Source organism: Rhamphochromis longiceps, linkage group LG23 (assembly GCF_057381845.1).
Source record: "Rhamphochromis longiceps isolate RC_006_pf linkage group LG23, R_longiceps_female_GT1.1, whole genome shotgun sequence".
Taxonomy (NCBI): domain Eukaryota; kingdom Metazoa; phylum Chordata; class Actinopteri; order Cichliformes; family Cichlidae; genus Rhamphochromis; species Rhamphochromis longiceps.
The window spans coordinates 7,130,601-7,373,461 of NC_140578.1; the positions used below are offsets into that span (position 1 = coordinate 7,130,601).

The window sequence follows — 242,861 nt, forward strand, 5'->3', positions numbered from 1 at the left end:
AAATGTTTGTGTTTGTACATATCTGTTTCTGTGTGTGTATTAGACCAGCTGCAGGGAAACTACTGCTAATTCTTACACTGTGCTGCTCCTATCATGTGTGTGAGTAGGTCCTCTGTAAACTGTAATATATAAATTAATAATGTGGAGCAATAAAAGTGTAAAAAGCAGGAAATTATTGAATAGTTTGTATAGTAAAAGGCATATAATAGTGTCAGGCTGGTAAGCAGTGACAGCTATACACAGATGGTTTGGAAGAGCTGTTGGAAATCCTCATACTGACCAGAATTCATGATTTAGAACCAGGTAGAAAATAACTGCTGGAGGGTAAAGAACCAAAATGACTTTGCCTTTTGGCTAATTTCAGATGCGTAGTAATTTTGACTACTATTTCCAGCCACATACAGCAAAAACACCCTAATATGTAAGAAACAGTTTGTTACCTTCCTGCAAACCAAATAGTTGTTGGGTAATGTCTTATTACTAGCTGCAATACAAGGGAGTGATATGTGTAGTGCTGTGTTCGATGAGGCAAAGATATCGATTGTGTTGGTACTCTAGACTGAGCCATTAATGAAGCTGTAATGTTGTAAACCTGTGCCTATATGCAGAAGCAGTAGGTGAAAAGGGGTTTTAAATATTATATTACAACAGATTCAAAAAGCTTATAAATCATTTAAGTCAAAATTGATTAGTGTTTTCTTCTTTCCTGGTTACCATTAACATTATGTCCCTTTTCCCTATTTGGTTGGATAGGCTGTGTATTATTCTTAACCTGAAATAACTGCTGCATTTAGTAAAAAATGGTAAGTAACATTTAGTTATCCTTTAAAAATCACAACACACATTTTAAAATGTATTACCTATTAGAGGCTGGGTTCATCCCTGGCATCATAACAGGACTCACAAATCGCCGTTTCTCAGATAATCATGTTCTCTTAAGAAAAGAATTTGCATGATTTTGCAAATTTGCAGAAGTATAATCTTATAGTGAAACTCAGCTGAAATTTTATTTCAAGGATATCTTCCACAAATGCAGTTTTCTGTATAACAACATTTTCTTGAAATCTGACGTTCTTTAAGTGTATGCTGTGTGATCCTCCTTCATATGCTGGAAAGGATCACACAGCGTTTAGTCTCTACCTCCATCAACAGAGATGACTGGCAACATTTAACCTTTGATCTCCAAAGTGGTTCTTGCTGACTCCTCAAACCAGAGGACGATGAGAACACGATTTCTAATTATTATATCTCAGCTTCAGCATTCCAGTACTGCATGTTACCCTCTTTTTCTCACCCATCTGTCCCCTCACCTTGCTTCTTCACCCCCCCTTCACTGCCTTTTTTCTCTGTCGCTCAGCAACCATCCGTAATTAATGAGCTTTTACTGTTCGATCTGATCTACCTCAGGATTGGACACGTCTGATAAGCCGAATGGAATATACACACAGTCCTGCCCCTCTCTACTCAGCACTGCCTGGAAATATAATTACTTGAGAATGAATACACACACATATGCGCACACATTTTACACACACAGAATGAGTAAGCCCAGGTTAATACCAATCTTTTTCCTCTTCTCTGCACTAATTAGAAATGTACTGACGAGTCATTTGTTTGGAAGTTGAATGCACTGTGAGCTTGTTGTCGTTATTCAGAGACTCAGAAACTTAAATAATTAAATCTATTTAATGTTACGCTTTAGTGAGCGTATGTGTGTATGTTAATGACATGCTCTAATGCTCTTAATGAGCATGTGACAGTGCCAGGGAGATGGAACAGCATTCCACATCTAAATACCACTCAGCTAGTCATTACCTAAACGTAATCTATCTCCTCTATGTCAAATGCCAGTTAACACGCTTGCTTATCAATCTGCCCCTATGGCAACACTCGACAGCTGTCAATTGACTGCTCAAGTGGTTCCTCATAACAGTTTGGTCTCCATCGAAGAACGATGCAGGTGCATACATGTTTGTTTTCTCATAGTTTTGACACATGTAAGGGCAGAAGCACATCCTATATAAGCACTCATTCAGTTTGGAGTGAGGCAGCACAGTCAGGTTTATTGCTGTGACCATAGCAACAGCTGTGAGTAGAGATGGAGATGGAGATGACATTTTTTTGTGGTGATGTACTGAATGTCCTTGTTCAGATGAGAGAGGAGAGTGCGGGTTGAAAGCACAGTCAGACTGATGGAGAGACAGAGAAAGGGTAGAGAGGGCTGGAAGAAATTTTTAGAGAAGACTGAGTGAAGGCTTTATTTCATATCCTTTTAGCTGTTTGTTCTACAAGCCGGCAGAGCTCAGGGATGGACTCTTTATGAGTTTTTTATTTTCTCTCTGCTCCCATGAAAAGTGGCTTTCCCTGCTTATAGTGTTTCCTATGGAGACTCAATCGGATGTGAGCCCAACAACAGATGAGAGGTGCTGTTCACTTGCTCGGAAAGCTTTTAAAAAGTAATTATGTTTAAAAAAAAAAACCCAAACAAAATACTAATAAAAATATGTTTTGCATTTTATTTAATTATCATATTCACACTAAAAAGCTGCTTTCATACATTCGCTGCAGTGCTTACCAAATGGGGAATCTCCAGGGCTAAAAAATTAAGCTAATGCTTAAGTGGCAAAAACTGCCGTTCCTCTAGGTGCCAACTGAGGCTGACTCCAAATCTCTATAAACACCCAAATTAAAATGCCCAACTGTACAGCATTAAAAAAAGGTCATTTACAGCCTCATTTGGCCTCTAGGGGGATAGCCATATTGATAGGTGTGCCAATTCAGATACCTAAAGCTGATCAGCTTCTCCCAGATTTCGCCTCCACTATTAACTTATTAAACTGGACCTCTTTGCTGTGTTTATGCTGTTGGTGCCTTTTGGAGCATTTTTATCTGGAATTATCTGGTACACAATATGGCTTAGTGTGAGCACTACACCGTCCAAGAAGTGCAGCAGTTTTAGTGAGTGAAATATCTAAATCTAGTAATTTATAAGTCTGTCACTCAACACTAATGAGGTCATATTTCTGTTTTTGCCTTGCACCTGTATAGTTGATTAAGGCAGCTTGCCTACCAAGTTAGCGTTATTTAGCACTCCATGATGCCAAAAAGTAAAAAGGATTCCAAAACACTAAGGTTGAAGCTTGAAGTTCAAAACCAGTGGCTGACATCTTGATGTCTGTGTCCATCTTTCATTCTGTCTATAGTACCTACGCCACAGAGATGCCTGTGACAGATCAAATGTTCAGTGCAGTGTTATGCTAGATTGCGAAGAATATTGCAACTGATAGTCCGAGTGTTGCATTTACATTAAGAGAGTGGGTGCCGTGTGTCCTGCACAATCTACCCAGGCAGCTACCTTGTTTAAACTGCACATAGTATTCCCAGTGGTGCGAATTTGTCTAAAGCGGACCGACTGTGTGCAACATGTGAGAGCTGTGGAAAATATTCTGACCTAATTCTCCCCAAATCGTCCAAAAATTACGTGTGTGCAACTTGGCTGGGACATGTTAGGAAATGAACAAATGTATAGACGAGCCAGTATTTGTAGCATGGCATGCTTACTTTTTCTGTGATGTCTAGATGTCCGTTTTAAAGAACTGCTGTTTTTAGGCATAAATATTAGCGTTCACTGTGTTGGCTAAAGCGACTATCAATTAGTTTCCAAAATAAATGCTATTTCAGTCAGTAAGAAACAATCATTTAGTTTACTTAAGACTGAAGTCATATACCACAATGTTACCACTTGAGGTTTAAATTAAATTGTAGTCACTGTGTGTCCTCAAAGCCTCAAATAGTGTTTCCTGCCTTGAAATGGTGTTAAATGTATGATGTCATAATTGACATTATGACTCTAAAAACAAAAGATATTGCAGTATTATTTTGTACTGCACTGCTTAGTGCCTGTCATAACAACAGACAGAATTTTGGTAAATTATTGATTTTCCAACACCTGTCCAAAGTGAGCCTTTCTGATACAGTGACTGCAGTCTCTTTTTCCTGGATTGCTCTTTTTTTCCCCAATGGGCAATGCTCCACTTGACTTCCCCTCCCACTCTTTATGTGTTCATCTCTTTCCACTCCACTATGTGGGTCTCAGTGTGTGTAGTCTGTCTGTGGCTAATCTGTGTGTTAAGGAGGGCTGAATAAGCTTGTCTTTGTCAGGGCATTAGGTTTGGAGAGGATGAATACTTTAAATGATAAATAGTGGGGGTGAAGGTGGTGGTGTGTGGATTTAGATTAATCTGGGGCCACTGTGTCCCTCTTTTATTGCTGTCTTCTTGACTGTATATGGTTTTTTGTGATCTGTATGTTGCTTATTTGTGTTAAAAGGTAAGCAAAAAAAAAAGAGTATCTGAGCTGAACAGAACTGTTTTGGGGTTTTTTTTTCATCTCTGTATCTCTGTCTTTGTATAAAAAATATTTGGTAGAAATCAGCTAAGGGTATGGACAAATAGCTGTGATCATACAGTTCTACAAGTATGCCCATAAAAAATGAAAATCTTGTCTCATTTAGATCTGGCTGATCTCTTCTTCCAGGTAGTCTGCTTGGGCAGTACTTTTTTAGCAGCATCTTCTTGACACAACTGTAATGCTGTTAAGACTGTTGCTGATATTGGTGTCAGATCAAACAGAAGATTTTAGTGAAACATCATTCAGAAGCATGCTCATCAATTTTTGACATGCACTGGGTTATGTACCGTGAATTGATGCCCAAAGGGTTTACTGTATTGTTATGAGACATTTGACGGAGCATTTTTAACTCAAAGAGTGGCATTACATGCTTCCATTGGCCGCACCAATTGAATCTTCACTCACCAACTGACCTTCTTGCCAAATTTGGCTCCACTCAACTTTCTACTTTTCCCCAAAGTGAAGTCGATTGGTTGCTGTTTCGACACACTGAAGAAGATCCAGCGCACATTACAAATGCACAAGTGCAAGTTGTAAGAAGAGATTTTCAGAACATGTTTACAAAATAGCAGTTGGAAGGAAACTAACTTGAAGGGGTTACTGGCCAAGTTTAAATGAAATGTCTTTTTATTTCTTTAAAGGCAGACAGAGAACTTCACAATCAATAGACAGCCCACAGTCTGCAGGTTTTTATTCCAACTAAAATTTCACTCACTGACAAGTAATCATTATAGTAGAGAAAAAGAGAACAAAGTAAGAGCGTAAAATCACTTGAAGAGGTGACTAAAACTCCCAAACTTGAACTTAATCTTTATTTTACCTTTAGCAAAAGAGTGAAAATGGTCTTATGGACATGTTCGCATGAGATGATTGCTTGGTAGGTGCATGTTGCTGTTTCAAAAAGAAACAAAATGTATAGTTAAACACATTTGACTGAAGGATTGTAGCAACAGTGAAAGGGAGGGTTTACAAAATGGTCAAGGTGATAAGATTTTTATTGGGGATGAGGAGGAGAAATTAATATATCAGAGGGACAACTCAGGTTGAGTAGTTCAGAGACAAAGTTAGCCAGACATGCGGAAAAGAGGTAAACAATTCAAGGAGAAAATTCATGGATCTAGTAAAGGTGGACACGGAGAGGATTGGTGTGACAGAAGAGGATGCTGGGGATAGGGTACGATGAAGGCAGATCATCGACTGTGATAACTCCTAAAGGGAGGAGCCGAAAGAAGAAAAGAGAGAAACAGGTTTTTGACTTTCTTCTTGGTGCTTTTAAGGTGTCCTTTTCATCCTGTGTTCACTAACACAATCTTGCCTTGAAGATATATTAGTGAGAAGATAAGATTTTACCTACATCTCAGCTGCTGGATTTTCTTGTCTGATTGAAGGGTAATGCCTGAGCTGGGGATGAGAGTGATGTATACTTTAGTTAAATGAAGAAGAAAGTGAGGAAGAGAGGATTCTGCTATTAGGTGGAATGTGGTAACTGTGCAAGAGGAAAGGAGGGGGGCAGCGGCAGAGCAAGAGTGAGCCAGGCGGGAGGGGAGGGTGGGGGGCTAGGTTGCTGACTCGGAGCTCTGCTGCGGTGAGCTTTGAGCTAGCGACTCTCTGAGCTTTCTGGCTGCTCATGTGTCTGTACACTGCTGTGGTGCAGACCGTATCGTAGTCACGCTAGCCTCCCTCCAGCACTTTCACAGCTCAGTCAGTCAGCAGCTCCTGTGTATTTCAGCGGCAGCTAGGCTTTACAATCTTTAAGTGTCTCTGTCTCTAGCTGAGGATTTCCTGTCTGTGGAAGGATTTTCTTCTCTCTCTTTCTGACCAAAGCAGAGAGAGGAGGAGAAGGACAGATAGTAAGAGGAGAGGAAAACAGGAGAAGGAAGAGCGACAGTGGGCCGGGAGTGACCTTCGTGGTGTGGTGGCAAAGCAGAGGAGGAGGAACGGGACTAAGCGGAGGATCCATCAGGTGTGTGTCAGCACTTAAAGGGATGAGTAAGAGAGAGTCTGCTCTGTGTTTGAATTTGTATTCGGAGGCTGTGAGTGACTAAGTAGAGAGGATACCTTATATGAGTTAAATAGACTTTATTTCTTTGCAGCAGCATGTTATTTTCATACTGAAATTCAGTGCAAGTGTTCAAGTTAACTAAGAAGTACAAAGCTCAGGAGAGGAGTTGTAAGAGTAGTAGATAAGCATTAAGAGGGAGATATTCTTCTGTGACATGTTGTAGATGAATACATCCTTACAGAAGTCAGATATAGAGATGCTGATATGAGGAGAGCAGAGGAAATATAAATGGAGAATACTGGAGATGGATGGAACAGGAGAGAGAGGGAGATGTATGTTGTGCCAGCCATTGCTCAGCGAGGATGACAGACGTGTTTGTGTGTGTGTTTTTTCTCACTGGCTTGGACTTGGCTGGCAAGAAAAACGTCTGTATCAGAATATCCATCACTTTGGGCTGGGCGCTGCCTCAAGGTTGCAGGCTAGAGAAGTATGCTCTCACAGATATTTGGGAGCATCTGTGCGTCTTTTAATTAATGTAATTTAGTACTTCTGTACAGTAATATCATAGTATTAGTTATTTTTTGGGGTACTGATATGTAGGAGTGTTCATTATGAAAAGATTAAATGTATTAGAGTATTGTCTCACTACAGGACTTGTTGCCAGATAAAAAGGTACAAAGCTGAAAATATTTTGAGCCGATATCAGATTAGTCGAGCGGAGTGACTGTACCTCAGTCATAAGGTGCAATGCTGCATGATGGATAGCCAAGTGGTGGTGCTTTTTCTCTTTCTGGCTACACCTTCCTTTTATTCATTTTGTCATGTTTGCTCAGCGGCACCTGAGCAGTACAGGATCAGTGCTGCAGAGCCCATGTTGAGAAAACCTCTTCTCCAAGCTCATTTTTAAAAAGTTAAATCACTCATTTTGGACGTTTTTAGCACTAAATTTCTACATTGTACACTCAGCTAGGTGGGGATATCCAAGACAGAATATGCAAGTCATTCGATTGGCTTAGAGCCAGTCGAGTGTATCAGTAATTTCTTTTGTGTCTCTTTTGTGTGTGCATTTGTTTGTTCAACAGCCAAAGCCTGAACTTGAGGCCTAAGGGGACATGTACTGTGGGTGCATGAGGGAGAATGAAAGGCTTGGTCTGCATGCCTTGAGGATGGTCTCATTCAGTATTTGTTATTTCGTTTCCTTTTTCCTTTTTGACAACCCATCATGTCTTTCTTAGGTAACATCTTGACTTTGACCTATTGAGAACTGGCTCAGACGGATCCGTGACTCAGCAGCCGGCACACACTTATCTACTTCCACATATACGTACGCTCTCCTGGGCTTTTGCTAGTCTTGAGGTTATTAAAATTCTGGCTTGCTCCTCTATTTCTATAGCTCAAAATTGGCACAGTGAAAATTGGCGCTGATGTAGAGTGGATATGAGTGGTAATATTACTTTGTGTGAAAAAAAAACAGAGGTCTATTGTGTTGTACTGGCAGCTGTAATATCACATTGTTTGTTGTGCTACATTTTCTGTGTACAAGTGTGTCTGAATGTGCGTACAGGTGCTGTGCAGCTCTCATAACTTTGTACCCTTCGTACAGCAGAACATCATTTGTTAAACCAAGAGAGGAAAAATGTAATTACATTCTCCTTACACTGTCTGCCAACAAAGAGACAGGCTTTTTATATCTTGGATTTTACAAATCTCTTTCAATCATCAAATGGGCCAAATGTACCTAAAACGGTATGCTTTTACTGTATTCATTTGGCATGCAGCATGGCTGTGGGAATGAGAAAGTTATGCGTACACAAATGTGTGTATGTTTGCAGAAGTGTGTTATCCATGTGAAGGCAAAGCTTTTCCTTGATAGGTCCTGACAGAGAATTCCATTTACCACGTAGGCGTTTGCTATATAGACTCTATGGATGAAGTTTGCTTTAAAGAACTGTAAATACATGTGAAGGCGCATAAATAAGCAATATAAATGCACATTTTTTTATGGTATTTATGTGTATATATAGGTGACGGCTCTATGAATGCACATATTTATCAAATGTACTGTGTCCTTTTGTGTCCTTTATGTGTTAAGAACCTTGGTTGTGGTAAATGAGGGAAGGGTGAGATGAAAAAAAGAAAGCTTCTCTTCTTCCATCCCTCTCTCTGGTGCTGCTTTGTGCTATCATGGCTGTAATGAAGGCTCATTTATCTCCATCTCAGCACAGTCTCATCATTCACATAAGGCCTGCAGTAGCCCTGGATTGAGGATGAGTGTGTATTGCTTAAGGGATGGTCCTTTATGCATGTGTTGTCTGAGGATGGATGCTGGACGGGATGCAGAAACTGACCTGTTGATGTACCTGTTGAATGGAATGAGTGAAATAGGTCAGATTTGATACGAAAGGGCAAACGTTTTCTGTGTTTGGTCAGCATTGTGAGGGCAAACGCTCAGCGTAGAATTGGATCAATGGACAAGGATTACATCCAGAGGTCAGGTTAAGTAAGCGTCCATTTGAGCTGTAGAGCCACCTCCTCATCCTGGAGCTGAGAGGCAACGAATGGAATAGGCAGATTGGGAGACAGACATACAGAGAAACAGTGGGACGTGTGTAGAGAGATAAAGGCTGAGTAATGTCATCATAGGCCCCATGTCCTCCAGGTCTGATTAAGAGCCTCTCTGAGCATTCCCAGACACTGTGCTGTGATAGGCCAAGGTCACTGCGAATCACTGCACAGTGCTGCAGATTGATGCTACTCCGTCAGGAAATGGCACAATCTAATTTGGCCAATGGGCTTCCTCCCTACTTCAGATGAAGAGGACGATTCTCCTCACCCTGGGGCCCTTTGAGGAAGTTTGCGTGTGAATGTCTGCTGGCTTGCAGCCTGTGTGGTTGAGTGATTGTACGTGTGTCTGGGTGCATTCATTCATTCTCTGCGCATTCTATTACTTCTCACCATGTGCAGATCTATATGGATGCATTTCGGTTTAAAACTACTCCTGTCTATGTGTGTTTATGCCTCTCATACAGTATGTGTGCAACACCACACCTGTCAGCATGTGGTTAAGAAAGGCAAGCAAGTGATTGGCAGGCTATGATATTAGTTTGGGAATAATAAGACTGTGATAACTCAGCAGCGTTTCCCTCCAGAGAGTGACTCCCAGGTAATCACATTGACTCAACACAATCACTGTCTTGCATGGCAGTGCCCAGGACAGGACAAAGCTCTTTTTCATTTCCTCTTATGAATGTCATGGGTCCTGGTGTGCGTGAAGTGTGTTGGTGTGTGTATGGGAGTGATGCAGTTTAATAGCTTATGGTTATGAGTTTAGATTTCTTTTGGATGTATTTTGAAAACTGTAATGTTCCAAGGTAGGTGGCAAAGAGTTTACAGATATTGAAGTTGCATTTAAAAAAGCCTTAAAATAATGCTATACAGTGGTCCCTCGTTTATAGCGGGAGTCACGTTTTAAAAATAACCCCCGATAGGTGAAATCCGTGAAGTAGCCAGCTTTATTTTTTACAATTATTATAGATGTTTTAAGGCTGTAAAACCCCTCACTACACACTTTATACACTTTTCTCAGACAGGCATGAACATTTTCACACTTTTCTCTCTTGTTTAAACACCCTCAAAGTTCAAACCTTGGTAGAAAAATAAGTCCAGTATTATACAATGAAACAAAGATCAAACCCTGTTTTCAGGTCCAGAACATGGGAATAGAGCAGCTGAGAGAGTATTCAACATTAATGAATCAATGATATGGAAGTAGAGGAAGCAAAAAGAATGAGTTGAGTAAAGTATGACTTATCTGACTGTTTTGTTTCGCTTAATGCGCCTTATAATCCCAAAAATACAGTAACTTCTGCCTTTCTTTAGCATGTCCAGATGTCCAACTTTTTGAGAGATGGTTAGCATCTTCCTCTGCCCTTTTGGTGCTATCGCAGGTGCCTTTGATGCTGCAAAACGTTTCGTCGAAATTGTTGTGTTCGTTGGGGACAAAACATATAAACATGCAGTACAGCACTTCAGAAGCAGAATTTTGGCAATTGAAGATTTATGTAAATTTGACAAGCAGAACACATTCTGTACTGTACAGGAGACACAGCATGGAGGAGATTGATTGACAGTGGTCTACAGCCAATCATGACGCAGAACACAATGTGCTGTTAAAAGTATTTAGGGACAGGCTTAGGGCGTCGGGGGGTTCCCCGGAGGCATCTTCCTTGGGGGGCTCAACCCGGGGTAGCGGTCATGTCCGGTTGGGGGCTCTGTTGGCTCTCAGGTGACTGTTTCCTCGCGGCTGCGTGCAGCGGGGCTAGGGGAGGGTCTGTGCTGACGGACGTGGGTTACTGACCTGGTAGCCTGGCTGGCCCTGGGTGGGTCCGGGATGGGCGTGAGGTTCTGGGGGCGCTCCGTCTCTGGGCTGGGGCCCGGGCCGGGCCTCGGGGGCTTGGATCCTGGTTGGTGTGTTGCCGGGGTTGTGGGCGGGTGGGTGCATGGGGGCCCGGCCCTGGAGCGGGGTGCCGCCGGTGCGTCGAACCACCTGGGGGGCTCTTCAACTGGTGGGGGAGATGGTCACATCTTGCAGGAGCTTTCCTCTCTTCAGGAACTCTCTCTGCAGGAGGGGGAGATACAGGAGAGGTGGAGGAAGATCTCAGCCTGGGCGTTTACTGTCTTATGTAGTCTGGAAGATGAGTGGATGGTGGGGTGGGTGCAGTTTTCTCTGTGGTGGGGTTGGGTGGACTGTCCCGGGCTCTGTGGGGCCGGGAGGCGCTGCTGCACTGGGCCCCGGTCTGGATGGGCCTGGGCCCCCTTTCCCTGGCGGGTCGTGGAGTGTGGGAGTGCCTACTGGGGTCAGCGGGGGAGCTGGCCCCAGGGAGGGGTTACCTGCCCCTCCCTTCCTTCCCTCCCCATCTCCAGCTGCCTCTCTCTTCCCGCTCCACCACAACCACCCACACATGCAGGGCCTTGGAGTAGGGGTATGTCACCAGGGTGCAGAGGAGGCTATTCCCCCCCTCTGTCCCCTTCTGGCTGCCTCTGCCTCAATTTTATCCCACAACTTAGACATTCACATTATTCACACTCTCATTATACATACATATAGGATCTTGGGGGTGGGCACAATCACGGAGTCCAAATTACCATCAGGGTGTACACCTCACCCCTGGCGTCGTTGCCCACCTCTCAATTTTAAATACACTTAGACATTGAGGGCTATCAGGAGGGACTATGCGCTTACCTGCTGCTCCTTGGCAGGTAGCTCCATGCCCTCCTGGGTTTTAATTGCACCTCAGAACACACATGCATCAACACTACAATGAGCGGGTGGAGGGAGGTTTGGAGTCTTCTCCCACCCCCATTCTCTGCGGCCTGCTGGAGCGGGAGGGCTAGGTGGAGTTGGCCGTCCGACTGCGGTCTGGAGTGTGGGGCCTCCCTGCTGCTACGGAGTCGGGGTGGTCTGCCTCTCCCCACCGCAGGGAAAAGGGTAACACCACCTGGGTCTGGGTGCAGTTCCCCCCTCCAGGAGCAAGGGTACCTAGACCCGGTTTGTAGAGTACGCTTGGGGAGTGTGATCGTGTGTACAGCGTCTCTTTATGTCTGTCTCCACGTTGGTTGAGTGTGGGGTGAGTGCATATGAGAGCATGAGGGGGGGAATGGATGTTTGTGTCTGTGTGTGCCTGTATGTCTGTGTCTATATGTCAGGTTGGGTATCAGACGCCACCTCTCTGGGGACACCTCAGGCCCTCCAAGGTTTGGAGGCCTATCTCCACCTACCACCACTTCCCCTGCCGGTGGCGGACTCCCTCAGGTGTCGGTGCGTTGGTGGTTCTTTGTGTCTGGGGGTGGGCGTCCAGGTACACACCGGCTCACTCCTTGGCGGCCGCTTATCGGGGCCTGGAGCCTGGGGCTCGCTCGGGCCCCTTCGGGGGTGGGGTGCCCCCGGCCTCTCGGCCTGGGGCTCGGTCACTCAGGCACAGCTGGCGGCCGGCGGAGCTCACGGGCGCGTCACTGCAACTCCCCCTGGCTTCTGCTCCGCGGCTGCTGAGTGAACCCTCATCTGGGACTCTCCTCAGCTCTTACTGGAACAGTGGCGCGGCTGCCCCTCTGTTGGTCTTCCATGGTTTCTTGTGTTCTGGGGGCCTCTGGATGTCTGGAGTTTTGATCTCCTCCATACCTGCTTCACACCCTGGAGGACGGGGCTGTGGCCCCCCCCACACTCCCTAGCAGATCGTTACATGGAGAAACCTTTGGAATACAAGCGCGCTGATCCACACAGGTATGCACACGGGTGTTCACTGCTCGTAGACCCAAATTACACCTTTCTTGGCTGCTACTTCGAAGCACATCTGTCCTGCGTGCTGCACAACAACATTGAATATTTAGTATTTACTGCTGTTTACACTTAGCTAGATTAATGCGATGGTGTTGTGTTTAGTATGTTGCTTTGTTTTTTGTTTTTTTTGTCTTTTTTTGCTTGTTTTCTATTCTTCTCTCAACAGGTGATCCAGGAGATTTTTATTTTTTTTCTCCCCCCCTTTCTCACTGTCCCTCTCCCCTTCTGTTTTTCCTTTCCTTCCTCTTTCTTTCTCCCTTTCCTATCTCTCACTCATGTCTGTCCCGTCTGTAACATCTGAAAATAAAATATAATAAATAATAAAAACAAAGATCGACCAAATGGACCAATACGGCAATGCCACGATGATCCATTTGGCAAAGTAAATCCATTGGGTATCCTTGTTGGTCTTCAGACAACAATTCTGATGGCTAAAGAACCAAATGGGACAGGCGAAAAAAAAAAAAAAAGAAAAAAAAAAGTATTTATTTTTGTGCATAATTGCACAAAGAAAATCTGCGAAACAGCGAGGCTGCAAAAGGTGAACCGCGTTATAGTGAAGGACCACTGTATATAGATGAAGTGTGGTCTCATTTTCCATATTTTGAGAGGTGCTGGTATTGGTACAAAAAAAGAATACTGCAAATTGTCCAGTTCCAGTCTGCGGCTGGTCCATTCTCTAAATGTAATGCAATAATTGTTTAACCTCGAGTGCTTTGTACATTTCTACTTGTGAGAACTGTTTATAAGTTTGAGAACTTTCTGCTCTGGACTCCTTGAGCCAGCATTGACTTTTAGAAAAGTACTATTGGAGCAGAACAAAACCTGTTAATAGAAAACAGAGGGTTGGCTTCCCTCCGAGACTGACGTTTAGAAATAATGTTGGTGCAGCAATAAATATGCACGCTAATTGTTTTTTTTTGTTGTTGTTTTTTTAATTTTCAGACTGATCCAAAGGAGTGTGTAAGTGAAATGCATTGCAGTAGAAACGTAAACATCAATTATGGTGCTGGAATATGTTGTGTTAGTTGCGTCAGTGAACACATATACTGTCTTCTTTCTGGAGAGGAGATGTTTACAGTATTGGCAGAGTATACTTCTCTTTATTATAGGAGAATTTTTCTCTTTACATAATAATTAATATAGGGATATTTTTAGTCATTATTTTCACTGTTAATTAACATTTTGATTATTTGTCTTCTTTTTACACAGGTAATTGTGATACGTTTCATTGAATTGCTCATTTTACCTACTGTCTAAAACAAAGCTTCATTGATAGATTACAAGCAGTAAATGTGTACTGTTAACTATTAACTATAACTCTCTCCCTCTCTTTTGAGTTTACACCATATACAAATGATGAAGGCTGCTCTCTTTTTTTTTTTGTCTTAATTACTGATATTTTTCACCAGCTAAACAAATATTGATTAATGTACAGGGTGGGCCATTTATATGGATACACCGTGATAAAATGGGAATGGTTGGTGATATTAAAGTCCTGTTTGTGTCACATTAGTATATGTGAGGGGGCAAACTCCTCAAGATGGGTGGTGACCATGGTGGCCAATTAGAAGTCGGCCATCTTGGATACAACTTTTGTTTTTTCCAATAGGAAGAGGGCCATGTGACACATCAAACTTATTGGTAATGTCACAAGAAAAACAATGGTGTGCTTGGCTTCAACGTAACTTTATTCTTTCATGAGTTATTTACAAGTTTCTGACCGCTTATAAAATGTGTTCAATGTGCTGCCCATTGTGTTGGATTGTCAATGCCACCCTCTTCTCCCACTCTTCACACACTGATAGCAACACCGCAGGAGAAATGCCAGCACAGGCATCCAGTATCCGTAGTTTCAGGTGCTGCACATCTCCTATCTTCACACCATAGACAATTGCCTTCAGATGACCACAAAGATAAAAGTCTAAGGGGGTCAGATTGGGAGACCTTGGGGGCCATTCAACTGGCCCACGACGACCAATCCACTTTCCAGGAAACTGTTCATCTAGGAATGCTCAGACCTGGCACCCATAATGTGGTGGTGCACCATCTTGCTGGAAAAACTCAGGGAACGTGCCAGCTTCAGTGCATACAGAGGGAAACACATCATCATGTAGCAATTTCAAATATCCAGTGGCCTTGAGGTTTCCATTAATGAAGAATGGACCCACTATCGTTGTACCCCATATACCACACCAAACCATCACTTTTGTTGTTCCAACAGTCTTGGAGGGATCGATCCAATGTGGGTTAGTGTCAGACCAATAGCGGTGGTTTTGTTTGTTAACTTCATCATTCACATAAAAGTTTGACTCATCACTGAATAAAATCTTCTGCGTGAACTAAGGGTCCTGTTCCAATTTTTGTTTTGCCCATTCTGCAAATTCTGTGCGCCGATCTGGGTCGTCCTCGTTGAGATGCTGCAGTAGTTAGAGTTTGTAAGGGTGCCATTTGTGAGTAGCTAATATCCGCCGAAGGGATGTTCGACTAATGCCACTCTCCAGTGACATGTGGCGAGTGCTACGCTGTGGGCTCTTGCTGAATGAAGCTAGGACAGCCACTGATGTTTCTTCATTAGTGACAGTTTTCTTGCGTCCACATTTTGGCAAATCCAACACTGAACCAGTTTCACGAAACTTAGCAAGCAGTTTGCTAACTGTAGCATGGGAGATGGGTGGTCTCATAGGGTGTCTTGCATTGAAATCTTCTGCAATGACCTGGTTACTGCGTTCACCAGATATCAACACGATTTCGATCCGCTCCTCACGTGTTAACCTCTTCGACATGTCAATCAATGGCTGTGAACAAAGAGAAACTTGTAAATAACTCATGATAGAATAAAGTTACGTTGAAACCAAGCACATCATTGTTTTTCTTGTGACATTACCAATAAGTTTGATGTGTCACATGGCCCTCTTCCAATTGAAAAAAACCAAAGTTGTATCCAAGATGGCCGACTTCTAATTGGCCACCATGGTCACCACCCATTTTGAGGAGTTTGCCCCCTCACATATACTAATGTGCCACAAACAGGACTTTAATATCACCAAACATTCCCATGTTATTTCGGTGTATCCATATAAATGGTCCACCCTGTAGATTCATTTTTTCAGTTAAGTCTATGAAATCGGAATCTGAACCCAAGATGATGCCTGTATGTTGTCAGTCCAAGCAGTGAACAATGATTGGTAAACAAATGGTACTCAATCCAAATATAGATTTCTTTTTTAAGGCACCAAACTCTTCTGGTTTGAGCTGGAACCAGTAAATTTCATCATTATTATATTCCTTGAATCATCAGTTGGTAGATTTTTTTTTAGTGCAATGCCCACAAGCGCAAAGGTCAAGAGTATGTTGTTTTTACCTGTTTATTGATCAGTGCTTATGCAAGATGATAAGTACGATGAGTGTGCACTTCTGAGTTCCTGTTTAAAAAAAAAAAAAAAAAAAAAATTAAATGGAAGAAAAGTAGTGAGGAAAGGTTGTAAGACAAAGGGTATTCTATCAGGAGGTTTAACACAGGAGATACCTCAGTGGTGAAGAGAGAAAGTGGAGGGCGCAGTGGACCAGGGTAACTATATAGCTGAGCTGGCCGATCGATAATACACTCGCTGATCCATAACATATTAATAGGAGGGAATACATTATTACTGTTAAGAGATGTCAGGTGGACAGGGCAAGCGTGCACACACACCTGAATGCTAGGAAATTTGCAGCTGAGCTTGGGTGAGGGACACAACACCGCATCTGGGCACAAAGCCAAAGAAAAACACTCAATCGTCTCCTCCATTTTTTTTTTGTCCTCCCCCCGATGTACCTTCTCTGCCCATTTCATTCCCAGTCTTAATATCCTGATTGAAGTGGTCACCTTTGCCTGTTGTCGTTAATGAGCAGCAGGTGTCTGAGTGCAGCTCACTCGACCATGGCCCCAGGAACCAACTCAGAGTTGTGCGTCTTCTTTATCAGCCTGGAAAAAGGAAGAGACTGCAGTCCAAAGCAGTTTAATGGGTTTTCATTACTGCTTATAAGGAAGAGTAGAAATATAAGAGAGGAAGGTGCAGGGCAGCATTAGGTGTGTCATTCAAAATGTGACGGTCGGGTGGTTTTCACAGTGTTACTGCATTATCTTACTGTGTTTTCACCTTGTTTACTGAGCATTGTCGCATTAAATCCAGTATATACTAGAGTTGCAGAGCTTTAGCTACATTTCAGATCCACACGAGAATAGACATCAGCAGTGTGCTTTTGCATGTATGAATGTGTGCGTATGTGTTTGCACAGTTATGTGTAGTCAGACTTGTTCTGTACTTTGCATTTCGTGCTGTCTGCGATGCCATGTCTGACAGCACCGTTCGGGCTGTGTGAGTTGTCCTTTGCAATTCAATGCAATGTAGTGCAGCAGATTGTGTGCTTTGAATACACAACTATAACCACTGGGTTTGACAGTGAAGGTGAAAAGACCAAATAGGTATGTTGGGAGTATAATGATCAGAATGTCTCCAAAATCCTTTCCTTTACGCCCTCTTATTTCTGCCCTAATGCTGAAAATAACACTGCAGTGTCTTACCATTCTCTGATATTTTTGCCAATACTGGAATGAACAGCCCTGTAGGTGTAATAGAGTCACAATTAACTACATATTCCATAAAAACAAAATATTTGTGAGAAATGTAGCTATAGACATGCACATATGTCCCTCTTAAATGATGAAACTCACTTCGCTGGTCACTGCTCTCTCCACATGACTATGCAAAACAGTATATATGTAGTTACTAGAAACATTACTTAACTTTGTGGCTGTGTGATGAACAGAGCTTTAAATTTTCCATCCAATAACCTTATTTTACATACTTATTCTGAGTCATTATGTTATGTTGCTGAAAATACATTCGAGATTCTGCATATTCATAAGCAGATATCTGTTTACAGACTTTAGGTGCTATTAAATCATTGCCATCTGTAAATCATAAATGTGTCATACTGGGTCAGTAAAACCTACTGTGTTGGGGGTTTAAACATGCTATTTTTATGTTTACAGCTAAAAATAGCACAGGTTCATCACCATCTTTGGTCCCTTTGGGTTTTTCTTTTTCTAGTAAGTGTGCGAGGGTGAGGAGAGAGATGGAAAGTGTATGTTCGTGTCCAGCTTCAACTTTATATATTTATCTCTGAGCCACGGCTTAGCTTTAACTGGTACGGAAGGAAAAAAGATGGTGGACAGTTGGACAGTGAGGTGGATGAGGCAGAGCACATGCACAGGACTGATGCCAAGAGTCTGCCTCAAGGTTCATATCTCTGAAAAGCATAGATGTAGTAGGTCAAAATTCAATACAACAGTGCACGCATTGGAAGAATGATGTGAGTGTGTGTTAGAGGCAAACATAGTTTCACCGCTGATGTGAGAAAAGCAGATTGATGTACGTTCCTTTTCTCTTTTTTGTGTTGGTTCCTGTCTCTCCTCCTCCTCCTTCCCTCCCTCGCTGTCCCTTCCTCTCTTTCTGCGGTGTGAGCGTGGCGAGGCCAGATGAGTTGCTATGTCAGAGGGAATGCAGCAGTGAGGGAGGTGAAGCTTTATTTCTCTCTGAAAGGTGTATTTTTCTCTTGTCAACAGGCATGGCTGCATCCTTGACTCCCCCTCCCAATCTCCATCTTTTCCCTTATATTTCTTTCTTTCTGGCTTCGCTTCTCTCTCCCTCCCTCTCTCTCTCTCTTCCAGCCTCCTATCTGGAGCTGTACAGAGGACAGATTGAGGGTATTATTTTTCTGCGACTGAATTTTTCTGCCATGCAGTGATACTGAAGGTCCCACTCTGCTCCTGTGTCCAAGATAAATCAAAAACATTTTTCTACAGCTGCAATCAATGCCCTAGCCGCTTTTCAACCGCTTTGCCTTTTCCCCATCTCCGATACGTTTGCAGACATGTGCACACTCTTAAGACACACATCCACTCTCTTCTGTGTTTCTTCCTGAGGCGGTGGTTCTCTCTTGAACGCTGACATCAGATAGCCTCCCTGCAGCAGTCCACTCCTCTGGGAGGGATTTGCATCGTATTTGCATCTCATTACAGATTTAATAGAGCAAACTGTGCTCCTTCCTGAGTGAAAATGATGAGAGGGGAAGTAGAAAGGTGAAGATAGCTGGGGAGAGTCAGCCTACTGGTGACTGTCAGTGCCTCCGAGCAGATGTTACTGTATATCCCCTGTCTCACACCCAGCTGATGTAGCTCTGCAATTAACCATATCCTTAAAAAAATAAAGAAAATCGAATTATTTATTCTCTCACAAACACTTTCTCGTAAGCCAAAGACAATCTGGGATCAAAAGCTTTTAATAAAAGTCATTAAAAGTTAAAACCTCTGATGAATTATAATTGAAGCCAATGCAGATGTACTGAAAGCTGCTACTTGAAGCTGTATCCAGAGGTTTCCATGTTGTTCAGCAAATATATTTAGATAGATAGATAGTAGGGGTGCAACAATACTCGTATCGGTATTGAACCGTTCGATACAGTGCTTTCGGTTCGGTACGCATATGTATTGAACAATACAAAATTTTTAATTTATTTTATCAACTTTCTGACGATGCTGTCTGTGTTGAGAGCTCAGTGGATCTGCGTTCGACTACTCCGCCTAGGCTGCACTGTCGAGCGCTCGTTGCAACATAGCAAATGCCTCAACGCGAAATTGAACCTCCCCCACCCTCATTCAGATCTGGCGTTTGGAACTATTTTGGTTTTCATGTGAAGTATGACCCTGATGGTAAGCGTGTCATGGACAAAAGTAAAACAGTATGTTGGATGTGCCACGCAATGCTCAATTACATTGGTGGGAACTAGTGCGTTAGTGCAGTTAGCTTGTTAACGTGCTGACGCCGTCCAGCCCCACGCACGGGGCGATCCGCGGTAACTCGTTAACGGAGATTTGCCACATTATGGCGTTAATGTCATTTTACCCGACTTTACCCGAGTCATTTAGACAGCCGTTAGCACATGATTCCCCTTATGGGAACCTGATATGTTTAATATGCTGCTGAGAATATAGCCCAGAAGAAGCGTATAGTATAGCTTTTATTTTGGAAAGAGCCATTTCTCTGTAATAAACTCTGTTTTCCAAAGATGAGTGATTTCTTGATCAGATAGATTTTTTTTAAATTTATTTTATTATTATGTTGTTTCAGCAACATTACATTTAAAAACTGTACTTTTGAGTTAAAATATATATTTATAATTTTAATAAATGACAAATTAAAAAGGAATGAATATTTTTTTGTATCGAAAAAATATCGAACCGTGTGTACTTTGTGTTTCGTTGTTTTGGTGAATAAAGTTCTAAAATGAATGCATTAATATGAGGACAGTAAAGTGCATGCTTTAAAATTCACAATTCAGAAGCCAATGTGAGGTGTCACAGTGGTTTCATCCCTCTTTAAATATAGGTTTGTACCTGTAATTAACCTATATTTCATGGTACCTGTGAAAATGTGAATATTCTTGGTTGGGAATATGTGTCTATACAACAGTACACCGCAGTAGGTTGTCGGTATCATTATTAAACCACATGTACTTTAAACACTTGATTTTTCACACAAAATAAGAGAAAACTTGTCGTGTAAAGATTCTGCTTGAAGTCCCTGTGCTTGTTTGCTTCATAAAGTTGGAGAAATTGATGAATGAAGCAACATCACCTGGTTGACAGACTGAGACTACTCAAATGACAAGCAGTGTGAATAGACAATGAGGCTCGTGCACTGTAAATATTCTGAAGTGAAACGGATGAGGATGGAGTAGAGAGCACGGGGGGATTTATTGGAAAGAGTAAAATTGTTAAACAGCAGACAGTTTGACTAAAGCAGGAAAAGCACAGGTAGAATTATTGAATTACATTGATTGGTGCATTCCTTTTAGCTGAGGTAGTTTCAGGAGTAGATAAAGCCGATAAACTTGTGGGAAATATATCTGCACTTGTGTACATTTGTGTTGCATATAGGAAGAAATCTAAAATGTCAACAGCAACTTTTATTTTAATTACAAATTCAACAAGAATAATGCTTAACGCGAGGTTGCATTAGATTAGGAGCATGGCCTTGTACGATATCAGGAGCTGTACTGTATTGATCTCTGTAGAGAATGTCCTTGCACCATACTTAGACACTTCAGTGGGAAAGCTGTTTCCTGACAAAGGAGCAAGAAGGGAGGATTAAAAAGAAGAAGGCTTTTCTACACACTAATTGTAGTTCTTAGTATTTGGTTTTCTACTTCACAAAAATATTTTCACATGCAGTTAATAAGGCAGAAAATATGATTTGTTTATGTAAATTCCTATCAGTCAGCGTGTGACAATCCTGAGATAAACCCTGCCGCATCACTCAGACTTTTTTTAATTACCTTATTGTGCTGTCTTTCCTCAGCAGCAGACTCCTGGAAGGAAGAGGCTTTTTCAATTAGGAATTCCTCCCCATCTGAGCTCCAGTTCCTGCCACACGCTTTGTTATTGTGTGTGTGCAAATTATTTGGTAACCTTTCTAATTTCACACTTGTTAGGTTTCCATGTAAAAGGCAACATTTTAGAAAGAAGCCCTCAGGATGGGTGAATGTCATTAGTAATTGTGTGTGTGTGTGTGTGTGTGTGTGTGTGTGTGTGTGTGTGTGTGTGTGTGTGTGTGTGTGTGTGTGTGTGTGTCTGTCTGTGTAAGTGTGGGCGATCATAGTATGCAGATTAGTGAAGTGAGTAAAATCAGGGGCAGGCTTGAGTTTTCCAACCACCTTTTCACAAACACATTTGGAAACACAGATGGAGATGCACAGAAAGCATGCCCATGCCGTTGCTTGCATTCCTGCAAAGAAATGAGGTGACCAGCTGTTTGCTGTTGTTCGTGATCTCAGACCCCCGCAGACATAATCTGCTGTGTGTGCTTCATGATGATGATTGTGCTCTCTTTCTGTCTGTTCCTCTCTCTCTCTAATTTATGTGTTGTTGTTGGAGCCGGTGCTGATAGGCCCAGAGATGGCATTTAGCTAAAGAGCAGAGAGGCTGTTAGCTTCTCCATTCATCTAATCAATCTCACTAATGAAACCACTGTCCTCTCCACAGCCTCTCTCTTCTCTCATCCTGCCCTCTACCCTCTCATCATTGCCTCACCTTGTGCTTTTATGCTTTTTACTTTCTAACTTTTACATTCTGATGGCACTCTGGTACCCATTATTGTTTTGTTTCCTTCCTTACCTCCTTCCATCCTCACTTCCTTTGTTCAGCTGTCCTAGATTTACCAGCAGTGGAATCATTCCCAGTGAGGCAGCTTTTTCTGGTGTTTGCTTCCTCCATTTCAGCAAACCCTTGTCTCCTCCTCCCTCCCCCAGCAGAGTAGATAGATGGTGGATTGACCCAGTTAGGGTGAGAATGAAAGGAGGAGGGTATATGTGCCAAGGTGTATAGATCTGTGTACTTTACTATGGCGTGTGTGTTCTCCCACATGTGCACACAGCAGTCCACATGCCTACAGGACCAGATTAACTTGTTAGGAGGTGGCTCTGGGTGAAAATTGATTGGTGTCCCCTATTGTGTTAATTTCATAAAATGACACTTTAATTAGGTATGTGTACTATGTACACTCAGGGCCCTTAAAAAGAGAAAGGCATAAAATTACCAACACTGCATGGGCCACTTGAATTGATGTAATTGACTGGTAATTTTTGTGCAGTTATTTAAATTACCCAAAGCTAATAAACATCAAGTAAATTTGGGTCTTTTGGAGCCCTTGGTGGTCTGGGGCCTATGGATTGCTGCCCACTTTGCCTGGTTGATGGTGTTTCATTATTTCTCTTCTGGTGTACTTACTATAGATCCATGTAATGATGCCCAGTGAGATCATTTTGCATTTGAATGTAGTGGATGAGGTAAAGGCAAAAACACCACAGTATAATATGTTAACGGAGTCTAGATCACATCTCAAACAATTAGCTGAGTAACTGATTAGTTGAACCATTGTGTGCGTGCGCACTGCCCTCTTTCCACTCCCTGCAGGCATAGTGGCTGTGCCAGCAGTTTGCTACTGTTACGGTGTGTGGAGACAGACCGTGCGGAGGTGTGTGTTGTGGGTCCAGGTGCGAACACAGGTGAGGAGACGGGAGTGTACTTAAACTGAAAGCGAGCCTTTATTTGGGCTGATACAGAGGGGAGTAGACAAAACGTAACAGGGACAGAGACCGTAACTAACCAGAAAGCTAAACTGGAAAAACACTAACATGACTGACAGGAATAACTATGATCACTGTGAACAGAATGCTGTGCAGATGCATGAAAAACAACATAAACCAAATGGCTAACAAGAACTGCACAGAATCCTGAAAAACACTTAAGTTGACCAGAGGGGAGGTACACAGACGACTCGAATACCCACAGGGATGATCGGGGGAAAGTGGAAACACATGAAGAAGAACAGCTGACACACGTGAACCTAATGACAGGACAGGGGCAGTGAAACTAAATACAATGAACAAAGAACACCAGACTCTTCCAAAAATAAAACAAGAAACATGGAGACATAGACATGACACGAACTTGACAACAAGGACCACGCAGACATGAAACACGACAGGTAGACAATACGGGGGGAGATGACAGAAACAACTAAAAAACAAAGGACTAAACTGCAACCTAGAAATTAACTAGATGAGCTAAACTAGAACACAAATGAATACAAAAGATACATAAAAAAACTCAAACACGACCCAGTACCGTGACAGCTGCAGCTTTCACTGTGACAAGACATGGCTGAAAATCGAAGAGCCTTGTGAATGAGGCAGACAAATGAAGTGAAATATAGAATTATGTCGTTTGCAGAGCTGACAGTGAGGACAATCCATGGACATTACAAAGCCTGTCTGTAAGAATGGAGACACAAACAGCTACACTCACCAGCCACTTTATTAGGTACACCTGTTCAGTTGCTCGTTAGCACAAGTATCTAATAAACCAATCATATCTGATATGATAGCGCCTTAATGCATCTAGTTGAATTAGACGAACAATTCAGATCAAAATTGGGAAGATGGATGATTTATTTGAATGTGGCCTGGTTGGTTGTGTCAGATGGGCTGGTCTGAGTGTTTCAGAAACTAGTAATCTGCTGGGATCATCCCTCACAACCATCTCTAGGGTTTGCATAGAATTGTCACAAAAAGACAAAAATATCCAGTGTGCTGTAATTTGCTGGGAAAAATGCTGTGTCAGTGGAAGACGTCAGAGGACAATGGCCAAGTGTTAAAACCAAGGTAAGCACAAGTGCATCTCTGAGTGCACAACTCACTGAAAACTGAGTTGTGCACTCATCTCAAACTGGTTTGAGGTCACTTTACTTAAATAACTTCCACAATCACCAGATTGTATTCAGTTAGGTCCAGATAAAAATTCAGACTAAAAATAAATAAATTTAACAAACCTCCTTTGGGATGTGGTGGAATACGAGAGGGCTGAATATGTGATGCTGTCATGTCAATGCAGACCACATTCTTTGAGAAATCTTTCCAGCACCTTGTTGAAACTGTGCTACAAGGACTTAAGACAGTTCTGAAAGCACAGGGGCTCCAACCCAGTATTAGCAAGATATAGCAAATAAAGTGACTGATGAGTGTATAAAGTAATATTTACATTATCCCTTTAAAGACAAATCAATTGTGTATTAGAGTTATTGAGACAGTGTGGTGTTCAGAGTAGTGTTTGCAATGCAATGCAACGCTTAATGTTATGTTATTGTTTTATAGTGTGACACTCTGACTATTGGAGAGCAAATTTAAAGCATTAGTTGACTGGAAAATATTTGGTTTTAGCCTTGGACTGTGTAGGGCCTTCAGGTCTTCAGGTTAAGATATTCTGATGTCAGTGTACTGCAAAAATTAAAGAAAGCAAGGCTAAGGTTAGGAGCTGGAAGCAACATTGAATGCTATTGCAAAGCAACAGTGACCTTTTCTGGAGTAAGGTATTCCTCATATTTTTTCTTTGAAAGTTATAAAATGCCTCTTTGTTAAAGAAGAAGACATTGCCCTTGGGCTTCCTGTTTCTTTTCCGCCCCAGTGAAATCTGTTTTTCGGTCTGTATATGTATGTGACTACATGCGTATATATTACTGCTTATATGTGTGAGTACTTAGCCTTGGGGTATTCACATGTGCTGGACAGAGACCCTACAGAGAGCCTTTGTGCAGAAGTCTTCCCTGCAGCAAGGTTGCCTTTTCCCTCTCTCCCCTCCCTTTCTCCATTTATCCCCTGCTCTTCTCCTCCTTCCACCACTGTTTGTCAGTCCATATCTGTGAAACATCCATTCATAGTATTCATTTGAGCGACTCACTCTCACACAGATACACACACTTAATTATATATTCTGTTTTCTGGATTGTTACCGGAACCATAACTGCTGCTTGTCAGATCCTAACCTTCACCAGACCTTAACCTAAACGTTCTTTTACACTGACCAAGCCCAAGTCTTATATATTTAATAATTTACATTATAGTAAAGAAAGCGCATACGACATGAATTAATATTTTGAAGGTATGTCAGTGGTTATAAGTTCAAAGTGGAGTGCACACCGGTGATAGCGAATGCACATATACATGCGCCTTTATGCTTGGACGCGTGTGACTGTGACTTTGTGTATGTCACCTGGGTAATGGCAATGATTGTAATGTATAGATATGCTGACTTTTATTAGAGGTCGAAATATATCCTTCACAGTGAATTGCACAGACACACACTCATGTTCACACACAAAAACACGCAACCTTATACATTTAAAAGCTGAAAACCTTTCACTATTTTGTATATATTGTATCCGTGTTACATACTGTTTATAAGACTATAGAAGACACAAAACATTATTCATTTTGAATAGCACAATCACACAGATGCACAAAGGGACATTTTGTCCTTGTAATGCTTTGATGTACATCCAACCACTGCATTTTCAGGCACTCTGCGTGTGTCAGTGTGTGTGCATGTATGTGTGTGTGTGTGTGTGTAAACTGCAGGACAGCGATACCGTAATTCCCCTGCTGTCCCACTGTGAACAGAGGAGCCACGCTGCCACAGTTTTACCTTTTCAGTCTTTAATACATGCGTAGTTTTCACACTCTCACTCACAGGCCAGTGTAAAGACACACACACTTCAGCTGGATGCACATCAATCATAGCTCCAGGCTCACCTGTCGTTGTCTTTTTTGTGTTTTATACAAACATTCTTCTCGTGGTCCACAGAGTAAAGACCCCAATCAGGATTTACATTCACAGCATTGCACCTTTTTGCTCCCATCCACTTGGGAGGAAAAAAAACACAACCCTTGGCGAAAAGCATAGCTTACAATGGTTTTCATTTTTGCAATTATGGCAAAAAAGGAAGCGATGAAATAGAGAAACAAAAATGAGTTCTTTGTGGAGAAGTTAAACTGATTTGTGAATGTGATGAAGGAGGAAAAGAACAGACGAGAAAGACGTAAAGAGCAGGAATGCGAAATTAGGACAATCATGGCAGAAGGAGGGACAGGTGAGGTGTGTGTGTGTGTGTGTGTGTGTGTGTGTGTGTGTGTGTGTGTGTGTGTGCGTGTGTGTGTGTGTGTGTGTGTGTTTGAGAGAGAGAGATGAGCCTGCATAAACAAGCACAGTGCTGAATGCTGATCAGGGACAATAAAACCTCCATTAAAGATTTATTCTGGAGAGACAGAAGTAGGGAGGGCCAGATGATAGAGAGAGGAAGACGTAAGGTAGAAAGCAGGGACGAGTGAGAGAGAGAGCACTCAGGTTTGTGTCACAGAGTGGATTATACCAAAGACACCTCTCTCCACCCATCACTGCGAGACACACACGTGCACACATACACACATATAGGTGCTCAGACTCTGTGCATTTTAATAGCCCTGTCACCTCCAGCTATAATACCAGACAATAGCTTTTTGAACAGACACTCGTCTTCAGAAGTGTCTTTCGTGCTTCCTGACAGGCTCAAGCAAGAGCTAACTGGCTAGATAACCACAATTATAGATCCCATCTGTGTAGTCGCAGAGCTACAGCAAACCTTAGCACAACAAGCCCGAGGCCACTCTGTCAAAATGTCACCTGGACCAGGCTGCGCTCCAGGCGAGACACCCGGGCACTTTTTAGTTAATATCTACAATAGGATTGTGGGGAGACGGGGAGGAGAAATGAAATGACATGGAGAAAATGTAACCTAATTCACCCCCCCCCCCCCCCCCCCTTCTCCAATGAAGTGTGCTGTCAGCTTTATCTCAGTGCTCCAATCCCATACCCCCCTCCCCTACAAGCCCCTTCTTTCATCCACTTTGAGATGATTGAGATTCAGAGTTGATGCTGATGACATTTGAGCAGGTACTTTACTGTTCCACTCACTAGTGACTGACTGGTCGACTTACAGTGGGGGTGAAATGCCAAATGTATGGAAAGAGGGGGGAGGAAGACAAGCTTGATGGGAAGAAGATGGATTTGGAAATAGAGAATGTGACTTAGAAGAGAAGAGGACAGAGATAGGGGGACAAAGAAGGATATTGGGGGGGTAGATGAGCTTGACGAAAGCATAATCGATGGAGAGAAAACGGGAGTTGAGAATGTATGTAAATGGAAAATTTTGAGGGGGAAGAAAGAGAAGAAATCACTATGACTAGACATGAGGAGGAATGAAATGGTGTGGGAGATATGAGAAGGATTAAAGGGCACAAAAAGGCCAGTTGGAATAGTAGAGGGCAGAGAGTGGGCTATTTACTCTAAAATCAACTTGAACTCAGAGGCGTGCATTTTAATAAAGAGGAGCAACAGAGTCAATAGGAAGATCTCCATGTAGGCGTCGAGGATTGGTGTGTTCTCGTGTGTGTGCGTGTGTGCATGCACGAGCGTGCCTCACAATGTGATTATCAGTGTGTTTGAGAACACTGTGACAAGGATAATTATGTTTGATTAGTAAAGACCCCAGTGAGGGTTTGCATTATCAGGCACTGTGCTCCTTTGGTATTTTTCTAAGCCTCGATGGTGAGCTGCCACCACCCCTGTGTGTTTTTCTAATAGCCCAGTCTTATTACTTTTCTGTTGGACTTGTTAAAGTAGACGTTCTACATTGTAATGAGAGTATTTCAGTTTTTGTTTGTGCATCATAGAGGAGGTTTTCACACCAACCTCCTTAAATTATACCAGAACTTAACATGAAATAAAAAAGCAGAGTTGAGGCTGTACTGATTTGAAGTTGTCAGCACTGATAATTGTTGTCCTGCACTTATTAAGACAAGAGACTATTTTTGTAACATGGAGCATAAAACTATGATGATGCTTGGGGAAAAGAATAGCTTGGTGGGGGGAGTTTAAAATGGCAAAATACCTCAGCATTTTCCTTCTTTGTTTTTTACTTTCTGATCACGCTCCTTTTTCTCAGTCTTTGTGTGGGCCTGTTTGTTTCTTCCTAAGCATTTCTATCTGTGTTTGGAAGGTTTTGCAGGTAATTAACAATGTGATCCCCATCTAGTGTGATCACGTCTGAAGTCGAGCCAGTGCCTGCTATCCAAATGAGCCTCTTGATGGCAGCCAACACCTCCAGCCGTGTGCATGTGTTTGTTGGTGAATGTGAGTGTATAATAGATCAACTGTCCTCATGACACAAATGAGACCCTGGCCCATTTTCACTTCTCGTTTAGAGAGTTTAGAAATGTCTCACTTACTGTCACAGACACACATACTTTCACACATACACAAATGTCCAGGTTTTCATGCTTAATTTACAGATTGAGGTTCTTTAATATGTTCTTTAATTTATACATACACACATACTTCGACTTAGAGCTTTTTATTATCATTGTGCAGTTTTTTGCACAGCGAAATTGGGTAGCTGAACCACAAAGGTGCTAAAGTAAGAAGAAGAGAAACCAATATACAACGAAGGCGGAAAATAAATAAATAATTAAATAAATAGAACAAAATAAAAAACAGTGTATATGTATACATATGTGAGTGGAACTATATACATGGTGTATGTGTAGGAAACATTGAAACAGACTGGGACCAAAATAATTGCACATGAGCCAAAAATATTGCACAGAACATGGAAAGACTGAGATATTGCACATAGATGATCAACAGCAGTGTCAGGGTGGATGTGTTGGGGAAGTCTTTACACACCCTTAGTTTGCATTAAGAGTTCTGACAGCCCACGAGAAGAAGCTGTTCTGCATACACGTGCACACACACACACTCTAACACCCATATAAACACTGAGTTGCACATTAATTATTTTAGGTGGTCTGAGTAGTCATCAGTCATCTAGTGTAGCCCCAACCTCTCCATAAATGGAAATCTAATGTCTGATGGCGCATACTGCACACATGGTACGCACAGACAACTAAACTAAACTAAAAGCTCACATAACACACAGAAATGCTTATATGCTTGTAAATTAGCATGAGTAAGTGTCTTTCAGTTGCCATCTGTAAGTTGGGAGAATCACAATCCCTTATGATCTTTCACCAAATGACTGTGGCTTAGCAGCTGTTTTCGTGCCACTCTGTGTATATTTTGTTTTTATATAACCCCAGCTCATCACAGTGATTATCTGCAGAAAACGAATTCAGCATTTCTTGATAAAATTATATTATATACTGTATATTTCCTAATTTAAGCTTCCAGTCTAGATTGTGTTTGCCTGAAGTAAATTCACTTGCTGTTATATAAAATTAAATTAGGTGCTGACCCAGTTTGAGTAGCTTTTTCAAGCAAATTATTATTTTTTTTTAAAACTTGCATACTAAATGCAATTTAGAACCATGCCCATTAACTGCATTGGGCAACCAGCAATTAAGCTTTAAGGAAGAATTTACAGCAAAATTAAATTTACATATTATTTCCCATGGCATGTACCGCTGTTTGTCCACCTGTTTCAGTTTGAAGCACTTTCCTTTTACATAAAAAAAAATCAATCTTGTTGAGAACATGGAAACTCCACACTGAGATGCCCCAGCAAGTGCTGGATTCGATCCCCGGACCTCCTTGCTGTGAGGTGACAGTGCCAACCACAGCACCGCTTTGACGTCCATTTGTAAAGCCAATATCTCCATACCAGGCTATAGCAAAAGAATCTAGATAGATGAATAGCATTACCTACCAGTAGAAGAAATATGTAAATTAAATCCTTCAGTGAACTGTCCCTTTAAGGCAAGGTAAAGCTGGATTAGAGACTTTGAGTTACTTAGGAAACACTGCGCTGAGATTGTCACCCCATGAGGCTGGAGCTGTCCGTGGTGCTGAATCACTCAGGCTGTACTATACTTGTGTGCTGCATTATTCTGAATACTGCAGGTTATTTGGTGGTAATGGATAATATTCACAGATGTGTTGATGCAGTGTAAAACCAGTTTTGTTTTTCTATATTTTCGGCTCAGTAGATCATCTGTTGTATATCTTCTGTGTGACTTTGAACTACCACCTTCCAAAGTTACCCCCTGCTGGCAGACTTCATGTCAGACTTTGGCTTTCACACAAATATATATTTCAGTCCTGCTGAGAACGTTCCTAACTTGCTCGCACGTATCCTATATGTCTACTATAACCTACTTTCTTTCTTGTCTGTACTGTTTCCTGAATGCACATATTTCATCCTATGGCCTTTGTTCCACTTTCTTTTCATTTCTTTCATTACTTCTCTCTCTCTCCTTGGGGTTACTATAAGTGTCTCGAAGAAGTGATTTCATTATTGCCGACTACTTTTAACCAAGGTTTAATGAAAAGATGAGGACATTAGTATGTCCTCTAGCCCCTTGCTTGAACATCCACTCTGTCTTTTCCTCTCCCCTCTCTAATTCTGTTGATGGGGTGGGGCAGATGAATGTGTTGCCCTCACTCCAGCTTGCCAATAGCAGCCTGTGAACTGTTCGAGCTTATGACTTATTGTATGTGTGGGTCTTATCTTAGTTATTAGTTTATCTCCATGACTATCTGGGGTTTCATAGCTCTACTGCCTTTCGCTATCAACCCTCCACATATTAATCCATTTACTCCCTGTTCACCAGCTTTATCTTACTGAAGCCCACAGATAGTCTAAAGGCCATAGATAAGTCTGACATGCTCGTCTCCTTTCACACTAATTGAATTGACATCAGTTGCGCTGCATCACAATCAGACTCAACCCCTTGTGATATTTGACTTTTTTTGCTGTTGTTTTTTTTTAATTTCACTACCAGTCAGCCAGTGGTTCTGTATGCAGATTGCACTGCTTACTTCAACCATGATTGACAGAGAGAGTAAATTGTGCTTGTATTTGTGTGACACACTGAGTGGTGCTGATGTGTAGTGGGCGAGCCCTCCTGAGCAGGGAAATCGGCTTATTTCCAACAGCCTCTAAAAGCACCTCAGAGGTGCGTTAATGAAACAGCATGAAAGGGGGATGAACATTACTCTAATCCTAATTTTTGTCTGCTGCTGCCCTCCACCCTCACCCAGCCTCCCCCATCCTGCTAGTTTCTTTGTGTCTCTCATTTCCTCTTTGACTTGGTCAGTAATCAAGCTCATACGAGCAACATTTTTCTAGAAATACACATTTTTACTGTCTAGTGGACCAGTGGTTTGGAAATGTTAATGAGTTATTCTCCACACAGCTTTTGCTGGATGTCTGTAGTAAGCTGTGATTCTGGCTGCGTGCCCCGGTATTGTGACCAGGGTATTAGACAGTATTTGGAGACATTATACTCTGGCATTTTTTTGTACAGCCTGGAGGTATACTCAGATATATTTTTGCCTGGTGTCAGCCATAAAACCGATACCATCTCTGCCCTGTTGCTTCTCACCCTTTACTGGAATTTTACCCATTTATAAACAGGCAGAAAAATTGGTGTACTGTCGATAAGCAAATACATAAATAACAGAAATGGTGTATGTGTGAGAGAAGGGGGAGAGGTTATTTTGCCTCTCTTTTTTCTCTCAGACATTTACTATTTCTGATGAAGATGAAGCTGTGGGGGTTGAGCCATGGTGTTGCTTTGTGAGCTTTGGGGTAGGCTTAAATTTAATGGCTGGACTGGGGCTAAATGAGCTGAATTAATAGGGTCTGCTCTGAACACTTACATGCCTGCTAAACATACATTTGTGTGCATGCGTGTGGGTGTATGTGTGTGTCATTATTAATTGGGTCATCTTTCAACCATTTCATGCCCTCTAAGCCTAGAGTGTATGTGGGTTTGTAGGCTACAATATTTAATGTATTATTTCAGAAATATGTTTCTACTTTATTTACAGCATTGTTGTTTTTTAATTGATATTTTTGTTATTACTTTTAACATCCCGACACTTTGATGTTAGTGTTCTGAATTAATTTGTAAAGTATTTTCTTTTTGTCTCCCCCTGTGCACTCTTTACTTATCAGAGTTTTTGCAGACAGAAGCAGAATATCAATCATGGCTTTCACATATGTACCCCCCTGGTGATAGTGTGTGTGCGCACCAAGCTAAATGTTGGCTTAGAATTAAAGGGTCATTCCCTAGTGTATTCACTGAATCACTCGGGTGCAGGATCACTACAAGCAGATTCTGCTCCACATCCCCCAACTGCATCCTTCCTTCCCTTGTTCCTCTCTCTGCTCCAGCTCATTAACCCCCAAGTTTTTCCATCTACAGAGTCTTTCCTTCTCCACAAATGGGTATCAGCTTCCATCTCTCATCTGTCATCAATAATTCTTCTTCCCTTCCCCCTGCTCTGGATTGGAATGGTTCAGTCTGCGGCAACCTCAGCAGGGGTCTGACTCCCCACAAATAAGGCCAGCCATTTTGACATGAAAGGATACAGCTTCGGAAGAACAAAGATTTGTGTGCCTGAGTGTGCATACATGCATGTGTGTGTGTATATACACGTGTACATGTGATTTATACACTTGTGCACATTTGTTTTTCTGCTTGCTTGTTTTTCACAGGTCCTTTGAATAGTGTGTATATAAGGTGGAAATCCACGAGGATCTTTAGTACTGAACTTTTCTCTTGTTTGGCTTAGCTTGACCACTTCAGGAATCTTACATGTATTTGTATGCGACTGGGAGGAAAACACAGACGGGAAGATGAAACGGTTTTGCCACAAAGCCAGATGAGTGTGAGTTGCAAACAGAACTCTGGCTCTTTTGTCTCTGTCTCCTAATATCTGAGCTTCTGTCTCTTTCGCCTATGTTTCTTACTCAGATCACGTTGCCTCTAGGGTTAGGATTGGGCAGGATGTTTGCAGACAGATTATCCAGACAGTGAGAGGACCGTGTTCGAAGGGTCATCCAGACTGTCTTGTTCTATCCACGGGCAAAACACAAACAGAACAGCCATGACTCACTTTGCCTCACTGTAGGAAAACCTCGTGATAATAATTGAACTCAGGCCACCATCCGGCATCTCACAGCACAGGAAACTGCAAAGAATACCACTGATAGGTTGTGGGTAGTTCACACATATACACATATGGATGTATACCGCGTGTTGTGCAGGATATCGCACAAGTGTTTCCTCAGCAATATATTATCTGATTAGGCAGAATTAATGAGACCCAGGAGAATGATAAAACTCTTTTGCATCCTTCCCGTTAGTCATGCCACTATCCCATCCCTCTGCCTCTTTTGCCTCATCCTATAGCTCCCTGCACCCCAGATTTTTTTCTTTTTCTGTCTTCTTCCCTTCTTCCTATTTGCCACTCATTACCTTCTGCTCTTGTCTTTTGGTACTTTTGTTTGGTTAAGAAAGAAAGGTTTTTGTATAGTTTTTTCTGTAACTCCTAAATTGACTGCCTTACTTTTTTAATCAGACAGTAGTGTTAGCACAGCACTTCAGAAAATGTCAAACTGACGTTGGCATATAATCGCATGCAAAGAATGTATACAGTACAGATACAAAATGTATATGCACACATTTAAACGCTCTTGTATGCTTAAGCATTTTTGACAGTTAACACAAAGCAGCGTTCTTGATGTGCCAGTAGTTGCATTTAATCTGTGCACATATGGTATTATGTGTGATTAAACTCTGCTTGATATGTGTGAAAGCAAGGAGAGGCTGGTAGATTTAACCAGCTGCCAGTCTTAATATGTGAGCTGGCATGAAAAGAGGAGCCATGAGATTCCCTCATCTTGCTGTCTGCTTTTCTTATTAAATACAGACTGCTTATAGGACTCCCCTCTCGTACACTGTGTGATGTGGGTTGTGTGTGATATAGGAGTTGTTTTTTCATGATGCAAAATATACTTCATTATGAGTGACACCATGAACATGAGGACAGAGAGGGAAAGATTTTAAGTGTGTGTGTGTGCGTGTGCATGAAAGAATGTGTGTCCTTGTGTTTGTGCAGCCTTGGGGCTGCTTCTTGTGATGTTTTAAGCAGAGTTTCATGTCTTCCCTCATTAAATCAAAAAGAACAGGGTTTTTTTTTTTTTTTTTTTTTTGAAGAATTGCCTGTGTGAGCAAGAAGATATGCCTGCGTGTGCTTTTTTTGTAGATTTTGAAATGCTCCATCAATGGCTCAGCTTCAGCAGGGCAATCACAAAGATCACAAATCACAGGCCAAAGTGCTTGGTCATACATGTTGTGACAGTGAGGGGCTAAAGAGCCTTGGCAGTTCATGTAGAAGCAGTTAATCATTTGCAGTAGGGTTGGATGAAGTATAAATTTCCTGGTATGGTGATTGGTATCCTCTCAAACAGTCTCTGTACTTAGCTCGTAGTTTTTTAGTTTTTGTTTTTTTAAACAGTTGGGCCTGTTCCAGCAAGAAGGACAGTAGTATTGTCCACAAGTTACTGTGTAAACCTGGGTACTTGATATTACTGTTTTGACAGTGTTGTGCCTTTACATTTGAATGCAAATGAACTGTGTGTCTGAGGCAACCATCAATCTCTGGAGCTGACCACAGGGGCCAGGCTCCAGAAACGGGTCAAGCTTAATAGTGCTCAACAGTGATGTTCCAAAAGTTAAAATATTATTGATATTTTCCATTTCTATTGATCATGATTCTTAATATTTCAACCATGCAAATTAGACTATATATAGTGGCATTGTGAAATGACGGTGTGTGCTTCTATAGAAGAAGAACTACTCTAACCACAATTCTTGAATGTCTGTTATTTTCTTATCTCGTCACTGTTGCCATGGAAATTTGTTAATCCTGAAGGTCAGGTCATTTAGTGAGAGCTAAGTTTCAGAAACCACCGAGTCTGTGTTTGCAGACAGGAACAAATCACTGTACCATATCGATAACTCTGCTGTACTTTACTACAGCGGTCTGCAACCTCTGGGCCGTGGAGTGATACTGGTCCACGAGTTGTTTGGTACCGGGCTGCGAGAGTTGAGGCTCAGGTGTGAAATTTGTGGTTTTCAGGGTTTTTATTGTTTTTTTTAATCGTTATTTTTTTAAAATTGTTTTTATGGTTAACTCGGTTCCCTGGGTCTCTCTCCATGTGTTTTTTGGTACCGGTACTGGTTTTATTTTGTAGTAATTATCCACCTCACCTTAAAGGCCGGTCGGTGAAAATGTTGTCGGACATATTGTTGGGGACTGCTGCTTTACTACACACACAAAGAAGGTTGGTTGATACCTGTGGATTCTGGGATTTGTATTGGGTTTATGGGTATGAGTACTTCTCTTTCTGGTAATAAATTATGTACACAGACTTGTAACATTTTGTATTTTCTTTGTTTTTCAACTGGATCGATTTTTTGTCATGATTTACCTCGTAGCTGGTTGGGTTGGTTCAAGGCTTAAAATGCTTTTATAAGGATTTTCGGAAACCTGAATTGAGAAGGTGAACAGGAAATTCAATCCCACAACCAAAGCTCTTAATAAAGTGGACAAGCGCAGTTGAGCTGTATATACTCCAAATTTTAAAAAGTCCAACTTTACAACATTAAAAGGGTTACTTACAGCCTGGTATAAAAAAATGTTGGCCTTTATGTTTAGAATCAGGGATGTGGTCACTTTAATTAACAGATGTGGCATCACTACACAGAGGCCCAGAGCTAGTTGTTGTCTGCTAGGCCTCACCTTCTCTAACTGGAATCACTGAACTGGATTTCTCCAGTATTTTTGTCTCATAAAAAATGTTTTCCGCCAAACTGAAATGGCAGATATTTCCACATTCAAAAAAATAAATAAAAATCTGTATAAATACTCAAATATTATCCAATTGAATGGCCTAGGAAACATGACCCACATGTATCTGCTTATGAAATGGTCTACAGGACTTTACCACAGGGAAAATGGACTCTGTTTTATGAAGGGAAAGGATCTGCCATTATCCCACAATTCACAGTGACACATCCAGATTTTTATGAAAACAAATGATCACCATGACTCACGAGTGATGCAGACCATGTAAAACTGTTTTCTATTTCATAACCTGCTGATATGTTTTGACTCTTCAGTGGGAGGATATATTAAACCCACAGGCAGAAAAGATGCTGTGAAAAATGAAGTAGCCTCTTTTATTTTTTTTAATCTGTATAAATAACAATTATGAGCAATAATAACATTACCGAAGTGAATTTAAGGTTTATCATAACTCAGTTCGCATTAGTTATGTCCTCAGCTTCTGCAGTTGCTGTATTGCCAGCCTTTAAATTTTAACATGAATTAATTTGACTTGTCACAGACATTCTTAATAAAAGCAGGCGTTACGCGATTACTCGATCATCTCTCTAGCGGGAGGAGAAAATATGAGTGGACAGAAAAAACAGCTAATGTCAGCGTGACTCATATTTCATTTTACTTTATAACCTAGATATTGCATTTTCTTTCAAATACCAACCTTGGTAATTAATTTTTCACCCTTGTTTTTTGTTTATATGGCCTGTGTAAAACAACACAGTAAGAACACTTGTGACAACGTATCTAATATTCACTTTTTGCATTCCCTCTTCGAAGCATTGTTTTTCCATAGCTGACCCACATCAGCAACGTGCTTTCATATTATTAAAGAGGCTTGTGTAGGTGCAATCATAGTCTCTGAACTCTGTGGCTCTTTTTGTTTCCAAGTCCTGATAAATTGTCCTTTGCAGCAGGCCTTGACCTCCTGATATTTTCTGTCAAGGTCAAAATAAATGTGCCTGAAGGAAAAGAAGAAAAAAGAGGTAATTTCTTGGACTATTTGAGCACAGTCCCAGTTAAAGTGTGCAGAACACACAATAATTCCTCTAGAGTTTTGATTAATAGCATTGCATTTAATTCAAAGAGCTGAGTGGTGAGTGTCTGAGAGAGAAAGATGGACAGAGAAGAAAGAAGAAAGAAAGTGGAGACGGAGTGAGAAATAGGGGGTGGAAAGAGGCACTCAATCCCTTTGTATGACAGTTGCTTCAGCAGAGGATAAGCTATTGTTGACACTACATCACTGAAACGACTTTCAATTCATTTCTGTTTAGTTTTGTTCAGTACGAGTCAACACCTCAGTTTAACCAGATTCTTTGCAGTTCAACTGAAATTCCTATTGTAGCTGTTTTATTAAAGTAATGACGATTTAGCAAAGGCAAACTCCTTCAAAGGAAGCTCTTTGAAAGTGAAGCAAGAAATAACAGCAAGTATTTTTGTATCTCAGCACAACATGGTGCAGTTTTAGAAGAAACATTTGTGATTTTGTGTTTTGTTGCATTGGTTTTTGTATTGATTTATTTGTGGAGGCCTTGTCTGAGATATCATTCTGTCTATATCAGTGGAATTGGTTTTCATTTTTGCTCAGTCTCTGGCCGGCAGCTTTATTTCAGGAACCATCTCTGGTGAAAGCGTGGTTGCAGTGTGAATTTGACCGGTGTTGTATACATCTGCTATGACCTGATAGTGCAACTGTTGGACCGCATAAACAAGCAGCTCCATTTTTTGTTAAAGATTTTGCTCAGCGCACCTTGTGAGAAATGAATTTTTAATATGCTGCATACAAGAAAAGTTTCTTCTCATATAAAATCTTAAAATCTCCCCTTTAAAAAGTCTTCTCAAGCAGAAATATTACATATATGTGTGCCTTCGATATGTTCGCCTGCCCTAAAGTGAGGCTGGCGAGATAAGAATCACACCATCCCATCTGCTGTACTCCCTGTCACCAGATCTTGTTTGTCAGTCCTGGTTATTCCATGTTCACTAAAACCGGTGCACATCTGTGTTCCTTGATTTGCTAAAAGAGAGAGAGAGAGTGCATATACATTGAGGTGAGTTAATTTGAACACCAGCCAACAAACATTTAATTTTCTCTGAAGCCCCACCTTCACATTCCCTCCACTCTGTATCATTAGCAGAATATATTAGTCTCCACCTTTTCAGCTTGCCAGCTAAAGCACCTATTAATATTCATATCCTGATCCTAATGGAACCAGAAAAGCCAAAAACAGCATTGGTTTTGGAAAAAATTAACTGCTCTCCAGATCCTATTAGGCCATAATGCACATACTACAGATAGATGCAGACATGCATATCCAGTACTGTGCAAAAGTCTTGAGCCGTCCTTCACTATTTTATATTTTGCTTGGAAAATGGGAAATAGCTATATGGATTTATTAAAACATGCAAACATAATTGGAAATAAGGTAAAACAGAGTTTGCACAAGCTTGAAAGTCAATATTTGGTATGACCACCTTTACTCTTCAACATAGCCTAAACTCTTAGGCTGGCTCTCTTGTACTTTCTTTAAGAAGTCTTGTTTCTTGGATGTTGGTTTTCGTTTGTTCTGTTCTACGCTTTCCTTGCTTGAGACTGAGACTATTTCTGATTAGACTTCAGCAAACAGTAAATGGTTTAACTGAAGCGCTAAATCCATCTCTCATGTCCTGTGTCAGGTCTTTGTTGGATTTTTCACTGTCTTAAGGACATGACTTTCAGATACTGTCCATCTGATGTAAATAGCTTTTTAGGTCTCCAGTCATCTAGCTTTCTGATTTTTTTTTTTTTTTTTTTTAAGACACACTGCATACCATGCACAAGATTTATTACATTTTTGTTAATAACTCTTTGGGAATTATTATGCGTTTTTGTGACAGAAAAAAGTGACTAAAGACAAAGTGATCTTAGCTAGGTTACCTGTTATGTGTAGGCATTTGTTAAGGCACTAATCAGTGACCTATGAATCATTAAAGCATAACAAAAGCACCTGACTCAAGGGACGAACCAAGTTTTTCTTTCCCCCCACACATAACAGGGAATTCTTTAGCGTAGATATAGTGACTTTAGCTAAATTGCCTGTTATGTATATAAATAACTTTTGGTTCGTCCCTTCAGTTAGGTGACTATTTTATGCTTGAATGATAGGTCACTGTTAAATAGCTTATCAAACAAAATTTACTCTGAAAATGGTCAGGTACAAGGACTGGACTGAAATCAGTGAAAAAGTAGCCAATGTCAAGAAATGGAAGACCTTCAAATAGCCTGTTGAACTATAGCTAAAGCTCATTTACAAAACAAGGCAAGAAAGTCTGACTCCCTGAAAGTAAAATATGAAGAAATGAGGAGTTTCTCAAGACCTTTTCACAGCACTGTTCACATACATATGGGTAATAATTTAAAAGGAACACCTTAAACCCTATAGTGAGGGGATTCAGTAGCTGTATTTTGCTTAGATGGATTTAGCTGGCACAGTTTATGGTGTTTTTTCTTTAATTTGTCACCTGTCTGTATAAACATAACACACCTAAGTTACCCACGAAAAGATTTGTGTGTTTTTGTAAATGTTTTAAAGGTGTGTGGGTGAGAAATACGAAATAGGCTTAGTTGTAGTGAAATTGAATTTTAATTGGCAGAAAATGTCAAGATCTAATCTGATTTCTGTTTTGATTTTATTTATGTCTCTATCTGGTGTAAATTGCAACATCTTATGTAATGGAGAGTCTAAAGTCATATTTTTCTTTTGCTTGCAGGCTAAAAATGCCTGATTTGTATTTTTATTTTAGCGGTTATATTAATGATAGCTATATAGATGTGTAATATTGTGCTTTTTAAATTGCCATTGAAATGCTTTTCTCTTTAATATGGAGTGTTTCAGCGGTGTGCAACACATAGATGTAGTCGGTAAGGTTGTCCTTCGCCATCTGTGCTGTAAAATGTGTTTTCCTGGATGCTGTGTAAATGGATTTAAGCTTTACTCACCCTCCCACTCAGCAGATCTCCCAACCATACTCAATCCTCCCTGCATGATGCTTCAGTATTTCTTCTCTACCGGGCTTCCGATAGTCTGTGTGTGTATTGACATGTATGCCGCATGTGTCTGTGCATGTGTGCACTGCGGTGTGCTTACTGTTGCTTTGCATGCTGTCCTGCACAACTGGCTCACATTTATATTCTGATTGTCTGTGATTTATGTGGCCCTCAGCTTGGATATATAAGCGTCCATATGTGTATTTGCAATCACTTATGTCTCCAGGCACATGTGAGTATGTGTGTATAGTGTGCTTTGTCATTCAGGGTGACCTCATACACCTACTAACCTGTCCATCCACATATCTTCAGGTTCTTTCACTTAATGTGTTTGTGTATGTGTGAACAGAAACATTTGGAGCAGGTTATATGGGACTTTGTGATAGTTTGTTGCTTGTTTGTTACACTCAGTGCGTGTGAGACTTTACTGTATGTAGCGATTTGTTGCATGAGATATTTGCTAGATACAGATGTGTTCATTAACGTTGTTTACTGGAACGCTGTTGCACCAGGTGTATTGATCCACACTAGGCTCTCTGAGTGCGTGTTTGTAGCAGTGAGACTATTGATCTGTACCACTCCCAATAGTGTTTATTCCTGCAGCAAGTCTGTCAAAAGCCAAGTGTAAGTAATCCCTCCTCTGTTCTTCCCCATTTTCTGCTTTTACCCCTCTTGTACAATTTGTCTCACTCAGTCAGATTCAAATATAGTTTTAAATGAAATTTTTTCAATTTTTCTTCCAGTTTGCTCTCTTGCTTTTATTTAAATTCTGTCAACTTGGTCTGTTTTAATCTCGTTGATTTATTTTCTTTGATTTGCTTTGTCACAAATCGCTGATAGATGTCACCAAAGCCCATATTTCTTTGTATAACACAGAGATACTCTAGCATCAAATTACACTTGCTGCACTGTAACAAAATTCCACAGATAAATGTCTTTTTAGCAGCAAGTGGAGTCCTGTGTGTCGCTGTGTGTAGTAGTTTGCGTTTGAAGCTGTGGGGCTCAAGCTATCTCTCTAATTGCTTTTGACTTCCAGCCTTCAAACACATTACCATGACAAGGCAGACTCTGAATCCAACTGTATTACATTAATTGTTAGTCAGAGCTGCAGTTTGGCAGATGAAAGCACAATGACACATGCTTGCATATACACACTATCTTTAATGGTGCCTAATTGCCACCCGCATTTCAGCCAGTGCTTAGACAGTACTTTAATTTGCTTTAATGTTTAACAGTTTCTTTTATGTGGGCCTGATGCTGAAACACTGGTGTGTTTTAAAAAAACATTTCAGTATTAGATATACGAGGGCTTTCCCAATCGAGAGTATGCCAAGTTCAGTCTCCTGTACTAAGTCCAGTGGATAGGAGTATTTGTAACTGCGGCATTAGCATTTTTGCTGACTCCAGCATCTCAGATGGACTGTTGATTACAGAATAAAACTGTGCGTTACTGTATTGTGACAAAATAATCTCTAAGGTCCATAACTGGAATTTGTTTGTGGTGGGGAAACTGGCTTAACACCTTTGTTATCCAATATGAGTGGTCTGTCACCTCAGGAACTGGATGACTAGTCAGTGTTAACTGGCAGGTCTCATCAATCAGGCAGGTCCTAATCCCCTAAAATATTTTCAAGGTTTATAAAAAGAAAATTAAACGTATTTTGATAGAGGACCCATCATATACTTTAAATTAAAAAAGATCAGGACATTGTCTTTGTGCTAAATGTTAACTAAGCTTTGTAGCTGGTGTAGCCCTTATAACTTTAACTTTTTGCCTGTTCCTTATTTTTGACATTTGACTAACTCCATGTTATGATTTACTTATTTAGTCCCAGTGTTGATGGAGTTTTTCCTGTGTTTGTGTTTTGCCTTCATCTTTTAGATGAATTCGTTGTTATACTGAGTGACTTCTTGTGTACGACCTCCGGCTTTCAAGTAAAGACTCTTGTTTTGAACTTTTACCCGGTCTCCTGTGTGATCCCTGCATTTGAGTCTATTTCATATTTTATGATTGATACAATAGCAGTCTAATTTAAAGAATTGTCAGTGGCTGGGGCAAAATGTGTGTTTTATGGAGGCTTTATTGACTTAAGCTTATTTGTATTACTGCATTAATTGTGTGGTTACAGCATAGCTACAATAAAGCCGTATACCACACACCGCAGTCTACGCTGTAGCCTGATGTGCACCTTCACTGATAAGCAGCTTTAGCAACAGAGACTACAACAACCCTTTACACTAATATGCTGTGTAAACACAGTAGAGTGATAGGAAGTTGTATCTCGCTTGTTAACAATGCGTTACAATGTATGTTTTCGTATTTATATAGCCCTTTCTATCAATGCATAGACTCCTTCGGCTCTTAACCCTTTTTTTTAACCATCAGCCCAGTGGTAGGCCCATTTTACAAGCACTATTTAAGTGATGGTATCTCTGTTCCTTTATCATTTGCACAAGGGACAAAATTCACATGGTTTCGGAACAAAGAGACTAACTTTATGGGAATATTCGGTGTATTGGACTTGAATCTGATTCAAGACTTGAATCCTAAAGGGTTAAGTCTTCCCTCTTTCCTGCATTTCAGTAATAGTATAAATAGTATAAATGCAAACAGTTACAGTGCCATCTAGAGAATACTATAGGCTATATGGGGCCTATAGTATATAGGCGCTGGAAGCACTGTGAGAATCATGTTCTTTGATTTCTCCAGTGCCTTCAACACCATTCTTCCCTCGGTTCTAAAGGACAAGCTGGTGAACTCTGGAGTGGACCATCACCTCACTACCTGGATCCTGGACTACCTCACCGACCGACCACAGTATGTGAGGACTCAGGGCTGTGTGTCGGACAGGGTCGTCTGCAGTACGGGGGTCCCACAGGGAACGGTTCTGGCTCCGTTCCTCTTCACCATCTACACTGCAGACTTCTCCCACAATTCCACCCAGTGCTTCCTGCAGAAGTTCTCTGATGACTCTGCAATAGTCGGCCTCATCACTGATGGGGACGACAAGGAGTACAGAGGTCTGACCCAAGACTTTGTGGACTGGTGCCAGCAGAACTACCTCCAGATCAACGCCAGTAAAACCAAGGAACTGGTGGTAGACTTCCGCAGGCACAAGCATTCTCCACTGCAACCACTGAACATCCAAGGTATGGACATTGAGGCTGTGGACAGCTACAGGTACCTTGGTGTTCATCTGAACAATAGACTGGACTGGACTCATAACTCAGACGCCCTCTACAGGAAAGGGCAGAGCAGGTTGTACCTGCTGCGGAGACTCAGGTCGTTTGGAGTGGAGGGCCCACTCCTGAAGACCTTCTATGACTCTGTTGTGGCTTCTGCTATCTTTTATGGTGTGGTCTGCTGGGGCGGCAGCATCTCTGCTGGGGACAGGAAGAGACTGAACAGGGTGATCCGAAGGGCCAGCTCTGTTCTAGGATGCCCTCTGGACCCAGTGGAGGTGGTGAGTGACAGGAGAACGGCGGCTAAGCTGTCATCCCTGATGGACAACATCTCCCACCCCATGCAGCAAACTGTGACAGCACTGAGCAGCTCCTTCAGTGGGAGACTGCGGCACCCACGGTGTGAGACGGAGAGATTTCGCAGGTCTTTCCTCCCCACTGCTGTCAGACTCCATAATAAAGACTTTAACTGATCAAGCACACACATCCATACATATGCAATAATACTAAGTGCAATAATCCTTTCTGTCATCGTTGTATTTTTACTCAGTTGTATATAGTATTTGTATTTGTATTCTATTTTTATCTTATTGTATATTTATTTTATTTTATTCTACTGTATGTAGTATTTTATTCTATTCTGTACAGTTGTGTACTGTATTTATTCTTATTGTATTCTAATTTTTGCCTCATAACTTTTGCACTGTCCACTTCCTGCTGTGAAAAAACAAATTTCCCACGTGTGGGACTAATAAAGGTTATCTTATCTTATCTTATCTTATAGTATTCTCTCTGGATTAAACTTTACTTGGGTCAAAGGGTCTATGTTACATTTACTAACTGTAACAACTTCTGTGACAAAATTTTGAAAGATGATACTGTTTTTAGAGCTTTCTATAAAAACAAGGTATCTTTGCGTTAATGTTATCAAGCAGAAGTTAGAAGTCATCTCTTTCTTAATTTTTCCCTCGGGCACCATCATGGTTACAAATGACAAGAACAACAGAGAAAGTGACAAATCAAGACCCGGCACTCACTTTGTATTACTGGCTGACTGTCCAGAAAGTTGCTAGATTTGTTGCTAGCCCTTTGGGTATAGCAAAAATGAAACCAACTGTAGTGTAACACATGATATTCCTCTCTCTCACATAGCTAAGCTGACATAGTATATATATGTGTATATATATATTCAAATTAAAAAATAAAGCATACCCTGCAAATAGAGCTGGGCGATATATCGAGTTTTTAAAACATATCGATATATTTTTATACGAGATATAAGATGTGACAATATCGTTTATATCGATATAGTCTATGTTACGTTATAATTATACTTGTGGAGCCGCAAGTTTGCCTCTCTTTCGTCCACTTTCGTCTTTACGCAACGTTACTCGGCCTCGCCTCTCCTTCACTGAACACAACTCCCCCTCCTCCCCCATCGCTTCACCTGCAGGAAGCGACAAGATGGACACGGCAAATCTCCTTTAACGAGTTACTGCGCATCGCCCCGTGCGTGGGGCTGGACGGCGTCAATGTGTTAGCTAGCTAACCACGCTAACGAGCTAACCACGCTAACGCCATGCAGCCCAGAGGTGCTGCACGGACTAAAATCCTTTCATTTTCTCAAAAGTTGACAGCGCGCCTTATGTATGAATTCTGGTTGTGCTTGATGGCCGCGAACCGATCTTATGTGGAACACGGCGCTCAGCAATCTGTCAAAAAATGTTTTAGTACGACTTTGGTAAGCTACGGAGCTGCACCGCTTGATGGATTGTCGGAGCATTACGGCTGAGCCTCGCGGAGTGATACGTACTGTGCTTCAACGTAATATTACCCTACTGTGTATAAGGACCATAAATGGCACCTGTTATGAGACGTGGTTGCGAAGTGGATTTCAAACTCCAGGCTGGAGTTTTGTGAGCTCTTTGTTATGCACAAAAACAACATTGTTTTCTTTTATTTATGGAGCATTATTATTTAATAAATGCTCATAATTTATTTTTGAGTAAATTTTATGTACATCTGCTCTATGTTAATAAAAGTGCCTGTGTGACATCTGGGACACAGCTTTGACTAAGAACTCTCTTTTTGTTCTTACTTCATGGCTTTAAAAAAATATATCGAGATATATCTTATATCGCCATCCAGCTAAAAAATATCGAGATATGAATTTTGGGTCACATCGCCCAGCCCTACCTGCAAATATTCAAATGACTGGAAATTTCCCTAAAACCTTAACATTTCAAGGGTTCAAGTGCAAAAACTTTTTTTTATATATATAATTGACAGCAAAAATATACAGATTCATTATTGTACTATCATTACTCAGGACTGGTGCATTAAAAAAATCCCAAACCTGTTTTTATTTTTATTTTTTAGCTTTATTATTATTCTTATTTCTCACTGGGCAATGTTAGTACAATACATGGATTTGTGACGGAGTTGGGTATTCGAATGGATTTCACAGGATTGGAAGGAACCTGAGTAGTGGGAAGGGGCAATGGTTTAAAAGAGAGGTGAGATAGTAATAATAAGATTGGATAAGAAAAGGGAGGAGAGCGATGGAGGGCAGCATGGGTGTTATAAGGGAGGATAGAGGTGTTCAGGGTTGAGCAGTGAAGCAGAGAAACTGTTGCACGCTGAGCCTGGGTTGTGTGAGTGTATGTGTGTGTCTGTGTGTGCGTCCATGGGTGAGCTTGCAAGTAAGCATCTGCATGAGATGAGTTTTCAACCCGAGAACTCAAGGAGCCCAGAGTCCTCTCACTACCTCAAAGTCACTTTCCCTCCTCCTTCCCTCCTCTTTCTTCCCATCAGCCCAAAGTCACTAGCTCTCCTTCCCTCCTCTTCCCATACACTCTCTATCGCTCTCTTCAGGGGGTCCAGTCAGCTCGGGCATTAACATTCAGACCATGTCACACAACTCCCACCCATTGAACAGAGAGTATGACTAGGCCAGACCTGTCTCTTCTCTTCTCACCCCACCCTTAGTGGTAGCCTGAGTAGTAGCATTGTGCAGCATGTCATGTGTGATCCGCATGTTGAGACATTGGTGTGCGTGCATGTGATCAGACATACATGTCTGTTGTCTCTACTTTTCTCTTTTCTGTGCCGGCCTTGGGATCGCACCTCATTTCTAAATTTATCCTCAAAGTGTGCCACCTCTCCTGTGAGCTGCTGCTGGGATTCTGTTGAGGGGTGTTGGGAGGCAGAGGGGTGAAGAGGGGTGTAGAAACTGCAGAGAAGAAGGGAGCGAAGGGGGGGAGGGGGCATTAATCGGAGAAAAGGGAGGAGAAAAGTGGTAAATGAGGGAGGGAGTGTGTGGCGCATATATGTGGGACACAGCGGTTTTCATCCTTTTCTCTACCGTCTTCCTCGTTTCCATATCTCTTCTGCCATCATTCCATCCGTGTCCCAAGGCTGCTGGGTTTATTTGGGGGGAATTAGCATCGTGAATGTGTCATGTGTGTAAGTATTATCTGTGCTCAAGTCACAGCTTCAGTGGACTCCCTTCCATATTTGCATGGAAACATGCATGTTGTACTGAAAACAAGCTGTTTTGAGCTGCTTACAGTGTATCATGCTATGTCTGTGTGTAAGTAAGGCAGATCAAACCACACAAGCACATAGATTCACATGAATTTGACACTAGAAGTGAGTTTGTGTGTTGGGGAGCCTGATAAAGATATGTTTCCACTTGTGAATACCTGTGAATAGAAAATCAATACCCTCAGCAGAATTAATCACTGGACACACAGTGTGTGCACACAATAGTGGTGTACTATTGTGTGCACACCACTCGTGTAACACACACGACATTTGCTCACTTTATATAATATTAGCTGGAGAATCTACAGAGCTATAGCTTTGTAATCTACCTTGTACTAATTTACATCTTCATAGATGTTAAACAAAAGCTGCTATATTGAGAGAATATGTGGCTCTGTATATGTCAAAGTGTGTGTGTGACTTTTGCACAATAGCTGCCATGTGTGGTTAATCTCTCCCCGACAATAGCCTCCCTGAGCTGCCAGCTCTCAGGCCCACAGGCCTAGAGTGAAGCCTGGGGAGTGGGGTTGGAAGTCACCCAGCTGGGACTCAAGGGACTGCGCTTGGATTGCTTCCAACTCTCCCTGTGTGGGGATGATTGAGGGGGTTGCAAGGACACTACTGCTCGGCACAGAGGAGACCAAGAGAGGAAGGAGGATAGCAGAGGGGAGATAATGAAAGGAGGGGAAAACAGATGGAAAGGAATAGGAAGGACAGAGAGTGAGCAGAATGGGGGTAAGAGGATAGGCTGACAAGTAGTTATGGCTACAAAAAGCAGTAATCCTCATGCAGCAACAAAACAACAACAAAATGAAAACATTCACCATATGTTTGATTCTTGGGGAAATTTCTGTCAGTGGAGATTCTACTGCTTCTACTTTGCACAACATACCTAATAGTTGGGTTGCGGTCACGTGGTTCTGATGACGTGCGGAGGCAGCGCGATTTTTGAGTGGAGGGCGGAAGTAAACATGGAGGACACTGTGGAGAGTCAGGAGAGCAGCTATTGTGCAACTTTAGACCCCGTTTCTCGGGAGAGATATAAACAGATAGTTAAAAAATATATCGGACGTGATCCGTATTCTTTGAAAATGTCCGAATACACCACAGAAGTAAAGGATTTGCCTACTATCGAGGCTGTGGATATCACCAACTACTTGGTCCTCCAGACTTCTTACTACACTAGGCAGCAAATGAAAGCTTTCAAGAGTCTGGAGGCGTACAATTTTTTTGTCAGCGGGTGGGTCCACAACCTTGGAACAAAACGTCTCCGTGATGGATACAGTTTGGTGTTTGCAAGGGTGAGTGTTTGTTCTTATATTGCTTTATCTTAAACACGCTAACAGTTAGCGGTAGCGGCTTTAACGTCAACAAACATGCCACATCCTTAGGACTTCGTTAGAGTGACAGTTGTTTGTTTCAAGGTAAACCATTCTCAGCCGTCTGTTGCATATCCAAAATCGCCTCTGCACATCGATGCTGTTCTGCCTTAAGCTTCATTCTTTTCTCTCGTTTGAGAACTGATTCCGATCTGGGTTTTCGTTCGTAGCCGAGATTGACCGTCGGAGCCCAGTCCTCCGACTCTTCGTCATCCAAAGCACTTGGGCAGCCTATAGTCCCAATCAAGTCAATATTAGACTACTAACTTAAAAGCACTAAGTAAACGAGAATTTAACGACAACCTAATGCTAATAAGTTCGTTTGCAAACATAACATTACCTCTGACGACGTGGTCGCTGCAGACACGGGCATTGGCAGACTCTGCTCCTCCCGACTGTAAACGTAAATTTAAAATCCATTTTTTCCTACGTTTTTCGGTTAGAATTTTCCATTTTTCTCCTCTTCGTTGGGCTATTTTTGGTACCCTAAAATACCGTTTATCAGTTTCTCTGGTCGACCTACTGGAGCATCCGTAAACACAACAGGACATAGGCATTTTGCGTACTGTCTGTCTGTGATTTTGCGCTTATCTTTTTCACTTCCGACCGCCAGTCAAATTTCGCGCTTTACGTCGACGTCACGTCTACGTCAAATGAAACCTAGCTATTAACAATGCATTTGTTACATTTCCTTTCCAAAATATCAAACTGAATTTTCTTAAACTTGGAGTAGTAAATTTTGCTACACATCTAGCATTGCCCTTGAAAGAAGATGTTTTCATCGAATGCCCTTATAGGTTACTGTTTTGGTGCTGTGTGGTGCATCGGTAGTACTGGTCTTTAAGGGTCGCTGGAGCTATTTTCCTCATAATGTGCAGCATTTTTTAAATGCTTTTTAATGCATAAAGAAGTGTAGATTTTTTTAATAGCTTCTTTTGTAAATGGCGTAGTATGCAGAATACATTAGTGATTAGAGTGATGAGAGATTGTGTGAGCATTGTGCTGCAGTGGACCAGTAGTTTACTAACTGTATTCTGTAAACCATATACAGAATTAGTGCTACATGTCATATGGAACCCACTCACAGATCTGAGATTCCTGCACAGGCCAACATCAACAGCAGTTAAAACTCAGGTTAAGGTTTGTAGGAATACGACATCCCAGAATAAGAAGCAACCTTCTTAAAAGGAATAAAACCTCAGAAGAGAATATAACACACCATGTACACAAGGTTAATGTTCCATTTGATCCCGCAGTCTCATAATTTAATCATCTTTCACTATGCCAGTTGCATAATGGAATAGGTTAAGAGGAAGCCAGCGCTTTCATTTGACTAAAATTGGGACAGTTTTTAATTTTAAAAAATTTTTTTCTTTACATTGGGTTGGATCTTTTGTTTTTTCTCTGATAAGGAAGGACACCTATTATAGGTATGAATATGATATGTGTTTAGATAAAAGCTATACTGTACTGATTCTCACCATGGTAGTGCAAAGGTGTGATATTTAAAAGGAAATAAAGTCTAATTTGTAAATGTATTCACCCAGTTTGAAATGAGCTTAATTGCCTCAATTTAATAACTCTCTTGACACCAAGTGCAAAGATACAGATGGTGCAGTTTCAGTGAGTTTCTCTAATTTCCCAACTGACACTGTAATCTATAAAAGAAAGAACACATTCAAAGTTCACCATCTGTATCTTTATGTGCCACGATGAGAGGGTGATAATTTTCCTCGAAACCTCAGACTATATGCGAATCCCATTTAACATGAATCACATTTCAGGCATGTGCTTAAGTATTATGTAATTGCGTCAGTTACAGCCTACATTGCAATGGAAATTAATTACAAAGTTCTCTCATCATTTCACCAAAATCAAATTTAGAACAATTTTTAAATGGGAATAGTGTTGCTATCATCTCAGTGCAGGATGAGCTATATTCATGGTTTTTATTGTTGTGCACCTGAATATGTGTCTTTAGAAAATGTCATGCCAAGCCTGTAGCAGGGTGAATGCCACCTCTGAGCTGACATACAGTCTTGATTTTGAACTAAATATAAATTTAGGCACACAAACTAACAGGTGGTGCTAACAGGTAAGGTAATTTATTTCTATAATCCGTAGGGATGGAGGTCAGCAGACAGCAGGTATTTCTGATACACATGAAGGGAACGACTGCTATAGCATTTACATTGTCATCATCAAATTTAGCAGCCATTCACTCACCCATTGTGCCTTGTCACTCCCATCAGGGTGGAAATGTAAGAGGATAATAGTGATCACTCAAAACAACTTTGTATTGATTTGTAGTGACCCTCCCTTCTAAGAGGACAAGTGTAATTGTAAAACATGAGAACCCAGTACAGGTTGGGTTTTCTAGGCTACGTCCAACCTAGCCCGGATAAATGTGAAAACTGAGTTTTCATCTGAAAACGCTCCGCATGCACGCTATCGTTTTCAGTCGTTTTCACAGAGTTGTGCATCCACATTGAAATGGCCGAAAACGCTTACGTTCCAGTACTGCGCATGCGTGAAACGCAAGACGATTTGACCTGCCCCATTTATGTCTGCCGTTTATTTACTTTCCGGCTATTTGAAACGACGCGCCAAAATGTTGAGAAAAAGCACCGAGTTTTTTAAATGGACTAACAATGAGGTGGACTTGTTGCTGCAAGTAACAGAAAAGTACAAAGTTGCAAAAGCGAGGGAGAATTAAAGAATCTGAAGAAAAGCTATCTGGAGCATGTGCTGATATTAATCTTTAATAGGGCTGTCAAAATTGAGCGCAAACAAAACAACTCAAGTTCAAATTTTATTCGCCACATGCAGTGGCAGGTTGTCTGCAGTGGAATGAACCCGCCCCCCGACCTTACACACACAACACAGACATCACATGGGGATACAAGTCAGAGAACGGTTGCATTACAGAAAAACCACTGAAATATACACTACAATGGTACAAGAGGTAAAAAAGAGACCTCTACTCATGCTGGGCTATAGGAGGACAGCATGAGAACAGGAAATAATGTCCACAGTACAACATTATAGAGCACGTGACCAGCAACAGGGTTGGGTAGGGGATAAGGAGTAATCCCAGGCAACACAGCAGCCATCCTGCCACTGCGCCGTCTCTCCAGCGCGGGCCCAGACCCGCCTCGTTTTCCCAGGAGGCAACAATCATCGAAGGCATTGGATGGGAGGGGGATGTGTGAGTGCTTATCAGTGTAAGTGTATGTGTGTGCGTGTCCATAGTTCAGCTGAGACAGTGTCCTTCGCCCTACCAGGCTAAGTAAACAGTCTACCAGCCAACCCAGGTGGCCTTGCATGGAATGGAAAGAACAGTCAACACACAGTCGTTATCAGGGAGTTTTTGTTCGGCTCCAGCCTTGAGCCCACAGCTGGCGCCGAGGGGATATCCGCATTATGATGTTGATGTTGTTGATTTTTCTTATATAAACCAGGGCCAAGCCAGCTCCGATCAGCAAGAACCCTGTCATCATGGTTCCGAATAGGTAGATATCTTCAGCGTCCTTGATCGACAGTCCCACCAGGCACACGATCCTCCATTTCTGCCACCCGTCCATCGTGTAGGCAGGGAAAGTCCCTCCAGGGCACTCGGGCTCTCCCGAGGCCAGACTTCTCGTTGAGAAAAGGGTGTCAATAGCATTCAGAGACCAGTTGATCAAATCCATAATTCTCTTTTAGGTTTTAGAGAACAGACTGTGAGAGAGTGTTCCAGGGACAGTAATACACACGAGACAAGACAAGGACACAAGAGGCTAAGCAGGGAAGATAAGGGGAAGGAGGAGAGGAGAAAAGTGCGACTGCCTTCGCCGAGAGCCAAACGAGAACTGCTGTGTAATGCCCTCCTAATCTTAGTTTAATTGGTCACATGACTGCGTCACATGACTAAAATGTGTCATCGCTTTCGAAAAGGCTCCAGGTTCGCTGTCCACACTGTGATGCAAAAACAGCGTTTTCAAATGTATCCGCTTTGGAGAGCGTTTTCAAAACGCTGCGTTTTCCTTCACTCAAAATGCCGTCTCAGTGTGGATGGAAGGCCAAAACGAAGAGAAAAAAAATGCGTTTTCAAACGAAAATGTATTAGTGTGGACATGGCCCTAGAAGATGTCCATTTCCATTTATTTTTCGGAGTTCTTCTCCTTAACACTTCTTGCTAAGCACAGCCTTCTTGCTGTCATGCAAGTGCAACCAACGCACCAACAAGCCACACTTGCATTTATTTTCATCTTTCTCTGTACATTCGAAGACAAAAATTTACTGTCTGTAACATCTGCTCCATAAACAAACACCAGTATGGGTGCTTCTGTTAAATAAGCTAGTGAGTTACCCAGGCTTTTAACTTGACGCCAGCTAATGAAGTCTTAGCGATGAATGCAATGAATACTGAGGAAGTGTTTGCCCCAGACTATCTTAAAATGTCAGATGGATACAATTAAAATTGTAAATGACTCTATAAACATTTCTTCTTTGTAGATCAGACCAAAATCTTGTGGCAGGCTTATACAAGTGAACACATATAGTACCTTTTTATTGTTCTAAGGAAAATGGTAGACTAGGAAATTCATCCTTGTGCTATTTACTAAGTATCTTCAGGCAGTTTTATGACCTTGTAGGTTAACTTCGTTTGCATGGCTGCATAATGTGATCAGGGCAGAGATCCCCTGTAACCTCAGCTGACTTATTGGTGATGAAACAGAAATGCTTCAGAGCTGTCTTGGCCTTTTGATATCACTGAAAATACAGCATGAATGAAGCATCTGAAATCCGCTCTAATTATTCTTACTGAGACCTCACCAGCAGGGATCTTGTGTGCATAAAAAAATGCGAGGGTGTATATGTGGACGTCTATAAAATATGTGCATGTCTGTTTTTGATGTCCTATTACCTTAATGTTTCTTTCGCTGCTGTTTTTAGCATTGCAAAACAGGATTTTTAAGCAAATGCATACTATTTCTGTTTTGCAGACACACAAACACAAAGTTGAACATTGCAGAGAAAATCTATGGTGGAAAATGTGTTTTCAATAAGACCAGGAACTTAGTGTAGTCTGCGTTAAGAGGAGAGCAAAATGAGCAGTTTTTCTCCAAGGAAATATCTAGAACGAGATTGGACAGCTACAGCACTATCAGAGATAGTACATGGTAAATGAGCTTAGACTGTGGTAGTCAACAGGGAGATAACTCTCTCTCTTGCTTCTATGCCGTTTCATATTTTTTTCCTCAGCTCTCATTCATTCCATCTTTTAATATAATTTTTTTTCCATTGCACTTTCCCTTGTGCGCACTGCTGTTAGAGCATATCCATCTTGTCATTTTTTTCTTCTTTAGGATGTGTATGTGAGAGAGCAACAGGGAAAGATGCGGCATCCCTATGTATTTAGCTGAGAGTGCATGTGTGAGTGGATCTGTGTGTGTTTGTGACTGTTACAGTTATGCATGCCTGCCTTCCAGGCCGGGCATAAATCATCATTAGAGATGGCAGGAGTGTGTTTGTGTGTGGTTGTGCATACGTTTATGTGTGTATTTAACTGTATATGCTCATTCAGACAGGCCGACGGCAGCAACTGTAGCTTTCCATGCTCAACAGGCTGCCTTATTGTTACAGCTCTAATGCTCTGTTCCACTTCGTTTCCAAGGTTTCTGAGACCTGGGACAGACACGCACGCGCACACAGTGGACTGTCTCAGGGAGGGGGTGACCTTGCACAGTGATGAGAGACTGGTTGATGAACTCTGCTGAGAGAGTGTTTACTCCACCTCCATATAATGGCTTGCACAATGCTGGAGCGTGAGCAGTTGTGCAGCAGTGGACCAGTGGCTTACACATAAATGCATGGGCTATGCTATGCAGCCATTTTCTCATCCAAGATCTCAGGAAACAGAAGAAGATGCACACTGAGTTTGTGTCTTCAAGTCTGCAACGGGAAATGTTGATTGGGCCATAATTACCATATAATTCACGTTAAAGTCATGCCAGATGTGTCTGAATTAGAATTTTTTATGTCAGCACTTAATTTCTTTCCTTATGAGCTTGTGAGTATTTAGGGATCACCTGTTGAGCTGTGATGAAGCTTTTCCTACAAGTGCCAAGGGTTTTTTTAATTATTATTGATGTACTATATTAATATTTCATTTTATTATTTGATACTATTTCTACAAATTTTTTGGAAATTATTAAATATTTTTTACCACCATTTTCACCAATTTATCAGAAGTTAAAAGTAAAAGTAACATTTTTTTAAATTGCTGTCCTGTTCATTGTAGGTGAAAGTCCCTGACTACACTGCCTAAATTGTATACTTGTACTCTATGTCAGTTTTTCAGGTGTTGCGCTTTGTAGATAGTCCTTGCACATTTTTGTTTGTGTTTTGCGCAATGTTTCAAACATGTTTTATGAATATCTTTCCAACTTTACTAAAGAGAAAAACTCCGGTACACACACACAGACGCACATATGGCTCAACTCACTATTATTTATTTGGGTGTGTTTTCAGAGTCTGTCTTCGCAGCGCAGACAGCTGAAGTGGTCCAATTAACAAGTTAAGATAGCAGCTAATTCATTCAGCATCCAACTGATCTGTCTGCGCAGAGATTAGCTGTATGCACTGCTTGAATCAGGTTATGTGGCTTCAACAGATGGTTTGAAATTGTATTTAGTGTGTGGACTGTGTCTACACTGTGTCATAGACAGCCTTGGAACTTGGGTAATACTAGATGAACATACAAAACTTGGTGATTGTTGTATTACAGTCATTTATAAATGATATTTAAGAGTCATGCAAATTATCGAGTCTCCTGAGAAAAATGGCAGAACAGGATGCCACAGGGAGATGGTCTAAAAATACAGGAGAAGCATTAGGAGAAGTGGACAGGTTCTGTGCAGAAATCCAACTCAAGCTGCAAGCTGCAGTACCTTGGTCCAAGGGCAAGGCAGATGAAGGAAACCCTCACAAGCATGCAACATGTAAACTTCAGAGACCCAGATTCAAACACACTGTGCTTCAATCATGGAGTGGACCAAGTTTAGACTGTTCATCCATTTGTCTCTAAATGGTCAAGGGGTTCCAAAATTAAATCTAATATTGGCTGTTTAAAATGCACAGGTCCATTGCATACCTTGCATAGTTCACTTAATAAGAGTTTGACAATGATGCTAGTCTTACCATGGCACCGGTTGGCTAAACTTTAGTCTTACCTCAGACTATCATTGGAAAACACATGTCATGATGACAAATGAACCAATCAGCTCATGCACCAGGCAAAAATATAGACATTGACATTTTTAAAACTCTTTACCATTTTTGATGCACACTTCTTCACTAGTGTGCAAGTGGAGGAGCGCTAAAAAGAACTATTTTGTAATTGCACTATAAGCAAGTTAAAGAAGGTCATTGTGTAGTTTCTACTCTGATGGTAGTAAAGGTCTAACTTCCACAGGAAAAGCTTTTAAATAGATTTTGTAATCAGACTGGTGATTTTATGCGGTTTTATATCCTAGAAGTATTAAAAATTAAGATGAATTTAGATGATGCTCAAAAGCACCTGCCCAAATAAATGGTATAACTGAGAGCATTGTAAAAGACCAAAACAAATCGGGTCATTTCATATCAGTAAGTTTGTATCTGATATAAATCTAGATGTTTGCTTTTGCCACAGCTTTCTTAATTACCCCACACTGCAGGGATAAAATGTCTTTTGGCGTTTGCGAACCGAACCTCTAAAAAACAAACTGTAATATTTCATTGTTTCTGAGATTAACGAGTGCCTCTATAAAGCTTGTCCAGATGTCACTGCAATAAATTTTTTCTGACATCATCTCACCAGATATTTTAGAAAATGCTAGAGGAAATAAGTTTATTATATTTTTCTCATGAAAGTGACATTCATTTATTCATACAGTACAAAGCATGAAATATTTTGTAATTAAGCAAAATTAACTTTCAGAATGAGGGTTAGTGTTCAGAGAAATTAGTTCACAATGTATTGTATCACAATGTAATACACAATGTATTACTTATGTTGCCCATAAGGGGCATCAGGACTGATCAATTTGATTGATTGGTTCTTCTCTCTAAACACTCCACCCCCATCTGACTCATTTGTGTCCACCGATGTTGCGAATTGATCTGAAGAAGAGGCCAAAAAGTGGTCGGTCACCCACACACTCCCGTAGTAATAGATGAGCCTGGAGATGCAATAGAGGGGGAAACAGGGTTAACCATTGGCTGGGGATTATTAATGATAATTTCCTGCTGCCCTCTAGTCACTGCAATCAGCTGCATTCATCAGGAAGCTCAATGAAACAAAGGAGAGAGATGGGAACAGTCTTATTTTCTGTCTAGCTTCTCATTCCCCTTTTGTTTTCATCTCATACTGGCTGATTTGTATGTCAGTCAGTGTCATATGCTCCATGCTAGTCGTCTCAGCTTTCCGGCTTAGTATTAATATGTGTTTTGTTATCTGTTTGGATATTTCTCAGCATTCAAAACACTTTGACAATCCCTCTGCTTCTGGCTTCGTTCGTCTGGCAGGCTTCCAATGCTTTCACTGTCGTGTGTGCAAATGTGAGCGTGTGTGCGTGCTTCTGTATCCCTGCCAGTCCCTGTGTTAAGGGAGGTATCACAACTGACACTTTCTTGTTCCTTCCTTTCATTTGTATCCCATCATTCATTTAGTGTGTGTATGTTTGTGTGTGTGCGTGTGTGTTAAAGGAGCTGGTAAAGACTCCTCCAGCATTGTGATCCACAGATCCATTATCCTCTGCCTACCTTCGGGCCAGCTGGGATCCTTTTCTGTGTGCGTTTAGGTGTGCGTGCGTGCGTGCGTGTGTGCGTGCGTGTGTATGTGTGTGTGTTGGACACCAGGCAAAGGAAAATCAATGGTATTAATTTGCGGAGGCAGTGGTGTGAGCTGAGGCAATCTGCTGCACACTGGGAGCCACGCTTTGCTCTGATTTACCGCACACACATACAGAACCTCCTCCTTTCCAATTCCACCTTCCCAAATCACACCTTCCCTCCTCACATCTCCGCTTTGGTTTGCATTCAGAGACAATATCAGTTTACAGGTTATGAGGCACACTGGAATGTCACGCTTCACTCGCTCCTTGCCTCTCTGTCTGTCACTCGCTCTCCCTCGCTCCCTCTCTCGCTCCCTTTATCGTGGTGCAGGTAATTAAAAGGCAGGCTGCTCCACGGTGGCAGCTGGGAGGAGAGGACTGGAGGGAAGGGCAGGTTATAGTCACTACTACACACTGGCCGCACACACACACACACACACACACACACATACACTACCTGTGCCAAACACACACCCAGCCATGCACACAATTCACATTATTTAATACAGTATAAAAAAATGTTACATATAGAGAAACTTGGTTATCTTTTGGTACAAAAAGATTAGTGTGTAGTAACTGTTCTGCAGGCAGCAAAACTCAAATTTTCTTTTAAAATTACAATAATGGTTATGGCTCATAAATGTTTTATTTCAGGACATTTTATGTCACAATTAATAACCAGCTGCAGCAGCGTGCCATCCAAAATTGACTCAAAATACTTTGTGTGACAAGTGACACGGGCGTACTACACACATACCTAACACTTTCCTGTCACAAATGTAACAATGGAAGAAAATTTTCAGTCTGTTAGAAATATTATCTCATCCTGTCTTCTTGTCAGGAGCTGCAGTGTGCATGAAGTGGATTTTCTCTCTCTGAGCTGAAATACACTCAGCCACCTGGCACAAACTCTAAACTGAGTCAATTATCATGTTTTATGAGTTATTAAAATCAGCATCATACACATATTTTTCACTGTGACAACTAAAACTGCATTTGATGAAGGCAGAGGGACATATTTCATATTTCTTTATGATGTTTGATGATCTCAGTGATGGTTCTGATGAATATGTCTGTCAGTTAATGTAGAAATACACATTAGGACAGCAATGTGCCTACAATACTCCTAGCTATTTATTACAGCAATTAGGGTGCATTTTCAGTTAAGCAGTGGATGTTTGGTACATTCACAAACAAAATGAGCTGCCAGTCTCCATTACTGTAGATCATCAGTATTTATCCTGGGATTTCATTCATGTACACAGGTTGTGATAAAACCCTATTTGTATTAGTTATGAGATTAAACTCTTTTTTTGCTTCACACAGATGCAGTTATGAGATTGAATCACACACAGAATCAGACACGGCTCTCTCTCTCTTTCTGTGTCCAGCATTACAGCAGACATGACTAATCCACTGAAGAGTGTCTTAATCCAATCAGACCTGTTGTCTGCTGAACCAAGACACAGAGGGCAGCTGCCCTGATATTGTTAGAAATGTGAATACAATGCACAAACGCACACTTTCACACAAAACCTCTTTGCACTGATTTATGCTGTACGTTACATCATATAATTATTTTGTATTTTTTTTTGTGACTGTCAGTTCTTTGGATATTTTCCATCCTTCCATCCATCCTCTAATGGTTATCTGTATGGGGCTTTGCAGGGCAAGCAGTCTAAGCAGAGATTCCCAGACCTCTCTTTTCTAACCACCTTCTCGAAGTCTTCTGGCAGGACACTGAGGTGTTATCTCTCGAACATCTGCCTGGGGCCTTCTCCCAGTGTGACATGCTCGAAACACTTCATTTACAAGGCCTGCAGGAGGCATTCTAGTAGATTTCTGAACTACATCAACTGGCTAGTTTGGATTTAGGGGAGGGGCACCTCTAATCAGATCACATTATGAATGACTGAACCCCGCCCCTGTAATTTAGAGCCCAGACAATCTTTGAAGGGTGCTTGCTTCTCGTATCTATAATCTCATTCTTTTGTTCGCTAGCCACCACTTGTACGGTAAGGGTCTGGCCGTAGATCAGCTGGTAAATCAACAGCTTTCCCTTCATGGTCTGCTCTCTCTTCACCACAACGAACAGCAGAACCACATTTCTCCAAAAAGCAGACACAGGGTCCTTAGACAACCGAATCTGACAGTGCTCTGCCTCTTGGCTGCACATAGAAACCACATCTATAAAAATTATGAACAGAATTGATAACAGCAGCTGCGGCAGAATCCACCACCCACCAGAAACAAGCTGAATTATTACTGGCAATAACTGTAGCGAGAGCTTGGTTTAAAACCCAATGTTGAAAAATGCAAAGGAGGAAAAAACAGCCCAGGAAAAGAAAATGATTCAGTATTATCCACTAAATTTTTACCACTACCTGTGTTGGTTTTCTTCAGCAATTATAAATCAACATCTAAGATGTATCATTATGAAAGGGAACACAAACTATATCAAAGAGAGTCTTAAGAAAAAAAAAGACTCACCATCACCTGTCCACCCATGTTAAACAAAATATCCAGTTTCAGTCTGAACAACGTGCATGGCCAAGAACGAACTCTGCCTTATCTAAATCCATTAGAGTTCAAAAATATTTTTTTCAGGCCTTTTTTTTTTTTTTTTAGAATTATTAAACTTATTAAGTAAGATATAGCTTTTTAAAGAGATGATTAGAATCAGTATTTTATTTTTGCTGTCATCTTCTGGATTTACTAGTGAAATTTCTTTAGAAACAATGTAAAAAAAAAAAAAAACAAACCCTCTAGCCAGACTCAGCCAAATATAGTCACGTCTTGGCTTCATGGTAGCAAGACTGCCTAGCAATCTAACTTTTTAAAGACATTTTAATATTCACGAATGGTTCATTTTGGAAAAAAAATAAACAAAAGCAACTTACATATATAATATAAACAAATAGATTTTACCTGGACCTTTAAGATCATATGAAAAATATTATTTTTAATATTGTGTTATGAATTTCATGCATACTATATTAGCCAGCTCTATCAACCAATTGCATGCTAGCTTGCATCCTGCCGGTCATGGGTATCATGCATGAGAGCACACAGTTTTTAATTGACTTTGGCTTATGTCTAAAATAATTTGGAAAAATGCGAGATGCCAGGTGGAGAACCAGGTGTAAATCGTCCACGTTGTTAAAATTCTCATTTATACCTAATGTAATTTTTTAAAATTCAATTTCTATTTCACAGCTCAAAGCCTATTTTTGCTTTAAACGCTCACTGGTGTGATAAGCTTAGCTGTCATACACACAGACGCACATCTCACCCAGGTTTCACGCAAGCTACAAATACTAGGAAGAAAAAAACCCCACTGGTGATGTAGAGGGGTGATTTTAGTCATGTTGACTCCTCATTGACTATTTGCTGTTCTTGGTGGAGATTTTGATTGAGGACTGACGTTGCGTTATAGTTTTACTTTCTGTTGTCTCAGCTGGGGAGAAAACAAATCTTTTCCCCAGTTTTCTTTCATCTCCAAGACCTCAGACTCTTGCCTGTTATTAAATAGCTGAGGAGTCATTTTCTAGTCCTTGTGTCAGGAAGAAGAAACTCACACAAGACAAATGGTCCAATTCCACTTTAACAGACCCATTCATATTGTAATAGAGGGCTGGAACAAAGAAAGGAGAGAGATGGGATATTAGGAATGGCACAGTCAGCCTTACTCACTGTGTTTGACTGTGTGAGTGTGCGTGGACAAGCGAGGGGAACTGAAAGAAGGAAAGATAGAGGGATATAGTGTGTGTGTGTGTGAGAGAGAGAGAGGTTTTTCTCTTTAATTCACTCTGTTGGAGATGTACTACCTCAGGGATATTCTGCCATCTGATCCACTTTAGTAGTGTGGCAAACAGCCAGGGCATCTTTTCAATTACAGAGAAATGGATAGTGTGTGTCCATGTGAGTGTGCATGCATGGGTCTGCGAGTGCGTATGAGAGCACAGAAGGAAAGACAAAGACACAGTAAGGTGGAAAGAGAGGTAGAGCTGGAAGAATAGAGAGAGTGCATAGCTTTTGAGAGAAACGGTAAATGTGAAACAGTAAAGGTGGCACCAAAGAGGGGCCTGTATTCCTGCATTGCTGGCTTGGGACTCATCAAGAGGGAAGAGACCTAGAGCAAGATGAGAAAAGCTGGGTAAGAGAGGGTGAACTGGAATAAGAGGGCTTTGGTATGGACCGAGAAAATACTGCTCATCCCCTGTCTTTAAGCTGAGCAATAATTTAAAATCTCGGCCGTCTGAAGCCTTGAATCCACATTGACTGGTCATCTTAAATCAAATCAGAGGGCTGGGCTGGATGCCGTGTGTGTATTTTTTTTTCATGTGTTAGTGTGGTCGTCCACATACACAGAGAACCCCTGGTCTACTCTGAATTATTGACAGTGGAGAATAATTGATTGGTTCACCTTCAAGCCTATCAGTCTCCGTTTGAGTGCACCACCTCATATCAGTATGCCTCCTCCTGTTTTACTCTCACTCCCTCACACACTGGCTTTGCCTTTTTATGCCCTTCTCTTTCTACTTCTATGGTGTATCTTAAATTGTCTGGCTGATGTAACAAAAGTATAGATTCAACATATTTTCTCAACAATTTTTAATGTGACCAGGATATGAGCTATCAGCTTATAAACGCCACTGTTAATAATTCTGGATTCATATATTGAAAAAAGCATACTCTGTAAAGGGTGACGTGGAAGTCTTTTGTTTTCCACTTCCTGCAAAAGTCCATGTGATGTAAATTTTGTCTTCAGATGGTGTGAGCAAGCCTTTGAGTACGTGTCCATGGATCTTCCAATTTCATGTGTTAGGACATTAAAGTGGATCTACTCTGTGTTTATCAGCCAGGTAGACTCCAAGCAGACTACAAAGTAGTAAAATAAGAACAACTACATGTTTGTGGTGTCTGCAGATAACTGCCTTTGCGGCCAGAAGTAAGTGTAATCCCAGCCTTAGAGGTAAATGTCCGAAAACCTCAGCACATAAACAGTGACGCTGAGTGGATTGCAGATTTTTCATAATTTGGTTTAACAAGTTCAATCTTCTGAGCTATCTTTGTCCATTTTCCCTTCTTATCACTCTTTAGTCCTTCATCCCAGGTGCTCTGACGGCCTTGCCCCTGATGCTGTGCAGCATGTGATCAGTCATGGCCACCTATAGTCCACTAGGACATGCATCCAATCAATAACACGATTCTCCAGGCAGGAGACAACCGTGACTTACAACTCCTGCTCTGTCACGCATGCACGCGCACATACACACACAAGCATAGAGGTGTGCACACACACACATGCTGGGCTGACATACAGCCCCACTGCTTTGACAGGGTGGAGATGAGGTGAAGATAGATGGATGGATAGATAGATGTAGGATGGAATGAAAGTAATGGAGAGAGGTGAATGGTGCCGATGTTGTTGTTGCTGGATCGCTGTCAGTGACGATGGAGTCTAGCTCTCTCTGTCGTGTTTTAGACCTTACTCAGAGCTGGACTGTTTATGATAAGTCTCCAGGTATGGATTTTTACATCCTCCATAACTCTGAAGGCTGCAGGATAGGGTGCCTGGCGGGTCTTAGAATTTAACACCCAACAAAATATAGAGCTCAATTACCAGCTTACTGTACAAATCTTCTAGCCACAGAATGCTCCCTCATCTCTTGGGCTGTTTGGGCCCTTTTTTTAAAGCCGCCATGAAGCGGCTCTTTCCCTCCTCTACAGTGCAAATGCCAACATGGCAGACCATAATAGGCTCTTTTTGAAAGCAGAGTGTGGCAAAGATGTCATATAACTTTGTAGTGTATCAACAACGGCGTAGCCTGCACTATTATTATTATTGGAAATACAGTAATCTGCTTATATGCGGCATGCAATTCAAATATTATTTATGCTTATTACATGGACTCTGTGCAGTTTCATTTGAAATTGTTGAAACGCTCCAAGCACAGCGAGTGATAGTGTATCACAGAGCAAACTGCACATTCTGATTCAGCATTATTTCAGCTACAAAGGCGCTGCTGCAAATCCCCTACTGGCAATTCTCAATTCTCTTTTCTTATGTTAGTGTAAACAGTCTGCATATACTACTTGTTGTATCCATATCAGTGTTGTGCTGGTGGGATGCATGCAGTACTCAGGTGTGTTATGCAAATATCTGAACCTGGATTAGACCAATGGGAGAGTTAGGATAGTGTAATCCTCTCTTGTGTACACCTCATTATCATATTTACACCACAGCTGTAAAGGTCTTGTCCTATGTAATAATCCTTCCGAGTCATAAAGAGAGACAGAGAGAAAGGCATTCTTGTTACATCTCTCTCTGCTTTCTCCTATGAATGTGCTGACTCCATCAGAATGTCTCACAGCTAAAAGAGAAGTCAATTAACCTGGATACGTCTTTGCTTGTGTGTAGGTAGTAGGTGAATTTGTGAGTTTTGCATGCATGTTTGGGTTCATCAGAGCCGGTGTGTGTTCCTTTGTGCATGTGTTAGTCCGTATGAATGACAGTCAGGGGTGCACTAATCCTGTCGCCTTAGCTTGTCATCACAGTCAGCTCACACAAACGGGATACAGAGTGTTGACACAGGCAGGAGCAAATACACAAAGCCACAAAAAAGTAAGTCCATTTCATCTTAGCCTGGATAATTAATCATTAAAATTTATTTCTACAAAGCGTGTTTGTTTTATGAGCTTCTGCATCACACTGTTCAGGCCTGCTAGCGTGCTTTGCTTTTACTGTCACATGCTGGCAGAAGAACACAACTTCTCTATGGGATAGATTCATTAGTTGCCCCTCAGACTCAGCTTCGTGTCTCTGTGTCTTAACTGTGACAATATGGAGAGGTAGAGCAGGAGAAAGAGAGTGGGTAATTGAGACAGACAGAGCAAGAGAGAGAGACTACAGTACTTGCCACCAGAGGTAATTAGCAGAGCAGCTGTTTGAGAAGGGGAAGCTATAGCCGTGACACTGCAGGAAGGAGCTGGGGGAATAATTAGCCGGTAACACCCGTCAAGCTTTCACAAAGCGGAGATGTGTTATTCTACTTCTGCTCTCCTGTGAGGAATGCCAGACCTCCACACACAGCCCAACACCTACTGACTTCCAGCTTGAAAATCCTTCTAGTAAGATGGAGTATGTCTATTCCATCTCACCAGATGCACATGCGAAGGCCTTCACAAGTGCACCTGGTGTGTGTGTGTGTGTGTGTGTGTGTGTGTGTGTGTGTGTGTGTGTGTGTGTGTGTGTGTGTGTGTGTGATATCTGCTCCATGGGCCATATTTAGACCATGTTAATTGGGTATTGATCATAGCTGGTAGTCAGTAATGATGTATGGTTGTTTCAGGTGAGACTGCTACCAGTAGAGTGCATGTTATGTATGTGTACATAACATATGCTTGCAGGTGTGTGTGTTTGTCAATAACCTTGCACTGTATTCGATCAAAGCTCCTCAGTGGAAAACGTTCTTCTTTTCCCTCTACGCCACGATCGATGCACTCCAGCTTAACTAGGCTGCACACCAATATGCAGATTTGAATACAGCAAAGGAAAAACAACTTAAGCAAATGACAATTTGTTCGGTGTTTGTGAAAGAAAAGCTTTAAATCAGTAGGTGAGGCTATAATTAATTATTTTATGTTCAATTTTATCTGGTTTCAGATTCAGTTTTTGCTTTAGTGCAGTGAATTGTTGCCTTTACACGTTCAGAAGCACATACTGAACAGAAGAGGGAGTAGTAACTGAAATTAGGCATATTTATTAGTAATTAGAAACTGAATGTTATTTCAGAGATGAAAAAAATATTTTTGAATTATTGATCATTGTATCACTTGATTCCAGTGTCCATGTTATGATAAAAACAAATTTAAATTGGCTCTGTATTAAAATTTTATAGTTGTATTATAGAATTTTATATTGGCTGGTTTTATCATTGTCACAGCCGTTGTCCAATATGGCTTAGTGACATACAGAGCTGCTAGCACATTAGGATTATATCATCCTCCATCAGGGAACTGAAATTAAATTTAAACATGTATATCATGACATTTTTACCGTGTAATAACAATTTACATTGAGGCTGTCTGTGTGCAGGTAGATTGATGTTCCCCTCCAGTCACTCAGTGTGCAGTGCAGGGAGTCATCCAGGAAGACCTAACTGTACAGCAACAAATAAAGTTACCGCTACCATTGTCATTTGTCTCCATATATCCACCACTGTAGCAGTAACCTAGTTATAGCACACCTTGCCACAGTAATGCCATGTCCCCAGTGTCATGCCGTCTGCCTTAGAGACGTTCACTGTCTGTTCTGTATTCTTTTTCCTGGCGCTACTAAAATAATCAAGATTAAAAACTTAAATGGTTAATTACATGGATTTCTGTTTACTACTTGATAGTGCAGATTTAAAAAAAAAAGAAATGTAAGAAATGGGTATACTACATGAAAAAGTATAGTTATTTAAAAACCTTTGTCTTTATCTTCTTGTGACTAATCTAAATAGAAAGAAAATTGGTCTTTTTTTATGTGACTGACTCTGTTCATTTAATAACGCTGCAGTGGAGTGAACTTGCATCCCAAATTACACGACCTTGTCAGGTAGTTGCAAGATTATTCAGCAGGCCTGCTTGCAGACTTTGGCCAGAGCTGTTTCACTGCTTTCTTTCTGCTGTAAACCTCAGATCTTACCTGTGTGTGCGACTGGAATTTTCTTTTCTAGGGCGTAGAGATCCAGGCTTTGCCACATCCATTTGAAACTCCTCCTCCATCAAATTGCTCGTCGGTATTGTGGATAAGTGGCTCTCCATTTCAGCATCCACTGTAGTCATGAATAGACTCCATGGTGTGTTGACTCTGCAAGAAGGCCTGTCAAGTTTGTGTCCACAGTGAGCCCCTTTTTTACCGTGCTGAAGCATTTATCAGCTGCTTTCTCCCCACACTCCCTCGGATTGGGTGAGGATGTGTGTGTTTGTGTATTTCCGTGCCCTAAGCGCTCTCTACCTAGAGATTACCCTTCATTTTGCAGGGAGCCACTCGAGCTGCTGACACAGCAACTTCCTGCAGAGAAACTCTGCATATGTATTGACTGTGTGTGTTTGTATTTGTGTGTCTTTCTCCGTGTCTCTCTCCTATTCCCGCCACAGTAAAAGGTAAGCTATGGAATGTTGTACCTCAGCTTGCCTTTGATACTGTCACACCCTTTCATTTCTTTCATTATTCTTCACACTCACGAGAGATTGGTATTTATTTTGCATTTTACCTTGTAAGCTTTAGGTCTGTTAAGGTTGTTCACAAGTCCTTCAAAACCCCGCTATCCCCCGTGTGTGTAAGTCAAAGTGCCTGTGTATGATTTTGTATGGGTGATGCTAGGGGGCGGCTTTTATTCCCAGCACTCCTGAGACAGCAGTCAGATGGGTCATAAATATACAGGAGCATCTGTTTGAGGTTCACACACACACATCCGCTGTCCTACTAACCGGAAGGGCGTTGGCTTTTTTTCCCTCCCCTGACAATGCTGACACCTCCCAGTGGGAGCCTACATCGCAACTGGCAACTGGGACAGTTGGATTTACATATTCATGAATACTAATGAATGTGCTGGAATGGAAATTGAATGCTAAAACTTTCTCTTCTCAGGCCATATGGTGGACAGTGCTCAGGGAGGGACTTTAGTTCACTTTGAATTTGTTTATGCATGTTGTCATAGGAAGGATGAAGGGAACAGCTGAGTAGGAGGGCATTTAAGCAGAGTGTTTGAGTCAGCCGGTAGTTTAAGGCAGAAACTATGGGAGGTTGATGATGGGGTCACAGCATGGAACTTCAGACTTTTTTTGTTTTGTTACTTGATGCTCATAGAAGTTGTGAAAACTGTTGAACAGGGTCTGTAATTGTAATCTATTCAGACTACTTCAGTTCAGTTGAGCTTAAAGATCAGATTGTTCTGGGCGGTGGGTGATTGCTCTTTTAGCCTTATTTTATGAATGATTGCATTGCTGCTTCACCCATTTTAGCTCATCCATAGCTGCTGTTCTCTTCTCTTTGTTGTTTTTAAAAGTTCATCGCCTTTTGGAGATGTTAAAGTTAATGAAACAGTAGAGCTAGGCAAGAGTAAAACTGTCTCCATCTTACTGACTCTTACTCCGTATTCTTGTTATATTAATGGATACAACATTCACCCAACATCCCCTGGTGCTCATTCCCATCTGCCAGTAGTCCAACTGCTGACTGTTTTCTTGTGGTGTGTTTATGTAGCACAGTAATATGTGGTAATGAGATAAGAGATAAGATAACCTTTATTGGCCCCACACATGGGAAATTTGTTTTGTCACAGCAGGAAGTGGACAGTGCAAAAGGTATATAGCAAAAATTTGAATATAATAAGAATAAATACAGTACACAACTGTACAGAATAGAATAAAATACTATATACAGTAGAATAAAATAGAATGAAATATACAATAGGATAAAATTACTCTAATCACATTACACTTTTCTGTAGTGTAACTATGTAATGCAGTTCTTCACTCAGTTCTGTAGTCATATTACAGTTACAACTTGCATACTTAAGCTACAATCAGCTGATTTCAGTTGTTGTGCTGATAGGAGGAAAATGACCGAGGGGTCTACAACCTTTGTGGAGTGGAGTTAAGCACATTACTATTTTACTGCACAAAAGAACAAGAAGGTGATGGTAAAGTGCAAGAAAAAACCAAATGCTGCTAACAGGACATCGACTCTTTGCGTGCTGCGAAAACACCATGTTAACACAAAGCTAGTTGCAAAAAACCCCCCAGAGTGATGTTAAAACTGAGGGTATCCCGACCTCAGCCAAACAACCAGAGTCTGAGCTTCAGCATGTAAGAAGCTTTTCAATGTTGCTGTTGGCTTTGAGTTATGAGAAATATTCTGTGTGTGTCCTCATTAGGATAGGGATTTGTGTAGGTGTGTGGTGGGACTCTGTCTTGCACTGTCACACAATTATCAGTTAACAATATACTTATTATAAGGTAACAAATTACTTTCTCCTGGGAGTGATTCGGTAACTAATGCATTTCTTAAAAACGTCACAAGTAATATGTGATAATTGCTTTTTAATTTTTGAGTAATGATGTGAGTGAAATAAATAGTAATGCACATCTAGCTCTGCGTGGGCTATAAGATAGCTTGTTTGCTCAAATTTATTGGCTGCGGGAATGGAGACTTCATTCTGCAGTACTTAATACTGACCATACAGTGCCTGGTATCCATGACACAACACTGATTAGTCATATATGATGAAAATCTCTGTCATTATTCAACACAACCAAAAAGGAGGCAGGACCTCCTCCACAATGACTGATCTGATTAAACTGAATGCATTTGCCCGATTGCCAAACTGTCCTGACAGTCAGTGAGAAGCAAAGTCTGTGAGGCTACTTACTGATTCAAGTAGTGGGAAAGAGATCAGACCTGAATTCTGTGTTTCTACCGCTGCTTTCAGTTTTTAGATCCTCTTATTTTAGCCTAGTATTGTTAACACAGTTTTGTGTGTTAACAATACTTCTGTCTCCATGTCTCCTTCTTACTGACTCCTGTTTCTTCTCATTTTCTTCTTATTCTCCTCACCCTTCATTCCCCTCATCCACTCGTACTCATGCCCACCTGACAAGACGAGCTCATAAGTGGCCCATAGCTGACTGCCGCTTTTAAGAATGCCATTTATTTTAGATCACACACATCGAACAATTGCAAAGTGTTGTCACCTCCACTAAAATTATAATTGCCACCTTTCCACAAAGAACCGAAAAGATGAAAGTACTCCTGCAAGCTTTCAGTTCCTCAGTGTGCGACACAGGTTAACACACGCACACACACACACACACACACACACACACACACACACACACACACACACACACACACACACACACACACACACACACACACACACACACACACACACGCAGTGAAGTACACAAGAGAGAGAGGATTCCCTTGAGATTTTTGCTTCTCAAACAAGAGACATTTGCAAGTGTTTCCTCTCATCAGACCTCCCTCTTTCCCAGCTCTACACCATCACAGAGGGAGGAATACAGGTTAAGTTGTGTGAAATCACCGTGACAGTACATGCAAATTTGTCACAGCCCACCTACAATGGAACCTGTCAATCTAAATGATTGTCTCTCTCCTTCTGTATAGGCTTACCTGTGTGCCTAATCAAGATGAACCTTTTTTTTTGGTGCCATTGGGATATTAACGTAGTTCTGCTTGAGGCCATTAGGCTCCTGTCTATAACTCATCCAGCCAGTCGCTGTCCCTGGGCCTTTACGCTTTTTTTATTTTGTTAGCTGTGCACCCACATCTGCATGTATAAGTTGTAATTTGCATCTTTATGCAAGCCCTCTTTTCTGAACAACAATGTACACATCCCTAAGAGCAGATTCACCCCTCAAAAATAAATTATATGCTTCCTCTTCGTGTGTGTGTGTGTGTTTTTATGTTTACACACATATTAGGTCTTACTTGAGAAGAATTCCTGATTTTTGACAGAAATAACACACTGAAATCTTACATCTTATGCTTTATATCCTGGCTATAGTTGTTGCATCAGATGTATACGGTTCTTCTTTAGATAGATACAGTGATCTTTTTGTGTTCCACCATATTTATTTAGTAACAATATCTTCTAGTCTCAGGAATCTACACTATGTGCATTATATGTTCCCTCATTTATTTCTAAAAATGTGGGATTGATAAAATTCTGCACACTTTGGGGCTGGCCTGGAGGTTTGCTTCTGCTTGTGAAGAGAAAGTGAACAGCAGTCACTTGTCCACCACAATCAGATGTTGGAAAGAAGTTGGATAAAGGAAATCTGTGAAAGACCTGTGTAGAACAGTAGCTGCCAGGATTAGTGCTGATTCCCACAGACAGGAAGTCTAAGAGTGGAAGTCTGGACTGAAGCCGAGGGTGGTGTTACACCCATTATTACACGGTACCCCCCGCAGTGCGATGACAGTCACAGCGAATCACTGTACACAAGAGCACAAAGATTATACGGTATACACACCTGCTTACATAAGACACAGAAAGAGGGACAAACAAGCAGAAAGCTACCTGTTGTTTGCATAAGCACTTGGAACTCTTCTCAAAATTCTGTTTAGGGTCTTAACTGTATGGTTGTCAAGACCAAGCTGTACTCCTCTCTCTTAGTCGCTTGTTGTCTCTGTTGAAATGTGTAATCTGGGAAGGATTAACTCCCCAGCTTCTTTTATTTGCATGTTTGGGGATTGTTGTCATATTCCCAATTTACATGCTGATACCAAGTCATTATGATGTTTAACTGAGTTGAATAATGTAGATTATGCATCCTGTTACTCCGCTACTTGCCGCAGTGGTTGCACATGCACGTACACATGAATTTGGGCATTCGCATGCATACAGACACACTCACTGGGATCTTAAATGAATATGTATGTCCTGCAGAGGGACAAAGAAGAAAGATGAATAGTTGCGTTCTTGTACACACAGTTTCGCTATGTCTTCCAGGCAAAGTAGAATGAAGTAGCGAGGGGAAGTAAGAGAAAAAGATTGCAGAAAAGAGGTGAGGGGGGTCATCTATTCTCTATGGCATCGCTCTTCACATATTTCATCTTTCTTTCATGTTCTTTTACTTCCTCGCTTACTCCCAGTGGGATGTGCTAGTTTCTTTTCTTTCTCTTTCTTCCCTCTCATGTATCTCAGCAGGGATAACAAGTTAATGTGATGAAACCAAATGTAGTCGAGTGATGGCAGCAGAGGGAAAGATGTCAAGATTTCTAAAAGAGAGTGAGTGATGAATAGCTCCCAATCTTTCCAACAAACTTGATGTGGTATTATTCCCTTTTAAAGCCACTTGGTAATTAGAGAAGAACCCCATTTCTGCTTTCTCTCTACCTCTTACTCTGTTCCAATCCTTTAATCACTGTGTAAATGAAGTGATAAAAAGAGAGAGCAAGTGGATGTCTGGATTGAGATGGGGTTTTTCGGCCGCTGTGCTCTGTTACCAAGCAACAAGCAGAAAAGCCCTGAGTCACTAGGTTCCATGGTGAAAGCAGCTGACCTCACCAAAGTCGAGGTCAAAGGTCACCTCAGGCCATCTTCCAAGAAAATATTGACTCAGACAAATAAAGCAGCTGGAGTTTGTGTGCATTTATGAAGGAATAGAAGGAAATGTGTGTGGTTGTGTGCATGCTTTGTATGCGTAGTGTTTGAGATATATGTCAGTGGGGACTGATTTGTTGTTGGGTGTTCATGCACATGTGTGTCCAAGTTTGTGTGTGCATAAAGTTGAAGTGACCGGGTTAACAGCATTAGCATGTGAAGCTGAATTATTCATAGTGTGACAACCCATGAGGCATCTATCCTCAGCTTTACAAATGACTAACTTTCTCTCTGTATGGGGACACAGACTTCACGCTTCAGTGTATGGATGTTGAGGGTAGAGATTTCATGTTTATTTTATGGTTTTTACTTGTGTCTAAACTTCTCAAGTGTGAATTATGCAAGGGGTTGGCATAGTGTTACTGTTGGAATGTCACTTTCTGCAATATAGAAGATAAAATAATAAAAAAAACCATTTATTTGATCAAAAATCTTTAGACATTATGTAAATTTTAATGGGTTTTGGTAAAGCTAAGGTTACAAAGCCCTGTATTAGAAAGCTGCAGTGGGATTGGGATGTAGCAAGCCTTTCAAGACTCAGTACATATGATGTGCAGAATAAATTAACTTCGTATTTAGCATGATTATTGCAGGATGGAATGGAGGAACCCTGCAGGAAGGTGCAGAATTGAAACAAGATTAGGAAGGTCACAATTCAGACAATGCTTTATTGTATTATTACTGGTCTAAGCTCCAGATTACATCTACACGGGTGGCTCGGCCATGCAAATCTGTGCCATAAAGCTCCTGGTATACAATTTATGTGCTGATGTTAATGCCAAAGGAGGCATACAGCTCTGCAGGTACTAAGTCAGCACAGTGTTGGCAATGTTTATGCACTGTGCGTCTCTGCACTCGGTGATATACTCTTAACTACATTTCATCTGCCACTTTGTAGCAGAGTTTCTTTAATTTCTAAACACTTTCAGTAACACTGATTACAGTTGTTGTAGAATTTCTCAGACTGACTTGCTGCCATGGTGGCATGCCATTATAACACCATGCTTACATGCTGTTTATAAAGGCACACTGCATGGCTAAGTGCTTAATTTTATACACCTGTGGCGATGGGACTGAAAACATCCGAATTCAAAGATTTCCCTTATGGACAAGAGTGCTGGCGTGTCTATATAGTATAAGTAAAAAAGTATGCAATATAATGTTTAGCAACTGTTCCATCCATTAATTGAGCATGTTAGTATGATAAAATTTGGTACTCAACACTAAACAGAAAGTACAACGGAGACAAAGGTCATTAGTTCAAATGTTCACTTTAAATGTGTTATTGTAATTCATCCTGAAAAAACACAAATGTACTGTGAACTCAGTGTGGCGTTGTGTGTTCATGTTGTATATTTTTCAGCTGCTAATAGTATGATGAGCAGCATTTACTTTAAATTTCATAGGAGATTATATTTATATGTAGATATATTGTATAGGGTTAATACATTTAGTTACATGTATAAAATATTTGAAGTTGCTAATGCAAGACATCCCTGTTGTAACAATGCTATAATACGGGAAATATCTCTTTTAGTGTTTAGTACTGCACCTTAAAGAGTTACATATAGAGCTGAAATCTTAAACTACTTGTGAAAAAAGTTAACAAGTTAACTAATGACAACTTAATGGTTCTCTTTTAGCTGAAAAATTAGAATTTTTTTAAATAATCATATTTATTGATAAAATGATCTAACCTTTGCAAACTGGTCAGCCAGTAATTTCTCATCTTGAAGTTGATTTATGTGACTGTGCACCACAAAGAGTTGGTTGAGATTGGCGTGTTTCTTTCTGCGAGTGCTTTATCAAAAGTTTATGGAGAGAAGTGAACATTGCCTACGGTGAGACCTGAACACGCATTTGATGGTCCTGTGATCAGAGCTATTAATCAGCGCATAAGCAGACAGGCAGTGGGTGTATGGTGACTCAGCTCCTTCCTATTCTCACTGAGTGTCTATGTTCTTTTATTTCTGTGTGGGTTGGCCAGCAGCCCCCTGCGGCCCTAAACATTGATGGGGAAACCTTCAGTGAGCCTTGATGATGACTCACGGCACTGATTCCAGTCATGAATCTACTTGGATTCTTGCTGTGTACACGCACATACAGTGCTGTGAAAGTATTTGCCCCCTTCCTGATTTCGTTTTTCTTTTTGCACATTTGCCCCACTTGTAATACTAATTGCCCCCTAAAACTAATAACTGGTTGTGCCACCCTTTGCAGTGAGATAGAGATAACAGGGTTTAATTACAGGCTTTGACTAGGCTTCTACTGGTGTGTTTTAGGTCAATTTCTTGGTCATTGTCCTGGTGCATAACTAAAGTGCATGAGCTTCAGGACATGAGCTGATGGCCGGGCATCCTCTTACAGGATTTTCTGGTAGAGAGCTGAATTCATGGTTCCATCAGTTGCTGGAAGTTGTCCAGGTCCCGGAGCAGGAGGAACAGACTTCCAATCCATCACACTACTGCCACCTGTTATTTTACTGTTCATTTGATGCTTTTTTATGTAACAGGAAACAAAGATGAGCCTTTATATTCTTTTTGGTCAGCAGCAGTTTTCACCTTAGAAATCTCCCATTGATGCCATTTTAGCCTAGTCTCTTTCTTATTGTTGAATCATGAACTTTGACCTTAATCGAGGTGGGGGGCCTGCAGTTCTCTGTTCTTTTGTGACTTCCTGGATAAGTTGTCAGTTGTAATGTTGGTATGACTGCCACACGTTTGAAGGTTAAGCACTATTCAGTGCTTATAGGTTTGCTGAAGGCCCAAAGCCTTAGAAATGGCTGTGTAACCCTTTCCAGACTGTTAGATGTCAATAACTTTGTTTGTCAGCTGTTTCTTTAGATTGTGGCATAATGTGCTGCTTTTTGAGATTATACAAATTCTATTTCTTGATTCAGTAGGTCTGGCAGTGATCAGGCCAGGGTGTGGTTGTTAAAATTGAACTAAACTTTCCAGAAAACGTGTTATCTTCATCTAATATTGTTTTTAAAAATTGAAGCATGCACGTTTTGTGAAATGTGAAAAAAAAGAAATCTGTAAAAGAGTAAATACAGCACTGCATACCTAGACAAACAGACAGGCATACAAATAATTCAACTCAGGTTGTCTGACAGGTGCTCTTTATGTATGTGTGTCTTTCTCTCTATGCACCATGTTAAATCTACAGAACCCTTATTCATGTGGCCCTGGGGGCTGATATAATGCTTGAATGATGTTCTTACTAATGGCACTGCAAACGTATGCGCTTGCACGCATGCACTTACAGCAGTGCGTATGCCACGTACAAACATGTATTCCAACACAAGCATGCACGCCTTTACTCACATTAACAGCAATACAAATGGCTGCCACTCTTCTTCTGTCAAGCAGTGGGAGGGGAGACTGCGGTGGGGGGAACTGCCAAGACTGTGTATCAGAGGAGAAAACGGAGGGAGAGCGCAAGAAGAGAAGCAGAAATAGATGTGACTGTTATATACTGTCTGTCTCCAAATAGCTGTTGTTTCATTTGTCCAACTGGCATCTGTCTTGTTTAGCCTGTGCTTTTCCAATATGCTAAACTGTTTATGTTTATGTGCAAGGAGGACAGTGAGCAGAGATGATTGGGTCAGACACCAGTCACTTGTTTACATGCAGCTGCCTCTAATCATCATGTCATGGGTGAGACACTGATTGTCGAGGAACAGACTGAGGCTGTTATAGGCAAAGCTTTTCTGTCCTATGACCCCATTGCTAGCTAGATTCCTATGACTCCAGCAATTTTAGGTTTATTGTGCTATCAGAATTTTTTTTTTTATAATGGAGTAAATGGCTAGTAATTTAAACATCACTTTTATATAATAATAATTGTAAGGTGCCATCATGCTATATAGCAGTTCATTGAATCATCAGCCTCAGTGAAATTGTATCACCCAGGCCTCATGCTGTACAACCTGCAACCATAGAAATTACCTTGATCTAAATACATCTGCATTTAGATCAAGGTAAATATTAAAGGTGGGCGTGCGAGTATTCTTCCACACTGGAATATTTCTCTTGTTTTGTGTGCAAATGAATGGCATTAATATGCAACCATGTAGGGGGATTATTCAGATGATGCTGAGATTATCACTGGCATCACATAATGTTTCATTTTGTGTGTGTGTGTGTGTGTGTGTGTGTGTGTGTGTGTGTGTGTGTGTGTGTGTGTGTGTGTGTGTGTGTGTGTGTGTGTGTGTGTGTGTGCAGCAAATTAATGGACATGACTTTTACAGGTTGGACAACAATGTCAGCCTTTTAATCCAATCACTGGGCTGCTAAATCAAATTATACGGAGAACCTAAGGAAAGGGTGTGTCTATACAACAGAGCTGAGCTCTATGCCTGGAAACAGGGTTACAAAGCCAGCCATGTTAGTCATCTAATATGGAAGTTTAAAGAATCCCTATTATGATTCTGGCCATGTCATACAATTTAGACATACAGTACTGTCTAAAAGTATTAAACCACCCTTTATTTCTTTATATTTTGCTTCCAAGGGGCCAGACTTTGTTGTAATTTAAATAAAGTGCCCTTGAACAATAGCTCTCAGAGCTTTTTGGATGTCTTTTATAGTCTTTCATTGGGCATTGGCTACTTTTTCCCTTATTTTTTGTTAAACTAACACTGATCTATGAATCATTCAAGATTAAAAAGGCACCTAGCTCAAGGAATGAGGCAGTGTTGTGTCTACACATGACAGGCAACTTGGCAAATAACCCTTTTTAACTAATATCTTTAGACACTCTGTTGCAAAAAATGTTCAAAAAATTTAGGTGATTATCATCATTATTCTCTCTCCATCAGCTACAGCTGATGTGTCACGTGCCAGAGGACACCTTATGCACAGTCAGTAGACAGTAAGTCATGCTCACAAATTGAAATACAGTTTTCTTGATGAATCTATTTACACACTGTCATGAAATATTCTGCTTATGGTCCAGGAAGATGGTATAAATGCATTTTAAAACAGAATAAAATTGACAGTAATGAGGTTCAATTGTCTTGTAATTTGTGCAACAATCTTTTTAATGATGGATTGAGGACCTAACATGTCTGATATGGATTTGGCAGGTTACCATTTCCCATAAAGAAAGAGAAAATATGTAATTTAATAGTTTGACGATTAACTTTTAGAACTTCTATACCAGTTATGATCTACTAGTTTTTTGCCTCTCAGAATGAAAAGAAACACTAGGAAAGTCTCTAATTCAGGAGGAAGCTGGCTTTAAGGGAAGAGCTAAAATAGCATGTTTTGACTATGAATGTACAGATTAAATAACGATTGTTTTGAACTGTGATTCATGCAAACCTACTTGGATGAAGTCCAAAAACAATAAAAAGCTTTGAATGAGCTGCCAATTTGGTCCCTGTGGCTGTGGATAATTCACAGTTATCCCAATAGCAGTTCAGTTGAAGTAGGGAGGTCAAAATGTACAATTTAGATGTACTATTGTGATAAATGTGAAGGGTGTCTTATATGTTTGCATAGTCTTGTGATACCTATTAGGGATTTTACAAAACACACAAAGACCCCTCGAGTTTATAAGAGTCAGTGTAGAGAAGGAAATAAAAGAACAAATGACAAAACACTTGTCAGAGGAGAACAAGAATGCTGTGATAAACACGTCTGTGTATTAATCAAACAAAAAAAGAAATGGTTTCATCATTTATATGCCTTCTGCTGGCTTCTCTTTCATTTATTTCCTTTCCTGGACTAATGGATGGTGTCACATTATGTGTTTTGTGTGGGCTTGTTTGTTAATATTTTACAGTCACTTCCTAATGTGGCACCACAGAAATAGCTATGGACAGCACGTATGTCTTTCTAAGAATGTGAATGGGATGGGGAGCATGAGAGGAAGAGACAGAGGCTGCTTGAATTAAATGGGAAAAGCAATCATTTTGGCCAAATGCCAAGTCATCTCAAATGTAAAAAATGTGAAGCTAAGACTGGGGGGAAGAGAGTGCAAGAGAATAAAAAGATAAGGGACTTAAGTGGGAAAGTAAAACAGGGAAAAAATGAAGCAGTCGGAAATGAAATAGACAAGTACCAAGCTGTGTATGTGTGGTACTCGAATGTAATGATATGTTCTCAGTGTCTGTGCTTTTCTGTAGGTTTGGCTTGATATGAAAAAAACAAAAACAAAAACCAGATGCAGATACAGGAAATGTTATTATTAATTTATCTGAGGGATTGGAAACAGAAAAAAACATCTTGTTGCATCAATTTGAACTAAAAAAAAACACCTTGTCACAAAGTTCTCATTTAAAAAGCCCCCGAGTACAATTAGCAAACTTCGTGTGGATGCTTAAATGGTTTTAAAAAATGTGAGGTTCACTTTGAATAAGGTTAGCTGCTATAATGCTGCTGAATGAGGTTAGCGCTGCCCTCGTATATCTAAATGGGGTTAGCAATTGCAGCTTGTGCTTTGGTAATCATGACGTTTGTTCTCTGCTGAATGCTAACGTCGATGCTAACCCAGTTTCATCAATGCTAACGCTGTCTTCGAAATCGAATTAATTCACAGGAGGATGTCAACAATAACCCCTAGAGCATGTATGAGAGGGAACAGCTGAATCCTGAGTGTCTTTGCTTCTTTTGACTCTGATACAAATGAAGTCTCGCCTCACAGTGCAGATGTTAAACGTATCCTTATAATTTTCTCCCATTTTACTGAAAATCAAATGCATATTCACTTCACATGCTGCAATGATTTAAGCTGCTTTTAATCTCTCATATGCATCAAGCATAATGGTTTAGATAAAAGCGACCAGATGTATCAGAGTTAGCATGTGTGTAAAATAATCGTTAGCAAGAACTGCCTTTCCTTATAACAAGAGACTGGATTATAAAATCCAAACCCTTTGAAGTATTAATGTGTGTCTCTGTGTGGTTCTATATACAGCACATACTTGCACATTAGTGTGTCCATCCATGTGCACACACATGCACATGGATACCCTGATGGATTATTTGCTGTGTGCAAAATATCCAACTGCCTCAGCCAATTCTAATTAACCAATTATAGTAAAGTATTTTCCTCCTCTTCAGTTTGATAGTGAGAGTCATATTGTGGATTAAGCTGCTTTACTTTATTGCATCTCATTAACTTTACCCAAACAATGTTTGAAGTTTAAATCAGCTGTTAAAAAGAACATGGCATCAAAGTGAGGCTCAGAACCAAAGTTAACTAGCAAACTGCTACAGGAAACTAGATTTGATATTAAAATCAGAGATCGATGTAAGGGACATGAAAGAGAGTCATCTTTATATAAGTTCGACTATATGCACAAATTAGAGTTTTAGACTTGTAACATGCTAACAAATGAACGATGTTGATGTAGTATATGTGCATCACAAGCCTCAAAGATGCTGCAAAGTGCATAAATACATACAATATGAATACAAATGAATTTTAATATCTATTGTTACCAGTCCTCTCCTCTCCTTTTCTTTGCTTTTTCTTTTTGCGGTTCTTCCTCTTCATAGCGAGCTCTCTTTTTGGTTATAGAAACCTTTCAAGCAATCAATAGTAGACATAAATTTCCCGTCATTATTCACAGAGGGCACACCGTTGGCTTACTGGAGAACTGCTTCCAAGAATGGGTACAGTTCCCCAGCTACTAAATTCCCATGGATGTAGCTTCTGGGTCAGAAGAGTGAAGCTGGGGTAGAAGTACCAGTTGAACCTGTTTCTGATGACCACTTTTCACTTGATTTATAACTCCAGTAAACATTTTCAGAGTTTCGTGGCTTGTTTTAATCCAACATGATGCCCATTGTGCCGGCAGATTGTCTAACGTGTACCCCTCCTTTGCACAATTTCAGCCACCCTCCCAATCCTAAATTAGATAAGCGTTTAAGAAGGTGAATAAACTGGCACATAATGCTCTATTTTTTAAACTGTGTTGTTGAACAGATCACGAAGCAGGATATAATTTTGGGTGTGTCTACAGTGCTAGTGTACGAATATGGAGTATCTAGTTTCTCAGAAAGACCAGCATACTTGGTTAACCAAAAAATCACCAACTGTCAATCGAGAGTTGACAAAGGGTTGGGCAATGTTACAGTGGGCTTGTCCATCTTTTACATACAGTCTTTGACACCACCATAAATTGGTATTAATTGCATTGAGCATTTCCAACCAGCATGCAGCAACAGGATAATATTTTTATTTTAAAAAACACAAACAGTGCTAGAAATCAGTGAATACAGTGTGCGTTAGTCATAGTATAATTGATATAAAGTTATAGCTGTTTGTTGGGGCTCTCACAATTTTTGTCAGTGGTATAAGGTGCTAGTATAACAGAGGTCAGATCATTTCTCAGAGCCTTGTATTTTCATCTTTACATATAATCTTCCATTTAAATCAGTAAAACATGAAGTGGGTTTTTTGTATTTATTACTTTAAATAAGACTTCTGGCCTGTGCTCTGTGTTGCTATAGGAACCATAAAGGTCAATAGAAAGTCTTTTGAGTGGGTTTGTGAAGGCTCTGCGTAGGAGACAAATTTACCTGTCTGAACAACAGAGAGACACTCTTTTCTATCACTTTCCTTTTTTTCACATCTCTAGTGTTGTTTTGGTCCCTCCCTCACTATACACCCCTGTTTTTAAGCCTCTCCTCTCCCCTCCCTTCTGCTTAATCCTTCCCCTCACTGGTTTATAGACAGATCTCATCTCCTCTCTTGCACCACACATTGTACTTCAAGAAAGGCGCTCTCATCGATACTGACAGCAATCTAATTGCCATTGCATCCTTATGAATATCTGTGAAGCGTTGTTGTGTGTGTGTGTGTATGTGCGCGTGCTCAGTGTTTGCTACCGCAAAGCTATTACCGGAGCTGGTTCCCTGCTACATTGTGTGTTATTTTATAGTGTGTCTTTCATTGTGCACGGGCTGTAGCCAGTACTGCCTCATCAACTTACAGGTCGATAGAGTAGTTCTGAACAGAGGATGTCCGTCAATGATGGGAGGTGAGAGGAGGAGGGAGGAAAAAATGAGCAGGGAGGGTGAGACGGAGAGCAACCTTTCCATATTCAGTTCTCCTGTTGTTGTGTTCTGGCATGTCAAAGAGGAAGCGTTATATGACTGGATCAGTTAACAGATGGGCATCCCAAATAGCAGCAAGATAAAATTTTGTTGCTCTGTTTTATTAATTTCTACACAAACCACACACAGCCGCACGCTCTCGGAGAAAGAAAATCTGGTAAATTCTGCGTGCCGTTTTTAAACATGCACAAATGTTTACACGTACGCATAAACACAAACTCAGGCATAAACAAATGTCTGCATTCTTGTGTGTGTACATGTTCCACAGAGCCTGATGAGACAGATGGCAAACGACTGGTGGATGAACCAAACTGTCCGTGTTATCTTTAGGTGTAATGGTGCGGTTAATGATTCTGCCTTGCTTGAACGGTATAGAATATTACATAAATTACAATGTATGCACTATCAGTTAGTGTGAGAGACAGAAGAATTTATCTTAGTTTGAGTAGCTGTTCATTAGCCTTCTCTCCTACTCATCAAGCGATACGAGTCGAAATCAGCTAGACAAAGCATCAAAGTTTTGCCCCGAAACTTGTCTGTTGTTAGCCCGACCTGATTGGATTAGCTGGTTATTAGGATGCAGCAATGAGCTTCAAGGCTACGGCATGTTTTGTAACATCTGAAGCTCGTAGTAGATGGATTCAGTTACATGTCCTTGGAGAGACATGCAGTGAGAAAGGCTCACTGACTGTATGTGCGCCAGTGTATTGTGTTGTATTTAGTGCCTGTTTTAGGAGGCTGAGACAGCCAAACCTCCGACAGATTTATTGGTTCTGCACTCTTCTATCCTCCCCAACAGAAAACGCCATACTGCATCCTCACCTTTGACACTTTTGTCTATTTCTTTCATCTCTGTGTTTACAAAAATCTTACGTGAGCACTATCGAGGGCTATGTCACTTTGTTTGCAGCTACCTCTGCGATTCCCATGAGACTACACAAGGTACTGGGATTATCCCAGCCAGTCTCGAATCACCTGAACCAAGTCATCAGTTACTAATGTGTGCGTGGAAGCTTGTGTGTGTTTGGGAGAGTGCGGGTACACATAGGTTAAGAAGATGAGAGGATTCGCCAATATGCCAAGACAATATCTCTGTGGGCATTCATGTATATAGATGTATATGATTGTGGGCTCGTGACTGCAAAGGTGCTGGATTTGTTTAAGAATCAGGCAGAATAAACAAGTCGGTGGATATGCAGGTCCTGATAGTCAAACTGTTCATATTACAATTAAAAAAACAACAAATGCTTAATGGCAAAGCCACCTCCCTGGTTGCAGTTATGTCCCTTGGGGCCAGGGATATAATAATGTGAAATTACGTAAATGCCTAAAATGTGTTAACATGCTTTGGAAATTACTCTTAAAAACAGCATGTTGTGATTCAAAAGTGGTTCCTCTTTATTACTGATTCAGGAACACAATTACCAGCTGATAATGTTGCAGCACATCACCTCCCTCTCATCAAGAAGGTGATAAGCAACGATGAAGATTGAGTTCATGTATTTAAAAACAAACATCATTTTTAGAGAACAAAGAAAATGTAAAATTTAGTGTAAATACGACCTATTATATGTTTGCCTTTCATTGTTTCATTGGATGGGAATTATAGAGATGGAGAGAACATGAAAGGCAACTTAAGAATGAAATGAGACACCTAAACAAAGACAAGGAGGCCAAAGTTAAAGTTAACTAAACTTTGTAGTATCTAATAATGTCACTACAAAGCGTGCAGTTATAATGCTTATGGCTGGGACAGTAGAAAGCGTTTTCTGAAACTAATGGGCTATATGGACATAGAAGTATCAGGTATTTAATTGTTTGATTGATTATTACTTTATACCAAATGTCTACTTTTAAAAACATTTTTACAGTATACATGGTTTCTGGTTTCAGCTCCCTCAAATAATTAGGTTTTCCAATTGTGAAATGCTAACATGCAGTAATGAGCTTGAAAACGAAGCAAATCAAAGTAATACTGCCTTATAAAGTAAATCTTTGAAAACTGCACTGGGCAACCTTGGAGAAATGAACAAAGTTGCTGAAGGACACGCTCCTTTTGTTCTAAGTCATCGTCCCAAAAATTATTTTTGGTTTGTAAATGAAAAGCTGCTTATTGCAGACAAAGCTGCATTTCCCTATGCTGTTCATCATAGTGTATCGTGTTTTTAACTTTTTCAAATTGTATTTATTTGAATAAACTTATTAAGGAACACAGAGCTTAGCTTACAAAAGGTAATACAGTGGAACCCCGACTTACGAATACCCCATTTAACGAAAAATTCAAGTTACGAAGGCACTTAACGGCAATATTTCTGCCTGTGTTACGGCAAAATGCCCACATAACGAAATCCGCTGGCTCTGATTGGCTGAGCCCACAATGCCTTCCGAATCATGTGACAACCCCCTTGGTGTTTGTACTTGTGCTTTGCTGTTCCACTTGAACTTTGCTGTTCCACTTGAACGACGTATTGTTGTTGCAGTAAACAATTAGCCTATAGCCTATCATTCACTCAAAAGGCACGATGGGTGCTTCGACTTACGAAAGACCCTCGGGAACGAATTAATTTCGTAAGTCGGGGTTCCACTCTCTTATTTTGTTAACATATGATATAAGAATGAAAATACCCAAAGACCGAAAAGTGTTGACAAAAAATGTGAAGTAGTCAAATAAAGAAAACTGGGGGAAATGTAACGGCTGTAACTTATAATAAATTGAATCTACTATAGTGTGGATGTGAAAGAGTGTTGGCATAGACTCTGTGAGCATTCTTGTGCGGAAAGGTTTTTATATTTAACAGACTCAGCCAATCAGATTTAAGATCATAGGGTAGGGGTTGAGGGGTCAGGGGTGCAGTGAGAGCAGCACACTCTTAGAGCTACATACTGGTCTCATCTAAGTGCTGGAGTCAGATTTTTAATTGTTGCTCTGGGTATTGATTCGCCTGTTGAGATGGGGAGCAGATTTGTGATCCAGCAGAGAATAGCGATGGGGTAAAAGGAGTAAGAGGTGAGGTTATTGGTGGCTGTATACTGCTAAACAGTCATTATAATGAAATTCCACCCACTTTTTATTTTGAAGTTTTACATATTAGGGAATAAAAAAATCATCTCGTCTTATGCAGGTCTTATAATGAGGTTAAGACAACCTCTGACAAACTAAAACACTACATATCAGTATCTTTGCAACAGCCAAAATAAGCCAAATAAGCTAAAATGCAGAAACTGTCTGTTGAAAAAAAGCTAAATGCACTATTACTGCTTTCATAGGAATTAAGATGGTAGTAGCAACCAGGAAAAAATGTGATTGCCTCCATAAAAGTATCTGAATGCTGGCTTGGTACATTCAGTTGTGTGTTAACACAATGCCAAGAAGGAGAGACATCGGCAGTAATCTTAGAGCATTTGTTGCTACACAACAGTCTGGAAGCAGTTATAAGACCATTTTCAAACAATTTGAATTCTACAGTGAGAAAGATTATTCATAAGTAAGCATTCAAGAAATTTCCAGTTTTTCATCATTGCAAATTCACCAGAAAATCAAGAAAACAGCAGAATGGCTGCAAAAGAGAAGAGTCAAGGTCTTACCAATGGTCTAGTCAAACTGTAGACCTCAACCTGTGGCACGACCTTAAGGGAGCTGTGCATAAACCCCTGCAAACCTCACTGAAAACTACTTCAAGTTATCACTGCTAAAGGTGGTTCTATAAGCGCATGACTCATGGGGCATACTTAGTTTATCACATATTGTTTCTGCATTTTGATTTAGTTAAATAATAACATAGGATAATTACCAGATTTTAAGATGTAGTAAGCAGAAAATAATTGTTGTATGTCCTGATGTGTAAAACCTTAGAATTGATAAATGGTGTGCTTTGGTTTTTATTGTGACTGTATACACTTTTTACAGCACGCAGCCTAAAAATGTTATTTTAGAGAAGGACAGTCCAACCTCTAAAGGCTGGCAGGGACTATTTTTTAATATGTTTATTTACTCTCAGAGCATAGTAAATAAATTGGAATAGAGGATATCTGTTTTGTTGCCAATACAACTTAAAGTCCAATTTATTTTCTAGCACTAAATTGAAGGGATTGAAATAGCGGACCAAGCCCTAGCAAATTTGTCACAGACTTTGGATCACTGATTCATTATATATCTCATTTTCTCTCTCTAATATTGTGCTGCTTGTAATTTCCTTGCAAATAGCCAAAAAGGATCTATTAATGTTATCAAGCTTTGGGCTCTGATCTGTGATGATACATTTGAAGGTCAGTCCGCGTAGAAAAAAATGGAAATAAAGAGCATAATTTAATCTCAAGTGTATTTTAATACAACTAAACACGCAGGATGAATAGCAGGGATGACATGCGGTCCATTGTTTTAAAAGCTCATAGACTAATTGCTCTGCAACAAGGACCACTTTGGAATAAGAGGACCCTTCCAGAGGAACATATTGAAATAGAACCTGAATAGACTGGTGATATGCAAATGCCTTGTGGAAATGTCTTGTGTGTATTTGTGTGCGATAGAAAAAGTCAGAGAAACAGAGTGCTTTGATTCATGTGGATTCATTTCTGTTTTTTTTTTTAATGAAATGTTTCTGTGTTCTGATCTCCTCGTTTTGAGGCTTAGTGGAACATCTCAGGCTAACCGTGTTTTGTGTCCCACAAAAGCTAATAATCACAGATGTGTTAGCCGTTTCATTTTTGTTTTCATAGAAAGTGCCAGACTTGCAGAGAAAAAGCAGCGCCACTTCAATTTGCACCTCGTCTTTAAAAAGTGTGTAAACAACACGACAAAGTGCTTATGTGTTACAGAGTTTTAACAACACCTTAATAGAGGGCTTGTGTGATTGCTTAAAAAGAATATGTGTGAGAATTCGGGGGGGTAAACACTGTGTTGGTACTTACCGTATTTTTTTTTCCAGAGATGCGACGGAGATTAAAGATGACAGTGATTCATATAAGGTTGAACTGCTTCGATAGATAGCTGAAATGAAACGCTGACAACAAAAAAAGACTATTTTGTCCCTAATGTGGGGGATTGGACCTTGGTGACAGTCTCTATAAAGAGACTAAATGTCCTCCTCAGTGGCTCCCCTGTCCCAAAGTCTCTCTGCCCCCACTTCATACATATACATGGCTGCTAAATAGATGGTTCATGAATACTATCAGGGCTCGTCTGTGATAGCATTGTCTATAGACTTACGTGAGTGTGTTTGAAAATGCGTTAAAGACTTTTCCCCCCTCGTCATAAATACTATTACTGGCTGTTTGTATTCAGCCGGTTTGCATGTTCATCTCGGCTTGTCGTCTGCGCCCACTGGCAGCAGCCAATGAAACTTTGTGTTTATCAGCCTCAGCAGATCTGTATTTAGCTTTTCCCATTCACATATTTCAGCATTTTTATATTTTTATTTTTATCATTCACGCACAAACCCTGCACCGAACTTCTCATTTCAGAGTGATGCTAATCAGGCCAGGCTTTTCCTGTGAGTTTCCCCACCAACAGACTGACTAGGTCACTGCTATGGCGGTCCTAGAGGCCATTATAGTCCTCTCCAGAGAATCTCTGTATTTTTAGACACTAGTTCTTATTCTGCTCTGGACTGGAGAGGTGACAAATGGCTTTGTTATTTCTTATCACAAAATATCTATGTTACTTTTTATTAATTCATCTAAAAGTGTGGGTGCCTCCCTTATAAACATGTTACACAAATACAATCAAGCATTGGTATTTACATCACAGGTTGTAGAGATACCTAACAGCACACCAGTAATGGTTTCTCCCAACGAGAACACGTGCTTAGACCTGTCTTTTCTGGGTTAACCCTCTGTGCTGTTCATGTGTGTATGTGTATTGTCTCTACACATGTGTGTCTGTAGGTTTTTTTTTTAATCATTACGAGTGTCCATGAGGGTGAAATCTTTTTAATGCAGCTGTTTATCAGAGGAAAAGCCTGAGGGCAAGAATTTCTTTCTCTTTCTCTGGCGCGCACACACACACACACACACACACACACACACACACACACACACACACACACACACACACACACCTGCCCTTTAATGAAATGTTAGCTGCTGTGGAGTTTTGTAGTAGGTCTGTGTGTTTCGGTTGTGAGACTTTATTAGTAATGACTTAGTATTGTGTATGTTCAAGGGGAGTTTGCTGGGTTGGAATGAGCCGCCTGCAGCTTTCCCTTTATTACACTGTGCTGTAACTCAGCTGGAGAACTAGTCCCAAACCTGCTCTCTCACTCATTGCGTGTGTGTGTGTATTTAGTATTTAGTATTTATTTATTTATTGTCATTGTCAAGAACAATGAAATTGCGTTTGGGGCTTCCATACAACCCAAACGCTTGCGTGTGTTTACCTGTGGCAGCTGCCACAAGCATGCTGTCTAATCATGTGATGTGTCACTCCTCACAGTGGAACAGATTCCACACTCGGATTGCTGTCACTCTACGAGGGAAACATCACACATCTCTGACTTGTCAGTGTTTTTAATTGCGTTGCAATCACACTGTGATATAGTCATCTGCAGATATTTATTGGACATGATGTATGACATATAGTGGATCTCGAATCTTTGATAGAAAAAATCAACTCAGATAAACAAAAGTAACTCACTAAATATGGAAAAAATGAAACCATATATTTTTTTTTTTACAATAACAAGTGGTAGATTTACATAAGCACTTTTGACAGTCAGCACTAGATGCTCAACTTGCTGTTGGGTTGGGGCTTTTATCGAGGTAACTATGATCTGATTTTGACACCTTATCTTTTTTCTTTCCTCATGTGTTCTTTCCATACAGAGGAAAGCTGATTGGCAGCTTTGTGTGTCAAGTCAAAGCAGCATTTTTCAGATCACAAAAAAGCCACCTTTACAACCAGCTTGTGAAAGATGTTTTCCCTACTCTGTCAGAGGAAAGCTTTAAAAAAAAATCTGTTTTTCTTTTTGGCATATATAGAGCATATTGTATGTTATGTAAAAGACATTTGTCTGACAACTTATAAATTGTGTAACTACAAAATCCAATCCTTTCAAAGTCTCATATTCATACTAAAACACTAAAGCACATTAGGTCGTTTTCCGCTACAGGAAATTTGGAGTTAGCAGTCCTGATGATTAGTTACATTTTGAGAAGATGACACCTTGTATTTTCCTGTTGACCCACTACCTCAGAAGGAAAGAAAACATGAAGCTACAAGCCCATGAGGTTTTATGCAAATTTGTAGAGTGTTGTCACTTTGAAAACCTTTAGTTAGCACGGTGACACTTGAGTTGCAGAGAGGAGAGCGTCGAGAACATAAACAGGGCAGCAGAAAGATCCTTGAGACAGTTCTGGATTAGTAGAAGAGATCCTTGGGGAGAGTTGGAAGCTACCTGAATACAAGTTGATCATCCACAGCTGAAAATGACTGCTCAGGTTATGCTGCTCAGACAGTTTAAAAAGACATGTTAGGTTTATACAGCAACTTGTTGGTCCCCATCAACATGAAATCTTGATGACAGGGCTACAGTGATACAGCTTTAATTAATTTCACCTCTGCTGGTGAAAGACTTCAAAATGACAATGACTGGATTGCTACTGAGGCAGCTCTGTGAGGGGAGCAGTGAGGAGGTTGCCGCGTGTGACAACAGAGGCCGTGCTCTCTGACAGACCTTTCTCTAGTGCTGTCAAAAATGTATGACTCCAGGTGATGCAAAGTACTAATTAAAATTGATTTCAGAGCCCTGCTGGTGTTGTGCCCTTCTGTGATAGAGCTCCTCTCCCTTTGCATTTGTGCTTTCATTCGAATTTTAACAGATTTTCATGTCTCTGCTCTTTTACTCCTTTATTTCTCTCTTTGTGACAAGCAAATTGTCAGTGCATCTGCTAATGATGGCAGGAGTATTGTCATTTATTTCAGCGATACAATAAGTGTGCACATTGTCTGGCTGTATGTGCAAAAACATCCACACATATAATTAGATGTAAGGATTTCTCAAAATGACCTCATTAAAAGAAGTGATCATCAGTGGAGGGAAACGCTAAGTACTTTTGGAGAAATTGCAACCAACTAATGAGGACATTGCAACGACTTCCTCTTAAAAACCAAAACAATAGAGATGGAATATAGGAGACAAGCTAGAAAAAATGAGAAAAGTAAAAACAGGTGAAAAATGGTCTTGACAGGTGTTGAGATGTGGAGAGATGGGTGTGGCTGCCGAGCAGTGTGATGGGAAAGCTGCAGGCTGAAGCGTTCAGTGGATAGCTGACAGTGAAAAACAGACCACAGACATCTATACATCAGCCCCTTGTTCTTCTTGACCACCTGTGTCTCTGAGCCATTCTGTCAAAGTCTAAACCAATAGATTGATGCGGGAAACATTTTCCCTCAAAGCTTCTACCTCTGTCTTTTTTCATAGCTTTATTTTTCCTTCTTGAATATAGAGCTTGTCTTCCTGTAGCAGTTGAGTTCACATTCTCTCATCGCACTGCAGGATCCACAGTGTTCACGCAGAGTCCGCAGGTTTAGGCTCTGGTTTTGATTTGTGTTTGTGTGTGAGTTTCAAGCTCCTGATAGTGTGTTTACGTGTGTGTGCCTATTTGTTCTGTGTGCATGTTTTTTTGTGCCATGTGAATATATGTGTGTTTCTCTACCTGCCCAGGCTTGGGATTAAATGTCACTCTAGCAGATTGATGTTCTCTCTGATAGAACGCCACAGCAGGAATGAATCCATTGCATCTTGCAGATGGGAATAGAAAGACACACTTAGAAAAAAAACTAAGCCGTAATTTTCATAGACGCACTGCCACATTCTTTCAACATTTTCCTCACAAATAAAGCGAGGCGTTGACTGTGCATGGTCCATATTCAACATAGGAGGAGATAGGTAACATCAGCAGAAAAGGGTAGTAGGTTAAACACTTCCTTTTTCAGCACATGCAGGGGTCACACACTGGTAATGTGCTGTTAGTGGCTGGCAATGCGCCACGCAGAAAGGGCACACTTTTATGGCTTCAGCAAAGTGGAATAGTGGATGACTGATTGTGGGTATGTATGAGTATGCATTTAGGCTTTTGTGAGAATGTGAACATATGAGTATGTGGATGAACGTGTGGCAAAGTGTGTGTGTGTGTGTGTGTGTGCGTGCATAAGTGTAAAGAGTGGGTGATTCAGGGAATAATGTACCTCTGCTGCAGTTCTGGCATTCATCCATTTTTGAGAATATTTCTATCAGGCTCTCCTCTGTGGGTGACCGCATTAATACCCGTGAATGAGCTTTTTATGTATGATTTCACTATTACATGCATATACCTCCATTGGCCATTTTATTAGGTGCACCATGTTACCTTATTTATTTGTGGCATACATTTAAAAAGGAAATATTCCTCAGAGATTTTGGTCCACATTGATATGACAGCATCACACAGTTGTTGCAGATTTTTCGCCTGCACATCTTATGATATCAAATGAGATCTGCTCATGGAGGAGGCCATTTGGGTAAATTGAACTCAGTGTCATGTTCAAGAAACCACTTTGAGATATTTTGAATGTGGTATGGCACGTTATCCTCTTGGAATCAGCCATCAGAAGATGGGTCAACTGTGGTCAAAAGGGGATGGACAGGGTCAGCAAAAATACTCAGTCTGTGATGCTTAAACGATGCTCAGTTTGTACTGAAGGGCACAAAGTGTGCCAAGATAATATCCTTTGCATTATCACATCACCACCAGCAGCGGCCTAAACTGTCAGTAGAACCCAGGATGGATCTGTGCCTTCATGTTGTTCATGCCTCCTCATGATCCCATTATCTGAATCTAGCATCAGAAATCGCGTCTCATTAGTCCAGGCGATGCTTTTGTAATCTTCTGTTGCCCAATTTTGGTGAGTCTTTGTAAATTTCTGCTGTTTAAAGATTTGATTTGTTTAAAATGCAAGTACAAAGATGCTCTTTTGCCTACCTTGGTTGTAACTTTCCCTTTATTATGCTCACTTTGAAATTCAACATGTCCACATGTCTAAAGAAATATCTGCCTTGTGACTGGCTATTTAGATATTTAACAAGCAGTTGAGCAGGTGTACCTAATGAACTGTATATCTATACCTTGCAGTCATACTTGTACTGAAACAGTTCAACAAACAATAAGGTTGACAGAATATTTTACATGATCTTTTAATTACTGCAGTCATTTATCCAACAAAACTACCAAATATTTACAAGTTTCAGCTTCTGTTTTGATGCACTGTTTGTGTCTGACAAATTGTAGTGTACAAATAATGAGTCAGTAAAAAACAAATGCTGTTGGAGCCGAAATTACACTAGATGCATCGCCTATTTTTTCATCTACTATTTCCTTTTCTCTTCACTGCTTCTCCTGGAACAGCTGGAGCAGGTGAGCATCTTCTTATCACTTTCTCTTACCACTCCCACTCTTGTAAGCTGTGACTGATCCTAAACAAACACTTTTATGTGGTAGTATGTGTGAATGACACAAATCTCTAATATGTCCTCTTTGGGCTGTTTTTAAAATAAATAAATAAATAAATTGTGGCATAGGCTCCAGAGTGGCCATCAGTATTTCTTGCAGGATTTTATGGTAACAGTGTGTTTTCAGTACAATCACATGAGACTCAAAGTAATTCTAAATTTCTCATTTTTGCACTGGAAAAAACCTCCCCTGCATGCCACATTTACAGGCTTTAAGTCAGAACTAGTCATGCTGGAAAATGTAATTCACTTCACAAAGTCCCATATTGTCCAGGCTCTCAAGTTTATAAATAAGCCTATCTGGCCTCTACAAATCCTCAAAAAGAGGAAATGTTCTTAGCAGGCAGCAGCAGAGAAGCTGTCCTTGGTGCTGAACTCAAGAGATTTGAGAGCTGGAATATACTGTCTCAGCTTGAGTTTTCTGCTGGAACACTGTGGGTAATAAACGCGGTGCATGGGACTCATGATTGTATCTAAAACATTACGGGGAGTTGCTTCTGCTTTTTGTGTTGAGTAGACATTTTGGGGGAGAATTTGTTGTTGCACAGTATAAACTTTCTTGTGGCTGTGCAACTCTTGTTTGTTTTATCTGTCTTGCTTATACACTCATTATTTTTCTGAATGTTCTGTGTATTTGTTTTTCCCTCTCTCATTTTGAAGATCCCAGTGTGATTTTTGTTTTTTTGACCACATTCAGATGTTTGGGAAAACAATTAATTGCGGTTCCCGATCATTTCCGTGTTTGATGATTGGCTTACTCTTTATGAAACACACAGGTGGCACAGAATAATAAATAAATAAATATAAAGGCCCGTTTGGTCTTCTGCCTCTATGAATACTTTAAGACTGAGCTGCAGATCCAAGCTTCTGTGACTGTGAGGAATGAAGCATTACTTGATCTAACGCCAGCTGTGGAAATCTGATTGATTTGGCTTTGTCTACAGAACAGCAGTGGGTGTATCAACATTGCATCATGATGCTGCTGTCAGACAAAAACCTCATACCTCCACTGTTGATGTTTTATCGTTCCTGACTGGAATTGAATCGTGCTTTTCTGAGTGCTGATGTTTTTTCCTTCTTTGTTTGTTTATTTTTTTTATGACCGCAAAGCCCTCAGGGACCCATTACAAACCAGTTGTGTAGTTTGAAAATGCCCAGACATCAATTGGAATATCTGACTGGATGGATCAGTACCTTACAACAAGTCTTGAATCTGACAGCAGCAGTTTGGAGAGCGAATGGAAGTGTGTGTAAACAGATAGTGGGGAGCAGAGACGGCAGACTTTTCAGAACTGTCTTCACTTCCAGCTCATCTCTCTCTTCATGTACCGGAATGCTAGCTCACATCACACTGAGAAATGCCTCCAGCAGCATCATTCCTGCTGGTCCACACTTTTTAGCACAGTCAGATACAGGATATACATGCAGCATACAGTATACGCTGCTTTCCGATTTACACGCTTTTATCGCCAAAGGAACGTGTACACCATCTAAATGCTCCTATCCATCTGCCTTTTTTCCTCCTGGTACTTGTATGTGTATGCAAATGTATTTGTGTTAGCGCACGCATGTGTCCCTCTGCTGTAAAACACACGCTCATTAGATGTACGTTCTAAACACAGTAATTAACAAAGTCATTAAGGCTCAAGCAGCTCTCCTGCTGCGGGTGAGGAAAAGCCAGACAGTCTGATACACACACACACACACACACACACACACACACACACACACACACAGATCTGAATGTTAGCGTACATAGTTGTCATTCATCAACATATGCATAAAGAAATGTATATCCGACTCAACAAATTCAGAAATTAAGAAAAATAAAATATGCATGTATGACACAAAGAAACACCTGCTAATGCAAACGCACAACTGTCCTAATAAAATCCATCTTCACAGATTTCTATAAATACTTCATATAATATCCAAAAAGGTCCATGTCCTGCTCTCTTGATGTTGTGATATTCAACTGTAATATTATAATGTAAACCAGACGTGTGTGTGTGTGTGTGTGTGTGTGTTTCCAACACAAAATGCAGTATTTTAGATTTTCCACAAAACACTTGAATAACAATAACAATAACAGAAAGCCCCTCTCCCCCTGTCTGTCTGTGCTTTCTTTTCATGTTATTCACACATTTTGTCATTGTTTCGACTGTGGTTTTGTTTAGGTGAGGCTAAGGTCAAAACAAAATTTGACAAACTAAAGGGAGAGTGTGGTTCAGGGGATAGTGTGTTGTCCACTAATTGCAGGCTTGGTGCAATTAGTGGACAACAGCACTAAGTATGGACTTTCCAAAAAGTTTACTGAACAGGGTAAACTGCAGAGTTGTACCTTGGATGCAAGAGTAAAGTGTGGAATTAGAATCTAATACTCATTTATTCATTTAGAATGTGAGGGTGGAACAAAAGACTTTACCATGACATGAACCGAAGAAGCAAACATTTACAAAGACCCACTTGTTAAAAACTGGTGTTAAAACGAGGTTTTTGTCTGAAGAAGAAATCTCTGCTGCCTGGTAGCCTCTCAAAAAACTGCCAAACAAAATTAGGTGTATCTCCAGCCTGCATAGAGCTGGGAACATACACCTTCTGATTTATCATAGTTCTTTGGTAGTACAAAAACTATCACAGGTTTTTACCCAGGGTGTCCAGTGATGCAGGCAGGGACACATTTTACCATTTACACCTCCAGGAGCACTGCTATACAGAAGCTGTCTGGTACATGACTTGATTGAAGAAGATGCTTGAATCAAGTTCATATTAACTGAGTGAGTACTATGTGAAATAAATTCACTGAACAAAACCTGTTTGGCTTTGAGGTCTGAAAGTTTTGTAAAAGGTTACTGAGAGCAGGAAACAATGAAGCAACACAGTTTGATCAGCTAAATCATTGGGGTCACACATGCCACCAAAGGAGCCACCAGCAGCACAGTAAATGGAAACATATAGTTGTATATACATGATACAAAGCTGCTGGCCTGTGATGGTATGTTGATTAAAATGTTGCTTGTAAAAACAGTAATAAAAAATCAATATCCCATTTGGGATTGTGTTGTTATAGTGAGTATTGGAACAGCTGTGATTCTGTTTCCACAGGTAATCACAGCTATTATAATATTTGGTGTCACAGCACAACCTCGACTGTGATATTGCATAAGCATGTTTGCATACAGTTGTTTTGTGTGACAGCACTCTACCGTGTTTGCTTCCAGGCGAGTTCATGTGGATTTGTTTGCAATGCTAATGCAATTTTAAACGACATAATGCGCTCGAATACAGAAACAGTCTAAATGACATGTTTTTATATGTCTCCATTATGTGTAAATATATATAAATGAATCTCTCATCTCTATCTGTTCCAGTGGATGACAGACAAATACATCTTAAACACCTGACAGAGAGTTAAAACTGTGGCTTCTTATTCTCTCTATGCCTGTGGGTATGCATGAATGACCATTTATAGACACACACACACACACACACACAATAACTAACACAAACAAACAGTGTAAAGGCCATTTGCTACTTGTTGCATTCTGTCTTCATAACGCTCCTCTCACCAGGCAACTCGCAGATCCCATAATTTAGCCCTTATCTTGCTGGTGGAGGTTGTTTGTAGGGGAATGTGTGTAGGTGTAAGTGTGTATGCTTTGAAGCAGCCACTTTTATGCTAACATAGACTGGCATAGAAATGGCTGCAGCGACTTTACACACTTATTTTTTTCACCACTACCTTGATTTGCTCTATTGTTTGAGTCTTAAAAACATTTGACATTTGCAATCATTCCTCACCACTTTGGCTAATAACTGCATATTGTTGAGTAGGTGGTGCAGTAAGACGGGAAATTTCAGGCATAGTATTATAAAATGTTAGTCAATCGTCAAAGTTACTTACAGTTTAGATGTGAAAGTTTGACTTTAGTAATTATTGATGCAGAAAGCTACGTGCCAGTGGAAGAAGCTTAGAGGAGGTGGACTGGCTGACTTTCAGCATAAAAGCATATACAGAAGCCAGAAGCTGAGAACTGACATGGGATCAATGCAGCAGGTCTTATTTAGATTCCAATTACAGCCATTTGTGATCAATTGGCTCCTCTCCTCAACGGCAAACCAGGGCACTGCTTTGATCAATGGCCACACACACAGATGGACTGACACACCCAGAAACACAACCATAAACAGACTTTGTCATTCTGGTTCTGTGTGTGTGTGTGTGTGTGTGTGTGTGTGTGTGTGTGTGTGTGTGTGTGTACACACACAAACCAGCACAGGTGCAAAACCATTCAAATGTGTTTGATCAATGCCCACTTGGCCTGAGAGCAGGATCTGCATTATTTCATGCTCTGTAGTTTGGATTGATCGCAGGATAAAATGATTAGTGAAGGAATCTTTTATGTTGTTATTTTCCTTTTCCCCTCACACCAAGCCTTGCAGCATTGATTGCAAGGATACGCATTTGTCCTTGAATGTGTGCTTGTGTGATCTTAGTTTGATATTGAGATACGCAACAGGTACATCTTGAAGGAGCTCACAGGTTTCAGTTGCATTTTATGGTGTTTTGTTGTGGTTTTTTGTAGCATTGTATACTATGTGGTACTAAGTTTTCCCTTTGAAAAGACAAGATTCTACTGAATCTTATATTTTTGAAACTTTTATCAATACATAAAGTTTCAACATAGTTCTTTCCACCCACTCTCAGTGGACAGTGGGTAGCAAAAGATTGCAGAGTAATAACACTTTTTCTTGAGTTTGGGGGCAATGGAAACATTTAGGCAGTTTGGAAATTGTAAATATTTTTTTCTTCTTTTATACTTTTAAAGACTACTCTGTACCAGTTTTGTTTAAGATAACATTTAGCTTAGCTTAACTTAACTTTGCCTTAATTTTAAAAATTGCAACATGGCAAGTTGAACTAATATGGCAAGCATGGACTTCCATGCATAGTTTGAACTTGGCTCTAATCAGGAAATCTGATGGGACTTAATTTTTGGAAATCTATAGACGTGAGAATGGTGCCAATCAATGATAATAACATTAATAAAGTTAAATTTGAACTGCAATTGAGATGATACTGGACTTGTTTTCCAACTAATATATATACAGGGATGATGATAATGATGATGATATTTATTATTATTATTAAATTCATATTAAAATCCTATATAGAACCAAGACTACTGTCCACAGTAGTCAAAATGAATGTAAGCATTTGTGTCAGGAGTTGGTCCATCACAAAATCACAAAAAGTTGATAGAGGATAGAGGGTTATTCTTTCTGTTAGTTTGTATTTAAATTGCAACAAATAAAATAAATTAGATCCTTAATTGTGGATTTCCAGTTGTGGTAGCTCTGCTCTCTGTTTCACCTTGAGTGAAACAAAATCTGCTCCATGCCGTCCTCGCACGCACGAGCATAGGAGGGCAGGTGAAAAATACAGTATGTGAGTCAACATAAGGAAGATACGTTAGCTAATCTCCCCTCCAGCGATCAAACCAGGATATTGCCAGTCTCACGAGGTGATAATTGGATGATCGGACTAAACAGCAGATCACCCAAAACTATTAGTTGTAAATGAGGGGGTGAAAGAAATCACTATAAAAAAAGAAGGTTTGCTGTCTGGCCCTTAAATAGACATGTAGTATTTGTTGAGTGGGAGGTGGAGTGTGAATAGTTTTCCATAAGAGAATATTTGTTTTGTTAAAGAACTGCTAAATGACCTCAAATCATTGCAGATGGCTTCACACAGATGCTCTGCCACAATATTCACATATACAGCAGCCCTCCCATGCACTCTTCCAGCATGCGTCTGAGTCAATATGTTTGCTTTGTTTGGCTGCGTTAGTTCATTTTGTTGACTTATTTTCTGCATCAGAAACAATCGCTGCAGAGATTGGGAAGGGGATTAATTTTATGCAAATGTATGCAAATAACTGTGACACAGAACTCCATCCGCATCAGTTCTATGCAAATTATGTTTGCTAAACAGCCATACTGGAAGAGCCCGCATTTCCCAGCCCCCTCACATCCCACCCACCCCTCAACCTTCTTCCTAATCCAAACTCCTCCCCCTTCCCTCCCCCGCCAGCATCGCTCTATGCTTCTCTTATTATCATTTTCCCATTTGCCCCCATTCAATCTCCCTTAATCCCCCTACACCGTTTTTCTTACTTGGCCGACCACTCTGCGCGGGCTGCTTTCCCCAGTCTCACCCAGTCCCCCAACCCCTACCCCTTCCTCCTCTATCAGCTCTCCTCTGTAATCCTCCTCTTCATTCCTCCCCCCTCTCATCCTTCTGTGTGCTGCATGGCTGTTAGTGGTGTGAGGAGGCACTAATGGGGCTTGAGGAAAACATTGTCATAGTGCCTGGAAAGCATACAGCCGGGAGCCATGCAGGAGGCAGCCAGGTAGGCCTGACATTAGACTTGCAAATGGAAGGTTAGCAAAACACAGAAAAGATGGATGATGAAGGTTAACGCAACAACTTGAGGAGATACAGAGTGCGATGGAACACCAAAAGACGCCGGGAGAGAGAGACAGAGGCGCTTCTCGGGAAGATGGCAAACAGTCTCATCCTCTGTCGCCCAGTCCTGCCAACACTTGGGGCGGGTGGGGGAGCGAGTGGCAAAAATAGGGTGTCTCTGTCCTCTCTCCATGCTCCAATCCTCTTTTCTGGTTTCCCGGTTTATGAGGAGATTGTGGCATCACGCGTGACACTTCCTTCCTAAAGGCAAGGGGAAGTGTGCAGTTTCCGTCTACCCACTTCAGATTTCCCAGAGAAGCTCATGACAAAATTAAAAAAAAAAAGAAAGAAAAAAAGAAAATCAAACAACAAAAATGAAATAAAACTTGCCTACAACTGGTTTTGTGCTAATTTGTAGTAGTCGCATTAAAAAAAATTGTTGACCTTACAAAATTGAAACCTTAAAAAAGAGTTTGCCACACTGCAACTACAGTGCCAACGCAGAACAGCAGTGTTGACTTTCTTGAGGGGCGCGTGGCGCACTGAAGCAGTTGCTCACAGAAAGACGGGTGAGAGAGAAACTCTTTGCACCCAGCATGTGTGGAGCAGCCACACAGTCTCACACCTAAATGGCATTTGTGAGTAATATGATTTTCTCTACTGCAAGTGCAAGCAATGCAATACAGCTAAGTAATATCTCTCTGCAGAGCAATACTGGCTGTCAGCATTATATGGATGAGTTGATGTCTGTGATGTGTGTGTGTGTCTCTGTGTGTGTGTGTGTGTGTTTGTGTGAACGCTTGTCAGATCCATTTGGATAGCAGGTATAGCATTTAAAATGACTGTTCAGAGAAAGGAGGACAGAGTCTTGTGTTAGCCATGCATCATTTGACCAGTTGCATGGTTGACTGTGCCTCAGCCATTAGCAAGGAAGTGTGGAATGAAGGAAATCAAAAAATCAAAACCAGAGTACCACAATTGAACAGAAACTCACATTAGTAACTTTAGTAACATTATTCTGGGGTGGGGTTTAATATTTTGAAGGGGGGGGGGGGATAGATTCTGAACTCTAATTTGTAAAAAAAAAAAAAACTTACATTCTTTAAAGTTTCAGGTTTATGAGGGAAAAACATATCACATTAGGCTTGATTGTACAAGGCTTGCTGTGTTTTAGCCATTTGGAAACGCTTACAATTCTAGCCCAGAATTACAATATAGTCATTACTGGAGAGATTGTAATTTAATAAAACACTTCATTCTGCGGTAAAATATTGTTGCCTCACAGCAACAAGGTCCTGGGCCAGAATTTGCTTGTAGCCTGGGACTCCTTTTTCATTATGAACTTTGCATGTAACTGGAGTTTGTCGTTGTTGTCTTGTTTTTCCTCAAGGAAAACATTAACTTTGCTGTTTTTAAGATTATTTCATGGTAAAAAAAAAAAAGTGTTTGATTCTAAAACATGTTACTTGCTGCTTTGTTTACAGTCATTTTCTCCTGCAGTAAATGTTTGCATTTCTCACCCTGTTCAACACTTTCATAGGAAGCTTGGTGTGTTGTTTTTATGCTGCATTCTTATGTTGATTACACAGTTATCTTACCTACATGAATGATGGCTTAAATAAGACCAGTGCTGTTCTAAACTGGAATTGTCTTTTAGTTTAAACTGACAAAAATTCCAGCGCAAAAGGGACAGTCAAGCATGAAACATGGAGGGCAAAAGAGACACACACACACACAGGGAAGCAGACAATACAGATTTATGTGGCAATACAATGGCATGGTAGTTGGTGACAGCCATTGTAGTGACATCAAAACTCAGCAGGCCTGCGGCTCTGCTCTCTGTGTGTCTGTATGTACAGACTCCAGTGTCTCCAGCACTTCTCATCTGTCATGGCTACAGATGGCTGCTGTGCCACCATGAGACGCTGCTCTTTGATTATGACAGACATTTCCCTGTGTATGTGTGCTTGTACATTGCTGTTTTTGAGGCTGATATGACAAGCTAGCTAAACGACCAAACTATATGCCTGCAGCTAACACCCCAAACAAATAACACGCAAATGTGACATACAGTATAAGCCCTCATATCCATTTCAGTTGTTTTGATCCCATGAGGCCTAATGTGTTACTGTCACTTTTGATACTATCCAGCAAAGTTGTCTGAAAAAAGCAACTTAGCTGTTCCTGTTGCCTGCTTTCTAATTCACGCTCCATTCTCATGCTGTAGCAGAGGAGTGAGTAACAAAGTGAGCAGAGATGGATGTGTCGAAAAGTGGCAACACAAGGAACAAGAATGCAAGAAAGAGAGAGAGTGAGAGGATGATAGAGTGAGACGGAGCGAGGAGTTTGATTCCTCCAGTTGTCAGAGGGGCTGCATTATTGATGTGCTGAGGAACCCACATTGTCGCCAAGATTCTCAGTATGTCGTGTGTGTGTGTGTGTGTGTGTGTGTGTGTGTGTGTGTGTGTGTGTGTGTGTGTGTGTGTGCCAGTGTGTGTGTAAGCCACACTAGTTTGTTGTGGTCGCACAAGTCCCACCGGAGTGCTACCTGTCAGCACCTCCATATCACAGGGAGCTCAGTCAGTGACAATAGTGTCTATGTTGGACTGACCACATGGGAAGGCTGTAGTCACACACACAAACTCACACACACTTCTGTACAGATTTGTGGGATGACATGATTGTGTCTTAGATGGGTTTTGTGTTATTCTGAGGATTCTCTTGGGTCTCAGATTCATTCTAAGTTTCCACTGTCTGCATGACCATAATTTGGCTTTGTCAGTCTGCATTATGAAGTTGGAGGTAGTTCGCTGAGCGATTGTGTGCACACGCATGTGCATGTCTGTTTGGATGATGAATCTCTGACATTGAGGGATGGGCCTTCTGCTCTGAGCTGTCTCATGAATTCTTTAGAAAGTCTCCTCAGCAGATAGAATATGTCACTATTAGATACAAGTACAGCGGTATGTGACCAATATTCATGTCACACTGTACATCCACAGGTGCACTGAGAAGAATTTCCAACGCCATTGCCAGCATGGAGACTCCATTATCTCCATTATCTCCTATTCTCATACAGAAATAAATGATTTAGCTTATTGTAATTAGTGATCACAAGTAGACAGCAGGTGAATAACAACGAGTAAAAAAGTAATTTCCTGGGTACTTTTTTACTGTTTGTGAAAAATTCTTTGTAGTTTCCAAAAAGAAAATGTCAAAACTCTTGTCTCCAGAGCCAGTGGGTTTTACTCAGAAGGTAGAGTGGTTCACCACTTAGACAGTTGCCAGCTTGACACTTCAGTTCGCATGTTGAAATGTCTTCGGACAAGATACTGACCTCCAAATTCCACCCAGATGCATCCGTCGCAATGTAACTGTTTGCGTATCACAGTCACATTCCACAGTGAATGAATAGTGGAATTGTACAGCGCTTTGAGGGCCCCGAAAAGCGCTATATAAATGCAATCCATCCATCCATCCATCCATTCGCTTCCGCTTATCCTTTTCAGGGTCGCGGGGGGCGCTGGAGCCTATCCCAGCTGTCATAGGGCGAAAGGCGGGGTACACCCTGGACAGGTCGCCAGTCTGTTGCAGGGCTAACACATAGGGACAGACAACCATTCACACTCACATTCACAATTTGGATTAATCAATTAACCTATCCCCACAAGCTGCATGTCTTTGGACGGTGGGAGGAAGCCGGAGTACCCAGAGAGAACCCACGCAAACACGGGGAGAACATGCAAACTCCACACAGAAAGACCCCGGCCTGATGGTGGAATTGAACTCAGAACCTTCTTGCTGTGCGGCAACAGTGCTAACCACCGTGCCACCGTGCTGCCTCTTAAATGCAATCCATTATTATTATTATTATTATTATTATTATTATTATTATAAGTTTGTGAATGCAATAATTCAAGAACGAGGCTACGTACATATACTACATATATCAGTGGCTCATGTGATTAGGTAGAGGATCATCAGGGGGTCCTTTGTCCCTCTTTGGGGGGGGGGGGGGGGGAACTCCCCCTGGGTTTATATCTGGGACTCTCCACCATTTGACCCTTAGAACTGAAGAAGCTTCTTGGATGAGAGGTGAAACGTCTTCAAGCAACTTAAAGAAGTCCAGACCCTTTTCTTTCCAAGCTTCCTAGACCAAATGCTACAAGGTTAATACAGAGGTCAGGGTTTGAATCTGCCTTGAGGCTATTTACTGTATGTCTTCTTCCAGCTTTGTTGTCTTTTCTATCAAATAATGGATAAAAGTCTAAAAAGATATATATTTAAAAAGAAAAAAAGACCAAATCATCTCAAACTGGTTTCTTGAACACAGCAATGAGTTCTCTGTAAACAAATGGCTTCTACAGTCACCAGCTCTCAATCCAGTAGAGCACCTTTGGGATGCAATGAAGCAGTAGATTCCCATTATGAATGTGCAGCAACTGTGTGATGCTATCATGCATGTATCAAAATGTGTACCAAAATCTCCTAGGAATGTTTCCAGCATCTCGTTGTTGCTGGAAGAATTAAAGCCATTCTGAAGGAAAGTAGCGGGGCAACAAGGTCGACCTAATAAGGTAGCTGACAAGTCTATACTTCCATTAAAAAGTCTTAATGTCTTAATGGAAATCTGTCCATAAATTGTTCAGTTATTGTGCTAACAAACTGTGCGATATGACCAAAATCTCATATCCCGATATAAGACATCTATCGTCCGATAACGATATAAATCACAAAAATGTAACATTTTCTGTAAATTCTGTGAATCTCGGGCAGCTCGTCTTGCGTGAAGTGTTTCCAGCTGGGCGTCCTTTACCCGGAGTGGAGTGTTTTAACCGATGCATTTAGACATAAGTTGTAACAGTGTATTTATTACATGGCGTGCTGCGGGGAAAAGCCTGTTCTAACGTTTGAGTCTAAGGTTTATTTTTTTAGCACCTGGCGGCTCTTTTTTACTTCTCATCTGTAAATAATCTGCTCTTTCACGTGATTCAGTTTATTTTGAAAAGTCTCAACAGGATCTTTAGCTTTATTGTGAAAGGTTTATGTGGAACATAAACAAGTGGACACGTGAAGGTGTTACCGTCGCTGTTGCTAACGACAGGCGCTTGTCCGTCTGTAGTGTGGTTATATTAAATATAAGAGAAAGAGAGAACTTTAAGAAATTAATATATCCACTACAGTGACCATCTGAACAATGAAAAAATATTGCCGTAAACAGTTTATTTTGCGACACCACGAAACAAACGATAGCGTAAAATGAAACGATAGATGTTTTTATATCGTCATCCGATATATATCGTTATATCGAACAGCCCTAATGTCATCTAATCTATATACCTTTCTACACTTTGATTGTGATTTCAAGTTGTTGCAGCTGAGGACATTTTAAAAGATGGTACAAATATCAGTGCTGCCGATTGGTTGGGTACTTAAGCACCTCTCAATTCAATTCAATTCAATTCAATTCAATTTTATTTATATAGCGCCAAATCACAACAAAAGTCGCCTCAAGGCGCTTCATAGATACAGAGAAAAACCCAACAATCATATGACCCCCTATGAGCAAGCACTTTGGCGACAGTGGGAAGGAAAAACTCCCTTTTAACAGGAAGAAACCTCCGGCAGAACCAGGCTCAGGGAGGGGCGGCCATCTGCTGCAACCGGTTGGGGTGAGAGAAGGAAGACAGGATAAAGACATGCTGTGGAAGAGAGACAGAGGTTAATAACAGATATGATTCAATGCAGAGAGGTCTATTAATACATAGTGAGTGAGAAAGGTGACTGGAAAGGAAAAACTCAATGCATCATGGGAATCCCCCGGCAGCCTACATCTATTGCAGCATAACAAAGGGAGGATTCAGGGTCACCTGGTCCAGCCCTAACTATATGCTTTAGAAAAAAGGAAAGTTTTAAGCCTAATCTTAAAAGTAGAGATAGTGTCTGTCTCCCGAATCCAAACTGGAAGCTGGTTCCACAGAAGAGGGGCCTGAAAACTGAAGGCTCTCCCTCCCATTCTACTTTTAAATACTCTAGGAACAACAAGTAGGCCTGCAGAGCGAGAGCGGAGCGCTCTAATAGGGTGATATGGTACTACAAGGTCATTAAGATAAGATGGGGCCTGATTATTTAAGACCTTGTATGTGAGGAGCAGGATTTTGAATTCAATTCTGGATTTAACAGGAAGTCAATGAAGGGAAGCCAAAACAGGAGAAATATGCTCTCTCTTTCTAGTCCCTGTCAGGACTCTTGCTGCAGCATTTTGGATTAGCTGAAGGCTTTTCAGTGAGTTTTTTGGACATCCTGATAATAATGAATTACAGTAGTCCAGCCTGGAAGTAATAAATGCATGAACTAGTTTTTTAGCGTCACTCTGAGACAGGATATTTCTAATTTTAGAGATGTTGCGCAAATGGAAGAAAGCAGTCTTACATATTTGTTTAATATGTGCGTTGAAGGACATGTCCTGGTCAAAAATGACTCCAAGGTTCCTCACCGCGTTACTGGAGGCCAAGGTAATGCCAGAGTAAGAATCTGGTTAGATACCATATTTCTAAGATTTTCAGGGCCGAGTACAATAACCTCAGTTTTATCTGAATTAAGAAGCAGAAAGTTAGCGGCCATCCAGGTCTTTATGTCTTTAAGACATTCCTGCAGTTTAACTAATTGGTGTGTGTTATCTGGCTTCATGGACAGATAGAGCTGGGTGTCATCTGCATAGCAGTGAAAATGTATGCTATGTCTTCTAATGATACTGCCTAAGGGAAGCATGTATAATGTAAACAGAATTGGTCCTAGCACTGAACCCTGTGGAACTCCATAATTAACCTCAGTGTGTGAAGAGGACTCTCCATTTACATGCACGAATTGGAGTCTATTAGATAGATATGATACAAACCACTGCAGCGCAGTACTTGTAATACCTACAGCATGTTCTAATCGCTCTAATAGGATATTATGATCAACAGTATCGAACGCTGCACTGAGGTCTAGCAGGACAAGCACAGAGATGAGTCCACTGTCAGAGGCCATAAGAAGATCATTTGTAACCTTCACTAAAGCTGTTTCTGTGCTGTGCTGAGCTCTGAAACCTGACTGAAACTCTTCAAATAAACCATTCCTCTGCAGATGATCTGTTAGCTGTTTGACAACTACTCTTTCAAGGATTTTTGATATGAAAGGAAGGTTGGAGATTGGCCTATAATTAGCTAAGACTGCTGGGTCTAGAGATGGCTTTTTGAGTAAAGGTTTAACTACAGCCAGCTTGAAGGCCTGTGGTACATAGCCGATTATTAGAGATAGGTTGATCATATTTAAGATCGAAGAATTAATTAATGGCAGGACTTCTTTGAGCAGTTTTGTAGGAATGGGGTCTAAAAGACACGTTGATGGTTTGGAGGAAGTAATTATTGAAGTTAACTCAGAAAGATCAATTGGAGAAAAAGAGTCTAACTTAACATCAATGGTACTAAGAGTAACTGTAGATAATATTACATCTGTGGGATGATTATTGGTAATTTTTTCTCTAATGATAAAAATTTTATTTGTGAAGAAGTTCATGAAGTCATTACTAGTTAACGTTAAAGGGATGGTTGGCTCAAAAGAGCTCTGACTTTTTGTCAGCCTGGCTACAGTGCTGAAGAGAAACCTGGAGTTGTTCTTATTTTCTTCAATCAGTGATGAATAGTAAGATGTTCTGGCTTTGCGGAGGGCTTTCTTATAAAGCAGCAAACTATTTCTCCAGGCTAAATGATGATCCTCTAGATTTGTGACACGCCATTTCCTCTCCAGATTACGAGTCATCTGCTTTAGGGTACGTGTTTCAGAATTATACCACGGAGTCAGGTACTTCTGATTTGAGGCCTTAGTTTTCACAGGAGCTACAGTATCCAGAGTCGTACGTAGTGAGGAGGTGAAATTATTAACAAGATAATCGACCTCTGTTGGGGTAGCGTTCAGATAGCTGCTTTGCTCTGTGTTGGTACAGGGCATTGGAGATGATAACAGTGGGTGGATTATATTCTTAAACTTAGTTACAGTGCTTTCAGAAAGACATCTACTTTGATAAAGTCTACTCTTCACCGCTGTGTAATCAATTATTGTAAAAGTAAATGTTATCAGGAAATGATCAGACAGGAGAGGGTTTTCAGGAAACACTGTTAAATGTTCAGGTTCGATGCCATATGTTAAAACAAGATCTAGAGTGTGATTAAAGTGGTGGGTGGGTTCTTTTACATTTTGAGAGAAACCAATTGAGTCTAATAACAGATTAAATGCCATGTTGAGGCTGTCATTTTTAGCATCTACATGGATGTTAAAATCACCCACAATAATTATTTTATCTGAGCTCAGAACTAAATTAGATATAAAGTCTGAGAAATCAGACAGAAACTCTGTGTAAGGCCCAGGTGGACGATAGATGATAACAAGTAAGACTGGTTTCTGAGTTTCACAGCTGGGGTGGACAATGTTAAGCATCAGGCTTTCAAATGAATTAAAAGTCTGTCTTGGTCTTTCATTAATTAATAGGCTGGTGTGAAAAATTGCTGCCACACCGCCCCCTCGGCCTGTGCTTCGAGATTTCTGGTAGTTAGAATGGCTCGGGGGTGTTGATTCATTTAAACTAACATAATCATCCTGCTGCAACCAGGTTTCTGTAAGGCAGAGTAAATCAATTTGTTGATCAATTATTAAGTCATGTACTAACAGAGACTTGGAGGAGAGAGACCTAATATTTAATAATCCACATTTCACTGTTTTACTCTTTGGTTCAGATGTGGATACTGTATTGTTCTTTCTTTGTGATTGTTTATGTTTAAGTTGTTTGTTGCTGTTTTTTAGTTTGTTTTTTGTCTTTTTGGAAGCTGACACAGTCTCTATGGAGATGGGTTTTTGGGGGGGTAGCAGGAGGAGAGAAGCTGCAGAGAAGCGTGTAAGACTGCAACTCTGCTTCCTTGTCCCAACTCTGGATAGTCATATTTTGGGGGGTTTAATAAATTTGTCCATATTTCTAGAAATGAGAGCTGCTCCATCCAAAGTGGGATGGATGCCGTCTCTCCTAACAAGACCAGGTTTCCTCCAGAAGGTTTGCCAATTATCTATGAAGCCCACATCGTTTCTGGGACACCACTCAGACAGCCAGCAATTTAAGGAGAACATGCGGCTAAACATGTCACTCCTGGTCTGATTGGGGAGGGGACCAGAGAAAACTACAGAGTCCGACATTGTTTTGGCAAAGTTGCACACCGATTCAATATTGATTTTAGTGACCTCCGATTGGCGTAACCGGGTGTCATTACTGCCGACGTGAATTATGATTTTACTGAATTTACGTTTACCCTTAGCCAGCAGTTTTAAATTTCCTTCAATGTCGCCTGCTCTGGCCCCTGGAAGACAATTGACTATGGTTGCCGGTGTCTCTAGCTTCACATGTCTGAGAACAGAATCGCCAATTACCAGAGTTTGACCCCCGGCGGGTGTGTCACCGAGTGGGGAAAAACGGTTAGACACATGAACGGGTTGGTGGTATACCTGGGGCTTCTGTTTAGGACTATGCTTCCTCCTCACCGTGACCCAGCCGCCCTGATTCCCCAGCTGCTTGGGACCTGCCGGGGAACAGCTAGCGGGGCCTACGCTATTTTCGGCTGCACCAGCTACAGGGGCCTGGCTAGCTGCGGGTGAATGAAGGGTGCGAAGCCAAGTCTCCAATTCAGTAATCCTGGCCTCCAGCGCTGCAAATATGCTACATTTGTTACAGAGATTTATTTAGTCAATGCTAACCTTTTTTCTGCTAGGAAATAATGTCCATAATTACTCTATAAAAAACTTTAACGACCACGCAGAAAAAAAATACAAAAGGGCATTGCTGCTGTAAAGATTCTTTTTTTACTTTTCCAATGTCTTGTGAAGTTAAAAGTGCCATTATGAGCTCAGCAGTGCAACTATTTTATTTTATCAGTGAGCAATGATGGCTCGTATCCAGTCCAATATATTGTAGGTTTTTTCTTTTGTCTATACTGCAAAAGCACATTAAATACAAAGAGATGTACTGCTGTTTAGATGCGCATGCTTAGCAATTTCAATTAAATGTCAGTGCTCGTGGTAAGTTACAGCAAGTCTAGTAATAAATATGTTTGACTCAAATCATATTTCATCAGTGCTTTCTTGGCTTTTACGGCTGTGACCTTAAAGCATGTATAATCAGCCACTGGCTTTCGGTGGGCATGCACCACCATCAAAATGACACACACCCTCACCCTTCAACTTGTGCAACTCCCACTCGTATTTTGCTTTTATCACATACCATGAATTGAACTCTGGATTCCATTTCACAGGCGCTGTAATATAGGAACTTATAACTTTTTATGACAATTTGTTCATTGGCGAAGGAATTCACCTCAAGAATTATTGTCAGTGAAAAGCAATTATCTGAGAAAACATAACAGAAACCAAATGACAGATGGACAGATGAAAAACACGGGAAGAAAATACAGAGAAAGCAATAGATAGATGGAGAGATAGAGAGCCTATTGTGTTGGCTATCTTCCCAGAAAAGAGGGATCGATCAGCAGAACGGGAGAGCCTCCCTATTTCCTCTGTCAGTAGAATGAGTCAGGCTAATAATGGAAAGCAGTCATCATCTCCCTTTGCACTCTTCCTTCTTTCTTTCCCTTCATTCCATTTTTCTTGAAAAACAATCATAGTCTCGTCAGAGGGCCGCCTCGCTCTCCCACCAAGATCTGACATTTGAAAAGCAAACCCGTTTACCCAGAGATGTGGGCGTCAAACGGCAATGAGCCTTCTGAAACACTGACTCACGACATCCGGAGGTTGTCAGCACACACATGCACACACGCACACAAGTGGTTCTGTGCGTGAAACTGTCAAAATCCCTCAGTGTAGGCCTACATTAGAAACAATAGAGGAATCAAGAAGGCTGCAACTCAATGGTCCAATCACAACTGACGCATCCAGACCACCGCTACCTGCTACTCATAACGAGCTAAACGACCTTTCCACCGCACTCATTTCTGCCACTCAAACCCTGTCAGTCACTCTGCTCCAAAACACAATTACTGCCATTCAGGAATTTATGAGGCCAAATGTTTTCCTGTCATTTATTCACTATTTTTCCTTTGTACGTGTGCATACATGGTTTTGTTATGTGTCTTTCCTCTGAGAGTTATAATAAAATGAGTAAAGACTGTTGTAAACCTTTAATTTTCATGCTTCTCTCTTGGGATTTTTTTTCAAGAGTTTAAGAAATCCTGTAAAATTAGCAGATCAAACAAATTGTTTTCTCTACTTACATTTTTCTTGTCAAAATTTGTTGACAAGAAAAATATAGGTGCCTTTGCACGGTGTATTATTGCAGGTGCAGGTGTCTTTACACAGTGTATTACATTTACCAGCAAAGTTATCTGAACTAGACAGTCCTAGGAATCCCAAACTTTTTATAGCTGCACAATGTGACCTTTTGGACTCTTGGGATCTGGAAAATGCTGTCAGTAATTTATATAGATAGATAGATAGATAGATATTTTTTTTCACCCAGCACGCCCCTGCGGGCGGTTTATCCTTCAAGCTCGGGTCCTCTACCAGAGGCCTGGGAGCTTGAGGGTCCTGCGCAGTATCTTAGCTGTTCCCAGGACTGCGCTCTTCTGGACAGAGATCTCCGATGTTGTTCCCGGGCTCTGCTGGAGCCACTCGCCTAGCTTGGGAGTCACCGCACCTAGTGCTCCGATTACCACGGGGACCACTGTTACCTTCACCCTCCACATCCTCTCGAGCTCTTCTCTGAGCCCTTGGTATTTCTCCAGCTTCTCGTGTTCCTTCTTCCTGATATTGCTGTCATTCGGAACCGCTACATCGATCACTACGGCCGTCTTCTTCTGTTTGTCTATATATATATATATATATATATATATATATATAGATATATATATATATATATATAGATATATAGATATATAGATATATATATATATATATATATATATATATATATAGATATATATATAGATATATAGATATATAGATATATTGATAGACATAAAAGGGCCAAAACCCACAAAATGAAATTATTTTTGTTAATAAATACTAAAACTATTGATTGAAATCCTAAAAGCATCATGAAACTTTTTACTGAGGCCACAAAGGAAAGGCAGTTTTCACATAGACTACAATCAGACTTCTGAAAATGCAGTCAGCCTGCATTTCTACACTGCCTTTACTTTTCTGACTGATGACTCTGCTGTAAATATTGTTGTGTGCCTATTGGAGATATAAAAGTTGAGAGATATATATAGATATAGATATATATCTATATCTATCTATATATCTATATATCTATATCGATATATATATCTATATCTATCTATATATGTATATAACACCCAGCACGCCCCTGCGGGCGGTTTATCCTTCAAGCTCGGGTCCTCTACCAGAGGCCTGGGAGCTTGAGGGTCCTGCGCAGTATCTTAGCTGTTCCCAGGACTGCGCTCTTCTGGACAGAGATCTCCGATGTTGTTCCTTCTTCCTGATATTGCTGTCATTCGGAACCGCTACATCGATCACTACGGCCGTCTTCTTCTGTTTGTCTACCACCACTATGTCCGGTTGGTTAGCCACCACCATTTTGTCCGTCTGTATCTGGAAGTCCCACAGGATCTTAGCTCGGTCATTCTCCACCACCCTTGGGGGCATCTCCCATTTTGACCTCGGGACTTCTAGGTTATACTCGGCACAGATGTTCCTGTACACTATGCCGGCCACTTGGTTATGGCGTTCCATGTATGCCTTGCCTGCTAGCATCTTGCACCCTGCTGTTATGTGCTGGATTGTCTCTGGGGCATCTTTACACAGCCTGCACCTGGGGTCTTGCCTGGTGTGATAGACCCCAGCCTCTATGGATCTTGTACTCAGAGCTTGTTCTTGTGCTGCCATGATTAGTGCCTCTGTACTGTCTTTCAGTCCAGCTTTGTCCAGCCACTGGTAGGATTTCTGGATATCAGCCACCTCCTCTATCTGCCGGTGGTACATACCGTGCAGGGGCCTGTCCTTCCATGATGGTTCCTCGTCTCCCTCCTCTTTCTTGGGTTTCTGCTGCCTGAGGTATTCACTGAGCACTCGGTCAGTTGGGGCCATCTTCCCAATGTATTCTTGGATGTTCCTTGTCTCATCCTGGACTGTGGTGCTGACACTCACCAGTCCCCGGCCCCCTTCCTTCCGCTTAGCGTACAGCCTCAGGGTGCTGGACTTGGGGTGAAACCCTCCATGCATGGTCAGGAGCTTTCTTGTCTTTATGTCAGTGGCTTCTATCTCCTCCTTTGGCCAGCCTATTACCCCAGCAGGGTACCTGATCACGGGCAGGGCGTATGTGTTGATGGCCCGGATCTTGTTCTTACCATTCAGCTGACTCCTCAGGACTTGCCTGACCCTCTGCAGGTACTTGGTGGTTGCAGCCTTTCTAGCGGCCTCTTCATGGTTCCCATTTGCCTGCGGGATCCCCAGGTACTTGTAACTGTCCTCTATGTCTGCAATGTTGCCTTCTGGTAGTTCAATCCCCTCAGTTCTGACTACCTTCCCTCTCTTTGTTACCATCCGACTACACTTCTCCAGTCCGAACGACATTCCAATGTCATTGCTGTATAGCCTGGTAGTGTGGATCAGTGAATCGATGTCTCGTTCACTCTTGGCATACAGCTTGATGTCATCCATGTACAGGAGGTGGCTGACAACTGCTCCGTTCCGTAGTCGGTATCCGTAGCCAGTCTTGTTAATGATCTCACTGAGGGGGTTCAGGCCTATGCAGAACAGCAGTGGGGACAGAGCATCTCCTTGGTAGATCCCGCACTTGATGGTAACTTGTGCTATGGGCTTGGAGTTGGCCTCTAGTGTTGTACGCCACATCCCCATTGAGTTCCTGATGAAGGCTCTTAGGGTCCCATTGATCTTGTACAATTCTAGGCATTCCAGTATCCAGCTGTGGGGCATTGAGTCATAGGCCTTCTTGTAATCAATCCAGGCAGTGCACAGGTTGGTCAGTCTGGTCTTGCAGTCTCGGCTGATTGTTCTGTCTACCAGTAGCTGGTGTTTTGCACCTCTGGTATTCTTGCCAATTCCTTTCTGTGTCCCGCTCATGTATTGACCCATGTGCCTGTTCATCTTAGCCGATATGATGCCTGACAGGAGCTTCCATGTAGTACTGAGGCAGGTTATTGGTCGGTAGTTGGAGGGGACCGGTCCCTTCTTGGGGTCCTTGGGGATCAGGACCGTCCGGCCTTCAGTTAGCCATTCCGGGTGTCTCTCGTTAACTAGCAGCTGGTTCATTTGTGCTGCCAGACGCTCGTGGAGTGCAGTCAGCTTCTTCAGCCAGTAGGCGTGAACCATGTCGGGCCCTGGTGCTGTCCAACTCTTCATACTGGAGACCCTTTCTTGGATATCTGCCACTGTGATGGTTACTGGACCCTGTTCAGGGAGGTCGCTGTGGTCTGCCCTCAGATCCACTAGCCACTGAGCATTGCCGTTATGGGTTGCATCCTTCTCCCATATGCTCTTCCAGTATTGCTCCGTCTCCAGCCTTGGTGGTGCTGTTCTCTTATTGTTCCCTTGCCACTGAGAGTACACCTTTGCTGGTTCTGTGGAGAACAGCTGGTTTATTCTCCTGCCTTCTATCTCTCTGGTGTACCTCCTCAAGCGGCTGGCCAAGGCTGTGAGTCTTTGCTTGGGAGTTTCCAAGGCCCCAGGTATGGACAGCTTGCTGTATTTCTTAGGCACCTTATTTGTCGCACCTTTCTGCAACTCTGTTAGTTGGCTAACCTCCCTCCGTGCTACTTTGATCTTGCCCTCTAGCCTCCTTCTCCATGGAGGGTACTGCCCCTTGTGGCTGTTCAACTTGTAACCAAGCATCTCACTGATCACTGCTGCCGTATTGTAGATCAGCTTGTTAGTGTCGGTAATTGTGGTTGTAGGTATTGCCCGTAGTGCTGCATTAACATCATCTAGCAGACCTTCTGAGGGTACTTCACGTAATCTTGGTAACCGGCTACGGGGGATCCAGGTTTCAAGCTTGGCCATGATCCTATTTTTCAGGTCAGTTCCTCTCGCACTCAACGATCCTTCTCCTATCGCACTTGGGGCTATGTACCCAATCTCGGGTGGGGGTGATGATATCTCCCCCCTGACCTGGCGTCCTGACTCCTCCTTGCCGTAGCATTTGTGTTGTACCTCGTCAATCTCTAGCTGTGAGAGCAGTCCCTTCTTTCGAATGTTGGAACACTGAGCTACTAGTTGTTTCGCCGTCATTGTTGATGTTGGGTATCGAAGAATCCATAGGTCATGTAGCCCCTTCCGCCGGGGTTACTTGCGTAGTAGCATTCCAACAACGCCCTGTTTTCGTCCCTTGCCCACCGATGCCTTCTTGTTCCAGTAGCCCACTTTTCGTCAGGGTGCCCTGGTTCCTCAACACCTGACGCGGACCTTGTTGATCCGGGCGACGTCCGACGTCCGAGCCGGCAACAATATTTACAGCAGAGTCATCAGTCAGAAAAGTAAAGGCAGTGTAGAAATGCAGGCTGACTGCATTTTCAGAAGTCTGATTGTAGTCTATATGAAAACTGCCTTTCCTTTGTGGCCTCAGTAAAAAGTTTCATGATGCTTTTAGGATTTCAATCAATAGTTTTAGTATTTATTAACAAAAATAATTTCATTTTGTGGGTTTTGGCCCTTTTATGTCTAGAAGGAGAAAGCAGGTTACACGTTAACGCTGGCGTACTGAGACTGACAAGCTGATACCCAAAGAGCGTGCAGTGTTCCTCGGGTTCTCAGTCAGATCTACTCTCACACATCATGTCTGGATTCAAAACGGCAAGACGGCAGGGTCAAAAACACTCACCTCAAGACTTCTACAGATTTCTTTAAACACCGCCATGGTTGTTACAGCGCTTTGGGTGCCTTGAAAAGCGCTATATAAATCCAATCCATTATTATTATTATTACATCAAAGTGACTAAGTCCATCTTTTATATATAGTACATGTTTCATCAGCAGTTATCATCTTTCACTAACATGTGCCATTACAATACATAGTAATGTGTATTATAATTTTGTTATTGGCCACGGCAGTCACTGTATCCTACTTCTGAAGTGACCCTGTTTATCTATGGAGGAGTTACTCAGCATCCTTATTGTGAATAAAAAATAAAGGGGGAAGACTCTATTGTTAGCTGTATTTATCAGTATGGGCCAAGTCTGCCCAGCACTTCAACTCAGGGTAGACACCACAGATGTGTGTTTGTGCATATGTAGGTGTTTGTGTGTCAAAGACAAGCAGCTGTCATTCAGACATTAAGATCACAACAGGGATATGGCATCAGAATGTGACAGACATCAGTGTGACACTTTACAGCAGCAACTGGGAGTCTGCTGTCTGACATACTTGAAGGCAGAGAAATGCAGACAGAAGAATCGGCGGAGGAGAGGTGCAGAGGGTAGATACTCTGTAGACACTTAAATAGACAGATATAGAGAGGCTACTGCTTTTAGCCTGACACGCTCTTTCTTCCCTCTTTCATCTGAAGCATCCCAGTCTGGTTCTCTTGCTCAATCGCGTATTCAGATCTTTGCGGCTATGTCATCATTCCCCTTTTTATCACATCAGCCCATCATTAAAAGACTAATTTGGGGCATGTCCTGTCCAACTTTTTTTTAATCCTTTGTTTTCACCATCTGCCATTTTATTTTTCTTCCTTTTTCTCCTCCTTCTCCTTCTCTTTTTTCTTCTTCTTTGTTTTCCTCCATCTCTTTTTTTCCTTTCTCAGTTTGCCTTTCTGCTCGCTTCTTACGTTTCATCTCTTCTTCTGTTTAATGTTCACAACCAGATTGCAATCCAGATCACAGTGAGGGGCCATTAAAATTCAAAAACCTTGCACAATAATTTTTAAGGCTGCGTTTTAATAAAACTCTAATGAAGAGTACATTTTCATCTTTGCTCAGTAATCTTTCTTTTTCTCCCACACAGTTTACAGATAAACATATGAGAATTTTTGTATATCTCTGTAGCTAATATTGGAACATTTCTCTTTTGGTTACACATCTTCAAACATGAAAGCAACCAATAAATTCTTTTTTTTTCTCTCCGACTCTCATATATTGCTGTTGTTGGTCTCATATAACTCTGCTGTCACTGACTTGTCATAAAGTAGTTAATTTTTGTTTGTTTGTGGATTTTTGGTCTTTTATTTGCTAAGTGCTGGGAGCTGATGATCAGTAATGTTACGGGTTTTACTAGGAAAGAGCAAAGCTCTTAACAGGGGTACAGACCTCAGCTCATTGACTAATTCCCTACACACTTTTATCTATTAGGCAAATAACCTTTTTAAAGCTTGGACTGTGCTTGTAAAAGCCTGATTAATTGCTTAAAATGCTCCTACTTGTGTATTACTTAGCACAGTGGGTAAAAACAGACACTTTATAGTATTTGGGCTTTGTTGTCAGCATTCGGTGTGTCATATTCACTCGTATTTATTGCTCAGTGAGCACACGTGTACTCTTATCTTACATTTTCACATATGTAAGATTACATTTTCATATGTTTTTCAGTTTTTGACTTCTGTCAGTGTTTTGATTTGAGTTAAACATTAGCAGCATTGACTGTTTAGGCTAATGGGGGGGGGAAAGGTTTTCAGTTATTAAACAGACATTAAAACCATAGACTGTACGTAAAAGATGGATGTAGAAGATGTTGGCTTCTGCCATTTTTGCAATAAAAAATGACCGTGGGGGGTAGGCTGTACCTCACAGGAAAACTAGTAGTTGTGAAATAGTGTCACTTCTGGTATTAGCATTATTAGGTGTAGCAACACATTTTTCTGCTATCAGACTATAAGCATTATTTCTATTGCAAAGCACACCCTGTAATATCCAGTAGAACTGCAGTTTTTGGGACATAGATGTTAGCTTAATTTTTCAGCTATTGAGGTTACTGATTAGTGAAAAGTAAAACATAGCAGATGTTCTACAAGCTTCTCTGCCATTTCCTTGCTTACCCCAGTTGTGCGTCCTGTGAAAGTGAGCAGCAGCACACTTTTACCTTGAGGGGCTCGTAATACCTCTGTTGGACTACATGTCATGTTGAAAAATGACGCTAAACGACTGGGCTCACCAAACATCAGTAATGTGATAAACTGGAAGGTTGTTATTTAAAAATGAGGCAACTATTTTGTAAATATTTCTACGTTTTTTGCAAAGTCTCTCAAGAAACAGAGTTCTACTCCATCTGTACTTTATTTCCCTGAGCAGTTTCTCCCATCTGTGACGTGCACAAGTTGAGCTGTCAGGTACTTTCAGCTAGTTATTCGCCTGTCTTTGATCATGGCAGCAGGGTTGCCAAGTCAACACAAAATTGACATTTATAAAGAGACTGTATGCCCGTTTTGCTATTTCTGATCGTTCCTCACCTCCTGCTTGCAGTCAGCCTGAGTTGGATGGTGTGTGTATGTGCATGTATGAATTTGCATGTAAGCATGTGATTATGTTAAAAGTATGACATCTACTGCTGACAGGGAGGTTTTTACTTTGGCTCATAAGGATTCTGGCTGGCTAGTCTAGACGTTTACTCCTACACCTCGCTCTGTGGTGAGTGGAACTTTGAAGTTGATATCTAGATTAAAATAGACTGGAAAAGAGCAAGAGATGGACAGAGGAAGAATCAACATTCAACGTAGAGGTTATAGAAATTTTTTTTTTTTAATGCGTTGCTGGGAAAACTAGAATGGATGCATATGCAAACAAAATAAACCATATTAAATTCATTTAGATACATGTAGATGTACCACATACATTGGAGGACTGAACAGTTTAAGTTGCATAGCAGTCTCATAATCTGATGTGTGTTCCTCTCTTCTTCCTCTATTTGTGTGTGTGTGTGTGTGTGTGTGTGTGTGTGTGTGTGTGTGTGTGTGTGTGTGTGTGTGTGTAGATGAGTATCCATGTGCAAGACAGTGTTTTGCTTCTGGTTTTTTGTGCGAACTGCGGGTTTGGGAATCACTTAACTTCTGTCACTAGCTGTTATGTCTCTCCCAGCCGGAAGGACAGAAGAGGAGACAGAGGGGAAGAAGGAAAGCGACAGTGAGAAACAGAGATGGAAGCAAAGAGGCAGCCTAGGAGCTGAACAGATTTTACCTAAAAAGACAGAATTTTTCATTAAAAGATTCTTTGCCCTTGACTTTTTTCCTCTATTTTATACACATTTAAGCAGATCCATAGTTTTGATCATGTTTACTTGTATTTAGTTACTGTTTTCAAATTGAAGCACTTTTGTTGGGGTACTATGTGGCATTGGTAACACAAAAAACAATGTCTGAGCAGGGTTAAATATTCCTTTGCTCTTCCTCTCCCTCTGTCTCACCATATCCATGTCATATTTTTGAAGCAGCTGTAGCTTTTGGCACAAACACTTAAATACTATACCTGAAAGCGTGGGAATGTGCACCCTAGTGCATTGAGGCATAGACACACATGCACAAATGTGTACAAGGGCACCCAGTGTCTGTGTCATCCAGCCACCCCCTGAACAGTGAGATTCCCTTCTCTACATCCTCCTCCTCCTCCTCCTCCTGAAAGGTCAGGGCTCATCACTGTGTCAGAAGGAGTTTATTCATTCCTCTTCTATCACCAACGTCATTCTCACCAAGTCAGCTGTCAGAGTGGGTGAATGTCGTACACAAAATCACGTCTTCGGGACTTCTTTTCTTCTTTTCCTTTGTAAATTTCTGCCTCTGGATATGTCTCCTCTTCCTGTGTTTTTTCTTCTTCTTCATAAATATATGCAAACATACATATACATGATTGTCTTTGTTGTTCATCTGCTGGTTTGTGTTTCTGATTTCCTTGCAGGTGAGAAGAAGAAGCCATCCGATGCAATTTTCCCTTTTTTCTAGCCATTATCTTGACTCAGAGCTCAGTCTTTGTGGCTCTGCTGCATATTATCTAATTGCACATAGAAATTCCTTGTGCTGCTGGTGCAAATTTGTTTGCCAGACAACATACAAGGGAAAACTGAGTGAGAGAAAGGTAGAAGAAGAGGAATCGGTGGCAATTAACATCACCTCTTTACACAGACTACTTAAAATCCTTTCACTATCAGCATAAAGAACATTCTCTTTCTCCTCTATCTCCCTTTCCCGGGCTTCCTCACTCCTTTTTATATCCTCACCAAAATACGAGTCTTTGAACTCCCCTGTTGGAGTAGAGAAGCGTAGAGGAATCAAACAGCCCGTGTCTTTGCACACTCAGACGCTTGTTAGAGAATTGCCGGTGTCAAGATGCATTAAACAGGTCAGACTAAGAGCAGCATGATGTGGGCTAATTTAAGGCATTAAACCAAAAGAACATAAATGTTTTTGCCAAAAAGCCCAAAGCTATAGTCAAGACAGATTAGAGGTGGGAGCTGAGATCTAAAAAATAAGCTCAGACAGATGTGTTACACTAAAAGCAGAAATATTACATGCCAGAAGATGCAGCCTGGTGTACATTAATTACCCATCTTGTAAAAACCTGGTTTGAAATTAACAGTTTGTGGTTGCTGGCAGCCATAATGGCTATCATTAATTCTTGTCTACTTGCTGTTGTGGTCCTTCAGCCCCTATTGTCCTTAAAGCTGGCATTAATATGTGTGTAGTGTATTGGGTTTTCATTTCTGCTCCGCAACCAATTAGAGTGACAGCAGCTCATCTGTCTGGTTCAGTGGAGCATGTCTCGGGTTCTGTCCAAACCTGACCTCGCTGCTACTCCTGTGCTCCCCACAGAAAGCCTGCATTGCCACCATACAGTACGGTTACATGCAAGGCACAATTGCGGGCAGCTATGTCAAGTGTGAGGGGGTCCTCGGGGCTTCGGTGACCCACCATGCAGAGGATTTGTTCTGAGACTTTCAAAGTGAGTTACATGGAAAGCCACTGCAGTGATATGTGTGTGTGTTTGCGTGCGAGGGGACACCCTGGCTTTTCAATCGACCAGACAAAACGTGGCACCCAAAGTAAACTGAAGCTAATACATCAAGGGCGAACCACAAATCCCATCACTTTTAGAGGGCATGAAGTGCAAGACAATAAAAGAAAGAGAATGACAGTTATATAAAAGTTTCTTGCCTTGGCACCCTTGTTAGCAAAGAAAACGTGATAGATGATGGTAGAGAAACGGGGACAGAAAGCAAGAGACATCTGTAAAGACTTTTGATGCTGGTGCGAACTGAAATACACTTAAGTGTAGCTTATTGATGCGGATGCGGTTGATTTGATGCACTGGCTGATGTGAGTTTCCTTTCAACCTGCAGCACCGCCGGATCACAGGCCCAGACTCCCTGGGGAACTACACTTTACCAAACACACCACTCAGCTATGGATCGAAATAGAAAGCGAAGGATTTTTTTTTTGGCTCTTTGTGTGTCTTTTTTTGTGACTTGTATAGGTCATCTACATCTACTCAGAGAAAATAGTCTGTTAAACTGGCTGCCAACTTCACCTTACATCAGACAGACAGACACTGTTGATACATTCAGTTCTGAATTGTACATAATAGAGCAAAATGCACGGAAGTTTTGGATCTCGTGTTCTCTTGTTCTGTAGTTTTACCTGTAAATGCACGGCTTTGTGTCTTTGCAGTTGGACTGATAGAGAGATGTACAGGACTGAGGTCTGTAGGAGCAGATGATGATTACTAGGGCTTCATGTGAGCAGCATGTACTGTTCTACAGCTGTCAGAGCATATAGGGAATCCATGGGGGGAACCTCACACCCACCCTCAATTACAGGCTCACACTGACAGCCAGCCTTTCCGCTCATCAGCCAGCCAGCCCACCCAGTCATCAACCAAGCCAGCTTCTCCTACCCCTACTCCCACTTAACACATTCCCTGCCGCTAGTCCCCTCACCAAGTTTCTAGTTAATCTTTGGGACCTCGCTCACCGTGTAGGGGGAGGCTGTAGACCAGACACACACCCTGCAGTTAAAAATGTTGTTGCCATCACTTCCTTATACCTAAACAATACAATACAGTAAATTGCCAGTGAATACCACGGCACTGGGCTGTAGATTTCCTGGTCAGATTTCCTGGTCTATAGAACAGGACTACTCCATAGTATAATAAGTGGTGTAAATACTAATGAAGTCTGCACATCGACAGAGCCCACAATGACAGGGGGTGACCTGTTAAGTACAGTCGTTGTATGATATGCCTATGCATTTCCGGTTCTGTCACTGTTTTTAAATCAAGTCACAGAAAATAGATCAAGTTGAAGAAAGAACACAACGTAGTAGCAAAACGCAAAAATATAAATACTGAAAACATAGTCTATTTGCATACAATATGTAAAAGACACTACATGCAGTATAATCAACCCAAAAGCTTAGTTTCATGTTGGTGCTGTCTCATTTAGTTTTTCCTATTTAACTTGGAAATTTCCTTTTTACTTTCATGTCCTGTGTTAAGTGTAATTTAGTGTCTGTGTATGCATTTTTGTTTGGACAGAGAATACAAAGGGGTTTTCACGTACCATAAACATGCTCCCATGCAGTCCTTTAAAATCCCAACTGCACGTCGCTGGATGCAGATGACCAGTGAATTAGTTGAATGCTGATTGGTTGACAAGTGGGCCAGAATAGGGAGGGTGCTCCCCTCCCTATTCTGGCCCACTTGTCAACCAACCAGAGCAGAGTTCATCAGGAACAGGAGAAGCATGAAAAAAAAAAGATTAAAAATATTGTATGAAAAGCACTGACATTGGCTGCAGTTGACACTCTTCATTGTTTTTAATATTCGGTTTCCACTTCAACTGTTTGTATGTTAGCTGTTCTGTCTTCTCCACGGTTAGCTGACAGACCAAAATAGCACAAACAAGAGTAGCCAACAGACCAGTTGTACCACATATTGTGTAGAATGCCTCCACTCACAACAAACACTCTCTTCAGGTAGACTGTCCGAGGACTGCCATCGTGTTACCCACACTCAAACATAAAACAAGCATCGATTTTACTTCCTATCTTGGTCTTCCTTTGTTTATACCTGTTGATTACTTTCATCTGCATCTCATGTCCCTCTGGTTTGTCATCCCCAGTTAGTCCTCTAGGATATGCTGTATATGGTCCTGGGTCTTTATCAAGTTATCTGTTTATTCCTAACAATGTGCTGCTTTTGTGTTCTTCTGTGTCTCTTAGTTTTCTGTGGAGGCACAGAAGAACACCTTGTGTTTAGTCTTTTTTGTTCACCCCTTGAATTTTGTTATTTGAATTAAAAATAGATATTAAATCATGCTTTTTGGTCCTTAATTGTGCCTATTACATCCTGCATTTGGGTCTTGTATATCACCGATTTCAATGGTAAATGAATTATTTTGTGAATTTCAATAATAAAGTAATAAAAGGCATACACTCCTTTTTCTATAATATTCTGTTCCATAACCAAAAGAATTTACCCATTAACTAGAAAAAAAAGTAACTGAATGGTTTCACGTAGATTCTGTAACATAATAAAGACAAATTACATCAAGAAATATTTTAGAATTTCCACACATTCAGAAGTGTTATACATATCTGCATATCTGCAGTAGAAATACTTAAATGTGAAAATGCAAACTGTCATGTGACTGTGATAACAGCTATGAACAGCATGTTTTCAGATTTTCAGTCAGTTCAGTTGCTGGTCTAGTGACCCCACCTCTAACTCCTGCTGCTTCCTGCTGCTCCTATGGTTTTACACCAGGGAATTCCAGCAGACGATAGAAGAAGGGGTTGATCTGCACCACCAACAATACAGAATGCAACTCTCACCATGTGCTACATTGCCTCTCAATATATGCTTTTCATGTACTTCTTCACCTACACCTGTATGTCAGCTTTCACCTCCCTTTATTTCTTCTGTCCTGCCAATATTCTGAAAGTTTAATTCTGTCTCATGTTTCTGTTTAAGTCCCACAGTGTGTATAAGATATATATAAATGTATCTAAAGCTCAAGCCCATATCTATTTATACTGCAAAAAATTGTTGGAATATCTTGATATTCTTCTCCCTCTGATATTACCACTTATTTTGTGCTCTTTTCTTTTGTCCTTTTCCCCCATCTGTCTGTCACTGTGCTCTCTGTCTCCTGGTTCCCTGAAGCCCTAATCAAGGCTCTCACATAAGGCACACAGAGACAGCAAGAAGAGAGCACAGAGACTCCCAGTTCACTAATAGGGCAGAGGTTGGAATCTGTCAGCTGTGGCCATAAAGTCTTTGGTGCTGTGCCTCTGACAGCATACTGCTTCTTCTGAGTAACCAGAAGACTAAAGTGCTAATTCAGATGGCACTGAACGGTCACAGGCTAACTGCTAGCGGCAATGCTATTTGGATGCGTCAAGAGACCAAAGAAGAATTCAAGTCTCTGGAACAAAAGTGTGTTGGGTTTTTTCTTTAAGAAGCCACATAGATGGCTGTTTTTCAGTTTTTTCCCCCACTTCTTTTAACATTTGTTCTATTCAGTAACTTCCACTTTCTCCCTCACGTGCTGTGGCTAAGGCTCAGCTAATTATAAATATGCAGATGTGAAGAATGAATGATTAATTAGGGTAATGCAGGGGGATTCAGAGTGCCGCCTTTTCCTTGTGGATACCAAATGACTTTAGCAGATTTGCATAGATCTTAACCTCATCTCACCGGTATAAATGAAGCCAAACAGTGCAGTGTCCACTTTAAATTAATGACTGTCTCCACAGAAGAAAGAAATAAAATAAAATCATCAATATAAAAATTAACATTAGTGCACTTTACACTGACAGGTTTGTCATTCCTAATCTGCGAAACAATTCACAGCTCAAATGTTCCAGTCACAGTGGGATTGTTGAGGAATTTCTGGGTCAACAAATGTGTTAGCTGATGTATTAGCTCAGCTTATAGCCTGACATGTTACATATAGAGTATGTTACACACATGGGGTCAGTGTGATGGATCATTTTTCCAACCTCTGACCGGTTTGATTTTCTCTCCTCTCTAATTGGGCGCAGGGGACCTGCTGGGTTCGAAGGGGCTTGTGATATGATCACACTGCTCTTGTGTTGTGGCAGCAAAACATCCAGCACATCTATGTGCACCCTTGGACATATACACAATTATAAAAATCTACAAATACACACAGAGATGATGTATGGTATTTCTTTTCAATAATAAGTATATGATATCAAAAAACACCAGTTTTGATCTATGAGGGGAAAAAAGCATTTGTCAGTTATCATTTTCTCATTAGTCAGCTTAAGAAGTTGGATCAATTTAATTATAATTAATAACGTTGATGTTAATTCTTGTCCTTGTACTACTAGAGCCAGAGCAATTGTCATTTAGTCAAAGATGAACCTTGTGTTAGCTCTCCAATTTCAAACCCTCCCCTCTGTTTCAGTGGAGCTAGTGACAAATGTGCAGCGAGACTGTATTTGAAATGTAGTCAGAAGAGATATTTCTGTTAATCTGAATTTGATAACCTCCAAACTGTGAGTATATTTGCATATTTTTAATTAAATATCTCAGTGTGTGTTTTTTTTTCTTCTTCTTCCCTGTTTATTTATTTTTTGATAATCTACACCAGCTTGTCACTTCCTGGAGTCCTTGGCTATAACTAATTAATATTTGCTTTGGCTTGTCAGTTTGTGTTTGTCCATTTACTCATTATTTATGGTACACTTACTTAGAACATGTGTTTCTGGGAGAGTTGGCACTTCTGAGAGAGAGTTGCTGCCCCAAGCAAAAGGAGTTTAACCCAGATATCAAAGATATTTAGGCCCAAATTGGGTTACTTTGGCACTTGCATCTCTTACTCCATCCCTATAAGACTATTAATTCTTCCATTTTTTTTTTATCTGTTTATTTTCAATAGTAGGCTATATCTGCTCTGGCCTAGAACTGCCTCCAAATCACCCAGTAAAAATGGGAAAATTGTGCTGGGGAAAAAGACATGTGGAATGCCATATTTCGGATGGATGGATCTTTTCTGTCTCTTGAGAGAACTTGTAGGTACTACTGGCCTTCTTATGTGAAAATGTGTGCGTATGTGTACACCCTGTTTGAACTACATGTTCATGTTATCTGTTGCAAATTTACGTATCACTTCTCTGCAAGTATTTTCTCTGTATTTGGTTCCCTTGACCAGTCACACCTCTTCAGAATGGTTGCCATGACAGCCTTATAGCCTCAGCCACTGCAGGGCTGCCAGAGGTTTGTGTGTTTATTTTTTCTTACTTCCATTTTTGTGTTTCTACCATAAACACATTGCTAGAGAAACCAAATAAGCAGTGATAAGGTTTCAGTTTAGTTGTGTGCCTGTGCCAATGTTCTTATCTGCGTGCGTGACAGGTAATAAGGCCAAGTTAAAAAAAATCTCTTGCAAATTTCCTCAGCTTGATCAATAACTAATTGTTGGAGAAATGGAAAAATTAGCCTGTTCAGTATTTAGTCATTTACCATCAATATATCTTTCTGATCAGGTTAAAGTAACAATTTGCTTTTTATTGAAGTTGCTTCTCTCATTAATGTGTTACTGCTCTCTAACCCAGTGAGTTGAACCCTGCTTACCTGCATGTGTATGTACCTGTGTGTGTTTGTGTTGACTTGTGGTTACATGTTTAACTGTAATTTCCAAAGACATGCATTGTTCACTTGGACAATTTGCTTCATAAATGGACTTATTGGTTTGTATGAGTGCTCGAGAGCACAGAAACACAAAGTTACACATAATGGCTGTCAGTAACTGGAAACTCCTTCAGTCTCCACACCGCAACCTTCCATGCCAGTTGTTGTGGTATGGACCCGACATGCATTTACATTTCTCTGGAGGTGCACATCAAGTTACATAGAAGGTTGCGGCACACTTAATCACACATATGCAGGCTGAGGCAGCCACACAGTGTATCCACACACATACAGAAGATGGGAAGAATGTAGAACGACTTGTAAGTGTCGCAGTGGAAAGGAATAGAACCGGAGAATAGAGGAGTTGTGGACAAAGGGGCAGTCTGGGGTCAATTAGTATTCATAAAAGACAAATGAATCCATAGCTGTGGCCTAATTCCAATTACTTTTGATCACCTAATCAATTAGAGTTGGTTAGGGTTACTGTAGCTAAATAGAAAATTAACTGCGACATTCACCATTGGCGTCGAGATGACTTTTCATCAGCCCCCATATCGGACATGTTAATTTCCTCATCAAGGTGTAGAATGGAAGGATATTCGCCTGCCCGGTCAAAAATGCACACTACTGCACACACACATATGAAACCACACACAGTTATTACAGGCCCTTTATTAAATATCCCCGTGGCCCCTTAATAGACAAATAGCATCTGATTCTATCAAGCAGAGTAGAGAGAAGAGAGAGGGAGGAGGAGGGAAGAAAATTAACGGAGTCCTCGGTGGCAGAGAGAATATGTAGCACTGAGTAAATGAGTAATTCAGAACTGATTGATTGTATGAGAGAGGTTGAAAAATGGTGAATAAGAGAGTGCAAAATAGGTGGAGATATTAGAGGGAGACAGAGATAAAAAAAAAAAAAAGGGACAGATTGCAAAAGAGGGGGAGGGAATGTAACAGAGGGGAAGAAAATGGACGATGGAGATGTGATCGATGGATAGCTCGAGAGAAAGATTCAGACAAGAGGGAGATAGAGTGCTAGTCACTTCCCAGATCTTAGGTTGATGGTTATTAAGTTTACACTTCTCTACGTTCTGTATGTCTTGTGTTACTGTTACTGCACCTTTTCCCATTTCCATCTGTAACCTAATTTAAGTTCAGCCATTGCCTCAGGCTTATGGAAGAGGAGTGGCAGCAATACCAGGTCAAGCCTGGGGAGGAAAAAAGCCCAGTGGTTAGCATTCCCTGAGTGTTAAAGCCACAGGGTCTGGAAGGAGATGGAGGTGAGAGGGTGCTTGGTGGGGGTAGGGAAAGGATGTCTGGAGGATACGTCTGTGTATACTTCTCAAAAAATTAAGGGCGCACCCTTTTGATTTTTGGTGTCAAGTCAAGTTGCTCTGTTTGGAGGAAATAACACAGTGCATCTCAGTAAAGCCTTACAACTTGAATATGTCATTCATCGAGATCTGATGTATTTATGCAAAACCAAACACTGACTTTGTTCAAATCCAAATTTAATCCAATTTTGTTCTTTTTTTTTTTAATCACCCTTCCTGCTCAGTGTATTTGTGGTACCCACAACGGGTAAAGAAGAAACTGTTACTTTAGGTTTTAATATTGTCAGGTCCAAAACATTGCTGACCTTTTTAGCCATACTAGCAACATTTCTCTTGGGCAGGTCTGGATTGGGACAAAAAATTTGACCCATGCCTTTTTGGAACAGGCGGTCCACTGTGATCATCCAAAACAATGCAGATGGTCCAGTTAAATATGTGCACATGTTTGTGCAATTTTTTAAATTAGTGCTATTCCTTAAAGCAAGGAAATGGAATAATAGGTCAAAGTAGCCATTCATTTTTTACTGAATCCTTGATTCCTAATTATGTCCCTCCATCTATTCTCTTACCATATTAATTATACCTGCCTCTATCGCTTCCCTACACTGTTTTTGGGACTGCTGTCCCTCCTCCTAAATACTATACACAAATGAAAGTTAAATTTCTAATGTGACCATATGCTACATGGCCAGAGTGCAGCGGTGCTGTGTAGTGATGCTGGGCCAAAATTCATTGGCGATATACTGAGACTATGTGGAAATTTTTTGGATTGACGAAGCAAACTCTCAAAATTCTTTGGGAATCACTGGTGCTGTGTCCTACAGGGTAAAGCGAAGCAGGGCCGTTCAGCTTGTTAGAATTACAACTTTAAAAAGACAGCATCTGTGATAATGTACATCTCTGCACGTGACATAGATCATTTGGACACCTGTAAAGTCACCAGTAATGCTGAACAATATATTGAGCATCGTCTTGCCTCAGGCAAGCCATGAAGTTAAGCTCAGTGCAATCTCAGGAGATTAGCTGATCTCATTCCCACCCCACATTAGCTGATGGCTCAGCTGACACCCTCCTACACATCTAACTGGTAAATCTCATAGAGGGCACCATTTAAGCTGCTTTACCCCAATTGCAGTTGCTACACAACTGCAAGCCACTTTGTAACCCACTTCCAGCATAGGTGCTCCTTCCTTGCCATTACTGACATTTTCAGTCTCATGTCTGAGTAGTTAAAAAAGCATTAACTGTGTGTAGCTCACATCTAAACAGATGTTTGCATGAATTTGTTTTCATTCCTGCAGATTCATTTCTTTCTGCCCTCCATGTCTTGCCCTGTCTCTAATTTGTCTCTCTTCTCCTCCCCCTCTATGTCTCAGCCTCTCTCCTGGTCTTTGAGGCCAATGGCCAAGACAGGCTTGCACGATGCAGTATTGATGTGGACGGTTAGTTAGCTCTTCCTCCCCATATAGTCCTTCCTGTCTAATTAGTGTCGAAGGAGAAGGGTATGAGCCGTGTGTGTATCTGTGTACATGTGTGTCCTAGCCTCTGCTCTCTTATCTCTAAGCTCTCATTAACCAGGCTTTGTTTTCCTTGGCTTCATTAGCATTCCCGTGACAGTGGCTGTTACCTCAGTACGAGGCTAAATGCTAGGCTAAACGGTACCCATAAGAAGTGAGTTTGCCCCTTTTCATTAACATTAGTCTGTTTACATTGGCTGTTTGTGTGTGCAGTGACACAGCTTTCCTTAATAGCGCTTTAGCAGTACCTCTACATATGTAAGTGTTTGCTTTAGCTGCTCTGCTTTAAAATTGTGGGAGAAAAATCTTTCCTCAGAATATGTTAGACTGTAGACACCCTTGGGTGAATTCACATGTCTGTGCCCATGAGGAATCCTGACTTGGGTATTAATATGAAGACAGCATCTGGACATGTTTCCTCCAGGTGTAGGACACTCTGCAGTCTTTAATATCACTCCCTGGCCATAATGCAGAGAGGAAACAGAGCAAATAGGAATGCCAGTAGGGTTGGCGATCTTCGGGGAGGTGGGGCCAGAAGAAGTAGAAAAATGGAAAATGTATGAGATGGGGCATATGTCATTATTGAGATGAGGTCTTCTCTGGGGAGAGTATAGCCAGTCGGGACTGATATATAAAGGAGACCAGAGTGTGACAAGAGGAAACCTCTGCTAAGGTGGTGCAGGAGCAAAGGGTCCAACTCCCATCCATAATGATCACCATGGAGACCATATAGCAGCAAGATGAAAAAATAGATATGTTCAGCAGTATCCAAGCCTTTCCTCCACCCATTCTCTACCCCCTTCTCCCACTAATAAATCGGTCACCACCCAACAACAATAAACAGGACTACAACTATAAAATTCAGCCATTGAAAACTCATATTGGGGTTTTTGTATATTCTCTGGTTAACTACAATTGTTTAGTATAGCTTTTACTTTTCTCACTACAAGAATATAATCAGTATGCTAATATCATTTTAATATAAATTTTGACAACACATTACTGTGTCATTCGGGTTTGATGAGATGCTAAAACTATAGTACTATTGTCACTGCATGTTTGCTAAAAGCCTAAAAGAAGGAAGTGATGCAAAAAATATTTGCATTTGTAGGATTGATTTGTGCTTGCAGATTTCATTTTTAGCTACAAATACAAACTGTTGAAGTCTCTGTGTACTTTCTTCACCCTCAGACAAATTGATGTTTAACTGCCAGCCTCATCCATAACTGCAAATATTTGTTAGTTAACTGTTTGAGGTCTAAGTACCTAATCCCAACTGTAACCCAGAGCAATCAGAATATTTCATTTTTGTTTTAATAAATTGTTATCAATCTTGACAATCAGGCAAGAAAGAAAATTATCATTGACTTTTCTACAAAAGAGGGTTCAGGATAGTTTTCCACTTATGACAAAAGACCTCAGAGGATTTACTGGAAACCTTTGTACAAGTCTTCTTTATGCAGTCACACATGGTAGATTTTTCACCCAACTGTTTTTCATTTATGCCCAGCTGCACTCTTGCCTATGGATTCAGGAGCACTTTAATTAATGTGATTTAAAAAAAGGTCTTAGCACATTCACACATTAAAGCACATTAAATGTGTCACACAAAATGCTTTCATACATTCAGCTACAATACTTGTGACCTTCTTTTATTTTCCGTGTGGCTGGTAGATCTTGACAGCTCTGTATACCGTTTTTGTTGCTTTTTTTTTTTGGTCTTGACTTATGTTCGCTATTGAATTAAAACAGTGAAAATAGCCACACAATCAGAAACCATTACTCTGTACAGTGGTGCATTTTTTAATGTTATATCAGTGTATGATATTCTAACTTTTCTGCATGGTTACTCCATTTAGAGCACATGGAGTTCCCTGCACCAAAAACCGGGGCCTGTTTTAATGAAGGTGGAGGGTGTTTTATTGATGTAATGCTACTGTCAGTCCCACCGCAGCTTTAAAGCAAGGCTAAAGGAGATTAATGGGAGAAAAACTCTTTAACTATCAGAAACACTGTTTCATGTCAGCTTTACTGAATGTGCGAGTACTTCAAAATTAAAGAACGTGGGCTTTTTCCGATGCATCATTTTGTACCACTGTTAAAAGAAACATAACAGGAATCTGTTGTTGAAGAGACAGAGCTTTTTCAGCAGGCAGTTGAGTAAATCATCCATGATGTGCAGCCACAAGACATGCATTTTGAGTAAGAGCTGTCTCCTCTGTCAGATGAATATTGCTCAGGGTTTGAGTGTGGCGAGACAGATGTGAGAAATTATGAAGAAAGCCGTCATACCTTCTATCCATCCGTCCATCCTTCTCTTTTTCTCCCCACCCCCTCTCCTCTTTCCTTATCACCGTTCATTCCCTTCTCTCTCTAAACCGCCCACTTACATTTTCTATCAGGAGCCCAGTGCTTACATATCCTTGCAGAAGCTGAAGTGGTCATTATTCACAGCTTAGCCCATCACTGTTTGCTGTGAAATAGCTCACAGTGTGCTAACATGCGTTCAGAAATGCAATTAGCATAGCGATTAGCACAGCTATTTCACATGTTAACCCATCCAGCACCTCTCTCAGGACCCCTACAGTCAGAACTGACAATGCACCCATGCAATCATTCCCTCTGAGGTGGAAATACTGTAAAGCGAACAGGGATATGTGAAAGGGAATTGTGTGTCATAAATACACAGCATGTAAGAAACTGCACAGAAATTCAGTTCCCATTTCTCTTTTCCTTCCTGTTTCATTTTCCTTTTTTTTTTCTTTTTTTTCCTCTGTGGCCCTTCCATTTCAGCATCATGTAGTCCTTATCTCTGTATCAGTTTGGCCTCTTTGTCCACAATATGTCCCCAAGGATCCTTTCACTAAATGGAAAACCCCTCACTGATGGAATTACACACACACACACACACACACACACACACACACACACACACACACACACACACACACACACACACACACACACACACACACAGGCAATATAACAATGTTATCTCAACGGCATGCCCAGTGACCCCTCTTAAAAGATCCCTGCCATGGCTGTATAAACATAACCTCAGTAATTCACTCACACACTGCTTTCAAACACACACGCGCACAGACACACAAAGAGAAGGTCTAAATAATTTACGGGTAGAGACGTCTAGCCCCTAGCATGAATAAGTAAGAGGCAGCCTACTGGCCTATTGCACCTCTCTCATGGCCCCTCTGACCACGTACACAGTTTAATCAGCTCATAAATATTGCATTGCTTGCTTACTTGATAGTGTCACTAATTCATTCATGTATTCATTTTTGTTTTCATTTAACTACCACTTAGTGAGTTCACAAAGTGTGGTGTTAAGACAGAGAGTAGAGATACTTTTTCACATGCATTCGAACAGTTGAAATGGGAGAAAATGCATATATTTAAACCACTGAAGCTGTAATTAAGCACCATTAAACCACACCGTGTCTCTTATAATTTGAGTTTGACTTTTATAATTTTTGACTGAGAATGACTTATTCTAACAATAGCTAGTGCTTATTTCCAGCTCTGTAGTTTTTCATTCGTGGACAGGGATAGCATTGCATGATTTAGAGTTCAGAGTAATGTTTATTCATATTATACTTCATTTTGGTGCAGCTGCACAGTTCATCCACTATCTCAAATAAGCTATTTAACCCTCGCTTTAATTGAACGTTCTTCTGATTGGCTGCACCTCACAAATAGGTTTGAACAGCAGGTGGCTGGAGCTTCTGTGCTCACATTCTGTGGTAAACATTCCATGCTTAATATCAACATCAAAGGAAATAGGGGAAAACATAAGAGGTCCACTTTAAAGGGAGCTGCAGACAGATTAGGGAGACTAGCAGCGATGTGCCGACCAGAGACCGCTGAATGTCAATGAAATCTGGCAAACTGTAATGATTAGAAGTAATTGGTAGCAATACAATGCATTTGGGAGCATCACCGATGACCCTATGATGAGATCAGAAATGTACAAGAGGATTACCTATGTAATCAGAGCCTGAAATGGCCACTAGCAACCAAATATGAGTTTATAATGGCCAAAAAATGAAGCTACTTTTGGCTGCTCACTTATTCTCAAGGGGCCGCCACAGCAGGTAACTCTGCGTATTGGATTTGTCAGATTTTTATGTTGGATGCCCTTTCTGACGCAACCACGAGGAATTTGTATCTCCTCCCAGGAAGAGACAACACAATAAGTGATTTGCTTTATATGTGGACAGTGCTTAAAGGAATTGTTCATTTCCATTGTTTCCAGTGTCATTTTTTTTATTCTTGGATTCCATGAGATTGTTTTGCATGATTCACTGCTTAAAAGGACTTTTTTTTCATGATGCAGCACCTCAATGCATCCACTGTCTGAAACAAGCTACAGCCAGAGCTGTGATGGTCTTCGGATATCCCATCTGATATTCTGAAGAGCCAAAAGTAGAAAAAACTGGCAGAAAGGTAGTGTTAGAGCTGTCTTTTGACTATGTTTACACATTTTTATGTTTATTGTGTGTATCACCCATTGTAGAAGTATATAAATGTTAGACAAATTCAGCTATGTTTTCACAAAAAACAAAGACTAAAGATTGAAAGCATTTTGTTCTTTGGACTCTTACAAGAGAGTAAAAAAACGGTTAATATTATGTGCACACACTTATTGCATTGCACTTTTAGGATATATAAAATGACCCCAAACATGACAAAAGGTAACCTAACTATGATGTTATATTGGCTGATGTAAATACAAATCTCTTATAGTAAAATAAACATGCATCTACAAACAGCACTACTGAAATTCCTTCATTAAATAGCTTGCCAAAGTTCTTTAACTCACTATCAACATATTGATTTTCTTCATACATAAAAGTTGGCTTTTTAATTAGATGGTACATTTCCCAAATTGACACTAAACTTTTAAGTGATATAATAGACACCGGAGACTTTTTACATTCAACACACAAAATGCAAAACAATTAGTTTAACTTAGAAATCAATTCAAATAGTCCATAATGAATTTACCTCCATAATCCATTGCTTCATCTCATAGAAGAGTGTCCATGAAATTAGCAGATGGATAGCTGGCAGTTAAAGTTTAATAGTGCAGTGTTCCCTGTCTGTTTAGAAATAAACTGTTCATCAGAGCTTCAGAATTAACAGATTAGCTCATCAAAGGTCTGACGGAGGGCTCAGTGAAGCCAAAAGCACCACCACAAAGACACCCAGAATGTGTAAACTACAGTTTAGGGCTACCCTAAACTACTTGTAGATAATGACAACTTTTAGTTTAGCAAAGAACCAGCTTGCTTAATGTTGAAATAATAAATTTTAAATTGATTTTAATTAAAGATAAATGACCAAACACAATTAGCAAAAGCAAAAACACTGTAGTTTCCTCTGTTACTAAAACATTGCATATATATAGTTTTTACTCACAATGTATTACAGACCTAAATAAACAAATTAAAATACTACTTTAAGTCTTTAGCTGCATAAAGTTAACAAGAGTCACTGATAAGGAGTGTATTCTGAATTTTGACATAATGTTATTGGCATCTAACTTTGTTTGTTTCTTCCAGCTGTTTAGAGAAGTCTTTTTCCTGAGTTAATTACCTAACTGTTGCATCGGACAATGGCAAGATCCATTTGGTAAATATGTAATTATGAAGCAGGAACTTTAATTATAATTACCTTTAAAGAATTTGCCACAAAATGAAGACAGGCTCTAACTCCAAATAATACTGCAATCCTTCTTTTGGACAGATGAGATGGCTGAAGGGTGGAGTTACAGTTTACCTGATTTCTTTTCAAAAGTGTACAAAGTGTGTGTGGACACACCATAGCCATAGCTACATATAAAATCTAACTTGCTTAATTATCAAAAAAACTATTAAACTATTGGGAACAAGGTAAGAAAGTTTTGACTATGTGTTGTACTGCCACATTTTGCCTATAATGCATGATATTGGTGTGGTGGGCATATCTAAATAAAACTGTAAGGAAGAATAAAGAAACCAGCAATCTTACCAATATCTGAAAATGGCTTCTGTTTCTTTTTCTCCTTCTCTCTTATTGTGTGCGAGTGTCAGCATAGCAGTTGCATAAATCATGTTCAACTCTTAATTCACTGAGAAAAACCTGTCACATCATTTTCATAAAGTTAGGCTGCTATTCAACTCTTCTTTATCCCCTCACTCAAGTGCCTGTCCCCGATTTCGACCTATTTGTCTCCGCTGGCAGAGTCTGCTGCTCTGTTACATTCTGAAAGTTCAATGGTCAGGAGGACATCCTTGCTCTAGCAGCACAGATCGTGACAAATAGGGAAAGGAGCGGGGTTGTGGGGCTGAATAAGAGGAAAATCAATGAGTGGGAACACTTTTATTTTTATTTTTTGCTTCTTGTCTTTTTGGGGTTTTTTTCCACATTTCTTTCTTTCACACTTAATTTCTCACAGTAGAGGGTTCTTTTGTTCTGCAGATATCTCTGTGATTCGACTGTTGGTAATTAAACTAACCGTCTGAATGACTGATGCAGATCTAGATAAAGGAATTATCCGTGGCTCCCTTTCACAGAAAATTCTTTTGGAGCAAGTGTAGAATGACAGTTTTAAAACTTGACTAAGGTTCTCCAGAGCAAATCTCTACTGTACATGTATAATGTATGGTGATATGTAAAGCAAGAGAGCCATTGAGAAATACTAAGGCAAAGGTGTAAGAAGAGTGAAAGAGACAGATAAAGAGGTGAAGGGAAAATGGCTATAGAGAGAGAGGTAAGGGGAGAAAGAAGGTGAAATAGCGTAAAACGCTGAGCACAGGGTGCTGCATGTTGGCGGGTATCAGGGAGAGTATTTGGTGGCTGGGAGCCAGTATGAGTGAGATGAAGGGAGGCGAGTCTGCAGAGCCAATAAATTACGGGCCTTCAAGCCCCACTTTACATTAATGGAATGTGCAGCGCTGCTCTCTCCAGTCTGCTGCTGAGATTAAAGAGTAGGGAAATGGCTGTGGACAGGCTCTCCCCAGCCTGGGCTCTTGGTGTGTTATGGGCCCAGAGAAATCCACAGAGTGGCCCCATGGTGCACATGCCCACAAAGCAGTGAAGACTCCACATATAGGTCTGGACTTTGCGTTTTAGTTGTAATATCATTACAACAAAACCTCCCAAGCATCTTTAAATTGTCATCACAAGCTATTGGCTTTTGGGTGCTCTCAGAGAATTTTCTTCTTTTTTTTAGAATCCCCCTCACGTTGGTGTTTATGTGAAATACTGTATTAAAGATCAGTTTCCAGGAAAGTCAACCTGGATACAGTGCGGTACTCTGAAGATTTCTTACAGATTATGTGGGATAAAGTGTGCGAGTACCAAAGAATGGCTGAAGCATATCCACCTAAACCCTGCTCTCTTTCAGCCTCTAAACCCATTACTCCACTATTCATCTCTCAATTGAACTGTGCCACTGCTGTGTCTCTGGCTTTCTCCTGGTGGCTTTACACTTGTTTGATGTAATCAGATGCATCTGGGAAGATTCAATTAAAATGCCGTTGCCTTTCTTAACTACTTCTCATTGCTTGCATTACTCCTGCCAGTCTTTTAAAGTGATTACACACAATTATTTCAATTAGATGTCAGGAAGTAGTGCCATCATCATCAGACAGTAATCAGGTTGTGGAGGAGCGGTGGGAGCCATAGAGCGACAGCTCCTCTCATTCTCTTTCATTAAACATGGAGGAGAACATTGCTGTGCATTTTCTCTTTTCTTTTATAGTTTCCTTCTATTTTTCCAAAATGTGGCACACTTTTAGAAATGGAAGAAATACACTTTTTTGCCCCCTGCAAGCTGCTATCATGTCTGCTAATGAATTAAATCCATTTCTGGATCACTTTCTGAGAGACGGGTGAAGCTGAGGGATCGAGTGAGACACAAAGGAACAGGCCTCCCGTTTTCTCCCGGACAGAGCCAAATACACAGCCTTCTGGCTATGCTTTCCAGTGAGGAGCAGTCAGTATGATATGAGTTCCTCCCATTTTACAGATAATTTCAAATTCAAATTGATGTTAGCACGTGGAATGACATAGATACATGCGATTCACCCCCACAACCAACCCACCCCAATACCCATTTTTGTCTTGCTGCTCGATTCACATATGCACTGCAACTCTGAGACATTAACCGGCAAACCTTTACACAAATGTGTGAATCAGTCAGATAGGATATTCAAATATTATACCCTACCAACTGTCTTACACAAAACTGATGTAATGTGTGATTGTACTCATGTGTGAATAGAGCAGATTATTGTCCAAGTCCTCCTGCAAACACTTCCCAGGTATGTCTCCTCACCTAAACCCTATGGGGTATTTCCAGTTATCAGAATATATATATTGCAAACTATTGCCCGTGTTTTGTTTCCTCCTAAGTATAGGCAGTCAGTTATTATTAAGCTTTGAGTAAAATAAACAATATATGAAAAACAGCAGTCCTAAGATTCTTGCTAATTAACATTTATAAAAATACAAACAATAACAGAGAAATTTCTATGTCTTTGTATGTTGTTCAGCAGGAGCTCCTGCATGAAGCTGTGTGAGATGTTTATGGTGGTCTGTGTTTCTGTTGGAGCTCCAGAATGCTTGGGGAGCAGAATATGCCATAGCAGTTCCTATGGGACTCTGGTATCGTAACAAAGCTGCTGTGGCCCCTTGTTGTGATAACAGAGGCTTTGCAGGAGGAGACATGCACAGCATAATGAACAACCCACCACCACTGCAGCACACGGTGCACATACACTCATTTACACCCATGTACACGTACATACAAGGTCAGAAGCGCACTGGTGTGTCTTTTTCCTCCTATATTATTTCACACACACGATAATCAACAATACACAAAAGTGCATACACAGTTATGAGGCAGCTCAGACCTCTGCAGCACATGCTTGGTTGCTTAGCCAAGGCCACGCTGACTGCATGCCTTAAAGCAGCATCAGTATGCTACAGGCATGATCCAGTGTCTACACCTCTCTGTTCTCCCTCCCTTCGTCCATCTCTCTTTTACGCCTCCCTCTCGGTTTTACATCTTACCTGCACCACTTTCTCCATGCAAACTGGGCTCTAGTATTCTCTCTGTTCCTGGTTGCTCCTTCTCTAAGTGTAAAACAATCAGATCAATCGTTTTAGCTAGCCCAACTGCTGTGTATTCATCTTTTTTGCAATTTTCAACCTTCTTATTTATAAATTGTGTGTATCTTCTTCTACTCCCTCACTGTTTTATATCTCTCTACACTTCTTTGTCTGTTTGTATCACCATGGTCTTGCTTCACTGCAGACTGGGCTTTTGAGTTTCCAGGTCCAAGTGGAGAGCAGCATGTTTGGATAATTATTCCGTTAGGATCAAGCCATACTGGTTAATGTTGTTTTTGTTGTTTGTATTGTAACCAGGGAATGGGGCCATTAATTGCCCCGCTGATGGCTGTCATCATCCACACCCCTCTAAGTCCGACACACAGGGGTAGAGTGTGTGTGTCTGTGTGTGTCTCAGCGGGTGTCTGATGGGAGGGTGCTCAAGTGTGGAGGACTCATCATGGGTTATTAGGAGCATGCAGGGGGGCCATCAAGCGTGAGAGATAGAGAGATAGAGGCAGCAAAGAAATGAAAACAGAGAAAATGGTTAAAAGTGAATAATTTCTAAAGCAAACTATTGCTGGAACAGAACTTTAGCTATGGTGAAGTAGCTTCCTGCTCCTCGGGATACTTTTTGTCATTTTGGACAAACTTTTGTTGCTATGAATACTGTGTTTTGGGGAAGACAATGAATAATGTTAGATTTATGATGAGGACTTAAGTAGTTGGATGATACAGTTTTAATTTTGTCTCTGTACACAAACATTTTAAATTATTTTTAGTGAAGAAAGAAGACCAAGATACCCTGTACTCTGTATGATGTCACTGAGACCAGACCGGACCCACCCACCATCTATTTAAGTCTTTTGTTTACACTTAGCAGTCATTCAGAAGTTATTAAAGTAGGAATGGCCTTTAAAGGAAGAGAAACTAAAAGGACTTCTTTTAGTCAGTGAATAAACTCGGGAACTGCGGCATGAGGATAAATAAGAATTAAAACCCCAGCCAGACAAACTAGTTGATGACAACAGTCATGAGGGAAAAATGAGTATTGCAATTGGTCGCTGGAATTTGCAGTGAAATCAATTGCTAAAGCCCCAGTCATGCAGCACTAGAGACTGGTCATCGACCCCCCTGGACCCCCTGATAACCAGTGGTTGCTAGGGAAAACTGCAGTTGTTGAGAAAATGAAAATGATCGCAAAGGGTTACTGAAAACCTCCTTGCAACTGTTTTGATCACTAGAAGCTGCCCAAAGTTTCTATGAAACACTACAATTAATGTATCGAAGACGTTAGGGTTAGTATCTTTCCCAAGTGTGGAGCAGCCAGGTATCAAATAACCAACCTTCTGATTAGTAGATGACCTACTCCATCTCCTGAGCTACAGCCACCCCTTGTACACTTCATCCTTCTAGTTTTATGAGTGTATACCTGCCAAAAATCACCAGCAGCTGGGTTCCACTCGCAGCCTTTCTTGCCCATTGCCTCTGGGTTTGGCAAACTATTTGGTTCACTGGATCATGAGCACATCTTTTGCTTCTCTGCACCCTTCTCTTCTTCATTCTGGTACAAATTAGTCTTAGTTATGTCTGTCCAAAGACTCTTATTCTAGATGTTTCGAGGAATCTAGCCTTTCTCGGTCTTGAGTGTTACCTGCAGAGATGGGCAGTAACGCGTTACTTGTAACGAGTAAAGTAAGGGATTACTATTGCAAAAACGGTAATTAGATTACCGTTACTTTCCCATAGGAACGCTGCGTTACTGCGTTACTAAAACCGTGATTTTTTTTTTGCGAGAATGTCTCACGACAGTGACGTAAGCGAGTGCGCCGTTAGTGACAACAGCTGTGTGCAGATCAACAATGGATCACATATCGATTGTGGGAGAGAGTATGAGCGTGCAGCGTTTAAAGCGTGGAAGTACTGACCTTACTTTGAGTTTGATTCCATAAAAAGTGACAAAACCATTAGCGTCCATTGTGCGTGGGAAGAAAACTTCTTTTTACAGCGAAAAAAAACCCTAAACAAGCACCGAGTGCGCAACGACGTAATGGGAAATTCACAGAGAAACTCGCGGATTCTTCAACTGACCGCAGCACACCTGCACCAGGGTAAACCTCCGCCTACCCCAGTCCTGCTTTACAGGTGAAAATAGAGCAAAAGGACCGCTGAGTCTTTGACTTTATTTATTTTCTGCTGTGTTTTACTTGCATCTATTTGAAAGACTAAGTGTAAACACAAAAAATATTTTATTTTATGTGCTGGAATGTGCAGAAAATAGCTTTAAATGTTAAACTAATTTATTCAAGTCAGAGAATGTTGCATATAATTAAATTTTTGCTTGATGCATAAAGTTAAAAGATTAAAACTGATAAAACAAGTTAAAAAAAGAGACTTTTCCATTTGATTACATTTTGTATGATGGATTATGCAGAAAAAGTAGAATTGGGCTGAAAGATCTATCGCTTTATCACCTCTTCAGGTTGTAAATCATGTTTTTAAAAAGTAACTAAGTAACTAAGTAATTAATTACTTTTGAAAATAAGTAATCAGTAAAGTAACGGGATTACTTTTGGGGGAAGTAATCAGTAATTAGTTACTGATTACTTTTTTCAAGTAACTTGACCAACACTGGTTACCTGTAGTAAATTATTAATAGCCCTGCTTCCCTTAGAATGTTCATGACTTGGTGAATATTTTTCCCCCACCAAGGAAATAATTCTGTGGTCCTCGCTTTACTTGTCTTCTGTTGTCTTTAGGTTCCTTTGGTATTTCTGGTGTGCTCAGTGCATTCATTCTTTATAAAAATAAATAAAGTTTCATCTAGTTCTTTAAAAGATCTGCTTTATTTTAGCCTTCTTTCTTTGCATCAACACTTTTGGAATGGTATATTAAGAGTTAATGTGAACAGTGAATATCCTTAATGCATATTCAACTCAATCTGTAGTGGAAAAAGAAAGGTGACACCTGGCTATGAATCTGCTTATCAGCAGAGGTGGAAAGAGTACTAAAATATTTTACTCAAGTAAAAGTACTATTACTTTGCTGAAATTTTACTCAAGTACAAGTAAAATTACCTGTCTAAAAATGTACTCAAGTAAAAGTAAAAAGTAGCTCATTTAAAATGTACTCAGAGTAAAAGTTACATAGTTTTCTGTCAGCAGGAGGACAGCCGCTTCCGAGTAGTGCAAAAAAGGACAGTGGGATATAAATCTCAAAGTAGTTCTTTTTTAGTGAAAAGAAAAACTTTACAAATTAAAGTGCAGTGGCAGTTAAACTGCAAGTCTATACATGAAAATGGATAATGGTCACCAAACCAATCAACCAAACTGTCAGGTATCACAGTGTTTTCAATACAAAACCATATCATTACTTCACATGAGAATGTGTTCTAAACTGTCAAATAAGAGAACAAATCCTGAACTGAACGGCAGCTGCTTTAAAAATGTTTTTTAATTTTTTAAACATGGCCCTGCCCTACTGTACCTCTAGATTAAAGTTCCTTTGTATCCATCCTAGAGTGTTACTCTCTGAACTTCCTGTTAATTTTGAGGAGCAGTTGATTTTCAAAGTTAGTAGAGTTCATCCTTGCTCACTTTGCAGTGAACAGTAGTCCAGCACAGCTAAAGAGACGTTCGAAGGCAGCTGAGGCAGGCAGGCCAGTGTTAAGTTTGAGAGAAAGTTTTTTGATATCCTTAATAAGACATCAATGCATTACATAGCTACCGCTGGTAAATTATACCAATATACCTTGTGTTTTTTTTTTTTTATTGGACAGTAACAGGCTAGTTAACGGGAGGTTGCAAGTGCTAATTAACAAGTAACAGAAGTCAGCTGTCTTTGACTAATCTAAGGTAAGTGAGCGCTCTGTTATTCTTTTGCCTGCAGTGTGAACATATGTGGGTTAAGTAAGAAAGTAGCCACTTCTGTCTTTAAATTAACTATTTTTTAAAATAAATTATTATTATTAACAAACAGGAAAAACGTAGGTAAACACATTTTCTTTTGGCAATTTACCAACCCAGTAAAAAAATGTAAGTTGCGTGGACAACAACGTGCCCGATTACAGCAAGTTGCTAGTACCAACCAACGTTATCTGTGTTCTTCACAGATGTCTTAACTTAATGTGATTAATTTGAACACAGCCTTTTTGCTACCATAACGGTACGAGTTGTATTTAACTTACAGTGGGGCAAAAAAGTATTTAGTCAGCCACCGATTGTGCAAGTTCCCCCACTTAAAATGATGACAGAGGTCAGTAATTTGCACCAGAGGTACACTTCAACTGTGAGAGACAGAATGTGAAAAAAAAATCCATGAATCCACATGGTAGGATTTGTAAAGAATTTATTCGTAAATCAGGGTGGAAAATAAGTATTTGGTCACCTCAAACAAGGAAAATCTCTGGCTCTCACAGACCTGTAACGTCTCCTGTAAGAAGCTTTTCTGTCCCCCACTCGTTACCTGTATGGATGGCACCTGTTTGAACTCATCATCTGTATAAAAGACACCTGTCCACAGCCTCAAACAGTCAGACTCCAAACTCCGCCATGGCCAAGACCAAAGAGCTTTCGAAGGACACCAGGAAAAGTATTGTAGACCTGCACCAGACTGGGAAGAGTGAATCTACAATAGGCAAGCAGCTTGGTGTGAAAAAATCAACTGTGGGAGCAATCATCAGAAAATGGAAGACATACAAGACCACTGATAATCTCCCTCGATCTGGGGCTCCACGCAAGATCTCATCCCGTGGGGTCAAAATGATCATGAGAACGGTGAGCAAAGATCCCAGAACCACACGGGGGGACCTGGTGAATGACCTGCAGAGAGCTGGGACCAAAGTAACAAAGGTCACCATCAGTAACACACTACAACGGCAGGGAATCAAATCCCGCAGTGCCAGACATGTTCCGCTGCTGAAGCCAGTGCATGTCCAGGCCCGTCTGAAGTTTGCCAGAGAGCACATGGATGATACGGCAGAGGATTGGGAGAATGTCATGTGGTCAGATGAAACCAAAGTAGAACTTTTTGGTATAAACTCAACTCGTCGTGTTTGGAGGAAGAAGAATACTGAGTTGCATCCCAAGAACACCATACCTACTGTGAAGCATGGGGGTGGAAACATCATGCTATGGGGCTGTTTTTCTGCCAAGGGGACAGGACGACTGATCCGTGTTAAGGACAGAATGAATGGGGCCATGTATCGTGAGATTTTGAGCCAAAACCGCCTTCCATCAGTGAGAACTTTGAAGATGAAACGAGGCTGGGTCTTCCAACATGACAATGATCCAAAACACACCGCCCGGGCAACAAAGGAGTGGCTCCGTAAGAAGCATTTGAAAGTCCTGGAGTGGCCTAGCCAGTCTCCAGACCTCAACCCCATAGAAAATCTGTGGCGGGAGTTGAAAGTCCGCGTTGCTCGGCGACAGCCCCAAAACATCACTGCTCTCGAGAAGATCTGCATGGAGGAATGGGCCAAAATACCAGCTACTGTGTGTGCAAACCTGGTAAAGACCTATAGTAAACGTTTGACCTCTGTTATTGCCAACAAAGGTTATGTTACAAAGTATTGAGTTGTATTTTTGTTATTGACCAAATACTTATTTTCCACCCTGATTTACGAATAAATTCTTTACAAATCCTACCATGTGGATTCATGGATTTTTTTTTTCACATTCTGTCTCTCACAGTTGAAGTGTACCTCTGGTGCAAATTACTGACCTCTGTCATCATTTTAAGTGGGGGAACTTGCACAATCGGTGGCTGACTAAATACTTTTTTGCCCCACTGTACCTCTACATGCTTGCGCAGGTTTGATGTGGAATTTTTAAAAGCTGCCAACTCGGTCTCTTTGGGCAAACACAGCTTACACTGCATAATAAAGCTGTTGCCTTTCTTGCACTTGAAGCCGAAATGGTCCCTTAAATACGGTCAGGGGTTCACATCCGTTTCTTCGAGTTCAGGGTCAGCAGAATTCGACGGGGCTTCTTTTTTCACTGGATCTGTAACACCGATGTCAGACTCCATCTTTAACGTGACCTTAGCGCCAATTTGTTCTACTACCCATCATTCCCTGCAGTATTTCCGAAGCGCAATGGTTTTTTTATTTTATTTTTTATTTACTCAGTAACGGGTGTGATTGAAAACGTAGCGAACTACAATACTTTATAAAAAATATACTTAAGTAAAAGTAAAATTACAGACTTGAAAAATGACTTTAAAAAGTACAAATACACAAAAAAACTACTCAATTACAGTAACGCAAGTAAATGTAATTCGTTACTTTCCACCTCTGCTTATCAGTTATTTGTCTGATCAATTTCAAGTCTGTAAAAATGGAGAAACTTTATAAAAATTGCGCTAATTAACAGTTAAAACAGTATTTTATTTAAAACCAAATAACACAGGGATTCTTTCCAATTCAATTCAGTTTTATTTATATTGCACTAAATCACAACAACTGCTGTTTCCTCAGTGGTTATGGCATCTGTCCTCATGTCTAAGTCGTTGGCTTGGTCGGGAGTGTTAAAGACTAATGAGCTAGTGGGGTGGGGGTGGGTGGTACTGATTCAGGGCCATAACCACCGAGGAAACAGCAGCTGCTATCAAATTCCTTAAAAATGGCAGGGTGCCAGGTCTGGACATAGTGTCTGCGGAACTGCTTAAGCACGGCGGACAGTGCCTCATCAATGAAATAACGGACCTTTTCAATTCATCCTGGTCATCGATGCGAGTGCCAGAAGAGTGGCGAAAAGGAGTCATTATAAAGCTCCCCAAAAAAGGCAACCTGGCAGACTGCAACAACTGGCGAGGAATCACACTCCTTTCTGTTCCAGGCAAAGTGTTTAGCATTGTCCTCCTCCGAAGACTCCATAAGGCGGTGGACCAGAACCTCCGCCTCTCAATTACTTTCGTCGATTTCACAAAGGCATTTGATAGTGTCCATCGAGATTCCCTGTGTAATTTTGCCCGGTCATATGGCATCCCTGAGCAGTTTGTCAAAATATTCTAAACTCTATACCTTCATTCCAGTTGCTGCATTCGCACAGAGGAGGGCTACACGGATTTCTTCACCATCGAGACCGGTGTGAGGCAAGGGTGTATCCTCTCTCCCTTCCTCTTCCTTCTTGTCATTGACTTTGTTATGCGGAGTGCCATGGACCAAGATGGCTTTGGGATACCCTGGCATCCACCAACACGCCTGAATGACCTCGACTTCGCAGACGACATCGCTTTGTTGGCCGACATCCAGAAAAACATTATTACTATGACATCATGCTTGGAGCAAGAGGCAGCCAAGGTGGGCTTACGGATCAATGGAAACAAGACCAAGGTCATGAGGATAGGTTACGTGTCGAATTGTAAAAGCGGGTGCGTTTTTTCAGCGGCTCCAGACGACCTGGTCGACCTCAAATATCAGTCTGGCGACGAAGATTCGCCTGCTCAACTCAATCTTTATACCTACCGCGATCTACGCCTGTGAGACGTGGAAAACATCAGCCAGAATCACCAAAAGACTCAATGTGGCCCAGCAGCTATGGCTAAGATGGATCCTGGGGGTCTCCTACTGCGACCATGTCACCAACGAAGAAGTACACCGTCAAACTGCCACACGTCCCCTCCAGGACATTGTGACTGAGCGGCGTGTGCGCTTTGGAGGCCATGTTCTACGTCAACCCCCACATTGACTGCCTAAGCTCGCCATCACATGGAACCCACCCCATGGAAGATGCAAACCAGGTGCCGCCAACATCAACAACCAAACGACCCTATTTAAGCAAGCACTTGGCAACAATGGGAAGGAAAAACTCCCTTTTAACAGGAAGAAACCACCATGCCGTTATCAGAGTAATTTTCTCAGGTGTTGCAAAGGTACTCAAACCACAGAAGGCATTGCATTACTGATTTAACTGGTTTGGGTCGGTTGGGGGACAGGAAAAATCGCTGCACGTAGATAAAATGTGAGAAGAACAAGTGGCGCTGCTGCATTTAGTAATAGATATGAAATGGTTAGATCATTTTACACACACACTTACACATATATACATATGGTGCACACACTGGTCGCTGTCATTGGCCACTGTTAATTTCCTGCGACGCACATCACAGCACATGAAGACAGATAAGAATAAAGGATAAGAATCTAGACAGCCTTGTACGCCATGATTAATTTATTTCATATTCTGCTTGCCTAGAATAAATGTGCAGTTAATATTTTATATTCCTATGTCTTTCCTCATGATTCCAACATGATTATGAGGGAGACACGTAGTCGGTGTGCATGTTTGGGAGGCGAGAGAGTGTGAAGGAGACAGAATGAAATCATACGTTCTGTGAATCGCATTGTTAATACTCTTTGTGTCTGTGCAGTGTTGCTAATGTGACGTTTAAGTAATTGAAATTGAAAACAAAATTAGATTGAAAGAGACAATTAAATGGGAACAGGAGATGACTGGAGTAGAAGAAGACTCTGAGGAGAGAGGGAATCACAGCATTACCATATGTAGTTCAGTGTGGGGGAGGAAACAAGTCCTGACACAGTTTTTTTTGTTTGTGCATCTAAACAATGCAAGAATAAATAGAATAAACCTATCTGTCTTTATTTTTTTCAGTTTATCAGCAAGAAAATAAACTATATAGTTTAGTATTGTAGATCATGTGAATTACTCTTTTGGCCTCAATAACGGGCTGAATGCATACATACACAGAGATAAAGAGAGAGTTACAGATTTCATATAAATTAATAATACTACCCTTGAAATTATGTTATTGTTCATAATTGAAATCTTAAAATAAGCATGCTGAGAAGTCATTGGGTATTAATAGTATAATTTGCCAGATTCACAAAGCAATTGAAGACTCAAAACGCTTCATCATTCTACACTAAAATTATATGATGGAAGTCCCACGCATGCCTCCCTTTGAAGGTGTATGTAGTAATTGTATTTCTGTGAATATACCGTATTTTTCGGACCATAAGGCGCACTGTCAATGAAGGGCTCTGTTTTCATACATAGGGCGCACCAGATTATAAGGCGCATTAGGCGAAATAAAACAGTCAGATAAATCAAACTTTACTCAACTCATTCTTCTTGCTTCCTCCACTTCCGTATCATTGTTTGATTAATTTTGAATTCTCTTGCAGCTGCTCTATTCCCATGTTGTTGCAGTATATTAATGACTAACCGTGTTTTGTGGATAGATTATCTCAGTTGTTCTCCTGACTGAAGTTTGGTCCGTTTACAGCAGCCTGCCATGCAATTGCATTTGTGCCTAACCATCGAGAACCCTCACGTTAACTTTTGTCGAGTGGACAAAAGTTAGCGTTCATCCTCCAGCTTCAGTATTTATGTTATGCTAACATAGCTGTGTCGCTAGTGATCATGTAGCACATCATTATAGACCACCTAGTCCATCTTCAGTAACCCTACAAAAGTCACTGCTGTTTGTTTTTTTTGTCTTCATTTATGTTGGAAGTGATAGCAGAGCTGTATGTTTTAATTCTTTCAAAAATCTCTCAGTCAGAACATGGTATATCATGTTTAGGTGGACACTAGCGAGCTAACTTCCTGCTAACTTCTAACTCCGTTAAATTTAATAAATTCAGTTTTCATGGATGCCTGGATGTTAAACTTAATTGTTACACCTGGTAAAGCAGCAACGCTGATCATTTTATTAAAGATGAAAGGATTTAGACAGTTTTTAACTCTCAGTGATGCCACAGTGTTCGTTTGACTTTGGGACCTGAAGCGGACAGAGTTTTGGTCCCAGATTACTCTGCGAGGCTCCTGACTACGGTAGCTGTAATGCTCCGACGATCCACCAAGCGATGCGGCTTCGTAGCTTACGAATGTCGTATTAAAACATATTTATGCACCACATAAAATCGGTTCGAGGTCAGTAAGCACAACCAGAATACATACATAAGGCGCACTGGATTATAAAGCGCACTGTCGATTTTTGAGAAAATTAAAGGATTTTAAGTACGCCCTTATACTCCGAAAAATATGGTACATACAAATGTCTCCACAGATTAATGCAGAGAAATATTTTATGGTGATGAAGTCAGCATGTTGCATTTGGACCTGCATGTCAAAAAAAAGCTGACCAGTTGACCCAGCCTCTCTTTGTGAGGGAAGTTTGGATGGAAAATCTTGATCTGAACTGGAATCATTAACCTGTGCTTCAAATCCCTGCTCTGCGCCTGTAATGATGTTGAATATTAGAGTTAAAAAAGGCATATTTCTGTATGAAAATGAATAGTCTCTTTACTGTAGACAAAGACACATGTTCCTGCCTTTTTTCCTTTACATACTCTTGTCATATGGTTGCAGTAGGAGTAAAGGAGCAAGTGGCGATAATAGGAAGTAAGAGCCATAGGCTGATGGAAAAGTTAATTAGAGGCCAGGACAGTCATCTCCACCTTCTGACCCATTTCCACCCCTCCCATCATCTCCATCTGCATCTGTCATTCACATTCCCACGACTGCTAATGAGCATATTCTGAGGCATACATTATGTCTGCAGCTGTACCTTTTTCCCGGTTTAGTGCAGCTCATCTGTTTTTTTTTTCTCCATCAGAAAGAGCGAGCTATTCGTTCCCACCATGTCTCCAATTAGAATCCCCTCAATTCATGTTTCTATCATTTCTCCCTCTTCTCTCTATCCTCTTGTTTCTCTCATCTGCCGGTGTTGGAAGCAGGTTGTAAAACAGCGTGCCTTATCCAAATGGAGACGAGCCCTGCGGTCACCGTAGTTTTGTTACTGAGGCAGAGTCACATTATTCTCTTTAGTCTGCTTGTGTGTACGCTTATGTGTGTATATGTGTGTTTTGAGGCTGTGCATGACATTAGCCTCGCAGTCACAGGTAATGATCTCATATCCCCGTTGGTGACTGGAGGCACACAAGGAGAATTATATACACACACACACTGTGAAAGGGAAAGATGTGGAAAAGAGATTGGTATTGTAATGGTACTCTAATGGGTTACCTGACAAGTGCTTTTTCTTAATGTTGTATCCCTCTCTCCCCCCTTCCTTTTTTCTCCCTCGCTCTCTTCTACAGGTGCATTTTCCCTCTTTGAGGAGCAGTGATATGGACACCAGGTGTGGTGACGCTAAGGTATGCATTCACTTCTGAGAGCACACACACTTGTGTGCTTTTAACACGTTATGAGAGGCGCTGCCCTCTCATCTTATTTGTTCAATTCTACCTTTTATTCAGAAAGTTGACCAAAAATGTGACACTTTGACAGAACGCTATGCACTGTGTAATACACTTTAGTGTCTGTGTGAATACAATACCCTGTGTGAAGCTAACAGTAGTGTAAACTCATACTAAATGCTATAGACAAATTAGTACCCCAATAAAGCATCAGACATCCATGGATGTTGTTGTCTGGACTAAATGTGGTCAGCCACTCACAGTCTTTAAAAATATGCCCCTTTGCTTTTAAATGTGGCAGTAAATGGAAAGGTGAAGAGTTTTGACAGAGACCTAAACAGAACTATAATTTTAACCATAAATTCATGCTTACACACAGTAATTTTCCATTGATTATAGGGCTGAAAGATGCCTAAATGGTACTAAGCTTTCAGAAATGGGTTAAACATTGTTTCAAAACTGAAATTTTAATATGTGTACAGATCACAACTAGTTGTTGTTTTTTATTTTGTTTGGTTGTGAATTGTTGTGATCTGATATCCACACAATGTCGGCTCCAGGTACACGTACAAATATTACTAATGGCAGCTTATCTTTTTTTCAACTATGAAAAGTACATGTAAGTGTTGTTCCCAAATGCTTAGGTGGAACAGTGGTGAACTGGTAAGCAATGTGTCATATGACATACTTGATGCCGCATGGATAAAAATCAGCCAAAGAGACGGCGAAGAACTCATGTATTTAAGAACAACGTTCCATCATTTCCCATTTTTATCTCAACTTCAATGGAATATCTTTCAATACTAAAACCAAAAAATGCTGTTTATCAAACAATTTCTGATACATGAAACTGTAAATAAACAGCACAGTGAAGGTGGTCCTCATCCTAAAACATTCCCCTCCCTCAGTACTCCACACATGCAGAGGAGTTCAACCTGGATAGCCAGCCAGCAAAATGTTAATGCGGACGGCTTTTCAATCTGTCGCGATGATGAAGTTTCAAAGTTTTTGGAAGCATAAAAATTAATAAGAAGAAGCAAAGCATAGAAGTTTTGAAATTAGGTTTTCACATGCTGTACCACACATAGGAATGTCTTTTTCTAAATATCTTTTCAGTGTCCTGCAAAAATGTCTCAATTCTTTTCACGTTTTTAACCAAATCTTTATTTTGTTTAGATGTCTGGACTGTTTTCAAGGAGCTGTTGCTGGGTTGGTGGTGGCCAATTCCCAAAAGTCTGCTGCTGCAAAAAAAAAAAAAAAAGAAAAAGGAAAAATGAATGACCCAAGAAAACCCAGAGGAAGGGGGAAAAAGTGTCATGAAGGCACCTTTTGCAAAAAATCTGAGCCTGCTTTTGAAAAATTAGTTCTGGATGCGAACATTACACTTTATACTGACCCAGGTTATTTAGCTGGTGCCAATTTGAATATAGTTTCAATCAGACAAATTATACCTGCTATTAAATTTAACATTTCTTTAGATTTGAATCCACCTGCTATCAGATTAGATGTTTTTTTTTCTCTTCTTGCAGCCTCTCACCCCCCTCAGACACACAATGATGCCCTTATATTCCTGGCTCTCAATTTTTCTATTTATACCCACTGAGATGAGCAATGAGCCCCAGGCATCCCTCACTCACTAACCAAAGTACACGTTGACTCACACTGGCACAGAAACACAATTTCTCCCTGAAACACAAGTATACACGTGTTTTGAGTTAAAGTTGAGGTGGAGGGTACAGAGTTTCATCAGCTGTGTATCTGGCCATATCTACTAAAGTAATGCAGTTAGCAATAGTGTGTAGCCTCAGAAAACACAGAGGACTGGAGTTCCTGCTGTGTCCTTGCTTTCAGCATTGTGCTTCACAGCATCAAAAGGAAAAGGCATTCTAAAGACCAATACCATTTTCTATTCTGCAATTTTTTAAACCTGCCTAGGTTTGTAAACCTAGGCAACATGAAAATGCTATAAATAAAAGAGACAAGGCAGTCTTAGCAGAGCCATCAAGAGACATAATCCTGAAACAACTTTGGGATGTGTTTTCATTACTGTCACAAAGCACAATATTTGCATTTTTTTTAATTCAACAGTGTAAGCAAATTTTATATTAATCTATAAAGTCACTTGACATTTTTTCTGAATCTGACACACAGAAAAGAGTGAGAAAGACACTGTGGGGTTAATACCAGTGCTATAAAGGAAACCTGTTCTGAAGTGTGTGTCTAGTAATTAACTTCGGCAATCAAAAAGCAATTAGCAGCAAACCATTAACCTGTTGTTTTTTTGTGACCTCAACTAAAAGGTGTGTTTATCACATTAAATACACGCCTGCATGCCTACATCTGCACATGTCCAGACATACTGGACAAGCTATCAAGCACAGAGGGAAGCAAAGAAAGCTTGAGTACTACTGTGTAACTGAACCAGTAAAAATGAATGAAGACAACATCCATGAGACTCAGCCTATTCTGCATTATTTACAATATTGAGCATGCACTAAAACTGTTGTCAGCTTGACTATCCAAACTTCACCTGTTATAATAGGATACTCACTAACAAGTGAGCATTTTAACTCTTCAGTACAGCTTGAGGTTGCAATCGTATGCCAATATAATGGTATAAAAACTGACGATTTTTTTTTTACATATATTTGCTCATTGTCAGTATTTAAAAAAGCATGTAATGTAAAAACCATAAATTAGTATTTTATATTTATCAGAAACTGCATTAAAAACACAATATCTATAAATGTGCTTTTGTTTTTGTGTGTATATTAGAAATATTTGAGATAGCAGACAGCAGTAGACACATTGCCAGTATAGGAGAATGTCTGACTAGCAGGTGCTTAATATGTTTGCTCCATATTCAGTTAGAAATCAAATAAAAGGCTTTTTCTTGAATAATTTTCATGAACACAAATAAACAGAAAAATAAACCAGAGCTGCAAAACAGTCTACAAAACTGATGGAAATTAAAGCTTCACTGACAACTTAATTCATGGACAAAACACATCAGCTCATGCTAATGTTGCTGGTAATGTTATCACCACTGCGCCTGTCACTTAAAATCCTGTTAATCTTTTCCTGCTAATAACCTTCTTTAATTACTTCCCAGGCCCAAATTATGTTCCTATTATGATACATATATACATGCATATAATATTTAAGCATGGGGTTTGTGTATTTCTGTGCTTATTTTCTAATTTTTTGAAAACTCTTATGCAGGGGTGTCAAACATAAGGCCCAGGGGCCAAAATTGGCCTGCCAAAGACTCCAATCTGGCCCACTTAACAACTTTAGAATATATGAAGTACATGAATATATGAAGTACTTTTAACTGTCTTTTCACATGTTTTGCAGCTGTTCCTATTGATAAAGCCCCCACCACCACCACCACGAGTAAAACTGGTGAATTGGTATCAATCCATAACATAACATTAGTATCACAGATATAAACTAATCTGAAAACCTGGTTTAGGGTGTCTAGACTGAAAGTAAAGTGAGTTTAGGATGGTGGTAGGGCTCATAGCTGTTATTATAGAGGGATGGGATACCCTTCCCCCCCCCCCCCCCCCCCCCCCCCCCCCCCCCTCGTTCAAGGTAGCTAGAGGGCATCTATGTGTGTAGATTCCCATGTCTGTATATGCAAATGTTTTAATGAAACATGATGAAATATGATGGAAGCTTTCAGAGGCAGAAGCCCTCAAAGTTACACATCCTGATAAAAGCATAAATGTGTGACATTTCTGCCTCACGTTGTTGTGTTTAACCCCCTGCAGGTTGGTGCACATGCACAGACGCGCTCACACACAAACCAAATCATCCCAAGTCAACTACTCGAGTCAACCTTGTTCTGGTGTTGAGAGTGCATGAGAATACATACGAGCCACTCACCCAGCTTTGAGGTCACTGCCCCAAGTGCTCAGATTACCACAGACACCACCGGTCACTTCACCTTCCACTTCTTGTCAAGCTCCTCTCTCAACCACTCTAGGGGGCATTTCCCATGTTGATACTCTGCACAGATGTTCATGTATACTATACCAGCCACTTTATTATAGCATTCCACGTATGCCTTGCCTACTCGCATCGTGCACCTTGCTGTTATGTGCTGAATTATCTTAAGGGTATCTTTGCACCGCCTGCACCTGGGGTCTTGCTTGGTGTGGTAGACCCCAGCCTCTGTTGATCTCATGCTCAGAGCTTGTTTCTATGCTGCCATGATTAGTGCCTCTGCGCTGTTTTTCGGTCCTACCAACCATTAGTAGGATATTTCTATAACAGTCAATATATATATTCCTTTCTGATCTATTTTCCATCTCAAAAAGCCATCTCTCCTCATCTCCACATGCTCCTTTCCTCCCTTCACATCTGTCAGGTGTTTGATATCCTGATACATCTGAGTTATTGAAGAGTGGCATGCTTTGATAGCTGCAGTTGAACTGTGATATTTCATCTTCAGAAGGGGTTCCAGTGTCATATCTCCATGCCATCAACCTCTGCTATCCCTCTCACTTTTTAGTTCCTTCTTTCTGACACACACACACTCGCACGCACACAACTCTGGATGTGTGGCGAAATACAGGAGAGAGTTGATGAGATAGGTCATTGTATCCTTGTGTGTACGTTTGGCTCATCACTTAATCTTGTTTTGTTGAGACCCATCTTGTGTAGATGGGTCTCTCAAATTCACCTCCAGACATATTGATGCCTTGTCAGAGGAGACTGTGTCATTCATAGGTGTCAAGTGATTGTAACAGTTTTATTGTATAGTCATGTGACCACAGTGGGCATATTTGATTGCAGTATAGAGGTACAAGACTTCGAACACATGGCTACAATTGGCTCTTTAACAAGTGAAACAACTTGTGTTCAGCAGACACACAAATAATAATCACTCAACTCCTTTTCTGTTGGGTTGGGTTATTCCATCTCGATGGTAGTGCATCTATAACTGACACCACTGACATCACATCTCTGTTGAGTTGTGATAAGATATGGTTTGACCTTCTATGCAGAAATATCCCCAGTCACAGCTTATGTTTAACCCTGAATCTGAATTATAGCAGGTCAACATGTTAGAGGCCTCAAGGTTCTACCCAAGCTTTTGCTGAACTGACTGTCCATAGTACCACTGTACTGTGTAGCGTTTACATCAGTTCAGCTCTGCAGAACTATGCTCAGGCAATTAGAGAGCTGCTTTTGTTGCCTTTAACGAGTTTGACCAGTTTTGCTGATAATATGCACAAATTTCCATTCTTTCTGCGCTTCTTTTTTTCTTTCCCTTTTTATTTTTGGTCTCTGTCCCTATTTTTCTTTTTTCCTCTCCTATCTCTTTCTTTGTCCCCTTGCTGAATATGTGTGAATTAGAGAAATCCTAATCCTCTGAAATAAATATTCTTTTTGAACAGTACACTGGAGCTGACTGTCAGATTATATCCATCTGGACATTCCCATGGATTACCCTAAAAGAGTTGTATGTGTCCACGGGAATGAATGGTTATGTGTGTGTGCGTGAGTATGTGACAGGTGTTAGTGGAAGGTGAGAAAGCTATCTACTGATTTAGCAACATCCAGTGCTTGGCTGTAGCACGGTACACTACAAGTCAAATGAATTTAGAATACAAAATATGAGTCAAAGTTACAATCTAAATATCTAGTAATTAACAGACAGTTACATTCTTCAATCAACAGAGTACATGAAGTTATTACTTTTTAAAGCCTGCTGTCATCATAAAGAATACTTATAGTTTAGTTGAATGCAGGTCTAATTATCTATTGCTACTGCACCTACTTATACTGCGTACTAGTGACATGCAGTGACTTTTGCAAGCTGAAAGAAATACTGTTCCCCAACTGTTTGACAAAATATACTGTACCAGATTAAAAAAAAATATGTTGCCTTTCTTTTGTTCTTCTATATAAGCTGTGATGAGTTTGAAAGGTGAAGCCAGTTAGGAGGTACCTTAAACCTGTATTCTGTTCAATGGCCAGTAACCTTTTGATATTTTTATTTTAAGATTAATTTTTGTAATGCAGCAAAGTGAAAGCAAAATATTCTGTGGAACTATAAATTTAGTTTAATTCTTATCTGGTCTGCTGGTTTTTATGGGAACTTGGTGCTACGTAAACGCTAATCAAAACATCGTCATTAGATAAACTCTTTTTCTGGCATCAGTGTAGTACAAATTTCAAAGCGTTAAATATGTTGTTCACTTTGAGCAATCTGACTCAATACATTAAAGATAGCATTTAAATGAATATATTCTGCAATATGTACTGAAATACATTTTAAAGTAACACTCCCAGCACTTCCCACATGAGGAATTATCTGTTCAACCAAGCTGAGACAGACGGACAGAGACTGAGAGCAGAGAAAGGTAAGCGAGAGAAGAGATACTGAGGGAGGATGATACGGCAAAACGGGCAGAGATACTGAAGTGTGGGAAGGAGATAGAGAGGAGGGCTCTGCATAGATAGAGAGAGCTGACTACAGTTAGCACAAGGAGCGAAAGGATGATGTTAGGAGAGAGTGGTGAGGCACTGCATGAGGTTATATGATGGGGTGAAAAGTTTAGGGAGAAATGTGAGGTGGAGAAGGAGTATTTATTATTCAAATGAGGTTTAGAAGCACAGGAGTAGATTTATGAACAATATAAATATGTCCCTGTGAACTTCATGAGAGCTACTAACATTTTACCCATTTTATAACCACAGAGCTTGCACGATATTCAGTCACTCAGCATCACATTGTCACTCCTGGTCAAATGTCAGTATCTCTTGGCTTGAAGATCTAACCAGTAATCATAGAAAGAACATGAAGGATTGATAGTAATGAGACAACAAAATATACGACAAAAAACCCCAAAATCAAAACACAGGGCGTCGCGTTCATGGGGATGTGTTACTTGAGGTTTCTGTGAGATGATGAAATACGATTGACATCCCTTTTAGAAGCTAAAACTTGCGCAGTGGCTATAAAAAAACAATTGTGGATGGTGATAACATTTATATTTCATGGCAATAGCCAAAAATAGAATCCAAGTATTGTACCAGGAATATGCATTTTAATATATCCATGTTTTTTTCTTCTTTTAGGAGACTCTTCTGTTACCATCATATCTGTACCTTTGTTCTGGCCTAATTTAGATTATTAATGCTAGTCTCTGCTAGTCTCACACTAGTCTGAACACATCTTAAGTAATGGCTGTAGTTATACTTTGAGAGTAATCCAATCGTTCTTTGTTGATCTAACAGATAAAGCAGTCCTCTCTATTTCTTCACTTTCTCAAACAGTTAGATCCAAAAATATTAGAATAGATTTTTCTTTATCTGAGGAGACCATTAATTTGCATGTTTTGAAGAAAACTTTGAAATAATCCAAAAAGATATAGAATTTATTGCACTTAAATAAATATATGTGTTAGTATATGTGTAAATCTATGTGTAGGCATCGGTGGGGTATATATCTCTTTTCAAAGGAACAGTGATATTAAGAACTAAAGGAAGAAGAGTGAAGAAGTCTGAAGCTAAATTGTTATTCTAAGCAAAAAGAACTTTTTCTGCATCTGATCCCGGCCAGACTGAAGTTTTCTAAGGGGTATGCGTCTGGGTGAAAAAACACTTTGTGAAAACTGCACCAGTTCTATCCGAAGCACAGTCAAGCAAACCACGTTACCCACAATATCATGTGTATAAGCCTTTTGCAGAGATAGAAAAGCACATTTGAAAGTCCTGTAAAGAGAAGACTACTCAGTAATGATTTCCTGGGATAAGCAGCAGTCGCTAAAGTCCTTCTCAGGAGGTGAAACAAAGGCCAAACCCTATTTAACTGTTCTAGTGAGAGTAGATAATTGGAAAAGTTTGTTAATGAATTGGAACAGAAGGGTACAGCAATGGAAGGCTTTCTTTACAGAGATTAACAGGAGAAACAATGATGCTGCAAGATACACTATGTGAGAAAAATATCGGTCCACACCTTTTAATCTTTGAGTTGAGGGGCTTTCAATCCAATGGCCACAGATGTATAAAATTAAGCACCTAGCCATGCAGTCTGCTCTGACAACCATAGTGACTGGGTTGTTCAAAAGAGCTTATTGAATCTGAATGTGGTACTGTAAGAGGATGTCACTGCTGCACGTCTTCCCTTCCAGATATTCCTCGAGTGGCTGTAAGTGGTATTATAGCAAAGTGGAATTGTTTAGGAACCACAGCAACTCAACCACAAAGTGATAGAACATATAAAATTACAGAGGAGGGCTGCTGACTGCTGAGGCACACGATGCGTAAAAGTCGCCAACACTTTTTTTTTTTTTTTCTTGCCTGTCCCGTTTGGCTCTTTTGCCATCAGAATTATTGTCTAAAGGCAAAGAAAGATGCCCAACGGATTTACTTTACCAAATTGACCATCCCAGCCTTGCCATAATGGTCCATTTGATTCACCTTTTATTGTTTATTTTATTTTCACTTGCTGAATACGGGACAGACTTGACTGGAGGAAAGAAGGGGAGAAAGAAAGAGGGAAAGAGAAACAGCTGAGAAGAGGGACGGGGGAGAAGGGCAAAAAACAAAAACCAACAGAATGGGCAGCAAAAAAAAAAAAAAAAGCATATATCGATCACCTGGATCACCTGTTGAGAAAGAAAAAGGAAAACAAGCAGAAGAGCAGAAGAGAACAAGAGTAATAGAATAAACAACATCACAATGATATATGGGAATATGACAGTAAATACTAAATATTAAACATTATTGTGCAGCACATAAGATCAACAGAACACAGTGTGCTTTGAGGTAGGAGCAAAAAAGGGTGTAGTTTGTGGGTGTGATCACCCGTGTGTACACCTGTGAGCATGGACGCGCTTGTTTTTTTAAAAGGTTCCTTCATGTAATGATCTGCTAGAGGGTGTGGGGGGGCCACTGCCCCGTCCTCCAGGGCATGAAGCAGGTATGGAGGAGATCAAAACTCCAGACATCCAGAGGCCCCCAGAACACAAGAGACCAAGGAAGACCAACAGAGGGGCAGCCGCGCCACTGTCCCAGAAAGAGCTGAGGAGAGTCCCAGATGAGGGCTCACTCAGCAGCCGCGGAGCAGAAGCCAGGGGCAGTTGCAGTGACGCGCCCGTGAGCTCCGCCGGCAGCCAGCTGTGCCTGAGTGACCGAGCCCCAGGCCGAGAGGCCGGGGGCACCCCACCTCCGAAGTGGCCCGAGCGAGCCCCAGGCTCCAGGCCCCGATAAGCGGCCGCCAAGGAGTGAGCCGGTGTGTACCTGGACGCCCATCCCCAGACACAAAGAACCACCAACGCACCGATGTCTGAGGGAGTCTGCCACTGGCAGGGGAAGTGATGGTGGGGGGAGATAGGCCTCCAAACCTTGGAGGGCCTGAGATGTCCCCAGAGAGGTGGCGCCTGACACCCAACCTGACATATAGACACAGACATACAGGCACACACAGATACAAACATCCATTCCCACCCTCATGCTCTCATATGCACTTACTCCACACTCAACCAACATGGAGACAGACATAAAGAGACACTGTACACACAATCACACTCCCCAAGCGTACTCTACGAACCGGGTCTAGGTACCCTTGCCCCTGGAGGGGGGAACTGCACCCAGACCCAGGTGGTGTTACCCTTTTCCCTGCGGTAGGGAGAGGCAGACCGCCCCGACTCCGCAGCAGCAGGGAGGCCCCACACTCCAGACCGCAGTCGGACGGCCAACTCCTCCTAGCCCCCCCGCTCCAACAGGTCGCAGAGAACGGGGGTGAGAGAAGACTCCAAACCTCTCTCCACCCGTTCAATGTAGTGTTGATGCATGTGTGTTCTAAGGTGCATTTAAAACCCAGGAGGGCATGGAGCTACCTGCCAGAGAGCAGCAGGTAAGCGCATGGTCCCTCCTGCTAGCCCTCAATGTCTACGTGTATTTAAAATTGAGAGGTGGGCAACGACGCCAGGGGTGGGGTGTACACCCTGATGGTAACTCGGATTCCGTGTATCGTGCCCACCCCCAAGATCCTATATGTATGTGTAATGAGAGTGTGAGTAATGTGAATGTCTAAATTGTGGGATAAAATTGAGGCAGAGGCAGCCAGAAGGGGACGGGGGGGTAGCCTCCTCTGCACCCTGGTGACATACCCCTACTCCAAGGCCCTGCATGTGTGGGTGGTTGTGGTGGAGCGGGAAGAGGGAGGCAGCTGGAGATGGGGAGGGAAGGAAGGGAGGGGCAAGTGACCCCTCCCTGGGGCCAGCTCCCCCGCTGACCCCAGTAGGCACCCCCATACTCCGCGACCCGCCAGGGGAAGGGGGCCCAGGCCCATTCAGACCGGGGCCCAGTGCAGCGCCTCCCGGCCCCACAGAGCCCGGGACAGTCCACCCAACCCCACCACAGAGAAAACTGAACCCACCCCATCATCCACTCATCTTCCAGACTACATAAGACAATAGACGCCCAGGCTGAGATCTTCCTCCACCTCTCCTGTATCTCCCCTTCCTGCAGAGAGAGTTCCTGAAGAGAGGAAAGCTCCTGCAAGATGTGACAATCTCCCCCACCAGTTGAAGAGCCCCCCAGGTGGCTCGACGCACCGGCGGCACCCTGCGCCAGGGCTGGGCCCCCATGCACCCACCCGCCCACAACCCCGGCAACACACCAACCAGGACCCAAGCCCCCGAGGCCCGGCCAGTCGCCAACACTTTGATGACTTTTGAGTTCCAAAAGTCTCATAGCGTTAACATCAACACAGAAATTGGGCACCGTGAGCTTCGTCGCATGGGTGTCCATGTCTAAGCATGCTGTTGGAAACATTCACCTTCACTGGATGGATTACATTCTGAGTGAGTGAATGCTCTGCCATTTGCTTTGTTTCTATGTGATGTAGGTTCATATTTATGCTGAGCATCATGGAACTGGCAGTCTCCTGATCATTCTCTGAACTGGGTTACTTTGATAAAAGCTAGCATTATTTGTATTGCAAGAATGTTTTCGAAACATGGCAAGATCATGCTACGCATGACGTATGAAGTGGCAAAAACTAATGCTAAGATGTTCTGAAATTAATTTGTCTGGAAAAAATACTTTTAGACCTTTTTGTTTATTCCTAAGTAGTATTTTTAACATATTCCACACTATGCTCGTGTCATACTCTTACATTAAAATAAAAACCTCTCTCTTTGTTTGAACACGGAAGAGATTTTAGGTGGAGGAGTGCCGAGTGTCTTCCAGTGTTTGCAGAGATCAGAGGAATCGTGTCCGTGCTGAAGCTCCCAAACTCCCCACAGAAGCGCAACACATTTGAGAGTAGGGGATGATGATTTAAGGCCAGAGACTGGGGGAGAAAGAGAGAAGATGAGGTGCAGGAATAAAAAAGTAAAAGGGAAGGATTAAATGAGGACAGGCTTCACAAGATTAAGGCTTATGGGAGACTGGAGGAAAATCATGCAGCTGAAAAATATGATTCAGTCAGCTCAGTATAGTTGCATCACTCTTATAATTACATTTTTTTTGTCATTCTTATACTAATTAATCAACAACATTAAGGAAGATGTATTTTCTGTCTTTAGGACACTTTTCTTTCATTTCTTCAAAACTTTGAACTTGAACTTGAAAACTTTAAGTGTGTGCTCCCACTCTCTGAGCAGGAAGGTTAGACACCATGGTGAATCTGCCAAGTGCATGACTCAGAAATGATTTGGGCTGCATGACTTAACTGTGGGTGGTTAACCAATCAATAGTCTGTACTGAATGACTGGGTGATGACTGGCTGGTGCATTCATGTTTCGGTGAGTGGGTTTTGTATGCCAGCAATACTTGGTGTGCAGAAAAAGAGTTGATGTGTGATGATGGTGAATTTTGGACAGTACAGTCATCTTAAAACTTGCCTCTAAGCTACATCCAGTGCTGTCTGTTCCAACAGTGATGCAGCCTCTCCATTCACAAGGACTTTGTTTCCACGTGTCTTCATTTTAAACCTAAATCCACCAGTAAGCTCCTCCTCCACACTCATCCACTTTTTTTTCTTTCTTTTTTTGTGGTCATTATAGTTCTGTAATAGACATTTTTAAATCCTTCACCATCACCCAGTGCTTCTCTTTTTCTCCTCTTCACTCCTACCTCCCATCTCCCCTTACTCCTTGAAAGCTGGAAATCAGGACAGTTCAGCAGCGGAGGGGTTAAGATGAACCCAGCCTTGTGATTGGCTGCAGGCCGGCGGTCTGAACCAGCCTACAGATAGAGGTAACCAGGCAACCTCAGAGAGAGAGAGGGAGAGGAAAGAAGAGGGGGGCATAGGACCGAGGAGCGGAGAAAAAAAAGCGCTGAAAGAAGCCTGGCATAGTTTTGTAAGGATTGTGGGAAAAGATGTAAGGAAGCTCGCACGCGCTCTCTCCGGCATGGAAAACTGGATTACTCTCCCTGCTGAAACACACTGTGGATGTCTGAATAAACCAGGAGGGGATTCACGGGAATGAATGGAGACTAAAGCCTTTTCTGAAAATGGGAACTAACAGTGCTCTTTTTCGCAGTAGTGCAAAGGTAAGTGCGTCAATGCAAACAGCCCGAATGGAAACGAACAGAACAAGTGGCAAATTTCGTCCTGTGCGTAAGGTCCTGCCAGCGTGTACTTTTTAGATCGCTGTGTGATAGTTGAATGTGATCAGAAGCCTGTGGATTCTGTGTGCTCTGCCACTGACACTGCAATGAATTATCTATTGCTGCTGCTGCTGGTGGTGCATCGGGATTTTAGCACATGTATGTATGTGTGTGTTTGTGTGTGTGTGGATTGAAGCTTGTGGGGGGAGTGACCCTCTCAGAGAAATAGTAGAGGGAGGCTGTGTGTGTGCTGTAAAGCGGGAGGGAAGACAGCGGTTTGGTGCATTTGGCGTGTGTAGTTTTACGGGGCGTCCCCACACTCGGAGATTCCGCAACAGATTTACGCGCTTAACGACTATAAAGTGTCGAAACCATAAGTTTTATTCCTTTCTCTCTCTGAAACACACGTGTTTCCTACCCCACTTGGGCAAAATTTGACATAGGAGTGCCCTGACTTTATAGTTACCGTATTATACTTTGTGGGATTTTTCTTGAAGATAGCTTTTTTACGTGTCTTTTGTGACCTTACTGTGATTGAGCTTTTTTTTTTTTTTTAAATAAACAAGTTTATAAAAAAAAAACTTTTTAATTCTCTTTTGTGTATGGAGGTCTTCTGATGTATTGGCGTTTGTCCACGTTTTAGAGGGCTGTCTCACAATAGAAGGGGTATGAAATGTACTGAAACGCAAAACATGATGAGATTCTGTTGATGAAGTGAAAGTGTAGAAATCCATGCAATGGTGTGTGAGCTACAGATGGTCCTCAATCACTAGGTTTTGGTTGATAGGGTAAGAGAGAGGGCGACAGATCCAGGGGAGGAGAGTTGAATGGGCAACCCGGTCAGGTTGCTTTGGGGGGGCCCAGGATCCGCTGCAGCTAAAAGCCGCATTAATCATGAAACCGTGGCGCTCTGCAGACCCTCACTCTCTTCTCTCTCCCTGTCTGGCGCACAAGCTGCATCAGCTTTATATACATCGTAGTGTATTGCTTTGATGTAGTTCGTGTAACTGGTTTATGCCATTGTGAATACTTGTTTTATACCCATGTTTCAGATTATATTTTTCTTGCGATACAGTCATTAGGGATATGGTAATATCAGTGCGTCATGGTTGGTCCAACCCAAGCCCATCTCCGTGTATATGTTTACCCAACAACTGCTCTTTTATTGTCAGGTGCTGTCAGTTTACTTGAGTATTTTGAATTTATGGTGCTCTGCTGTACTGCATTTCAGATGGAAACACTTCACCTATTATGCCACTCCTGATACCTGTTGTTAGTTCACAGATAAAATGCCCACACCAGACCAGTGCCAATTTTTAAATAAAACTTGCGACATGCTACTTTTAGCTCTAAACGTTTGAGTGACAGACTATTTTACTGGAGTTACTCGATTTGAGTAAAGGATTTGGATACTTTTTCCTCTTCTGCCAAACAGACCTACTTCTGCCTGTATAGACCCAGCTGGCGACTCCAGGTTGTCATAGAAACCCTCAGAGTATTGTGAGGAAACTCAAAGAAAACACTGTTGAAGGCTCTCTTTCTTCCTCTTTCAATTCTCAGCTCCGTCTGTCCCATGTACAGCCTCCCTTTTGCCTATTCTCAGTCACTTTTCAGAACCCAGGCTGCGTCCTGCAATTTTAGTTTTTATGTGTACTCGATAATGGTAGACAACGCTCCTGAATGAATGTTGGACTAAATCTTAAAGAGAAAAGGGTTCTCTAAGTTTATGTAGTCTTGAAGTCATGAAATCTTTGGAAGCTGGAGCTTACTGTTCTGTTCCTAAAGCGTCTCACTGCCTTTGTAAAAGCTGGCTTGTAGCTGATTTTGTATCTCAGTTGGAAAACCTTCTTTTCACCCCATTGTTTTGTGATCTACAGAAACTTTAGCGACACCATGTAAATCACTGCATAAAATCACAAACTGTCGGAAAATAAAGCACCATCTAAAAAGGATTGCAATGAGCTCAAGGTCTTGCTTTAACTGTGCATCGTGTGAAGTTTAAATGGTACGACTGCTATCACAGAGAAATGTTGAGGCCTTTGTGTAGACCTGGCTGTTTGCTGATCACTGAGCTTTAGTTCAAGTACAACTTAATTTGCTTTTAGCTGCAGGCGGGTAGACCACAAAGTTTTTGTGTTGGCCAAAAAATAATACATAGTGAGGTATTTTTTAATTAGTTATGTTTCACATTATTATACTGAAGCACCATCATGAGAGGTGAAAGGAGTAAAGGTAATATAGCATACAGTATGTTAGTCCATTTGTTCTTTGTAATGAACAGAGCTTGACTTATAATTCACGTTGTTGCCTTTTTTGCTGAGGCACCCCAGTGACACTTGTTGCTATGGATACAATTCAACATCACAATAAAGTGACAGCCTATTCAAGTTACCTGCTGGATGTGACAGAGGCTGTGTGTGTCTCAGTGGCATTTCGTTAAATTAGCTGTGGCGAAAACAATGAGCTGGCAGCTGCAGTGGAATTATACTTGTGCATGTAGATAACTAACATTCATCAAGTTCCCTGCCTTCATTATTTTCTTTTCCTGTTTGACCTGGAAACTTGAGGGGAGTGTCTCCCCCCCCCCCAGCTTTATATCTTATGTCACAACACAAAATAATTCCCAATTCTATATTGTCTTTAGGACTAGTTCATACTCAGGTTTAGTTACTCTTGGGTCTATTTTGAACCAGTATGTTTAAAAAGGGACAGTTTCATTAGAATTTAAGATTGTGTAGTAGTAAAATTAATATGCATGTACTAGTTTGGTCTGCTTCCTAGGTAGATATCCCAAAAATAAATATATTATTCAGTTCAAAGGTGAAATTGTGTAAATGAAATTTGTGTTTGACCTTTCCCAAAGCAATGCCAGCTTTTACACACAGCTCTTCTTCAAGTCTTTTTGTCTATTGCCAAAGGAAACAGTTTTCCTTTGATAGCTTTTAGACTCTCTAAAACACCCCAGATGGGACTTACACAGTCTCTCTCTTAGGAAGCCACTGCCTTTCAATTAATGCATTACGGTCACTGGAGCTTTTCCACCTGTAGAACTGTAAATTAAGTCAAGTTCATTGGAGTATCTCAGTGCCGAAAGCCGGGTTTGATTTCCTTACACTATAAGCTTCTAATATTATGTTTGAAAGAACTTTAAGACGAACTCCTCCCTTTTTCTTAGATTTAAACCGTTGTCAAAGGTATAATCTTAAATAAAATAAAACCCTGCTCATTCTTATATTTACTTTTCTGTGGTATATTAAACAGGTGGCAACATGTTAAGTAAGGGTATTTTTTCAGTAGGGCTTCCACTGTTTCACATGGAGGGAGGGGGGAGAATTGAGTGGCTCTTGGCTGGGTGCCCTTCTCATTGATCCACTTTCTGCATGTGTGTGTGTGTGTGATCGCAGTCTCATATAATTAGCATTGAGAATATCTTTACAGCCCACTGGGACTCTATGTGTACGTATGTACCCTATTTCTTGCCATTTATTAACTATGAAGAAAACTGAGAGTGTGTTTGTGTCTGACAAATCAATATCCACCCAGACAAACACATTTTTAAGCCGTATGTGCACAAAGCTGTCATTACCACCAATCATGACTACCTTTTGAACACAAACAGCCACACTAAAGCACATTACACGCATGCACACCCCCACAGAGGGCCTGTGAGTGAGCAGGGCAGTCCATCCAGAGGTTCAGATTAAGCTGCCAACTAATCTGCCTCTGCAGTCTGTAATCTTCTTAAAACACTCGCAATCTGTCCACAGCACTGGGATTAGCATCTGCAGAGACAACAATGCACTTTCACTGTCCTTATATTTGACCACAAAAAGACTGCTTTATGGGTTTAGCATCCTCTGCTTTGCTCTGAAATGGGATCAGTAGGAAAAAAGAATGCTGTCTGTTATTTCCGCTTTTTACTTGTATGGGTTGGATCGTACCTGTTACAGGTCAGTTGGGATAATGCATATCTGTAGGCTTAGAGGTTTTTTCACACCAATAGCTTGCTGTGGGGAAACAAAGACACATTTTCTTTGTAAAACTGACCTGTTTTAAAGTGCACAAGGAAAGTTTGTAGTCCAGGATGAACCACAGAGTCACTCCTACAGACCAACAAAACATATTCTGCTTCAAAAAAACTGAACAACCATGCTATTAACCTTTTTGGTGAATCTTATCAAGTCCTTTTTAACCCTTTCTTTATCATTACTTCGTCCTTTCTTAATCTGTTTTTGATTTTGCATCCCTGCCCTGTTCAGGGTCTACCCTATCTCTCAGTCTGTATTTCATTATTTCTCCTTCCCTCTCTCTCCCTCCATCATTCTCTTTCTGTAGCATAGCTTCAGGGATCCTCTTGTTTCAGATAAGATGCTGATTATGGAACTAAGGCTCCGGAGTTCCTCTTTTTTCCCTGCTTACATTCACATCGACATTAGCATTTCTCAGCATCATTATCACATTGAATCCCCCCCCCCCCCCCCGTCCCGTCCTTGATTTACACATCGGTCCTCCTTTTCTTTTTCCAGCGAGTGCCACTTTGGGGTAAAATCACAAAGGTGTTCACGTTGTTAATGAGTTTTAACAGCAAACAAAAGCACTTTATAGGAGGCATTTTCAGGAGGTGAAGACACATACACATGGGGGCGCGGGCACACACACAGACTGAAGTCACAGCACATTAACACTTCAATTAATTCAGCGCCTTACATTCTAATTTCCACAGAAGTCAAGATCCCTGACCACCCCCTTCCCTCAAACCCCCCCCACACACACACACACACACACACACACACACACACACACACACACACACACGCACACACAGCAGTGATGTACGGTGCTCTATGCCTCAGCAGACCCCAGCAGTATTACATGCGCCTTATGACATTTTAGGTGCTGGAGAGAGCACAACAAACAAAGCATCGCAAATTACATTTTAATTTGCGATGCTTTACCTTTTACTCAGGCATATACAAAGGAGCAGAGATGCCTCGTTTTGTACAATATTCTTTATTCAAAGAATACAATAGATAATGAATGCGTCTATGGTGTGAAGGGAGCATGGGAGTGGGCCCTTAGATTTGCTGAGGGGGGTTGCAAGTGACTCTTCCCTGTGGATCGGCTCCACTGACTTCCACACTCACTGGGAGACTGCAACAAAGTTAGAGAAAGAAATAGACAAAGACAGGAGTGGAAAGATGTTTTCCTCAGAGGATTGCCTCTTTGTATTTCTCCTCCTATTTCTTTCTCTCTTTTCCCTTCTCATGATTTCTCTCCATCTGCGCTTTTCTGTTGCTGCTCACTAATGAATTTTTAACCGTCCCATGATTCTCTTCTTTGTTTCTCTCTTACTGTTGGTGTTTGTAAAGATTAGGCGTAATTCAATATCCATCATCATACACCGTCTCCTCCATGAAATTCACAGTGATGTTTCATAGCATGTTTACTTATTAAAGCAGGAAGCTGTGTACCAGTCATGTAAAGGTGCTATATCCTGTCTGACCCTGTCTGAAAGACAAAGTGCTGGTAACCTAATTAAATTCCTCGTAGGACATGTTAGGATTGCTTTGCGTGCTAAACATCTGTTCTAAGTAGATGAAATGGGAGGTAGAGTCTGGCATCTGTGTCTAGGACAGAAGAGTTGTTTCTGGGTTGGAACCATAGCACTGGCTGCTTCCCTGGAGCACCTGGTGCCTGGCTCATATAGTGCTTGCTGGGCTTAGAGGAGAGGTTGGGTGCCCAGATGCTCCTGCGTTCAGCCTGCAGAGCTAAAACTGAAGTATGCTGCCACACTAGCATATACTCATGCGTGCCACACATGCACCTCCTGCTTCAGCTCATGGAGCTCAGCACTTCAGCTTCACAAAAACACATTTGTAAACACTGAATGGAGTCTTATCTAGTTTCATGGATCATGAAATCTGCTCAACCCATAAACCAGGTTCAGTTTCAGTTCAAGTGGAGGCATAAAAATGATCAAAATTGGATTTGGATTTTGCATACAGTATTAATTTCACAGCAGGAAAACTGCTCCAGTGTTTTTTTTTTATGTCTTTTTCTCACTTATGTGTTGTACTTATAGCCAATCTTTTGCAAAAATCGTTTCAGTTTGTAGATACTACTCAATAGGAAAACTCATAAAAAAAATCATGATAACAGACAAAATGTTTATTCATGAAAAAAAATTAACTGAAGCATCAAAGAAAAGAAGCTCAGAGGAGGTTAAGGTGAAGCTTACTAGTGTAAATGATTCTGCAGAGCTGTGAGTGGTCATTTAATTGCATAGCTTTAACGGTTTATCCTCTGTGCTGACTCATCAACAACTTGTACATCTAAGAACAAACAGACTTGTAGAAAATGTGCTATCGGTTACTTTTTCATTTTGTAATGAAAAAAAGTTGTTTGAGGGGTTTGCAATGTTGACCTTGTGTACAAAAATAAAATTAAGTGTTACAACCTTAGGTTAATTGCAAATGTAGAGTGAAAATGTTGCAAATTGCAGTTATGGGATATTTTGCAGGATTTGCCTTTGTGCTCTCAGGTGGTTTCTCTAAATAATAATAATGGATTGCATTTATATAGCGCTTTTCAAGGCACCCAAAGCGCTTTACAATGCCACTATTCATTCACTCTCACATTCATACACTGGTGGAGGCGGCTACAGTTGTAGCCACAGCTGCCCTGGGGCAGACTGACAGAAGCGAGGCTGCCATATCACGCCATCGGTCCCTCTGGCCAACACCAGTAGGCAAGTAGGATAAAGTGTCTTGCCCAAGGACACAACGACCAGGACAGAGAGCCCAGGGATCGAACCGGCGACCTTCCGGTTACAGATGCGATTCCCAACCCCCTGAGCCACGGTCGCCCCGTTAAGCTAGTTCTGCCTCTTTTATGTCAGTTGAACGGAGGGAATGGATGGATGGATGGAAAGGTAGGGAGTGAAATAGGTCAGAATGTGACTTAAATATGTTTGTGTTTAACCCTTTCATGTATGAATTATGACAACCTCAATCTTCATTTTTTTCTTAAATATTTTTATTCATCTCTATGCATGAAAAAAAGATTTTGGAGCTTCATTTTTCAACCATGTATTTTTCAAAGAGTTTTTTACATGTCTACTTAAGTGGACAACACTGGCTGACCAGTGGGTGACAGGGTATGGAGTGACACATCAGTGTCCAATGTAGTGGTTTATGTGCAAGTATACCATCAACACTGACACAAATACAAGAAAACAGCTATCCACTGTAGTGACCACTATGAGTAAAAGGGTTAATAACTGTCTGTAAGATGTAAAATGCTTATTTTTGTAACATTGGCTATATACATTTAACAAAATGTGGCCTATTTTGAGACAGACTGTTAGATTAAGCTAACTGGGAGCCGCACGGGAGAGTGAACTTATAGAAAGATTTTATAATCAGCCGTCTCTTATACTCACTGCCACATTCAGAGCAGATCAGACCATACAGCGGCTGATTTCTATCAGAGGCCTGCTCTTTAACATCTATTAATTAGATCTGATTTAAATGTATGGTTTTTTTCTTTTTTTTAGAAATATTTTTGCCTTGATTCCTGAGCACGCATGCACCAGTTCCAAAACTGAACCCACTAAGCCCCCACTTCACCATAACAAATCCCAATTTAATCCATGCATGCTGCTTTTCTTTTTGCTCATCAACCAGGCACACGCGCATACGCACACACACACGCACAGAGTGGGGGGTGCAACCAGAGTATAACTAAAGAAGTAGGGTAAATTTAAAACAATACTCGTGTCAGTAGAGGGTATATTGTGCCAATAATGATCGCAAAGAATCACTGCATGTTTTATGCTGCTTTTTCTTGTGTTGATCTTTGCATACTACTGTAGTTCATTATAATGACTTGAACTGAAATAGGGCATCATGTGACAGAATCATAGCGTGTGGCTACTCTTAGGCCCTTAAGGTTTGCCATGTCATTAGGATTGTCTTGGTGGCTTCGAGTTTTGGAGATTTGCAGCATGCATATCACTGAGGCTGTAAAAGGCAGTTTATATTTTATTGCAAAAAGAAAGCGGAGCTCGATAATGTAGAAATCTTTTATTTTTTTGAGATATCACACTTGGCACCACCCACGGACGCTAACCCAGTGGTGCTAATTAATCAGTTCTTCTTTGCCGCTCAGTCAGAATTTCTTCAGTTTAAATGTGAATCCAAATAGATAAAATGTTCCAGAAAGATTGGAAAAAAAATTGAGCAGTCATGTAAAAATAGTAAGTGGAAATCTTTATTTTAGACAGATTAAAAACATAGACAAGCAAACATTTCATCTGATCAAACAAATGACGTTTAAAAATAGATATTTTGAATTGATTTGAATTATTTAAGTAACTAAAAATGACATTTCATACATTTGGAAAAATAAGTTCACCTGTGCAGTTTTTGCACCTTCAAATCTAAATCATAAGAATCAGGAATCCGGATCAGAGGTCAAGGATGTGTGGTGTGTGTAGTGTTATTATGCTCAGATCTAAAGATCTCCAACATATTTGGAAGAAACCATTCCCTTGTAAGGACGTTTGGCAGATTTAGTAGTGCAGTTTTGTTGACTGACTGTAAATATTACAGTTGTTGGTATCAAAATACATGGATCTGCAGTAAGGGTGGGTAACCTTACAGTCCTGCCTCATGTAAATAAGACTAAACTTTCGTACTTAACAAACGCTAAGCAAAGGCTTGAGTAGTTGTGACACAATTACATCTGTCCTCTATCCCAAAAGATTTTCATATGATCTTTTTGACAGTTTCTCACCCCTAATTTGCAATTGGATTACATAAAATTTGACCCGCAGGGCTGGCGTGCAATAAAAAAGCCCTTGCTGTTCTAAAAAGAACAGCTTATCGACTGACGTGGAACATTTATGAAAGACCAGGTCTTTGGGAATAACGTACTTTAACCAGATAAATAAAAGATAGATTTGATTTGCCACAATAACAGTAAACAAAAAGAGCTTTTCAGGGGATGATCCTCATCTGTATGAAGATTTAAATTGAACTGGAAGTTGACCTTTTAACAGTATGAAGATCTTAAGTACTGCTGAAACCCAATGTAATAGCTCAAGAAAAAAAGGCACAGATTTGAACCTCATGTACATATTTTGAGGGAGTTTAAAACACACAGTTTATGAAACTGTAGTGTAGAAAGCTAAGAATGTTAAAGACTGGTCAGTGTTTGGCTTCTGAGCCATACTATGTTATTTTATTCAAGTATATCACCTTTGCTTTACACCACTGTATCAAAGCAGATTTAATGTTGACTGGACAGACCAGCAAGCAGCACCCAGACTGTAATCTGTGCACTGTGGGAGAGAAATAAGTAAGAGATGTTTTGTTCCATCTCTGTGAGTGATCACTTTACATGTAAATATATCCCCAATCACAGCACAACTATAAACTTTAACTAGAGCGAACAGTGATATTGTCAGACAGTATTGGCACACACACACACACACACACACAAAAAAAAAATCAGTAAAGTATACTTTTTATAGTTGCAGCATTGTCACTATTATATTATGTTCAGTAGGTATAATTTATAGTTCACAAACAATGCAGTAATGCATGTTTACACCTTAATCTTTATTTGTGTCTTTAAGTACCCCAAAAAGTATCCTGTACATAAGATTTATTACTTTTATTATGATCTATAAAGCTGCTAATTCCCTTGTACGTGGAACATCAGCCCCCTTTCTAATGACTAAACATTATCCCTCCAATACCACAATTTGCACTTTATCCACTTTTAAATGTTGTTTACAGGCATTCGTGTAAGAGGATTTGACCCACAGACACATAAATACACATTAGAGATGAAATGACGCAGTCCTCACTTGACTGCTGAAATTTACAGCTCAAATCAGCTTATAGCCAGTTAGTATGGCTTTGTGCTTTTGAATAAGCTGTGGTTTAGTATTAGTGACTGTGTGCAAATTCATTACAAGCATACAATAAATGAAAACAAAGATGCATTCTTAATTTATGAAAGCTAAAAGAATTTAATTCTCCATAAAGCAGTTTTAAAAAACTGCAAGCCAGGAGACCCTAAAAAAAGTCTGACGGGAGGAGCTTTGATATTATATTAACTTCTTATGGCCAAGCCACTGGCAGTCAGTAAACAGTTGCATTCTTTTCCAACAGAAACAGAGCACTATGGGCACCCCATTTGAGTCTCCCCTCCACCTGTGCAATTTAAGTCCAGTATTTACTGGTCTGCTGAGAAAAACAAGTATTTCCTTGGCTGGGTATTGGCTTTGCTCTCCAGCAATTTGTCCTTTGGCTATTCAATTTCACACTGAACTCAAGGAAAGAACATCTTGTGTGAACTAGTGGGTTGGTAGTGCTTTATATGAACTGGCATAGTTTTTATGTGTGTGACCAGTAAATCAAATCGGTAAAGCAAAAGCTGCTTAAAGGTGTATAGAACTACAGATTTAGGTGTTTACTTTCAGAGGAATTAGTGGGACTGCCAATCTGTTTATCTAACAGATACTCAGCATATCCACTGTCAATTTAAAAAGTGTCTTCGGCAAACGAACCAAGCATTGGACTTGGATGTAAGATCCAGTGAATAAGTATTAGCAGTAAATATGCACCGAAAGTGAATTTAGCAGATTTAGGGATGCTGCAACCGTGTATGTGTGTGTGTGCGTGCCTGTGTCAGGGACCCTCTTTAAGGACGAATGGAGGATTCAATCACCTGCTCACAGGTCATTTGTGCTTCTTGATCGAATTGAACTGAGCATCTATCAGAGAGACACACTTGACTGGACTGGTGGACACATACACACAGACACACCCATATATATATATATATATATATATATATATATATATATATAATGGTGCATTTCATGGCTCCCTTACCCCTAGGCCATGACCCTTCTTTCCATCTATCTCACTCTCCTGCTCATTTTTACACATACTCCCCCCCTGCATCCATTCTCAGTATGAGCATTTAGATAGGAAGCCTTCAATTAGCTGGATATGCTTATAGATAATAACTTCTCTGTCAATAGAAGCTGATGGCTGGTGAGTATGATAAGTAATTTTTGGTAATGAGGATGTTAAAAGACCACCCATTCAGCCTTGAGGTCAAGTTCACAGTGTGTGACTGTGTGTATTTATATGCACACGTGAGCTCATAAAACTCGCACCGTAAAGGTGATGGTTTCAATCACACAACCATGCCAGCCGTGGTGGGACCTGACAGGAATATTTGACAGAGACTCATTTAGAAGTTGTTAATTTGTTCGAGAATGAGTGTGCCACCATATTTGGTGTGTGGTTTTCTGTCATTAACAAAAGCACACATGATTTTTCCTGCACTTGGCAGCTTCACATTGCCCCAGTCTTCTGTGCCAGCTGGTAATAGCACTGGTACTGTAGAATAGATTGTACTTATAAACAGATTTCTTCATTTATCTTTCTTTCTTATACTTTCTTGTGCCATGTTATAAATGTAAGCTGGCAGACCAAGAATGGAAGGGCTATTTTACTGCTTCATACTTCATAAAGCACAACATGGGTTTTAGAGTCGGTGATGAGTCTACAGTCTCATCCTTCTCTTTCCCTTCTCTCTGGAGACTGTGGTCACCTAGAGAAAACAGACGCTTACCTTGGCCTTTGGTGTAAATCGCCCCTCAAATGAGTTCTTACCGTGATCCCCTCACATTGCCTTGGATGACAGCTCTCTTGAGGGAACAATTTAATGATCCCTTGTCTGATGAACACAGGCCAGAGGAATGAATGGAAATGTGTTCTGAAGGGAATATTTGAAACCTGTATTGTCTATCAGGTGGCCTTCCATGAGTGCGGACCTCTTCACCAGAGTGGATTGACCCCTGCAATTTATTACATACACCGCTGACATCTATCACACCTCAGCCCTCAGGGACACTTGTGCAATAATAATATCAGAGCAGCCACATACAACTGGCCATGTGACTTCTTTTCCTGCTGCTGTGGATCCCTGCATGGTATATTAAATGACTGTCTGTGTGGTTTCTCCTTTTGTGATCTTCTGTTCAACATGTTTCATCCTACATCGACTTAAGCTGTTTTCACACGTGTGCGTAATCCGGAACTTTTCTAGGCGTCGCACAACAGTGGTTCAAAAACACAGATCTTCAGAGATGAACAGGTCTGTAATCTGCCCACTCCCTAGTATAAGGTCTGTGTTAGGTCTTGTGCCAGTGTCTAAGAGACAGGTAAAGGTCTGGTACATTCACTCCTAGCAAAGTAGCATCATTTTTTTTCATCCCAACCGGTCACAGCAGATGGCCACCCCTCCCTGAGCCTGTTTCTGCCGGAGGTTTCTTCATGTTAAAGGGAAGTTTTTCCTTCCCACTGTCGCCAAAGTGCTTCAGGGCTCGCAAAATCGCTAGCCCGACGACCCGGAGCTAGCAATATCTCCGGTCGGGCGACCAAAATCTATCTCAGCCCCGCCCGTCGGGCTATATAATAACCCAACAGGTTAGTGATTCGATCCCTGGGTCCTCCAGTTTGCATCCCAAGTATCCTTGGGTAACATACTAACCCCAAATTGCTCTCTGATGCGTCCATCGGAGTATGAATGTGTATGAATGGTAGTTAAGAAGCACTAAGAACTTTAGAAAACAGTGCTTGTGTGATTGGGTGAATGTGGCATGTTGTATAGAGCACTTTGAGTACTCCGGGAGAGTAGAAAAGCTCTATATAAGAATCAGTCCATTATTTTAGGGTCTACCTTACAATATAAAGCACCTTGGGGCGACTGTTGTTGTGATTTGGCGCTGTATAAAATTGAAGTGAATGTGTCCTTCCATTTTGACGGTTACTCGGAGAACTCAGTCACATAAACAATATATCCCATAATTCTCCAAAGTTCATATGAGAATAAATCTTAGGTGTAGAGCTGATCGTGTGCTCTGGTTCTCTGGTGCTCCAATAGAATTTCGGGACGTAAGGCTAAGAGTATGATCCAGTATCCATAACCCCATCAATATCCTGAAGGACTCCTTCCTGATCCTTCACCTTCTCTCTAATCACAGCTGCTTTTACCCAATTTTTCCAACTTAATGTGTATGCTGCTTCTTAAAACCTTCCACCAGATCATCTAACACAGTGATATTTTAATATGTTGATTTCATGCATGAATAGCCCAAAGCCTGTTTTTCATAAAAGGCATACAGTAATCTGTAACACCTTCAGCTTGGATTAAGTCTTAAATACTATCACATTATTTTAAAGGCTGTGGTAACACAGGGCTAATGAACCAAGAAGTAACTAGGATGACCCAGTTTTAAGTTCTGGGGAGCTTCTTATATCACGTGTAAAAATGTTCTCACAGACACAATCATTTTTAAAAAATGATCATTCACTGTTGCCATAGTTATTTGTCATTTGATTATGATACAAATTACAAAAGAGTTCACATGTGTTGCAAATAGGAACTGAATCAGAGCCACACTTATTGAGCGCTGCTGGACTGTATAGGCAGCTAATAAATTATGGAAGTGATGAGAACATTTATTAGAGAACCCTTGAGCTCACCGTGGGCATTAATTAAAGCTTCCGCTGCAAACTAAGTTTATATTACATCACTCCAGCAGCCTAAAAGAAAAGTGAAAGCACTTCTTCTTTTTTTATTTTTTGGGGGGGGGGTTTGAAACAGCTGAAGTTCAGCAAATTACTGAGCTAAACACTAAAGCGATTTGAGTACAATGTTGCAGTGAAGAAGCACAAACGGTAACAAAACAACTTCGGTGTTGGATAACCTCACAGTCAGAGCCATCCTTCGTTATCACTTCTGCTTTTATGCCACCAAGATAGAAATAGTTGAAACATTTATTTCAACCCTTCAGAAATCAGTGGGTGATATCACGGTAGCTGATGTAAATATATAAAGCCAATGTAAAAGTGAAATTTACTGGCCACATGAAGTTGGCTCCAAAACTGAGTCAGTTCCTGTAGAGTATCATTTTACATTATTCACACTCTCATTACACATACATATAGGATCTTGGGGGTGGGCACAATCACGGAGTCCAAATCTCCATCAGGGTGTATACCTCACCCCTGACGTCGTTGCCCACCTCTCAATTTTAAATACACTTAGTCATTGAGGGCTAGCAGGAGGGACTATGCGCTTACCTGCTGCTCCTTGGCAGGTAGCTCCATGCCCTCCTGGGTTTTAATTGCACCTTAGAACACATATGCATCAACACTACAATGAGCGGGTGGAGGGAGGTTTGGAGTCTTCTCCCACCCCCATTCTCTGCGGCCTGCTGGAGCGGGAGGGCTAGTAGGAGGAGTTGGCCGTCCGACTGCGGTCTGGGGTGTGGGGCCTCCCTGCTGCTGCGGAGTCGGGGTGGTCTGCCTCTCCCCACCGCAGGGAAAAGGGTAACACCACCTGGGTCTGGGTGCAATTCCCCCCTCCAGGGGCAAGGGTACCTAGACCCGGTTTGTAGAGTACGCTTGGGGAGTGTGATTGTGTGTACAGCGTCTCTTTATGTCTGTCTCCACGTTGGTTGAGTGTGGAGTGAGTGCATATGAGAGCATGAGGGTGGGAATGGATGTTTGTGTCTGTGTGTGCCTGTATGTCTGTGTCTATATGTCAGGTTGGGTATCAGACGCCACCTCTCTGGGGACACCTCAGGCCCTCCAAGGTTTGGAGGCCTATCTCCACCCACCACCACTTCCCCTGCCGGTGGCGGACTCCCTCAGGTGTCGGTGTGTTGGTGGTTCTTTGTGTCTGGGGGTGGGCGTCCGGGTACACACCGGCTCACTCCTTGGCGGCCGCTTGTCGAGGCCTGGGGCCTGGGGCTCGCTCGGGCCCCTTTGGAGGTGGGGTGCCCCCGGCCTCTCGGCCTGGGGCTCGGTCACTCAGGCACAGCTGGGGGCCGGCGGAGCTCACGGGCGCGTCACTGCAACTCCCCCTGACTTCTGCTCCGCGGCTGCTGGGCGAGCCCTCATCTGGGACTCTCCTCAGCTCTTACTGGAACAGTGGCGCGGCTGCCCCTCTGTTGGTCTTCCATGGTCTCTTGTGTTCTGGGGGCCTCTGGATGTCTGGAGTTTTGATCTCCTCCATACCCGCTTCACACCCTGGAGGACGGGGCTGTGGCCCCCCCACACTCCCTAGCAGATCATTACATGGAGAAACCTTTGGAATGCAAGCATGCTGATCCACACAGGTATGCACACATGGGTATTCACAGACGCGGACTAAAGCTTTCTTGGCTGCTGCCTCAAAGCACACTGTGCGCTGTCTATCTTGCGTGCTGCACAATATCGTTTATTATTTAGTAAATATTGATATCTATGACTAGCTAGTTTATTGTGATGGTGCTTTGTTTTCTCTATTATTATGTTACTCTTTGTTGTTTGCTGTCTCCTCTGTTTGTTTTTTTTGTTTGTTTTTTTTTTTTTGTCCATACAGGTGACCCAGGAGTTCTTTTTTTTTTTCTCTCTCTTCCCCCCCCTTCTCACCGTCTCTTCTCCCCTTTGGTTTTCTTTCTTTCTCTCCCCCTCTTTCTCTCATTCATTCCCCCTGTCCTATTTATTAAAAAAAAAAAAAAAAAAAAAAAAAAAAAAAGACAAAGGATGAACTGAAGCTCTGCCATCACGTAATGTCGCATACTGCTGTTTCTGATGTCATTTAAAGAAAAAAAAAAAAAAAAAAAAAAAAAGAGTATCATTTTAAAGTACCAAACTTTAAAGGATAGATGGACATTATTACAGATTGGTTAAAGTATGATTTCATTTCTACAGCTGTATTCCACACTTGTGAAAACAAATTCTTATAAAAACTACACTGTTTACACGGTATTGTTTAAGACAGTCCCGATCAAAAGTTTAAGAACACTTAAAAAAAGGCAAAATACATTAATTTTGCATGGTTGGATCTTAACAAGGTTCCAAGTAGAGCTTCAACATGCAACAAAAAGAAATGGGAGTGAGACGAAACATTTTTTTAAGCATTGAGCATGCAATTTATTGAAAACAACGCTTAAACTGAAACAGGCTGTTTTACAGCTGATCAAAAGTTTAAGACCACATGTCCAAAAAAAACCCCATAACCCCACCAACACAGAAATCAAAGTTCCAGACATGAACTCAGTAATGAGTAGCTCCACCTTTATTGTTGATCACTTCAATAATCTGTTGCGCCATGCTTGATGTAAGCATTTCCACGGGGTGAGTAGGAACATTTCTCCAAGTGGTGAAGACGGCACAAAGGACATCTACTCTCTGGAACTGTTGTCCATTTTTGTAAACTTCCCTTGCCATCCATCCCCAAAGGTTCTCAAGTGGATTTAGATCACCAATCGTTACCACACAGACGAGGGCCCTCAGTCATGAGGGATGCTCTCTGCAACCTCTGGACATAGCCAGCAGCTGTTTGATGCCTCCGCACTTCTTGAAGCTCCATTGTTCCACTGAAGGAAAAAGCACCCCAGACCATTATGTCTGGGGACCACTGTGGCGCATAGAAAACATCTCAGGTGGGATTTCCTTGTCATTTCAGTAACGTTGGAAACCATCAGGTTCATCAATGTTAAATTCTTTTCTCATCAGAGAATAAAACTTTGCAAAAGAGCACCAAACATGGGACATTGAAAGCTGGAAGAAAGTTCAAACCGTCAGTTCTGTGGTGTTCAAAGGGACGAGGGCTTTGAAGAGTTTTTTTTTAATTTTTTAATTTTAATTTTAATTTTTTTTTGAAGCCCTTCAGTCTCAGATGGCGTCTGATGGTTATGGGGCTACAGTCAGCCTTAATTTGGGTCGAGGATCGTCCAGTGTCTTGACAGACAGCTAATTGGATCCTCCGGCTCAGTGCTGGTGAAATTTTTTTGGGTCCTCCACTTGACTTCTTTGTTCCAAAACACTTAGGATCATTTAAGAAATTCCAAATAACTGTCTTACTGTAGACACCCTGCTTATTCAGTTCAACAACCCAACCACATTTAGAATGGGAAAGCTTTTTTACCTATGCCATCAAAACATCATGACAGTATGACTATCTGACAGGAAATGACAATGAGTCCACATTTTTGCACAGATTTGGCCTTTTAAAGGCATGTGGTCCTAAACTTTTGATCGGCTGTAAAACGGTCTGTTTCAGTTTAAGTGTTATTTTCAATAAACTGCAAGCTCAAAAAAATGTTTTGTCTCACTCCCAGTTCTTCTTGTTGCATGTTGAAGCTCTACTTGGAACCTTGTGAAGATCCAACCATTCAAAATATGATTTTTTTTTGCCATTTTTCAAGTGGTGATCTGGACTATATAAATGGATGATTTCTTTATGGACGATTAAGACTGTGGCAATTATTGAAACACCTCATACTGAAACAGCCACACCTCATCGGATGGCTTAAGCATTGACGTGTTTGTCGTTAAGTTTGTGGAGCCATTCTCAAGTGTGCTTTGTGACTGGGGCAGGAAGATTCCCAAGGGTGTTGCTGTAAATTAAGACAACAGCAGAATAGGGAGGGAAGGAAGAAACGAGGAACAATTCCAGGTGTTGCAGAGCATTTAATCACTCACCTGTGTGACTAATGAGACCACACCACACAAACACACCCATATGTGCTCACATGTACATGCACACCCACAGACTGGTGGGACTAATTACCCAAACTCTACTACGGTGAACACACTGCCACAGCACAACTGGTAAGCCTCATTGAAATGCGTATGCAAATACACAACAGCTTGCCGTTGCTTCTTTAACTCATTATGCACTCGTCTCCTACTCTTCTCTTTACTCTGTCGCCATCCGAAGGAGTCACGGGAGGAGGATTAGTGAAAAGAGAGCAGAGCATTACCTAGTAGGTCAGATAGAAGCAGCTATTCTCCATGCAGGCTGTGGCTGCAGGCAGTGCTACAGGTAACAAACACATCAGTCACATACACAGCACACCTGTTACTGTACAGATGGCAAGCCCTGGGAGAGAGGCAGGCAGAGCAATGAAGAAAGATGAGCAATCAGACACACAGGGAAACACAGAGGAGAAGACAAAGAAGAGGGAGGAATGATATTTTTCATGGGTAGATTGTTAAAGCAGATCGAGGACAGGGAGATTTAGGGGGTGTTGCCGGGTCAGGGGAGCTGTACCTGTTTGTGTACAGCTGCGATAACGGGAATAGGGCTGAGGGAAAGATGGAGGACATAAGAGGAAGGAGCGAAAAAAAGGAGGGATTTCCTCACCTGTGCTTTCTGCCTGGAGCAGATAGTACTGTGTAATCTAGTGAGCCTCTCTCTATGCTCTCTGTATATCATTATACATACTCACATCTGCATCTTTTTTATCTCTTTTTCTCGTCCAGCTTCACATAAGAAATAATCCTCATCATTACCCATATCCTTATCAAAGACACCGTAACATTCTGAAAAGCTGCCTCTGCTCTTGAGATCTGAAATGATCATTTTGTCCTCTGTAATCATTGAATAAAAAGGTTTTAGTGTATGTCTGCGAGTATATGAATGTGTGTGTGTGTGTGTGTGTCTGTAAAATATAAATGTGTGTGGAGATGTGGCTGTGCCCCAAGCTACATATCTTAATCTCCTATCTATTAGTATATTCAGAATTCTCCTTTAGCTGGTGGAGGCATCTGATAGGCTAATTTAAAACCCCCGCTGGCCTTCATCCTGCTCCTGGAAGTGAAGAGGACAACGTGTCTTGGGAGTGAGATGAGAAGGAAGAAAGAAATACTCCAGCCTTTTTCCTCACAGCCTCTCTCATGACTAATCTAGCTGAATTCTGAGTGAGGTAGTCGAGGTGGTTTGGAAAATACAAATTTTCAATCAAAATTGACCTAAAAAATATACTGTTATGATGCTATGGAGGGGATTTCCATGCACAATAGATGCATGTATTTATTTAAATACTGTAAAACCAAATTTTTAGTATTATGATGCTTATATAACTTTAAATATTTAAACATTTGTGATGATTTGAGAGACCTTTTTAAGAATGTAGTAGAATTAAACAAAAAAAAAGCCTTTTAACTGATCAAATAATCACATTTGTATTCCAGCAAGTCAAAGAAATCCTTGAGTGGTTATCTTTTTGTTCTTTCAAATGCACTACTCCAACATTAATTTCTTGTTCAGTAGCTCTGCTGTTGTAAGACTTAAATGTGACATTTTGAGACATTTATGAATGTAGGTGTTCTTTCCTGTTTAACCACATAAATTCAGTGAGACATTAAAAAAGTCCAATCTAGCACTGGTAGTATTTTCAGGGTGCAAAAATCCTAAAAATAAGAATATTTCTTCTTCACGTTTCCATTCAAATTTTATTCTCTCTTAATAGAAGCAAATGCTACAATTAATTTTATGTGTCTTATTCCTGAAGCAGAATCTACTGGCTGTGATATTAATCCACACAGATGCAATGGAGCTCATGCAGGGCACACAGTCAGCCTCAGCTTTTCTGTGAGTTTGGCAGCGGGCAGTGTTGTGTATACACTGTGTGTGTTTGTGTTTTAGTGTGTGTTTCAGAGAGAAAGAGAGCAAGGAGGAGGAAAGGGAGAATCAGATTGCCTATTCCAGTCACACAGATTATCTTCCACTTCTCAGCCTGTGACAGCACATTTCCTTCCCTCTTCATGCTGGTTGCCTCTTCTCTACCAGCACTCTCTCTCTCCTCTCCCTCCTCCTCCTCTTCAGCCTTCCCTCTCAAATGCAAATGTAAATTAAAATTCGCTTTATTTGCGTGACAATGATCTTTATGTAACCCAACTGACATAAAAATAATAATATTAGAATTCTTGTTGTTCCTTTACCTTTTGCATCACCATTTTTACTCTCCTCTTCTTTTCTCCCTGCCCCCCCTTTTGCTTTCCTTCCACCTCTTCCCTCTGTGCTGGTGTATGTTTTGGTATCATTAGCAGCATCACCATGATGGATGACACTAAGAGGCTGAGGCCCAGTGGGGTGGAGCTCTGTTTAAGCACACAATCATTACCTGTGCCACATACACATAAGCCATTTTCACACGTGCACTTGCAGACCTGAACTTTTCTAGATGTTTACCAAGACGTGACAGAGAAACGTGTGAGAATGCAAACGCCCGATGCATTTGGATCGGACATCAGTCGTCTCTTAGCCTGTCAGCTATATTGGTATAAAGCCTGTGTGATATCAGATTATGCCCAGTTCTACCAGTATGAGAACAACTGTGAAATCACTCGGTGGGTGTCGTGTGTACTGCTTCCTCTATTCTCTTCTACCTGCTACCCTGGTAGCACCATCATCTAAACTGAATGGAGTCTTGTAGATAGTGAGAATTCATCGGAAGTAGTCCGTCTCTTGTTGTGTGCTTCAAGTGAAAAAGGACATCAAAGTGTTTGTGTGAAAATGGTTGCACATACAGAAGCACGCATGGATGTTTCGCACCGATACTGTCTGTGTGTGTAGCTGAACATCTGTCTTTAACTATTGCACGGCTTCTTTTGCATGACTTTTACATGAATGTTAACATCCCTTCCTTCTTTCTTCTGTTTTCGGTCTCATATACACATATACAAACACTCACTCTCAGAAACACACACAGCATTTTCTGAGTTTTAAGAGCTTTGTATCGACTCCGAGCCCCGTGGGGAAGTGAATGCCAATAGCCCCTCCGCTCTGTGAGTGTTCAGACAGCCCAGCAGTCCAATAGACCACGGGGTGCTAAAAGGGGCTATTTCAAGAGCTGGCAGAAAGTTTTCACCTCCAGGAAACTTTCACAGAGATTTTTGCACGTTGTCATAGTTGTGTACTTGTGTGTGTGTTTGGCTGGAAATGGTTGCCCACAAGTTCAAAAGAGTTGGGAATTCAAAGAAGGAAATTATGCAAATTGTGTCCTGACTATGACAATCCTGCTGTGATTCACTTTCAGGCTGATGACATCAGTGGATGCTGTATTCTTTATCTGGGCTTGGTGTGCCATGTGCATGTCTGTCTTTGTGAAAGAAAGATGGATGGATCTCCAGAAAGTACATAACAACTGTAAGATATGAAAGTATTAAATAGCCAACCTGCTGTGCTAGATTTGGAGCTGTTACTCCCATGTGAAGTGGGTGGGAGCGGATCATGTTGTCAGAGTCCATAAAAAACAACAAGGCCTTATCAAACACGGACGCTCGGTTAAGATTGATTTTGTTTGGCTGTCTGTATTAACTGGAAGGGCAGGCGACTGTGACAGTGTGCGTGGGCGATTAGACACACGGGCAGGAGGCAGGAGCTGTAACTGACTGATGGCCATTAGCGGTACAAGGTAGCACAGGGGAGTGCTAGGTGGGAGATGCGTTTCTACCCCCTTGGGAATTTCTTCCTGGGGTTCAACCTAGGCATTCCCTCAGCGCACTAACTGGCCTCAGAGACCAGAGGTGGAGAATCTGTTCCTGCTGCTCTGCTCTGACAGATTGACTGACATAGACATTCGTAAAATTCTCCAGATGTGTGTCTTGGTACGAATTGCAGGCAGTGAGCTGTTGAGTTAAGGCTCGCCAGCGGCTTGCAGTTGAAGAAGTTTTGGGATGTCACTTTTGAAGGTCTAGCCTGAAGCATTCTTAGCTTCTTTTAGTCTCTACTTTCTCTGCTCTGCAAACATCTAGTTCTTTCCCTTCTCTGTATCCTGTCTTTCCTTTCTGACTCAAAAGCAAGTAGAGAGATTAGGCAGAACTTTGGGATTTTACACCTACAAGAACTAAAACATCCTCGTGAGATGCTACAAAGAGTACCACTACTGGGCATATGAAAATACTGTAATGATCCACATTAATTATGACCATGCCCGATGTGTTTTTGGTTCTTTGCAGTCCATCGCAGTAGCTCCAGCTTCCTGTTGGGTTATTAAAAAACAATCGATACTTGGATACTTACTAGCAGATTAGTTACTCCTTTAAGTTGCATATTGTAGCATCATGGATCAGACCAGTGCCAACCAGGAGCACTGTTCAAAATGTATCAAAATTACTTCTTTACATGTGCTAATTTCTCAAGCATCTAACACTATAATAGCAATCATTTACTTACTGTTTAATCTGTCAGGAGTCTGTGTGTTGTTGATGTTATTGAAAACCTGTAAAGTGGCTATGGATGCATAAATCAAACTTGAAAATCTCTTACTGTACTTCAGTCAACTCGATTGAAATACCTAGAGAGATGAGCAGCATGTAGCAGGGGTAAGCTAGGTTAATGTTAAATCAACCAGCTGGCAGGTGCCTCTGAACAGAGTATGCAAAATGTCTGCAATTTCCATAGTTTGAACAAGAAAAAAATGACATCAAATCAAATGGCTACACAACTTTATGGCTTCAGTGGAGGATATAAATTAGATCTGACTAGATTTGTTGGCCATATCTAACAATTACAGTCAGAACCATTTTTAATCTATTAATGGTGATGAAGTGCTCAAGTTGTATTCTCCTCATGGCTTCACATCAAATAGTTTTAACTGTTAATATAAAATATGCATACGGTATCTGCAAGATGGGATCGTGCTTTGTTTATCATAGTTAATGTCAGTACAGCTGCTGGAGACAGCTGTTCAGATCCAACAGATGTCCACAAATAATATCGCACAACCTTTGTCAGTCAGTTTTTTCCAGTATTCCATTGAAATGTATTCATAGACAAAGCGGGCCAATGTCTCTGGTAGTTCATCACATTATTGTGCTGGTAATGGTAAGTGTTGGAAATGGGTGAAATTAAGGCAAAGTTGATGTGAACATTTGCAACATAAGCTCTCAGTTTTCTGACAGGATTGTTACAGTTTACACATCAGCAGGTATCCACTGGTCTAACTGGTCCGACTGACTCTGCGCGGGCATCTGCAAAATAATCCCCCATAGACATCTGCAACTTATATATTCAGCTGTGGCTTCTATTAGCATTATAGATGTTTTCCTTCAAATAGCTCAACTGGAGTGCAGTCAGATAAGTTTTTTCTTTTCATGTCAGAGTAAGAGTCTCCAGCTACTGGCACTTGCTGGTACTACAGCAGATTTTTAGTAGCTAATACATTATAACTAATATATTGAATCAATTACAGTACTAAGACCAATTTATTGATTATATCTAAAGAGATAATTGTCATTATAATAAAACTTGTATATAAGCAGTGGGAGAGGTTTCATCCTATTTTTTTATTGTGTAATATTTGTAGGAGAAAATGTCCACATACACAATAAAGCAACAGTAATCCCATGTCTGTATTCCCCTTTACATCCATCAATCTCTCTCTCAATGTCTGCCTTTAGAGGCACAGTTTGACAAGCCTGTGGTATGTCCGTGTGTGTGTGTGTGTGTGTGTGTGTGTGTGTGTGTGTGTGTGTGTGTGTGTGCGCACATGTGTTTGTGCAACAGCACCGTGCGACACCATGATTAAGTGTTTTGAATAATTGATGATTGCATCCCTCATTAAGTCTTACTCTTGTGCTCCAGCAGGCTCTGGCTCTATTTTTATGCACCAGAATCCTCCTCTCTTCTCTTCCACTCCACATATGTAGCAAATCCATCACTCACTTTAGGCTCTGCTGATGGGCGTCCAGAGGGGCTGTAAGGGATCTAAATCATATTGAGTAGACACTTTTACCAGGCCAGCACCAGAATGCAGTGATGATGGTTTTGTAGAAAAAAAGAGTGACCTCTGGCTTTAGAGCTGCTGGGGATATTCTGACTGCAACGGGCCAAACTCTAAATTATGCCAGTATTTAGCCAAGCATGGTTCATTTCTCTACCTCCATTGCAAAACCTCCTATGCACTTCTTTATTGTGCCTTCTGTCATTCCGTGTACACAATTTATTTATTCATTCACCCACCACTGATGCATAAAATTAAATAGGTAAAGACCCCATGAAAATGAATAAAAGTTATATATTTTTTTGTATCTGAGGGGTCAGGGAAATGGTAGTCACGGGGTATGGTGTATGTTTGCACTGTGCTCCGTCATTCGTGAAAATCCATTTCCATATTGCTGACAATTGCCTGTTTCTTTTCACTACAAGCAACCATAAATCACTGAATCATTCCTGTGAGGGATGAAGCTACAATTCCACTTCCACATGTTGCTTAGTGTTGGGAATGGGAAATAACATCCAGCAGGTCTGCCTGTGTGAAGGCCATCTGAAGTCATACCGCTTCAGAGACAAATAGGAGAAAGGCCACAGCACAACCAAATAAAAGGATGCATTACTAAACGATGTCACACCGTAAATCCAACCTTACACATCAGCAAATAGTTTGGGCATGTGTAAATAGAGAAGCTGAGAATGATGTGGGTTGCTGTAGTAGAACAAGGGAGTAGAGATGAAGGAGGCAGTGAGAGGATCAGTCAGTCAGACATGCAGACACAGAGGTGGAATCAGAGTGCAGGTTTGGTGATAAAGGCATATCCACAGTCTGTCGGAAAAGCTGCTGGTTCCTCTTTGCATGAAAAAGACAGTCTTACACACATTGCTTAGCAGGACCAATTTAAAATGTAGCACATTAACAAGTCAGAGGAGACACTCACACTCACATACACAGGGGAGGTGCAAGGAGAACGGGATTCGTTTTCATCTATTTCCCCTTAAAACATGAGAAAGGAGGAAATCCCAAAAGAAAGCACAACCCTTTGATATCTACAGCCCTGTGTCTGTAAATAGGTTAGGTTAAGATGATGTGCGCGTTTGTATCCGTATGTGTATATTTTGTGTTAAATTGTGATATGCACGTGCAAGTGAGCCTGTCATCTTGTGGGGTATTCTATTTTTGGCAAGAGGTTGTGGGTGGGAAAGTGTGTGTGTGTGATTGTGTGCATGTGTGTATGTTTACCTTTTCCTGATGAGACCCCCACTGAATGTTCCTTCTAGTCATTCATGCAGGCAGGGAGCCATGTGGAGCACCTAGAGCAGCTCAGAACCCGTGTCTCTTGCAATGTGTTGTTGTGCTGAATGGTGGCCTGGCTGACTGCCTGCTGAACTAGAGGCACACTTGTTCTTATAGAACTCCAGGCTGGTGTTTCAGCCACTAGACAGCTGCAGTAACAATTTTGAGGCCTTCTTTTTTGTCATGTAACCGCTGTTGGAATTGCAATTTTTCTTTTTCTTCCCCCAGCCCCAAAAGGAATTCTCAGAAATTCAGCTAGGCTAATGTGCAGCGTGGGTGGACTGGCTATTTAGATCAATGTCAAAAATGCCCTTTTACCACGCAGCTGCTATATAATACTTTAGCTTCATTATGACGTGGTGAGCAGTGATCACATGCATTTTGACAGTTGCTTCTCAGCGTGTGATAACTGCGTTGACCCATGATACCAGGGATGGATAATGCTAACAAATGCAATATGTGGCTGCACAAGTAGCTAGAGTGAGCTTTAATTTTTAAAAAGCAATTAAAAATCGACATCTTTTGATGATATTGGGGTAATTTTGGATCAAGGCTGTCGCTCAAGAGTATTTCCATCATATTTATGAATTTCTGGTTGGCCTATAAAATGTCAGAAAATATTGAATATCCTCACCATATTTTCAATAGTTCAAAGTATCAAGGTGGTGATGTTGCCAAACCAACAGTCCAAAATATTTTTGGTTTCTATTACATGAGACAAAAAGGGAACATTTTCCTGATGTGAAAATCCATCACTAGATAATGCTATAAAAACTAAGTACAAAAACGGCTAATGCTGTTACTGATTAATCAGCTAAAGGTTACAGTCTTGTTTTAGATCAATAAAAATGTCATCATGCTGATAAAACATCCTAGTGCCAAAGTTGCTTCATGATAAGAATTTGATCATTGAGGAGTTCACAGATGATTTCACGGTGCAGTATGCCTCTGCAACTATCCCTGCAACCACTTCACTGGCATTACTTCTGCATTGCCAGATGAACTTTTACATGTCCAAAGCATTTAATGATTTATTGATTATTATCTATGAAGTTACCCTGATACAAAATTTATCAGGAAATTGCATTTCTTTTCATCATTGCTTTATATCTGTCTGCACAAATCCCTCATCAAAAAGGAGATTAGATTGTGGAAAGTACACTTCTTTTATTGTTATATGCTGGACAAAGTGCAGTGATATGCAGCATCTTTGCATAGCATTGGACTTTAGTCCAGACCTCATGTTTTTTGCTCTTTTTTTTAATCCCACACTCTCCCAGTCTTTTTACAGAAGTGCAAACAACCTTTTATATCATACACCAATAGGCATGCCTTCTCTTCTAACCTCTATTAGTTGATCTTTTACCCTTCCTTCTCTTCATTTCCTTCATTTCTGCTCCACTGTTTTGTTCCTCGCCTCGTCTTCCTGAGCTTTTTGGACTACCGAAGTTGAGTGGACACTATATATTTTTATCTGCTAAGGCTCATGAACTGGTAGGTTTTATATCTTTAAGTTTTATACTTTTTCTGGACAGAACAGAAATTTATTGACATTTATTTCTCTCCTCGGCTTGATGGTGTGCTCTGTCAGTTGACATTTAAAAGGTGTATGTAGCCGTTTGGGTCTTTAAAACTACATGTGATTTTGTTTGTTTTATATGGTTAAAACGAACACCGTTCATTCACTGTAAAAACATCTGAAACCTAGCAGAATGTAACTTGGTTGACCTTTAGTACCAACATTGTTATTCATCAACGAATACACCTCAGAGGAGAAGCGTGCTGCTGATAAGGACTCGGTGCAATGGTGTCAGGATACAAAGGTAGCACTGATAAAGTGTGAGTGTGCGCGTAGGCTGGACAGAGCACAAGTATTGAGAACAGTGTGTGCGAGTAGTGTAGAGGGGGTCTTTATGATTATTCATTATTGAGATGGCAGGAGAGCCGAATGAGTGGAGCCAGCAATCTAACTCTGAGCCTGATGGACGGAACACAATTACCCTGTAAGAGTGAGAGGTGGGAGAAAGGCGAGGTGGATAGAGAGAGCACGCCCTTTCTCTCTCTCTTCCTTTCTTTTTTTTCTTTCCACTAACTTGGCATACTTTCCTGTAGCTGCAGATGATTTCTGGGCATTAAGCTCCTGTTGGCAGCATCCTGTTTATGAAGTCATACACACATACAGTACAGTGAAGCGCGTGCACACACATGCAGATCGTCACATCTCCCGCTAGCGCCTGTTGGCAGCGCCCCATTTACGGACGTCCAATTTACTGCTCATTCCCTTCTCCTCCTTGCCTGCACTATGCCTCTCCTCTGGCGTGGCTTCAGATTGCTGTCTAAATCCAGACACACTAAGCCATGTTCACATCCTGCTCTGCTGCTACATTTAGCTTGCGCGCTGATTCCAGGTCAAACCACCACTACAGCGTTCACGATGGCTTTTGATGGTGCTGCTCTTTCCTTCACTTTATCTGTGCGTGCTTTCAAGGCAGGGAATTTGTACAGCTGAAGCTAGACATGGACTGTGTTTTGAGAAATTAGCTTGTTCTCCTCTCCAGGGACGGTAGCTTAAGATGTAGAACTCTTCGCCGAGTCTCTAGAGAAACAACCATATGTCTGGAGAGCTGTGCTGCAGCAGATTTTTCATTTTCAGTCTCACAATCCTGTTTCTTGCTCATTTTCACCAGTGAAGTAGTGGCTGTTTTGCTTGTAATGCTTGGATGGGTAGAACATCTTTAAATAAGTGAGTTGTTCTCTTACAGGAGTAATTTTGCAGACAGGATGTAAACTGTGAACCCATTTCACAGTTTAAAGTTGGTCTAAATTTGTTTGTGAAATCAAAGTTGCACTACAGAAACTTGTCTACGAGGTCTTATTTGTGTGTGCGTTTGGTTGTAGATTGTGCGTGTGCAGTGAGAATTGCTGGACTGCCTCGTCTCTGGTCCAGTTTGAGGATTAACAGACTGCTTCTTTTTTTTTTTAAACACAAGCTCCAGATGCTTCATGAAAGACTTCACAGCTAGAAGGAGGAGAACAAATTCAGAGAACAAAAAAAGGAAGGAGAAGAGACGGACAGGGGACATGTTCAGGGTTGAAGCTGAAGCTGCTCAGACCCCATCCTTTCTTTTCTGATTTTACTTCCTTGGGCTTTTTTCTCTCCCCTTTTACCCCTCGCTCATTGTCTTTCTCACCCGCTCTGTTTCCTCACCCCTCACTTTTTTTCCACTCTGTTCGTTTCTCTTCCCTCTAACCCTTCTCTCTTCATACTCACTCTCTCTCCATCCATTTGGTGGAACAGTGCTGCTGATAATGCCTGTAATTGGAGTGACTCACACTTTTCCAGTGTGTTTGGACCAGATAAAGAATATTGTCAGCATTTTGCCGACATGGCCTCTGCTGGCAGAATTAAATGGACTCTGTTCTGTTCTGTCTGCAGCAAATTAAAAGCCTCTCAATTCATCTGTTCTCGCCCAAGGCTTACAGGGGCCTCCTATTCACACAAAAACACCGTGGAGAGGGGGAGGAATAGAATAAGAGAGATTTCCCTCTTCCCCAAGAAGCACAAGTCTTTTGGTTTTGTTTAAATCGGCACTCGGCCACTGTTAGATGGAGACGGAGAAGGAAAGAGAGGTCAAGACTTATATTCTAAGAAGATTGGAAGAGCAGCTCAGAAGGTAGTCAGATTCATTATGTAGCATGTCAGCTTGCAGCTGCCCGTCTTTGTGCTTTACCATCTCCAAGTAAGAAAAAAAAGCTATTCTGGATTTGTGTGCACATGTAAATGAGCGTGCTTTCATGCATTCACACAACAGCATTAAAGTGTGAATCTGAGTGTTTTTGGCTGCTAAGTTATGGTAGTCACTGCCAGTCAACACTTAGGAATAAGTAGCAGCAGATGGGCAGGAAAAATACAAAATGCTGGGGCCAAAGGGGCCTGTCAGTCCTAAGAAGGGCAGCTGGAATTAGCATTAAAAAGAAATTAATACAACCTTGGTCTTGTTAGTTTAAGCTTCTGTTCGTGCTCGTAATAATAACACTGGAACCCTCAAGTTAATTGCTAAGATATCAGATAATTGCTGTCAGGATACAGAATGCATAAATATTAAAAAAATTGACCTGTTAGAAAAGATAAAGGGAGCAAATTGTCTGTCATAATTCTCTATCACTGTTTCGACTTCCTGGTTCAGCTCTGTAGGGTGCTGTAGCAATGTTTCAACCCGAGCATATTATTTTCAAGCTAATAAAAACACTTTGGAAGCTTTAGCAGAACTATGAAGAAGTAAAGCAAATGTTGTGAATTATAATTGTTTTATCTTTTGTTGTTCAGCAAGTATGGGTCCACTTATGGTCATTAAATCGTTCATAGCTGTAAACAAGGTTAACCGTGTTCCCCTGCTGTTATTTCCTGTTACTTTTGGTTCAGACTCAAAGTGAGAAATAAAATCCCCAGTGAGTCTTTTTCTTTCCTCTCACCAGCAGCATTGTGTCATTGTCATAGAAGTAGCGAGAGCAGCGCCAATGCTGCTCTACTGTTCTATCTTTGCGGCATGCGGTATGGCAGGTAGATGTTGCTATCACAGGCACCGGGTCTAACAATTTTTCTTCCTGAAACCTTTAGTTTGTGCAAACAGAGTTTTCCTGTGCAATAAGAGATTGTTGCAACATGTTGGAGGTGAACTCATGCTTGGCTTTACCTGCAAATAAAGCGGTATAGATATTCTGTCGATACTACTTTGCTGGTTCCACCTGCTTGTTGAAAACACTTGTGTTTCTTACCCTGTCTGACATTAGGTTAGTGACTTCCCATGTCATAGCCAAACATTTGGGGAGTATAGGAAGATAAAACCAACATAATAATGATCTAACAGATTACGTCATGTGTAAACGTTTGAATGCATTATTAGTACTTTTAAATCTGACTCCTGGTTACCTGGCTTCAAGAGGAAGAACATTTTCTCAAGAAAATTTCTTGCTGAGGCACATTATTGATAGAAAGCAGAAAGTGTAGTGGAGGTCTCTCTAGTCTGTTACCATTGGCAACATCTTCTCAAAGCAGATCAGAGACGAAGTCATTCTAATGCCTGCTGAGAACTCTTTCTAGGTCTCACCTGCCAAGAGTAAGCGCAACCTCACCGACGCCAACCTCTTTCTCCCTGTCTTTTCTCCTCCAGCTCTCTGTGGGTGTGTGTAGGATGTTGTGTCAGGGCTAAAGCCCATCCCTCTCCCATGAGCCTGTGTGCCCACACACACACCTGGCGCCTCCACGCACACACCCGGCGGCCACGCACGCACAGCCGGCACTGACGCTGTGAACTGGACCCTCGGAGCCCAGCCGATCCCAGCTGAGCCAAGCGGAGCGGAGTCTAAACCAGTTGGAGCCTGAGGATGTCAACAGAGACAGAGCTACAACCAGCGGTCAGGCCCAGCAGCGTAAGACGGGACTCCAAGAGGAAAGGTAAGTGCAGCATCAAAGTCAGGAACAACTTTGAAGATATTACTGTTTACTCATCATTTAACTGATGAGTAACTGAAAGGGTAATGTGGTTAATTCACTGATTACTCTGCAAGGAGAGAAAAAATCTTTTTCTCTTGTGACATGAAAGTAGTTTCACATCACAAGAGAAATCCCTCATCATAGCAGCATTTTGACATTAAAGTCAAAAAAGCACAATGAAAGTGACTCAGCATGCACAATACTGGCAGCCAAGTAACCACAGACTGTATATAAAAAATAGACATAGCCCGAGGTTCTGAAAAGTAAGACCGTTGCGGAGGTGCTTTCAGTCTGCTTTCTCTCTAATCATCAGCAGTTGGTGACTTCTCTGGTTATAAAAAGAAGTCAGACAGTGTAGGATGTTTTTTTTCTCTTTTGGGTTTGATTTAATACCTCAGTAGGCATTTACTTAGTGAGTTTCTGATCTTAGCTGGTAGTTTTGAGTTTTATCGAATACACCATAATATGTGTTCTGGTCCCATTTAAAGTAAAATGTGGTAAAGCTGGGTATGGCATAAAGAATGGCTATCTAGTGACTGATTGTTGCTAAAATTCTGTTGTCCTGAGTGTTTGGATCAGATCTGCCGCCTGTCTGTTTTCAAATGCTCAACTTGAGATTTAAAAACAGGAATCCACAAAAAAACAGTGTATGACCTCAATGTGTCCCAGTATGGTGACTGGTCCATGATTTATGTACAGTTAATAGCTGTAATATGTTGAAGTTTTATTTTTTGTTTTTGTTTTTTGTTTTTGTTTTTTTTTTTAACAAAAACTAGGCTAGAATTCAGAAGAAGTGTGTGAAAAGTTAAGTACATCCCATCCATTTGTTAAACAAATGTCGTTGAGATCTGGACTTTGGCCACTACAACACATTGATTTTTGGTGTTTTATTTTAATTTTTCTTTTATTTTTAGCCATTTTGTTATAGATTTGCTGGTGTGCTTGTGTTCATTGTCTTGCTGCCAAATTTAAGCCGCCAGACAGATTTCCTCACACTTGACTTTAGAATAATTTGATATAAAGAGAAGTTCATGGTTTACTCTGGGTCATATGGCTGTAAAACAAGCTCAGATCTTTACTTCTCCACCACACTTGCTTGACAGTAGGCATTTGTGCTGGTACGCTTCAGGTTTAATAAAAAGTGGTGCTGTGGATTATGGCAAGAGATCACTACCTCAGTTCAAAGGACATTGTTCCTGAGTCCATTCAGATGCAGCTTTTCCAATCTTTTAGAGATAAGAGCCTTTTCCTGACAACACTTCACTCATTCAGTCTTTTTCTAATTGTACTCTCATGAACTTTAATATTTAATATGCTCACTGAGGCATGTTTAGTCTGAGATGTGGCTCTTGGGTTTTTGCAGTTTCTGTGAACATTGCATGTCTGACCTGGGAATGAATTTGCTGGGACGTCCACTCCTGGGAAGACTGGCAGCTGTCTTGAATGTTTTCCAGTTGTGAATTATCTTTCTCACTATAGAATTGTGAACTTCACATTGTTTGGAAATGGCCTTATTACCCTTCACAGATTGATGTGGTGATGCAATTGCTTCACTAAGGTCATTACTGATGTCATTCCTTCTTTGTGTTGTGTTAACATACATCTGAATACTCCAGACCAGCGAACTGCCAAAGCCTCTGTTTTTATGGAGAGGATCACACTTGCTGATTATCAGTTAATGAGGTGCAGTTAATTAGCAGTACTTTCTGTTTCTACAGGAATCAACCGACAAGAAAAAGTAAAGGGTGTACTTAGTTTTTCCACATGTGGCTTCTGCATTTTGGGTTCATTTCTGTGACATAAATAATGACATGATGCAATTTTGTTATGTGCTGTTTTTACATTTAAAAAAAAAAATGTAAGACCTGGGAAGGAACAGATGATTCATTTTATTATGCCCTGATATGTAAAATGTTAGAATTGAAAAAGGTGACCTTTTAATCTCATATTACTGTATCAGATCATGAAGGCAAGACTACTCTGAATTTAATAAATCACTACTTTTTAAGGTAGTACCTGCAGCCCTGACTAGAAATGATTGTTATACACACACTCATATACATGCAAACACAGCTTTGTGAGCTACTTTTTTCTCTTTATTAATTGTGTCTTTGTGGATTAGGATACAGAATGCAGGGCTGCTGCCGTTCATAGTTAATTAACAGGTGGTGTAGCACAGTAGGCTTCCACTAAACAGGTGCTGGGATGTTGTGTTTGGTGAGAAGCAAAAATATCCAGGTGTGAAAAGCTCCAGAGGCAGGTAGCTAGCAGGTGTATGAGAGCAAGCCTGGGCGGTCTCAGAGCAGAGGTGATGCCAGGGGCCAGGCTGGCAGCCATCACCCAGCTGCTCGGTGCCACCTGCCCGACTGTAAGAGTGACGCCCAGCATTCTCTGAATAAGCATCTGATTGATGTAGCAAAAACTTTGGACGCCGTTGGGAATGACACTTAATGGATGCACGCAACTGCACAGAAACACACACTCGCTATCACCTGCAGCAGATGCCTCATTGCACATGGTGCGCCTGAGCCCCTGCAAACAAGCATTGGTTCCCCCATACACAGTGTATGAGGGAACACTGAATGCCTCTCATGTCCTATTTAGAAATAGTATTGTTCTGCTGCAATGGAGATCATGTTCATCATTCAGACTGCTCTCCATATTTGGAAGATGCGAACACACACACACACACACACTCACACACACACTGGGACTGGGATTGAAGCCCAGAAGAGCATATGAGAGGGAAGATGAATGGTTTGCCTTCAGCATTGAGACTTAAGGGTTTTCACTTTCTTTCTCTCTCTCCCTCTCTCTCTCGCTCGCACACACACACACACACACACACACACACACACACACACACACACACACACACACACACACACACACACACACACACACACACACACACACACACACACAGTTGTACATATATCTCACCTTATAACTCGTCTCTATCTGTATGTCTCTCTTACAAATGGGATGTAGAATTTGCTCAGCCACAGACCTGTTGAGATTGGTTCATTCATCTCTCTTCTGATCTGGGTCTTTCTTCTAAACAGGCAGACACAAGCACACCCAATCTACACAAACAGACATGAACACACATACACACACACACTCTCAGCAGGGTGATGAAAGTCAAATGCAATCATATACCACACACAAGCAACGGGCATGATTTTGGAATAGGAAACCTTAATGTGCTTCATGTGTAAGACCTGTGTTTATGCAGAACATATACTTGTTTTTGTCCAGTCCTCTGGTTTCTGTCCCTCTGGAGTGGCTGAATTTAAATGAAAATAGATCCACAGAATAGATGGTTGTCATTAGGGTGTAAATAGTGGTTTTGTTGTAGTGAAAATCCCTGAAGGATAGTTCCTTACTCCTCTAATGTCCTTCCTCTCCCGTTCTCATCGTTCTTTCTCCCACTCCACAGACTCCTAAATGACCTTGTCCTGTATAAGTGAGACACAGAGCAGAGACTGATCATGAAGAGAGTGAGGAGTGAGTGAGACTAATGAGTCATTGCGAATGAGAGCTGTTTAATCTCGGGCCTTTGTTTCTGAGTTCTTTGGAGAAGAATGTAATGAAAAAGACTGTGGGACTGCTATGTGTCATACATTTATCACAGATGTTGTGTGATCGGTGTGTGGGTCTGTGCGCATGTGTTTTTTGTACAAGTGCAGTTACGCTTCTATTGCTAGCTCAGGGGTCACTTTTCTAAGAGCTCTTTTCTTCCCTAGCAGAAGGTTTTATTGAATTACTATGACAGGGTAGAGATAACCTTTGATATTTAGCATTTACATGACCGTAGTGAAATAATTGCCAAGTTGTGATACTCTAACAGTAAATTAGTCAGTCTTATTGGTCAGACTTGATCGCTGAAGTAGACATAATTGTCTTTATTAAGCCCTAATAAATCCAGAGAGATTGGATCTTTCCACCTTGCTATTCCCCTCTGATTTTTTTTTCCTATCGCCTCCCTCCTCTTCTGTTTGTATCACATTTTTGCACGCTGTTTATTTCCCTCTCTGCTGATTCCAACCTTGACGTTAAGGGGATGAGCAGACTCCAGTAGTATGCCAACGTTTTTTTTTTAAGAAACTCATTTTGATATTCTTCATTATTAATAAAACATGGAGTTGACAGTCTGCCAGTACAAACACTTTTATGTGAATGTCAAATTAGAACAGCAAGCCAATTTGACATTTGTGAAGAGCCAACAGCTGCAGACAGTTTTGTCTCCACTTTAAACTTTTACATTTCAGCGCCCACCTGCTAATGAAGTGTGATGTACCATTGCCGAACTCTGGAGAATCTTTGAATTGCATTTTCGCCTTTTACCGCAAATCATTCTGACATTACATCGCTGTAGCCTTTCAACAACAATGCAGTTGTGAAAAATGCAGTGCAGTTAAAATAATTACTGAATAGATTTAAGCTGTTAGTAAATGGGTACTGAATGCATGCTATGCTTTTGGTTCACCCACCAGAGGATCTAAAGTTTCTTGTCAAAACAAGAGTAGGTTGAGTCACTCGTATAACATTGAACAAAAACAAATTGTCTGCATCGTTTAATCACAGTTGATGGAGCATAAATTTTCATGTTGCCTCCTGCCTTTTGATAAAGCTAAATGGAAGAAAAACTTAAAATCGTAAAAAAACCCTCTGGTTTTCTCTTTGAAGCTGGCGTTGTGCCCGTATTGTTGTTCCAACAAGTGTGGTCATTGTCGGATTCGTGAATGAACGTTTGCGGCTTGTCAAATGTTGCTAAATTGTTACTGTCATTCTTAAGCTTGTCTTTCAAAAGCAGTCGCATTGGCACGTAACCATCAATCATTTGGATGATTTGATTGTGCTTCGTTTCCTAACCGCTACATGTAAACATTACAAAACTGACTTTTATACTTATACAGAGTTTTGTCATTTTCATTTGCGGTATTGCATTCATAACGTTATCAAATGCTCAAATAAAACATCGACTAGTGCATGTCTGTCTTTCCTAATGCGACATCAAATATGAATACAAGTTATAATAACTTCCGCTGCTGTCAAAACTCGCAGTCATCACAACTTTGAAAAATCACGATTCGGGATTTGGCTGGATGTGTGGGAGGGTGTTTCTACAGTGTAGCTGGCAGCCACCGGCATGAAAAGAGTGGTTAAGGGTTATAGCTGTGCAGCTGTTAGCCTTTGTGTTAGTGTGTGTGGATTGTGTGGGTGTGTGTTTGCTTGTCTCTGGTGTGCGATTAGCAAACACATTATCTTCTTCGTGTGGATATTATGCACACATCCAGTCTATCTGGCACAATCACCGCAGCCATTTACTCTAACATCTTTCCCTGGGGAATCTTAGAGCACAAACAACGGCATTTTGAGTGTGTGTGTGTGCCTTCTATGAGAGGTAATCAGATCTGTTCCCTCCAATCAGACAGAGATTGAATTGAATTGGCTGTCTGCTGTTGTGGTTGTCATTGGAGGCCAATAGTGAATACTTGGGGATATTCACATAGTGACACACACTTTGCAAACATGGCCTTTCTCTCAGTTTGCACTAAAACTATATTTAGAGGTAATTGCCTCTTCTATCTCCTCTCCTGTCATCCCCTCTCATCATTTTATCCCTGGAAAACGTGTGCTCTATTTATCCATCCACTTTTTTCTTCCCTATAATAACTTAAGAGGGGCACTAAGGGTGGTGAGATGTGATCTGGTTTTTTTTTTCCCAAGCAGGTGTCTCATTCCTCTCAGCAAAGCCACATCCTCTAACTGTGCAGCAGCTTCAATGATACGCTCTTCTGCCCTTATTCCTGAGTGTTCAAAAAGCTTCATCCAAGGTTTAAGATGTGACCACACCAAATTAGCATTCAGAATGCCTGACTCAGAAAGAAAATTACATATCGGTAAAAGCCTTTTATTTGCTTTCCTGAGTCTTGGACTGTGTGTGTGTGTGGCTGCAGGAGCTTGTGATCCTCACAGTATGTTCAGCTTAGTCCTCTCCTCCACACAAGTTGGTGTGGCTTTGCTCACCGCATCACTAACTACTGTCTCCATAGCAACAGTTTGCTCCCTGCTCATAATTTGCACAAAAGGAAAATGTCCCAATGTCGCACAGGCTCTAATAGAGGCCAATAGTCTCACCCTGCTGTGCTGGTTTAAGGACTGTGTGCTGAAAGGGCATTTCTTATTTGTTAGAGGTTTGGTAGGCTGCTGTTTTCTATTTCCATTTTCATAACGCAGTGTGTTTAAGGCTCATTTAAGAGACATGCTGTAAAATATAGCTAAATCTATGCTGTAAATTATTACTTTGTTTGAAAAGTATAACTCAGTCACTTCATTCTCTTGTAGGGGTTATAAGTGAGCTAAAGGTTTGCTATGGAGTTCTTGACCTTTTATTGTTGCACAGCAGCATGTTTGTGTCCCCGTGTTGTTTGTCTTTGACTTTCTGCACACTCCATCAAACCAGATAATCGACTATCCTGAGAGTAATTTCGCATTATTCCACTGATCAACTGGTGGTGGTATACGGCAAGACACGCACCACATCAGCAGCTAACACAGGGTTGAAGACAAGCAGATGTAAAGAATATGGGTTTGAAAAATCTGCTTTGCAAAAGGTGCATGTACATGTAATCCTCTTACAGTGTGTTCCTACTAACGCTGTATGTCATTTTGTGTCTCTAAAGGAAATTTAAGAGAACAAGTGTTGTCACATTTATTATTTTCATTTTGATTTGTACTGAAAGACAAAACAACCTTGGAGATATGGCTAAAATCTCTCTTCAGCTCAACTTGATTGCAGGTTGTCTGGTGTACCAGTTTGGTAGTGTATTCACTTCTGCTGGTTAAGATGTTTTAGTTACAGTGATATCATCTAAACTGGTCGAGCTGGGTAAGTTTTTAAGTTTTTTACAGCTAAATAGCTTGGGGTACTATGCATTGGTGTTTTTCCGCATAATTTATCACTTTGTGCACTTTTCATTCCATTAATGTTTCTTTTGAAGCACATCTTTCAAGCCAAGGTGCAGCACGACATGGAAAAAAGCCCCTTTCTTATAGGCCTTTCCTTTGTAACAGTTTCCTAGTAGACTTTCCTGGCTGTGTTTTTGCGGGTAATCCTGTTTATACATTTCCTGCTCCATTATATGTGTGTTAGTTGTAGCCTACATTCCCATTGGTTATTGCTTTAATTGATATTCACCTCAGAGTTGGCATTTGATACTTTGTTACCCACCAGCTTTATATTATGAGCAGTTTTTACTCCTGTCTCTACAGGTAGCTAGATTTCAAATTTCAATGCTCTCTGGTGCCACATCACTACTAGTCTCTTACTGTTTGCAATTTCATTAAGTATATACTCCTGGATAATACGAAGTGCAATTGAAACATTTAAATCCCAGTGTACACGAAGCATGCAAATTAAATATCTTGTCACATAAGAGACTGAAATTTGTGTGATCAGATGATCTGATACATTTGAAGTTTAATGCTAGCAGATGCATACTTTCTAACTACACAGTCGCTGCATTTTTTTTAGATCTCTCCTTACATGTTTCTTTGTTGTTAATGTATCTGACAAAAAATAGAAAATTAAAATTTCCTTTCTGTTTCTACTGTTTTTGCTGGAAAAACATGTCATTTAGTTTTAAAAAAGAGAAGAAATCTTCTTTTACTTAAAAGAGTTGACGACAATGTGAGGAGATTACACACAGTAATAGAAACAATCTAACAGATGGGAGAACTTCCTCTCCTTTTTCAGGCTGAATAATGTTTGCCAGTCTTCTTTTACTCCATCCTCTCTTCCAGGACTCTTGCTGAGAGAATTAAAGGAGAGGGTTCATTAAGCAAGATGCAACACAGAAAAGTAGAGAGGGGAAGGACAGCAACTTCAAGTGATTCCATATTTTGCCGGATATATCACAGGGAGGAGAGAAGGCTTTGTTCTAGCACCCTCGTTTTGGCATGAAAGGAAGACTGCTGAAAGGAGTTACCTGTGTTTCCTAATGCTTTGAAAGCAGTAGTGACACACACACACACACACACACACACACACACACACACACACACACACACACACACACACACACACACACACACACACAGATGTTCACAATCCTCCAACAAACATGCCTCCTGTTCACACAGAATGCGGAATTTAAGAAACAAGTAGTTTTCCCACTTTTCACTCAGATTTGTCTTTTAGTGCTTGAACTCACTGACCTGTGTGTAGGGATGGGTATTGATAAGACTTTCACGATTCCGATTCCATTTTCGATTCTGTTTAACGATTCGATTGTTTATCGATTCTTTTTAAAAAAGGAGAACACTAAGGTCGATTAGCTTAGAACTTTGTTTTATATCTTCTCTTTGAACAAGATAGAAATTTAGGAGTAACATGGCCTTACAAACCCAACAGTGAGATCTTAAGAGATCCAGCCTACGGCTCTTCAATGGGGTGTCACAGGGTCCCCAGGAAAAAAAATTGTAAATGTCAAATAATAAAATAAATATTCTTCTGTAGCAAGAATAAAATATAACATAAATTATTCAGTAGCAATTACACAAGAATATCCAGTAATGTCCCTGCCTACAATTAAACACATTCACTTACCGAAAATCGGGGGCATCTGCTGTGGCAAATGGGTGCAAACCTTCTATCACAAACTTAGTCACTGCTCGGTGACATTCATCTATCCTGGCCTGAAAGGAGACGCTGCCGGTAGACTGCAGCGAGAACTGCCAGCATCTGAGCCAGACTCTGCCTGTCTCATCATGGTCACCTAAATGCACAGTAATGGCAGGTTTTGTAATAAGGCAGATCGCACTAACATAATATGCACTGTTAGTTGATTATTTACCTGCCGCATTAACGGGAGAGGACGTGCAAACGTTACCGCTGCTGCTGGGTTGAGATTCACGAGTCCAGAGCGGAATTAAAAACACGACATTCATTTAAGGTCATCGCGTGTTTTGTGAGCAAATGCTTTTGCATATTCGTAGTGTTTCCTCCCTTAAATGAAATCTCTACTTTGCAAGTATTGCAAGTTGCCCTGTAGTCATCCGTTCTCGTAAAGTATAACCAAACTTTTGAGCATTTAAGCCGCTTAGGTGCCCTGCCAGGTAAATGATGCTCCGCAATGTGGTGACGTCATTCGGGGCGACTGGAATCGATAAGGGAATCGTTTGCAAAAATGGCAAACAATTCCAAGGAATTGAAACAGTGGGAACGGGTTCTCAACAAGAACCGGTTTTCGATACCCATCCCTACCTGTGTCTGTGTTTTCACGAAAGGGACAAGGAGAACAACAATGAAAAAAAAGTAAGTGGTGCCTTCTCTATTTCTTCTGATAAAAGGAGGTATTTTGTGGAGGCTCATAGTGCAGGACTTTGGAGAGCTACCTGTTCTTCTGCAGCAGGATGTGAACATTTCTGCACTCGTGGAATCGACTGCTTGTGTATTAGCAGCTGCTGAGGTGCATTCGTTGAAGCACTCTGTGGGTGGAACAGCTTCAAGATCTCACATGACAGGATGCTAGCTGCATGTTTACACACACCAACCCCTGATACACAGATATCAGAAAACATACACGCACATGCATGTTCACAGACACAGTTACATACACACACACTCATGCACATTTTCAGGTTCCCCTTTGCTTGCGAGAACAATTACCTTCTAATTACTGCCAGAGAGAGAAAAGAGCTTGACTACCAAGATTTCTAGATATACACAGGACTGCTTGGATAGTTGGGAAAAGAGACTGAGATATGGGAAGGAAAAAGACTCATAGCCTCATGTTAGTTTAGGTATCATATTAATTCATAACAGGGAGAAAATAGAGAAGGTTGAGGTGAAAATGAACGGTAAGGAAGATCTGTGAGAACTTCTAATCAGCATAGTGAGTACATAGAGTTAAATACTTTTTTAGGATTACAAAGAACCTAAAACACAGGTTTGTCAGTAAGCATGCAATCATCCTGACAGGATTGTGAACATAGAGGCGAGACCAGTGCTGCTTTTGCTATTTTTTAGTGTATTAATAGCTTTCCTGGATTTTTGCTTTAGTAGCAAGCGAGTGTAAAAACTGAGCATACCATAGTTTCCGGTAGGAAACAAAGTCAAGCTGGGATAGTCCCAGTAGATGAGGTGATGTCAGGGCCTGTCCATTTTTCCTGATCATATAATGTCCAGATAGTATTTCTAATAAAGTAAAATAAAATATTTATATAACACCTTTTGAAACCGGGTTTACAAAGTGCTTTGACAGATTACTACATCCAAACAGAAAGTGAGAGATAATAAACTGAATTAAAACTGAGTAATGTTAAAGAAGTTAATACGTAAAAAAAAAAAAACACCCATTGTCCTGAAAAATCGAAAACACAAATTGGCACAAAAAGAATTTCTCAAGAAAAGAGAATAAATAACACACCATTAATTAGAAAACAATAAGAGATGACAAAAACAAGAGACATCACATGAGAGCAAATTTATAAAAATATTTTTTTATAAATTTGAAAGACAGTCCTGAGATTTGAAGGACATCACGGCTAATAGTTGATACTCCTGTATGCAACTCAACTCTTCCTTCCACGTCTCTCTCATTCTGTTGATTATATCATCTTGAGTGAAATTAACTGTAGTCAGGTAGATGCATTTACAATGTGGCTTTATAAAAAGCTCAATGGTCTAAAAAAACAAGCAAATAAAAAAACATTTTAGTCCAAGGACAGTGCGCTCAAATAAAAGAAAACACTTCTTAACAACCCAAACACTGTGTGATAGAATTAAGAACTATGGTTTCAAAATAATATTTTACAGAAGTATTTTCTAGTTAATAAATAATCCAGTCAAAAGACACTAGTCATTAGAAGTCATTAGACAACTACCAATGAAATGCTTATGTCAAAACTGCCATCAATATAGTTTTTGTTTTTTATCTATGTTATTTCAGATTTACTGTTTTACAAAAAAAGCTGAAAAATTGCAAAGCACATCATTATTTATTTTTAATAAGATGCAAAATTGCAGTAATTTACTTGAATTCTTAAATAGAAAAACTGAAACGTATGCGGCTGAATGTTCTACTAGACTTCTCAGAGAAGTCCAGTGTCTTGGTTCAAATATAGGTAAAATATAAATCCAATTGAGTGAATTTAGTTGCTTTTGATAGATTTCTAAAAAAAAACAAAAAACAATTTGTGGTCTAATAAATTTGATAAATTCAGCAATGTTATGTTTCATGTTATAGAAATGATGATAGGGGAAATATGGGATTACCTCATTATACCAACCCCTACAGAAGTAAATACAGCAGATTTAAATGATCTTCAAAAATTAAATAAGTAAACTTACCATAAATGTGTCTATAAAGTGTGCCATAAAAATAAGATTTTATCTGAAGGTCTCATGTGTCTTTCCCAACTGTCACCATACAATCGAGTCAAAACTTTTTTCTGTTTGCTTTTCCAAAAGTCACCTTGACAGAAGGTGTGAGTGTCTGACTGTGTGGTGGTAATGGGCAATGTGCTCCGTCTGTCCCTAACTTATTTTTCAGCTCTAATTTGTTCTGTGTTTTCTGCCAGCGAGGATGGCTGGATGCCTCAGGACACATGTGCAGCAACACACATGCGCAGGGATCTCAGGTCTCTGACTGCGTCCCTGTCATCCAGGTGGGTGGGAGAGAGGTGAGAGTGGGGGAAAGGAAGCACAAAACGGACCCTGAAAAAAGGAATTCAGATAAAAGGGGGGGGGGGGGGAGACACCGCTCTACCTGTTTAATCTTATTTGCTCCCTCTGAAATCTCCTTTCATGATTGTGGTTCATAGTCAACAGGTGAGCAGCAGCTCTCTTCAAGAATGGATGCTAAGTTAGTCACACTGATTACACAAATCAGTCCTATCAAGATCATTCGCAACACGAACGGTTCAAAGAAGCAACTTCATTTGGCAGACACAGCCGCAGTCGTGTTGGAAATGGGACCGAAAAACGTACATGAGCAAAAGCGCAGCGCTCATTTATTTGATTGAGTGGCCGCAGTGCTTCATCATCTCATTTTACAGCTGCTATTTCACTTCAGCTACTATGGTTGTGTTTTTGTAGCGTGCGCTTATGTGCATACTCAGTCAAGTGTGAGCTTTTGTGTGCCAAATCAATCTGCCAAAATTAAGCATGGAGCTGAAGGGGAAACTTGTTGTTTTCTTGGCACATACTGTTTTGTGGATTTAAAAGAGTCTGTCTGAGATTGGGTATGAGTGAGCGCTTCATCTGAACAAGTCTCTGATAGGTAAGGAAAGCACAAAACCCCACACGTGTTGACACAAACGCACACAGACATTCAGCGGCAGGGTTTAGAAGCAGGATTAATTGGAGAGTAACTGCCAGGTTCCCTCATGTGCTGTTGAGTGTTTGTTGGGAACCATCCCAGCTGCAGTTAAGAGCCTCTGGGTGCTTCTTCATCTGGAGCACAGTGAATCAAGCTCCACACTTTACCAGCCACTGCAAACAATGCTGGCCTTATGAAAGTAAATGCGTGATAGTGGCAACAACATTTGTGTAGCTAATTAATTTCCGAGGAATATCAGATGACATGATGCCCAAAAAAACCTCCTCTTACAGCAAGAAATCAAATAAAGTCTTGAGTTCACTTTTCTTTGCTATTGAGGTGCCGCATCTCTCCCATATTCTTACTCAGTGGTCTCAAACTAATAGCCTCTGTCTCTAACGTCTAATGAAATTAATGAACTAGACTGTTATGCCTTATTGGCCTTACACTTAAAACCTATACACTCATTGCCAGCCTTAAGCCTGGATGATCAGAATGTTTTTGAATGAAAATCTGCACTGCTGAGGAGAGCCCTGCATACATCTGTGACAGGCCTGGATACATGAGAATGTATCTGCATCAATCTGTAAGTCTAACATACATTTGATACAGCTTGATAAAGTGAGAAGTACCTAGAAGACAGACAGTTAGGCAACTTGTAAACAAACCCACAGGTAATCTGGCTGTGGTCCACTTAGACCGTGCGCACTTAAGAAGCTTTGATTGCGCACAGTTTGTCTGATGAGGATTCAGTATCATGATTTTGGTGCATTGGGTTTATATGGTGTTGTTATTACAATAGATGATCCGTGTTGTCTTGGACCTGTCAGACTTCATTCTAGCTATGATTTCTAAATCCAGACAGTCGCTCTGGTAAGTAAAATGTCATCATAATTGAAATGAGTGACAGCCAAAACTACAAAAAAATCAGTAATAACCTGATTTGCCAGGAAGAAAGACATTGGCAAATATTTAAGTAAATAAGATTTCAATATGTCACCCATGTAAAGAGGTGGAATTACGCAGAGACTAAGAAGGGTTGGGAGAAGAGGCGAAAAGGGGGAAGACGGGGATGGACGGGCGCACAGGAGGCGAAAGGTTACAGTTGCCAGGGGCGATGCTAGGGGCTTTCCTGAAGGGCTAGACGCACTGTACCAGCAGTCACCTGCCATCTATCACATGTGAAAGTTTGTGTGTGTGTGTGTGTGTGTGAGTCAGGGAGGTTCTGCCTGTCATATCGCTCTAAACATGACTGACATTTATCCAATGGAGGCTTCGCTCATTCATCCATCCATCACGTTTTTCCATCCTTTGCTCTTCGCTTTATGTCCTTCCCTCCCTCTCTGCTTGTTGCTTCAGACAGACAGTTATGAACAAACCCTGCATACCAAGTGCTACCGCAAACACACACGAACACTCGATACGCAGCGCTTGACTGTAGCGTAAAAACTTGAATTCCAGATATTGCGATAGCAGCGTAGCACTGCAGTGTAGTTTGCACAGATCTGAGAAAAGATTGCATGTTTTTGTGTGTTTGTTGACCTGTGGAGCAGCCGTGATTGATGTTCCAAAAGCTTCTTTCATTAGTGTTATGGTATGGTAGGTGGGATGCGTGTGAGCGTGAGTCTGTAAGTGCTTTGTGTGCGAGTGTGAGGCAGGCACACAAGTTTGCGTTTGTGTGTCTGTGGAGCAGCCGTGACAGATGAAATGGAAGATTCTTTCATTAGTTGTGTTTGAAGCTCAGCAGGGTCACAGAAACAGCGGACATTTAATTACAGCAGACTGAATGCTTCCCCCACTGACTGACACACACACACACACACACACACACACACACACACACACACACACACACACACACACACACACACACACACACACACACACACACAGAGGGAGGTCTTTCATGGAACATGCTCCCAAAAGGTAATATTATAAACCACTCAGCAGGAGTGGTAACCTTGGACCCCTCTCTACCTTTTCCTTTCTTTTTTCCCATCTTGACTTTATTTCAACTTCTCTCTCTCACTCTCACTCTCTGTCTATCTCACTCTCTCACTCGTCCTTTCATTGTGAGCTAAGTATAGCAGCAGTAATGGTGATGGGTGCAGATGGAGCAAGCATGTCTTAAATGTCAAACTCAAATGAAAATCACTGTTCCAGTGAGACAGAGTCATCTGGACACAACCAGTGTTATTTAACTCTCATACATATAAATACACACAGATGAAGTCCTACACAGTGTGGACTGCTATAACAATGAACAAATGGATCCTCAGAAGGGCATAAAAAGTACAATCAAATTATACAGTATCTGACAAAACAGTCTAAATTAAGATAAAATACCAAATTGTGTTTTTCACTAATCCTCTCACTGAAACATTAAAATCAAGTTTATTTGGTTTATAATTAAATGAATAAAGTTGCTCTAATTGTATGATATAAAACTCATCTGAACCCCTTTTTATTTTTCCTTTAAGGGCTTTAAAATTGGCTAAATCATCTTAATATTCACTATGAGCCTGTTCCGGCTCTTCATTAAATCTACTTAGAGATTACATAGAGGAATACTTAAACTCGAGCTTTTGCTGCAGTGCCACCTTTTTCTTTGATAAGTGATTTATATTCTTGAACTTGACCCCACTTTCTCTGTCAGGAACACACATGCTACATTTTTTTAGGATTCAGTGATTTTTGTGAACATGCCATGAAGTGGGAATATTGTGGATGTTTTCTAAATTGCGCTTTATGGATTTCACATTCAGCCTGGTGTACTTGGTTTCCTACCAGTGCAAACGCTTTTGCTTACTGGAATTGAAGGTTTGGATTAGAGGTGTTAAAAATCTGAAACTGTGACCAGAATCACGACACAAACAAGTACAAGAGTGTCGGGCCTTGTTAGAGCATGTCAGTGTTTGAATATTATTCAGTTTATTCGCTGAATTGAAAATAAATCTTATTGTTTGTTCATGGGGCAGTTGTGATCAAGTAATTAGTCCTGTAGTAAAAAGAATGTGTTTTATTTCACTGTTTGTTATTTTCCCCTCTAAAAAAATAATTGTATTAATCAAACCTCAGCTTCAGAGAGTTGTTAGTTTGTTGCACAGTGAAGAAAGGTTTTTGACACTTTTTGAGATCTGGAGCGATTTTTTTGTGAATGTTTCCTGACAGACAGCTCATGCAGTATGTTTCATGTCATTGTCACAGTGAGAAGAGATGATGTGGAACTAGTGGGTGTGGAAATCTGGGGGTTGCCATCACACTACCAGAGTAGTATTGTCAACATACTTATATGAGTGTGTGTGTGTGTGTGCGCGCTCGTTTTACAGCATCGTTTCATATTTAATGAAGGCAATATTTAAATGTCTCCAAAATGAACATCTCCTTGTTGAACAACACAGTCCTGCAGAGGTTTAGTCACTTACTTTGATCTCAGATATGCTGAGACGTGACACAGTAGAGAGAGCTGCTCTCTCTTACTCTCCCCAAAATAAGGACTGATATTCTTCGGCTCTTTTGTCTCTTAGGACTATGAGACAGACAGTCGTGATTTACTCCAAGTAGCAGTGTGACTGAGTGTGTCTGTTCAATGATTCAGAGGGATGAGTTCATCTGCAGCCTTTGAGTGTGTGTCTCTCTATGTGTATGTTATTTTTTTATCAATGGAAAATAGTAAGTGTAAGTGGGTTTTTTTTTCCTTTCTTGTAGTTTGTCAAGTTTTTCTTCCCATAGGATGAAGCTTCTTAGACAAATTAATATTCACAAAATAATCTGTGGCAGCCTTGGACGTTTCTATTTGCGGTTTTAACAAAGCAGGGTTATTAATACAAAGGCTAACCGACCATCGTGTGATAACGAGGCCTTATATTGAATTGTCCTCAAATACTTTCCAACTTGTTAAATCATTTGATTGATTGATTCAAATGCAGATTTAAAAAATACTCGTGTTCGCTTGTTTTCGCGTCAGGGCACACAAACGAAGTCGTGGGAGGTTTGTGTTGCACAAAAATGATTCAATAGCTGCACGTAACGTGATGGTCTTAAAAGGGCACATTTCTCTTATGCTGCAACGCTGTAGGGACTCGGTGTGAATGGAGGGAGTGTGAAAGAAAGACGAAAGGAGGAGTGGGACCTCTCCATCACTCCGGCTGTGACCTTCCAAGAGTCACGCTCTTATAGAGTACAGAACTAATGCCTCAATATATTATCTGAATATGCTGCATTATCATTATGCCTCTCTCTCAGAATCACACTCAAAGTCTCGCATATACACACTCAAAAACAGAACACGGAGACATGCAGAGATGCTCTGGTGTTTGTCTGTACAACTTTTGGTGTGTGCGTGCACGCTGCAGGTCAGAGAAATAGAAACTGAGAGGAAGAAAGAATGAGAGAGTATGACACAAAAGAGTTTGTCCTTATGAGTAACGGTTCTCTCTCCCTCTCTCTGTGCTCTGTATTGTGTGTAAAGAGGTTTGGAGGAGATAACACAGAGACTTCCTGGACAAGAGCAAGGTCAACACATGCACGCCATCGCTGACACTTACTAATACATGCGCACAGTGCTGGCAATCTGGTACACAGTAGCAAGTGAGAAGAGACGAGGGACTGCTGGAGACGGGGGAGATAAGGAGGAAATGTCACACCATTATTTTGTATGAGAAATGGCCAAAGATGTGAACAGTCAGAGTTTCGTCTAATCCTGCCAAACACTGAGCGTCAATGAGTGTACTGCCCATTATCATTCATATGATACCACAGTTCAGTGCATGTGATCTGAGTTAGTTTTGGACATTAGTGGCTTTAAACTATACCATAGTTGGGTTTTTTTTTTCTTTACTGTTGAAGTATTCTGGGGTTTGTGTGATTGATGATCCTGAGGTAATAGCACTGGTCTGAGGTAGATTGAGGTCCTTGACTTGAAGATGTACTGTAGACTGCAAAGTGAGTGTGTATGTGTGTCTGCAGGGCAGGATCGCAGCGAGACAGCTCTCATCAGGCGTTTTAAGGGCGATGGCGTCCGCTACAAGGCCAAGCTCATTGGCCTGGACGAGGTTACCGCCGCCCGTGGAGACAAACTCTGCCAGGACTCGATGATGAAGCTCAAGGTAAGAAGAGTATTTCTCCTCCTCTTGATCTGTCTCAAATTACAAATTAATTGTACCATTTTAAACTCGCTGTTAAAACAAACTTTCCACGGTAGTTGCGAGCAATTAAAAAAAACCAGAGGACGTCAACACCCAGAATTAATGTTATATTACAGCCTGCAGCTGCATGAAGTTCTGTGACCCACAAAAGACATCAGTTGCCAGCTTCATGCATATTCTGAAGTTCAACATTTAAATATGCATGTTTTGTTCATCATAGCATTACTGCGCTTTTGACGGTGTGCGCATGCATATAGAGTTTGTTGCCGTCTTTCTATGCAAATTGCTATAAGCGAGAAGTTGAATAGGAAGGATAGAAAATGGGGTTGTTATAATTTATAGGGATGACGATGATCAGTGCAAGAGGAAGTAAAGGCGGTTAGCCATATGGATGAGAAGGGGATTGGGATGAATGTCTCATTTGCAAGGACAGAAACAATTAGAGGGAGGGGTAGACAGATGGGGCAGTTAGCAGCGAGGAGATGGCATATAGGAGGGGAATCATTTGGATGATAGGTGAAAGAGAGACATGAGTGAGGATGAAGATGAAGAAAAATAGGCCATTTTCTATTCAGGCCTAATGAACGACCTTGTTTTCTGAAATAATTGATTGCAGAATTATGAAAAACAGGCTTTGAAATTCTGTTACATAAAAAATGTTGAAATTTTTCCCCAAGAAGTCGCATCTTTAAACAAAACCTAGATTTTGCATCTTGTCTCTACAAATGTATGCTGAAAGAGTTTGAAAACGCTGTCGGAGTGAAGAGTGCCTCATTCATTATTAATTTCCCTTTAAATCATATTGCAGGAGATATTTGAATTGAGAAAATTACATTTACGCTTTGTTTACGTGTAGTGAAAACTCTATCCAGCGGAGACCCGTAAGGGTGAGAAGAGGACCGACAGCTCATTGATCAAACAGCTTCCCTCCTCCTCATTTATTCAGACAGAAAATCCATCAACTCCTTTTCTCTGATCTCTCCACCTTTTCTTTCATACTGCTCCTCCCTTTTCTATCCGGAATCTGTCGTTTTTGTGATCCTGCTTCTCTCCTGTCTTCTTTTTGTGACTCGCCTATGCAAATGGTGACGAGGTGAAAATGGAGAGAAACTTAAACCTTTACATATACTTACAGCTATAAATAATCAGTATGTCGTTTGACTGTATGCTGAGTGCATCGTAGCAGTTGTACTGTGTTAAAAGCACGTTCCCAAAGCTTTTAAACAAGTTATATAAATTAAGTTGTTCCATTCAGCAGCAAGCTATTTTTAAGCAAAGCAACTTTTTATTATTAAATAAAAACTATCATAACATTTCTGACATTCTCAATAAACTAGTAATTGATATCGATCTCCTTTCACATCATCCCTAGTCGTTTTGTAGAAAGAATGCATGGTGCCCTGGTACACAATATAGTAAAGTGTTGTTTGTTGGATGAGAATAAATGAGAAACCTGCCACAAATAATTTAAAGATTATAAATTGATGCCAGTATATGAAACTCATTGCTGATTTTTCAAACACATAGTTATTACCTTTATTGACAGTTGTTGGCAACTGCATGTACATTTCTATACTGCTTCTGACATGGTTGTATGGATTGTGTTTCTGTGTGTGTGCATCCTCAGGGAATAGCTGCAGCAGCACGGTCTAAAGGAGAACACAAACAGAAGGTGTTCCTGACCGTTTCCTTTGGAGGGATCAAAATCTTTGATGAGAAGTCAGGGGTAAGTTCTGAAGCAAATTTGATTCTCTTTACTTGTGGGTCTGTGTTTGTGTGTGTGTTTGTGTGTCCGTGCACTTGTGTTTCATCTATTAATGAGGCATCTCCATAAGAGGGAGGGGCCCCTGGGGAAATCAGGAGGCCCTAATTGAAACCCTGAGAACAAGGCCTCAGTAGATGAGAGAACATGGCCGTCCCATTGTCTTCCTGTGTGCAAACAGCAACTACACTGGTTTTATATTATGCCCCAGGATTAGGCATTTTCCATCTTACATGGCTTCTTCTTTGGTTAACCGATATGATCTGTCCAGACTTCATCGACTGTTTTCAGTCAATCCCCTGGTTCAGTTTTTAGCTCTGTTTACTGTCTGTTAACTGACCCTGACTCTCCCTCTATCACTTAATTTGCTAGGCGTTTTTCCCAGTGGCTGATAAGATCTAAGACTTACTTAAATCCATGCAAAAAAGCAATAAAACAAGAAGTGTAATATTGAATTTACTGGCAAGTACCCACAACCCGTAGATATATTTGAAGCAGACGCAAGTAGAGAAGAAGATTAATGTAGTTATAGAAAGGCCAGTGTGTAGGATTTAGTGGCTTCTAGTGGAGGTTTGCATTGGAACAAATTTAATGGACCTTCCTTCCTCTTGCTTCCCAGCTCAAATCTACTACTCCTACTGTAGAAACAAGGCCGTTGCACATAACGGATTCCTTGGAAGTGCATACAAAAACATAGTTGCAGGTTATTATAATTATGACTACCATATTCCATCTATGGTAATAGGTAATGCCTATAACCTACACAGGGTTCTTTAAATGCCATTGCAGAGTAAATATGATTGTAAATCAGGGAAAATGACCAGGCTTGTTTAGGATTATTTGATTGGTGTTATTTAGGCTCAAACCTGTGGTACCTGTCATTGTATCCTTAATCAAGAACTATAATATCTACCTTTCCAAGAATATGGGTCCTCTGGTGACTAAAGTGGCCTTTTCCCCCTGTTTTCTGTGTCTAATAATGTAGAATTACTTCCCTGTTAACTCTTTACCCCTTGAAAGCCTACTAGGAGTAACCCTTAAAGAAGTTTCTCTCATATTGCATCAGAAGTTAATGAGGGTGGTGTCTGCCCTTGGAAAAACAGGGAAAATATTGCAGTGGTTGTCAAACCAAATCCTTTTTGATATTTGTTTATGTTTTCGTTAGGGGTCCAGAGGAAGTCATCAAATATTGCCTTTATGTGGGAAAAGAGTTAAATTCTATAAGCGTGTAAAAATCTGTCCCAACGAATTAATGTTGTTATTTTGAGGTGTTTGGCTGAGTTGTGCTGCAGCAATTCTTTCCATATGTTTGTTTTTATATTCATCTTGGCAGCTCCAGAAAACCAGGCTTATTTTTTAAACATAATACAGCAACTGTTTTTTGATGTGTACATATGCAGCGTGAGCTGTCTGTTTCACTGTCTGGCTCTGAGTGTGTCTGATTGTGAATGTAGACTGGTTTAGATAGAATATAAAGCTCGCCGCTCCATACCGAGCTTTAGTGGGTGACACGGTAAGCCTAAGATTTACACTTTGTCGGGAGCCGGAATGAGCTGACACTGTATGTGTGTGTACCCAGCAGTGATTCAAAAGTACCTTGTATTAGACAGGCAAGACTCAGTAAACAACGACCACCCACGTGGCAGCCATGTTGAATACAAGCACATTCAATCCTTTGTACCTCTTCTTATAACACTCATAATCCTTATCGTATTTCTCTTCTTGATGGCTCAAAATTTAGACACTGAAGGATAACAAGAGCTAAATAGAAAAGTGAGTGATAGATGCAGAAGTAGAGAGCTAGAGTTGGGAGGAGAAGAAGCAAGAAAAGTCCAAGGGGAAGGAGGAGGGGAAAAAAGGATGTGAAAAAGATAAATAGAGGAAGCGCGTGATTGAGGAGCAGAAGCAGACTGAAACAGAGTTAGAGGGATAGGTGGAGAATCAGTAAGCATATGTCAAAGTAAAGCTTTCTACAGGGAGACCTTGTCCTCTGTCTCTGCACATTAATATTAACTATAGAGATATGCTGTCCTTACTATCAGCCCTTCAACCACTCCTAATGGCAAAGGAGGGAGGGAGAGAGGGAGACGGGAAGAAAGAGAGAATGACTCTGCTGAGGTTCAGGGATCTTGACAGTCTCATTCCCCTCCTGTGCATCAGTCAGCCAGATGGGCGGATGGATGTATGGGTGAACGAATGGATGGATGGCCTCTCTCTTGGAGTAGGGAAGGTCGTGCAGGATGGAGGGAGGTGGTGCTTGAGATGGAGGAGAATAAGAGGGGAGACATTAATCTAACAGAGGGCAGGCCAGCATGCCTCTCTTCCTGTCAGCCTCTCTCTTAAAACACACACATGTGCATATACATAGAGACACTTGTGCATTACTACCCTCTTCAACCCCTCTGGCCAAGTCTCAGAAAGGAGACAATACCAAGGCAGATGAAAAACTAGCATGAGTGAATTGCTGAAATGGTTAGTTTGCTCGCTGCTCCTCAGAGAGTGAAATCAGAAAGATCAACTTTTCTGCCAGTAGAAAAGACTACAAACAACTGGCGTCCAGACAATTCAATAAATTTCATTTGGGTCTTATCAGATATATTGTCACTGAATGGACCTACCCAATTTATAGTATTATTTGGTCTGTGGGGCTAGAGGAATGAAAGGGGCTGAAATTAGAGAAGGCCATAGGATGAGCCTTGGGGGGGTGGCTGTGAATTAAGCAGTGCTTGTTTTCAATGAACAAGTTTCATCATTAATCGTTTTACACTAAGGATGAGAAAAGGTGGCAAACAGGGGATACAGGAATGTGATTTTTGACATCAAAATTTGTATTAAATCCCAACTATCTATGAACATGTGCTGACTGATGTGTGACAAATTCTTTTTAGGTTTTAATACGAAAATAGACCTATAGCCTTGTAATGTTACCAAACTTAAGCTGGTATTCGATCATTTTTAAGCATGCGGTAAGAAAACTGCTCCACTGGCAAAACACCAGGAAGGTTGTGAGCACCAATTGGAATTCGAACTTGGCCCATTTTACATTGGAAGGCAGAGGGTTAGATCAAGTTTTAGGTCAGACTGTGCCTAAGAAATCAAACAGATCTGTTGCTCTGATGTTTATCACGAACATCTTTAAACATGGTATGCAACCATCTTTCCCCACTGTTGCCTTAAAACCTTGTCAGTGTGGTTAAAGAGCGAACAGGTCTGATAAAGCAATTTCTGTGTCCCTGAACTCTATTTTCCAACAGCTCTGGCATCTGTTTGTCAAACACAACTCAGCCTTTTCACATCCAGACTCTTTCACGTGGAAGTTGAACATTGTCTGCGTAAATGGTCCTTGACTTCTTGTTGGAGAGAAGCCAGGTGGTCACAACGTAACTACAAACTAATTCACCATTAAGAATGAGGCCAAACAAGAGTGCATGTTATCCTCACTCATGCATTCGTTGTACACAAATGCAAAGTTAGCAGGAGACTCAGCAGGAGCCACAATGGAAAATAAGCCGGGTTGAAAATAAACTGGACTCGTGCTCTAAGCTGTCATTGATATGCCACCAGCTATATCACGTATCCACCATCCTTCTGTACTGATTTGTCTTTGTGTTTGGCACAAATACCCTACATTTGTGCTAAACATATACTACATTTACATAATAATATATTCTACGAGTGGGCTCCTATTTATAAATGTCACAATGAATCTATTCAAAACAAGCATTCAGACAGAAAATCACATTTGTTATATCATCATCATCCCTCTTTTCCTTCTACAATTAAAATTTAAATACATTTATTTTATGTTTGATGTTCAGATGCTTTTCCAAAACTTTAAAAAATCACTGCAGATGTGCTTTTTAAATCAATTTAATGTTTAATATGAAGTTCCCATAATAAATGTAGCTGATTAAAAACAAATATTTAAAAGAAATATAAACCACCAGTGATAATCAAAATTTCTGAAATTCCAAGTATGCAATTATTTTTCATCTGACGGAAACTCTTTTTATTTAAAACAGTGGACTCTCTTGATCTACAGTGTAGAGGTGGGCACAGGATGCTGCTTTTTATTTTTTAATCAAATGCAAAAAATAGAAAAAGACATGTAGGTTTATGCTTTAATCTTAAAAAGTACTTTAGGAAAAGATTAGAAAAAAGGGAAATCCTTACACACATTAAGGATTATATGTGATCTGATTGACACTGGCCAGGGGTGGGTACACATCACAAATCACACACCAGTGTTAATTCATAGCTTGCCTGATTTTAGCATATTAGAGGGGTTATGTCTGTCAGAGCATATCTTAACCTAATTAGTTTTACTTTTATGCCCAGCTTGGCCACAGTAGTTCAAAATCTGTTTCATAAAATATGGTTATAGTCACATCTTTAGTGCCTTTAGTTGAGGAAAAAAACACCTCAGTATTGTGTCCTTTTAATTTCACTTACATGATCCATTATTTTCAGCCAATGCATGATGAACTGTGCGTATATAGTATTAAAATTAGTATCATGCTTCTTTCTTTGATTCTATATTCATACAGTTTTCTGATGTAGTGACCTTAAACCAGTGATTGCGAATGAAAGTTTGCTACACCCTGTGCTCTGGTTTATTAATATTAGGCGCCAGCACTTTTTAAACACACCTACAGAGAGGCCACAAGTGCTCTGATCATTTCAATCTCCTGCTGTAGCTTCAGCCTTTATTCTATTATGAACAGAGTAGTGCAGGTGCATGGCTACGGCCAGATAACATGGCGCCAGATCTTCAGAATGTACTTGAATTTACAAAATAATACATAAATAAAAGTTACACGATTTATATGCATTCAATTTATTTACTTGTCCAACTTGGTGGTTGTGGAATAGCTGAAGTCTATCCCAAGCTGTTACAGGGTGAGATGTAGAACTCCTGTCCATCACAGGGCTAGCATAGAGAGACAGACAATCACTCACACGCAAAGATCCACACACAAGACTAACCAGTTAACCCAGCATGCATGCTTCTCAGACCATGCTAACCTAAGTCAGCTCACCGTGATTAATGTCTAACAAAGGAAAAATAATGGCCTTTCTCAAAAAATACGCTCAAAAAGTAAAAAGTGTGCTACTTTATTCTATATAGACAAGCTAAACTCCTAAACTTCTGGTCTCAGATTTGCTTAAAAACCTTTCATCTAATTAGAAATCCCAGTCTTCAATTAATTCAATACAAAATATTACATAGAGTGCACTATACAGGTCATCGGATGTTCAAGATGGGCTTTACGTCTACCAACAACTGCTCACACTGCCAAACCAATTCACCGGACAATTATATCCACGCTCTTTGGTTCTGTCCACCAGTTCAGAAGTTTTGGCGCGAGATATGTGAAGACTTATCGAAGTGTCTGAAATGTAACATTCCAACTTCCCCCTTAGTGTGTTTGTTGGGCAGCTTAGATAATGTCACTTCAGAAAAGAATATCGCCCATATGGTTTTCACTGCCCTATGCATAGCCAAGAAAACAGTCCTCATGAACTGGAAAAATAAAAATAATCTTAATTCTAACCAATATAGAAATTATCTATTAGATTACATTAGTCTTGATACAGCCTCTGCCACCACATCAGATCAATTGCTCTGGGCTCCTTTGATCAGCTCCATCACCTAGTGGGGGTGGGGGGTCATAGTTTGGTCCCGCCTTCACTGTTGTGATTGGTGTGGGGGTAGGGACAGGCTTAGGGCGTCGGGGGGTTCCCCGGAGGCATCTTCCTTGGGGGGCTCAACCCGGGGTAGCGGTCATGTCCGGTTAGGGGCTCTGTTGGCTCTCCGGTGACTGTTTCCTCGCGGCTGCGTGCAGCGGGGCTAGGGGAGGGTCTGTGCTGACGGACGTGGGTTACTGACCTGGTAGCCTGGCTGCCCCTGGGTGGGTCCGGGATGGGCGTGAGGTTCTGGGGGCGCTCCGTCTCTGGGCTGGGACCCGGACCGGGCCTCGGGGGCTTGGGTCCTGGTTGGTGTGTTGCCGGGGTTGTGGGCGGGTGGGTGCATGGGGGCCCAGCCCTGGAGCAGGGTGCCGCCGGTGCGTCGAGCCACCTGGGGGGCTCTTCAACTGGTGGGGGAGATTGTCACATCTTGCAGGAGCTTTCCTCTCCTCAGGAGCTCCCTCTGCAGGAGGGGGAGATACAGGAGAGGTGGAGGAAGATCTCAGCCTGGGTGTTTATTGTCTTATGTAGTCTGGAAGATGAGTGGATGGTGGGGTGGGTGCAGTTTTCTCTGTGGTGGGGTTGGGTGGACTGTCCCGGGCTCTGTGGGGCGGGGTGGCGCTGCTGCACTGGGCCCGGTCTGGATGGGCCTGGGCCCCCTTTCCCTGGCGGGTCGCGGAGTATGGGGGTGCCTACTGGGGTCAGCGGGGGAGCTGGCCCCAGGGAGGGGTCACTTGCCCCTCCCTTCCTTCCCTCCCCATCTCCAGCTGCCTCCCTCTTCCCGCTCCACCACAACCACCCACACATGCAGGGCCTTGGAGTAGGGGTATGTCACCAGGGTGCAGAGGAGGCTACCCCCCCCCCCCCCCCCCGGTCCCCTTCTGGCTGCCTCTGCCTCAATTTTATCCCACAACTTAGACATTCACATTACTCACACTCTCATTACACATACATATAGGATCTTGGGGGTGGGCACGATACACGGAGTCCAAAGTACCATCAGGGTGTACACCCCACCCCTGGCATCGTTGCCCACCTCTCAATTTTAAATACACGTAGACATTGAGGGCTAGCAGGAGGGACCATGCGCTTACCTGCTGCTCTCTGGCAGGTAGCTCCATGCCCTCCTGGGTTTTAAATGCACCTTAGAACACACATGCATCAACATTACAATGAGCGGGTGGAGGGAGGTTCGGAGTCTTCTCTCACCCCCGTTCTCTGCGACCTGCTGGAGCAGGGGGGCTAGGACTAGGAGGAGGAGTTGGCCGTCCGACTGCGGTCTGGAGTGTGGAGCCTTCCTGCTGCTGCGGAGTCGGGGCGGTCTGCCTCCCCCCACCGCAGGGAAAAGGGAAACACCACCTGGGTCTGGGTGCAGTTCCCCCCTCCAGGGGCGGGGGCACCTAGACCCGGTTTGTAGAGTACGCTTGGGGAGTGTGATCGTGTGTACAACGTCTCTTTATGTCTGTCTCCACGTTGGTTGAGTGTGGAGTGAGTGCATATGAGAGCATGAGGGTGGGAATGGATGTTTGTATCTGTGTGTGCCTGTATGTCTGTGTCTATATGTCAGGTTGGGTGTCAGGCGCCACCTCTCTGGGGACATCTCAGGCCCTCCAAGGTTTGGAGGCCTATCTCCCCCTACCACCACTTCCCCTGCCAGTGGCGGACCCCCTCAGACATCGGTGCGTTGGTGGTTCTTTGTGTCCGGGGATGGGCGTCCAGGTACACACCGGCTCACTCCTTGGCGGCCGCTTATCGGGGCCTGGAGCCTGGGGCTCGCTCGGGCCACTTCGGAGGTGGGGTGCCCCCGGCCTCTCGGCCTGGGGCTCGGTCACTCAGGCGCAGCTGGCTGCCGGCGGAGCTCACGGGCGCGTCACTGCAACTCCCCCTGGCTTCTGCTCCGCGGCTGCTGAGTGAGCCCTCATCTGGGACTCTCCTCAGCTCTTTCCGGGACAGTGGCGCAGCTGCCCCTCTGTTGGTCTTCCTTGGTCTCTTGTGTTCTGGGGGCCTCTGGATGTCTGGAGTTTTGATCTCCTCCACACCTGCTTCACGCCCTGGAGGACGGGGCTGTGGCCCCCCCACACCCTCTAGCAGATTATTACATGAAGGAACCTTTTAAAAAAACAAAAAACAAGCGCGTCCATGCTCACAGGTGTACACACGGGTGATCACACCCACAAACTACACCCTTTTTGGCTCCTACCTCAAAGCACACTGTGTTCTGTTGATCTTATGTGCTGCACAATAATGTTTAACATTTAGTATTTACTGTCATATTCCCATATATCATTGTGATGTTGTTTATTCTATTACTCTTGTTCTCTTCTGCTTGCTTTCTTTTTTCTTTCTCAGCAGGTGATCCAGGTGATTGATATATGCATTTTTTTTTCTCTGCCCGTTCTGTTGGTTTTTGTCTTTTGCCCTTCTCCCCCGTCCCTCTTCTCAGCTGTTTCTCTTTCCCTCTTTCTTTCTCCCCTTCTTTCCCCCAGTCAAGTCTGTCCCGTATTCATTAAGTGAAAATAAAATAAACAATAAAAGGTGAATCAAATGGACCATTACGGCAAGGCTGGGATGGTCAGTTTGGTAAAGTAAATCCGTTGGGCATCTTTCTTTGCCTTTAGACAACAATTCTGATGGCAAAAGAGCCAAACGGGACAGGCCAAAAAAAAAAAAAAAAGACAAGCTAATGGAGTTATTTCCATGTTTAATTCAGTTCAAATATTGTTTCACACACGTATATTACAGAATAAAAGCAAGAAATAAAGAAACCTGGGTTAAATAACCAGACCTGATTTGAATCTGATAAAAAAAAAAGCTAATTAAATCTTTAAGTTTAACTGCTAATCTCCCATCATGTTGTTCCTACTGGCTTAAGGCTGGATGGCCTCCACAGGCCCTTTGATGATGTCTCCCCTCCAGGAGAGAGAGATGTGACGATCGGAGATATTAGAGAGACAGTATCCTGCTGTTTCCCCTCTTCACTCCCAGAATAACAAGGAATATCTTGGTTCAGTGGCCAGCAACTGCTGAAGGGCATGCTGTCCACAGTCCCTCAGAGACACCGACGCTGTGTGTGAAAGATTGTGAGACTGGTACAGCACATCAACAGCGAGAAAAGCAGACCTCAGACCCAGTGTCAACTCTTTGAATCCACCTGTTTTTACGCAGTGTTTGAGCATCTATATCCAACTAAAGCAGGCCATGTTCAAAACATTAGATGACATCAGCCAGTATATAAGCTGATAAATGAAAATGAAAAATTAAAGAAATGGGAGAAACACACGTTATGTAATTTATCCACCAGAGGACAGTTATGGCAACACACATCCAGCTTATCCATGCAGAGTCAGGCAGATTGGACAAAGTAATCCACGACTACCTGTGATAAGAAAACAATGCTTTTAAGCAGCATTGTCACATTGTTTTTTCTACCCTTTTCTCTAGCATGACACTACAAAAACATTCAAACCACCATAAAAATGCTAGTAACAGTCTTGTTGGCATAAATGTCTCATGAAGTGAAATCAAGTGTTGAATATTTCCATCATTAGTTTTGGAGCTTCAGTGGTGTTTTGACAAAATTTGAAATTATATGTGTAAAGTTCAATTTGTCATTTCCTTCCACGACCAGCATTTTAACTTGTTTTACCTTTGTGAGTAGAGTTTTGATTTTATTTTTCTACTCTAATTAGAGTTTGGCAGATATGTCAGATAGAACCGAGGTCCGCTACTTTATCATAACTTATTGAATCTTCCCATCCGTCCATTTGGACGGTGGGAGGAAGCCGTCTTCCCATTGCACTAAATTTTCTTCTGAAAGGTGGCACTTTCACCTTTGTACTTGTCTTAGATGTCAAGCACACAGAGAACCTAAAACCAGAAAGGGAGGTCAGTAATATGTTTTTAATGCTAAAAAAGTGACGTTAACTAGACCAAAGCTTCTGTGAACGTTTTCAGCTTTTTATTAAAAAAGCTGGTATTGATTATATGTATTTTTCTACTGTCTAAGCTCTACTTGCTACCAAGACAAAGTGAAGCAATTGAATTTATGCAGTCATTTAATTCTCTGCCCTCTTTGTCACCGCACCACCCACCCAGAGATAATTCAATAACCTCTGCAAATGAGCTCTGTGTGTGTGTGTGTGTGTGTGTGTGTGTGTGTGTGTGTGTGTGTGTGTGCGTGTGTGTGCGTGTGCGTGTGTGTGTGTGCACATGTACATCCTTAGCTGCCAATTTCAGGTCAATCAGAGGTGATAATAACAATCATTACTCCAATTATTAAATTTAGAAGACATGACACACAGAATGATTATCTGTTTCTGCTGAGGTGGTTGGTGTCTCTCTGTGTGTGTTTGTGTGTCATAGGTCCCGTGTTATACTAGTGTCACTCTACTCTGCCATGTCGCACTTCTGGAGTAGCTTCAGAGAGAGCAGATGTGTGTGTTTAGCCTCTGATGTATAAGGCTCCAACCCCTAGCATGCACTCAAGGGCTACTGGGTTATTATGTTGACTCTGTGTCTCTGCTCCCAGCATGCATCTGGCATAGACAATAACAACAAAGCAGACATTTAGTGTGACTAACAGAGGGGCTATTGCATATTATGCTGTGAATTGTGAGCGTGTGTTTGTGTTTGTGCGTGTTGTGAGTGAGGGCACAGATGAAGTGATCAAGTCGACAGCTTGCCGAGCTGTGATTGTCACTGATCCCCCCCTCTGTCCTCGGGAAAAACAGTGCCATCTGCCACGGGGCACAGGCAATGCCAGCTTGGCACTCCCCACCCAGACTAAACTAGAGAGGGCAGGGGAGCTAGAAACAATTTAATGTAGGATACAAGGTCTCCGTGTGACTGTGTGTTTTTGTGAGTATATACTTAAGGGGGTTTACATGAGATGATTATGCTTCCCACATGGTTTGGAAGTATAGATGAGTGCATCCTAACTTTCAGTTACTGGTTTGGAGCAGACAGTTAAATTTTTAACAAAGAATAAATAAACTTGCTTTTTATAAAGACGTAGAGTCAGTTTGCTTCTTATGTGTTTTTAAAACATATATATATATATGTAAATACAGGGCTTTTTGTTTGCATCTTTACAATTTAAAGCTCATCTGTATCATTATGTCATTCCCTGCTACAGGTCCTCCAACACCACCATGCTGTCCATGAGATCTCTTACATTGCCAAGGACATCACGGACCACCGAGCCTTTGGCTATGTCTGCGGAAAAGAAGGGAACCACCGCTTTGTGGCTATCAAAACCGCGCAGTCGGTTAGTATTTATGTACATTCAGTCCAATAAGCGGAAAATGAACCCAAACCCCCACCTTTCACCTTCACCATTTTCTGAGCTCTTCCGACATTTACATTTGGAAATATCTAAACTAGTGCTGTCAGCGTTACTCTCGTTAAAATGACGTGAATGGGGCTGGACAGCGCTAACGCGTTAACGAGCTAACCGCGCTAATGCATTGATGCCTTGCAGCCCCACGCACGGGGCGATCAGCACTAACTCGCTAATAGAGATTTGCCGCGTTAATGCAGTTATGGCGTTAATGTCATTTTAATGAGATTAACGCTGACGGCACTAATCTAAACATAGTAAATAAGTGATGCTGGCCAGTGCTGATGTTACAGTCCTACTCCACTGTTATAGCTTGAAGTCTTTGGCGCTTCTGAACTGTTGGTCATGATTTAGATTTTCTAAAACTGAAAACAGAGCCCAGAGGATGTTCAGTATAGTTTCCTCTCACCCCGCATGAATAACAATATGGTATTTTATGGATTTTTCATCCAACGACACAAAAAGACGTTGTGTAGCCCAGCTCTCTTTGTGTTTAGGTTAATTTATGATTCATCAGGCTCTTTGCTCAGTAACATGAACCTCTTGACATTTAGATAAGGACCCTTGAATACCAGCTCATGTCGCTTTGTGCTGTTCATCAAACAAACTGTTTACCGAGTAGATCTGCAGCTTTAGGTTTTGTGTGTTCAGAACAGCGCAGCTTCGGTTCTGCGTCGGCATACTCTATATAATATTGAGTACTTCTTTCAGACCTTTTATGATTGTTGCTGCTGTTGTTGTATGCGCCTGGCTTGTTTCGTCTGGATTCAGCTGGCTCTCTCTGTAGCCATATTGATTTCCCATAGTGAGTCGATGAGGGTTTGAGTGTGTGTCACCAGCCCTAATGGCATATCCATCCTCCTAGGGCCATGAACCGTGGCTCTTTGACTGAGACAGATATGCGCCAGTCTGCACTCACAAATACAGCAGCCGCATTTCCATTAAAAAACAGTTGTTCAGAAAATGTTACCCTGCGTAACAGTGAAGCACAACGGTAAGTTCTCATCCGTCAGCTACGCTGCCTTTTGCCTGATGTGTGCCTGAGGAAAGGTCATAATTATGTTTTACTTCCATTTTCAGGATTTGAACCAGCCATCACTAACACTCAGACTATTAGTTGTGGAGCAGACAATAAGAGGGATGGAGGCACAGAGCTCATGGCCGAGGCTGTAATTGGAAAGTAACTGCTTTGATGTGAATTAACAAAGTGTCTCTGTTGTCATGAAGACTAAGACTTAAAGATGTTCCGAACAGGCCAATTTAAGGTCGCGTTCAAAAGTAATTGGCTTACCACTCAAATCAAAGTCTCAGGACAAGAAAGACATGTTTTATTTAGCCAGTTTTAGTGAAGATAGCAAGACTCTAATTGTGAATAGAGGATTGTCAGTCATTGTTATAACTTTTCTAAAAAAGTTGCAGCTGTAATTAGCATGACTCGCTTTGTTGTTTCAAAACCTAGGTTTCAATTTGTAGAGAGGCTACAGAGAGTTCAAATGTAGTTTAATGTATTACATAATTTATGACACAGTAACAGATTTAGCCAGTAAATCCTTTATTTTGAGCCCATAGAAATTATTTAAACAAAGTTAACAACATGAGTCTTTTTCTCTAAGTAGTCCACTTTTGCACATCCTCATTTTTATTTTTCTGATCATTTTTCTAATGCACATGCTTCCTCGTGTAAATTCTCCTAAAGGTTTTCAACATGACTTCCAGATTTAACGATTTTCTGAATTTCATAAAACAGAAATAATTGAATTGAATTTAGACAAGACAGGTTTAACAAAAATCAGTTCACCAAGAAATACGTTCAGGAATATCCTCAAGATATTCCGCTAACAACCAACAGCAGAATTCAATTTGGGCAATGAGAGTGAATCTCTTGCATTAATATTTAGTAGAATTGGAGACTCATCTTCTGCTCTAAAATCCTGATCCGGGCAGATTTTATTAGAACTGTGTCTGCAGTAAAAGTCTTTATCGTTACTTTTTGTTGGAATCATTTATCAGGTTTGCCGTAGGCTATGAATTAGTCATCTGTGCTGAACTGAGGTTATCTCATCTCTCTGGTCCTATGAGCAGGCCACTCCTCCTCAAAGTTTTCTGCATTAGCACTTTTAGAATTCAGTGATTTTCTCTGCTCACTCTCTTTTCATACCTTGAGGTTTTGATCGAGGAAAAGCAAAAAAGAATGGGAGAGAAATCACAAGAGAAAGTGAGGATTAGAGCACGTATTGTCAAATGTAAAACGGATCTGAATTTAAAAGAGTGACAGTATGTTTCAGTGTTGGCTCAGCGGGAGAGAAGTTTACCCCAGCGTGTATGTCATGTGCCTTATTCGGCTCAGAATATCTTGCAGAAAGCCAACACTAAAATAGAACTACATTTTGCACAACATTCAGTCTATGAACTCTGGCTGCACTCCGCATAGCTCCAGTCAATAATTGATTAGGTTTGAAAGACCGTTGTACTATAAGACTCTTTGTTATTGCGCTGTGACAGTAGTTATAGGTTGTGAGTCATCTCGCTGGTTTGTTGTCACCACTTTTGTTCATTCGAGGAAAGAGGTACAAAGGTAACACAAGGCTACAATTTTTGCTGCGTGAAGCAATAGATCATGCAGTGACTGTGTTCACCCCCTGCCCGTTTCCATGAAAGTGTGCAGACAGCAATGTCTTAAACATACTTACGTGTTCTGAGTTACGTCACTTACGCCTCAAGGTCAGTGTTTAATTACTTGAAGTGGCACAGAAAAAAAAGTGGCACAGAATTTTTGGCATCCTTCCCACTGTCGCCGAAGCACTTGCTCATAGCGGTTCATATGATTGTTGAGGTTTTCTCTGTTGTATTATTGTAGGGTCCACCTTACAATATAAAGCGCCTTGAGGCGACTGTTAGAGGTGGGCGGAACAATCCAAATATCGATAGTGTCGATACCAACTCTGGTATTGGAATCAGATCGATACTAGCCAAATAGGATTGATACTTTGTTTCAGTAAGTAGCCCACTGAATTGTGTTAAATTATAGATTTTGGGGGAATTAAACAATACACCTCAAACACGCACTATGAAACATGTCAAACAACAGAATTTGACCCAAAACGCTTTGGAGAAGTTGGAAGATGTGTTTTGTTGTGATAACTAAGTATTATAGAACGTAAAAATCAGAGTGAGTTAGTGGTGATGAGCCGTCTCTTAAGTCATCACACACTGTCTCCCGAACATAAGCTGCCTTTACAGGTTAAAAGTATCGGTACTGGTATCAGCACTTGGTTTACTTGGTATCGGATCGATACTAAAATCTGCAGTATCCCACAGCACTAGTGACTGATGTTGTGATGAACAAAATTGAATTACATTTTTTCTTATTTTTATACTGTGAAAAGATTCCTGAAAAGCTAGACAATTAGTCTTTCTTCTGTTACAATTTTATTTGGGCAATTTAAATTATGAGGGTGTATTCTGCTGGATCAGCTTTCTGTAGGTAGAAGTTGAAGTATAATCAAAGAAGAGCACTTTGTGTAATATATCTTTGAGAATGAAAACTTGTCAGATCCCGTACAGCAGTTTCTAATGCCTATTCTTTTTTTTTCTTTTTTTTAATCTCTACTATGTATCTACAGAATTACAAGTTAAATCTACAAGGAGCATTTAAAATGTTGCACGACTCTGTCTGTAAAATGCAAAGAAACCTGATTTTTATCCTAGATGACTTCTCCTTTTAAGTTAAATCACTCTATGGTCCTGTTCTAACCAGTTGTGCTTGTTTTCCTGCAATGCATACTGGATGTCCTCTAGTGTCTAGAAGTGGTGGCCCTTTGATAAGTCTTGGGGAACCACATCTAATTAGTTGGCACCACAATTCAGGTGTTTCCGGTGAGTGTTGTCGCTCACATGGTTCAAGACATTACAGTAGAGCCTCAGTCTGGAGGATTACCTCAGAGTGCACAACCCTGTGAAGGTAAAAAGCAGAACCTGCTCTTGGTCACACTCCTGACTGATGTGCTTTCTTCCACCTTTTACTCCAGAAACAGCTGTTCTGTATTTGGGTCACAGTCAGCGATCAGGGTCTCTTAATGGGTCATGTCAAACTCACTCACATCTTCACGGAAAGCTTCATAACTCAAAAAGAAAGCTCAGTAGAGACACAGAAGAGGCCTCTTCTCTGTGCATGTTTGTCAAATTGCAAATGCAAATCTGAAAAACTTGCAAGGGTAATGATCAGAATCACCTTTACTTGTCTTAAAAGTCAGAATTTACTAAAAAAAGTTGAAGAGAAATGTGCACTTGTTAGAATTTAAAGCAGGGTGTGTGATAAAGTGACAGTGAGATGGGACAGATTAAATGTTTTGGCCTGAGGCCTCTGCATCATTAAAGTGAATGAGGTGGTATCTTTTTCCGCACTGTTCATGTCAGTCTGATCATGGCCTTAAACTCCTGTCGTGAAGTTGGGCAGGGAAATTAATCATCACATAACGAGAATGAACATGCAGTTCTTGAGTTCTGATCGGTGTTGTGCTCCTGTTAATGTGTGTGCCTGTGTTAATGGTTGGATAATGTGTCCTCGTCCTAGGCTGAACCTGTGATTCTGGACCTGCGGGACTTGTTCCAGCTTATCTATGACATAAAGCAGAGAGAGGAGAAGGAGAAGAAGGCCCAAAAAGACAAGCAGTGTGAGCAGGCGGTGTACCAGGTACTCTTCTCAACTCTCTGGTATTTTTTTTTCTTTTAAACAATTTCCTTAATCATCTGCCATAAGTATGATGAGGTTCATGTGAGAGACTCTTGACAGATGAGTCAGGTAAGACTTAAAAAAACATCAAAGAGTAACATACGGAGCACCCACTTTCAGGTTTCATCAGTGGTACCATCTGCCCATTGTGCTTATTCACCTTCCTCTGTTCTGTCTTCTGTACGTCTCCTGTTTAATTTTCTCTTTATCTCGCTGTCTCGCTCGTTCTCTGATGATTGCCAAATGATTATCTGAATGCTGGGAAGCCGCTATGTCTCGCTGTGCTTTCCGCCTACTCTCTCTACTTCACCGGCTTAACTCTCCGCCTCTTCCCTCTCTTCTGTCTTCTCACCCCTGCTCCTCTCTCCTCCCCGTTTGATCTCTCCCTCTCTTTCCTGCTGCCGCCGCTCATCCGCAGACAATACTGGAGGAGGATCTGGAGGACCCTGTCTACCAGGTAACTTCTTGACCAATCCCATTGCTGCTGTCACCTGCTGCATTTCTAGCCAGTCAGCTTGCTCCTCTGTGTGTGCACTGTGGGGAGACAGCTCCTGTTTGGGTAGATCTTCGTAATAAGCACAACACACGCTGTTTAGGGGTTTGCCGATGTATACAAAGAGACAGTAGGAAGCACTCATATCTGTGTGTTCGTGAGTCTGTAGCTGTGGGTGCATGATTAGCTGAGAGATGTGTTTGTTTTCTCAGTTGCTCTGGGTATTTATTACTGCTTAAAGCCTCCTCCGTGTGTCACTGGGATCTCTTCTTCAACTGCTTTTTAATGAGAACCTATTGACAATGCTGTTTGACTAATCACCTCTGCAGTTTTCTCTCAGTTTCTTTATCTTCCAATTTCCCTCCTGCTTCTTTTTCCCCCCTCTCTTTCCCGTGCTGCTGACGTTGTAGTACATTGTGTTTGAGGCGGGACACGAGCCCATCCGTGACCAATCAGAAGAGAGCATTTATCAGGTACTCACAAGCTCATCTTGTTTGCTTGTGTCTTATGTAGCTTTAAACTACAGTTACTGTGGTTAATCTGCTGACAGGGAGTTCCTAAAAGCGTTTAAGCTACAGAGATTTAATCACCTATTTACTGTCCAATCGGTACAAGCTGCATTACTCTTTAATGGGATAAATATACTGTGGCCTGCTCATAGAATTAATTGCCGTTTTTACACATGAAAACAGCAATTGTAGATACAGGAAATAAAGACTTTAAGAATCTGAGGCAAACAACCAGCCAACACTCTCCAGAGGGCCCTGATAGCTAAAGCTAGCTACTCCTGGGAGATGAGGCTTTCTCTGGGTGCACTCCTCAGAGATGTGGGTAGACCTCCGAGGGATAAAGAGGGGGAGGGTTGGGTGCGCGTGGAGGGGATGTGGAGGTTATTCCTGTTGTGTGTGTGGAAGGAAGACCCCTCCTCTTTTTCTCGCCTCCCCTCCCTCTTTTCCCAAGAAGATGAAAGAAAGCGGGGGAAAGAAAGATTAATCACCAGCCTCTCGTTTGATCTTTAAATAAAATGGATTGAAATAGAGGGAGCGCTGGCGCGTGCACAATCGTACGCAAACAAATACACGTACAAACAAACCCCCACACACACATCATGCGTAAAAAACGTGCGGCTCAGCCAGCCTCCAGCCACAGAGGAACTAATGTATGAATAAAGATGGCAGCTTCTGGAAATAAACATGTGAAAGAAGTAAACAAGGCATTGAAAGGAGGAGAAAGAATGGGACAGGCTGTGCTAGATAGATATCCACATTTTTCCTCTGTGCTATTTTTTGTTTTTCATTTACCACTCTGATTAGAGCACATCCAGCTGGGGAAGAATAAAACTTTGTTTCAGGCCTTGTGCCACTGTAGGAGAAATCAAACCATAGGAATCTCAGGATTCATACATATCAGCATTTTGCTATCGCTGCTCATTGTTTCTTCTCATTACACACAGACTCAGATCTATCTGACTGTGTGACATAGAAATATTACATGTCTCCATGTGTGTGACAATGTGAGTTATTACATGTCTGTGGATGTGATAAGCTGCCTTATCCATTCTTTATTAGAGAGAGAGAGAGACCATCGCCACAGGCTGATAGTCTTCTGATTAACCTAGTAAATGAGTTCTCACTCAAAAGATTTTAATTCTGATTATCCCTGCACACACACAAACACTTTACTAGTGATTGATATGATTCCAGGAGAGGCAGGTTACAGGGTTTTGTGTTGCCATCCAGTTTGTCGCAGTGCTGGAACAGTGATGAAGTGTAAAGTTTTATTGCTTAATTACTCCAGAGGTAACAGGCTCTCTTGGCTGTTCTCTGAATCTATTGGTCGATTGTATAGGTTCCCACCAGTCAGCAGAAGGAAGGGGTCTATGACGTCCCAAAGCGACACCCAGTGAGTGACCGTGTGTATGCCCGTGCCCGACCTCCCACCCCCCTCAGCCTGCCTCCCCCTCTCAGACAAACCTCTCAGCTGTCCCACGTGTTACTCAACGTGGAAAGCCTTTCTGCTTCAGCGCTCTCCCATCATGCGGTCATGTGGAAGCTCTAATTTCGCATTTTATTCTACTTCCTTTTAATATATCTCCCACACAGTGATCAGTATGTCTAATTTTCCCCTGAGAGGTTTGCTGGGATCCAGTGCCTCATGCAGTGTGCTGTGCTATTGTACTGCTTGTGCTGTAGTTATGGTGGCTGGTGCCGTTCTCCTCGTGCCCCGTGGTGCCTGCTCCTTATGGTTAACTGGGATAATGTGTGTGTTTGGATGTTTGTGTCATGTCAGCTTTCTCAGTGAAGCATGCTTGGCTGTGGTTTGGCCAGTCATGAAGCTTGCATGATGTTATCCCAGACTGCACTGATCACGTATTTTGTCACTGTTATATTTTCGTAAAAATGATGTTATTACGTCTGACTGTAAATGTGCATGATATCATATATTTAAAATATACTTGAGCTTTGTTGAGCAGTTTTTCACCCTGTCTGTGCCTTTTGAGTGAATGTTTGCAGTGGAAATCTGTATTCCTGTTTGCGTGTGTACATGCAAGCCTCTGTTCACACTGCCGGTAGTTATAATGAAAGATGACCTTGACCACTGTCAGGCTGTGCTATACCTCAGCTGCTCTTTATCTGCCCATAAAGATGGAAGTTATATTGCGGCCTGATTTAATCTACTAAAATCTTCACACTCACAATAATCAAGCTGTTGATCCTGCTGGTGTGTGTTTTGGTTTATGAGTATTTGAGCTTATATTATTTGAACACACACTCCCATTTAGCTCTAATTATTTTGTAGAGCTCACCACCAGTGCCTGAAATCTCTTTGTGTATTCCACTGCTGTAATAGATTGCTAAACTGGACTCCTCAACGTCACTACTGGCAGTGACGATCTCACTCTATGAATTTTGGTAGTCTTGAAATCAGTCTCGCAGTTTTCTGGCTGTATATTATCCCCAGATTTAGTAAGAAGCTTACAGGCACTATAGTATTTCTGTTCTCTCCTCACCCAGCCCACAACACATGCTGTTATTTGGATTGCCTTTGTGTTGGCAGGTGTCTGAACGTGAACAAATCCAATATTTCTCTCTTGTTGTGCAACCAATTGGGCTAGTCAGTCCATTGTGGCTTAAATAAACCAGATTCAAGTCTTTTGTGCTTCCCAGTCAGTTGGAATGTGAGCATAGATCACAGAAATATAAATGGACCAGAGAATTTTTTTTAATTTCCTTTGTGGCAGACAACTTGTAGGGTAATTTGCAGATACTTTCATTTAAATTAAAAATAAAATCCGGGCATCAAAGGGTTAAAAAGTGCTGCTGCGCTGATCTCTCTGTGGATTAAATGTTTCGAGCATGTTGCTCTTCAGTCAGTAGTGTGACACCAGAAGTCAAACTCTAGCCATCTTATCATATTGTAAATATATGCACGCTCCTGATGTCCAAGTAAGGTTTATTTATATAGCACTTTTAAGACATTAAGGTGTTAAAAACACAGTCAAAATGAACACATCTGAATCAAGTAACACACACAAAAACATGACCCTGTCTGAATATGATTTTTTTAAAGGATACCACAGAGTTAAGGGTGCAAATTGAGAGAAGTAAGCTGTTCCACAGGTTTGGAGTTTACAGCTCTCATTAGTTTTCAGATGGGTACGTGGAATCACAAAAAGAGCTCTACCTGTGGATCTACAGATCCAGTTTGGTAAATATGGAGTTATTATGGTGAAAGGAATTTAAGGGAAATTTTATGGTTATATGAAGTGACAACTTGGTTTTCAGTGTTGCTAAAATAAAGTTGAAATAATGTGTAAACATAGACATTAAGATGTAATCTTCTTATTCTGCTGTCTATGGCAGAAATGTTGGTAGCTGAGTGACCAGACACAGCAGCAGGTTTGTTATTTGTAGTGGATTCAATATTTATTTTATTGACAATAGAAATTCACCGTCCTCTCAGAGGGACTGACAGTAGACAACAGTGCAACATGACATCGATGTACACAGTACACCTAGATGAAATGATCTCATCGGCTGAAATGTGACCTCCTGTCTAAAGCAGTCTCTTCTCTTGTTTAATCTGTCACCGTCTTAAATGATGGCAAATCAATAAAACACACACACGCACACATAAAGCGATTCCAATCTACTGAGCCCTTGACCCTCTGGGACCTGAGCGAGTCTGTTGAATCAACAGCAGCCCTCAACACCTTAGAGTTCACATGCAGAGGTCAGTGTATTTCCACCACACATCATGGCCAACTCAAACACTGTACTACCTTAAAAGAATATGACTGTAGACTGCTTATAAAAGATGGACAAGTGATTACTTGGTGACTTATTAGTAAAACACAAGATTGCCGTTAATAAAACTGAAGTGCAGACTTTGTGCTGTTTGTATGTTAAGCACACAGAAAGGCATATTTTTTGTTAGGTAATTGCAGTTATTATGAAGGGGGAAATGAGTGATAGAAACCCGAAGTAGAAGGCTGTGAATGTGTTTATTCCAGTGTTAAAACTGGGTATTTTAACACTGGACTTTAAGGAGATTGACTCACTTTGGTATCAACCTGAATTTGAAAGTTGCAGAACTGCAGATATTGGCACTCATGCATTGGCTTCAGTAGCATGATCAGTGACATCATCACAAATATTTAGCTTGTTGTTGATTTTGTGGCATTTGGAACAAGTATTCCCAACAGGGAAGATGATGGAAAAACTATCCAATGGCAACACTCATAACACGGTTGATGGGCGTTTCTTCTCTGCCTTCTTTATTTATATATCACCAAACAACTGATACTGGCATACATATTGGTCGGGCTCTATAAATTACATTGTGTGTGTTTGTGTGTGTGGTGGCCTGTGAGACAGAAAGGGAGAAAAAGAGCTCTAAAAATTAGTTATTGTTATCCATTGTGTGTCCGGTTGTGTTATGAGTTTCGTTGTGTGTGTGTGTGGCTTTGCGTGTGGCAGGTCAGCAGGGGTTTTTTTTTGGTGCGTGCCAATGTGATCAGTCACATGGCAGGGGATCAGCAAGGTGGTGTTAATTAAAGGGGATGCATTAATTGTATGCAGAACACATGTGCACAGGTAATTACTGTTTCCCTAGAGACGGCTAATTGATAGGTGGCGGCAGTACTGATAAAGATAAAGGGCCAGGCAAAGAGATGGCGAGAGTGTATAATGGGCGCAGAGGGATAATTGGCAGGGCAAAAGAGAGAGAGGGTGGTCAGACTGGGAAAGTGAAGGAAGAAAGATGGAGAGAAATAGGCAGCAGCAGAGTGGAGCTTTAAGTGATGAACACAGCAGATCCTGCATGATTTAAAATATGCTCCACCCATCCAAAAAACATCAGATGGATTAAAATTTAGATTTTTAATAAAAATTAATATGGTTAGTATTGAGCAATCTGTTATTGTTCTTTTCACTGTCAACTATTGCTGGCCATATCTCATGCTTTCCTGCAACGAAAATAATACATTCACGATTGCTGTCATTCAGTGAATACTATAGCTCTGCCAGACCAATCTGACGTCATTTTTTAGTGCCAGTGTTGGTGAAAGGAACCGCAAAGCCCATCACTGTGCTGTAGCCTACAAAATGTAGTTGTTTTGTGCAATCAGATTGGAGTGCAAAATACATGGGAGTAGTGTGTTGGTATGACCCTTTCACATGTCTTATTTTCCCCGGCTATAGGTTTTTAATGGCAAATGGGCTTTTTCCAATTATGTACTCCCTCACTGTGCTCTCACATGAAGCATGTTAGTTAAACCAGCTCTGTTTTCTATGTCTGCCTGCTTGTCAGTCTCACATTGTGGTTCCTGACGCATGGGAGCAGGCTTTACAGAAACACAAATAGGGTTTAAACCCCAGCTCAGTGCTGTAGTTTAGACAAAAGGTAGGGATGATCTTTAAACCTCTTTAAATCTTCACTTGGTCTAAGTCAGACAAGAAGAACACTGTTCTGTGACTGCGTGTGTGTGTGTGTGTGTGTGTGTGCGCGTCCGTGCGTGCGTGTATGTGTGCATCACTAGAACACCTGCAATCCATCATGTTCCTCTCTTTAAAGAGACTCATTCCACCTCCCTCTGTCCTCCTCTTTCTCTCAGCGTGTATGAAAGATAACTAACATGTTTGTGTGCGAGAACATTTTCATCCCACCTGCCATCTAACTCTGGGGTTGTGATTGCAGAATGGACATAAAAGAAAACCCCACCACCACCATCACCATCATCAACATCATCATTCTCATGAACAACCCCTTCACCAAGAACAAACCGAACAGCAGCAGCAGTCGCAGTCACATATGATAGACTTAGACCTGGATATGGTGACTCAGGTAAGTTGTTACAGTATACTAACATGCACTTTGTAGTTCAAACTAATGCAATGTTCAAAGCTCTAAACAGGGAACATACTGTCCTGAGCGTTAGTTGCCGTGAACTACTCTTTAATCACGTCCTCAGATGATCTTTGGTGTTCGCATCCTCGTCTGTACCTCCAACTCTGTTCTTCTGTACTCATAAGTGACCCCAACTCTTAACCTCTGTCATTTATGAATAAAACATGCAACCTTGTTGTTGCCATAGTAACCAGGTTCAGGCAGGAGTAAAGTCAAGAGCCGCATGGGTGCACCCATGCATTCATGCCGCCGTGGTGTCCATGTGTGAAAGAGGACAAGCCAATAGAATAGAGAGAAAAACTCTCACTTAGCTCAGAGCGGAGGTCCTTTAAGGGCGGAGTAGACGTAAAGGTCATAGTGTCTGTCAGAGAACTGGTGTGGGGGTCAGCAGGGTTAGCCGACAGCAGCGGTCATCGCGGCTCCGAGCACATTAATAAAGCATTCATAACACTATGATAATCACAGCAACCTGACCTCACCAACCCGCCGCCGCACACATAAAGAATATTGAGCGAATGGAAACTGGACAGAAGGTCTATAAATATTCAACTTCCTGTGCTGTTTGAACACTCTCTGCAGTACATTTTCCCCGTGCATGTGGTTTCACATTAAAGAACATCAGCACGGGCTCTGTCATTGACGAATGATTCATTGATGAATGCCAGAGGAAATTTATTGTAAAGTTAGAAAAACTCTTAAAATGTGTTCTGTGAGTGGAAATCCTTTTATCAGTGCCTGTGAATGCACTATTTTGTCTATCTTGGATATCTGGCTTATCTTGTTGATTCCATTTTGTCTGCTTTGCTAAACTCTGCTGCAGCCGTAGTATATATTACAACTTCCTATCCCTCTTAGTAAAAAAAAAAGCCTTCTAGACTAATAATGTAAAACACCATGCTCACAGATCCATTTTCTGATATGTGTAAAAAGAACTTTGTGGTCTATGCGTGACCCAGGAGAGTGAACAAAAGGGAAGATATTCTAAGAACATTCATTATCTCTAAAGAATTTATCTGCATCCATGATTTATGCTAATCTCTGACCATGTGTTCAAGGCTTAAATTCCTTTATCAACTAAAAATAGACTATCCTTCACTTGCCACCAGCCTAAAGATATTAATAATGTGCAAAAAAAGAGGCAGATACTAAAGTGAAGGATCATGTGAAACTGTGAAAGGAAACAGAGTGGTACAGAACCAATCCGGATTGAATACAAAGGCTGCTGTCTCCGATAGTTATTCCCTCTGGGACATACCACATATCTTCCACAAGAAGGAAACATTAATGACTTGTCCAAAAGACGACGCTGCTACAATAATGATACTAGAGGGTGTGGTAGTCTGCTTTTAGATCCACTGATGGAAAGAATCTTTATCTGAAGCAGATGACAAAGATTGTGATAACTCCTGGTAGGTATGCCATCATAATCAATCATTTCATCTCATTATCCCATCTCTCCACACCCCTCTTTTACCTCTTCTGTTGCTGCCAAAGTCCTCAGGTAGGTAGCTCTAACATACCGAGCTAATGTCGCGTCGCATGCGGTGTATGATGCACGTTGCACTGGAATGTAGAGCGATTCAGAAATTGCATGTAGTCTAATATTCCCGCGATTGTGCCTGACTGCTATTATGCGCTTTCTCTAATTCTCAGAATATCAACCAATTAGAAATTTTTGGAGACATGTCTACGCCTCCTGACATCACCTCTCCATCTGTGAGTAGCCGTTATACATACACAGTCTGTGATTTACATCTTTTGAAATAATACCGGCATCTCCACTGAGTTGTCTCCTTTTCGTTGTCCGCCTGACCTCCAACCACAACCTGCACAGACTCCCGCCTCTCCAGCCAACACCCTGGACCCCTCACAGGGCTTGCAGCCTCCCACGGAACTGTTTGCTCCCTTCAATCCTGCGTCTGTGCCCTCAGGTAAGACCTTGTTTACGTTCTGCTTAAATACAAGGCTTCTAAAAGCCAGTGGGTAACAAGCTCAGCAGGAGAGACATGAAGGCAAACTGGAGACTAAGAAGATTCAGATGCAGGGGGCATCTGAAGAAGAGAAGAAAAGGGGTTGTGCTGAAATAAATATAGAGCGATGGAGTAGAAGCGAAACGTAGGCGAGAGAAAGAGGAGAAAAGGTGGCATTGGTTGTGTGTTGAATATGAAAAGCATTATTATCCCGCGGCCTCAGATGCTGCTGATTTACTTGTGGCTGAGCCAACTGCGTCAGACGGGGGAAAGTAATAAAACATGCCGCGATGATTGTAGTGAAGACTTCTTTGTGCACAGAGCTACTGTGTATTTAGAAATTGGTATAAAGGTTTTGCATCTCTTTATTCACTCCCCTCATCACCTCTGCTTGCCTCCTCTTTTCCGTTCTCTGTGCATGTGTCAGAGCAGCCAAGGTTAAATGTCAACTTTCTCCACTGTAGTTAGCAAGCAGAGACTAGAACCAGGAGACTAGTGAGTGTGAAATACGAAACAGCTTTTACTGATGAATCTGAGTGATTTTAATGAGTGTGTTGAGTTCTACCTTTTCATAATGACTCTGCCTCATTCTGGAGGTAATTATAATAGTTCACCATGACCACTGTTTGCTGCTACAGCTACACATGTTTCTTTTCCAAATATTTATTTATAAGTGACTTATGTATGTATGTATGTATATATATGTATATATTGTACTATTCTTAGTTAGCGTATTGTCTGTCTTGTCTTAATGTTGGTTTAAAATGGAGCACTGTAACAAAAAATAATTTCCCCCAGGGATCAATAAAGTATTCTGATTCTGATTCTGATTAAGAGACACTGCATTAGCCGCGGGCAAAAGTAGGGCAGCACTCTCTGGTGATGCATGTGCAGGTTTGTGTGTGGAAAAGCAGGCTATGCACTGTGGATATTCGAATCACTTTCTCTTTTGTCTTCTTTTCTTACTCTTTTAAAATGGCGCAGAAAAAAATGAAATAACTTATCTCAATCCACTCACAACCAGGTTATGTGACGATGGGAGCAGTACCTCCTGGCCACTGGTCCCAGCAGGCTTTTGCTGCCCAGACTCCGCTGGCCTTCGGGGTCCAATCTCCTCTAGGCCCGGTAGCCCAGGTGCTGCCAGGTGGCCAGCCTCTCATCTGGGGCCAGGCCAACATCTTCCCTGCCACCCAGCAGCAGTGGGCAGCCATGGCAGCAGGAGCCTTCCCCCCCACAGCCTACCTCCCAGCCCAGCCTGTGGGCACCCTGCCCGCCGCCATGTTCCAGACTCTCACCCCCGTCACGACTGTGACTCCAGCTGGCGAGAGCCATTCGAGCACTGGAGCCAGCGCTTCAGCTCCTTCCCCTTCAGCATCTTCGAGTCCACAGCATGGGGAGAGAGGAAAGAAGATGGGAAAGGAGATGTTCAAGGTGGGGAACTGATGAATACAGAGACGATTTTTACAAATAGTCTTCATAGTCCCATTCAAAATAAAAACTAAATATTAGTTTTTGCTCCTTGAATAATTTATCACAGTTAATTTTCTAATTTAAGTATTTTTTTAGAGTTGCACTATGTCTGGGACCAGTTTTTAATTGCTTGGGTAAGTCTGAAACAAGCCTTAGGGTGCAAAGAGTCATAAAAGTGGGACATGTAAGTACAAATGGACAGTCATACATATTTGGGTTGTATTTGATCATTTTAGCTATGTTGAGCAAATTAGCCTCATTTAACCCTTTAAAGGCTTCCAAAAAATTACATTTTTGGAAATACATTTTGGTTCACATAGTTAGGCCACATACAAACACATCAAAAATGCACATTTTTTCGGATTCAACTAATCTGTAGTGAAAATACATACATATTCATATCAGAATTTTTCACTTGTAAAATCTCATCTATGAGAGAACATATTTCCCCAATCTGGTGGTGTTTTCATCAATAAAAAGGCTGCAAAACAGGCAGTGATTTGTACAGTAACCTGAAACAAAGGTCACTAATTGATTGTCCACACTTTCAATGTTAACCTTGCTGACCAGTCTCTGTCTTCCTTTAGGATTTTCAGCTGGCGAAGCCTCCGGCCATGCCTTCGAAGAAGGCTGATCAGCCCAGTTTAACAGGAACCTCAGAGGCGTTCAGCACTTACTTCAGCCGTGTGGGCACTGCCCAGGACACAGATGACTGTGATGACTTTGACATTTCTCAGATGAATCTGACACCAGTCACCTCCACAACACCATCCACCAACTCCCGTGAGCGCTCTCTCCGTGTCTGTCTGTGCTGTGTAACACGCTTTTTCTCTTATCACCATCCAGCGTGTAGTTACGCCTTAATTGTTCTGTCCTCCTCTGCAGCACCCACCCCAGCTCCCAGGCAGAGCTCTCCCTCAAAATCCTCAGCCTCTCACGTCAGTGACCCCCCCACCGACGCCACAGACCCCCCCACCGACGACTCGTTTGGCGAGGCAGAGGGCAGTCCCAGTCGCAGTGGAGAGGAAGATGCTGTAAGTGTGGTGTGGTTTGGTGTGTGAGAAATTTTTGGAGTAAGCCAAGTGTGTGCGCCTTTTTAATAAGTCACTTCTTATGCTGCTATAACCTGCACAGCTTGTTGAGATCTGCTGATAAATAGCCTTTGTAGCCGTGTTGGCGGGCCAGGTAATCACTCTCGCTGATTAGGGGGCCGACGCTGTTGTGTCCTTTAGTGTGAGAGTGTGTGTTGGTGTTTGTGTCAATGCATATGAAAATGTGCACGTCCAGTGTGGGTTACTGTGGAAAAATGAGCAGTAGCATGCATGAGTATTGGGTTGAGTGTGTGCATGGTCAACACAGCGTTAAATTAGCTGGTGAAATTGTCAGAGACATCATTAAGCTGTTATTAATACCAGCAAGGTAGCATCCATACATCACTACTTCTATGTGGACAGACTCATCTGTGGTGAGATATAGGAAGCGTAGTGCCCCAATTCTTCTTCCAGGGGCAATTAATATTTATTTTACCTGTAGCACCTTAATCTGGGGCAGAAAAATGGGTGAAATTAAGGAGGAGTGAGAAGATGGAGAGAAAATAGAAAGATAAAACGAAAGAAAATGGGGGAAAGAAGGATAGAACGTCAGATTCTTAGGGAGTGCCTTTGACCAAAGTCCTTGTAGAATCTGTGACCTTCTAAGAAGCAAGACTTTTCTAGTTCTTTCCCTGCCATTTTCTTCCTGTCTTCCAATTACTCTTTTTTTTGTTTCTTTCAAGCTTGCTTCTCTCCTCCCTCTCGTCCTTCACTCCCCAGGCGTGAAACATTAGTTTTATGCCTCCAATCCAGCTATTATTGAAAAAATAGAGGACTTTCACACTGCTGAAAATGTCACCAGCCCTGAATAAGACACAGAAGCTTTGACCAACCCAAAGACATGTGCATTGGTGGCGGCACTGAGTGAGTGCGGCGAAAAGGTTACCAAAAAAAAAAAAAAAAAAGCGAGAGGACTGGAAAGATGGAGCAAACGCAGAAAAACAACCTCCCACCCTTTTGTGGGTTGAGGTGCAAAAAGCAGAAGTGTTTTAGGAAAAAAAGCAGTGGATCAATAGAAGTAACTCCACAAAGGTTTTCATAACACACCACTGTAAATGAGTGCATGTTTACTGTTTGTGTGTATTTGCAAAGAAGTTTCTATAAAAGGAAACGCTGCGATGGGCTGTGGTTTTCTACTCTAAGTGTCTGTGTTCCTCCTTCAGAGCATTAACAGCTTTACTCTTTGCTTCCTGTTTGCTCTGTTCTTGTAGTTTATCAATCAAGCGTTCTGTCCTTCAGATTTATTCTTCTCTGTCTGTTTTCCCTTTATTTCCTTCTTATACTCTTCCATGGACCTTCCTTTCCACCCTTTCCTCTTCCTTCCTTTCCGTCTTCCACTCTTTAGGCATGTGGTTCTGGGTCGCCCTGCCCCAGCGAGACAGCAGAGCCCAGCCCAGATCAGGCCAGTCCAGAGGCTGGGAGCTAGATAGCAGCAGGGCAAGGTAGGTATCAATACCTCTCCTTCCCCTCTTAACTCCTTCAACTCTCTGCATGTATCTCTTCTTCTCATTTACTGTTGCACCTCCCTTACATAAGTGTGTTGCATCTTTCTGTTTCTTTGCATCAGTGGTTACATTTTCACTGTTTTACCTGTTTTCATTGCCTCGTTAACACAAGTTCAAAGGATGGCACACGTGTGGTTTGGTTTTAATGCTTTATCATGTGTGGGAATTTTTTGTTTTGTAAGTATCTGGTCATGCTGAAGGTGTTGTGCATGTGTGACTTTTTGGAAACAGTGTGTGACAAGTTCATCACGCAACATCACTTTGGCCATAGTGCTCTCATTGTGTTCTGTCATTCTGATGTGCACCTAAATCACGCTCAGTTCTCTAAATAGCACACGTCTCACTTGGAAATTCAATAGCGTGTGACAGCCAATCAGAAACTGTGCACTTCAGTGAGCAGGATGTCTTTTGGGATTTGTGTGCAATATGCTGATCTCAGTTGTTTGGCTTAATTTGATCAGGATGTATGCTCACATTTTATGCATTATATACAGTGTGCAATGTCACTTAAGCACCAGGCACCAATGTTAACCGTTGAGCGATATAGACAGGCAGTCACTGATGACGGGCATGTTTTCACACTTTTTGCACTTTGTTCTACAGTGAAATTCACAACTTTCATAAGCTTGAACGTTCTATGAGAAGCATGTCAATATGCGGTTTGCCTATTCAATGACACACAAACACACACACACACACTCCAAGAAAAAGAGCCATTTTGATCCCTGCCTCCCTACCCGGTGTCCTCTCCCACACAATTCCCGACTGTGGCTCCTTAATGATAGCTGCTGGCACTCACACCAGAAAAAAATGTGATGGTTTTGTTTTCATCAGCTAATACTGGAGCGCCAAGATTAATGACTGCCCCGATATAATTGGCATTAATTAAAACCCAAGGAGCCTTCAAGTCCTTCCCCACTCCGGGAGAGGAGGAGGGGGGCAAAGCAGCTTCCCTCCCCTGTTGGCCTTGCTCCTCATTCAGACGCTATGAAAGCTGCATGGCAGCAGGTGGATGTGGCACTTAAGTACGAGAACGAATTTTAGAATACTGAGCAGGAAATCTGGTTATGATCTAGCAGCTATGGCCAGAAGCTTCTAGTCTGTCCTCTGTAGTAGGTGGACTGCTTTGGTCCTGGTCCAATTACGCTGTTCCCATATGGTGTTTACTTGCTCAATCACATCGGCTTTAGACATCTTCCCAAACACACACACCTGTGCAGTAGTCCCGGCTATTCCCTGGACAAGCACACCTGTGATCGATACTGTCACCACCTGTGCTCATATTGGAGCCAAAAATATGCGTGTGCTTGTGTGAGTGTGTTGCTGCTGGCCATGACCGCCTGTCCTGTCCTCCCCCTCCCACTGCGTGTCTCCGACAGACATGTGTTCAGGCTAGTGGGAGTGTAAGTGTTTTTTCTGGGGTGATTTCATCATGTCCAGTGAACGCTCCCGAGTCTCAGCCATGAAATGGCCTGCTTCCACGGTTCACTGACCAATCTCACATTGCTCCCCCTGCCGAGGGCCTACCACACGCATGCACATAAATGTCCACACATGTACCAGCCAGGCCGGATATTCTGGCCTTGAGGCTGCTGCCACGCCAGCAAATCACTCATACCTCCACCGAGGACTTGTACTCGCTCTCTCGGCTGGGGATGAAGGAGCTGAAGCCGCCTCAGATGGCAGTGCCTGTTAGATGATGCAGGGTGACACCGCTGGGCTGTGGCTCTGGTGCATTGGCTGAGCAGTGTGTGCTTGCTGTCACTGCTTGTCTCAGCCTCTTTGTCACCTTTCTCGGGGCTGCTGGCAGCTACTTTCTGCTGACTGTCTGGCCTTGGCCAGCCCTGCAGTTACAGCTTTGTATGCCAAAGACCAAAGCCTTAACTAAAGCAGCCCTCCCAGCATCAACCCAAGTATTCTTTTTTTTAGATGAAAGCTGTTGCAGATTGTGCATTATGTAAGTTTAAGCACAAGTAGAAGTGAGAGGTTCAATCATTCGTTGCTTATCTATAAAATGTCAAACAGCATATTCAAAAAAAAGAAAAACATAATGGTTTTCCAGAACCCAGTTTAACATATTTTAATGACTTCTTTTTATCTAGCTGAGCCTCCAAAACAGAACAGCCCAACGTTGAGTCATACTGTGACAGAGACACACCTAACTACGAGCAGTTTGCTCAACTAAACCTTCTTCTAATAGGGGAGCTGTGGGCAGCCCCAAACTCTAAATGAGTTTTCTGCTCTGGAGAAGTCTCCCAGAATATAATAGGAAAGTCAGTAGCCTCCAATCAAGTTGTCTACATGGCAGATTGAGTGGCTGGCTATAATTATGTGTACAATAATAACGACCCCATTGTGAGTGACTGCAGCAGGGTTGGTGCTTTGACTGCAGGGTGTTCCATCATCCACTGTTGTCTTCCAGCTCAGCTGGAGAGAAATGCAGACATGATGACTCATAACTGGTTTTTCAAGGCACTACCTCTGATTCTTGCTGGTCCTGGAGGGAGTTTGAGGTGGGAGAAAATATGCATTTACATGGACACTGTGATAACAACACACAAACACGCATGCAGGCACGCGCACACAAATGGCTTTGAGAGTGATGGACCTATGAACGGCCTAAGAGGTAAGAGGAAAAGTGACCGAAGGTCTCCTTCAATGCAGTGTGCTACTGCCACCTGGTGGTGATGTCAGTTATAGGAACTTGCAAACCACTGCAAAACTAGAGCTAACTTGTCAGGGCTTGCAGGTTGCTGATACTTGCAGTTCAGTCAGTTGAGAGAATGAATCATAAATCCGGGCACTCCCTTTTTATTATGTAACACTCAGATGAAACACAGAGGCCAGACACTGACATTACAGATATAGCAAGCCTTTGAAAAAAACAAAGGAAAGTAAAAATGTGGTAATTTTTTTTTTCTTTCATTGACAGAAGAGGAAGGACCCTCTCTATGCCCAGATTAACAAAGGGAAGAAATAAAGAGACACACAGGAAGACAGACCTGACCAGCACTGAGAGAACAGGAGGAGAACCCTTAACCTCTGTTTGTGTGAGTGCGTGTGTGCGTGCATGTCTGGCACATCCCCGCCTGGCCAAGCCCTTCTTCTTCTCCTTCAGCTAACAACCTCCCAGGAGGAGCTTCCACACTCCCACAGTCCTCCTCCTCCTCCTCCTGTCTGCAGTCTTTCCTCCTCCTGAGAGGGGAGAGCCCTCTTGGTCATTCACTCCAGGCAGGAAGGGATATCAATCACTGAGACGGATCCAGTTCTCCCTCCACTGCGCAGTCTTCTCCTCTCCTCCCTTCTCCCTGTGGCGACTCACACTCAGCCTTACAGATAGAACCTGCTCCTCCCCTCTCTGCCCCCCCGTTCCCTTCCTCCTCCTTTGCTCTCTTTCCTCTGCCTCCTGTGTCTGGCCAGAGACTGTGCTGCCAAGAAGGGACTGAATCATGCAGTGCCTCCCCGTCTCTGACACTCCCTCACACACGCACGCTCATCGGGATTAGAACGATCACCTTTTGTTTTAATGGACAGAATCTGCATCTGTAGTGAGGAGATCCCATAGGAGGAGCTAGACTATTAATGGGCCTATCAGGGATGGCCCGTTACTGGGATCACTGCTTCTGATTGCTTGGCTGGTTCGGGGAGTTTAACCCCATTCTTGTGAGTGTCTGCTGGATCACTATGCAGAAACAGACTCTCTGGGAGCTACTCACACACCAACGACATACATCTTGCACACAGGAATCAGCTTACATACTCTCACACATGCAAACACATACACACAGTCCACCTTCTCTGACATGCATACACACAGTAATTTGCCAAACGTCTCTCCTCGCAGACAGACTCATACAGAGGCCAGAGGACCAGACACGCTGAAGAAAAGACACTGAGAGGGAAGTGCTGCAAGTTAAACAGATTCTGTGATTGAACTGTTCATTCTCTATAGCTTTTGTACAATACTGATTAAAAAAGAAGAAGAAATTGAAAAATTTGAATTTTTATTTTATAAGTCAATCAAGCCGCTGGGGTCAGCTCTATAGGAGATATAGAGTCAACATGGCTTTAAGGCATCTGATCGTTGGTTTGCCAAACTCATTTTGTAAATAATGATAACAACCATTTTGTCCACTGGACTTCTGTGCCATAAAATAGGAAGGCTTCAGTTATGCAACTCTTGACGTTAACCCAAGCAATACCAACATATGTTTTCTTTTTCCTGTTGTCTGTTTCATTCGCCTCACCCCCCCCCCTCTTTTGTGCATAGATGTTGTGAACCATTAATTACTCTGGTTCCAGCCCTAAAGCCTGCACCGTGCCCTGCTGTGTCTTCTTGAGTTCCCACCCAAAAACACTATATCGCGGTCCTGAGCTTTTGTATCACAAGACTATCATTTTTATGTTGCAGGCAACAGTCAGGGTCTCACTCACTCACTGTAGCCCAGACTGCTTCTCTCCTCCATCACATTCTCCCAGACTAGTCTCAAAGATAACAGCGATGCTCTGCCCATCTGTCTGTCTGTTGGTCAGGTGCCAAACTGCTGCTGTCTGAGTGTGGACTGCAGCATCCTCTGCTACAACTACATCAACTGTGATGCCAATGACTCCCTATTTTATGGCCAGAGTCCCCATATCATTCGAGAACTCTTTTGGACTATGAAGCTGATTAACTTTAAAACTTTGAGAACTAGATGATGAGCAAAGACGTTGAATAAAAAGGGAAACGTTGCTGTTTGAGTACATAACATTTCTAGACCTATTTTAACTTTACCTCAGCTAACAGTTTCTTAATGTAAATTGACACATTATTTTTATCTTTATGAATATGACATTCTACAGTGGGTTTTTAGATGATTTTTTTGGTTCTATCTTGATTTACGTATTCCACCATGTATTACTGTTACAAATAAACACATCCCAAATGACTAATACGTGTGTTTATGCCTCTGCTTTTGTGTGCGAGCAAGAAAGAGTGAGCCTAATGGTGTGTGCCTAGCAGAGGTGACCCCCCCCCCCCCCCCCACACACACACACCACCTCCACCATCAAGTGCCACAGCATTTTGCAATAATTTAACACTGCTTTAATGACCTGTCACAT

General features: G+C 41.3%; 1 protein-coding gene and 1 long non-coding RNA gene across 9 annotated transcripts; both read left to right on the top strand.

Moving 5' to 3' along the window:
* The first annotated feature begins 47,529 nt into the window (after positions 1-47,529).
* LOC146641172 (uncharacterized) lies at positions 47,530-150,417 on the top strand. The gene is made up of 3 exons (XR_014909710.1): positions 47,530-47,931; positions 146,765-146,821; positions 148,040-150,417. It is a non-coding gene; the product is annotated as an uncharacterized LOC146641172 (long non-coding RNA).
* An 8,676-nt stretch (positions 150,418-159,093) lies between these two features.
* dab1a (DAB adaptor protein 1a) lies at positions 159,094-242,341 on the top strand. 8 transcript variants are annotated; one of them, XM_085398860.1, is made up of 17 exons: positions 159,094-159,388; positions 189,500-189,783; positions 207,123-207,262; positions 208,929-209,027; positions 219,886-220,017; positions 224,663-224,782; positions 225,240-225,278; positions 225,725-225,787; positions 227,163-227,216; positions 231,513-231,659; positions 233,376-233,438; positions 233,557-233,653; positions 234,717-235,123; positions 235,750-235,945; positions 236,048-236,196; positions 237,599-237,695; positions 240,691-242,341. In XM_085398860.1, the coding sequence occupies exons 2-16, from the start codon at positions 189,714-189,716 to the stop codon at positions 237,677-237,679; spliced, it is 1,857 nt and encodes a 618-aa protein (XP_085254986.1). In that variant the 5' UTR covers positions 159,094-159,388; positions 189,500-189,713; the 3' UTR covers positions 237,680-237,695; positions 240,691-242,341. The 8 variants fall into 8 exon arrangements, with proteins under 8 accessions (XP_085254986.1, XP_085254989.1, XP_085254991.1 ...); XM_085398862.1 differs by lacking the exon at positions 159,094-159,388 and adding an exon at positions 185,717-185,822; XM_085398863.1 differs by lacking the exon at positions 237,599-237,695 and having other exon boundaries at positions 159,095-159,388.
* The last annotated feature ends 520 nt before the right edge of the window (positions 242,342-242,861 follow it).

What these genes read in the sequence shown, in the direction of transcription:
- dab1a (XM_085398860.1), top strand. Translation starts at nt 189,714, where the DNA reads ATGTCAACAGAGACAGAGCTACAACCAGCGGTCAGGCCCAGCAGCGTA. An exon ending in CTATCAAAACCGCGCAGTCG is followed by an intron (nt 220,018 to 224,662) that starts GTTAGTATTTAT and finishes TCCTCGTCCTAG; the next exon opens with GCTGAACCTGTGATTCTGGA. An exon ending in GTGAGCAGGCGGTGTACCAG is followed by an intron (nt 224,783 to 225,239) that starts GTACTCTTCTCA and finishes GCTCATCCGCAG; the next exon opens with ACAATACTGGAGGAGGATCT.